A 243,793-nucleotide genomic window follows, 5' to 3' on the forward strand; every position below is an offset into this window, starting at 1 on the left:
CCTGAAATGAAAAGGCTGAACAGCAGGATCCAAAGAAAAGATACGGGTTTTCCTGTTAACTTAGCAGGAGGGCAGTGACTTTCCAGCATAGCCATCTCCCTAACATACCTTGAGCCAAACCGAGCCTCTGAAAAGAACTACCTTGCGGATTATGCTATTAATATATTGCACGAGCATAAGTTTTAAAGTTGTAACCTTAAACACATGAAAAAATACCAACGTTCTCAAAGAACCTTAATCACAAGGCATAGTTTTGTCTTAATTTCTCTGGACACTGAAGTCAACTGCATGACCTCAGAGGACAGGTACTGGCCCATATCTTAACAGTTTGACTAGGAATTCACAAGGCTCTGTAAAATAGGGGAGAGTTACTGTGAGAAACAACTTCTGTACATACCTATTTGAACATTCAACCTGTAGCATTTGTATTATTACCCTCACATCTAAAAATATAAAAAAGATTCCTTTCTGTACTCACAAACACACTGCAACTTTCAAGGTGATTAGTAATGTTCACCTCTGAGTACATGTGCAGAAGTCTTTCTACAGTAAAAGCAGTACTTATCACCCTCCATTCAAAACAGAGCAGCCATTTTGGCTTAACCTTTCCAATAAAAACCTGTTTATCTGTGGTCAGATATTAAACATAGAAAAAAAATCAATTAAGAGGAGAAGGTTGGGCATTTAATGTGAAACTAACTACAGCAGGCACCAGGCTGCCACCCCCAGGAAATGGAGGTGCTCCTGTGAAGCGTGTGTTTTTGAGCAGAGTACCTCACCTTAGACCTTCAAAGAAATTTCCCAATTTTTAATAAAAAATCTAAATATGCAACAGTGTAGCAGGAAATTCCAGCTTGGGGTTTAGGATCCCATCACAGCTACAAACAGCCCCCTCTGCATTTGGCTTTACTGTTTGAGCTTAGTGTGGCCTTCCCTAATTCATAAGCCATAAAAGGTGCCCCCTTCCCTGCCAGGAACAGGGTTTTTTTACACATAATTTGTGATAATCTTCAGAGAGCCCCTGTGACTAGTTTGTGTTGGATTCAGTCACATGCACACAACATTGTGTTGCCTTTGCAAAGGCATTACAGTCCACACTCATTCTGTACCATGCATGTGCTCCCACCCTCAAGGCAAGGAGGCTGCCAGCAGCCTCTGAAAAGCTGTGTCACACCTGTCTGCCCAGACAACGGCCTCACTATTCAAAGGAGACTGGCCTCTTCCTTGTTTTAGTCTCCCACGCTTCATGCTCTAAAAAGCAAAATAGTTTCCCATTGGAAATTAGACCTACACTACAGTTCAGCAAGGTTTACTAACAGAGTTGGACACACGAATTAGTCACAGCAACACAGATCCTGTTTGCAGAGAGAAGCTTTTTATTGTACTTCATTGGGAGCAAATGAAACATGTGAGCTTTACATACTAAGAATGCAGCAGTGCCAGGTTACATTCAGGGACAGGTGAGACAAGATTACAGTGCAAATATCAGTTAACACACAAACCACACACAGAGAAGCCAGCTGAAATCAAGTAGTGTAGATACAGCATTACAGGTAATGAGGCAACTTAACATATAAGAGCATTCTATTTACTTTGCTGGTTGCTTTATAGATGCTGTGGGTAAACATACCCTATTTTAAAATTCAGTCTGCAGTTACTCTGCCCCCAAATTAAAACACCATTTGGAGTATTCACATTACACTTTTTACAATATACACAACTAAGGTTATTGCCAAGTTACTTCCTACTTCCAATTACACTATTTACAATGTAATATTCAGGAAAAGTTTCAACATCAGAGTGTCCTTTACATGAACTAGGAGAAATTGTATATTTTGTAATGCATTCTATAATTAAGCCACAGGGATCTCATGTACTTTATTCAGAAGTTTCTCTCTCAGCAATTTCTTTTAATAGAGCAAGTTACTGGAAAAAATAGATGGATTTGTCCAGTGTGTTACTGAAAGTGTTCATGGATTGAATAGTACAAGTTTAGATCTTTATAATCAATGCTAGATCCAATCTTAGGGTAAAAATAAATGTTCTAGCCTCAGTGCATGAATAAGTGCATCTGTCAGCCAAAGGTCAGATCTCTATGGATGAAAAGGGGAGTTAGAGAATAGATCTTTTGTTTACTATCCTGACCCGCAAAGAAAAACAAAGTCACTGAAGTCTAGAAAGAGAAGTACACAAGTGATTTATAGGATTACATTCTCTATCTCCAGTATGTGTGCATATTGTTTACACAAAGGCTAAAGGAAGAGAACCGGAACCTCCCTATAAACACTGGAGACTAGCTCCTATCTCGAGGCAAAATAATTCTGTACAGACCCCCATTTGCTGGAGACTGCAACAATGGGGTGCGGTCACAGTGGCACCACCTCCAGAGAGCTCTCCCCCACAGAGCACATTTTCATTTAGTTCAGTTCAGTTGTGAACATGGGCATGGCCAGCCTGAGTCAGTGACTTAGGTTTTGTTATTGTGAACTGGCTTCTGTGCCTCTCTAAGCCATGGATTCTCCAGTGCAACTCACTCCTTAGGAGACAGGAGCAGTGAGTTTAGCAAATGAATTTAAATGAAAAAGCAATCAATACAGAGTTGTCAGATTCCTCTGACATGCAGCTCAATCAAAGAGGTTTCCAAACTAAAATGGAGGGAGAGAGAGCGAGAGAGAAAGTGGGGCCTGCCTGAGCATGAAATGCTGGTTTAAAGCTTCCCCTCCATCTTTCTCTTACATCCTGTAAGTAGAGTTATAATACATTTGACTAAAATCACAACTGGGCTTCCAGAATTTTTCTGACTTCCAAATCCTGAATTTGCTCAGTGTAACTCCTCCAGCTGAGTTTCTGCCTCCTAAATCTTCACCAAAGATCCTGCAGCTTGAATTGTAGCTGACAGTTCATGCCATGCTTTGGACAGTGTAGCCAAGATTGCTCACCTTGAGACAGCTTGGAGAGCAGGTCTCAAGTTGGGCACCTGAAACATTGGCCACTTTTGAAAATCGTGGTCTCCTTCTCCCAGAAATGCTCTGCTAAGTTAAAAGGCATGAGAGGGAGCCAAGGTACAAACATTTGTCAGTTACTTGGGTGCTTTTGAAAATCCCACCCACTGCCAGTGTCAGAATTCCTGTTTAGAATGTGAATGTTCCTGGGTATCCCAAAATTCTGGTCTAGGTGGAAATCAGATGACTCTTTAGCAAGAAAAAGAAATAAGGGGCCAGAGTTTGGTCTCTGCTTAGATTAGGTGGAATCCATCATCTTCATGCAATAGGAGAATTTGTTGATCCAAGATATCTTCAGTTTGGTCAAATATTGATTAGGGATAGGATCACAAATCTGACACTGTACTTTCAGAAGCAGAAAACACTGAGGCAGCTTCCCCTTTCCTTTCCAGCAGGGCAATAGTTTAAACTTTAAACTATTTGTCCTTAAGGACTGTCATGTTTTCCACTATTTAGTTTTCTAGCCAGGTGCTTAAGGATCTCTCTGTCCCCAACAGGGCAGATAACTAGACAAAACTTGAGAGTTTTTTTCTGTAGCTGTTCAGAATTGCTTTGGCTCTGAGGGCAGATTTACCACCTTAAACATGCATTGCCCACAGTGTGCTCTGTATGTGCTGTTGCTCCTGCCTTTTACCAATTTAAAATGTTTTTCCCTAGACAATAGATGTCATTAGAAATCTGCACCAGCCTTTATCACGGTGCTCAGATGCACAGAAATAATCACTAGAAAGAGTTGTAACAAACAGTACTCATATTCACTGCTAAATCCCACTTTTTAACAACAGCACAACTCTGAGTACCACCCTGCATTATTTTGCTTTGTGTCACATGCAATAAAGTCTTCCTTCTGGTTGGAAAATAGGAGGCTCTTTGCAAGAAATGTTGAATAAGCAACATACATTGGTTAAATTCTACTTTTTTGAGGTCAGTTTCTAGAATACCCTATCAAGCTGCAAGATTAATGATTGAGAATGCAGGTTTTTCCACATGCAAACAGCATTAGATTAACAGTGCTAGGCTGGCTACCTTTGTCCATTCTGCAGCCCTTCGTGCGGTAATACAGTGTTGCAGGTCTCACCAGCACTCTGAATTGTGCCTATCATCTTAAGATGCAGTTGCTGTCCACTGCAAAGCTGACACTGTGGGGCCCCGAGTAATTCTGTATGGCTTATGCTTACACAAGCTTGTGCTTTTGAGAACATGGCACAGTGTTCATACGAAATTTCCCTGCATAGTTTAACCAACTAATTCATGGCAATTCTGAGGAGCGAAGCTGAAAATCACTTTGTGCTTTACTCCGTTAATTACGGTATTGTTTTATCTCTAACCTCCTTGTTGAGTTAGGAGAGAATTAGACAGGAATATTTTGACATTCCATTCAATACTGATCTGACGAAGCTATTGGGGTTTCTCACTACTAGTTATATTGAAAGAGCGTGCCTCTCACCATGCAACTGCAGTTTGTTACAACAGTAACCCCTCTGCTTTACAGCCAGGTTCTATGGCAAGAGTTCAGAGTCTAAGCACAGAGCCCCACTCTTGAGCACTATCTAGATTAACAGGGTTCTGCTGTTAATTCAAAATTCGTCTTCATGGTAACAGTGCATAGAACGCAGTGGGGAATTTGATCTTCTTATTGGATCTCACGCACTGACTTCTGAAATCTTTCCAGTCTGTCCCTGTGAGTTCAACCGTAAAGCATGCCTCCAGCTCTATAATCTAATCTGCTGCAATGATGTACCCAGAAGTCTTTAGCCTCACTACCCTGGATATTTTAAAGTCTTGAGTTGAGGCACTGACAAATACTGAGGGCTTGTCTACACTACTGCACGGGGTCGATCTAAGTTATGTAACTTCAGCTATGGTAAGTCGACAGCTGACCCCCTCCCATCAACTCGGCTTGTGCTTCTCGTTCTGGTGGAGTACCAGAATCGACAGGAGAGCGCTCAGCAGTTGATTTATCACGTCTATACTAGACACGATAGTATCTGGATCGATAGCTGCCCGCTGATCTGGCAGGTAGTGTAGACGAGCCTTGACACATTATACTGGGTGCAAGGGGAGAGGGAAGAGAAATAGTTCTGGTGACTGATACCAGATTTGCAGCCATAGAGGCTGAATCCCTTTTTTTACATTTATAGCATTGGCAGTGCAGGCCTCCCTCCAACTTCCTGCTAACATGCCTTACCCCTCAAGGGTGGAGAAGGGAGCTTCAGTGTCCATTTCTGCCACCGGGCCTCTTCCTGCCCTCAGTTCATTCTAATGCTGAACAGGGAACCTGGTGCTTTCAGTAAGTGGATGAGCGTGCAGCAAGAAGCTGCGTCCATCAGAAGTGGTAAAAACTCAAAAGCAACAGAATCGTGCTAGAGGGGCAGGGACTAGGGCCCTTTTCTCCCATGTCCACACAGGTTTTTTTTTTTTTTTTAAAAAGGTCTGACTCATTCCAGCCAGTTTGCAGCTGCTTAGTTTCCTTTAGAAGTGGTTGGGTTTGCACCTTCCTGCAGACACATCAGCCCAGCTGTTTTCTCACACACCCACTTCTAGCCCACCAATCATGAAACATCTGAGTGTTCTTAACCATCACCACAACGTACAGGGGACTGTACCTTTAACAGTCAAATTGCCACAGGCATTTAGGTTGGGTAGATAATGGGATATGTGGCTCTGCAGTTATTACATATTTCAGATGCCTTGTTTCTTACAAATCTTGTTGATAATTCAGCCATTAATAATAAGGTGGCTCAGAATTCCATGGCTGAGAAAAGGCCTTCAGACTTTGCCAATTTTTCTGCAGACTCCTTTTAGACTATTCATTTAATTTTTTAAAAAATATACTTAAATAACCATTAAATTACCCTCCCTATGCCTCACAATATATGGTACTAAAATGTAAAGAGCAGGACACCAAATACAATAGGATAAAACAATCCAAAATAGATTTTGGGCGTGGAGATTCCTATTTATTTCGTGTAATCATTCAATTCCCGTTAGACTCCCAAGCTAAAGGTTTTATCTGAATATTTCATGCAGTCACTGAATTTAAACTTCTGCTGAGATGAACTGGGCTCTTCGAGCTGATGCAGCTACATTTTGCAAAACACTGCACAGTGTCACATAGCAATAGACAGCACCAACTCTCTTAGCAAAAAGCCCCAGATCATAGGGATGGACATTCTTGACCTTCACACCTGCTTTTGCTTTCCACTAAGAATCAGTTACAAAGTGAACCACCTACCTGTATGCTGAGGTGCTCCTGTTCCAGTGCTTGGGGGGAAAAAAAGAGGGGTTTCATGGCCATTAATGAAACTGTGCACTGAGCTGAGATATACCAAGGTATGAAGCATTAACAGGTGTGGATAAGTAGCAGAACAATGGCAGAGAACATTCCTGATCAGATTTCTGTCCTATGCCAACACGCAGTGTCAATTAACTTACCAGACTCGATGGTTACCATCCAAAATGTGATCTGTCAAGAAACTAAGGATGAAAACAGATGCTACAATCCTTGGGCGTGGATTTCCGTGTGGCTGACAGCAAGAGTTTCTCCTGAGAATTGCTCTGAAATGGCTATAATAAAATTTCCACTTTATTACAGAGATCAGTTTCACAACAAACTAGATTTGCTAAAAGAGCAGAAAAATGAAATCGCTGGGCAGTTAAGACAAGCCGTCTGCACCCATTAGAGATAGTAAACATGTTTTTTCAAGAGATTTATTCAGTGATGAGATTAAAGAAGGATAGGTGCCCTCTGAATACTGAAACTGCTGCTACTGGATTTTTAAGGCAAAAGGACTGCACATATCAACAGTCTTCATTTGAGTCCGGAAGGTAGGTAGTTTTCAATCTCCTGATGTCAGAGACACAGGTCCTCCCCTGCCTGGAAACACCAACACTTACCTTGTGTTTGCAAATCATCATGTATCCAAGAAAGTCAGTATTTTTTGCTTTTAAGCGACACTGCCCTTGAGCTGTTCAGCTCAGCCACACAGACTGGATTTCTCTGCATGAGCTGCCTCTGAGACCTCATTGGAACCAGTCTGAAATATTAGGGTTTCTTTCCTCAACAGAAGAAGCCTGATTAATCTGAATTTAGTGCAGGCTGCTATCTAGCAGAATTCCAAGCTGCCACAGAAACAATCTCACCCTTCCATTATAGGTACATGGAGGCAAAGGGTAACTATTAAGCCAGTGCCCCAGAGAGGTAAGATCACTTTTGCTAGAGAGTGGTCAACAAGGACTCCAGATACTGCTTGAGGACTAAGTTTGAATCCTGTGACATATCCCCTCAGTGCCTGAAGTTAAAGAGACAAAGTGAGGGAAGTAATATCTTTTATTGGACCAACTTCTGTTGGTGAGAGAGACGAGCTTTCGCGCTTACACATACCTCGTCTTCAGGTCTGGGAAACTAACTGAAAGTGTCACGGCCTGAAGTGAAGTAGCAGACATTCTGGAGAAGTTCCTCCAGACTTGAACACTCCATAAGCAATACAAGTAGGTGGAGCATATGTTCACGCTCCCTCCACATCAGGGGAGTTGTGAATGAGAAGATACAATGACAGCTGCAGAACTTGGTCCCGTATGTTGTCACCTTTGTCCGTAGGAATTGCCAGACTGGATCAGATCAGTACTCCATCTAGTCTCAGGTGTGGCCAGCGCCACATACTTCAGAACAGCCAGCCCATAGGGAAAGGTTTCTTCCTAGCCCATTTGGAAGTCTCTTCGTGCTAGTGCCCTGTTCTTCTGTCCTGCCCAAGAGGGGAATTGTGGTCAATGAATTTTTCACTCAGTGGTTGCTGGGGAAAACCGCAGACTCAGAGTGGTTTTTTGTGTGTTATAGGCCTTTACCTAACTAAGATCCTCCTGTGGTTAGAGAATATAACCTTTTTATGAGTAAGACACTTTACAGATCACCCTTCTGCTAGAAGGCAAGTGCAAGGATGCCTTTTCTCTCCACAGCGTGAAGACAGCTGAGCTGGGTATCTGCGTGCGCTGGGAGCAATAGTCACCACTGCCTGAATGATAAATTAAAATTCTCCATCAAAATTCACCATTTTCTTAAAGCTTTTCAAAAGGTTAATTCAAGGCCATTAGAATGTGATGCCAGAAAGTGCCTACAAACCTCCTGCTGTAAAGATTCCACAGCTTAAAAAACTCCATTCAGTTATTTACCGGGATGTTGAAATAGATTGCTCCTCCCAAGCTCCTTGACAGAGAATCTCATAAAAGCAAAAGGTATTTAACTCCAGTGCAACTCTTGGCAGCAGGACTGACAGAACATTAAATGGGAGCCATCCTGATTGCTGGAATCATGTAATTAACTCCTGCTGGCTGCACGACAGCAAATTAGACAAATTAGGAACCACCTCCACAGGCGCTAAATTGCCTTTTTTTTGTGCAGGCTGGCTCGTGTACTCCGTCCGACAGGAACCACTTGCAGCAAGAAACTGCATGCTACACAGTCGCTGCAGGTACACAGGAGGCACTCGCCATCTGAGCAGCACAATGCCCAGGAATAAGGTTGCCCTGTTGCAAATACTGAATACATGTTAAAGAAGAACACAGGTAGCTAGAACTGGCACAGAGATGATGTAATGGCAGGATGCACATCTCTTCTGTTAGCTAAGAGAATGGCCCTTTACAGCTGTTTATACTGCTGTTGGACACAAGCAGTTTAGCCCAGTGATGGGGTGGGACCTACGCCTCAAAAGGCACAGGCAGCTTTTAAAAAATATATATCCCCAGCACGTACAATAGGGTTAATATAAGATGACTGACAGACAACAGCTGCCCTTCAAACATCCTCTCAGAAAGCGCCTGACTGAACAAATCTCTGGTGGTTGGGGAAGCAAGCCACAGAGTCCTTCAAATATCCTACACCACAGACATGAACCCAAGCACTGCTACTGACCTCACCCACGAGCAGGGAATATGATGAAAAAGGTAGAGACTTTAAGGTATCCAGGATCTAAACCATACAGAGCTTTGTAGATCCAGACTAAATAGACAAATGCTAGGAATTACACCTGGAAATGAAGTGGAAGCCTGTTTGTTCTCTGGAGCATAGGTGTGACATACCGCAAAGCTTCTGTATGGCTTTCAGACACACTTTCAGGTCACCAGCCGACCACCAAGCCAGTACCACGTTCTGTTCTCCCTTTCCTGGGGTTAAATGTCATTTTGGGGACATATGGAGAAGACAGTAAACTGTAGACTGAGTCAGTAGTGTCTTAACTGATCACCATCCTGTATGGAGGTGCAGCAAAAGGCAGGCTAATGCTATTATACCAAAGGAATATCCCAGAGGGAATTATTTCTACCCATATCTTAACCTCTCTCTTTCTGTAGGAGTTGTCACTTATTCTCTAATTCAGTCAAGAATCTACCCAATATCCAAATTGCCCAGTAATCCTGCCAGAGTCAGTGTCAGTCCCACCCATCTCCAATCTAGAGAACAGGCTAATGGGCCAGTCAATTATCTGGGGGATTTGGTATCTTAATCTCTTGGTGCTAGGAGTAATTTCTAAAGCACACATTAGAATCAAATCAACTAGCTCCAGGGGTTAATGAAGGAAGGGAACACACCAAACTGTGTATCTCCTTGTCCGTCACTAATTGAAAGGGACTTCCTCAGAACTCTGAGCCAGAAGTCCAAGCTACAAAATAACAGTGTTTCTCCCTTGTTCTTAAAGATCCAACAGAATACACATAGCAGCTATAAAGTAAAGCTTATGGAGTCAACTTTGCATCTAGGCCTGTTTAAATGCATTCCAAGCTATGAAACTCAGCAACATTAGAATTGCAGGCTGAAGGCAATGAATACCCCTCTCCTCTGCTGACTTACCTGTGATTTAAACACCGTGCAGATATGGCTACAGAAGAGAGCACTTTCTACTTCCCCTTGCAGACTACTGCCTGTCCCAAGTGCACGTCAGGTAGATGCAACCCATGCTAGTGGTCAAGAGTGACCTGACATTCCAACTAGTTTAAGAACTGTGAATGAGAGTCTAAAAGAAAATTTTCAGAAGTGCCTATGTGACTTCGGCTCCTAAGTCCCATTTTCAGAAGTAACGTAGGAGCCTACATCTCAATGAAAATCAGTGGTACTTAGGATCTTTGGTCACTTAGGCACTTTTGAAAGTTTTACTTTAAGTTCCGCTGACTTTCAGTGAGAAGTAGGCTCCTAAGTGGTGAACATTTCAGAAGGGCATCAGTGGAACCGAATAAGGGACCGAAGCAATTAAATGGGGGTAACCATGGACAAATAAGGAAATTCAGGCTTAACTGTTTTGTTGAAGAGCAGTCAATAAATGGAATAAACTGCCAAATAAAGGCCATTTAAAATCAAACTCTCTCAATGAGTGAGAAGCAGCCAGGCATTTTATTAAATCAGTACCTGACCTGGACAGTGCCTATCACCACCTGAGCTATTCAGAGGAAACCTGAAGAGCAGTTAATTATAATATACCTTACCTCTGATGTGAAATGTATAAAACATTCCTCCTCCAAAGCCTAACAGAGCAGCCTGCTATTGCTGCCCATTCTCAATAGAAGACTAAGCAATCCTCTGCTAGTGAAAGATTCAGACCTTGACTTTAAGAGGGTCTCAGGGGAAGGAGTCCCAAATTTGAGCCTAAAGATAACTGTAGATCCAAATCTGCACTATGTAATAACTGTGTGAGCATTTTACAGCATTTCAACAGCTCACTGATTGCACCCACAATGTAGTTAGATGTTCAAGTGCTATAATGTACAACTTGCTTGCAAAATTGAGTCTGAAGTTTTTTCCAGGTGCAAAATTAGATGCCACTTGTCAAACCAGGCTCTCCCATTGACATTGGTTGAGTTTATAGTTAGCAATTTGTCCAGTAACAGACTATTAATTCTATCCAGATCTTTGCTGGACTGAGTTACTAAGGGTAATCTATACCTAAGATTACATTTTCTGAAATTATGATTTTTTCAGTTGATAAATAAATGCATTTAATTTACATAGTGTGGTGACTTACCTGCTTACTACAAAAAATACTGTACTCTGAGCCTGGTTTACCACTACATTATTCAATGTGCTTACCAGTTTTACAGCAGTAGAATAGTGGTAAATCAAGTCTTTTGTACCTTTCACGTCTGTGTATTAAGAGTGACTATGGGGCCAATATTATTCTGCATTTAAAAGCCACATTCTAAGTACCATTTTTATATGAAAAGAGTTCTCAGCAACTTTATATTACAATGACAGTACATTGCTATAATATGCAAGAGTATATAAAACAAATTTTAAAATGACTATTTAAAAAAAATTTATACACATCACATACACTTAGGCCTCAATCCAGAATCATTTTAATCCAAGTAAATTTTTGTAAGGTAAGCTTAAAATACAGAATTACTTATTAATGGTTCTGTCTTAATTCCTAGTTTTACAAAACTATGACCAAGCAATTTATTCATGCTGAGTTAATCACCATCACCCCCCCCCAACCTCCCTTTATGAATTAATTTGGCCTAATGTAATTTGGTCTCCGCACATTCTAACTTCATATTCTAAATATTACCAAAGCTTTTCCTCCTTCCTTTGGAGATTAGCATTAATAGTTTTGGGAAAAGATTACTTTCTTATTAATTAGACAATATCATGTAGTCAACAGTACATTTCTATTCTGTACACCTATAGAAAGCCATGTTATGGCTTTATGTACAAATCATGTTGGTTAGCAGACATTTTGGCTTTGGTACACAGCTAAATTTTTCCACTAGAAAGGAAAGAATGCAGTGCTTGATACTCAAGAGTATCAATATGATTAACTTTTCAGACTACACAAGAAGAGATGTTTGGAGCAGAATGATTTACTGGTAAGACTAATGGATTCCTTTTTTCTTATAAACTAATATCTTTTAACATCAATAGTTTTTTATCTTAAACTAAAAGAATTTCAGTGGCCTTTAAAAAACACAAAAGATTGGAAATAAGACCAGTTGATTTTTTTCCTTAAACAATTAAGATTTTGAAATTAAATAAAGGCATAATAAAAGCTCATGTCATATATATGATTCATCACATGTATACGGGAGTTGAAAAACAGTAATTAACATATTCTTCAAGCTGAGAATAAAAATTCTTACCTTTTATACCATGATCTCTGCTTACAGTCATTACATTTCAGCTTATTTTATACAAGTGCATATGGCTACGAAGGTCCGGAGAGAATGAGAATAAAGTGATATTAACCTGCTGAAAACTGTTTAAAAGTCTTATCCTGCAATATATAGAGGTTCCAACACCATTTAAATAAAAGACTTTCATACAGAGGCATCTGTGACTTCAGTTAATAATCCAGATCATTGATTCAACACCTCAAACATTAACCCAAACAGTTTAACGAAAAACAAACAAAACAAAAAGGTGAACTTAGAACAGCGAATTTTTTCTGAAATTTGCCAGATTCTAGAATGTCAGTTATTTTATAAGGATTTTAGGGAAAAAAATATCCATTTCAGAAGTGAAATGACCTAATCCTTCCACCGTTTCACCATATTATTGTGAGGCATGGTTGAGACACATTAGTTCAGTTATACTTGGGAGAAAAGGTGGAATGTTTGCTGCCATGTAGCAGCTCTGGGTTCAAGAATGGCCACTGTCAGCCGTGGTGGCAGTTTCTAGGTGAACTTTGATACTAAAGAGCTGAGCACAATTGTTCAGTTAAAATTCTGATTTAAGTGGTGAAAGCTAAGGCAGAGTTAACTGATTAAACTGGGAGCCCCACCAATTTTTAATGAAGTCCAAGTTTTATACATTGGTCTCTTCTTTCTGGCATGAAGAAATAACCAAGAGACATGTATGCACATTTATTGCTATGTATCCCAAAGAAGGACTGTGGCTTGCAATAAGTATTGCTTTTATTTAAAAGGATCTGAGTTCAGGGAAAATATCTTTTCAAAAAGGAAAAGCTCAGAGTTCCATATTTGAAGCTGAGACCCCCTCAAAACGAGTCACGTTTGTTCTTGCTTTTAAGACATCTACAATAGCCATTTCGAGCCAGACAACCTGATGGTTCTAGAAGTCAGAGAAGAAATCTTGAGGGCTCAAGTGAACAATAAAAGGTGCGATGCTGAGAGGCTGGCAATAGGGACTGTCAATGAAAAAACCACCTACAGTGGAGAAAAGAGCAGAGAAGCAAAAACTTCATGTTAATTTCAAAGGGATTGGCTGAAGCTAAAGCTCCATTTAAATTTCTCTGCTCCTTCAGCTGTAAGTGGAATTTTCATTGTAAAAGGGACACAAGTGGGCACTTTTAAAACTATCAAAACATCTAAACTTCCAAGGTGATCACTTTTTAAACAAAGAACCGACCGCTCATTCATATTTTCAGTAAAGCAGAGAAATGTAAAATATGCAGCAACGGGGCAAGTTTACAATGTGGTTAGTAACTCCCAACAAATGACAAAAAATGAAAAAATGACTTCATATAAATCATCTGAAATGACGGCCATCATGTTGGAAAAGAGCATAGCTCCCTCTGTTTAATGAGCTGGGGAGGAATAAGTTATTGGGCAAGTAAATTTTCAATAAATAAATATTTTCAGAACAAATTGTAGTTTAAAATTTAAAGTCTCAGAAATTCATGGATTAAAAAAACAAAACAACATAAAACAAAAAAAAAACCTTTATCATTAGCAGTTGCCAATCAAGAACACCCCAAAAAAGACAGGGATCTTTTAATGAATATTGTATTACCCAAAAATGGGCTCTCATCAGCCATGCTTTTTCTGCTCCGTGATGGCTCCCTTTCATCCATAGGCCAGCAAAACAAGTCAATGATTTATCAACACTACTCAATTTGAAGGTACCCCCATCCCTGCCATTTATCTCTCAGTGCTAATTCAAGGGATGCTAATGTCAGACTCACTGCTACTGTCAATAAAGGCTACATACTTTATTAAAGTACCACCACCACCAAATGAAAGCAAGAGCTACAGCAGGAAGAGAAACGTTTATGAAAAGATTTAAGCTCATTCCTAAGCACAAATGCTTGGTTGAAGAACAGCTGCTGTAGTTAATTCCAAGGAAAGCAGCTTGTTATACACTTCACCCCCTTATCATGCTGTTCTATAGTTACTCTCCCTGCTATGAGAAACATACGTTGCGTTAAGCCCCATTCTTACCGCGTCATTTAAAAAAACCCACCCTCCCCCAAGAATAGAGTCTGAAAGAGAGCAGAGTGTATAAAGGCATCTTCAATACAGCACAAAACATAACAAACCTACTGAAAAGGAACTGGTGACCTCTGAATGGGGAAGTGCAACCAACAATGCCGCTTATTTTGTGGGGGTGATACCTTAATAAAAAGCACTTTATTCCTTCGTCTTAGAGTCCAAACCACAACAACTTTATACACAAGCCTGGAAATATCCTGGCGACAGTACGGAGCATGTCCTCTGCTCTATGCTCTCAGAGGGCGCATGCAGTCCTCACATTATAGATGTCGCTTTACTTGGGCACCAACTCGTATCAAAAAATGAATACTGGCCTATGGCTGAAATGTGTCACTTTTCACAGCAGCACTCAACAAGAACTGGGACCATTAAATAGCAAGTTTTCATGGGGACCTTGTTGCTGCTTTAGATTCTTATAATTGTAAGGGGAAAAGGAGAACCCTTTTTTAATTAGAGACTGACCACTGAAATAACTGTAAAAATGCTACATGGAAAATCAAGGGTGGGCAGACAATCTTACAGAGTGAAGAAGGCCACAAGAACAAGTGCAATTTATTCTTTTTGGGGGGATGGGGGGGGGGCACTGTAGAAACATCTTTGGAACACTAAAGAATTTAAGCATAATGTTATGATTGTCCTTTCTCTGGGCAATACAGACTTAACTATGTATTCCTCCAATTACAAAACAAAAGTCTTTGCATGGAAATTTCCCTTGTTTAACACAGGTTTCACAAAATATAACTGAATACAAAGAGACCAACTAGTGTTAATAATTCCCTTTGTTTTCTTTTTCAGCATTTTGCATACAAATGAAGAGGCTTCTTGGAAAACGAAGACAGGGTCTACGTTACTGAGCCTTATGATATGTTAATTTCCTTGGTTTTAAAGATGCTAAGGGAATCCTTTCAAGGTACTGATGCTAAGATATATCAAAAATAATAAGCTAAGACAATACGTAAACCCATATTTTACTAGCTTTATTCACCTTAATATTTTCAAAGTTAAATTTTAATTGAGAAGTTTCTATTGTGTTACTGGTTTGTTTTTTTTAAAATAACTACACTCTGACTTAAGTAGTCCTACAACAAATACAGGCCATTAACTGAGTTTCTGTATGACTGCATTAGGAAACAGGCAGTACTCTGTGTTACGACAAAACAGTTTATTTGTGATCAGTGTTTTATATTCTATACATCCTTCACAAATTTAATTTTACATAATCGGATACTTCATTTAAAACGTAAGGTTTAAGCTTCTAGTTCTTCCCTATAACAGAAGGCTGGTATAAGTTATTTGAAAATGAGGTAACATTTCACAGAACATTTTTTTTTTCAAGTTTTAGAGAACTAAATTTGCATTTTGTTAAAATCAAAAAGTAGGAAAAGATGTTTCTTTACAAATGACTTTGCTCAAGTATGTGTTCAAAGAAAACAGGATAAAAAGGCTTTTTTTCTTCTAACATTCTGTACTGTACTGTGTTGTTCAATCAATAGGAATTAGCTTCTGCCATTTGCTAAAAGAATGAGTAGTGGGGAACAGGATATGTTGGGAATTTCATAACTGGTAACAGAACCATTCTCTTGGGTATACCTACAGAGAGAAGAAACGGAGAGGACTCCAAATAAGTTCAATGATCCAATAAAGTCAAGTAAAAGCTTACAGTAATGTTCTCATTAACCCTTTCCAGATGAGTCAGTCAATGAGTTTTGAGGACATTGAACCCCATAAGCAAAACATTTCAACATTTTGTAATGCTTTAAACAGGAGTTTTAATATAACATTAGATTTTATTATCATTCTGATGTTTATTAATTTAGCATGAGCAATATGTTCCAGAAGTAGTCAGTACTATGTTACACTGAACCAGACTGGATTTGGAAAGTTATTTACATTCTTGTGAAGATAGTGGGGATAATCTATCTTGTTCAGTGTCCTGAAGTAATTCGACAGGCCAGCTACAACTCCAAAGATTTGAGACAGTAAATGCTGCTGTGCATAACCGGACGTTCTTTAAAAAGTGGCACAGCACAGGTTTGACAAACCTCCCTTTATATCTGTCCAACCCAGGCACTGATAACTCAATCAAGTTCTATATCCATTTAGACTTTCTGCATTTATTCATATTGTACTGAAGTGGCAAATCTGGAAAGATTAATATCTGCCTAATCTCAGAATTATTATAGCGTTCTTGTGGCCTCACAAACTTCTGCATACTTAAATACTTTTTTTTAAATGGTTCCTATTTAAATTCTAATATTTAACCTACATATCCATTTAGAAATCACAAAGCAGCAACAGCAGGTATTCCAGAGCACCAGATGATCAGAGTGAAACTTCCCAACATGCAACAGCTTACAAAGGCAAAGAGACATATTTACCTTACAGCCAGAAAAGCATTATTTCAGTACTTTGCATCACAATAAGACATTAAAACAGAAAAACTCTTTATGCGAAAAATGGGGGCAGCAGATTTCACAAGACTTTGAAGTCAGCGATATGCCACACGTAAATATCTAAGCGATTACAATTCAGGCTCCAACACAGATGTCATGAGAAGATGGAGGGGAAGGGAAAAAAAAAAAACCAAGAGAAAAAAGGATTGTAGGTAAAACTCCCAGCCCCGCTGAAGTCAATGAGAGTTTTACCACTTACTTCAGTGGGGCCAGGACTTCACCCCATAATCTTATATATAACCTATCCGCCAATCAGAGATACCGATAGTCAAGTATCAGCCATCTTAGACCATCCCAGGGTCATATTCAATACCCACTTCTTAATGTTTCATACAAAGTTGAAGGGTACAAAAGGGATTGTTAAAAAAAAAGCCACTGATGAAACAGGTCCTAAACTAAATATGTTAATTTCCTGCTGGGTGAGCGGGTAGAGGTTCCCTTTGTTATTAGTAACAGTGCAAGAAAGATAATCAAGAATACAGAATATGCTTCATGGGAAATGCTAGTATCACCTGCTGCAATGTGAAAACAGATGGCCAATTCGTATCTTTCTACGAAGATAAGAAAAGCTGCTTTAAATCAGAGGAAATTCCTTATCTGAGCAAAGGCACTTCACTGGCCAATTCCCTTGCCCTGCTCCACAGAAGGAAGCACAGAATAGTAGCAGCTAGTCCTGCGTGGCAGATACTCCTAGACACCACCAATACTAGAGCCGTAGCATTTTCATCGTCAGAGTACAGCAGAAGAGGCTATAGCTGTATTTATAGCGTGCATCATAGAATGGTAACAGTTCCCTCCCAAGGTGTAGAAATCAAGTGACCCAGTTCCACAATACTTCCCTGGTCAGATAAGGTTTCTACACCTGTCGTGTTATCAGGTGGAGTTACTGTTAGCCACCAATTTCATTCAGATTCGATATGGAAGCAAGCATTAGGAAAATAACGCAGCACAGGAATGGTTGGTTCAGTGAGGATTAGGTTTCCCCTTTGAAAAATAAAAAAAGGCTGCTGGAGCTTACTCAGGTGGTTTTGCCATTTGAGAGCTACAGAATTTTACCCCGTTATAGAAGACGGGTTCTGTACACACAGAAGATCAGAACTGGTTCTGAGAGACAGCGCCTTGCTTTACTCTCGCGTGTCGGAACATATCACTGACTCCAAACTGATTTGCCCCCATTGCCACATAAACCTCATTCAAAGTAACCAAAAGGCCAGTTGGAGATAAACAGGCTTTATTCATCTAGTATTTAAAAAGCTGGGGGGTGGGCAGGAGAAAGTACTCTAGAGCTATGAGAGAGGCCCTACGTTTATTTTAGTCCATATGAAATTTATTGCACTGCCGTCTTAGATTTCACTGGGTTTCTTAGCAGAAAGGGGCAGTGCAAGTTGTGGTGCCTTAGCAGGCTTGAAAAAAGAAAAGGAGGACTTGTGGCATCTTAGAGACTAACCAATTTATTAGAGCATAAGCTTTCGTGAGCTACAGTTCTCTAAGTAACCTACAGAAACTCAGTTGGCTTGACCCAAACAGCAGTATTTAGCCTGCAACTATATAAAATGTGTCTGGACTGGTTATGAGATGTCTGTGGCAGTGGGCATTTCAAACAACTGACTGCAATAAGAGGAAATGCCCACAAGACTATCTTATGGACTATCATTTTACCAGTGTTTAGCCAAGGGGCATTAGAGTAATATTCAAGGATGTTAGATTTGGCCCTTAGGTATTCTTTGAATGGAGCACAAGTTGGCTGTAAAAAGTAGGAGAACTACTTTAAAATATTCAATTTCACTATGAAAGGGAACAGGCAGTTAGAACAAGCAGTCCTTCCACAATCAGGCAAAGCATAGGCAAAAAGCTACTCCAACCAAAACAAGAACCACAAGGTTATGGCATCAATTTAAAATGTCCTCATTGTCATATTTAAAATGAGCTCTGATTTTCTTGGATCACACTTGCAAACTCTAGGGCAATCTCTATTTTTGGACTGCCATGATGGTTTCAATACCGTTTAGAGTGCAGTTAATTAATAGTTCATACATACCATAGGCTGGCGCAGCTGGGCTGTACCCATAAGGTGCCCCATAGCCTACAATACAAACAGAACAAGCATTTGGCTTTATTCCCCCCAGCATATGAAGAATCATCAAAGGTCGCAAACTTAATACACGGGCCATACACAAAACAGAAAATCCATTCCCAGTTACGTTAAAATACTTAAGCTGCATTTGGGTGTAATCGTTCCAGATTCTGGCTGCAAAAAAACAAACAAGCCATCTTCCGCGTTTTTTGGAAGCTTCAGCATAGAAGAGTGAAGCTCCACCTCTCTTTCTATTTTCCTCAATATTTTCTCTTGGTTGAAACTTTCCAGTCAATACTGTCGCACTGCAAGAGTTGGCAAGGCCCAGTTTACAGACTCTCTTAATAAAATACTGATATGACTTAATGCATAAAATAGTCATTGTCCTCAAGCCCCCAGTTAGGAAAAGGGAAACCTGGAGGCCTGTGGTAAAGGTCCAAATCATCAGCAGATATTTTTGGTGATTAAGAACACTGGCATTTGGTTTCCGCAGAGTCCAAACTTATTCCACAGAAGACATCTGAATGGCTGGATAGTAAGTAGGCACTGATGGCAGCTTAAAAAAAATAAACCAAACCATCATGGGGATAGGAGGCATGCAAAGTTAGAGGATACATTCAGTTGCTGAATAAAAAGGAATGGTGACAGCATTGTTCTTGGTTATTACTGCTTGTTATTTCATTAAGACTTAGTACCATTCATGTCTGGTAAAGCTTTTTTTGAGGGAGGTTAGGTTGGGGTGGGGAAGGCTGAAGAGGAAAAAAGGTACGTAGGCCAAGAGAAATAAATGCTTAACAAGTATGATGGCTGGGAAATTAAACCTATTTCTGGAAGAATTCCATGCTGGCAAGGACTGTGCCTCTAGCAGGTTACAATGTCTCAAACGACTCCTCAGGCAGAAAAGCAGTTTCAGAAACAATGTTCAAGGCCATTAAAAATGAATTACTGGTTTTTAATATTTATGATTACATCAATATACAGGAACAATGAAGGCACCACATTGCTGACGGTGCCAGGAGGTAAATATATCCAACTACAGGCTGCACTATCAACGTTTGGGAACTGATGAAGGGTGCGAATTAGAGTCTATACTATATCCTAAAGAACCTTGAGCACTAACGATCAGGGGTTTACTCTTTGGAAGATAAGTGAACGTTGGCCATTGAACTTTGGCGGCAGAGAGACCAAAGAATAAAATAAAATACAGAGAAATGGAGGCGATTCCCTCCCACCCCCAACTCCTGCGCATTATCTTCTACACCAGTGTGGTTCAACCTCTTCAGATTGGCAACCCCTTATTCAAACTCAAATTTTCGTGATTCCACACCATAAAATGAATAGACAATGATAACCCTACGTAATTGGTTTGTGTAGCAGGAGAGGTTCACAGAGAATACCTGACCTTGAAGGGTAACAGCATGCAGGGAATGGGGGAGCAAGATTTTCTTTGTTTTAGATTGTAGTATGATTTTCAATGCCTCACGACCACCTGCTCCCCGGGCGTTGACACCCACCAGGTGAGATACAGTGTTTTAGATGAAGTGAAATACAGAAGAAACCCAGAAGTTGCTATGCACTTCATTGTCTCTGTAGCTACAGTTTTGTTTTTTGTGGCTGCTAACCTGCCAATGGGAATCAACCCTAAAACAGCCTGACCAGCGATGTGAATTCTGCGTGAAGGGGCCCAAGTATAAATGGGAACCAAAAAGCCTTTTAATTTGGACCTGCAGTTTTGCTGCTCAAAGCAACGCAGCCAACATTACACAGCATCATCAGTCAGAATATGAATGTGAATTTCCTTCCTTCATTTCTCCCAACATGACAGCTGTTAATAGACATCTCTGCTCACAGCCCCAGATTGCGCAGGGTGCTCCCGAGAGCACAATGACTTCCAAATCTGCCAGCATAATCCCCACAGTTCACGACTCTGGAACGCATTCCAGCACGGCAGCAAGTTCCATTCCAACAGCCGTTCCCCAAGAGGACTGAAGGGTCTCTCTTACTGTGACTCAGACTGCTCCTAGAGGAGATTCATCAGGCGGCAAAGCACTTCTCATGGGAAGCAACGCGCACAGGACAGTACTTTCATTTTGCATGCACAAACAATACCCCTCTGCTCTTATTAAGGATAATCCTGTAGCATTATCTAGAATGAGAAACTCTTGGTAAAGCCAATCGTAATACTAACAGGCATCTTCCAGGAGACTTCACAACCAGGCACAGAGTTGTGGGAATCATGCCATGGTGAGAGTTATGAGAAAGGCAGATATCAGAATTACAGAGCCCCAGGGAAAGAGCTGGATAGCAATGTGCTCATCTTCCATGCACAATAAACCGCAAGCGAGATACATTTCCAGCTTTACAGACTCTCTGACTTTTCCCTTCATTTAAACCCCCATGCATTTCCCCCTATGGCTCTTCTCAAATGCTACAAAACTAAACAGGTCACCAGCATGGATGAGTCTGACCCATAGAGAGGTGAACATCAGCAGCCATAGTTCATCCACGGACAGCTGGGCTCGACAGACCCTTAGCTGTTAGTGCTATGACGTACCTGGTGTTATGTATCCAGTAGCAGCGGCTGCCCCAACAAATGCCCCTCGTGTTAAAGCACCTCGACCTCTGCCTCGAGCAACCTGGACTGCTGCAGACACAGCTGTATTTAAAACTCCTTTAGTCTGTGCAGAATAATAAAAATGGCATGATTCAGAACATGATACACAAGGCAATCCATGTTAAACCCAGCTAAATGATCTGTATGAATTACCTCTAATGCTATATTCAACCTGCCAGGCTTGTTAAAGGCAATACACACTCACTCAATCCATTCTGAAGCGTAGCTGTGCAGAGTTGGGGACTGTGGAACAGACCTATATGTGAGCTCACTAGTTCTCCATTTACAGAATCCCCTTCCCTGGACAGAATGAACGGAGCATTGGCAGCTGTGCCAACGGCCATCTTTGTTTCATTCCAACACCATAGTAATCAGCTCTCTTACTTAGCCTGAAAGCTCTTTGGGGCAGGGATGGGCTATCTTTTTGTCACATGTGCGACGTGACTCTGATAGGGCACCGATGTGCCACTACACTCTGCTACTGATCTGCACTTCGCTTGCCTGTAGGGAGCTGCAGGGACGTGGGGTCCCTGCTGCAAAGCTGGATTTGTTACATCGTCAAAAATCCTGGACACTTTTTGAGAGAGTGACGTGGCCCAGAGGAGAGGGGGAGGATATTGACCCTATTTCTTCCCACCTCTCCTCTCTGGCTTGCTCTGGCTTGCTCCCCCCATGAAGTGCTGAGCTAAGAGCTGGAGCAGTCAAGTTGGGGCGAGCGGGGAGGGGGGAAAGGCGGGAAGGGAAGCGGGAGGGAGGGAGGAGAGAGGGGAGAGAGAGAGAGAGAGAGAGAGGACAGAAGCATTGGCATTTTTATTGTAATATTTCCCTGTAACATATCAAAGGTGAAATCTCAGCCTTATTAACTTCAAGAGGACCAGGATTCTACCCCAAATGAAGCAAAAAAGCCTGGGTAAGATTTTTCAAAAATACTAACCTATCCTTATGCTCCTAAAGTCACGCTTAGGGCTTCTACTCAACGTTTAGTTCAGGGCAAGCGGGGCTGTAAATCTGCCCTGCACCAGCTTGCCATGCACTAAGTGTCTGTGTGGACCCCCTGCTGATGCACATTAACAGCTAATACATGCTGATCTGGTCCCATTTCAAAAAGGACTAGGCTAACAATGTACTAGAGTTAGTCTGTGGCCAGCTAGTTCAGGTAGATTCACACCTCAGCTTGCCACTAACTGTTTGTGTAGACGAGCCCTTAGGCATCATTAAACTGGGTTGCCAGATTTTCAGAAGTGTTGGCCACGCAGCTCCTGTAGGTTGGGTTGGCAACTGTCAGATGACTGGCACATTTCAAAATTTGGCCACTGATTTTGACTTTTAGGAATCTTGGCTGCTTACAGTTAGACTCATTAGATAGGAATTAAACTTGAAACACAGAGTTACACTTCCTTTGGGCTAGTATGTGCAATATCCATTCAATCTGATAGATCTTTTCCCATGTCCTCAAATGGAGATAGATTTGCATAGAATCATAGGACTGGAAGTGACCTCGAGAGGTCATCTGCTCCAATACCCTGCACTCATCCCGGACAGGTGTTTGTCTAACCTGTTCTTACAAATCTCCAGTGATGAAGATTCCACAATCTCCCTCAACACTGGGATTAATTGCTTTACTACCCTGACAGGAAGTTTTTCCTAATGTCCAACCTAAACCGCCCTTGCTGCAATTGAAGCCCGTTGCTTCTTGTATCCTCACAGGTTAAGGAGAACAATTTTTCTCCACCCATCTTGTAACAACCTTTTATGTACTTGATGTAATGGGCCTATCCGTTTTAAATGCTGAGTGTCTCTAGTGGTAAGAATACATCCTTCCTACTTAATTTTTATTTTCTGGCCCACTGTAAGATCTATTCCCCTCTTACATGTCTGAATAAATCCCTTGCCTTCTCTCTTTTCATTTTGTTATAATTATCTTATTCCTTAATTACCTTCTGGCTCCGGCTGCTTATCCTACTCAGTAAACGCCATTTCTTAATTTTTTCTTCTCGAAGTGCACAATACCTACACTTGTGTAGACAGCTCAGTTGTTCTAACCCTAGACTGCGCTGGCCAAATCTCCTTTAGAAACTCTGATTTTTCCTTCTTTTTAAACAAAGGCAGAGAGTCTGCATGTGTGCATCAAACCACATCGTTCCCCAAGCATAGTCAGCAGCTGCAGGCTAACTGGCAACCTCATGTAGCAGATCAGAGAGCTTTAGAAGAGTAGTATTGACATGGCTTATTGCAAAGAAATAAGAGCAGAATATGACTAAAAATCAGAGTCATATTCTTAACTGCTGTCTTTGTGTGGAATAACGTTCTTCAGGAATTGGATTTTAAAATAATAATGGAAGCTGAAGAACTTCCATGATGCAGGAACTAGAGGTCTCAGTGCGCCCAGGAGAATTCTATAAACATAATCGTTAGGTACAGAACTTAACGAATACACGTGGCTGATAATTTCTCTGAATATATTTTATGCTGCAGCAGGATGGAACAAAATTCATTTTTGCAAACACTGGAAAAGAAATCCTAATTCTAGTTAATCTGCACAATGCAGATCAAAGCTGTAACTGTTAGGACTTTTTCTGTGTGTGGCTCTCTGGAAGAAGTACACTGATAATATAGAATGGACAGATCACTGTGGCTCTCAGTAACCTTTTAAATTATTTGAATTATTAGAATCTAATATAAAAAGAAGATTGAAGTGAAGTTTTTATAAAACAAATCCTCCTCATCCAATGACATGCTGCATTTGAAAAGGGATACCCCTCAAACAGTTTAGGCTCAAAATTCAACTTAGTCTAGAAGCTAGAGGTTGTGTCTATCACCAGGCTATAAACGAGGTATTCTTTAAGTCTGCCTCTGTTACTATCAGAGAGGCAGTGCAGCCTAGGGTATTGCACTGGACTTGAACTCAGGAGACCTGAGTTCTATAACCGACTCCAGCACTGACCGACTGTGTGACCTTGGGCAAAGTCCCTTCCCCTCTCTCTGTCTTCTTTATGTAAGATGGTAAGCACTTTGGGGCATAGACTGTTCTGTGTCTTTGTACAGCCCTAACACACTGAGGCCCTCACATCAGCTCAGGCCTCTCAGTCCAATTAACAAATTACTAACAACAACAGAGTAATAAAACCAAAAGACAATGCTTCCAGTGGACCTGCTGAAAAACAACAGACTGAAGTCATGTGCCCCTCTGCAGCCACCATTATCTAATGCTACCCCAGGGCGGTGCTGACATAGATAATGGTGCTAACTATACAAGGCAACTGGGGATTCTTACCTGAGGGAGAATCTTCTTTTTCTTATTGTTGGCTGCATTAGGCCCAGAAAAGAGCTTCTCAAGTGCTGCTAAAGCAGCGCTCGCTTTTGCCACCTTCTTATTTGGACCTGCGCCTCTGAACTTCTGCCCATCTACTTCTACCTAAAGCCAAGAGGTTAATTTAGAGCCAATACTTTTCCTGGTGGGAACGACAACTCATATTTACAACCAGATCCCAGCTGGAATCACGAGCCATTTATAAAAAAACTTCAACAACAAGTAAGTCCAGTTATGGGTGAAACTAACTTTTATTTCCTCCAGTGAGTTCAAAGCACTCCACAATCAAGAGCTAATTAAACCCAGTAGCTCCATGTGATAGGTAGTAATCACTTGAGCCACTAACCACTTCTGAAATACAGCTGATTAACAGGACAGAAGTTAGGAATCCCATATCAACTTGAAACTGAACGGGGAATTTAAAGAGGTAAAATACATTTACTTGGGATGGAATTTGGCAGGGATTAACTCGCTGGCACGTGGGAAGGTTGCCATGAAGTCTTTGGTGAGCAGGACCTTAGCTTTATATCTCACCCAAAATTATACTTTTAAATGATCCCCAAACCCCACAACATTTTTGGGGCACCTCCGACCCTAATCAATCAGCTTTGCACCTCCATCATCTTCAAGAACCTGCATTATGGCTACCCTTTGGCTAAAGAGAGCTACCTTGTACTCTCTTTAGAGACCATCAATGCTGATTCTAGGTCAGCCCACGAACCTGCTGCTGCAGAGTAAAATGAGCCAGAGACTGAATGGGCTCCCTCTGTTACATCATTCCTAACCCCTGCTAGGCTGGCAACAAGAGGATCAAATCAGGGCACTCATACAGGGCTGCCAGGACCCGTCCATGACACACAGTGGGTAGTGGTTTTCGTTACTCAGCTGCCCTCTCCCCATGGCAGGGCAGGGATGTGATGTGTTTAGGGGCTTTCATAACCAAATCCTCCTTGCTGAATTACCTAGGGCAAGGAGAACATTCCCCTGCCATCTCCACAGTCATCCTGGCATTGGGAGATACAGGAACCTGAAAAGGTTACCATCCCTCTTGTGGAAGAGAATGAACAGTAAGGCTCTGGAATAACATTAAGTGGCAAATGAAAGCTACCAAGAAGACTGAAGCACGGACAGCAAAACCACCTGCAGATTCCTGAGCACTGCTTCACTCACCTCCATTACAAAGCGCTTATCATGGCTCCCACCTGTCTCAGAGATGAGCTCATACTTAAGACCTCTTCTTTTTTCATTTAGCTCCATCACTGGGTTTTTGCCACTTGCTGTGAGGATAGGGCCCTGAGTTCTTACCTACAGAGACAAGATATATTATAACCGTAACAACTCTGAATGGCAGACACACATCTACAGCATGTCTGCCTATAACAGCTGCCCACCTGGACAGTCTGGCTGCCCACCTGGAAAACGCCAGTATTAATCATCTTCCTTTTGTGTTTCTGCAACAGCCAGTTCTTCCTGATACATCCGCCTTAGCAGGCTCTCTAGGGACGGACCGGCAACAGAGACACAGCATTGTCAGAGCTTCAGCACAACCTGCTGCACCAGAACAGCAGATATGAAGCCCCGCCCCCAAGGAAAGCGGAGGGATGAACCATTTAAAAAATAAAATAAAATAAAATACTGCCACCCGCTCATTTCAAGCGCAGCAGGCAGCTAGCCAGGCAGTCGGTGTCTCCATGACCAATCGCGATCACCTTCACATCATAGCATGGAGCATCATGCTGCTGGCTGCCCCGGGAGCCTAGACTCAAAGGGCACCCAGGCTGAAGGACAGACCATCAAGGTGTCAAGTTTCTTGAAAGCAACTCTCTGCTACTAAACAGAAGGGGATTGGCTTTCCCAGCTCCGCACATCTCTACTGCCTCATCTAACCATCCCTTTGGCACTTCCAATCTCTGACTGGGGAAACCACTGAGTGTAGGTCATACATCACAGTAGATATAGCTGGTTTCAGAGTAGCAGCTGTGTTAGTCTGTATTCACAAAAAGAAAAGGAGGACTTGTGGCACCTTAGAGACTAACCGATTTATTTGAGCATAAGTTTCATGAGCTACAGCTCACTTCATCGGATGTAGCTGTAGCTCACGAAAGCTTATGCTCAAATAAATCGGTTAGTCTCTAAGGTGCCACAAGTCCTCCTTTTCTTTTAGTAGATATAGTTGTTATCTTGGATTAGAAATGCAGAGACAAAGAGCCAGTACACCAGTATAGCAGACTGCATTATAGTCTGCTGTGCTGGAAGCACCAAAGCAGATACTGAAAAGTGAGAAGAACATAGAAAATTAGGAGAGCCAGGCCAAGATTTTCAGAAGTGTCAAGTACCCAACTCGAGGCACCTGCCCTCTGAAAATAAGGTCCCTTTAAGGCATCTCAATTTAGGCACCCAAAATCCTGAGTCACTTTTGAAAACCTTAGCCCTTGTAAACATTTCTAACTTTTTACATGAAAAACAGTTACGATTTGCCTTTAGTTAAAAACGATCTAAACGATTCTAGTTCTTTTTAAAACAGGGTTAAAAAGGCTAATATGATTGTGATGCTGTATGGAATATGGGAGACATTTTAATAATATTGTTGATACCAATATTATAAAAGTGCAATGAACCTTACTAGATATACCATGTAAGGTATCATCGGAAAAGTTATAATTCACTAGATACGGTAATCTTGTTTATATGTTTGTATTATCTTTGTGTTGTAAGTTATAGATATTTAGAGTATATCCGTATTTCCGAACTTGTGCTGTGCATCTGGGTGACATCCCCAGACAGATTGGCATCAACACTGCCCAGCCTGCTTGATGGCTCATCAAGGGACATGAACTATACACTGAACTCATTGAAAGGGTCAGGGCTACATCTTATGACTCAGCAAGGCATGCAGGGGCATGCCTATGGACAGAACTCTAAGGCACTCCAGGGGATGTGCTGGGCAGCTTGTGTTTGAAACAAAGGAAAGACAAGCCGCATGGCAAAAGACTATAAAAGGTAGCTGCATCTTCTCCATTTTTTCTTCATTCCTGCTTCTTACTTCTGGAGTAACTTTTCTACAAACTGAAGCTCTGAACAAAGGACTGAATGACCCATCCAAGCTGTGGATGTATTCCAGAGGGACTTTCAAGCCAGCGAACTCACCAACACTGCTAATAACCTGATACAAAGACTTCAGAGTCCATGTATGTATGTAATTGTTTTATCATTTAACAACTCTTCTTATCCTTTTTTCTTCATAGAAAACCTGTAGTTTTAGATGCTAAAGGATTGGCTGGCAGCATGGGATTTTGGGAAAGGTCCAACCTAATACTGACCTGGGAATAAGAAAAGGAGGACTTATAGCACCTTAGAGACTAACAAATTTATTTATATTTAATGCTCAAATAAATTTGTTAGTCTGTAAGGTGCCACAAGTCCTCCTTTTCTTTTTGCGGATACAGACTAACACGGCTGCTACTCTATGACCTGGCAATGTGGCTGGCCCTTTGGGGTCAGAAGAACATTTTGTATAGTGAGCAGAATTTTTAAAATAACTTCTCACCTTACTGCACTTAGGTGCTGATTGGGAGTCTGAAACTGGAATGCAATAAAGGGGCGGTGTGGTTTTTTTTTTTTTCCTCCTTCTTCTTCTTGGTAACCAGGGTGGGGATCAGAAGCAGTTTGTGACTGGTTGGGGAGTATAACTTCAGTGTTACCCACAGTCTTGGGAGTATCTGCTCTCCTTTTTGCAACCTGCCCTGACCTTGGCATTTCCAGTGAGGGCTACGCTAGGCATCCTGGCTCACAATGATTATTAAGGCTATGAGTTGGTCACAGAAGTCCGGGATTTTACATGTCCTCCAAGACTTCATCACCAGGGAGGGGCACCTCGGGCTTTTGCGATTTATTGTTTATTGCCCATGACCTGTCTGTGACTTTCACTAAAAATAACTGACAAAATCTCAGCCTTAGTGATTATACATTGTCTGGATCTAAGTTTGAAGTCACATTATCTAAATTGGTTAAGTTATGAAGAAATCCACATTTCAATGTACTGAAAAGCATCTATAGAGCAGGCAGATTACTTAAATTTATATGTATAGCAAAAAAGCACTTACATTTGAAAGGAGCATTATATCTAAAAATAAGGCAAAATTCTATATCTATTTATCTGCACAACCTCCTGAGTGCATCACGAAGGTATCAGCTACAGCAATGAAAATTCAAATTAAAGCTCTCGCTTCCATGCTTAACACAAACACGCTTCTAGAATTCCTGGGGATGATTATGAAGAATGGTGGTACAAATGGAGATGGGGAGAATAGAGCCTAAGAGTACGTCTACACTGCAATAAAAGGCCCACGGCATGGCTGCGGCTGGCCAGGGACAGTGGACTTAGTTTACGGGGCTATAAAATTGCAGTGTAGACACTTGGGCCCGGGCTCATTGGGTCTCAGAGCGTGGGCTCCAGCCTGAGCCCAAATATCTACACTGCGGCCCAAGCCCCACAAGCCTGAGTCAACTGACCCAAGACTCGACGCCCGCAGGTTTTTAATAGCGGTACAGACACACCCTAAGAGAGAACTCTGAATTGCTTGGTTTGTCGGCTCATGAGAACTATGTAAATATTGGAAATGGTTTAAGAAAATATTTAATTAATAACATACTGCGGACCCCTTCCAACTGGACTCTTGGAAACATTCAGCATAAACTGGTCAAGTTAAGGCATTTGGTCCTTCAGGGAATACTACATTTCCCACAAATTCAGTGGGAAAACAGAAGCACAATTTGCTCTTTAGAGTTCCTTAATTAAGCTACAAATCCCAAAATTAAGCTAGCGTAACTTTAGACTGTAGCATTTTTCTAGTCAATTCATAAGTACACGTTTAAAGACATGATAATGCCTTTCACATTATTTAAATGCATCCCTATTCATTGTGTTACTTTTCTGTACTTCTATCAATCTATAGGTACTTTTAATGTAAAAACAGCTCCAAACAATGAATTATGTTATAAAATAGAAAAACATTACACTTGTTACTTATTTGTCTTACAAGTGTGCCAAGATTGAGGCCTCAGCGTGCTAGGTGCATAGTAAGACTGTCTTACCCTGAAGAGGTCACAGTCTAAATATGACGAGAGAAAGAAAAAGAAAGAAAGAAAGAAAAAAAGAAAGATCCTCACGTTACGGCTCAGGAACAGAGGCACAGAGAGATGGAAGGGATTTGCCCATGGTCTCACTGGCAGTCTGTGGCAGAGATGGGAATTGAAACCTGATCTCTTGATTCCCAATCCAGTGCCTTAACTACACAAGACCATTGTCCTCATGGAAAGCTCTCTGTCACTGCGTTTTCCAGTGAATACCCACCTCTAAGGTAGAGGAGGTGTCAATTGTAGAATTTCCAGTATTATTGCTTGAGTTTGAAGAGACAGTCTCATTTTTGCCTTCGGTATCTGATTTTTCATCAGAGCTCATGCACTCAATATCAGCATCAAAGCCAGTTGGGTAGCCCATTGCTTGTAATACCTATACCAAACGACATTAAACGAGATGTAAAACCAGTTCGGGGTTTGGAAGTGAATGCAAGGCTGATTATACAGCAGTAAAAAGGCCACATACACTTCAGGAGGTAACTCACTTTGAAGTTCATTTTTCACCCAGTTAAAAACAGCAAAAATCAAGTACTAATGGGAAAATGGACCCCAACCTTCCTAAGCTGCAAAATATAATTGAGAGTTTCCAGTGTCAAATGCACCAGCAGTTCATAAATACCATTTTCCAAACGGAGGCTCCCATGTATAATATGGGATTAAAATTCAACCTATAAAATACAGGATCTATATGCAAAGTAGTTAACTATTTACAACTCCGGTTAGACCACATCCACTATGTAATACTACTTGACAGCGTGACCAAGACATTCTGTTTTGCATCTTAAGTTCCTTTGAGCTCAGCATATACAAGTTTGCAGAGCAAGGACAAAGCGTCTCATAGGAACTGAGGCACCAGGCCATCTGCAATATAGGATGCTACACATGTAGCATCAAGCCCAGATGTTAACTGTTTTCAGTTTCCAAGGTGGCAACAAATGCAGGAGTTACCGTATGCCTGGGTTTTCCCAGACAGAACCCTTTTATTTTGAGCTTGCTTTCTTCTCTGTCCAGGTAGGGTTTTCAAACAACAGGCAACGTCCTGGGTTTTTGCAGAGCAGACAAGCTGCAGCTCAGAAAGACTCCCGATGGGACCATTCCCCTGCAAGTCAGAGCTGCCGGATCCTGCTCACCCAGGCCCCAGCTCTCAGCCTTGGGGAAGTGATCCTGCAGGGAGGCGCTGACCGATGACTGTCGCAGCATCCTGGGCTGGTGCCCTGGGCGCTGACTGACGGCTGGGCCCTGCTATTGTGACAGGGAACGACGCTGCCCCCCACCTCCAGTGAGTACCCCCTGCCACAAGTACGCCCTCCAGCATCCCCAACTGTATTTCTCTCCCCCTGCAGTGTTCAGGTTTTTGGGAACCTGAAATATGGTAACCCTAAGCAAATGGTAACATGCAGCCTAAAGATAAAAATCTTGGCTCGAACACAGTACAGCTGGAATCTAGGACTGAAAAGGTTTCCCATCTGCAGCTGGTCCAAGAACATCAGCTGACAAACATAACCAAAGATACACCTCCCTCTCAGTGCTGTAGGGGTGGCCTGATCTGAGGTGTGCCTGGCAGTGAATCAGTAAAGGAGACCCTAATGGAGATGTAAGGGAGTAATTGGCTATTTTATCTGGACAGGAACGTGAAGTACTTCAAACCTCCTGGGCTGTCCCCAGGCTGCTTTCAATCAGCCACTTTGTAGGAGAGAAGCACAGAACCTGATTTTGTCACAGCCAAACACTTTCCCCAAGGGGTCTCCAGAAGAGAGGGGGCACTCTCCCCCATCACGCACAATGATGCGGCAGGTCAGGCAGTTCTGTGACTGACTCCCTGATCTACCTATGCAGATGTGTTCAGTGGGCACAAAAGTGTAGGTGTGAAAGGACTCTGAGGCCAAGCTGAGGCCCCCCCTGAAAGTTTGGTCTCAAAAGCAAAGCTTGCAGACATGCCTACAGATGCCAAACACTGAACATGGAACTGGAAACAGCATAAATAAATATTCCCCTCCAATCAAGGGGCCCAGGGAGCTCCAGCCCTCTTTTCCCTGCCCCAAAGGTTGGTCAGGGGCAAGTACCTCAGTCACAGACAGCTCCATTCCTCCCCGCCCCGTTCGGGGGTGCAACACCATCACCTGCCTGTCAAAGACAGCTGCAGATTTAGAGCTTTAAGTATATAAACAGTGAACCCTAAAAATGGAAACATCCTAATTTAGCCCTACAATCTCTTGGTGTGTGAGCAAGCAGGGCGTGGGCTGCCAGGGAACAGCAATGCTGGGCTCTGCAGGGCCGGCCTGCCAGCTGGTCCTCAGCTTGAAAGAGGGTGGTTCCAAAGCACAGCCCACAGGGTGGGTGGGTAAATTTGGGGAAAATGGGGCTATGGGAGGCTCCAGCCAGGAACCACAGAGGGGCCCTGCGGGAGGAGGGCAGAGATAAGATCCTGATTTTCAAGGCAGAATTCTTAATGGTATTAAGAAAAGAGAATAATTATTGGGGCAAAATGTAGGTGTGAGAACGACGGGATGGGAGGACACATACAAAGCCACATCTCCTGCAGAATGATACATTCTGTCAAATACTTTTGGGCGCTTTGAGCATGAAAGCAAAGGGACAATGGGATTTTCAAACTCCTAAATCAAAGGAAAACTGAAAGTTGCCAGATGAACCTTCTGAAAAGGAAGTTCACTCAAAATACATGAAAGGAAGCACAGATAATGACAGATGGGTTTGTTCTTGTAATTGCAGCTCTGCGCACTCAGATTCTCATTTTGTTTTTGCAGTTTGCAGACAACTTTTCCTCCCTCCTCAGCAATGCACACAGGGAATGTCTGGTACAGCAGACCCTAATCTATCTACGAATTTATATGGGGATGACTATGGTGGCCTTTTTTATTTACTAGACACCAACTCAAGTCTCACTGTTTTACCAACTCCAGCTTTCTCCCACAGAGCCTCTGGAAAGGGGAACAATGGGGTATGGCTCAGGCTGCCTCATACTGATAGACTATTGTGATTCACCATCCTCTATTTACTGTAGCACCCAAGATGTGCTAGGTGATTTCCAAACACTCAAGATGAGATGGTCGCTGCTCCAAGGAGCTCACAACCCAAGGATAGGGACAGGCAGAGGTGAGCGGAATGGGAACAACGGAAGGATGAGCCATCATTCTAGTAACTAGCAAGGGCAACCAAAAAAACCAAAACACAGAACCCACTCATACTCACTCACCGACCTCTGGAGGCTTGGACAGCTCAGTTCACTTTTCCACTCTTACCTGTTCACCATGGGATCTGGACGTGCGAGAGCACTTTGAAAAGGCTCAAGATAGCAGGTTTGATCCACACTGCCTCTCCTTAGAGGGTTTGCCCATTGATAGTTCTGATCATATTCGTTCTGTGTTTTCCAGGATCTGGGGCTGGAATTATCAACTTAATTCATATTCAAGTCTCTGCCTTACCTTCACTGCCACATGGAGCTTAGCTGTTTTCTTAGAAGGTCCTGATGCTTCATAGGTCGTACCATCAACATCTACAGACATTGTGAAGACTGGGGCATGGACTGGACCCGACTGCGACAGAAGCTTGTATTGAAGCCCTGGCCTGATTTGGTTCAGTCTCATCAGAGCGTTCATGAGATCGATTGCTTTACTGTCTAGGACTATTATGGGAGAGGGTGGGAAGGAAAAAAAAGATTAACAAAAGAAATGGAGAAGGGAAACATTTTGCATTTCTAAAGCACCATCCATCTGAGCAATTAAGTGCGCTATATAAACATGAATGAATGAAGCCTCCAGCCATCCACTCCCCCAGTGGATCATGACCATTACTACTCAATCCCTTTAGACCATTCCCCTGCATGTTCTTCCTGGCTGCTACAACTTGATATGGAATTTCATAGGTCATACGGTACTGCGAGTGCTACCTGCAGCCGGATTCCACATGAAACTAGGCACCAGGAGCGATTTGTTCACAATAATCCAGAAAAAACTCCTGGTTTGTATATACAATACAGGTGATCTGTCAATGGAATCAGCACCTATCTCCTGTCCCAAATGTGGGATGTGAACAATCAGTTCTACATATTTGAGGTCTTGGTCTGAGGCTGTTTGAGAGACAACTGCCAGACATTACAAATAAAATACCTGAATTCTTTGGACAACCTAAGTTTTAATATCACCTGCTGGAGTAACCTCATCAGTGACGTGAGTCAGTCAGCCAGGCAAATGTGTGCAAAAAAATTCAAACTCCTCTGCTTAAAGGTGGGTTTCAAGTTCTGAGCACAGTGGGATTGAGAACACACACTTCATTCCAGAAGCTCTTTCACATGCCATTCCACACAAACACCAAGAAGTTTTTGTCTCAGCTCCTACTATAACCAACAATGGCTCCTTGAAGTCAGAACAGATAAAAGCTGCACTTACTTTTCCTCAAGTTGCGCTTCATCTTTTTATTTGGATCTTTATCATCCCCTAATCCATCTTCAAATGGCCTTTTCAGAGCAGAGGAGCCAGCACCTAAAAGACAGTTCTCCTTGTAACATGGATTTAACAGATAGCGGAAAACAAGGCAACAGTCCCATAGCACCTGTCTGATTAGTCCCATTACTTTCTGCTTTGACATTAACCTTATAATAAATACAGAACCTGACAGGTGATTGTTAAAGAATTTATATTTCTACATAGAAGAAAGTGTTAGCTTATAACTGGCAGCAGAAGGTCATGTGGGGAGTCTTTAAGTTTCCACTGTTGCCTGCAGAGGTCCACAGTACTGAACTTGGCAACATTAGCCAATCAAATCACATTCAAACCTCCACTTCCTTACCAGCTCAAATATCAATAGTAAGGCCTATACACAGTGTTATATTTATTGTAATCATCATCGTAAATATCTGGAAATCTCTGCAAGAGATTTCTTAAGTCCAACAGTTAAAGTTTTATTTTAAAAGCCAACATTCTTTAGGGGAGCTGAAGTCAGATCCAGGAAAAGCAAAATCCAACACTGACTTTGTATTTCAGCAAACTTCAAAAGTTTCTGTAATTGGAGGCAGCTTTGGTTCAGTAAATAAATCTTAACACTCAGCGCCAGAGAAATCACTGTCTTAGTATTGTATTTCATTTACATTATTTTATATCTCAAATGTGCCTGCCCACCAGACTGTAGGGCTGCTAACATTTTAGATATCACCAGTAGTGGGACCAAAAAACAAACAAACAAAACAAACCTGTCTTCCTCATTCAATCTCATTGTGTTTTTATTGATAAGCTACCTCCAGCTGAAATACACAACAGATCTATCAGAATACAGTATGTCAATAATTCTCCTGAGCTCAGCATCCATCAGATGGGGAAAAAAAGCATCTCTTGATTCTATTTGCCGTAATAGAAATAAAGTCCCTGTAATAGTGTCACTGGATCAATGTTCTCTCTTTAAAAATAAATGGCTAGGACTGGCCTCACCATTATCAAGTGACACGAAACTATTATTTCTGTGACAGTGCTCCAACTCCAAAGACATGAGCTCTCAATTATAAAATGGCCTGGATTGAGCAAATGGTCTAACAGGATGCATTAATCAGATCCAACTAAAGGAACTATGCTAACATAATCAGTGAAACTGAAATGCCGAAAAGGGGAATAATTTTTAAAAATGCTTTAGAATTAATTTTTCATGTAGACTTTAGCAACTTTATGACAGGGAGCAAGTCCTTTGGCTTGTTCCACTCACCTTGATCCGAACTGCCTGTTCTAAAATCTCTGATATCTAAACCTCTACAGCAGTGTTCTTCAGTTAGCAGCATATTGGCCACATCTGGCCCACAAGTCGTTCTGGTTATCCTGCTCGTTGTCAGCTGTTCCATCCTGCTCCCTGCTAGGGGCTCCACTGTAAGGGCAGTCCCACTACCTGGCTCCTGGGCTCCAGCCCCTGGGCTCCCCTGCCAGGAGATCCCTTTCCCTCTCGGGCTACACAGCATCCTCCACACCAGCAGGTGCCAGCCCAGGGGAGAGGCAGGTCAGCATGGGATCAGGTAGGGAGCACAGGAGCCAGAACAGAGTATCAGGGCCATCGCTGGAGCCAGGTAGTAGGCCATCCCTAAAGCAGGGTCCCCATCTGGAAGCAAGAGGCAGGGATGGGACAGGCTCGGGGGCGGGGTCACTCCTTGCTCCCCAGGTTTCTCCCAGCTCCCCCGCAGCCCCCCCTCCTTTTCCCAGCTCCCTGCACTCAAGCAGTATTAAGGAGGCTCCTGTCTTCAGCAGCTACTCCCTTCTCCCTACCCTTGGGGAAACACTACTCATTCAGAGACTCAGGATTTTTGGTGAGCTGAAATTTGGATGAACAGACTTTACTTGTAAAATGGCATGATTGTAAAGAGAGGGAAAATGAACTGCCCCTAATTGGACTAGCACCCTGTGTGCCATTCAAAAAAATCAGCCAACATGCCATCTTCAGCGCACACGCCACAGGCTGCTAACCTCTTCCAGCCAGGCAAAGAATTGGCATGCTTTCACTAGAGAGCAAACACTGGAAGAGCCCTCCGAGGTTTGAGCAATGCCTGATTCGGCCTCCCAGAAAACCAAATTGAACATCACTGCACCATTTTAATTCTGGTTAGAAAATATCCTTAACATTCATTTCAGGGTCTAAGAGTGGGTGAGAAGATGGAGCTACGAGGATTGCCTGATGTATTGTTTGGATATTTGGACCACCACTGGTTCAGACTATGGAAATCTACTTTTTTTTTTTTTAAATAATATAGTTCAAGATAAAAACTGTAACAATACTATGCTTAGAGAGAGTTTTTTAGGACAATTTTATTTTACTTTACCATTTTCTCTAAGGGATTCTTTGCAGTGAATCTGAGCAAGGACACTGACCTAATATTGCTCATTTTGGCTTGTCTAAAGGTTCTTGCTCCCCTAGCATAAGAGACATGCATTACTTTCACTCCCCAGGCCACAAGGAGGACATACATCAGAAGAAAACAACATGCTACACTGCAGCGGTTATATTTTCCATGTTCTTTTGTAAGTTCTATTATTTAGTGACTAGAGACCGCTGACAGATTTTCCTCTAATATTATAATTTTTTTTTTTTTTTTTTTTTTAAAGAAAAGTTCTTCTGACACACACAGCACATAACCCAGAATTTCACCAAGCTATGTTCCAAAGACTCAGTTTAGCACCCAGGTTACATCTGGTTTGTGTTTTTAACAACATTTCCCCAAGAGACAGTCTGGACTCACCTTCTTTGTCAGTAACTGACCAGGAATATTTCTGAAAGGATTTATTTGATGGGAGAGGGTCCATTTCAAGCACCTTATAGATCTGACCAAAGGCTGATAGCCTGAGCGCGTGCTAGGGAAAAGCAGAAACGAGACATCACTGCAATGCTCTGCCCAGGTGTCTGAACTTCTGATTAAAACTCTAGACACAGGATCAACATCTCTCCTATGAGGAAGGACTCAAATCTCTATGGAAAGGGTTAATTAGAGAGAGATAATAGAAACAGCCACTTCTGGGATACACTGTATGAAATTCACCCCTGTTCAGAGCACCAGCACAGGACCTATGCGCCACAGGTGCTTAAAGCGGGACCTACACGAAGCACAGGCTTTCGGCTGGCCTTCTCAAGGAGAAAATTTCATTCATAATAGAACTCCTATATTCTCAAAACCTTTATTTAATCCCTCCCGTGCAGGGCATGAGAACAGCTGCCATGATTCTACTGCAAGAAAGAAGCCATCCTGAGCAAAGGGGTAAACTGAATGCTGTAAATCAGACCTTCTTCAGAAGAAATGACACTTAGGTTCCTGGAAGCAGAGGTTTTCTACCTGAGCACTGTGTGTAATGGCTTCTTTTTGCTGCACTGTCATATAGGACAAAGCATCTGTTGGCTCCCGCTCACAGGGATCATGCAGGCCAGGGCCACCTGCAAGGGGGAAAACAGACAGTTCAGAACATGTCAGAAACACCAACCAAATGACTGCTGGAGTCAAATGGAAGTCACAAGAGCTAAATTCTACTCTCTGATGAGTGTGCAGAGCCCCCATCTATCTCAATGGGGACTGAAACAGCCTTAGGAACAAGCTAATCCTAAGGTTTTACCCCCTAAATGAGAAGGGCCGTTTAAATTGTTGTTGTCAACACTGCACACACAAGACAGAGGCACCAACGGCTAAGAATTTGGCAGTGGCGTTTTAAAACCTGGGAGAACTACTGATTTCAAAACATTCATATATACTAGCTGAGCGTCTGGCCCATAGTCTTCTCTCTAACTGCCCAATAGTCATTCTAATGTGAACACTCCACCCCCAGCAGGCACTGTAACAACATTAGTACCAGAGCATAGGAACGTCACAACTATTAATAGGGACAATATATTTTTACGTTAATCATGGAGCTTCTCAGTGTCTTGCAAACAATCCACATGCTAAGCCTCCTGCTTGCTGCTCCTGAGAACAGGCATTTTAAAAGATGCAGGAATTGAAAACATGTACATTTCAAAACAGAGGCATGATCCATCTTTGGTGTGTCTGAATTTATTGTGGGCCCTTACCAGGAAGCAGAATTCCAGACGCCAAACACTCCATCACTCGTCTTAAGGCCTCCCCAGCGCCCAAGGGTCTATTACAAGTACCTATAGATTTTTCACATATAAGCTCTAGTGGCTAAAAGACATTAAATTAGAATTAGTACAGGTGCTGGAGCGTGGCGGCAGTTAAACACGAGAAGTCATTTCAAATGGGGATGAGGCGCTGCTCCTAGTGACCCCAGGGCGTTTGTTCACCTGGGGAGTTCTGCAGTGTGCAGCTTTTCCCAGCAGGAGGGTCCCACCAACTCCACTGCGTCAGCTTACACTGAGCTCACATTTCCAAGGTTACACCTGCGCCAGCCATGGCAGCGAGACGCTTTTAAAAGTGTCAGATTTCTATGGCCGGGGTGGATTCCGCAGCACACACGAGGCCCTGCTGACCCCGTCCATCACCATGGTTTCCAGGCACCATACGGAGTTACTGAAATGGACAGAAGCTGCCCCCCTCCCTCCTCAGCTCCACAGGCAATTTTTTTAACCAAAGATTGTTTTAATGGGTGTGATGAGGGAAAGGGAAGCAGGGAGCTGAGTTCCACATGCCCACTCTATAGCCCTCATAAGACACCGCGGCCATTTACTGAAGGTCTGACTTTTCAAACCTAGTTGCTATCTGACTCTTGTTCCACACTTACCCATCCTTTTAGCGGTGCCCACGTGGGGACTCTGTTGCACAAATCACGGAGAATACGTAGAACAATTACACATGATTTTAGTCCATTTGCCCTGGCCTAAAACAAACAAAATGGTTCCAATACACCTGCTGAAATCCAGCCTTCAATTTTGCTTTTTAAAATGTACAGAGTCCTGGCATAGGTTCTTTAACATGATTACTAATTAGCACTTAATCGGTTTCATGCAAAACAAATGAAGTTACATAAAAGCAAAATACTGCATTTTATAGGAAGGCAGGCTTAACAGTAAAAAAGAAGCATAATGTTAAAATTGCTTTTGTAGCCTCATGACAACTCTAGACCAGTTGGCTAGCTACCTAGCGTCGCCGCTTTTACAGAACAGCGCTCAGAATTCTAAATTCTAGAGGGGCTAGACAGAAATTAAAAAAGGCATTAAACTTAGAAGTGTCTCAAATTAACCCTCATAAGGCTACAACAACAACAAGATAAGAACAAATAGCCAACCTGAAACCATTTGGCGTGCCGCAGAGAGGCCAAGGCCTCCAGGCATTTCTGCCTGTCCAATAAGTCCGGAGGATCTTTCATCGCAACATTGTCTACTGGTAAAATGGGATAAAAAGAGACAGATACAATTTGACCAAGGGGTTTCTGTCACAGTACATAACGAGCGGCAGCATCTCAATGAGCTAATAAGACTCCCAGAAAAAAATTAATTTTTTTTAAGTGCACGGTGTTATTTAATTCAAACAAGCCATTAAAAAGGTAGTAACTGTGCACATGTGCAACAGAAGCAAAAGGCATTCACTTCTTATACAAAATCGATGGCCACTCTACAGACAATCTGGGATCTTATTAAAAATGTAGAACACATTTCAGGGCAGAAAATAGCTATGTAGCACTTTTCCTTCTTTCGTTCCTCCCTCCCGTTTGTGGTTTTATTCCAGGTGCATAAAATCAGCACAGAATTACTAACTGACAGCAACCTTCTCAACATGGGGAAGATTTTCTTGAAGGAGAAAGTTTGCCTCAGAGGCAGGAAGCATTAAGGAATGATTTCGAGGTGCCTTTTGAAAATTTGAAGATACTTCTAGTTTATCTTTATCAAAGCCACAGCAATTAACAGTGGAGAAGTGTATTTCTCTTCAATATTAACCCAATATAAATGAATTGGAGAAAAAAAGAACTTGTGTTAATGTGCACTTTACATTTTGATACACAAGTTCTTGCACTCCGACTGTAGTGTTGTGTGTAACCAGGTAACAAATGAAAGCAGCAAAGAAGTTGTAAAACTTCTAGATCCTGTTAACAATTTCAAGATTTTTTCTTTCATAGAAATCTTCTCTTCCCAACAGCAACAGAAGTTGTCTAACTAAACTAGAGTAGGAGTTGACATACAAAAGACTGAAATCTTCTGTTAAGTTTTACACTCCTCCCCCCACCTTTTTAAATCCAACATGCTACCAAGTGCTTCTGGCAATCACATCTAGTTCTATAAGAAATTATTTTTCTCGGTTTTTAAAGAAACAAATTATTAAAACCCTGATTCTGTAAACTCATAAACCCCATGCCTAACTTCATTCATGTGATTATACTACCTCATGAGTAGAATTACACACATCTAAGTATCTCTGCAGGATCAAGGGCTAACTTCCTTAGTCAATAGCATTTAGCTGACATATGAGCACATACTGGGAACTAAACCAACCCATAGTTCAAAATGACCCCTTGAATAAATACACGCTGTTCTTAGGAATCTATTCTATTGCTTCTCTTGAAATTGGCAGTAATGTAGAAAAATACTGTTTTGCATCATTCATAACAGCTAATTCATGTGGATTTGTACAGATAGCCGTTTGGGGCTGACTGAAATACAGAACCCAAACCAGCTTGTAGATGCATGCCAGGTCAGTATCTCGCAAAACATTAAATTTTACTTAGGAGAAGCAGGGGAAAAATTTATACCACTGTATACACTGCATACCCACCCATACCCCTACAGCTAATATCCCAGCTGCCATTTGTTTTTACAGGTTACGCTGCATGGTATTACTATTTTAATATTAAAACGGCCTCATTTCCTCTGCAGTTGGCTAGGGAGACTGCTCTAGCAAAGCTGTAGCCATTACATCATGATGGATAAAAGGTAATGAAAAACAAGAGTGTAAAGCTCAACAGAAACAGAGACATCTTGTCTGATAGCTTGTGGGTTTAGTTTGTATCTGTTGGCTCTGCTCCCAGCGAAGGACTGAAGTGCGATATGCTTATTTTCTGACCCTGATGAACTTCGCAGCAGATATTTGCATTGTTTCTTGTTACCCTCATCAACATAATCGCATTGCTAAGATTCATCTCCACTCCTGTCCTCCCAATCAGAGCTGCAAAGTCTTCTATGGGATTAGCAGGTATTTGTTTACAAGCACAAAAGGTCACTTTGCATCACGACTTTGGAATTTAAGACTTTTACTTTCAAATTTCCTCTGCATCTTCGTTTACAAGAAGAAAATTGTGTTTTATGGTTATGAAAGTGCAACATTTGTTACAAATCTTTAAATGTTTCTGTAACAAAACCCTTTACTGCGGACAATATAAACATCTGCTTAAAGCTTAAAACAGCTACTGTCAATGAGTGATTAGAATCTTCTTTAAAAATTAGAAATGGCAAAGGTTGACTGACTGCAAAATTTGTTCAATTTTAGTAATTAAGGTGAATTTGCAAGTCCATTAAGTCCTATTTCTAACTAAGATTGTACAACATTTTGCTAGAGTATGTTACAACTGTTGATGAAGCACACTAAATTTTACCACTAACTTATAAACCAGAACATGGTGTATTGTCTATTACTGTACAGATGACTAAACAGGCTTCAGTGTAACTCAGCCTACTTTTGCAGTGGCATGCTGACGCTCATTAGAGGTTATTTAAAGAGGCCAGAGTCACGGATGCCTTTGAAAATAGTGCATTCATTACATTAACCCTTGAGTTTCCAGGGCAGCTTTTGCGGAAGTTGCAGGCAGTCAACATTTGGTGCAAGATTCTGTTAAACAGAAAGATGGAGAGAACAGGCAGTGAAGAGGGGTGAGCGACTTGCAGCAGACTCCCTTTTGACATCCTCATTGGAATGGCATGTTTCTTCATGCTCTGCTAGTCAGGAAAGTGAGACCCAATCAAAGTTTTCAACATGTATGAGGAGCTTTCTTCTTTTCCTTTTTTAGTTCTAAAAAATGACACTCAGCACTGAGGAGTTTGTTAAAAAAAACAAACAAAACAGCCATTAATTCAGAGCCTGCAACACGTACATAACGAGTCCTTCGATAATCTCCCCTGCCAACATTGTTAGTTTATAGCTACCACGGCTACTTTCTGGAGAGAAGACAAATCTGTGGCTTGCGCTGCAGGTCCTGCAAGGGCATTTGTGGACTCTCTGCCCACCGAGGTCCTGGGTGTCAGACTGATTATGAAGCAGTTGCTCAGTTACTGAACTCAGTCGTTTTCAGCACCATCTTATTTGGGTGGCTGAAGTTACTTCTTATTTTGAATGTACATGTTCAGTAACTGCAACTATTTGCAGAGTGGCGCTGAGAAAGCCTAATTCACAGAGATCCTGTTCTTTGGTGGACACGAATGATATTAAAAACTTGCCGAGGACATAAATTTCATTCTGACGCAGAATGCACCAGATTCAAACGTTTGACCTCTCCATTAACAAGGAGAAAACAGAGCCTGTACAATGGCTCCAAGGGGATCGCTTGGAAGGAATACTGAAATGCACACACACTGATCTAGTATTTGTTTTTACTACCGAGCAGCAAAAACAAATAGAACAAACACCAGATTTTAAGCATTAACACTTCTCCAAAAAAAGAGGGGGGAGACTAAAGAGAAACCCAGGAATGTTTGTTCTCTGCATTCTGACATCAGGGCATGAAGGTACACACGACATTCCTACAGAACAAATGGAAGCACTGATAAAGAATTCCATTGCACCTAATCTTGCTTATTTGGTTAGAGGATAGATTAGTGACTGTAATCAAACCATACTGCTGGAAATCTTGGTCAGTTTTGCCCAGCCTCTTAGCATACTACTAGTCTGCTGCCAACTAAGGAACAAAGAGAAAAGCAGCAGCCGGAATAGAATGGCTCATCTTACTAGCAAGATGCAAAGCAAATTATGAAGAACTTGAAAAGCTTTTCTATCAGAAAAAAGTAAATAAGAAAAGTGAGGAATAGTTTTTAAAATGGCATATGAAATACACCTGTATTTGGCTGGCTTTGTCCAGGAGCATCAAAAGAAGGGTTGCAATATTTTCCCTTTATATTAAATTTTTTTTCCTGAATAGCTTTTCTAAATATTTCCCCTTGATATTAGATTTGAAACTTTATTACTTAGTAAATCTAAAATGGCTCTAAGTGACTAGAAGTGGTTGTAAATAGCTGAAAAATTTTCACTTTTCCCCCTCTAGCTGGTTACTTAATACAGTAAGAAAAAATGATTAACTTATGAAGGGGAATATTACAAGTTTTCTTTGTTCAGATAAACTAGGGAGTGAACGTCACAGAAACTGAAGCCAACTACAAAAGAATCTGGACTTCAGAACCAGGTGTGTTAACCAGTCTATCATCAGTTTTATGGTAAGGGTGGATCTAACAACAGCTCATATTACCAGCACTATCACAAATTTGTAGAGACTATCTTTATACTTAAAAGTTGAACTGCAAGGTTTTTGAACAAAATTTTGAAAAATATTTTAAGATCCTAAATCAGTAACAAAACGACAAATATAGTAAAACAAGAAAGCATGAAAATTCATGTCCTCATTCATCTTAGCAGACAAGTCCCAAATTAATGAAGTCCAGGTTTCTATTCCAGCAGATGAAGGCACCATCCTTTCCTGTAAGGGATCACACAGGAAGAAACATTTGTGCAAAAGTGCATGCACATAGTGATGTTAAAAATACCTTCCCATAAATTTTTGTGCTCGGTCTCACGAGCGTGTATCTGTTGCAATGGAAACAAACCTCAACTCAGCACTTGCTGGGAAGTTGAAGAAAAAGTGCAGCAGTCTGCAAATATCTGGCTTTTGTTTTAAAGAAAAACAATTGTGTTTCTGCACAAGAGCCCCATTAGTGATTTGGGAATTCTGGGACATTTTTATTAATGAATCTTTGCTATTCATCTCTATTGTAAGATTCTTGCACTTGCAACTGCTGTCTAAGTTCTGTATTTCACTTGAAAATCAATCCTTCCTGCCCTCTCCCCACAAAATGAAGAGAAACTGACCAACATTTCTCAGTGTATTGGTATTTCATGTGGGAAGGGAAATAAGCAAAGGGACTTGTGGCAAGTCTAGAAATGGGAAAAGAGCAACAGGGAGTTCCCTAGCCCACATGGGCCCAGCTGCCTCAGGTGTCATGACAGAGAGTGGCCAGTTGGTCAAAGGTCTGACATCATCCAGTGGAAAGTTTCTAGGCATAGGTTTGGGAAGCGGAAGCAGAAATTATTGACAAGAAGATTACAATAAAATAAAACATGGCTACATTCGCTCTGTGTTACTCTTGGTTTCTTTCCAGTCTCGTAGATGTTAAGAGTCAACGCTTCTTAAGAGTTTCTTGTGGCCAAGTTGCAAGTCCCCAGCAGAGAGGGAAGAATGGATGGGGAGGAATTAGGATGCATAATTTTCCAAATATATTTTTACATTCAGGACAGTAGGTACAACATTAACTTCAGAAGTGAAGTGCAGTATTTTAGCTTTAACTTCAACTGTATCCTAGTTAAGAAGTTCTTACCTTAAAGACAGAAATATACATACACATCAATAATTAGCAAAATCTGTGTGCCAGGAAGAGACACAGCTTTGTAGGAACTGCATTTTAAGAGAGCAGTTTTTATACAATAGGAATAATTTTATGAACCAGTCCAGTTTGACTGATTTAATTTAAAAACAGGACTGTGCAGGCGCTGCTTAATTATTAACTAATAACTAGTTCTGCTTTCTTTCAGATAAGATCTAATTGGTGTCTGAGTCAAAGCTATAATAATGCTGTCTCGGCACAGCAAATGGAATTTTACATACATTTATGTGAAAATTAAATGGTTGCTGACTGTTTAAAGAACAATCATTGTAACCTATCCAGGTGAGCCACGCTAGTGATGACACACAGTATACAATAAAAATGAGACCTCACTCCCTAACGAGCCCTATGCTACACGGTCAGAAAGCATTTAGGAGAAAACTCTGAGGGAAGCAGAAAAACGACTCTCTCTATATACCTCCGTCCTTCTTCTCCGTTTCCTCACGAATGAGAGGGGATGTAAGTATCACCTTCAGTGTTAGGGTGGGCTCCTTTGTGTGACGAATAATAATAGCTGCCTCGTTCACACACTGCTCCACCTGGTACTTCTCTTCTGTAAGTTTCTGAAAGGCATCAAGAAACACTTTCAAAAATCCCCACTCAACCATGGTAAAGGATAACACCTCCTAAAGAAACATTTGCCCCTTGCAAATGACCTCTGAACTTGCAATGCTATAATACACAGGCTCTGCCAGGCACTGCCCCTCCACCCTCAGCTAAGAGTTGATGAAATCGTAAATAATTTTTAAAAACGCAAACAGCTGTTCACCAGAAAAATGCTAAATGGTGGCCGCATAAATGCACTACAGTGTCCCACTCACTGTGCAGACAGTGATCAGTCGTCTTTTGAAGCTGCCAAAGGGTGAATTACTTGCCAGCAATTGTAGCTCTTACAGTATCTAACTCTCGGCAGTGCTGCCTCTAAATGCAAACCCCCTGGCAGTCTACCACCATCCTGACAATTAGCAGCGGATGCAAGCGAATAAATGGCTCCAGTCCTACTAGCCAATCTGCCTGGACAAGACCTCGGCACCTACATGGAGCCGCACTGGCTTCAACTGGACTCTGTAGGAGATGGGGTCCATCCACATGGACCAGTTTAGAGAACTGGAACCACATAGAGCATGTAAGAGTTACCCTTTCTAATCACCATGTCTGTACAAATGGGGAGATAAATCTAGGGCACTTACTTCCTCCAGAAAAAACACTGTTACAGGCAAGCAACATAACCTCTCCACTACCCCACATGTCCCCACCAGGGCCCAGCTCTGGAGATGGCTGTGTCTGCAGAGTAGGACTTTGCCTCCATATAACCTGAACACTTGTGTGCAAACAAATGAACAATGGGAAGTATAGCTCCCAAGAATGGTAGAAACGTGTACGCTGTATGTGGAAATAAACATGAGACAAGAAAGCAAACCAGAAAGGAGGGAGAATGAGTTTCATCACCTAGTTTAGAAAGAGCTACTTGCGAGAGGTATTTGTTGGGGCACAGTCTCTAGGCAATAGTGCCCTGCCATGAGCTTCAGGCTGGACTAATTATTCAGGCCCAGGGATGTGTCAAAAGAAGCTATAACCCTGGGTTCCCTTAAAAAGAGGTGGTACTGGCTGCATCTGTTCACAGGATGCTTTTTTACACACCAAAACAAAAAGGTACAAATTAATACTAACTACATATCAAGGGTTCATCGTGATCTGGGACCACTGACCGCTCAGAATGGCCTCTTGTTAAGGTATGATTTAGGATTCCGTGACTTTACTGGACCTCTGTGACTTCTTCAGTTTCAGCTGTCAGCAGCTGAAGCTGGGGCTAGAGCCAGAGCTGTTCACCCCTTCCCTGCAGCTGGAACTGAAGCCAGGGTTGTGCGCTCCCCACCCCCATGACTGTTGCCGGGACACTGCGTTCCTCCCCCTGCCACCCCTGTAGCTGCAGCTGGAACGGGGGCTGTGCGTCCCCCCCACCCCACAACTGCCTCTGTGGCTGGGGTCAGAGTCAGGACTGTGTGCCTGCCCCCGGTGGTGGTGGGGCTCCAGCTGTCATTCCTTCCCCACCAGCCCCTGCCCCACCCAGTTATTTTTAGACAAGTCACAGACAGATTACAGGCTCCCGTGAATTTCCGTTTATTGCCCGCGACCCGTTGGTGACTTTTACTAAAAATAACCATCACAAACTCTGAACCTTACCTATTGTCACTTAAGAATCACAGGGGAGTTTAGATTGAAACAGAGCTGAGGGACAAAGCTTCTGTAATGGGGAAGTTCAACACACTGGAAACACACAGGGCAGAGTGAGCCAGGTTGACATGCTCAGGAGAAGGGAGATCTAAGATCCCATTTAGTTTCTGTGTTAGGCGTGAGAGCAGGGAAGAGTCCAGAGGGGTGAATTCTCCAATAGGAAGGTTAGCTGGAGGGCGTAGCAGGACTGATGTCAAGAACAAGGACTAGGGAAGAACGCTTTGAGGATAGCCTTTCTACCCATCTGGTTAAGCTACCACAGGCTCTACCCGCTGTCCTAGATTCTAAGTACAGTCTTTGCTCTCTGTGCCTTTACCGCTTGTATTGTTCTTGGTATCAAATTAATTTCAGCTTTTACCCAGTGCAGCTTTTAGCTGAATATGTCTTGCAATACTATCAATCAGACCTGGAGGACTTACCCAAAATTAACTTACCTGAACTTGGATTGGGAGATTGTCTTTGACTGTATATAACAAGGTCTTTGTGGGTTTTTCTTTGCACATGAGAACCAGCTCCAAATCCATGTCATCCTTTATCAGCAAGCCCTTTGCAACCAAACCAATTCTCATCACACCACATAAGGTCCGACCACCTTGATTCCTGGAAATGACATATGTCTGAAAAATTACAGTGATATTTTCACGCCTAACCCACCACCACCCCCTACTGTAGCCAGGGAACAGAGACTGATGGAAACAATTCCAGCATTTCTGCAATGCATCAGTGACAGGATCATGAAAAGCACTGACAGCTTTTTTGCAAGTAGCCAACAGGAAAATGATGGAAACGAATGTGAACATGAATGGAACGCTTCTGTAGTCGCCAAATTGTGAATCAAAGGTTTGGATTAAGTTATGAAGCTCCAAGCAGTTCACTGCCTAACTGCAGGAGAAGGAGAGCGCACATGACCCTGGTGTCAAGTTTTCAGAAGCCTAAGACCCATATTCAAAAGTGGCTCGGACTCTTATGAGCCTAAGCCCCACTGTCTTTCAATGAGACTTATGCTCCTGAGGGCCCCAGCACGCCCGACAGCGGGGGCCTATACCTGCTTTTACGTGTATTTTTTGAAGCTTGTAACTTCAAAATATTGTGCAAACCGTTTTTGTGAATCCTGGCAAACACTACATACTTTAGGAAGGCTCCCCATTTCAAGCAATCTTCCCTGTAGGAGCCCTTCAAAATTTTTACCACTGAAAGCTAGAAGAATCAGAGGCTGGGGAATCAGACTTAAATGTTCTCCTGGTTTTCTCTGGAGACTCAAGAGCCACAGTAAATATCATAGGTTTCAAAGCAAGATAAACGACACTTCAGCTTCGAGTGCTGACAACAGACAAAAACGTAACAAGCAATTGGGCAGCCCAGGAGTGCACAAACCAGCAGGAATCCACGGGAAACAGAAGAGGAGCACTCGCACATCTACTGACATGCACACGCAGGCACTCCTCAGAGATGCCTCTTGGATGCTGCAGCACTAGCTAGTGGCGTATCACTGTGCTGCATACCCCACGGAAAGGGCTGTAAGCGTTGGAGTGGTGAAAACAGCCCCAGCTGCGGAGGCAGCTGTGCAGTTAGTAGCACTTGAACTGACAGGATCTGATCACACATGCTCTGAGATCCACGATCAGATAATGCACCCTGAGCCTCTCTCATATGTTTACCTTCACCTGCATGGGCACAACTGGATATACTTAAAAGGGGTGGACAAAGACTGTCTCCTATTACCTAAACAGAGCAGAGACACACAGAGTGGGAAGGGAGGAGGCTGAGAAGAAAGTGACACTCTCAAGGTCACACCAGATGGTCAGTGGCAGAGCTGGGGACAGAGCTCAGGTCTCCTGACTCCCACTGCAGTGTCCCAGTCATTAGCCCATGCCACCGAGGTTGTAAATCCCTTTCACTTGCTGGTTCTAGAAAATTAGCCAGATGCTGCAACATTCGGCAGCGAATCTGGCAGAGAAGCATACCGTATATACTCGTTCATAAGCTGAATATTTTTGGTAAAAAAGTGACGCATCAAAGAGCGGGGGTCGGCTTATGAATGGGTCTACACCAAAATTTGATGATTTTAAACTCTATGAAATCATTGAATTGAATATCTAATACATTGTTGTTTTGTTTACCTGGAGTGTCTGCAGGCACGGAGCCCCTCAGCCCTCAGTGATCGCGGTTCGCCGTTCCCAGCCAATGGGAGCTGCAGAAAGTGGTGCCACTTCCCGCAGCTTCCATTGGCTGGGAACGGCAAACCGCGGCCAATGGGAGCTGAGGGGCTCCATGCCTGTGAACATTCCAGGTAAACAAAACGTCCCGACCTGCCAGCAGCTTACCCTGATGGGCCGGGAGCCAAAATTTGCAAACCCCTGAAATATAGGATCGGCTTATGAAAGGGTCATACAGTTTTTACTATTTTTATCTATTCATCTAGGGGGATCGGCTTATAAACGAATGACCTAATGAACGAGTATATACGGTAATTCTTTTTAAAATGGTTTGTGAATGGCCAACTTACTATTTTGCAGAGTGTGATGGGGTTAGCTTTAATGGTTTCTTTTATTCTTGTCAACCTGCATGGGAATTTCTAAAATAATCCACCACATACTAAAAAAAAGTATTTCCACTGATGAGTTTCAAAATTCACAGAAACATTTTTATGACTGCTAGACTTTGTTTGTTTTCACAAAGCCTAAGCTGACCGGACAGCATTCGTTTAATACGAGATGACAGGGCAAACACCTGCCTTTCTCTCTGGAGCGGGAGGAACTGTTTGGTAATGTTTTGCACAGCATGCTGAAGATGCAAACTGCACTGTAAATGTTTACAATGAATAATAATCAGGTTGCTTGTTTTCATGTAAACTTTTCCCCGCTGCAATCTGCTAAATTTTGCCAAGAAGTCCCAGAGGCAGCGTTATGTCACAGTTTGTTAAACCCCGACTAAAGGGTGGGTTTCAGAGCTACCCCTGGATTCTTGTGCCCAGACTAGTGGAAGACAGACCTGCTACAGCTGTGATTTCTTTCTGTAAAGGAAAGGCATTCAGGCAAGCCCAATGGTCCTGACATGCCCACATTTCCCCCACACAGTGCTAGTGCTGGCAGCCAGCTAGTCACCATGTCAGTTTCGCTGGGGGCAGGTGGTATGAAGGAGAAATGACACCAGTCATAGCTAGAAGGGGAGATTCACGCAGCTAGCAGCCTGGATTATTCTTTGCCCTAGTTTCCATCACAGTTTTGTCCTGCTTTGCTGCTTGTAAGAATCCTTCCAATCACCACGTTCCCTTCTCTGCAGGAGCAGGGATGGATGTAAATGCTCCATCCCTTTAAGGCCAGCAGGCAACACTCACTGATCTGTCCAAACGGCTGGCTTTGATACAAAATTCTACAGAAAGTGAGCTTGACTTTTTGATTTATAAAAACCAGCTGGAGAGAGGGGGAAGGAAGAGAAATAGCCCAAACCCCTCCATGTCTCTGCTTTGACACTTGACACCTGCTATTCTCCAGCCAGCTGACTTTTTGTCAGAACATCTGTAGACAGGAGATTTATTAGAGAGAGGACCTGGGCACTTACAAAAATGCACTCTAAATTTAGAACTCAGCAAGATCATAAAACATCCTGCACACAAAATCATGAAATTGAAGTCAGGCTGTTTGATTATGCCAACAGCACTTAACACAAGCCAAGACTTTCATCAAAACCATTTAAAAAAAAAAATTCTGCACTTATTTTATCCATGGCAGAAAGAAAAGTAAAATGCTGCCAGTAACACTTGGAAATTACTGACACAATGTGCACTGCATCCCACCTAAAGAGTCAGAGAAGTCAAGAAAGTCCACCGCTCAGCAGAAACCTGACGTTATTTATCTTCCACACAAGATGACACAGCTTAACTGCCCATCTCCAGGGAAGTAGCCTATCAATCTGCTGCTATTATTCCCTGGAGTCCACACAATCCTACGCCCTTAAACCAATTTATCAGTTAATTTATGTAAAAAAAGTCATGAAATTTAAATATTTTGCCATTTCTATTCTCCGCATACATTTTGCACCAAAAAGTGACAAGCACAAGAATGCTGAGAAGATCAGAAATGGATCTGAGAAATATGTATTAGTCAAAAAAGGGGGCTCAGAAAACAGGCAACTAAATTGGAGGCCCACTTGTGGAGAGTTTGCTTTGCCCAGAACATTATGCGCTGACCTGGACACTGGTGAATGCATCTCAGTTAGCTCACTGTAGTCTATTCATATGGTGCCCCTGTTAGCAGGGCTTCTCTCTAAAATTTCACTCTGAGTAAGCAGATTTCTTCCCAGAGACTCCAAGCCCTTTAAATGTGCATAGGACAGAATCAAGCAAATCCAGACAAAGGAGAAACTTTTGACTAGCAATGTTGGTGCAGGAGGGACTTTCTACCATTTCACCATATTTGTTGGGATTTTTAAGCAGATCGTGGGAGCTCTCGCATACAGAGCTTTCTCAACTAATATGGACCATTTCTTGTTTCTAAACTGGAGCATGTCCAGCTAGTAGGGAAAACTGAGCTTTGTTTCCCAGTTCTCTCACTCTTACACTGACACTTAAATTGAGACCTGGAAATAACTAAAGACTATGTTACTGTTACCAGCATGATAGGGAATGGTCAGATTTAGGATTTGCCAATGCACATCAGGGTTCATTATGGCAATTTTTATGACAGATTGATAATCACTGCTTCCTTCACTTTGAACCGGTAAATGAAATCTTCAGCCCAGGTAAACAAATACAGCAGCACTTAAGGATATGGTCTTGCTGACTCAGAGCCAAATGTCTGCCACCTTCACCTCATAGTACCTTACTCCAGAATTAGTCCTCCTCGATTTCAATGAGCATATTGACAGAGTAAAGTGATATTCACCACAAGGGCAGGTAGCAGAATTTGGCCATCAAAATATATTATCTACTGTGGCGTACTAGCACTTGACCCTGTGGGCACTACCCAATATACCTTTCCACACCAATCTTAAAACCAGATCAGAACTCACTGCGCAAAACTCACCCAGTAGCAACCCACATTAATAATCCACCACTTGTAGCAAGGAAAGTTAGAGGCAAAATCCAGGAACTGGCTCTCAGACCACGTTATGTTAATGATCTAATCAGATTTTGTCTCAAGAAGGTCGTTATACTGGAGGAAGTATGGTTTGATGAGAGCACAGGACTGGAAGTCAGGTCCTGTGGGTCCTGCCACTGATTTGCTATCTGGCTTTGGATAAATCAGCCTCTCTGTGCCTCAGTTCCCTCATCTCTAAACTGGCCATAATACATACCTGGCTCAGGGTGTGAAGCTCAGTTATCTGTATGGCTCTAGAGAGCCAAGAATGCCTGAGTTAGAGATCTTTAACCGTAAAAACCTGAAAAGGGGCCAGTTGTTCCAGTTGTTTCCTAAATTGCTGGAGTTAAACTAGAAGAGGAAAATCTGGCACCATGTCAGGGAATAGAGAGAGATGTGCAGTGACAGATGTTTGATGCAGTACAGAATGACACAATGTACAGTAATGGCTCCTTTGGAGCAGTTAGCCTGTTGTGTAAACAATACACATCTATAAATCCATTGTTGCCTGTTAAACTGAAACAGCTCCAATGCCACGTGGTTTTGGATTTAGATTTGTGAGTTATAGGGAGATGCGTTTGTTTCTTAAATTTGTTAACTGCAAGTTTCAAACATTTCGTCTTAAAAGCGAGAACAGACCCTGACCAGGTTCCTATTCATTACTCATTCCCTGCACTCATGCAGCGTGCTCGTATCTCAGAAGGAGTCCAGACACATCTACTTCCTGCTATGAACATTCATAACCAGCAAAGCCAAAGAACACTGTGGCCCTTATTTAGCAGGAGAGAAATCCATTCATAGTAGTACAGAGACTCATTATGAGGCTTAACTAACTCACTTGGCATTACTTTCTGCAGCTTCCTCTTTTGCTTCCCCATCTCCCTCGATTTTCACAGACTTGTTCAATTCATCCATCCAATCGGAGACATGTTTAAGGGCACATTCGACTGTCGATACCATGTTCTGCACAGCTTCAAGTTCCTCTGGAGATGGATAAATGGTTGAATGTTTCACCATAACATGGCGGTCATCATTAGCAAAAGATCGGATAGATCTCTGTTACAGAGGTGGGAAAGAGTAGGGAAAAAAAGAACAGTTACTGGCTTATCAAGAGAAGGGGGTTATTTGAAAGGGAATCCTCCCCAATATAGATGGGGGAGTATTTTAGGATAACAAAGGTCTAGAATCATGGCAGAACATATATCTCTTCTCTGCCTGAAGTAGAGAGACCCAGCCAATTAAATGTGAAGCACTGAAAAAAGCCAAACCGGAATAAACTGGTAGCAAAGTGCAACAGCACATTGTGCCTGTGACTTGGCCATCAGGAATGTAGGTTGTAATGTTCTCTGTACCAGCTCCCAAACTAGGGGCAGAAAAACTCGGGTCCAGGGCTAGAAAAATGCAAGGAGGAGAAATTTCTCGTCTCCTTTACTCTACAACTAGCCTTTTCACTCTCTTCTGCTATTCCCCATATTGTTTATCAGCTTCACCCAATAGCAGCTGTAAGCTCCTAAGGACAGGGACAATGCAGTCTCTTATCTGCATGAGATTTACCCATGCACAGCAATGGCTGGTATGAATACCAGTCAAGCACTGCCCTAGCTAATCCTACCTGCAATGGTTAATAAAGGTATTTTTGGGTGCTTGCCTTGCATAACTTCGCCAAGAAAGTTTCACTTTGGGGAAAAAAGCCATGGTTCTGATAAAGCATAAAGAGCCAGGGAGGTCTAGTGGGCAGGGGGATGAATGAGGCAGCAGGAAACCTGGGTTCTGTTCCTGTCTCTGCCACTGCCTCTGACCTGCTGTGTAACCTTGGGAAAGTCACTTTCCCTCTGCGCCTGGTTCCTCCTCCCTCTTTTTGTCTAAGCTTTTCTAGGCAGGGACTGTGCCCATGTCTATGTCCATGCAGCACCTTGGACAGACAGGCCCTGAGCTTGGTTGGGGTCTCTAGTCCCCACTGAAATACAAACAGTAAATAGTAACTATGAAGGTAAGGGGCTCTTCAATAAATTCACAGTGCATTCTGGAATACTCTGTCCCTTTGTTCAGACCCTCAGCAGCTGAGTGGCTCCAAGGGGTCAGCTGATCTGGTTCCAAAGAGGAAATTCAAGGGCTCCATGCACATCAAGGAAGTCATCTTGTTTTGGGGCAGGTAATCTGGAAAGAGGTGTCCTGGGGAGGAGGCTGAGAGAAGCTGCACTTTATACAGGGCTTTGACAATCTGGGAGAACAACTGCCTGGCAAGACATGCCAAGAGCTGCAGCTTTCCCCTCATGCTCGGCTGGGTGCAGAGGCAGCCCACCAGCCTCTCGCTCTACGCGTTTGGTGCTGCCAAGCTGGAAATATTGCATCTGGGTCTGCAGCAACTACACATCACAAGGAAAATCCTGAGAGACAGGAAGGAATTCGCAAAGAGCATGAAAAATGGCTAGAAAGGAGGCTGGAAGAGAAGGGTTAAGCTTGTGGGGAAAGATTAAAATCATCAAATAGAAAAAACAAGGGGTTAAAGGATCCCAAATAAAGAAGGGCTTGTAAGGAGGGCTCATGGAGTTCCATGATGGGGATAGGTGGCACAGAGACTTGTGACCTGATTGGAGATGTCTGGTTGCCATGCCATCCAGGCAAGACATGTATGATCTGAAAAGTTAGTGAGCCAGCATGGGCAGCCACTCGTCTACCAGATGTTTCCCTTTCAGCCACATGTAACCCTGGTGCTCAAAGGCCAATCTGATGCAGTGTCAGGGAACTCTTTACTCTGTTCCCTACGAACGGGAAAGAATCAAAAATATTCCCAGTACGTGGATCACAGGGTCTTCCCCTGCCGCCCGGCAGACTGGTGCACTCTTGCTAATCATTTACTTCCATAAACTGCATTTATCCTGCAGTGACGGGGAATCTTTCCCCCTCCTTCACAGCTTGTAACCATGCCTGAGCTCAGAGACAGCAGGGCCTGTAATGGATCCAAGCAGTCTCATTGCTGAATCTGCATTTAGTTCTCCTATCCCACAGGCAATGTACATGTTCAGGGAGAAGTGCATTGGTTCACAGGTAAGGAGTGCTCCCCCTACGCCCTGCCCAGTACTCTCACACTAGAATTCCATTCCTGAAGGTCCCTGCTGTCGTTCACCTCAGGTACAAAACACAAAGATACAGGTAAAGGGTGCTGCAGCTCAGCAGTCAATCAGTGAGATGGATTTGTTAATTCACGTCCACCCAAAGAATGTCCCCTTCTCCCCAAATCTCCCTTCTTGTGAACACAGATTACAGAAAATACTCCAGCAGTGGCAAACTGATAAGCCTTTAACTTGTGTATTAGAAACACACGGTTACCTCACTAACGGGCAATGGCAAAATAAGTACTAAGCAAGAGAATCTGGGTCAAGAATTCATTGGACCCAGCAAGCTTTCCATTCAAAGTCCAATCTGTGCCCTGTGTTCCCTGATGTCCCCTTTCCCCCCATAGCATTCTTCTCACCACAGAGGGTGAAATCTTAATTTGTGTTTGGCTGGGTTTTCATTTAATGGATTTCATTAGCAATCGTCTACTCAAATCTGAATACAGTACTTTACTGTAAATATAATGCTGCGCCTAGTCACTCCTCCCTGTCTCGCAGCAACAACATGTAGAGGACTTAAAAAAAAAATCAATAGGCTGAAATTACTCCTAACAGCTGGCTCTCAGGAATTAGTTAATTGGGCGGGTTTTTCCCCCTTCCTTGAATGCATTTTAGAAAAACTAAACCATTCCAAGCCCTTCACATTTGCACAGCTTTGCAAATTCAATGCATCTCTGACTCTTGCGATTTGTAACAGATACAAGCAGGCAGATTGGAAGTGACTCCTCACTTAGTCATCAAATATGCCCGGATGGGTACTGGTTACATATGTATCATATCTATGCTATTAATAGGTGAGCACAGAGCTCTGGCTTTTAATTTTTAACATTAAAATATAGAGAGAGCCAACATCTGATCTTGTGGGGAAGGGGTGGGTGGGGAGTGTCAGTGTTTGTTATGCAATCCACAGTTCAAGGTCACACACACACACTGCAACAGCTTGCTAATGCCAGTTTTATTAGAAAAGGTTATTTATGAGCATCCCCTTCATTTGTGTTTAATAATGCATGTCCTGCAGGCTCACAAGGCTTCATTCTCCGGTTAGAAAAAGCCCCTCAATAAATCAAAGCTCATTTGCTTTGCTTAAACCATGTGGAGACATCTTTAATGCAGTCGAGTCAGAAAATCCTTCCACTCTTGTTTTAACAGATTCCACAACGGGCTAGGGGTGGATAATAATTTTAATGCAGCCATATTAATGAAGACAGTTACCTACCATGGTTTGCTAGAGTCTCAGCTCCGCTCCCCCTCCCCCTTCTCCTTTTCCCTCCTCCTCGGTATCTTTGCTAGGCACTGTTTTTGCCTGACAGAACCTCCTCATAAGCCTCTCAATCCCCTGCCAGCTCAAGAGTTCATACAGGCGAGATGCTCCAGGAGTCGCTTTCTGCAATACAACACCTGCAAAGAGAGAGAGAGAGAGAAACAACTTGAAGACAGAAGAAACCACATGCTAATTCTGATTGCTTTTCAAAGCAGCACATTAAACCAAGCCACTGATTAAAGCAGCAGGCTTCAAAAGAAGGGGGGGAGGAAATCATCAATGCCGAACAAAAAGCAGATGTCTCTATAGAAAGCAATTTTTTTTTTTTAAAACGTGCCCACATACAGGTTACCACTTTCCTGTGCCATCCTCATCCGGGTTCATCAGCCGAGAAGCAACTGGCATTCAAAAGCTCTGATACCCGGGAGTTCAGAATTCCAGGGTATTTAGTACAGTTGATATGAAGCCAGCCACAAAACTGGTGTGCCACTTTTATCCATATATCACAATCTTGGGCACTGAATTACTTTTCATTTATTATTTGTACTTCATTGGTGCCCCAAGACCCCAATCAGGATGATGGCCCCAAGTGTGCCAGGTGCTGTACAAATATAGTAAGAAAGAGTCCCTGCCACAAACAGCTACAGGTTGAGGTTTTCAAAGCAGGGCAGGGGATTTAGTCCAAATCGAATGGAAGGTGAAATTCACAAGAGAATGCATGGCTGAGTCACCTGGCGCCACCCTGAAAACTTCACCCATGACCTCTGAGCCCCCTGCTGACACTGTGCATCTCTGTGCTGCTTTCCACAGCACCAGACAGGCAAGCGAACCCATGGACAGCAAGCCCTGGAAGAACTGGGGAATACCAGGCATTTCTCCTCTGAACCATGTTACAACAGAACATTTATCCCTCTCTGCACCTGAAAAAAGCCTTCGCTCGTGTCTGCTATTTGTAGTGGAATGTGGTATTTCATATCAGGGAAGACCAAAAGCCAGGGAGTTTCTCTCTTTGGCGGGGGTGGGGTTGGGTGGTAGTGTAAATGGAGAAATCAATCTCCAAAAGTGCAGGGTTAGGAGCTGACAGGAAACTGCAGCCGGCTCAGAGAAGGGAAACACACAACAATCCAAGCTGGGCTCTGTTCTAGGCTATTTACATTTCCTGAAAACCCACTATACTACCCCAGCACCTAGTGTACTGGTGTCCCACTCACACACTTGAAGGCTAGGGCCTGTACACCCTCATTTTCTGTTCTGTGCATACTGGCAAAGCTAAAAAGAAAAACATTGAAATAAAAGCACAAAGCTCCTTCCCCTATCCCAGAGCAACAGGCACCATTACTGGGGGGCACCACGATGCAACTGCAAATAGGTGCTTGGCGAGAACACAGTGATGGGGCGAGTACCATGTGACAAAGGAGAGGAAATGAGCTCAGTGCGCACTGAGGAACACCAGTCCTTGCAAAGAACTCCCGTTTCCCTCTCATTCCATATACCACCACGTAAACTTTTCAGACACATTTGCAGTGGGTTGAAAGCCAGTTGGTAAAATCCTGCCGGCTGACATGTGCTCTCTTTTTCTTGTATCTTTCAATCCTGCACATCAAACAATATGTTGGATATTGTCTATCGAACAATCCTGACATTGTTAAAGGTTAAAACCTGCTTTTGCCAACAGCATAGGGACTAGAGAAGTGACTTGAAAGCATACTTTAACTACAGAGGTGTGACAAAATTATTAAAATGTTGCGTCCCGTACAGATTTGCACACATCTAGAAAGGGAGCAATACATTCCACTTCACTGTGCCCCTATTTGAGAAGTGAAGCAGATTTACAGGACTAAATTGCTTTGGGAGCAATTTGTTGTCTATAAAGAGGTCTCTGCGAACTCCAGACTAATGTACTTGGGATACAGTACAGTGTAACAACCAACCAACCAGCCAGTGAAAGGGTCTGATACAGGGGCCCCCCTTATGGTTAAATATGGGGATGGGTTGAAGGAGAATATAAATAATGAAGGGGTCAGATGTGGTTACAGTAAACGCTTTTTGGGGGCGAGAAGGGTTGGACGGGACAAGTTCATAGGGAGAGAGATGGATTGAGATGAGCCTCTGCCAAGAAAGGGCCCTGAAAGCCCAACAGGGACAGAGCTTGGACAATAAACACAGGTATATTTGCCTTTAGAACCAAAGTAGAGTGTCCTAGTTCCATGGCAGGGCCAACAGGGAGCACCGAATAACCAGGCTAAGACTCCCTCTCCCTGCAGCCCCCCCATAGCACACACTCACAACCTGCTCAGCTCTCCAGCCTCAGAAAGTTCCAGTCCTGCCCTCCCACTGCAGGCTGAGATGCCAAAGTTGCCATTAAAGTCCCAACGGGAACTGGGGTCCAAACCCTGGGGAGCTTTTGAAGTCTCAGACTTACTTTGCACAGACCCAATCCTTGCAAATGCTCCCATAGGCAGATAGCTACTCACTTGTTTAGCCCCACTGATGTCATGGTCACCTCACATGAGTAGAGTTATACACATTTAACAGGTTTCAGAGTAACAGCCGTGTTAGTCTGTATTTGCAAAAAGAAAAGGAGTACTTGTGGCACCTTAGAGACTAACCAATTTATTTGAGCATAAGCTTTCGTGAGCTACAGCTCACTTTATTTAAGTGATTGCAGATTGGGACCCAAGGCAGCAAGCTCCCAGGCCTCACGTACGCCCTTGGACTTCCAGGCATTCGTACACCTCCCTCCCTGTGGTGAACAGCTGCTGAGGCCCCAGGACAGTGTCCCAGGTATGGAAACAGAGCCCATTGCAGCCGGGATTCTTGTTACTTTCTGAAAAAGCCAAATTGTCCCTTGGTTAACAGGAAACATGTGGGTGCCACACCCTCCGTCCAACACTTTCAGCTGCACAGGGGTGTCAGTCAGGGCCCAGTCTTTGGTTTTCCGCCACTTCTCAGCATGGCAACAGTGCGTCAAACATTCTTCACCAGAGCAGCCGATGGGCTTAAAAACACAGGAAGGCCTATTTCTGGATTTAGCGAATGTGTCCATCACCAGTCTTTAGACACCAAGCTACGCGCCAGCCTGGACTCCCTTCCAGGACTGCTATAAGCTGCAGGTTATAGGTGACAACACAATGAAAACAGATGGATGGAAATGGCTGACTGAGCAAATTCTGGTGCTTCACTAAATTGCTGGGCAGACAGTACTGTCTAGAGGCCAAGCCTGCAATCCACCTCTTGAGCTCCGAGAACAAATGTACCTCAGGGTGCAATTCCGCATGCACTGAGCTCTTTTCTGTATACTCTGAAAACCTGAAATAGCTTCAAAGCAAATGTTTACAGCGTGACCGGGGCTATTTTGTCTCTGCTGCACAGTGGACATGTTACGCAGCATCAACATCTTTCAATGCTATCCTTGAGAGGGGTAGAACAATGCAGCTTTTCAGAGAGGCTCCTAGTTGCATTAACAAGCAAAACAAGTCGGGCAAGAGTCACCATTAATCCAGTTCTACCTGCCCTTTTCCCCAAAAGTGAGCGATTGAGGTCTGGGGAAATGGCTGCACTGTGCTCCGATTAGGGAGGGAGTTACAGATGACAGCATCTTCATCAATATTATTCAGGAAGAAGAAGAAAAATCACCACATACAATTCTAGCTGGAGTTGTCCTACAGTGTTCTTTCAAATTATTAATTGCCCAACAATACTCCTCAGAAGTGTCCGCACAAAGGAAAACTTGATGCAGTTCAGGCTCCAGGAGAGAATGTTTAATAAAACCACTAAACAGAATGGAGCCCGCTTTCTAAAAATTCAGATGCTACTTTAAGAACAAGGCACAGAGTGGAAAATAAACAGAAGCCAAGATTAGAGCAGCCCCAGCCATCTGGATTGAGCAATGTGCTTGTTACCAGGCCCATCAGAAGGGATAAAAACGGACTGCAATCCTTCTAATCCAGCAGCTTTGTTCTGCCACTAACTCACCACAGAGCATCTATGCTAGGACCAGCCACTACCTGAGACAGCTCCATCCAGACGGTTGGCGTTCCTAAGGGGTGGCCTAGGCCCTAGAGGACATGATGGTAAAAGCTGCTTGTTCCTGGGCTACACCATAGCTAGCGCCCCCGCAGCTTGTAATGAATTTTCCAGGAAAAGCCTCTAGGGTAAACAAAGCCATGAGTGACCTCAGGAAAGTCACTTACCGTCTCTGTGCCTCACTCCCCACCTGTAAAATGGGCATAATACTTCCTCACCTCACCGGGGCCAGGAGAGGAGGATTGATGTGATTTTTTAAATCCTCAGACAGAAGGCACTAGAGCAATGTGAAGTATTATTACCTCGTTTAGTGCTGGTGTGTAACTCACGGTCTCTCTAAACTGTCTCCACAGCAGGTCTGGGAACAACCAGAACACCGATGTTTAAAAACACACAGTTTCTCAACAGAAGTAAAACACAACAGGAAATGGGCTCTTGAGGCTCATCTTAATCCTAACATAACCAATTTAGAAGTGGCTGCAGCATGCCTGGGCCTCCACGCCCAGCAGGATGGCCACAGAGGGCCCAGAAACGTTTCCATTAAACACCCCATCCTTCACAAGGAACTTTTGGCATGGGCATGAGATGAAGAGTTTGATATGTGGCCTTAATAATGGGGTTTATTCCTGCAGCTGTCAATTGTGCTTCCTGGACTTAAAGATGCTCATTTAAATAGTTTTGGACATACCAACATGCAGCCCTTTAGCTGTCTTTAGTTACTTCTGATTGGCAAGGTGGCAGGCAGGAGCAACAGGTCTGTGAACTCCACATGGCCTGAAACTAACAAGGCAGCTGAGACTCCATTTTACCCTTAGAAAAGGGCATCTTGGATACCTGTCACCAACCCAGCAGCCCAAAGCTGCGCTTTGCACAGAGAAATGCTGCTGGAATAAATGGGGAATGGAAACAGGGTCACAGTACATTGAACTCTTTAGTTATCTAAATGCCCACTTCTCTGCTGCTTGGGCATCTGGCCAGGCTGTCGGAAGAGTCCAGGGTCCATGATGACTACTTCAATGCTACAGCAAGACTCAACAAGCCAGCAATGCTCTTCTGGGGCACTAAAGCACCCTCTGCCCTTCTAATCTTTCCTTCACTCCAGCATCAGCAGGTGAGGCACTGTAGCGTAAACAGCAGGTTGAAGGGCAACACAAATAATCCTGAGACTATCTGAGTTGACCTCAACAGCGTTGAGAGATAACTAATGCTGAGGAGAGCAGGAAGGGAGGTTCCCAAAGTAGGTTGGGGTTTGCAGGTAGGATCAGACCCAGCAGCAAAAATGCTGCAGTTTATGCAGCATACAAGGAAAAAAAAAAAGTTACGTTCAGTGAAATTAAGGGGGAGGATTAATATCAAAATAAGAGTCCTGGAGCTTTAATTGTGAGTTAGTTTTAATTTCTGCTCTGCATGCAAAAGGCAGGTAATTTTTCATCACGACACACACAATGCTGCTTGGATAAGGAAAGGAGTATAATTCTGCAGTATAATTTTATTTCTGGCTTTCTGCCAAGTGTCTTTCTGGCAGCATCTACCAGAGTGGGAAACTGTGTATCTGGGTCAGGAAAGACAAGTTGCTTTTCAGAACAGCTCAATACATTTGGCAGAACTGCTGATATTATAATTGAACTCTTTCAGCAACTCTTTTTATGATGCATCAAGACACCAATCAAAACAAGATCCGCAGCACTGATTAGTGTCAAAATAACTGACGGAGAAACAGCAAAATAGTTTCTCCTGGTTTTAAAAGCATCAACATGCTGAGGGGAACAACAACAATTCAGGAGGTTTCACCATGGGAAAATCTTCTAACTCATTCTGACCCTTCTCTTCTGTGGATGTTTAAGATTTTAAGTCCTAATTCCTAAAAGAATGGCACAGAAACTCTGGTTTCTCCCTTCTACAACAGCATGCAAAAGCGGAAATACCTCCTACCCTGGGTATGTCTACACTGCATTAAAACCCTGTGGCTGGCTCATGCCCACTGACTCAGGGTTGTGCTAAAGGGCTGTTTAATTGCAGTGTGGGCACTCAGGCTTGGGCTGGAGTCTGGGCTATAGTACCTTGCAAGGTGGGAGGGTCCCAGATCTGGGAATGGCTGACAACGGATGGATCACTTGATCATTACCTGCTCTGTTCATTCCCTCTGAAGCACCTGGCATTGGCCACTGTCAGAAGACAGGATACTGGGCTAGACGGACTTTTGGACGGACCCAGCCCCTTAGACAGACCCCCATGAGCCTGAGTCGGCTGGCACAGGCCAGCTGTGGGTTTTTAATTACAATGTAGACATGCCCTTGGACACATGAGCATCCTGAAAGGGAATGCAATTGTAGCACTGGGATATACCACTGACTGGTAAAGCTCTTGCTGCTACCAATAATATGCCTGGAGTCAACTAAGTTAGTAAAGTCATGCAAGTTTATTTTCCAGGGATGCAATTTTCTCAGAAAAACCTGTGTTAACCCTGAGAAGCCTGGAATTTTCCATCCAAGTGAACGCGTGCAGAGCAGCGCTAGAGTTACGGCTAGGCAGGTACTTCCATTCCAAGTTCTTAAATTTAATTAAAAAAAACAAAAACTCTTTGAGTCTAACATTTCTCCTGCTTGCCTCCCGCCCAAAGGAGATTTTTTGGGGGAAAGTAGTTAAATTCCATTTCTCTCTCGCCCCCCTAGTCCCCAGCCCCATTTGTGTGAGCAGATTCTGATGAACAAAAAATTGCTTCTTTCTAATCTCCAAATCCCCAGTGCAGAATTGTGTCTTGTATCTGCATGAAGAAAATCTAAAGTTGGAGACTTTTGACGCTTCACAGAACATAACTCGATAAGTTTATGGAGGAGATGGTATGATGGGATAACATGGTTTTGGTAATTAAATATTCATGGTAAATAGGCCCAATGGCCTGTGATGGGTTTTAGATGGGGTAAGATCCAAGTTACCCGGGAAAGAATTTTCTGTAGTATCTGGCTGATGAATCTTGCCCATATGCTCAGGGTTTAGCTGATCGCCATATTTGGGGTCGGGAAGGAATTTTCCTCCAGGGCAGATTGGAAGGCCCTGGAGGTTTTTCGCCTTCCTCTGTAGCATGGGGCACGGGTCACTTGCTGGAGGATTCTCTGCTCCTTGAGGTCTTTAAACTACAATTTGAGGACTTCAATAGCACAGATATAGGTGTGAGGTTTTTTGTAGGAGTGGTGGGTGAAATTCTGTGGCCTGCGTTGTGCAGGAGGTCAGACTAGATGATCATAATGGTCCCTTCTGACCTAAATATCTATGAATCTATGAAACATGCTCAGTACACAAGTTCCAAATAACTTTTTAACATATGAAAGTGCAGGTCATACCCAATACTTGAACGATGCACAGTGAATCAGCTGCATTTACACCAATGGTCATATGTTCAAACACAAAAGCAGTGCATTTAATTGACTCTCTGGATCTCTCCTTTCCCTTCTCATGACGAGGAACACTGCCTCAACGCTCACAAAATTTCATGTATCACTTTTTATTTTAAAACAATTTTACAGTTCAGATTTTAACATAAATGTGAGGAAATTCAAAGTTAAGGTTTGCATCTCAGCCACTGGTTAGCTACTTTGCATCTATAACCCAACTGAGGGATGAGCCAGCCCCAATTTGATAAGACAGGTTCTCTCAATAATCAAGGACACACAGATAAGCCAAATCCACCATACAAACAAGTGTACATTATACCAATGGGAAAAGCATTATAGATTTTAACAGGGCTGAAATAAATAGATTTCTATAGAAATGTAATAGGATTTCTACAGAAATTACTCTAAAGTCCATCAGAATTTAACAAGGGCAATATCCTTCCTGTAGGTTTCTAAGCATCCTAAAGAATTCTATGGAAGAAAGGTGCCTATCAAATCTGTAGGAGACCTTTAAAAACAAATGTATGAGAAAGTAATCTTTCTACAGACCATGTTAGGCACTTACCTGGCCCGTTACCACAGTATCCAACTGCCTCAGTCTAATGTATTTATCCTCAACAATACCCAAGTGAATTAGGGCTGTGCTATTATCCCCACTGTGCTGGTAGTAAACTGAGACAGAGAGACTAAGTGACTTGCCCAAGGTTATACAGCGAGGCTGTGGTAGAGCAGGGAATAGAAAATTGAGTCCCAGGCTAACACCTGAAGCCACTGGATCATCCTTCGCCTATGTGACTTTCCCATAAAAGGAGAAGCAAGAGCTAAATCAGGATTAAGGTACCCAGCCTCCAGGCAAGACCAACAGTTCGCCTGTATACTAGCAAATAACGCTTTTCTCTTCCAAAGTTACAATTAAACAGAGATAAATTTCACAGTGTACACTGCAGTAAATACTCCTCACTGTTATGTAAGGGACCAAAGGCTGACTGTTTCCAAGCCACCTGGGTGTTCCAGCCAGCACGAAAGACTCCTAGAGAAGCAGCGGATGCTGCCAAGGCAATGATTCCATTCTCTCTCTACAGCCCGGACACCGGCATCACTGCCTTTTATTGCCCATTCCTGATGCATAAAGCGGTTGAGGCTCATCACCTTTCCTGCAGGGCAACAAAGCATAACGACGTTCTGATATGGACGGGGCAGGAGAAAGCGAAGATGAAAATGAAGACAATGTGGAAATACAGGAGTTGTCACTGCTGCTCTGTGGCAACAAGCGGAGCAACAATATACATACACACAGAAACATGTTTTCACCTCATACCTCCCCTTCCAACCATGGCAGACTGGCTATTTGCAGGGATAACCTGAATATCTAGAGTTATAACAGTAGATACTAAACCTTTTTTTGGAAGAGAGATAAATCCTCCTCCTTTGGGATTTAACCCGATCTCTATTATGGGTTAGGAGATTTCCCGAATGGTAGACTATGCCCACTAAGGGGTTTCTTGCACTTTCATCTGAAGTATCTAGTCCTCACCACTGTCAGACAGCCTACTGGACTAGATGGACTCTAGGTCTGATCCACTCTGCCCTACGTTCTTACTAAAGCTGGTTGAAAAACTGGAAAATGTTCAGGACAGAGCTTTTAGTTGAAAATCTAATTATTTTTCACAGAAAACTCAAGATTCAGGAGTTTTCAGCCAGCTGTAGCTCCTGTGGATCTCAAAGTACTTTACAAATAACTATTTAGGCTTCCTCAACGCCTCCAGCATTAGGCTCCTTTAAGGAGGTATCTAGACTCACTAATCACTTTTGAAAATCAAAACCATGATTTCTGTGCCTCATTTTGTAAACTGGGATATTTGAGGCACAGAAGTCAGGGTCATGATTTTCAAGAAGTGACTAATGAACCTGGGTACCCCTTTTTGGGCTCCCTCTTGGCTCATCTTTAAGGAGCCTGATTTTCAGTGGTTGGGTATTTAGCACTTTTTGAAAATCAGGGCTCTTTAGGGAGACTCAAGTTGTGCCCTGAAAAACTGGAATACCCAAAAATCACTGAGTGGTTTTGAAAAATCTTTGCCTATCTCAAATCCCCAATGCTGTGATCTGGCCACACAACCATCAACCCTTACAGCCTGAACTTCAACCAGTTGCAATTTGCATCAGCTGAGAGATCAAAGCTCAAGAAACGTAAGTTTATTATAAATACCAGCAGAAATGTAATTACCAGAGCACTATGATACTTGTTATGGAAAACCTTACACCTGCCACAAACACTGCAATTCAAGAGGACTCAGGTTACAATAAATTACTCAGAGTATGTGATTAATTAATTAAATTAACCAGTTTACATTACTAGCTTTATCAAAATCTTAGCTTCCTCCTGCCCCCAAAACCAGAAAGTTTAACAGACTAGTGCCTGTGGTCTTCAGAACAAGAAATGGAACAGTCCCAGCTCAGTTTTAAAGGCATTCCAAATACCAGCATTAGCTAGATTCTTAGACCCATCACCATAGTATCTCAGCACCCGCACTACATGCAACCCAACACATCAGTGACAACTAACACTGAGACTCGCCGTGAAACTGCCATGAAAATCCATTCAGGTCGAAGGGTGAATGCCTGGGCTTGGGACTGAAGACAGACCAAGCAGAGTGAACGAATTCAAAACTGGCTCCTAAGTGACAAGTGGATAAATAAAAGGAGCTCAGTGCGCAATGCAGCCTGCTTCAAGTCTTTACGGGCCCATGAAAGAGAACTCTCTGTAGGGCTCAACACAACAGAAAGCAGAACATGTAAGTGACGTAAAACACTTTTGGGCAGGGGCTTGTCTTATTATGTCTCTAAGGCACACATTAGGCACTACATAAATAATTAAACCATGATTTGAGGACTTCAATAGCTCAGACATAGGTGAGAGGTTTATTGCAGGAGTGGGTGGGTGAGATTCTGTGGCCTGCATTGTGCAGGAGGTCAGACTAGATGATCATAATGGTCCCTTCTGACCTTAATGTCTATGAGCCTATGATATTATTCACTTAAGGTTTAAGCAGAAAACTCATGATCAAACTATGAATATATTCACCAAGAATTTAAAAGCAATTTCTAGCTTCCAACATCCTGAAGTGTGAGTTCCTGCTCTTCTATACAACGTGTACTAAGAAAACCTGGAGTCATTTCAGAACACACATCTGTCTGTGGCCCCAGGAAGTGAAGTATTAATTATGAAACCACTAACATCCAAAATGAACTGTTCTGAGATCCACAGGCTTGTTAGACTGCAGGAGATTGTTCACTGGAAACACTGTATTATACCTAAACGGCTTTGGAAATAGAGCTGTAATAACTGATGGTGCTACAGGAGCTAACCCTGCTTTTATTTATAGTTTTCACACTTCTCATCAACCCATCAGCCAAAATTTTATAAGGCAGCAACATGAAAATACAGCAGAAAGAAGTTGGCAAAAATCCAATTTTTTCAATTTAATTCCAAAACTCTTCTTGGATTACTAGGCATGTGGCTTTTCCAGTCACATGCAAAATTTCAAAGACAATTTTTTCTTTATTATTGTACATTAGGAATATATCTGTATTTGCAATTAAATCGAAAGGTACCAATATGGTCCAAGCTAAATCAGAATATGGGCATCTAGTCCAACTCCCTGCTTGGTCCTGCTTTGAGCAGGGGGTTGGACTAGATGACCTCCTGAGATCCCTTCCAACCCTGATATTCTATGATCTCAGAAAGAATAAAATAAATTATATATAGCTTTTGAGTTTGCTCAACAATCAAAAACTGCTCAATGTCTAATGGGAGAGAGTATGTGTGTGAGAGAGATTAAACCCTTACAAAGGGAGGGCATGCCAGGTGCTTCTAACATCAAACCTATTTTAACACCATCCCCATCACCCTGAATGCCTAAAAAAATTAGCCCACAGACAAAGTGGCTACCAAAATTCAGCTCTTAGATTGCAGGCTCCTCAGATAACAATTAATACGTGGAACTCATTGTCACACGCAATCACTGAGGCCAAGTACTTAGTAGGATTACACTTTTATATGACTATTGAGACCATCCACACTTCTATTAGACAGGATTTATTTGTATAAGGGATACAATTCCTCATGCTTTAGGGGCATAAGCCAACTTGTAACTTTCAGTGGTTGGGGGAAGTTCCCCAATGGTCAGGTTATTTCATCAAGATCCACTGCAGGATTCTCTTGCCCCTTCCTCCAAAGCATCGAGTACTGGCCCTGACAGAGACTAGAAAGACCAGTGGTGTGACCTGAGTACGGCAATTCCGATGTAATAAAAACCCAGCTGATCCAAGTTATTCACAGCTAGTCATATGTTTAGCACAAAATGGAATGCAACTGTCCTTTCATTAACAAGGCTGCAAACCCGCTGAATAGCTTCTGCACCAGCCTCATATCCAGACATAACACAGAAAGGTGGGCTGCACTCACTTGGATGCAGCAGCTCTAAGGATGGGTAGGTGTTAACCAAACTGAGGCCAAATCTCCGAGAAGAGGGGTGGGGAGTGAGCAGGAAGTAGAAGAGAAAACACCAGACAAATCAGAGATGGTTTTCTTTATTTAAGAGACCAGGCCTGCTCCAAATGTGACTGAAGTCAATAGATTCCCACTGATTCCAATGGGCTTGGGATCAGGCCCCCTTTGCTTTGGGCACTCCGCTGAACTTACGTCTATTACGACCCTGAGGCATAATGCAGTTGTGTTTTATTCACCAAATTCCTGAAACTTATTTAGTTAAACATGTCATGCACTCTTCCTATTACATTAATTCCTAAAACACACCAGTCAAGTGGTTCAGCATCAAAATAAAACTGTTTAATTAACTTTACCAGTTGTCCCATCCTCTAGGTCTCACTTTAATCATTTCAACTGATCTACTGCATTTAAAATAAATGTAGATTAAACCTTTCAGTTGTAGAGCAAGACATAAAATTGCCCTAAAAGAAAAAAAAACACCAGTCCTCCAGAGGATGGGAAAGACTGCCCAACTGCACCATAAAAATAAACTGGGTCTGTACACAAAATCCAATAGCTTCAAGTTATGGCCCCCTGAAAAGCAGAGGAAGGGAAGGATATTTAACTGAAGTGCCCACAAGCTGAACTGATTACGACCCGACTCAGCACCGACTGCTCCAGCCAGTAATACTAAGGGCACCAGACGTCAATGAGATGCAGCAGGAAAGCAGCAAACAGCACACACGGGGCATATTGCTGTGCTCTTCATGGCTAGTGCTAGCACGCCCTTTGCTATGAATAATAAAATGTAAAGACTCTGATTAAGCCACAGATTTGGGATCTCAGTTCTTCTGTGCTGCTCCCAAATAAAGAAAAGTTAAACCTTCCTTTCAGTTACCAATGTACATTTGCATATGTGAAAAAGTTTGAATTACAAGACCATGGTTTATTATTTTTTCAAGCCATCACTTCACCTTGGAAACAGAAATCTAAGCAGCTGTTTCCCCTCTAAATTACCTTCCTGCTGGCCCTGCAGACAATATTTGAAGTTGGCATTTTTAATATTGCAAATCCACACTGGTTGCTTTGCACATCTTTGCCTTTCATGTGGTTTAAACTTTAATGAGCCTTCACTTAAATGCATTTTCTGGCATGTCGGTCTCTCTGCCTCAATGGTTTTGTGCATTTTTTAAACAAAGGGATAAGATTAAAAGGGAAGCTAAGAACTCTGTGGCCATTTGTCAAAGAACCTGAAGCAGGCCACTAGATTCTGCAAAAACTGTATAGAGTCCTACTATATTCTTCATTCATAGTTAGTACACATCTGCCACTGGACCCACCTGTGTTCTATTCCACTAGGGCTACTGCATGCAAGTAGAGGCAGCTGCTTCCGTCCTGTTTAATTAGTGATTTTATCAAAGAACATCTTGCTAAGAACACTAGGATATTAAAAGCTTGTTCAAGCCTTGTGCAGCCTTCCGGTTGCGAACATGGAGCACGAACAATCTTGCAGATCCTCTTATTGTAAGCCCTCAGTCCTGTAGGTAGTGTTGGCTCTAAGACTGGCAAAAGTAACATGTGTACCATAAATTCCTCATGTTTTTGGCTTTGGGCAAACAAGGCTTTATGCTTCAGGTTAACAAAGGGGCCTGTTAAAATGGAGGGATGAATCATGCAACTGTTCACATGACTGTCATCTGCGTGGCCATGAAGGAGACCAGGGTTAGACTCTCACATCGTTAACTAAAGCATAGATACTGGATTCAAATGCAACTTACAAAAGGCACAGAAGAGATAAATGCAGACTCTATATACCAGGATAGGAACGTTTTACACACAAACATGTTCCATAATTATTTTCATTGCTCTGGGTGATGTGGAAAAGAGTGTGGGGGATACCAAGCGCATTCACAACATTACTAAGAGAGAGAACAAAAGGAGGGTAGGTTGCTGGTTGTCTGGTTTTCAACCGGGAAGTCTGGTCACAAAGGGGACCTGGCAGTGTCTGGTTACATGTACTGACTGGACACCAAAAGGCCGATTGGGGAGGGGGAGAAAGGATCACCAACCTGTGCCAGCCCCGGCTCAGTCAGGTCCCCCTCCTACCTGCACCTCGTGGGCAGGCAGGCAGCAGGCTCTGCGTTAGGCTGCAGCTCCCGACCTAGCCGCGGGGGTAGGTGGACAGGATCATGCAATGAGGAAAGGGGAGGTGGAAGAGCAGCGAGCGACGGGGCGGGGGGGGGTGGGGAGGGGAAGGAATTTTCAGAAATTAGAAAGTTGCCAACTCCAGAGGAAAGAAAAATACAAAGGGAGTTCAGCGAGGTTAGAAATAAGAAAACATTTGTTCATCACAGGAAAATGCTCTGATACATCTGGGGAAATAATCCGAGACGGTACCTAAATGACGAAGAAACCCAGAAAGCAATAATGCCCAGAAAAGATCTCGGAGAGGACAGTGGACCAACTGGAGATGGCAGCTGCACGTGGCGGTTGTGGCAAAGGCCTGGGACTCAGAAGGACTAGGTTCTATTTCCAGCTGTATGTGTAATCTTGGACAAGTTAATTAATGTCTCCATTTCCCTATTTATAAAATGGCAATAATATTTGCCCACCTGTACATACAAACCTTCAAGATACTCAAATGAAAGTTGCTATGTGAGTGCAAATATTGTGAGTTTGCAGTGAGACATGGTTAAAAAAAAAAAAAAAAAAAAAGCCACTTCCGGTTTTGAGTCTGTGTACAGTCCAAAACATCCCATCCCATCGCAAGGAGAGATTAGTGCCCTCCTAAGCACCATATATGAGCTAGGTATTATTATTATTATAGCAGAATTATATGTCTGTCTGCCTAAATATTAGAAAAAGACCAACAAGCTGAAGGGAGTTCAGTGAAGAAGAGAAACGCAAATTTTCAGATGACCTGGATGGATGCTTTGAGGGAAAATTGTAAAAGCTCAGGGTAAGAGTTTGGCAATAACGGTTAAGCGGATCAAAGGAACAGGAGAACAACAGCCCAGGGACTTGAAGTGAAGATGAAGGAAGGAGAGGAATCGAGGGTGGCCCAAAGAATTAAGGACACAAATACTGTGGCACACCTCAGGGAAGACTTCGGCTGTGGAACAACGTCCCAGAGGCAGAGGCCCCAACGCTTGGGACATTTAAAATGAGACCAGACTCCATATGATAGAATGTACCGTAGGGCATTCTGCTGAACTGGCTCCTGGGGTGGAAAGCGGGGGACCGGGATGGATTAGCTGAATTTGAGGAATAACAGGCATTAGGGATAGAAAATCCAGGATGAGGACCTAGGGGGAAGGGGGATTAAGTGCCCCCCCCCCAGATATATTAATTTATTCTGAAGTTGCTACTGCCTAAAAGCCTCTGAGCACACCTGTAAGCTCCTGTGTGTCTTGCTAGCAAGCTAGGTGGGTAGCATGGTGAACTTCTCTAGTTTAGACAAAGCCTCTATGGCTATTTCCCCATTTGGAAGAAAGAAACCATAATGCTAATGGGGGTCAGCTGAATGTGTGCAAAGTGCGTTTGACAATGTAAAGTGCTGCATGACATGATGTTATTTAGCCTGCTCCAGTTTACAACCAAGCAGTGCTATTAATTCCCTACATATCATTAATTCAGTTAAGTGAGAGAAAAATCTTTTGACTAAAATCTCCTTTACAGCCTTGTCGCAAGGGATTCCCCATGAAACACAGACCGTGTTCTTAGCACAGACTGCGATTGTTAACATAGCTAGAGATAACCTGGGATAGGTGCTTTTTAATATATTTAATTCTGATTTGTATAAATAAGCATGTGTAGCATTGCAGCACGGACGAGAGCAGCAGAAGTGAACTATTACTGCTCTTCGCCCCGAGTCGCACTTCGTAAGGGGAAGAGAGACTGCCATCCACACTCCAGGCAGGCTGGGTCTATGCAGGAACAGGGAGGATTCTGTGAGGGGGTCTTCACCACCCTCAACAGAAGGTGAGCCATTCAATCTGGTGATGGGTTTACGGATCTCCCCAACTCTAATGGCTGCTACTCACTCTGCAGGAGGCTGCCTGCAAGCTCAGGCAGATGGCACAGCATTGGTTAGGCTCACATCACACTTCTGCATACAAGAGGGAGAGAAATGCAGTGTAATGATGAACACTTGGGTGCACATCACCCCATGACTCCAGGAGCTGGGCCCTCAGCAAGGACCTCTGCCTTGATCCACCCCTGCGGCTAGTGCAGTCACCGCGTTCAGCACTGGTCTCTTTGGCCTCTCTGATGAGGCTGCCCCTACCACAGCAAGCTGCTTAAAAATAAAGGACCCACAAGAATAAATCAATGGCATAACCAGCCAGCAGGACTATAAGCAACCTGAGATCCCATGTGTGTGTGGGGCACCACCTCCTCACCCTGTCTGTTGTTGGCTGGGTTACAGCAGAGCCTGGGTAAGCCCTTTGCTTTTTCCACTCTGAAGTATTTCAGGTGCTTTTTAAACACTGAGAAAATTAGTAACTAAGGCTGTGATTTTCAAAGCTACTTAGGGAACCTGGATGCCCAGTTCCCATTCATTTGTGCCCAAATCCCTAAAGCAGTTTGGGAAATCTCAGTCTAAACCCTTTGCAGCCACACTTGCATTAGCTGTGGCAGACAATCCAGGGAGAATGTTTGGTTTTGTGGCTCATTGCACAACCCATCAAGAAGGCAAGGAGTGGATTCTGAGAGCGTGCCATCCAGACTCTGATCCCACAAGGGAGGAATCTTGACAGAGAGATCTGATCAGATGGGCAAACTAGATAAACCACCTGTAATTTTAACCATTAAACACAATTCATTTTTGCTATCCCTAACAGCTTCAATATGTACTTTAACCTTTTCCTGCATTGAAGATTAGTGGCTCTCAACCTTTCCAGACAACTATACCCTTTCAGGTGTTTGATTTGACTTGCGTACCCCAAGTTTCACTTCACTTAAAAATTACTTGCTTACAAAATCAGACATAGAAATGCAAAAGACTCACAGCACACTATTACTGACAAATTGCTGACTTTCTCATTTTACCATATAATTATAAAATAAATTTATTGGAATATAAATATTTTACTTACATTTCAGTGTATGGGATATAGAGCAGTGTAAACAAGTCATTGTCTGTATGAAATTTTAGTTTGTACTGACTTCACTAGTGTTTTTTACGTAGTCTGTTGAAAACTAGGCAAATATCTAGATGAGTTGATGTACTCCCTGGAAAACCTCTGAGTACCCCCAGGGGTACATGTACCCCTGGTTGAGAATCACTATTGAAGAATCTCTCTCGGATACTTGGTCAAGAAATTAAACTTCAGCTCAGTGGAAAATCTGAATCTTTTCATCAGCAGGTCCTGGAATCAGTGCTACAGACGCATGCGTCTCAGTCTCGTATTGGATAGTAAGGCACCATGGAAGAAGTTCTATCTAGTGTGTAACCGTCAGAGGAGAGTGTTGAAATTCCATTTGCTTGGATGAAATATATTCCCAGGCAGCTTGAATGCAAGTTGAAACATGCTGATTATGCACCAGCTTTCAGAATCAGACCCTTATTATTGCTTTTCCCTTCCTTCTGCTGCATTGTTCAAGTTGTCTGGATGCATCTATACAACTCTGTCATTTAGGGAGAGCCTGGAGTAATTTAGTGTCAAAGTCAGTCTCTCTCCACTGCACTGGAGCATAAAGATATTATATTACCCCTCTGCGTGATTACTAAATTATTGCTAAAGACAAATGGCACTGATGGGAATTTGCTTTGTGATCTTCACCTCTTAGCAGTGCCTGACACCAGACTCTGAGGAGCAGATTAACTGAGTCCATGCTATTCCAGAACTAAACAGACCAAGAATTGCTGCAAAAAGGCAGGCAGGATTTTCAGAAGGGCAATTTTGGGTGCCCAAGACCTCAAAGCAGCAATTTTCACACATCCTCAAAGTAAGAATCCCTTTTTAGATGGCAAGTCAGGCATCCAAAATCACGCTCACTTTTGAAAGGCCTGGCCAGCGTTCTTCCAAGAACCCCTATCCCTCCCCCCCCCCCCCCCCCCAAAAAAAAAAAAAAAAAAAAGCTATGAAGCCACACTTTCTGGACCCCTTTTTAACTCATAAAGAGTATTGAGTATTGTTAGTCTCTAAGGTGCCACAAGTACTCCTTTTCTTTTTTTAAAGAGTATTGAGGGACTCTTCCTACAAATACATCTATAGACAAGGACATGTGCCAATCCTGGAAATAGGTATTTGCACAGCCTGAATCTGACAGGCTGCTGTTCGAAATAACATCACTCACATCACTGCAACATTTCCAAAGAGAGCTCTTTATGGCCATCCAGCAGGGATAAGTCTACTTCTAATATGGCTGAGATTGATATTCCACTGCAATTAGAACCGTCCTCTAAAACCTAGGGAGAAAGCCACGCTGGCTAAAGCACCAGTCAATGAAGACATGCTGATACGCGCAGCCCATTTCATTTGTCAAAACACTTACAAGAGGCAGCTGCCCAAGGAAGCAACATGCTAGGATCCTCCCAACTGTAAACTATCCATTAGAAGGGTCAGTCAGCTAAATGAGCGTCAATGCACAAGTAACTGCAACTATGGAAGAGTGGGGCACTGCATTCTCCTCTTTCAAAATGATCTTCCATTCTTCTCCCATGTGTTACTGCATTCTCTAGCCTTTATTTTCCATCTCTTTACATAAACTGTGTTTCCATTCCTTTCCCAAGCCCTCCCAAATCCAATCCTCTTCTTTACTTCATTTCTTGCCACTACCAATCTCCTGCCTTGTCTTATTTTTGAGACTCCTTCCCAGCACATTTAGAGCTCAGCGCCTTGTCAGACAACACTATAGCTGAAGTATCTGAAACGGAACACTACACACTGCTTAAGCTACCATCTCAGGCCTGCGGCAGAAGAGGAAAACCTCCTGTATTTCCACAGTGCTGCAGCTGGTACCTGACCGTCTCACGAGAACAAAGGAGCAGAATGTTGCCTGTTGGCAAATGCATGTTGTTACCCAAGATCATTGCTCAGATATCGACAGTAAACAGCAAGGCTGTCGAACTACCAGCAGCTTTGAGTGGTTCTAACTCCCTACACTGTGGAGCACCTTCCCAACTTGCTGATGGCCCTCAAAAGACACAGCATTAAGTCACGGGGAGAATAAGTTTTCCAGTTAGAAGTACACCTGTAGTGTAATTAACACACCTCTTCTAATAGGCTGACACAAAGTTGGTTCTAATAAACCATTCCAGAAAAAAGAAGGGGGAAAAAAAAAAGTGGGGTGTTAATTAACGTACCAAACTGTTTCTAAAAATATAGCATCTTCCAATACCACAGGGCTCCTCGCCAGTTAGTCTGTGACAATAGCTGGGACATTCAACATTGTATTATAGGAACAGCAGAATTCCGAGGCTAGGCCTGCCCAGTCGTTGATCTAGTCCAGCATACTGTCTCTGCCAAGATGCTTCAGTGGAAGTGGCCCCCCTCCCCGGATTAAGTTCTGTTCTCAGTAGACTATTGTGTTACACACACGTGAGCTAACCCAACAAAAACGTTTTGATTTAATTTACTTGCGTATTTTCATATGAATCATAGAAGATTAGGGTTGGAAGAGACCTCAGGAGGTCATTTAGTCCAACCCCCTGCTCAAAGCAGGACCAACTGTTCCTTGACTTTAGCAAAGCTTTTGACATGGTCTCCCACAGTATTCTTGCCAGCAAGTTAAAGAAGTATGGACTGGATGAATGGATTATAAGGTGGATAGAAAGCTGGCTAGATTGTCAGGCTCAACAGGTAGTGATCAATGGCTCCATGTCTAGTTGGCAGCCAGTATCAAGTGGAGTGCCCCAGGGGTCGGTCCTGGGGCCGGTTTTGTTCAATATCTTCATAAACGATCTGGAGGATGGTGTGGATTGCACCCTCAGCAAGTTTGCAGATGACCCTAAACTGGGAGGAGTGGTAGATACGCTGGAGGGTAGGGATAGGATACAGAGGGACCTAGACAAATTGGAGGATTGGGCCAAAAGAAATCTGATGAGGTTCAACAAGGACAAGTGCAGAGTCCTGCACTTAGGACGGAAGAATCCCATGCACCGCTACAGACTAGGGACTGAATGGCTCGGCAGCAGTTCTGCAGAAAAGGACCTACGGGTTACAGTGGACGAGAAGTTGGATATGAGTCAACAGTGTGCCCTTGTTGCCAAGAAGGCCAATGGCATTTTGGGATGTATAAGTAGGGGCATTGCCAGCAGATCGAGGGACGTGATCGTTCCCCTCTATTCGACATTGATGAGGCCTCGTCTGGAGTACTGTGTCCAGTCTTGGGCCCCACACTACAAGAAGGAGGTGGAAAAATTGGGAAGAGTCCAGCGGAGGGCAACAAAAATGATTAGGGGACTGGAACACATGACTTATGAGGAGAGGCTGAGGGAACTGGGATTGTTTAGTCTACGGAAGAGAAGAATGAGGAGCAGCAACGATGTCCTCTGTGGAAGTGAAAAGCTACAGCGGGCCAGCACCGCAGAACACAGCTGAAGAAAGATCAGTCAAACTACATTAGCCACTAAACATTTGTCAGGGGTGTCTTCAGCACTTGTGATTAAGAAATCACGTTAAAGTGTGGTTATGGTCAGATGTTTACAAACTCCAGTAAAAGAGGGCCTGCCCCTCCCAGTTCTCTGAATGCCCTTGACAATATGTTAAAAACATATTAAATTGACAAAGGAAAACCAACATCTTCTTACCTCAACAGATCTAACCCGGATGTGCTGTCGCACACCTGCAGTGATCAGAACTGAGCCATTACCTCTCTATCCCAGCAGAGCTATGGGAAAAGGAGCCAAACTGTTAACCAAGTTCCTTTTGCAGGATCTATTACTGATGGCGATTCTTGGCTTTTAGACCAGAGGCTGAGGTTGCAAGGCAGAGAGAATGTTATAGTTGGAAATTGAGCCAATTCTATGAGGAACTTCTTGGGAGAAGACAATGAACCCAACAAAGCTATTTTTACAGAGTATGAAAGCAGCTGAGAAAAAAAAAAATCTTGCTATATACTTTTTATTTTTTTCAATTCACAGACCTGTATTACAATTCACAATGGCTTGTATTACCAGTTCATTTTTGCTAATCACGGACTCCATATCTTCTTTGGTAGATCCTTCTATTGTTGAATTGGCCTTGCCCTCAAGAAAAAATATGTGCAATCTAATTATTTTCCTCATGAATTTCTAAATATGGGCTCTTGTTTCTGGACTTTTCACCACTGTCAAACTGCCACTTAGCCTTTGTAACATCTCCAGTTGCTGGCGACAGCTCCTTCTCAGCTTGGGCTCTCTCTAAATTGCACACACTTAATCCCCTCTCACAGGTGAGGCGCTCATCCCTACTTTGTTGCCCTTGCCCATAGATGCAACATAATTTTGCTTTTTTTTCCTGTCTTTTCATTCATACTTTTACGGAGCTTAGCAAGATTATGCCCAAGTCTGGGAACACAGGTGTAGGCTACAAAGCTGTTATACATTTCACCAGATCCGAGGAACAAGTGTTGTTTACACATGCAAAGTGCACTAACAGTATTGTTAAAAAAAATTCTCAGCAACAAATTAAAAGGACACCATCAATTCACAAGGAAAATCTCAATTTTTTTTAACCTACTATTGTTACACATACAATCTGAGATTATTATTCAAGATTGGGTTAAAAAAAACTCTCAAAATCAGTGTACTCTGGACACTTGACAATACTTAGTGTCTAATCGGCTGGACCATTTGCCCTGGTAACACAGGGTTCGCCTACAGCAACACAGGACAGCTAAACTGTTTTTAAAACAAATTGGAAGATGTGATTGTAAAGCCACAAAACAGTAGCAGGATGACTCAGAGGGCAGGTGCAACACCTGAAACCACTAACTTTTCTCTTTTTTAAAAAAATAAAAAGCTATTTTTGTGGTTGATGGCATGCTTGTGTGTTAGGGGTTGGAAACAGGATATGGAACATTTTACCTCTCCATCAGAAACTTCAGTCAACCCCAGTTGGGGACTTAAAGTTGGTGCCATCTGTTCAGCAGCCTGTATGAGCCAATGCCCAGGTCACAAAACCATCCCCACAACTGGCAAGCTAAGTAGAGGGGGCAAAAACTGAAAAGGACATGGACATTGAACAACTCCCCCACCCCTAGAAGTGGTCTACCCAGGGTACACCTACACAGAGGACACACATGCTTTACGGGCTAAGCTGTCCCTCATTGTGTGGTAAGATGTCATTTGCCAATGCTGTCAGTCTAGCCCCTTCCATCAACACTAAAATAAGAACAACAACTAAAATAGAAACTCGTGTGTTAGTGAGCAGCAATGCATCTGCAGAGATTTAGAAAACACGAACACACTCCAGGAACAACATTTGCTATTGTTTCTTGTCTCCCCCTGAGACGGACACTGCAGATTGCCTTGTGCTCTGAAAGGATGCCAGCTTTCACTGTACTCTAGCTTTTCTAGAGACCTTCCTTCTCATCTGTACAGCACTACAGCAAGTCAGGACTGGGCCTTCCCACAGTGGCATCTGTCAAGCCCTGCACTTCAAACTGCATATCTAAAAATAGGCAGCAGGACATTCAATACCCAACTGAACGCTATTTTTCTTTAAAGTTATATCTCTGTAGATTTGCACTGAGAGTATACACTAAAGGAAATGAAAGAGCGATTGTAAACATTTTACAATTTTTAAATTATTTCCTTAAAAACGTAAGTCAATGAACAGTTTTTAGTTTGAAGCTTTCCCCTGCAGCATTTGCAACCCAAACAGGGCAGCACTGGTATTAGTGTATAAAAACCACTGACTAATTTCACTTCACTGAGTGAAATGCAAAAAAAGAAAGGAACACCATGAACAGGTGAGTGGATTTGATTTTTAATATGCTGTTCCATTGATCCATGTAATTAATTTATTTTAACCAAGGTAAAGAATTAGGCTTTTTAAATCTGGCATTGCCCCTTTAAACAGTAAATAAAAATATTTAACAATTATCATCAGAGTATGATCTTGAATATGGGGCATTATTTTCTCTAAAGCAAAAAAAAAAAAAAAAAAAAAAAAATCCATTTGGGATATACTGACCTGGATCCAGACAGAGACGTTCTCAGATAAGTCCCTGAAAGCAGAGGATTTGCAGGACACCAGAAGCTTTCACATTCCAAAACACCCAAGACTACCAGTGAATTCAAAAATAATGCTTTTTACAGGCACTCAGATGTTACTGTTTAGATTTTCTAAAGGCTGCAAATTAGAAGATGCAGGGTTGTGACCCCGCTATACATCTGCTGTAATTCTAGCCATATCATGTCCTTTTAGCCTACCAAATGACTAAGACCATACCATTAACATATGGCTTAAGGCAAATGCAACAATTCCAGGTAACCGTGTGTTGAGAACTAAGTTTAAACACTGGCTGGGTTTCCTCTTCTTGGAACTCTCCACCAGAACATAAGGCAAGTGGGGGAATAGAAATCTGGGGAGCTTTATGGGGAGGGAAAAGGTGCATCCTTCATTGTCTCCACAGAAAGAGCTGCACATCTCTCCTGCCAGCACTCACTGCAGAGCTATATTAATCCACAAAAGCCTGGTTAATTTCTGAGAGTAGTTGTGGGGGAGTTTCTAACTCTAGGGAAGGAGTCGAATGTAAAACCACAAGGACAGGGTCAGAGATTCAAGAAAAACTTGCCTAGCAGAGTAGGCAGGTGACACAAAGAGTCCATCTGTGGAAGGAATTAGCATTCCTCCAGCCTTCCCAGAGCTGCCTCTGTAGCCCAGTCTAGAGTAGAATAATATTTTTAACACCAATGAACAATAAATTGAATGAAACATCCCACAGAACAACGGAGGTTACACACTGATGAGAGCAGCTGGGAAACTACTTCTCCATCTGCTGGTAAGGAGATAGCATTACCCAGTGCTCTATAGCCATACAGCGGGAGAATGTCTTTTCCAGGTTGAATGGTGGAGGAAGGGGCAGGAGGGACCCAACATCCAGCGCCTGTGAAATCACTTATATTTTGAGTGTAACTTGAAGCATTTACTAGCCTTCACTAGAGGGCAAGAAATGTACAGCTCAGCTCTGATATTTTATTCCAAGCACACATGTGGTTGATTGAATGTTGCTTTACATATGTACAGGTTCTGCAGATTCTGCATAGTATCCAAAATAATGCATGCAACCATGGTGTCACACCCCCACAAATACACTCTTTTGTGGAGAAGGCGGTATGTTTTGAAGTAGCACTGCTTCAGAATGAAATCTTTTACTAAGAGGGGAGACAACCCATTTTAGAGAGTCAGGTGACCTGGTAAGTTCCCCTGCCCTGATAATTCCCATCAACATGCATCAGACGATCTCAGAGCACTTTACAAACATTAAGCCTCAGCCCCCTGAGATTAGTCTAATCCCTCCTTTACATACAGGAAAAAACAGAGTTAAGTAACTTGCCCAAGGTTGCACTGAGAGTCAGAGGTAAAACTGGGAACAAAGCCAATTACTCCTTAGTACTAATCCCACACTCTAAACTCTGGAGCATGATCCTGCCCAACTTTTCAGCACATTAACTAGGCTTTTCTAGTTCAGTCTGGAACAGACTCTACTTAAAAAAAAAAAAAAAAAAAAAAAAAGCATATAAAAGACAACTTTTTTTTCCCATTGACTCTCACTCTCGTAAAAGCACTAGCCACAGGGCTGACCCATCACCTCTAACATATAATCAAGACAGCCACACAAACTCTCATAATGAACCAATGCTCAGCGTTAGCTGTAGGCTTATGGGAGTCAAAGTAGCAACCCAAGAACTGGACTCCCTTTAGCTGAATTCTGGTTGTGAATCCTATTTTCAGACCTCAAAGGGAACGGTCATGACAATTTTGAGTATCAGGTACGGGTTGAAACATGGATTCAGGAGCTTTCCGTTAAGGTCCTGCATTTGAAAGCCCTGTCTCAAAACACAACATATTACACACCTCACTGTTAACAGGCTGTACCTTGCTCCAGGTTTGATCTCAGGAAACACAGGACCCAGAACAGCTAGAATGCAGCAGAAAAACAGGAGTAGAGCCTTTGCAAAACCAGGATACAGAAAGAGCAGGATGATGCCATGTGATCTCCACTCTCCCTAGGGCAAAAGACTCATGCACCTGTACTGCGCATCTCAGTCAGGAGTCCAGGGTTTCAGATGCTCTTCCTGTTTTGAGGAAATGCTTTTCAAATAAAACAGTAAAATATCTTTGCGAGTCTAAGTCCATAACAAGCAACGTGGGAAACAATCATCATAAACAAACAGAATTCCTAATGATTTAAGGATCATGTCCTCTTATTCCCAGGATTCAAGTTCAAGATTCTGGGTTTCTCCTAACATAGCTGCTGACTCCTCGAACACCCGATGTAGAGGGAGGCATCCTGCCCCAATTCTGACATTTACAGTTTGTAACCTTTCAGGTTTTTTTTTTTAAACGTGTAATTAAGGCCACACATTTAAAGCCTGACCCAGCAAACCCTTTTATGACAGCTAGGGGATCATTGTCATCAGTGGTAAGCACCACAGCAGTACTTTGTTCACGCAATCAGGTCCTTATGCTGCGAGCAATTTAAGGCTTTGACAGTTTTGTATATTTTAGAAACATTTCAGTTCACTTTTAATACTTTGTCCCTTTGACCACCACCATTCAGAGCCCCTGGACTCCTTTCCCCATGTCGTAGGGGAACAGCTGTTATTGCTTGTACTGTAATTTGCCAGTTTTGTTTTGGCAAAGTGCATACAAAGTCGAGGCGTCGTAAGGAGACTGCTTTTCAACAGATGGAAGCTTTCAGCCATTGCATCTTTTTCCAGAACAGCTCAGCAAAGCAGTACTAGCTTTGTTTCTGAACGACATTCAGACACCTAATCAGACAGGTAAGAGCTTCGTTATTTGAAAAGCTTCTAAATGATATAATGGTTTCAATCCTCATTTTTTTACGTGTAAGACTCATTTATAATACCTTTTCCATAAAGCTATAAAGACTTCCATCTAAAGCAAAGGCCAATACGAGTGTGACACTAATATAGAAGTATAAACCCAAAACTTCTCCTATCTTAAAATTGCTATAGTGAGGGATGGCACCCAGATGATGTCTATTTTGTTTTAAAGACATCATATCACCCTAAATTCATACATTTTTAAGGGCTGAAGGGATGTTATGACCATCAAATCTGACCTCCTGCATAAGACAGGCTATAAAATGTCACACAATAATGCCTGAAGTCCCCTCAGCCACCTCAAAGAAACTAGGAATGACCATCTAAGCAGGATCTACAAAGTTTTATCCTCTGCTATGGCAGACAGTGAATGCTGTTGGGAAGTTCCAAACCACAAGCCAGAAGCATACAATCTGGCAGATAAAACAAAAGCCCTGATTACACAGCCTCTGCATACCCAGGGTTTTCAGAGGCAGCTGACCCCGTCCGGGAAAAGGGAGCACCTTGGGTACCCAACAATCCCTTACAGACAAGTAAGAAGCCATACTGACAGTTTGTAGGGTGTGAGGACGCTGCTGGCAATATAGAAGCCTTGGGAGTTACAGGGTGCGAAGTCACCAATGGCTGGAGAATCCTCAAGACTCAACCAAATGCCAACCGTGGCTGTGCAACCAGATGCAGCAAAGCCAGCAGAATTCCCCTGGTAACCTTCTCTATTTCTAGATGGAGTCAATACAATTCATTAAACCCGCTAGCTTTACAGGATGACAGACTCTGCCAAGGCCACGTGCAAGGACTCCTGGAAAGTTATGACTTCACAGCACTGCAAGGACTATTATGGGTCCTGCATTTCCATGTGCTCTAAGCAGCACAGAGCCAGAGTAGAACCAGCTACAGCAAAAGCGCATTGGAGTTCTACACCATGGGTTTAGAGAGACAGGGCCTACCGCAAAGAATGCAATCAAATGTTTAGTTTAATCTCAGCCCATTAAAATCTGATTTGCAAAGATACATTTTCCAGAATGCAACAGAGCCTCTGCGGTATCTGCCAAACTTCTTAGAGAGGAAAACTGCTAAAAACTGAAAGAGCAATTACATGAGCTGCACTTGTTAAACCGTCTAGGTTTTAACAGGTGTTAAATCTGACCAATAACAAAGGAGAAAAGGAGGCGGCTCGCACTCACACAGGTTTGATCAACGGGAGACCTGACCTTGCTGGTAAAAGCTTAAGTGAGTTAATGCTACTAACAATGGGGACAAAATATCCCTTCACCACATGCTTGCAAGGGAAAAAAGGTTGAGGAGTCAGAAACTGCATTTTCTATTCTATTCCAGCTTGTATTTAATGCCCACTACCATGGTATCCAAACAGCTGCGTCCCTTCCCTTCTGAGCCACAGTTCAAAATTCTGCATATGACAAAAGAGCCATTTGGAAGTCACCCAAAGTAGGGAGGTTCCAGAAAAAAAGGATACTATGGTCATCTAAGAGTCAATTCAAAGTTTAACCAAAATGCTTTAGAGGAAAGATAGATGAAGTATTTCTCAAAGTGAGTTGTATTCAGACATGATACAGGGGGGAGGGATAGCTCCATGGTTTGAGCATTAGCCTTGAGCATTTAGAGATCTGGGGCAAAAAAAAATTGGGGACTGGTCTTGCTTTGAGCAGGGGGTTGGACTAGATGATCTCCTGAGGTCCCTTCCAACCCTGAGATTCTATGATTCTATGATGAGCTGAATTAAAAGACAGCAATGTTCACCCTGAAATAGCACAGAACTAGTTGGATGCATTTAGACTCTTCCCACAGGAGACCCAACTTAGGTGAAATCCCGAGTGAACGAATTTGACTCTCAGGCCAGTCTCTAGTAGACATTTGTTCTTATCACAGAAATCACAGTTTGACAATTATTAATGAACATTTCTAGGGCAGCCTCTGTTCAGAAACGAAATAGCAGGGATATTTGCTGTGGATCATACAGGGAGGCACTCACCATGTACCTTAAAACTATGCTTGGTTCTATCTAATAAGGATTTATCTAATTGGTGGTTATTTTTCTTAGACCGGCTCAACTTAAAGCACTGAAAATTAAGCATGTAAGATACAAACCTAGAAGAGTAACAGTAGTTAGCTGTCTGCCTCTAGAGCAGCAAAGCAATAAGGTCATTTTAAAATATATTTAATTGTTGTTCAAACTCAGAAAACTGCAGTTACAGAGCTACAAAACCACCAACTGTTCAATGGAAAATTGTAGCTGACTGCCAGAAGAAACAACGTTTTTTTTCAACCATACACTGCATACGCCTCAGTGGTGCAGGCAGGGAAACGTATATCCTGGATACCCCCCAGTCAGAAGTGAGAGAGATGCAAGTCTCTACCTAAGCGAGTGATGGCTGAGGAGCAGTAGGAGCCAAAAGCGGGTGCCCTTGAGGGACCATGGAGGACTACAGGTGCAGTTGCTCATAACTGTGACAGGCAGCCCTTTACAGAACAAGCACCATCATTGTGGTTAGGGCTTGGAGCTTGTCATGATAAATGACACAAGAGTCCACAGTCTGATCCGAGAGACAAGACAATATTTACTAATTTATTGTACAAAACAAGATGCCAGAAGTCAGAGCAGACATTATTTTAATCCAACTAGCCTCTCTTTTTGCAATAAAACTGCTTAAAGCCATTTAATATTTAATACCATCAAGCCATTCAAAACCAATTTCCATGTCTTCTGGTCTGATCCTGCAGGAGCACAGGAAGATGTGCAGAAAAGAGCCATTGCTGCGTCCTCTTCAGTAAGTGCAAACAGAGCAGTGCAGCACAGATGCCTGCTAAACCGGCTCGCCAGCTCCAGAACTCCACTCCCACCCCAAGTGTCACAGTCCCCATGATCCTCATTCCCCGCTGAAAGCGTGAAATCACGAGCATTAACTTTATGAGCATCCCTCTGGAGGGTGTGACTTTTTCCTGACAGCTCCCAATGTTCTCAGCAAAATTAGTTCAGCTGCTACCATCACATGTACCTAGCAACACCCAAGAAGCCCAGTGTCAGAACTTATGGAGCTCAAAGACAATTTAATCTCTGACTCCCATGACAAAAGTACAGCCCTAGTCACAGAAGGGTTTGTATTTGCTTACTTCTGTTTCTAATGGGAAAGATGTTTTCCATTCAAACGCAGCCATTACCAAATAGCCACAGCTGTCCCACCACCACATTCCGGGTTCCTTCCATAAGCCTTCGTCACAATGTTCAGAAGGTGACCCCAGACTCAAAGCTTTAGAGTAGCGATCAACGCACTGTAACTGAAGGGAAGTAAAGAGAGAGACAGCAAGGGTTCACATGCTGAGAGAGGCACAGTACACCGCTTCGGGGTTTGGTCCCACCAGTTTCATTTCTGTTTGTTCCTTATTTTAAGAAACCAAAACGAGCACAGGTGCATTCACAACAGTCGACATTATGTGCACAAATAAAGCATTACAGAACGGGACAGCTCACTAGCTCCACCAGTTTATATCAAGGGACTCAAACTAGCGCTAAGGAGTTCTAGCACCCTGGTTCTCTGGCACAACCCAATGCAACCAGACAACCCTGGCAGCATCCCCAGATGGCCAGCAGGCTTGGGTTCCACTGTCCCAGTAAGAGAGAAGCTCATTATTGGGAACCTGTGGCACCTGTCCCAACTGTGACTCTGGGACAGGACAAGGGGAACCTGGATCTCTCTAAGGCAGGGTTTCTCAACCCATGGGTCAGGACCCAAAATTGGGCTGCCAAATTGTCAGAGGGTCGCACATCAGCTCCTGTCCCACAGAGCTGGCTGGGCTCGCCTCCCTGCTCCCACAGGGCTGGGTTCCCAGCAACACTCAGGTTTAGCCCGACCGTCATGACGACAGGAGTCCAGATAGGCCAAATTTTCAGTGAGTGGCACTGTAACCCAAGGAGCCAAGTCACAACTCCACCCACACAAATCTGGTCTTGTCAGGGAGGTGGGGCCAAATCTGGGTGGCACTGAACCCTGGAGTGGAGAGCAAAGCTCAGCCAGCTCCCACAGCACAGGAGGTGCAGAAGCTGCCACCATGGGTTGAATGCCAGGCAGCACCCCGGGCGGGAAGGAGAGGGCAGGATCCAACTGAAACCACCCCAAGGCCTCTACCCCTAAACTATTTACTGCGGCGTGACAGGCCATAAACATTGACAAATGGGTCCTGAGCCCAACAAGGTTGAGAACCACTGCTCTCAAGTACCCAAGACTCGAACTCCACAGGGCTTTAAAGATCAAAGCCAGCATGCTGAACTGCAGCTGCATAGGCACCGGAGGGCTGGGGAGATACGGTCCCTGGAATAAAGCACTGCTACGTAAGCAGACACCCACATTCTGTAATACTTAGTGTTTACATAGCCTCACGTGGCCTGGCTCGCTGGGGATAGGCCATGAATGACAGGGAAGATCATGCTTCTCAATGGAAACGCTCCTGACTACAGCTGGTAGGTGACCATCTAAAGGCAGATGGGGACCCCAATCTGCACCTTTTACTAAGGTGTGGTGAATAGACTATTTGGAAGGCAGCTATAGATTCTACCATCCCTTCCCATTGTCCCACTCCCTCTGCCCCAATTACACCCCCTCTCTCCCCCCAGTTACCAACCAGCTGCTTGCACTACACTGGTTTTGTGGCATTCAGCCCCTATGGTCAATTTAATTCTGAGACTGTCAACATGGGAGCCAGGTAGTGCCAGCGGCAGTGTCCGAAGTGGACACCTGTCTACCCCACACCAGACTGCGACCCAACCACTTCAGACAGGTGGCTGCAAGGCCAACAGATGCCATAAATCCAAGTGTCTTACAGCCTGTCTAGGATGGGCACAGAACTCCAGCTCCTTCGTCAGTCTGGTTCAGAGAAGCCTCTGTGACCAGCTCCTTCATTTCTTTGGTTTTTAAAAGCAAGGAGGGGAAGCGGAGGAAGAGGGAGACACATACACATTCAGGTGGTGAGATAAATTCTTTAAGGAAGGGATTGTCCTTTTGTTCTGTTTTTGTACAGCAGCTAGCGCAATGGGGTTCTGGTCTATGACTGGGGCTTGGAGGCACTACTGCAACACAAATAAGGGAAGAAGATTTAAGGAACATTACACACACACACACAAACTTGTTACATCCCCCTGCTGCACACTGCCTATTTAGGCTATAAACCCTTAGAGGCAGGGATGGCCTTTGTCATCATGCATCTGTGCAATGACCGGCACAATGCAACTTTGTTCTAGTTGAGACCTGCAGGAGCCACTGTAATACAAAGAATGACTAATTTCCTCCTGCCGTCCCAATAAGCCAAATTGCCTAGTTTTTCCAGGCTGCTCCCTATGCACAGAAGGTCCCCGTTACCCCAGCTCACTAAGCCACCATTCTCCCCTCCTATGATGCCCCCAAGAAGAGAAGACAGATAAATACATATTTAACACAATGTTATGCCTTCCACTGGGCTTCCTAGCACATCCCTTCTTCTCCAGGCCTGGCTCTTAGACTATGTGCTCTGGAGGGCAGGAACATCTCATTTTGTCTCTTGTACAGACCAAAGCACACGTACTCAGTGCCCAAAGAGCCGTTAGCACTTTCCACTCCCCCACGGCTACCCCTTTCTCCTTGTGCCTGTGAGCCTAGCTACCCCATCTTTCTGCCTTTGTGCTGGAGCAGGTACTTGCAAGCCGTGCTCCGGTGCTGCCGTGCTCACCCGCTGCAGTGACACACTGACAAGGAAAATCCTTGACAGCTTCATGCTGCTGCAGATGCAAAGCAATGCAGTGCACCCCAGAGAGCCATACCACCAACCCTGCAGGAGTTTTTCCTGCTCTATCTCCCATTCCCCATGCAGCAGTGAGGAAAAGTGGGCTCCTACAATCCCATGGTGAATTTAGAAAGGTCATAATTGTGGGAAAGATACTGAGCAAAGTGACCTTGATTGCTCCTGCTATTCTCTTCTATGTAAACGTTTAAGTGAACTCAGTGTAGGCCTTTTGTACCATAAAAGCCCCCAGATTTCTGATCTGTCTCGAGATTCAAAACTGACAAGGAAACTCATGGTTTTTATTTTTTTGGCATGTTCTCCAATTACTATTCCAATCTCCTAACACAAAGGCTTCACACACACACAAAGGCATCTCGCCTTAATCCAGGAGTTATTCCAAACATTCTTAACACAACAGGAGCAAAATGGAAACAGAAAAGGAAAGAGAGAACACATCAAATCCCAGAGCGCCTATCCACCCAGCCTAAAATTCAATCAGTTATGTATGCTATGCACAATAGTCGCTACTGTACTTCGCAATAGACTGTGTGGAGGGCGGGGGTGAAGATGAAAAACGCTTTGAACTAAAGTGCACCTGCTAAGCTAGCAATCATGCTAACTATTGTATTTGAAATCACTGGTGTTCAATTCAGATACAGAGGAACTCAATCTTCCAGTCTGAGAACCATCCTCTAATGTGGGTGTAATATATTTAGGATCAACCATTATATTTAAAAATAAAAGTAAGGAGCTAGTTGATCTCTACCATCAAATGGACCAATGTTACACAACGGTTAGAGCGACTGTTCTGTGAAAAGGGACCAATAACAGCACCATGGAGTTCCAGGTCCATTTTTTCCTTGGCAAAATACAGCCAGGAGGAGCCAGCCAGAGACCCCAGCTGTCAGGAGCAGCAGACTCAAGACAGGGACCTCTGGACATTCAAAAAACTTTCTACAGTTTTGAGTGAACTCTCTCTGCCCTATGCTGATTGGCTGTTTGCTCAAACTCTCACATCCCTCCTCTCCCTCAGACTCACTCCCCACGTGTCTCTCGTCTCCTACCCTGCCCCATCAGCCCCTTCCCCTTAGCTGATCCCCCTTCCTAACTAGCCCCACGAAAAAATAAAGTCCTGGAACTAACCTGATGTTTGCTTTCATCACACTGTTCACACTACTAGTGTTATCCACCTGCCCCTACCCTGTGTCTGTTTTGTCTATTTAAATTGTAAGCTCTTTGGGGCAGGGCTTATCTGTTAGTCTGTGCAAAGCATCTGCAGTTGTCATATCAAGGCATGTTCGACAAAGCAGCTCTCCACAGAAAAAGCTGTCGTACAACTTGACTGTTCAGCAAGCAACATATTAATGAATAATTGCCAACTCACTGGGAGTTGCCAGCTCTTTTGTGTTGTTGCACGAAGGCCTCACAATCTGCCCAAAGTCAGCCAGGTAGATGTCCTGTTAACTGCATGAGGTCTCATTGCCTGTGCCATGTGTGTTCCTTCCACAGGTACCTTCACCAAACCACTGACTGAAATACATGTCAAAGCCGCTGAAACCACTGAATAGGCAAGCTTGAAGTCTCTAACTTTTATAGCAGAGGATTCAAGACCACCAAGATCTTTATGTTTTGCCTCCAGACTGGTGCAAAAGTTCTATGGATGTTCGCAGAGGATGACAGATCTAACGTACTATTGTGGAGGAAGCAGAATTCTGTTCTGTGCTATCATATGGTCCCCGCTGCAGCCTCTCACTGGAGGTAGAATGCTGTTACAACACTGCAGATGATGCTAGCGTCAGATACCTAAAAAGCTGATTCTCTGAAGCATCTCAACGGGGACCGAGATGCAGGCACATTAGAGCACAACTGCACTGAAACAGGAGATGAATTCATAATGTGGAGCCAGTATAACATTAACACCGATTCCATATTAAGTATTCTAAGTTACTGCACATGTACAATGTTTGAACCAGATAGTTCAAATTGCAACACGGAGCGTTTCCCCTTTTAGGAATCTACTCTAGTAGTGCACAGTAAATAGTTATGGTCCCATTGGTGGTTTGTAATAAGCCCCATTTGTGAGAGGGTTTTGTTACTCTGCTGTCTTCATTTGTTTCATGCTGAAACTTGGCATGAAGTACAGATTCCAGGCCTGCAGTAAAAAGTTAAATAAAATCAGTTTGCTTGTTTTTTGAGACAGGGAAAAAGTGAAGTCCCAGTTTCAAGTTCTTCAATGTTCTTAAAAAGGAAAAAAAAGTGCTAGCAAAATATACCCTCATGGACAGTGACCTTTCGGAAAGTTCTAAATTGCAGAGTAATCCTAGAGTTCCAGTGGCATACTATCAAGCACATATAAACTACAATGTAAATCACAATCTGACAGCAAAGCTATCAGAGACCAAGTGATCAGAGCTGCACTTTGTAAACTGTTTTGTTTAAAACCAGATCTGTATATTGCTTCCTTTTACTTGCTTGGTACTAAAGACCATATCTGTAAAGGCAGAGTTTGGTTAAGACTTCATTTGCTTATGATGCTTATTCCCCACCGCACAGCGTAATCCCCTAAAATGTAGAGATTGGTTAATAGAGGGAAATGACTGAGCTCCCAAAGATGTGAAGGAACAGGCTGCCGGAACCAAACCAACATAAAAAGTGACAATTCTATATCCATGCAAGTATGATTGATAATAAAGAACAAATGGGGAGGAAGGGAAGCCATAAACAGCATATCACTTTATTTTTCCGGCTGTCATCGTCATCATCATCAACTCATGATCTGCCTCAGCTGCCCATCTTAAAACAGGTACAATGATACTTGCTCTTTACAAATTGCTTTGAGATCTACGAATAGAAGTACCAAGTACAATTATTATCAGTAATTTCAGATAAAATGGGTACGTAAGGAAAAAAGTGCTACAGTGAAACAATCACTGCAAGCAAAGTTATTCCTGTGCAGGGAGTTTTTCAAAGTGTTCAAGGAGGTGACAAAAGCTCTAACAGGAATAAAGAGTCTAATGCCACATTCAGATGTTGCAACATATTTTGGCTGCTGCCAATATGGAGTGGTATCAAATGTATTCATAGAGCAACGAAGAGCAGCACCAAGTTTTTCCACAATTCGATTTTATCTAAAAAAAATCAACTCAATTTAAAATATCCCAGCTACAGGAGGATTCTGACTTGCCTTCAGGGTGGGAGTTACGATTCTTTCCTTATGCTGATTTAGGCAACCATGTTTCCTTCTCAGCATCCCACCTATCTGCTGAAGATGAGGTGGTGCATGTAGATGTGGATTCAAAGCAAACCGAGCTACTTTATAAGACCATGTTATTGGCAACAACCAACCTGATCCCGACCCCCAAAAGTAAAGACGCTAGCTGCTTTGCCTTTTTCTTGTATTTAGAGCAGTGGTTCTCAATCTGCAACCCAATCAGCACAGAGCTGTGGCCCACGTGACATCCTCAGGGCCACACAGGTAATATTGGATGCAGCCCACAATGCTAAATAGGTTGAGAACCACTGATTTGGAGTCAGAGTTTGAGGCCAGAAGGGACCACCAGGTCATCCAGTCTGACCTGTATCACCGGCCATTAAACACCACCCAGCACCTGCACACCAAGCCCAACAATCCAAATTAGACCAAGTATTAAAGCCCTCAGGAGTGTAAACCATTGTATTTATTTGGTTTACTGTCTTTTCTAGGGCACTCATCACCTTACTTATCCACACACAATTCTTGCTAATTTTAGCCTAATACCCGTGTGATGTAGGAAAATATTCCATCGCCTTTCATTTTACAGGGCAAAATGAAGCTTGGAGACATTAAGTCATGTAGCAAGTCAGAGGTAGAGATAGAGCCTGGAACCCAGGTCTCCCTATCCCTCGTCCTATAGCTTAACCACAAGAGCATTTCCATAGGAGTAAGACGGTTGTGTAAAAGGCTTCTTTCCTTTTAAACCAGATCAGGGTCTCCCTTGTCACCTTAACTGGGAGATGGGGTCACCTACAGAGTGTTTGTCTTTATTTCTGACTTTAAGATAAATGCCCATGACCTAGCTTGGATGTCACAAAGTACTGCTACCTAGACTAGTAAGTAATGATGACTATCAAGTTGCACCACACCTATACAGAGAGACGCACCTGAGCCACTTTAAAGCCATTAGCTGAACCATTTGCCTAACTCTGAGAAACAAGCTAAGTCACTATCTGATGAGACACCTGGACAGACCAATTGAGAAGCCAAACAACTCCCACCCTATTTGTGAAGTTCAATTTTCCACACTTCCAAACAGGAGATCACATAGGAGCTGCTTATTCAGGTTCTTGTAGCTGCATTAAAAAGTACAAGCCAACTGAAAGATGCATGCTGCTGAAGAAAAGCATCCTGCATCAAAGTTGGATTTGTGTGTGCATATGTGTGTTTTTGTTTTTCATTCTGTTGATTAAGAACCGCTATTAGGGAAAGGAAGAGGAAAGCAGACACAAAACTTAAACTCAGATTCACTAAATCTGTCCCTTCACAAAAATGGCTTCAGCAAAATTTTAAGATTATGATCCCAAAATAGCCAGGGACCTACCTTCCTGTTTGAGATCCACTCTTTTCCTTGTCATCTTGCTGCATCTGCAAACCACAGAGGCATTTGAGCTGTAGCTTCTTCAATTTAAGGAAGAGGAGCTGCTGGCACGACTCACTTTGTGATGGACCTGAACTCTGGCGTTTAAAACGACCCCATGGTCTAATATTGACATTTGGGTCACAGTTACACCCAGTTTCTGGCAAAGTAAGGGTTAACTGACACTAGGATTTATGGCTGTGGTGGTTTTTCTTCCTATACCTCCTAGTTTGGGGGAGGGGCAGCTGCTACATCATTTGCATTCCTATAATTGTATTTCTAATTTACCGTAAAGTCACAAAACCCTGGACCCAAACATTTCTGATGCTTTGATCTAACATCTAAATACATAAAACTCTATAGTTGCCACCTAGGCAACTTCCTACTTTCCGCTCATACAATCCAAAACCCTGGAAATGCACTTATTGATGGTGTTCAAAAGCCAGCATGGCTCCAGGCTGCACAACCACCACAGAATTTGCTACACAATCAGCTATGTTGCACAGCCAAAGGAAAAGCAAGATTCCCAACACAAAGGAAACATCAGTTCAGCAACAGGTGCCGGCATCTGCAACTGGTAACAAGTAATGATATACGTTCCTCTGGACAACTGGCCTTCCCAACCTTCTTTACACTCAGTAAATAAAGTAGGATGGCCATCTCCACACCAGAATTAGCATCTAGTACACAACTATGAGAACATTATGTAGCTTCTTCACGACAGAGCCAAGAAAACTAGCTGTGCAGGATCTCTTTCATACTTCTCCCCACTCCCCTTCACCAGCTTGCTGGAATGAAGTTGGAGAAGCACTACATTCCATTCCCCACCGCTGCCAGTGCCACATTGAGGCCTCAGTAATTAGCTACCTGTTAATCAGTGTTATTTAAATTTGAGTCCAAGGGTCAACTAAATGACAACAGGGACTATTCGGCACTTTGAGATCACCTGATGAAAAGTGCTATACAAGAGCCATGTATTCTTAATAGTTTTTAAGTTGACGCACAAACATCCAAAGCCCAATTCTGCTCTGTGTCTGCATAAGTGAGGGTAACTTGGGTAAGGGTTACAGAGTTGGTTCTATATCCTAGCTTCACATACTACAGTGTAATAAAAAATGAGGTTCACTCCTAATACAGGAAACTGCCAAATAACAGGACTTCAAAGACTTCTACAGTTACATTTTCACATGCTTTATTTTCTTTTTTAATAGAAACAAACATGCCCTTCCCTCTGCCCACTCATTTGTGTTGTCTTGGATACCTTTTTTTCATCCATCCAGACACCACCCGCTTGTCCAAGTGATACCGTTAGTACATCTGGCCACTGTCTTGGTAAATGGGCAAAGAAAAGATCATATGCATCAAGTTTAAATGCTGTTTCCTTTGTGTGCAAAGTCATCCGCAATGTTAGTATATTCACATACTTCAACAATGTGCAGCTGAATGCAACATCTTGGCCCACGCTATCTTACTGGGTTTTGTACTCTTTGTGTCTTTCTACATAAGAAACCATGTAAGATCTTTCGCTTGAATGTCAAGTTTACTGAAAGTGTTAAATGAATTACACAGGCAGCAATGATTTGACTGCTTTAAGATTAAGAAAACCACACCACGCAAGGTCCTGTAGCCAGCAATAAAAATTCCGCAGGTGCAGAACTTCCACACCACCCTGTCGACCTAGAAACACCTAGGGATTTATTACAACCTACTTCAGAATTCTCTCACTTTTCAAGTGGAAATGGCCCATGAGGTGTTACAGAATTCTAGTGGCTCTGATTTTATCATTGGTGTAATCAACTGTACAGCTTGGAAATTAACTACATGAGCAATGCCTCTGCAAGTGATGCTGTATCTATGCCTCAGGTAAGGCTAAAGTTACAGCAAGGCTCAACAGTCAGATCACTGGTGGACACCCAGTTTACCAGATGAAACAAAAAACGGAAATTGTTCCCAGTGAATGTCCTAGCTCCCCCCCCACCCCCCAAATCACAGGAATTAGAGAATTAAAGACCATCTCCAATCAACTTGTTCATCCCTCTTGCCTTTGCATTATGCTGTCAGTTTCTCAGTATATGAGTTCACTTTCTGTTATGTCAAATTAGGTTAAGTTAAAATAATTATTTCATTCCTTTCACTGTTAACCGCTTCAGGAAGTTTAACAATCTAAATGCCAATTATTTTCTAAGATTTTTCAAACCTACTTAATATTTCAGTAAAAACCTATTTAAAATAAATGCAAAACAAAAACTTGCAACCACAATATTAAATTTACAGTAATACCCAGGGATGCCCCAGTTTTGTTTGATTTTTTAAGCATATAATTTAAAGTAGTTTTTTCCCTTATGTAGATGATGCATGAAGGAGAAAGTCACTGTTAGAAAAGCTTAGAACTACTGGCATACAAACCTCAAACCAGACAAATCAGAGTCTAGTAAAACAGCATATAATTTACATTTTGTTATGTCAATCACAAGCAGCATCTTGAGGCTCTTTACGACTAGTACACCAAACCACAACATAAAAAATGTTTTAAATCATCCCCTACAGAAAGAATAGCTAACTGTCAACTAGTCAAGGGATTTCCCTAAAATGAACAAGCAACTAGATTCTTAGAATTAACTCTCTTCAATATCAGTGTTTTGAACACACATTTACTGCCTATTTCCTCAATCAATTACAGAAACTATACCATAAAAACTGACTTTACACAGCTACAGAAAGTCAAACTGGAAGATTAACACACAGATTGTAATAATCCATGATCTTTATTACCTTGAGCAATCAATCAGCAGATGACCAAGTGGCCCAGTAGTCTGGCAGCCCAGCACTGGCATATGGGACAGCTATGGGATCAGTCTCAGAATTCCTTGCTCTCTGGCTAGCAGAGCCAGAGGCTGAGAGAGTCAGAGCGGAAGCTCACAAGGGACAAACAGAATAGCCTGTACCATGTGCGCACACATACACACAACTTTTCCTTAGATCTCTTAACTAAGCACTAAGGCTGGTGGTAGTAGCACTGATGGTCTAGGCAGGGTAAATCAACAGCATCCGACCTACATTTCCATTTCCACTCCCACCACTGATGGGAGATTAAAAGAAAACTCAGCATAGATGCACTACAAAGCAAAAAAGTAAACACAAGGCAGTAGAGTTGGATGGAACAGGGTCTAGCCCCCTTTTGTTCCAGGATGATTGGTAGAGCCCTGAAAACTGCAGATAGCCAAAAATATCTACACCCGCAGTTGCCAATATCCACGGGTCATTTTTGCGGATTGCAGATCGGCTGTAGATACAAATTTTGTATCTGTGCAGGGGTCTAATGATTGGGAGCAGAGGACAAAGAATGCAACATTAAGATAGGTCAGCTACAAAGAAAAGTCAGGAAATGCAAAGGTCAAGGAATATACAGCTATGCTAACTTGACCAGGTTGCACATATGTAATAATTCCTGTGCCAGCTTTTGAGAGTGGTGGTGATGGGAGGAGGGGGGTGTTTGTGGTGGATTTGTATTGTTTTGGTTAAAGGGACATCAATTTGCCAGTTTAAAAAGAAAGTTAAAAGTAGTTTCAGTTACTACACCTGCCCAAGTCCCTCTCCTCCTTCCCCTGACGCCTTTTGTAGGTTTATACCATATTTTCCTACTTTTATCAGTGTTTTTCTGTCCCCAGTGCTCAGTAAGAGACTCAGACAAACAAGAAATTGCCTATACAAAGTGCCATCAAATGCACAGGTCAAACTGAAATAATATTTCTCTCTAGTCTTGCAGTTAATATTAAGTGCTCTTTGTAAGAGAAGTAAAAATTTCAAGACAATGTGATTTAAATTGATGGTGTCCCTCTAAATGTACACAGAATTGTATTTCTATTTATGCTAAATTCATACCATAGAGTACACAGAATGTGCAGAGACTAAGGGCATGGCTACACTAGAGAATTTACAGCGGCTACTCCAGCCCCCACAAGCGGCAGTAGCTATGTCGGCAGGAGTTTTGCCGTTAACACAGCGCTGTTCACACGGGCACTTATGGCAGCGTTACTTATGTTGCTCGTGTGTGTGTGTGTGTGTGTGATTTATTCACACCCTTGAGCAACATAAATTATGCCAACATACACTGTAGTGTAGACATAGCCTAAGTAATGGTTCCTACAACGTTTCTGATATTTGCATTTTTTCCAGGTATTTTAAACTACAACTCTGCAATTTTAATGTTGCATTAAAACTGTATTTTTGCCTCTAACTTCTTTCCTGCTGCATACAAAGCCTAAAATTGGCCTGTTTTGCTAACCTCCCTCAGCTTAAACCATGAGTTTGCAGTATTGTCTTCTCTTACCTCTTGGTCTCCCAGCATTACTGCTTTCCAGGTATGTGCCGCCTCCCACGAATGTGTTTATTTCAGATAATTTTCCCCAAAAGTGTCACTTGCTGCCAGCATGTTTCTAACCTCCCTCAAGTTCCTTTGTATTTATCCTGTTGGTGTTCAACTCCGCCCAGTTCAGTATCACTTGCAAGCTTTATTAGCTGTGTCTACTTGCTCTTCTAGATAAAAAACATACTGAACAAGACCAAGAGATCACTGCAACACACTACTAAACATCTGCGTCCAATCTGATTTTGTACCTTGTGTTTAGGTACATTGGTCACTTTTCAGTACATGAAATGGTGCTTATTCCAAGATGATTTGAACTAATTTACTAATAGTATTGAATACTATTTAATACTAATACTATTGAACGAATAGTGAAACACACTATCAAGGGCTTTCTTATAATCTACGTATTACATCCCCCACTGCATCCACCAAATGCCTACAAATTCTTACTGAAACACCTCCAGTGCAGACAATAGGATTATTCGCATGAAGTTATTATCATGAGCAAGTTTTGCAGGACTGAGTCCTAATTCTGTAATTCTATCCAGACCCAACAAGTTTATCTCTAGACATCTATTTATAAATCTGCTACTTCTAGTTGTTCATTTTCCCCTCAATATTTGCTCTGTTACTTTAAAGGTGGATAGGAGTTAACGTAAAGGGTAGTAACTACCAGGATCTCTCCCTTTCCCTTTTTCAAAGATCAGTACTGCGTTTGCTCCTCTCCAGTCTTTGTACATTTTTAGTAACACATCAGTGGTACAGTAAGTTTGCTAATTTCCTTAGTAAGCTTCCTTATACCTCACCCACAGCTTTTTTCATAAATCCCTCCTCACTGCCTAAGCTTTCCTTAGTTTTCTTGTTGAAGACAGATTTTAAATAGAGTACCATAGCCAGTTTAGAGACATTCATTTAACCCACTTCATTCACGAGTGACCCTACTTTCTCTCATTTTCAGGTTAAGGTACTGGGTGGTTTGTTGATTTGGGGGAGGCGGGTGAGAAAGGGGAGGGAGAGAGAGGATTGTGCTGCATGTACAATCTCCCCTACACAAACTGTCCCAGAAGCAGCATAAAAAACACCACCACCCACCACCACCACCATATTCACCCTGTCTGTTGTGGTCTGACCATGGGCCGAAGCTGGGCCCATGGTCAGACCACAACAGACAGGGAGAATATCCACCACAGTGAAGACATGGCTTTGCTAAACCCTGCTAAACGTCTTAACAGATGTCACTTGTGAGCATGCTCAACAAGGCTTTTCACTTGCTTATAACTTGTTAACCAACCAGAGCATTGCCCCTCCTCCAGTCATGAACGTGCTCTTCAAAGAGCTCTATTTACATGCCAAGTCTCAAAGTTCAGCTGCTACCAAAGCAACATGGAAAAATGTGTGGTTTTATTTTATTATTATTCTGCAGTTAGGTTTTCAGACTTCCACAGCACAACGTGGCTGAACAAGCTTCCTTCAAACTTCCAAAAAGGATTCCCCTTTCAGCCGAGAGCAAGCGCTCAAAATCTCAGTCCTGCAGGACACCTCTGCAGAATTTTAGGAATGAGGGGTTTTGAACCTTAACAGTTTAGCAGCCTTAATTGGCTCAAGGTCTGCTTTGCCTAGAATTTACTTTCAAACCCCTGTGTGTGACCAGGATTCCCTCTTTCAAATGGGTCCTTAAAGCTCAACCTCTTAATTGACGCTCACACCCACCTGAGCCACACCAGTGAAACTGCTGTTCCCTGCCCTTTATTTAAAAACGGCATTCCAAGATTAGAGTTTTCCTTTAGGTCTCCCAGTAATTATGTTCGGGATTTCTATTGTGCATTTAGACAATATGCTCCCTGTGTTTTTCTTGTACAGTGACAATCACATTGCCAGTATTTTAATAATAATAATAATAATTTCAGTACCTCCAAGTAGGTGCATGTACAGTAGTATATACAAAAGCAATTCCTTTTCAAAAAAAAAGGGGGGGGGGGCGGGGATTAGTAATGGAAACAAAAACAATTATACCAAGGATGCTAAGACAGCACCACACACTATACTAAGAGTGGCAAGATTGTTAGGAACGGACAACTGAACACACCAAAATCTTACTAGTGCCAGTCACAAATGGTACGATCTCTCTCCCATGCCCACCACACCAGAATGGAGTAAAAGCAACAGACTGGAAAGTTCCAGACAGAAATAGCGATGACGTTGCCAAGAACTTTCAGAGGTGAGTCCAACTTCCTAAAAACCACCAAGAAGCCAGTGGAAGCTAGAAACGGCCCAGACGGGCTGTCATGTATTTCTTATTTCTCCGTACTGGCAACCAGCCACAAGGTCCCATCGCTTACAGTAAGTCTTTGACTGCACACGCAAGACCTGGAGCCTTTTCAATGCTTGAAAAGGCCCTTTGCTTTTCAGAGATCGGCTTGTAGCATCACCCACACAAGGTGTTATTGTAATGCCCGAAAAAGATCTATGTAGAGACACTAACACTTCCCCCTCCACCCCACAAAAAAGCAATGCCAAGTTTTTAAGGTTCTTCTTCCCAAGACACACAACTAGCCAGCTCTTCACATCCTTCTTCCACTCTCTTCTCAATAGACACTGGGCCTCATGCCTCCACCATCACTTCCTTTGGGTCCCTCTTAAAGTGTCACCACTGTTACCTCAAAAAAATCACTTCACTAACAATCATTTTTTTACCAATGTTACAAGGACCTTACATTATTCAGTACTTTTACAAATGCTACGTGGGTCACTATTTATGTTCTGCTTATTATTTGCATTTCTCTCAGTTTGGACAATGAATTAAAAAAAATCAATTAAATCAGTCTCACTTTCACTCTTTAATTGTGCAAGATTGGGGCTCCAGACAAATATACATTCTGATCAATGCTGGATCATAGCTGTTTTCATTGGAATTATTTTTTAATTGTGCAAACATTTTTATTGGCTTGGGGATTTAAAACAGCTTGTTTTAAAAAAATGTAAATGATGAGTCAAATTTAAGCTAACAGTGTTGCTTCAAATATATACTTCTTCCAAGAGACCAAGAAACCCCGGTCTCTATCCCAGTACTAAATTACAGACAATTTAAATAAATATGGAACTAACCAGACATGTATGAAACTTCATGTAGATTTTTCTTACATTATATCCTGCAGCCTTACATGGTCTATTTAGATTGCAAGCTCTTTGGAGTAACACCGTTTTTTCTTAATGTCCATAGCACACTTTCAGTGCTATGTATATAAATAATCAGATATGCGAGTGGATAACATAATTTCTGTTTTTACTGAAAACTCAAGTTTTGCTCTAGTCAGCATCCCTCCACTGATTCCCCAGCTATCTTTCACTGCGGTTCCCCCATCGCCACCGAAATCAGTGGGTTAATGATTAATACCCAGTACAGACCAAAGCCAGAAAGAAAAAAATAGAAAGAAAGACACAGCTCTCTCAATTAGAAGAGATGCAAAACTGTCACAGGAATCAAAGATACCTAGACACAGCACAGAATGTTCACAAGTCACCGGGAAGCATGACCATTTCATTTTTTAAATGAAGGTAGGCTAGTAGACAATACAATGCACCACACCAACTAAGCAGTAGCAAAGTTCTGATCACAAGCCCTTAATTCTGTCAACCAAGAACATATGTAAGAATATAAGAAAACGGCCATACTGGGTCAAACCAAAGATCCATCTAGCCCAGTTTCCTGTCTTCCGACAATAGCCAATGCCAAATACCCCAGAGGGAATAAACAGAACAAGTAATTTCATGACAATTTCTCCCTGTTTTAAAGAACCACACTTCCACATAAAGGAGTTCCCTCCTCTCTCTGGGCTGAAAGGTCCTTTTATTATTCTCTACAGAGGTAATATTGCAGCTAAACAAATTCACCTCCATGCCCAACAGACCAATCCAAGTGACACTGGGCACAAACTAAGGACAATGCTTTCATAATGGCTGAACCACTAGCTAACATTCCTGCCCAGGCCAGGTGCACACCTGCTCCCAAGTATGCGCCCATCCCATGCACAAAACAGGGCAGGAGGATTTAGCGCAAGGACAGACGCTACCTGCACTAGGACCCCTAAGGGACAGGGTTCTCACAACCAGCCCTGCAAAGTCAGATGCACAATGCCCCCCCCCCCCCATGCTCACTCTCCTCCAAATTCCCAAATGACACCACAAAAAAACTTAAGAAACAGATTAGAAAGAAGAACAGGAGGACTTGTGGCACCTTAGAGACTAATAAATTTATTTGACAGATTAGAAAGAATCACTTTGCCAATCATGAGCAGCGCCAACCCCCCATTCACTGTCTGCATCAGCAGCCTCCCTGGCGCCCCCAGTGGCTGTCCCCACGCAAGAACATCCCCTTGTTCATAGTCCCCAAAAGGACCCGTGTATGCATCCACACTGTGCCCCAAAGAGCAGTCCCCCAACCCGTGCACCGCCCTCGCCCCCGATTCTCACACTCCCAGCTCCCCAACCTCCATCCCCGTCTCCAGCTTCTCCACACCCGCTGCACACAGCATCCAGCAGCCCCCAGGAACCCCACGGCTGTCCAGGCACCCAGCCCGCCTGCAGGCCCCCCAGGAGGCCCCCATGCATCATGCCCCTGTCTTCCCCACCCCCTCCCGCTGAGCCCCATCCCACCTACCGGTGCACCCTGCCTGCAGGCCCCCACGTGCACCCCGCCCCCCACAGCCCCCCACGCGCCTCCCCGTGCACCCCGCCCCCCACTGCCCCACATGCGCCCCCCTGCTCCCCGTGCACCCCGCCCCCCTTTGCCCCCCACGCGCCTCCCCTGCTCCCCGTGCACCCCGCCCCCCCTTTGCCCCCCACGCGCCTCCCCTGCTCCCCGTGCACCCCGCCCCCCATTGCCCCCCACGCGCCTCCCCCTGCTCCCCACTGCCCCACACGCGCCCCCCGTGCACCCCGCCCCCCACGCGCCTCCCCCCGCTGCCCGTGCACCGTCCCATCCCCCATCTGTGCACCTCCCCCCCCGGTGCCGTGTCCTGCCCTTGCCCGCAGCGCCCGGCGCAGTGGGAGGGGCGGCGGCCGGTCCCCGCCCCCCGGGGGTGTCTCCGAGGGAGGCCCCCGGCCCCGACGGCCCCTTACCCCGCTCTCCGCCGCCGCCAGTACAGCCCCGGTCCCCGTCCCGGCTCCGTCCCCTCGCCCAGCGCCTCCGGCTCCGCAGCAGCGAGCGGGGCTCCGGCACGTGACAACGCCCCGCGCCCCCATAGGCTGGAGCTGCCGGGCAACGCGAGCCCGCCCCCTCCCTGCACCTGAGCGAGCGCCTTACGCTAACCACGTAGGGATGCCGGCCCGCACGACGCCAACGGCCGGCTCGCCGGTAGGCGAATGCCCCCCTGCAAAGTTGACGTAAAGTCCTCTCGCTTCGAGAAGCCGGCCCCTTACCTGAGACCATCGCTCCTTGCGTGAGCGGCGTAACCTCGCCGGCCTCCCGTCCCTTCGGGTTTACGGAGATTCCGTAAGTCTGGTGGTTAGGGAAGGCCGAGGCCGCACCTGAGACGGTTCCGTACGTAAATCCCGTAACTCTTCAAAGAGGTCAGTGTCTCTTACGGACTTTCCGTAACGCTCCCGGCACTGGGACTGCACCTGAGGGTGCTTTTCTTAGGCAAGCGCGGTAGCCGCCACTAGCGTAGGTGATGCTGTGATGCTTGCGCAACTTTCGTAGCAGAGCTGGTGGAATCCCCTCCGCCCTTCCCTTGGGCGGGAGTGAGGGGCTGAGGTGAGGGGCAGGTGGGAGCAGGGGTTCTTCATCCCCACCTCGGACCCAGGGAGCTGTTCCCGCTTCCCCCCAGAGCAGGAGGCATCCCCCCGAGGCATTATCCTCACCAAGTGGGCAAAAACCATGAGCCTGGCCTTAAAAATGTACAACATTCAACAAGAACCTCTAGCTGTTGAGTTATTCTCATTTGCTTTGTTTCCTGAGCAGGTAAGGGTCATATTTTCCAGCTTTTCCCCACAAACACAAGGGTTAATGACTTTTTGGCTTCCCTAATTAAAGCTGAGATTCACCCATAATCACTTACTGCTGGAGCTGCAACTTTAAGAAAAAAAAACCCCACATCACTAGATGCCTGGTAAGCACCGGAACCTAACCAATACAAAGTCACACTATTGTGCCCCAGCATGCAGTTGTCTGTGTACAAGCAATATTTTATAGACAGTTAATTTAAACGTAGAGAGGTGAAGGGGCTTGTCCAAAGCCACACAGTGAGTCAGTGACAGAGTGAAGAATAAAACTCCCATCCCCCTGCTCCAAGAAGATGCTGCCTTTCTATGATTTATGCCCAATAGATAAATCAATATCAAGTAAGAAAAGTATGTAAATTCAGGAGAGCGGCAGTACTTCCGGAGAAATCCTTCAGCAATTACTCATACTCAGATTTCCAGATCAGGTCATCTCCAGTCTGTATTTACCCTTGTAGAGCTTTATAAGACTTTAGGATTTATTGTTCTCCAGTTCTTTCATTGGAATTCAAGACAAACCCCAGGATTCTCTTATTCAAGTCAACCTCTAGCTTTCCTGCAATAGTTCTTCCTAACCCAGGTCATCTGTCCATTCTAGAACTTCAGGTACAGAATGAACACTTGAGAGTTTACCATGATCACTTCAGATGTAGAGCATCTCAGTCAAATACACTGATGTGTCCTTAAAGCTCTGCAAAAACTGTGAGTGTGGGTTATTTTGGGTGCCTGTTTGATGGAAACCTTAGGTTTTGCTTCAGTGGAATTACTGCAGGTTTACCCCTAAAACATGAGGCAATCCTAGCCAATATTTTCAAATGAGTGCCTAAAGTTAAGATCATAAAGCCGTAATTAGGTACCTAAGTAAAATTTTTCTGAAGATGTAGGAACATCAATCAGTGGAAATTGACAGCACCAACTTTCAGGTGCTTATGTGTCTACACACCCAATTTTCAAGACGTTAGCCCATGGTAGTAAACTATACAATATCACTTTTTTCCCTGAAGGATCTTAAGTTCCCTTTTAAAAAACAAATTTTATACCTATGGTAAAAATTAAAGGTGTCCACTTCTGGGATGGAAGACATGAATAGCCAATCTGCACAGCATACCGCACCACATGGGCTGAGGAAATATTTGACTGAGAAGGACAATGGGATCACGAGATCTTCAGTGCTCAGGTAGAGCAGTTCTTAATGTCCCAACTTGTAGCAAGTGGCAAGGAACTCAGTTTGTTTCCTTGAAGAATAAATGGCTGAGCTGTAGCTGAGCTTTCTTGGTTTCTAGATATTTTACACTAAGTGCGTGGAGCCCTTGGGCCCTAACCCTGAAAATATTACAGGTGTGCTTAATTTCATGCACTATAAATAGTCCCATTGAGATCAGTGGAAATAGTTACAGTGTGTAAAGTTAACCATGGAGTGGGATCTAAGCCATCACCCGAGCTTTACAGTTATACCTTTATAAGTCACCTCATGTTTCTGCCATGTAAACTGGGGACAACATTAGAATGTTTGTGGCTTAGAAGAAAAGTAATCACAAGAAATCTCTACCATTGCTTTAAAGTCTGGGATGAAGATTTTCAAAGCAATGAAAAATGTGTGGCTAAAACCCCTGTATTGCTTTAAAAAATTCAGCCTCTGCCTTTTCTAATTCTGTTTCGAGAAGGGACAAGAAAGTGGTTGCTAGAAAATCAAGGACTGGTCCAAAGAAGAGTGGACTGGTGTGAAGAGGTGGTAGTTTTATTTGAAATTGATGATTGCAGATGAAGATGCAGCAGAAACTGAGACCAGGGAAAGGATATTGGATGAGATAATGGAATGGAAGGGACAGCAAAAAGAGGGTGGAGTGACTGCACAGAGGAGCAAAACATGTAGCAAAGAAAGAAAAATCTGCAGGAGACAGTCAATGTGTTTTAGAAAGTGGAGCTTTCGCAGAGGTCGGAAAGAGAGATTTTCAGCTAGGGTCTGAATTATATGTTTTATGAAATCTCACATTTTTCTGTTGAGTTGCTCTCCCTTGGGCTAGTGCTTTGCCAAGGGCAAAAGCATTGAGGAGAGGGGATTGATGGATTATTTTAGAATACAGGAGATTGCAAGAGCTTTGGTGCTGCAGTACAAGGTTATAAATTTAACAGGGGAAAGAGCATCTGAGTTTTGAAAGAAGCTATTTAACATCTTTCTTTAGGGATCTGTGGGGGAGAGGAAGAAAGTTGCATTTACAGGTGCAAAGACATTCCAGTGGTGAGGATCTGAGTTACACTACAAGGAGTACTGGCATTAATGAAAGGTTATCATCTTGATAGAGGTTGAAAGGTATAAACTTAACTCTTTTATTGGGGTAGTGTATTGGCATAATAGAGATTTTCTTGTATATGGGTGGCTATAGTGGAAGCCATATGCATGCATCTTCTGGCAGAATTTATCCCAAAAGTATCATATAGGGCCTGAACCTGCATTCCTTGTGCACTCAAAAATCAGGGATTTCAGTGGGAATTTTGGGTGCCCAATAATAATACTTCTATAATGCTTTCCATGTTCAAAGCACTATACAGACAATTAATCCTCCCAACACACTGGTGAGGTAATATTATTATCCCCATTGTACAGATGGTGAAACTGAGACGGAAAGATGAAATGACTTGCCCAAGGCCATACCCAAAATAAGTAGCATAGCTAAGGATAGGCTCTCAACTCTGTGCTCATAACACCAGACCTCACTGTATACAAGGATGGGATATGGGTAATATAGACAGAATAAGAACTGTGATATCCTTGGAGTAACTGAAACTTCACTAAATAAAGATTGAAATGTACCTGTGGCACGAACACAGCCAAATCTGAAGGGTAGGTATTACCTCTGAAGAAATAAGAGTATATGAATTTAGTTTTGAACTTGGATTTGAATTGAAAAGAATAATGGGACTTCCAAAATAGATATGTTTGTGGAAATGTAAACATTCTAACTGAAGGGAGGGGGGGAATCCAATTAACTTTTTCTGAGTATGCTGTTGTGCCTTATGTCTGTTTCTATCTCTTGGATTGTCAGATCCTCAAGGAAGGGACTATCTGTTTTTTAGATTATTACTTAGGTTTTGTACTGCAACAAGTACTTTGGAATCTAACCAATTATAACTAAGAATAACACACAAATCTAAGATGCTAATGCAGGGAGAGAGGATCAAAGAAATAGTCTCAGGAGATTTTGGATGCTTACCACAGATGTATTCTGAACAAGTGTATGTGTCTGTCTGAAGTTACAGCAACACAGATTTCACTACATGGTTTTTAGGAGTAACCAAGCTCAAAGAATATTGTAGAAGGCCTAGGAAGTGAGGCAGGTATCGTAAACAAAAACAACATTAATGAACACATCTAGTGACCATATCCTTGGAACGTGTTTGTTATCCTTGGAACATTTTTAAATGTAGTGTTTAAGAAGTGGTAATTAATAAACACGCACACGCACGTACGTTAACATTAAATGGAAATTTAAATAAGTTGATTGGAACCAACTGCTACCTGGGTGTGTGCAGAGGGGAATAGGAGAGACTTAATACCAAAAAGAAGAGTAAGAGACAGAAGAGTTAAAAGTGTAAATGTGTGAATTTTTTTTAAATGTAAACCTCAGAAATACAGATGGATGATTTTTGTTAGGAATTGATCAAATAATAATAGTTCCAGTATAGTGCTATACAGAATCCAACTGCTGTACAAACATTAACTAATGCTTGTGATACTTCTGTAAGGCAGATAAATATTATCCCCATTTTATAGCTGTAGAAATAGACACAAAGTGGGGTTCCAGAGTGAGTCTTGAGGTTAGAACTCAGGAGTTCCTGGCTCCCAGCTTTGTGCTCAGATAATGCTGCTTCAAATAGAAGAGGACTGATAAAAGTTTAACAAAATGCATATTAGTGCAAAAAACACAAACCCTTAACAATGCAAAAATCTGAATAACTTTGTGTTTCTGTTCTTTATCACTTAAGAAAACCAAGAACTAGACATGAGGTCTAGTAGACATTCTAATTTACTTGGAAGTCTCGAACTTTTATTTCCTAAGCTCACTAGCATAACAAAATGCATCAAACTATGCCCAAATCTTACTCATGTGAGTTGTCCCATTGAAAGCAGTGGACCTGATTTTGAATTTGTTGAATTCAATGGGACTACTTGCATGAGTAAGGAAATCAGCAGAGTTCAGCCTTGTGAGTTGGTTTGATTAGCCTAATGCAGAAGAAATTATTCCATACACTGTATATCTGATGCAGAAATTCAACATCCAATAATAAGTAAAAGATAAAGACAGGGCAGTAGCTGGTGTATATGACCAATTTATGAAACCATTTTCATGAGGACAGGAAATAACGAAAAGGCAGAGGATAGAAAAGGGGCTTTATAGTTGCTCCTTGTCACTGATTTTATGTTTGGAGGCAATGAACCAGACAGTGAAATCTGCAGTGAGGTAGCCCCAAGGGTCAGCATAAAGTGGAAGATATAACAACAGCTACAAATACTGTAGTGAAGACTAAATGGCTATTAGCTATAATAAAGGGGGTGGGGGAAACACTAAGTGAGCAAGTATGATGTGTAATCCATCACATTTTAAGGGCTTGGTGGTGTTTATCTACAATGAGAAGATTCAAACAGAGTTTAGGAGAAGAGCCATTTTTAATATATTCTTCTTTATAAAAAAAGGAAACTCTATTTATGAGACTGATCCGTTGTCCAGTGACCCAGTTCTTTACAGATTCCAAGTTCTGCCTTCAGACTCTTGTACGCAGTTCCCACTAAAACTAATAGGATATGTATTGTATCTGAGGGCAGAGTTTGGTCCACATATAGAGTTAAAATGCTGAAATCGGGCCTTTTCAGGAAGATTATAAAGCCTGTGCCTAACTTTAAGCACGTGAGTAGTCCAGTAGATCTCACAAGGACCAGGAAATAACAGAATAACAGAGGAAGGGAAAAAGGGCTTTGTTACACGCCATCTTGCTAAATTCAGGCCCCCACTTTAGGAAAATACTTAAGCATCTGCCTAACTTTAAGCATATGAATAGTCCCACTGATATTCCATAAATTTAAATGGGACTATTCGTATGCTTAAAGTTAGGCAGATGCTTAATACCTTCCTGAACTGGAACCTGGAATTAGATGGTAAGCCAAGTGCTCATATGCAAATGCAAAGATCTTGGAAGGAAATCTCAGTAAGGCATGACAAATCTACCTGTCTTTAATGACACAATCAACAAAAAGTTGGTTGCAATAACAACATACTAGAAAATGTTTTCTGAGGCAACTTTTCCAACTTCTAACTCTTTTACGTTATAGAAAAGGAGAACAAGATAAGTTTGGAGAAAGAAGTCACTAAGAAACCAAAGGGGGGGAAGAAAGCAAATGTGGACAGAAAAAGAATGTAGGAAGTATGTGAGTCAGATGTCACCTGGCTTTATATAGAAAAGCCCCATAGAGAGCAGAAGGTGAAAAGCCACTAACTACAAGATTCGAAATAAAGGATTATAATATAAGCAGTCACAAAGAGCAGGAGAATAAGTGAAGGGTGGATGAAAGCTGCATTCAGGAACAGAGAATATTAAAAAAAAAAAAAATACAGATGAACGGTCACCCCACAGAGTAGTAGAAACCAAAGGGACTGAAAATACAATTGCAAAACTATACTTAAAAACAAAAAGAAGAAGAAGAAGAAAAGGGGAAAAAAGTAAAAATATAAAGGAAACATTTTATCATTGGGGTGAGTGGGGAAGAGGAAGCAGTGAGGATTTAGCGAATAAAGCTGAATTGAACTTTCTCTTCATATCAGTAGCTCTGTTCTCTCTAGAGGGCATAGAAAGAGGAGTCACAAACCATAGGAAATGCAGAAGAGATGGATGAGTTTAAAATATCCACTACTTATGTTTACAACATTGCCCTACTAGAGCACTGCTTGTGCATCATAGAAGTCACTGTCTATAACTCCTTTTACAGTCATACTGTTTTGTTGGGGCACATTTTCCAGTGGTTGTTCATGAGAAATGAGAGAACCTTTCTATTAACAAATCTCAATTAGTTGACAAACTCACAAGTGCCACTAATCCTGGGGAATCTATTCCCATACACTTATGTTTTCCACAAAGACTGTCATGCTGGATGAAATGTCCTGTGAATGGATGCTTCTCAAAGTCTGAAGTGCACTGCTTTTGACCATTTGGAATATTGCTGTCTTATTATCACTTTTTTAAAGATGGACAAACGAAGGCCTGGTCTACCCCTTAAATTTAGGTGGAGGTAGTAAAAATCCACATTGGGGGTTAGGTTGGCATATCTACATTGCTAAGGGGTATGGATTTTTCACACTCCTGAGAGAGTCAACTCCATCAATCTAAATTTTTTTTCTGGCATGATGTGATCAGCTGAAGTGCTCTTGCACAAGTCCCTAGTTTTGAGTGCTCATGGCAGGATGTTTTCAACACGGAGAAGCTATAAAACTGGAATTCAGTTTCCCAGTTCCTTGACCAGTCTGAACTTCAGGGCTTGGTACTTAAATCCTGAGTGAACCAGTGTGTTTTGCTTGAGTGGGTGATTGGCAGGTTAGTTTGTTTATAGTTTATTATTTATATAACACCTAAAAGTGTACGACCCTGGGTGCTCTAGAGAATAAGTGCAAAGACAACCTGTTGAAGTTATAAGCCCTTCTCCTTTCCATCCCCAAAAAGCAATGTGGATTTAGCATGGAAAGTCTAAGACACCCTAGCTACATCAGTGCTGTCAGGCTTGTCTTTGTTATAACCTAGTTTCATACCACTCTGCCCCCTTTCAAAAATAAATGTGGTGTGCTCAGCAAGTAGGGGAGAAATGTTGTGCTGAATATTTGCTTTATCAGATGCCCGATTTTTTTTCCAGGCCTTTGTATCTTAAGGATTCTTCTTCTCCTCTCCTATTTGTGGAACTAGATTTTTAAAAATAAGGATATCCTATTGTGTGCCATGCTTGTTTATAGAAGGGCAGTGTCATGACTCTGGGGTACATACACTGCTGTAAAAAATAATTGCAGAGGACTCTGTTAATGGAGGTACCGTGTATTATTCACCGTCATTCCCTCAGAGACTGATGATACTGATTCTGGATAGTACTCTTCAGTCTCTCCTAGCCCAAGTAAACAGATACTATTAATGAAAAGCCCAGAGTTCACTCACAAGATAGTAGCAAACATTACCCATGTCCTTTTAGTGGACATGCCAAGCCATCTCTCTGCATACCAGCTTTGTAAGTCCTCATCCACATCTGTCAAGGTGCTCTTACAAATCGGCATAGTAACATGAAACAAGGAAGGGTTTCCACAGCTGAAAGAGCTGAAAACCAAAGACACTGTCAAACTATTAACCTTCAATGATAATCCAGTTGAAATTAATAGTAAGGACAGGGTGCTGATGGACCACCTGGCATCTCCAAATCCTTAACTTCCCTAAGTTTTAATTTGGAAAAACAGGGCCCTGATGTACCAGCAGGCCTTTATTGTTCCTCTCTTCTTGTTGAGGGAAGCTTCTGGAGTTTTCTCTTCACCCATGGCATCCTAGCAGGACTTGGGAAGTTAATGTTGGGAGTTGTAGGGCATCTCTACTACTCAGCCTGTCTGTGCTCCGGAAAGCAATAGCAAGAAGATTTTGCATTGGTGTGTGGATCTGGTGAGCCTGAGGCAGCAGGTTCCTCCACAGTGTTTTGTAGGTACTTGCTTTAGGCAGTCAGGATTCCCATCATTGAGTAATGGTATTAAGCTTCTCATGACTGACCCTTTGTCCACAACTCCCTTTTACCCATTTGAATACTTTTCTAAACAGGGCAGGGAAGAATATGTACTGTATTGCTCTACTGTAAATGTCCAGAAAAGGGCTGGACAGTATGGAGAAGCATTTGGATTGTTTATGAGCAATGTCTTGAGCCTCTGTAAGTGTATTAAATTGTAATGCACAATTTTAAGTAAATGGTTTGATTGTTTTAATCATGGGAACCCTGAATAATTTACATTTGTGGTCAGCAGTCAACCACTTTATCTCGACAGTGGTGTAAATCAACATGGTCAGTGTTTACTGAACTAACAAGAGAAGAGAGATAATGAATTAAACCTGAAACCTGGCCATCCTGTGTATCATGTGGACAGGACACAACGTATGTAAATATGGGGAGGCTTGTGCATATGGCAAGTAGGCAAATACTTTTGGGAATATTTATGTCCTTATTAAAGGACTGATTGTATAGTCAAGGGGTTATTTTTCTGAGGAGGGATGCAAGTAGGGCAGAGAAGGAAAGAGCGGAGGATGGGGGGGGGGGGGTCATCAGGGTCCCACAGTGAAGTGGTCCACTAGCCTTTCTCCTCTGCTCTGAAGTTTAGGGTTGAAACGCTGTCATCATTCCAAAGGGAAAACAACTTGGGTGGTCTCTTTATTGCTAACCTATGGCATAACTTGACAGGTCTGGGCCTCTTTTGAAAAGAGGCCCTGGAATAGAAGGGGTTTTCCAGGTCAAGGCTGAAAGCAAAATATCCCCTATAACATGAGCCTCTGTACTGCACCCATATTTTTCTAAATGATTTGGCTCATCTTTAATGTTTATGCTGCTTTCTAAAATAAACCCAGCTTCCCTCCCTGCGGGTGTTGAATTTAACATCAACAATTAGTGGGCTTTTTAATCTCTAAATGTTAATTTCTCTGTTTTCAATCTGTTTCTGGTATAAAAAGTTTTTATTTTCACTGATTTTTTTTCATTATTTTTTAAGCCTCATGGTCCTTTCCTCCATCCCATGTCCATTTCATTTTGTATAGGTTTGCTCCTTTTTTGATAGAAGCAAGAGGTAAGTGTTAATCAGTGACCCTGAAACCTGTAATCCTAGCTAAGGGTTGAGTGAGGGTAGTTGGCATTATAGTCATTGTAGAGAAGTCCTTTCTCCCAGATCTGTTTTCATCAGTGGAAGTAGAGAGATGTCAGGGGACCCATTTAAAAAAAACCCCATCTTTGAACCTTGCAGGATTGGTCCCTACATTTTTAACTGTTTTTATGGTCTATTCAGATTTTGAAGGCAAACATACATATTAAACCTCAAAGTTCTAAACAGAAATAGAAATTCTCATGCAATTTTGCTATGTATGCATATTTTATGCATATTTTGCCATGTGTATAATATAATGTGTGTGTACGTAGAAATGCCTTGCTCTGATTGCTCTTTCCTACATGCTTTTGAGGCTGCTAGAATCCCCTTTCCTCATTAGTTGTGCAGGAGGTTTTTATTAACCAGTTAAATAATTCCTATTCAACTGCATTGTTATCCTCTCTTGCTTGTATGATTATCATAGCTGCCTCTCAGCAGTTCTGCCTCCTGTGCCCTCTGGTGTCTCTTGATGTGCAGCTTTAACTTAACAAATAAATGTAAAAAGCATATTAAATACGGATGATGAGAGAGGTATGATTTTTTATTTATCCTACTTACTATTTGGTGACCTAAATGTTTTCAGCTCCTCTAATTACTTATTTAAGACCTATTGATTTCTCAGGGTTCTGCTGGGAGGCCTTGTGGAATTCTCTGTCACACAAATAGCATAATAGCTGCCTGCAAATTAAAGTGAGCAGACAGAATGCTGTAGCATTACAATAACCAGGCAGAGGGCTTATTTTAACCCAACTTTCCTGTGAAATATTTATGTACTGATTTAAATACTAAAGAGCTGGTATCCACACAGCAGTGAAAATACAACTATATCTCATCCAGCTGCTGCATCTTAGACCTGCAACTTCCCCAGTTAATTCCCCTGCCCTAAGATGTTCTACAGACATTCATCTTGGTGGCCTAGAGGGTTAGTGTCCTGTACAAAGGACTGAGGTTTGAGTCCTAGTGCTAGTCTCTTGCTCCCCAGATTTGAGTGCTGATTACCTTGAACAAGATGTGGCTAAAGTTAAATATGTTCATAAGTGTTTGTAGAATTTGGGGCTTAAGTAGTGAATGTCTTAGAAGTGGGGCAAAGGTGCTTCCCACTCTTCCGGGATAACTGTACACATTCTGGCTATCAAATTTTGATGTGAAAGTAAAAGTCATAATGTCTGGAGCTGTTTTGCTGACCCTTGAGCTGTATACTGGACAGAGGTGCTAATACAAATATTCTTTATAATTTTTCTAGGGCATCACTCAACATCTATGCATATCACTTCTCTAAGGGCACATCTACACTGCAGCTGATTGTCCATCGGAGCTGAAAATTACACACATGCACACTAGCGTTGATCAAGCTAGTGTGCTAAAAATAGCAGGGTAGCCACGGCAGCAGAGGTGGTGGCATCCCCACACAAGTACTTACCTAGGGTTTCGGACAGGATTGTATGTGGGTGGCTAGCCTGTGCTTCGGCAGCTACGTTGCTATTTTTAGTAAACTAGCTCGATCAAAACTAGTATTTGTACAGCTATTTAAGCTTGAAATTACACCTCCAGCTGCAGTGTAGATGCGTCCCAAGAGAAGACCATTTGAGTTTTGACATGGGGGAATCTATGTAAAGAATTCCTCTGTGGGCCTGGACAAGTGTCAGTGAAATGCTTCTTAGAGCAGCCTTACTCAGGTGGAGTATTAAAGTATTTCCACAGACCTGCAGAGGAGCCAAGGCCTATTATCTAAATCTTTTCTGTGGACAAGAGGTGAGTTGTTGATGGGCCTTTTCCAGAGAACAATGCAAGGGACAAAAGGGTGAGAATATATGAGCCTATATGCTAGCTGAACAACACTTAGTGGAGGCTCCTGGTGCTCTTACTTTGGAGATTTGGAGTGCAGGCCTCAAGTTCTGTTTTGACCAAGCTGAACAGGGAGACAGATGAACTTCAGGCCTCTAATAGGTTCTTTATTATTCCAGCCACCACTTTCAGGTCAAAATAATCCATATCACAGAGTTTATGAGAGAAGCAGTTAGCCCTAATAATTCAATACAATGAGGACTTGTCTCTCCAAAAGCATATATAGAAGAGTGAGTCAGATGTGTCACTAGGCTTCCAGAAAGCTGGGGGGCTGCCTTCCCTCCTCTGCCTGACTGTTTGGAAGTTTTATCCCCCCACCCTTTACTTCTACTATGTAACTCTATTTTTGTGTGTGTGAAAGGTACTAAACAGAGAACTCCAGGTAAAAGTGGGCCCTAATAAGGTCGATAGATGGAGTGCTCTGAATTTTGTTAGTTCTGCTTCCTTAAATGAAGTCTACAGTAGAGTCTAAGTCTTCCACACAGAGGCAAAGATGAAAATGGCTGTGTATGTGAAGGGTCTGTTTTCGATGCATCAGTAGGAGTTATGTGTAATATGGGGAAAAATAGATCACATCTTCTGAGGAAGTTTCAGGGAAGCCACATATTAGTATATGTGGTGATTGGAACAGGCAACTGGATGCCTAGATTACAGGATTCCAGTCTCAACTCTATTTATTTTTGGTGACTGACCTTGGTTAAGTCACCAGACTCTTCTGTTTCTCAGTTCACCCTGCCTATAAACGGGGGATAATACTACCAATCTCACGGAGAGTTTGTGAGGCTTACTTAATTAACGTTAGTAAAATCTCTTTGGCTAATGGCTGCTAAAACAGTCCAAATTATCACTGGGATGGAGCAATAGTCTGTTTCTGTAGCTTCGAGATTTCAGTGCTGTTGGAGCAAACCATATTCCACATCAAACCTGGTTTTGTTTGTTTGTTTGTTTTTGATTTGGTTGGTTTGTTTGTTTAAGATCAGCCTTCCCTTTTAATTCATTTTCCCTTTCAGGCAAGAATGTTTGCTTAGAGTGTGTTGGAAATGCCTGGTGTTTTGATAGCACCCATGTGGGACTGATGAGGTGTTTCATCCTTCTTTTTCTAAGAAAAATCCAGGAAATTTCTTCTAAAATTCCGTAGAAGTTCCTTTTCATCTCTGATCTCACATTTAACCTTAACTTGAATAATTTCCCCCATCAGTATAATAAACAATGAAATGTGATTGGTATAGAGCAAGCAGTATATTCAAAGGATAATTTCCTATTGAGAATTTTTCTTTGTGGGGAAAGCTGATTAGGGGTGTCACAATAGGTATGGCGGGGTGTGTTCATAGCAGGAAATACTCATGTGGAGTTGTGCAAAATTAAACGGTTTGTAAACAACTGTAAAATTTCAGTTGGGGAAGGGGGAAAGCAAAAGATTTTTCTCTTGTTTTATTTCAGCTCTGCTGCATTTCTGCATCTTGCAGTCAGTAGCCAACCTGCAAATCAGCACTCCCACAGGATAACAATCTTCCAGGCTTATGTTGCTTGTATCCTGAAGCACAGCTGCTCTTCCCTTGGGACGCGCAGAATGCAGTCAACACTACTTCTTTATTCTGCAATCACTAATTGATGTGTGGCTTGGTAACTTCCAGCAAGGTCACAGAACTGGCAGCTCCCAAAGCAAAGTGTCCTACTGAAAATTTAAAGGGAAACAGCAGGGTTATTTAAAAATGATGTCATGCTAATTTTCTCCTTTAGGAAAAAAGATCAATCAGTATGTTAACTGTAAGGGCTTACTTTTTACTGATGCAATAATCCAAGATTTGGAAACAGCACTGATGTTAGTGAGAATGCAAAAGCTTGCTCATCTGTCAGTCTTCTCCTCTGGGTTTCTGTGTAATAACCTATTGTAGAGAAATGCTGCATTCTCTCTCCATGTGATGCTGCTTCTCTTGTCTTCCATTCTAACAGGGCCTCAGCACTCTAATTATAGTTCAAATCTTTTAAAGGTGAAAAGATTTTTTTTTAAGCAAGTGTAATTTGACCTTTTCAAGATTTCTTTCTTTACAGATTACTTGTTCCCATGCTGGCACTGAAAGGCACTCATGGCGTGTCTTTGTAAGAGGGCTGCAAAACAGACATTTTGACTTCTGAGAGCTGACATTCTGATTAACCAGGCACTTGATTATCTGAAAGATGATGGAAATTCATAAAAACTAAACTGTCATTTACCAAACGCCACAATCTGTGTTACAAGAAATATTGCAAATATGTCACTTGTTAAACACTACGCAAAAAGTGCTCACTGCCTTTGATAAAATGGCTTCTGTTATAATAATGCTACCTTTTAACACTGAATGCTGGCAGCAGCACCCAGAGGGTATTATTACAATGAGACTGTTCTGTTTTCCAGCTCCAGACCATGTTGTCCCAGTGTCAGAGTTCTGTAGTTGTAGTTTGAGCCATTTTAGGGATATTTACTTTTTAAAGAAAACTGGGTGTAAATTATTTCCAGCCTGGAGGATGAAGGGATGGCTTAGCAGTCCTAACCTCCAGGTTTGAAATATGTTTGTAAGCCTAGGTTCAAATCACCTCATCCCTTCTGAGTTAGACAAGTTAAGTATCATGCCATTTAAGGGGAGATTTTCATAGGCACAAGGGCAGTTAGGTGCCCAACTCCCCTTTGTGCCTTTGAAAACATCCCCTTTAATGTTTGGGGAGTTTTCAGCTGAAACCTTAAAAAAACAAGGTCTTCTCTGTTCTGCTGGGCTTTACAGATTCAAATAGGACTCCCCCCTGCCAGAAACAGAGGATGGAAACCTTCAAGGGATATGAAGAAGGAGGGGCAGCCTACTGCTGTATGGTTGGGAGGCGAAGGAGATCTGATCCTCAGCTGTTTAGTGGAAACTGTTCTTTCTAAGGATTTTCAAGTGTGGAGGGCTGAATGTCTTTCTAAGGGTTGTCTTCAGCATTGTTCTTTCAGGATAAGAGCAATGAGTTGGAGGATGTTGCTGTAGCAGCAAAACTATTCCACTAAATGCAAGAACAACTAAAAGGTGCCTTCCCTCTAAAGTGGAGTGGAGCAGGATGCTGGCTTAAATTTTTTTTTTAAGAAGAAAAAGCTGTACCTTCAGATTTCATATGGGAGCTGCCTCCACTTTTTCCAAGGAGAATGCATTGCATTTAACACTTAGAGCCCTGAGATCTGGTGCATGCCTTCTTGGCACTGAGGCATAGATGAATATATTCACCGTGTAATGCAATCCCACCATAATGCCCAGTTTGACATCCTCTGCCTTTTCCCTCTGTTTAATCCTCCTGATATCCTCTCTGTGTGCCCCCCACGTGCTTACAAATGTTAACTTACTTATGAATACCCCCCAATAAACCGTGACATGTGACCCACCCTGACTTTTGTCACAGATGCTGGCCCTTTATTGCGATGCTGAACCCTTTTGTAGCTCACCAGCCCACCATCCTGATCCCTCTCTGAGCTGCTAAATCTTCACCTCCAAAGCACTGTGTTTTTTCTCCTGTAAGTCCCCACCAGTTAAGAAAGGCAAATCCTGTGGTCCTGTCGCACTTGATCACATGCTGTTGGTGCCTTCTGCTATTCTCTACCTCCTCACAGGTACCCAGTCCTGAGCACACTCATTGTACAATGCATCACTTTCCCCATTGCTCCAATTCCTAATTTTCCTAGCACAGGAATTCCAAGTGTCCTGAAATTAGGTCTCATTTTGAGGGCTAAAGAACTTGAATGCTTTCCAAAGGTCTGGAATTCAAGCCTTTTGCTTTTCAGGGAAGTCTCTTATCCTCAGCTCTTCAAAACACCTACATACTGAGGCACTAACCTAAGCTAGATCTGCATTTTTCTTTGTTGGCAAACTGGCAGACTTGAAATCTCTGGCAGCAGTTGCCTCCGGTGTTATGTACTGAACCAGATTTGGTTAGATGAGTTCTAGGATCCAGGTGGGTATTGCTGACAATAAAATCCAAGCCCCAAACGGAATCTTCTGTAGTGGAGGCTACTAGTTTCCTCTGTGATCCATTGGTAAACGGTACAAACCCAGTATCAGTGGACATGGATTGCTGTGGAGAACTGGACAGTGTTCAAGCAGAAAAAGACCTCTCTCAGGAAGAGACTGAATTTTGGACATCATTTGTACTATGAATGTCATAGCTAAGATTCAATGTGTGGAGTTGGTGACCTCCTTTATTGCTTCCTGTGTGTGCCTGTCATGGTTATGGGGAGTGCTACACTTTTGACCTCTTTTAGTCCCTCTCAAGTATGCCCCTCTGGTGACAGGTTTTGCTATCTTCACCCCTCTCTGGGTTGAACCATATGATCCTAGACACCCTTCATGTTTACCACCCATGAAAAAAATGACAGGCCCAACTGTATTCAGCACCTGCCAGACGTTTCTCTCTGGGATCCTATGACCAACAACTGATTAAATATACTCAAAACACCTTCATCAAAACAAGTATCATTTATTCATCTAAAGGCACATAGCATTCAGAGGAGCAAGTTAAAACAACCAATGCCTTCGTGCCCAGGTCCTACCTGAACATTATCCTTTTCTTTGCAAGTTTTGGTAAATTCCACTCAGCTCAGACACTCTTCCAGAATTCTCTGTCTCTCCTGCAGCATCTCCCCCAAGCAGCTGCTGCCCATTTATCCCTCTGCCCACCTTACTTTCGAGTCTGGGGGTTTTTAAAAGAGGGCCAGGAAAAACTAATGAGATTTTATAGACAAAATGGCAACAGATGCACAGATCATCACAGCACAAAATGACACGAAGACACTGTATAATATCATTATACAGGAAGAAGAACAAACAGAGGGCTGACCAGTCCAAGGTAATGAGGGTAATGTAACAATGAAGTCATCAGAACAATTAAATATATGGAGGGAGTGCTTTAGTCAACTACTGAATGGAAAACCATTGGCCAGACACAGAGGAAGGAGAAGATCTGGACCTCAAACTAAGACCTATCACTAGAGTAGAAGTAGAGAGGCCAGTTAAAAAGTGGAAAGACACCAAGTCCGGACAGCATTCCAATGGATATTCTTAAGGCAGACTTGAACATAAGTAGACATTTTGAAAGGCCTCTCACAAAAGCTGTGGGGGGGGGGAGAGAAAAATACTAAACAAGTGGTCATATATTGTAGCTGTCAAAGATACGAGATCTCAGTCAGTGCAAATAGAGAAGGGGCATTCAATTGCTTTCTATCCCAAATAAAATACTTAGAGTATGATCCTAGACAGACTAAAGAAAGCAGTAGATTCAAGGCTATGGCAAGGACAGCCAGGGTTCAGACAAGAGAAATAATGCACAGATAAAATAGTAACCCTATGGATCATCATAGATTGAATGGCAGTGCCCACTTTACATGAATTTCACAGATTTCCAAAAAGCCTCTGACACAGTGGACAGAACAGTCTTACGGAAGTTGATATGCCACTATGGAATCCCCTAGAAATTTGTGAATATTGTTTAGTGCTTCTCTGGAAATATGACATGCCAAGCAACACATAATGGCAAACCAACTAAGTCATTTGAGGTAACTGCTGGTGTCAGACAAGGATGACTTGTATCACCCATGACCTTCCTACTGATAATGGATTGGATAATGAGAGAGACCAGAGAACAACAAAGGAATATATAATGGACTCTTATGCAGAAGTCGTATGCAGAAGAGGTCAACACTTCACATATCTTAGCAACATCATAAGCCAAACAGGTGAAACAAACAAAGACGTTAAAGCCAGAATAGCAAAAACTAGACATGCCTTTGCAACTCTAAAGCCAGTCTGGAGAAACAGAAGCCTTGCCTTCAGAACTAAAATTTGAATATTTAACACCATTGTAAACACTGTCTTACTACATGGTCCTGAAGCATGGAGACTTGTCCAGATTGTACTATCTGAACTCCAGGTTTTTTATAGTTGCCATAGGCAAATCCTCAATGTCAAATGGCCAGAAAAAATCACAAATGAAGAGCTTTGGAGGAGGCCAAACAGAAACTGGTAGGACAGGAAATTATGAAACAAAAATGGAGATGGCTAGGACACACCTGGAACACAGAACCAAACATCGTAACAAGACAAGCGTTGGACTGGGATCCCCAGGATAAGAGGCAATGGGGTACACCAAGGGTAATTTGGAGACACACAACAGAAACGGAACTGAGAGATTGTAGCTAAGAGACTGCCAAAAATGGAAGGCAGTGGTGAAAGGCCCTGTGTTCTGTATGAAAAAAAGAAGCATAAATACGTAAGTTAGTTCTTTTGAATTTGGGCTGCGGCCTGGAAAAAAGTAAACGTGTTTGTGTGGATGTAGCCAGATAGGTGGGCATCTCCCAAGTAATAGCTCCCCTATTGTTCCCATAAGGCCCCTTGGTACTTTCCATGGAGACATCCTATCTCTGCCAGTGTTTAGTTTCTTGTTAGTTTTTTTTTTCCTAACAGCCTCCTTTGATTTAACTCTGTGTAGTCAGACAGCTATCAGGCAGGTAAATTGAGGTACATGCATGAAAAAAAAAATTAGCTAGAAAGGTTGTGGAATCTCCAACACTGGAGCTTTTTAAGAACAGGTTAGACAAATACCTGTCAGGGAAGGTATAGATAATACTTAATCCTGTCTCAGGGCAGGAGACTGGAGTAGATGGCCTATCAAGGTCTCTTCTAGTACTACATTTCTCTGATAATTCATATGAAATAATACAGATATCTCTCTCATTCTCCACAGTGGTATTTAGTATTAACCAAGAGTGAGATACCACAACAGTCCTCCAGCTCTTGCAATTATTTTAGGCATAAAAAGACTCAACTGCTCAGGATGAGTCTCAGACAGGCAGAGCTATATTCTATACCTTTTGAAAGTAGCTTGAATGCTAGTGGAATTGCAGCACTTTATTGCCTGGAGAAGATCAACTTCTAAACTATTTTATATTTCAGTAGGGGTATGTTTTGGTGATATTTTAGAGAGATTAAATATTTCTGTGTATGTTAATAAACTACATGGTACTGGTAAAATATTTTAATCAAGGAATGGAGAGACAAGATGATAATTCCAAAATGTTATGTTTCATTGTGTTTCATCAAGGTGGGTAAGGTAATATATTTTGTTGGACCAACTTCTGTTGGTGAAAGTAACAAGCTTTCATGGTACTCGTCTTTGGGTCTGTTTTCATTAGTGTAATTTGAAGGTGCCTTCTGACTGACATGCTTTGAGATGGTTTTTGTCCTGTAAAGCTACGTTAATGTATTTATCCTTGTGTTTCTAATCAAATTTTCTTCTGTAATTCTCATCTGGAGAAAAACTATGCCCATCGTTAGCCCTGAAGTGATAACACTTTGAAATATGTAATTGTATAAAGAAAAGGAGTACTTGTGGCACCTTAGAGACTAACCAGTTTATTTGAGCATGAGCTTTCGTGAGCTACAGCTCACTTCATCGGATGCATAGTGATGCATCCGATGAAGTGAGCTGTAGCTCACGAAAGCTCATGCTCAAATAAACTGGTTAGTCTCTAAGGTGCCACAAGTACTCCTTTTCTTTTTACGAATACAGACTAACACGGCTGTTACTCTGAAACATGTAATTGTATGAAAGTCTTGGGTGTATTAGTCAATTACAGAATGGCTGTGAGCCATCAATGTAATGCAGTTGTGAAAATGGCAAATGTGATCTTAGGATGTATCAGGCAGGGTATTTCCGGTATAGATAGGGAAGTATTAATGCCAGTGTAAAAGGCACTGGTAAGACCTCTTCGGGAATACTGTGTTCAGTTCTGATCATGCATGTTCAAGAAAGATGAATAAAAACTGGAACAGGTTCAGAGAAGGGTTATTAGAATAATATGGGAAATGGAGAGCGTGTTGTGCAAGAGGAGACTAAAAGAGCTTGGCTTGTTTAGCTTAGCAAAATGAAGTCTGAAGGGGAATCTTCTCTCTATAAATACCTCGTGGAGGGAGGGTAAACAGGGAGGGAGAAGAGCTATTTAAGCTAAAGGACAGTGTTAGCAGAAGAACAGGTGGGTATAAATTGATCATGAATAAATTTAGGCTGGAAACTAGAAGAAGATTTCTAACCCTCAGAGGAGTGAGGTTCTCAAACAGCCTTTCAATAGGATTAGTAGAGATAAGCAAAGTAACTATTTTCAACATGATTTAAACTGGCAAGCACGAAAACTTGATTTTCACAATAAATTTCAATCTTGTTTTGCATTTGTACTTTTTAGTTATTTTTTTAAAGAAAGGTTGATTCTCATTGGTTGGTAACCACTAAAACAGGATGATTTGTAACTCAATGTAGCCTGTGCATTAAATTTAGTGTTACTTTTTCCTAACCAGGAGCAATACATGTTTATTTAAGCTGTTTATAGCTTCTGCTGCTTCTAGCCTTAGTCCTGTCTGTATGTCTAAGCTAAGGAATTTTAACATACATTACTTTTTTATGTTAGAAAATAGTGAATGACTCATTGCTCATTTATTAAATAATTAACTTCTTATTCATGATTTGTGTCAAACTGCATTTGGTTGGAAATAGGAATTTAAATTAAAAATGCATAAAAACAGCATTTTAAAATTTGTTGTTAGTTAAATATAACTACCTTAAATGTGCTGGACAATAAAGTTTAGCAAAATAGTTTTAAATACAAAAAATAATTTGTCTGTTAAACAAAGGAAGTTTATCTGTACTTTGTGAATTGAACTGATTGTTTCTGGTCACCATGTCCTTCAGATTTTACAACTAGTAGATCTCATCCTCTCACTGTTAATTTTTATTCATTGATTAGAAAAGGAAAACAAGCTTTTCTGTGTTTTAACTCCCAGTTTTTCTCAACTTTGAATGAACTAGTCACTAAACTGAACTAGTCGAATGAACCAGATGAAGAAAATATTCTCTCTGCATCTGCAGAAGAGGCTAATGCTGACAAAAGCTAGTGTATCACTTCAACAAACTCTGTTCTAGGTGCTTAGCCAGTGACTTCCACTAATTCAGTGGTATGACTTTCTTCAAAACTTTAGCACCAAACATATACTGCTTGAGTATTTTTTTAAACATAAGTGATTTTACTAGATTATAGTCAATTTAGGTGGTCTTATAGGTTGTCATAATTTCAGATGTAATTTTAAATACATTTATTTTTGCAAATAAAAATGTATTTAAGTTTAAAAAAATCTTCTGCATTTTAAAGAAAATCATCAACTTTTATCCCCTGACTAGTTTTAAGAAGGAGCTTGATAAATTTACAAATGGGATTAGTTGATAGTTGCCTGCAATAACAGGAGACTGGACTTGATAACCCAGGGATCCTTCCAGTCCTATGTTCCATATTGGAAGCTAACTCCTCTGCTGACCCATCCTGGTCTATTTCTGTGCACCCCCCTCAGATATCAGACCTCTAGCCATTACATGTCTCGGGAGAATTCACATCTCAACCTGTGTTTCAGGCTGTTTGCAGACTCAGGGAGACAACACTGCATCAGTTTACATTCAGGTCACATTTGAAAAATTTATTTTTGAAACCATGAGGGATAGCAAATTTATTTTTAAATGAAAGCTAGATTCTGCAGAATCTGAATACCGCATGGGGACCAAATATATTTAGTGGGCCAAGGATTTGACAACACTTCTCAAAGAGATTTGTATTGATAGAAGTAACTGGAAACTGGGGCCAGGTCTACATTATAAACTCTACATCTGTATAACTACATCGCTCAGGTTTGTGAAAAATCCACACCCCTGAATGATGCAGTTATACTGACCTAACTCCCGGTGTAGTCAGCAATATGTCAACGAAAGGGCTTCTCCTGTTGACATACCTACTGCCTCTTGTGGAGGTGGTTTAACTATGCTAATGGAGGAAGTTCTCCTGTTGGCGTAGTTGCATCTTCACTGAAGCGCTACTGCATTTTAAGTGTAGCTCTGCCCTGAGAAGCCAAAGATTACGATTACACACTCACGTTGGGGTATCAGAAGGCAGGTCTGTTCTGATCACTAATTCCAGGCATGACACAAGGCTCAGCTGAGACTCAGTGCAGCTGATTTCTGATCCAAGGAGGGCTGGAAGAGGAGATTCAATCCATACTTGGACTGCTGTTGGGACTTTTTTGATGATATGCTAATGGTGCCTCAGCTTGTGGGGTGGTTCTGTTGTTAGGAAAAGTTGCTCTTTAAACAAGTGCCTTCTGTGTCTGAAAGGAGGTTTTTACTAGGTAAGTATTGACAGACTTCTTAAGAATAATGTAGACATTCCAATAAACATGAATCTTTCACTAAAGCAATTTATAAAGGTTTACAAGGCTATGGGGAAGCAAAAATGCTCTTGACTATAAATACAAAGGCCCAGGGGATCTCAGGACCGTGTTAATAAAACCCTTGTTATCCCTTTGGCCAGACAAGATGGGGAGGTCTCCTTTGCATCTCCCTTTTTATTGGATAGATTTAAGTCTCAAAGGAAAAATCCAACAGCTCTATTCTCTCACACTTGGTTTTGGTGTGGGTCAGTCCTGACGGGGGGCCTAGTCTGAGGCCAAAGACATTTGCATATGCTGTGTTCTTTTTTGTTTTTGTAAGAGGAAAAGCAGTGGCAAGATTTCCTGTGTTCATTTCTGAGCCAGCTTTCTGTTTCACATGTGTTCCCCTTTGCTGTGGATTTGGTGCAGGAACACACTGGAATTAGAAATTTTAAGTGTAAACTACAAGTAAGTAACTCATGCATTTCAATTTATCAGACAAATTTTGCTTCGTCATTGACAAGTGGTCTGGGTGCAGACCAGAGTGTATTTGTTTTTGGATTTATTTATTTTTTTAATTTTTCTGTTTTTGAAATTACTCACTCTGTAATTTCTGTAAATAATTCTTGGCCTTTAACTTCTTTGAGAGCAGTTCATTGTGAAATTTCAGTATTCAAGATTTGAGCTGTTTTGAATTGACATACAAGTCACCTGGTATGTTTTTATTCCCTGGGTGTGTGAGCATAACTTTCAGAATCAAATTTCTGTTACAACGGTTTGTGAATGTGAAATTTGCTTCATGTAAATATTTGTTTAAAATATACTGCTTCTGTGAACACACCTACCAGGAAACTTGATTATTAGAATATTTATGGAATATTACTACAGAGAGGGCATGAACACCGAGCAAATTTGTTTAAGAATTAGGTTGAATATTTGTGGGAACCTTTTTGCTATATTTGTCCAGCTCTACAAAGGAAGGAAGGTGTTCATATTAATTCTTCTAATTGCCTTTCAGACAAGGAACTAACAGTACTTAATGTCAATTACTTTAATCTTACCAAGTCCACTGTGAGATAGTTACCCATTTATAAAGTGTAAAAGTAAGCTGTGACCCAAACTGGCACAGTGGCACAGCTGGGAATGAATTCCAGTTGCCCTGACTTCCAGTGGTCTGTACTTGTCGTTTGATTCAGTGCCTCATCAATGCAGAGGGAGCCACTTTTAGACCAAGGCCCCTGAGGTTCTGTTAAAGTCAAATGTACCCCTTATTATCTCTTGTCACCTGAAACATCAGTATACAGTTATAATTTTAGAAATAAGATGCAAATATACTCACTGTTTGAATCTGTGGGCTAAATTTTGATTTAAGTTGCACTGTTGCCCTGCTCCTCTGAGGTCAATGGAGTGGCCTTAGAGTTGTAGCTGGGAGCAACATTTGGACCTCTATGTTTAAATTACATCTGAAAACACAACTGCTGAAGCATTTTCCTGGCAGCAACACAATCCCAAGCCCTTTGTGACTTTACAAAAAGATTTTTGGAAGGAGTCAGACAAGTATTTGGAGGGAACCAAAAGTTTAATATGCGGGGGGCTGGGCCAATCTGGGTCTCATGTTCCTCTTCAGATGTTCTTAGGCTTCTGCCAGCATCTAACACTGGAACCATCACATATCCACTTGGTTGTTTAGCTGCTTGTTCTGACAATTTGGGAGGAAGAAAATTCTTGGAGAAGTAATACCATAAGAGGATTTGTACTGTTAAGTAGTTGGGGGCAGCGGGGAGAGAAGAGGAAGGAGGGAACGGCAGAGTTCCATGATGAAAAGTAATCTGTTCATTTCTCTCACATCAGCGCCTCTGCAGAGTGCTGAAACCAGTTTAATGCAATGTATATTAGACTGTAATTTAATCTCCATATAGACTAGTAGAATAGCCAAATGAAATCAAGTGGTCATTTGGACCTAAGAGCTCATGGGCATAAAGCTATAAAGCAGAAAGGATATCTGTGAGTGAGATATGTGGGATCCTATATTGAATATGTTTCTGTGTATCTTTATACTTACAGAATACCCATGAGGATCTTAACTAAATTCACAAATATTAATTAATCCTGACAATACCTCTGTGAGGGAGGTCCTGTCCCTATTTTACAGCTGAGTAAACTGAGGTATAGGGAGGCTTATTGATTTAGGTAGGGCGGCTCAATGGGAGTTTGGCAGAGCTAGGAACAGAACCCAGTAGTCCTGATTCTAATCAATTGGACTAGCCCATAGATAACACTTGCTCAAAACATTTAGAAGCCTCATAGTCCATTGAAGTCCATGAAAATTCAGTACATGGAAGGGCTTATCAAATGATGTGCTGAATACTGAAGAATAAAATAATTAACTAAAACATATCATAAAATGTAAATTGCGCCATAACATTTATCATTCTTCAGAATGATAAAAAGTAATCTATTTAACATCACTTGTGTGAGTGTTTCATTGAGTGCCTTCTCTTCATGCACTTCTCCAGGAGTTTAGCTTGGGTACAGAAAGCAGGGCATGGCCTGATGTTAATAATTTAACTGTGCGGAAGTTTTTTTTGCATATGATATGTGATAATAGATGTCTGGTTTCAATCCGCTTACTGTCCATTAGACTGGTGAAACCTCCCTCCACTCACTTGTGCTCAGGTGCTTCCGACTTGCATCATTACCTGATGGTGCTGTCATGCTAAGTCTGCTCTTGCCCTTCTGTTTTGTTCCTGGTTATGTTTATAGAAAGCGTTTGCACTGTTTCAATCACTTATGCCTGAATGTTGTTTCCATTTTTTTCCTCACTTGTGCTGTAGCTTGTACAACTTCTGAACAAAGTGGAGCTGCTCTTCTTGCTGTTCTTACTGAAAATTGGTGGGATGAACCCTTTATGTTCACAAAAAGAAAAGGAGTACTTGTGGCACCTTAGAGACTAACCAATTTATTTGAGCATAAGCTTTCGTGAGCCACAGCTCACTTCATCGGATGCATTCCGATGAAGTGAGCTGTAGCTCACGAAAGCTTATGCTCAAATAAATTGGTTAGTCTCTAAGGTGCCACAAGTACTCCTTTTCTTTTTGCGAATACAGACTAACATGGCTGCTACTCTGAAACCTTTATGTTCAATATGCCTAAAAATGAGTTCACCAAGGAAAGAGATGCAGTGCTTTGTTCTCAGGGCCCAGGACTCCGTTTGCGTACATAGAGCTTGTTAAGGTTAGACATCTGAGCCTGCAGAGAACCTGAAGAAGTGGAAACTTTCAGCTCACAACCATTTATTTATAGCTGTATTTTCTCACACGATTACTGTTTTGTATAAATGTACACAGTACCCTGAGGGTTTCAGAAGTGACAGAACAGGAAGTCGCCAAGATCAGGGGTTGCAAGTCAGTGAAGAACAAAGCCACAGTAACCTATAGTAAATAAATAAAGTACAAAACTGGTAAAAGTCTGGTCCCCACAGCTAGGTAGAGTTTGCAGTGTGTTCCAGACTCTACAGTTTTCTTCACTGATGCAGATTTACCCAGCAACTAAGCATGAGCTGGGTTCTGACGGCTCCTTGGGACTGCTTTGCAAGTCATTACACACATTCTTTAGGTGTGACTTACAGCACATTGGGCTATTTTGGTAAAATCTTTCCTCCTACAAATTCTAGAACATATTAAATTCCTGTGATGATGCTGATGTTTGGGTACAAAAAAATGTTGCCTGCAGTCACATGCTCACCTGTAGTACATACATACAGCCCCCAGGTGATTTTTCCCCCCTTCTTCTCCAAGTTCCCATGTCATGCATTCTGTGCTTTACTAGAGAGGAGAGATTAAAATGATGGATAAACATCACAGCATGGGAATTCACTATGTTTGGCCAGTAATTAGCTCCTGGGAAATGAGTTACAGCTACTAATCACCACTTTTATTTCTTGGCATTACAGCCTTGAAGCCTTAAACGAGATTTAATAAATGAAGTTAAACCACTAAAGCAACATACCCCAATAAATGCTCAATCTGCAATTAAACCTCTAGGCAGCAAATTTGCTGGACTGTCTCCCAGCATCATTACCCTGGAGATTCACATGAATTCATCCTGTCAGGCTCAGCAGAGGTACCAAGAGGGGAAAGATTTCAGAGTAGCAGCCGCGTTAGTCTGTATCCGCAAAAAGAAAAGGAGTACTTGTGGCACCTTAGAGACTAACCAATTTATTTGAGCATAAGCTTTCGTGAGCTACAGCTCACTTCATTGGATGCATTCCGATGCCACAAGTACTCCTTTTCTTCAAGAGGGGGAAGTTAACTCACATTGCTGTGCTTCAGTTTCCCCGATCAGAGATGTGAGTGCTTGCTCCTTTACACCTGAGATAGTGGAAGTTCAGTTGCACAATCACAAATTGCATTGTCTGGGTTTCCCACCATGGCCATCAGGGAGAGGATTTTAGTTCATTCCTTGAGTTCTTGATTCCACAGACCCTTCAGATAGACACTCCAGAGGACTTTATATAGAGAGAGCCTATGGGCTTCTAGGAAAGGCAACGTTAATGAAGAAAGGGCCAAAGAAGCTAAATTGTTGGGGTTTTTTTAAGTGTCTTTTTTCCCATGTGTACAGCTGAGGATTCTAGGAGCAGCAAAATGTCACCAGCAATGGCTGATTCCTCCTCCATGAACTTCAGACACCACTTACCCTTTAGTGACACCATCTTCATGTTTGAGACTGAAGGTGATTGTGCCTTTGCTGGCACAATGGGCCCTATAGCAGTGGTTCTCCACCTTTCCAGACTACTATACCCCTTTTAGGAGTCTGATTTGTCTTGCATATCCTAAGTTTCACCTCACTGAAAAACTACTTGCTTATAAAATCAGACATGCAAAATTGCCACCTTTAAATCTGTTACTGAGTTATTTGTAACAGAAAAGCTTCAAAAACAGACTCCAACGAGAAACTGCTGAGCTTGAATTAATCTGCAAACTAGATACCATTAACTTGGGTTTGAATAGAGACTGGGAGTGGCTGGGTCATTACACATGTTGAATCTGTTTCCCCATGTTAAGTATCCTTACTCCTTCTTGTCAGCTGTCTAAAAGGGCCATCTTGATTATCACTACAAAAGCTTTTTCTCCTGCTGATAATAGCTCATCTTAATTACTTAGCCTCTTACTCCACCTTTTCATGTTCTCTGTATGTATATATATCTTCTTACTATATGTTCCATTCTATGCATCCGATGAAGTGGGCTGTAGCCCACGAAAGCTTATGCTCAAATAAATTTGTTAGTTTCTAAGGTGCCACAAGTCCTCCTGTTCTTTTTGTGGATACAGACTAACACAGCTGCTACTCTGAAACAAATACAGAAGTGTCACAGCACACTGTTAAAGACAAATTGTTTACTTTCTGATTTTTGCCATATAATTATAAAATGAATCATTGTACTTACATTTCAATATATAGTATATAGAGCAGTATAAACAAGTCATTGTGTGAAATTTTAGTTTGTACTGACTTCACTAATGCTTTCTATGTAGCCTGTTGTAAAACCGGGTAAATATCTAGATGAGTTGATGTAACCCCGGAAGATATCTGAGTACACCCGGTGTACACGTACCCCTGGTTGAGAACCATTGCCTAGAGTATGGATACCTGTCTTTCTCCGTACCTAAAAACTACTCCCCCTGAAAATTTTGTTGGGGGATAAGTATTTAGAACGGCCATTCTTGTCCCCATGTATCAAAGGTGCTTAAACACCACAGTGATAGGAGCCTTTGAAATATGTAATAGATAATTTCTTTCCTGCCAAATTCCCTCCTTGAATTCATTCTTCTCACCTAATATTGCTTCAAGGCAGGGATTTTAGATTGCATTTCAGAATGGTTTTACTGTCATCCTACATGTATTTGCAGGAGCCTCTGTAAATATAAAGATTATAAATTAAAGATGTAGGATTTTTAAGAGTGAAATCACTTATTGACCAGACCTTAGGCCCACTAGCCAAGCAAAAGAGAGGGCTGCAGTTTCCTCCAAGCTGACAAGGCATTTCAGAACCAACATTCATAGGATGCAATTCTAGACCCATTAAGGTTTCAGTAAAATACAGGAGCAAAAGGGCTCTCTTGCAATGTGGAAGGGGCTGGGCAAAGTGCAGGCAAACTTGCCATGGAATCTACGTGCCTAGGTCATTTGCAGAAGTGAATGGAGATTTCATCAAAGGCTATAAATACTCTTGCTTCATGGCAACTTTGCTTCTCCACTCTAACAGCTGTGACTTGAGCTTGAAAAATATTAACATGATGGCAGAAAAAGCAATGTTCAAGTGTCAGAGTTGTAAATTAATGGAATTTTGGTAGGTGGTAATTTCAGTCTCTGGAATAATTACTATTGAGGATTTGTAAAATTCCATAAAGTGTTCCGGAATTAGTGGAAGTCTCAAGCACACACGTGTCTACACATTTATACATGTATATCCGGGGGGTGTGTGGGGAGGGATGTGTGTGTAACTTCCACTAGTTCCAATTAATTTTATACCACTTTAGGGAACTTTACAAATCCTCACTAGGAATAATACTTATTCCATATATATACTCTCTTTCTCTCAATTCCTGGTTAACGGACTATGTCAGGAAGAGGCCCAAAATATTTGGATAAATGGACTTCTGTAAAGAGAGCACTGTTGTGTGATGAAACAAAACGGGCATGTAGTGAGCCAACATGGGTAACCTGGAGGATTGGAAAGATGAAGTTCAGTTAATTGAAGTTTATGGGAAGGTCTGTGCTAAGATCTTTCCCTATGTTGGTTTTACTAGATTAAGATTTTTCCTGACTCAATAAAATACTAACTGTAATTGTTGGAAATTTTCATTATTCAGATGGTTAAAATGCTTGATTCTGAAGTTAGATACCTATTGTTTATGTACTCTGCCCTGAATTTCAGCTTATGCAGCATGGCCAAAATTTCTTGTCTGAAGCTTCAACTGAAGAAAGATGTCTGCACTATAAATAGCCTTTCTCCAAATACTACTTCATTAATTTCTGACTAATTTGAAGCATTCTCTCCATCTATAAGCAATGCAGCAGCGCTCTTCCCCAAGTTCTTCATGCAATTTGCTCAGGTTGGCCTCATGGATTCAAAGAGCTTAATGGAGTGTACAGAAAGCTGCTATATCAACTCCTCAAGGGAACAGGAAAGGGATCCCGGTGCCCAGGATTTTGCATAATCTGAGTTCATTAAATTTAACCAGATCAGTTGGTAGAAATCCTGAAGATATGGAAATTTTTTCAGTTCCTGTACATTTATTTAAAGCTAAATTTTCTCTCAAGCAATTGCCTCTTTAGATTCTTTACATCTCCTTTAAAGGTTTTGAAAAAGGATTGAAACAAGAAAAGGTGCTAAACTCACAGGAGACAGAGACAGAAGGGGACAAATTTTATCCTTGGGTATGTGCGAGTGGCTACCATTGAATTAAATAAGAAATCCTTGTTTGTATCCTGGGGAATGATTTCGTAATTAGGGAGGTTTTACCCTTGGCCAGACCCTGCAGTCTTTGTTCACTCCTTTCTTGGGCAAAGGTGTTTGAAGTTAGTGAGGATTCTGTCTGCAACAAGACAGCAGGATTAGACTATAGGAGTAGAGCTATTGCAGTACCTCTAAGGAATGCAGTCTGATGCTTCTCAGGGAAGATTGGGTTGATCCGAAATGCATTAGACCTTGGTGAAATAGACATGCCAGAGCTTCAGTGAGTAGAACATTGTTTATTTACATTCAGTGGGCCAAATCCTATTATCCTTATTCTGTTTATACTTGCATACATTGAAGTGGATGGTACTTTGACTGACCCTGTAGAGATCTCATGATTTGGCCCGCTGTCTATAGACTGGGGTCCTAAAAATAATATGTAATCTGTGATTGCAGTCAGACTATTCCTTGTGGACTGTGAGCTGAAGCAATTTGTTTTTAGTAGTTCAAAGGTTCTTACTGTGCTGTTACCATTGAAAAGACACCCAGGGGTGATTGATGATTTAACCCCTGTATGAGACAGCTTATTCCAGAGAAAAACCGAATGTGTTAAATTGTCATGAACCTCAGAGAAATGAATTGATTTCATACTGTTTATTTCGCTAGATGTGGAAGTGAGTAATTGAATAAATGTTTAAGTTTGAATCTTTAATTTGACTATAAATATGTATAGTAATTAACAAGGAGGAAGGAGATGTTCTTGAGAGTCACCTTGAGAAGAGAAGAACCATGACATGTAATTACGATATCTAACCTCTGCCACCAAGTGGCAGTTTGATATCATTGCCTATCAGCATGGTCACAGCCTGAGGAAGTCTGGCAGCCGAGACTCAGCATTAACCAGGAGACACACTGCCATGGTTCAGGGAAATAAGATTGCTTCTCCCAGGCAGGGACAAATGCAGTAGAATGCTCTTTGGGAAGTGGGTTTTCAAAAGTTTCTTTAGCACAAAACAATTTAGCCAAAGCACATACACAGTTTCAGGAGAAAATTTTCTGCTTCTAGCTTTGTTTTTAAAATCATTCTCCTAAAACTCTGTCTGATGAGTGGACCTGGCAGTGTCCACCAGTGGGGGTGGGGGCAAAGGGGTCCTGATAACGTTTGAGTGCTCAGACACATGCAGGATTGGCCAAAGCAAAAGATCTATTCTAGGAAAATTAACCTCCCCTCTTCTGCCCAAAACTCTTGGGTAAACAAGCATAAGAAACTAGGGAGAGGAAGGGGTGAGGGAGGAAGATGGGCTAAGGTGAAGGAGTTGGGAGAAAGGGAAAACCCCAAGAGCCTCTTTTACACTGCCCTTGCCTATGGCTCTGCTATTGATAGGAAGGGTGGAAGCTGGTAAGTAGACCACTTGCAGGTATTTTTACCAACATGTCTGTAATAAGGGTGTGATGCACAGGAATGCTGGTATTTATTTCCTTGTGGCAGACAGTCAGAGCAAGATGAGGTGACATGGTGGTTTAAAAAAACCCCAAAAACGTATGCCTCCTCTACATTTGCACTCCCACCATTGGGGTAGAGAAATGTGAGAGGGAGGGTTCTTTTTGATAAATAAGGATTATTTATTTCCGTCTTTCACAAAAGTGGTGGGGGTGTAAGTATTGAATTATAATTGCAAAAGTAATAAAAGTCCTATTTAGATTTAATGTAACTGAGCCAGTCCCTGGAGCTTGCCATACAATGACATATACTCATTGATGTAAAAGGGTATGACCTGCATCCTGTATTTAAGTGCCCAATACTATGAGTTGCGAGGCAGGCTGGTCCAGTGATTAGATCCCTAGTTGGGGAGATACGGATTCAATTCCCAGCTTTGTGGCCTGGGACTCAGCCAACTCCACAGGGCTGTTGGAATAAGTATGTGAAAATGATGAGAACAAGAACCTATGCTCTGTCTGGGATTTTGGGAGGCAATGGCTCTTCTGCTGAACTGGAGTGAACTTGTTGTAGGAGCATGTCCATATCTTACACTGAGTCAAGAAACATTAGTGCATAGTGCTCTTCCCTCCCTCCCGAGTTCCCATACACCCTGCGTCCCATGTATAATGCAGCAGCAAAACATAATTAAAGGACTATAAAGCCACACTTACTTTCATATATTTAAATCATTTGGCAGACAGGAGGAGAGCATTCCTCCTGGTCTAGGCCTTTGCATTTCCTACCATGTGTTAAAGAGGTGGAAACACTAGGTTTGATCTCTCACGAGGCAGCTGGGAACCAGAACTGAAATCTAGGTGGTTCATAATCAATAATCACGATCGATTTTTACTAGAACAACATTTCTAGTTTTACACACACACACACAATTGTATTGGCTAGAGTGTGTCATGGACTGGGGTGTGGGTGGTCATGCCTTCTGGTCAGAGCTAGGGGTCAGGAACCAGGAGTAAGAGCCATGATCAGGAACCAAGTAGGGTTGGAGCAGGGCAGGAACAGGTTTAGGAACAAGGCAGGGACAGAAGTGATCACAGCTGCAGGCATAAGCATTGAGCACCTAGTGACCTGCTGCTGGGCTTAAGGGCACACCTGCTGGTTCCCCTCAGCCAGTTAAGTAGGCTGGTCAATCAGGCAGTTCTGCTGTAACTTACCTGTGTTCATTAGTTTTGTCCCTGACACCATGATATTCTCATGATTTATGCAGCTTTTCATAATTCTTTTTGAATTTTGTTGTTAAATGGTTCATGGTCTACAGGTCATTCATGCAGGCAGTTTTTAAAAGGGGGTAGACTGGTTACATACATGTGGTTATTGTTTTTGTTTTCTGATTGATTGCTGAACAAGCATCATTCAACAGCCTTGTGATTGTGATTTTTACAGTCAAATGTACACCTCGAAATCCACCTATCCAAGCATAAGACTGACTTTTTATGAGTTTTTATGAAGACAAAAAGGTGAATATGGTTAAGCTGAAATTGGCTTTTTATTCAGATAATCTTGGATCTTCTCCACTATTCACTCAGTTCTAATGCAGCATATTTAACACTTAAGTGGTAGTGGGAGATTAATTATCTAATTTAAGATGCCATTACTCGGTATTGATCCAGTAAACACCAGTTATTACTGAGTAAATAAATAATCCTAGCTCTTTCACTGACTCCTTCTGTGGCCTTTGGCAAGACCCATGACCTTTGCTTCATTTCCCCCACCTGTGAAATAGGCATAACACTGACTTTGCTCCCTCCCATATTTTGATTAATGGACTTGATCCTTGATCCTGAGAAGTATTGGGGGCCTGCATGTCCCACTGCACTGAATGGCAGATGTAAGTATTCAGCGCCTCACGCGTTCAGAGATATTGTTATTCAGGTTGCTTTTCAGTAGCTTGTTATTTGGCAACAATTTTTACAAGCTCTGTTTAAAACAAAAAGCCAAGCCAGTCCAGCTTCTGTGTGATGCGTGCCCACAGTGCTGGGCCGCAGTGCCTGACTGTCTATTAGTCTTGCTGTGTGATGCTGCGGAAACTGCACAGAGACATACGTTTTTAAATTTTTCATTAGCCTTCCTCCTCACATCAGAGACTCGCTATGACCCACTCAGCTCCAAAACAGAAACAGAGCTGTAATGTTCCTCTTTGTTGTGGAAGTTCTACCAAATACGTTACTGTTCTTTTTGGGTCTGGACTTCAATTATATTGGGATTTGTAGACTAGGGAGGATATTGGATGGGGTATCTTCTAGAAGGGTTTCACCATCCAGCTTTGTTTTTGTTGTACTGTAATATGTCTGTAATATATTCTCTCTCTCTCTCTCTCTCTCTCTCTCAGACACACACACACACACAAAATATGTGTGTATATTAAATCAGTGCCTGTGGGGGTCCCGAATGAGGGCAGGGCTCTGTTGCATTAGTGCTTTAACAAACCAAGAATAAGGGATGGACCCTGCCCCAAAAAGCTTACAATCTAAATAGACCAGATAGACTAAGAGGTGGGGGGAAAGGATAGAACTAAAGCAGTGAACAATACGAACGTTGGCAAATGTTGTGTTAGTGCCATGGTTGTGGGGGGTTTTTCTGGGGAAGGAGAAGCGGGTTGTTGCAAGGGATTAGTAAAACAGAAAGAGAGAGGGGGACACTGAAGTAAAGAGGCAAAGGGATAGAGGAGACAGGAGAAGAGGAAGGGAAAGGAAAGGGAGCAGGGAGGGCAGATGGAGTGAGGCTGAGGTGAAGTGACTATGAAGTTGGAGCAGGAGGAGGCTGGAGCAAATAGCCAGTCAACAGAGGGGAGAGACTATTGTGACACACTGTATCTCAAAACATTTATAATCACTTACAATCTATCTTTCTGTAGTGAATAAGTTTATGTTAATGTTTTGTCTTTATCAGTGAGTTTGCCTAAAGTGCTTGGGGAATCTGTTCAGATTACAAAGGCTGGGACATGTCTACTACCCTTTGAAGGAGTGGCGAACTAACTAATGAGCTTACACTGCTCAAGACTGTCTTGATCAGTGTAAGACGGTACATTTCTGAGGTGCAAGGCTTGGGGGATTTGCTGGTGTCTCCCTGTGTATAGTTCATGAGTAGCTGTGAGAGCCTGCATTTAACTTTGGGTGTGCCTTCACATGCTAACGGCTGTGTGAGAACCATCCAATGAAAAACTGAGAAATAAAATCTGTGAATGTTGTCATGAGTGTACAAAGATTCCTGCTGCAGCTTCTGCTGTGTCTGCTCCTGTTGACTGAGTGCCTGGCTCCTCCCTGGAGTTGTTCTTCCCCAAATCCAGATGGTTGAAGGGAAAACGAGGGGCTACGTCTAGGAGCCCTGCCACTGCATGATGGGGAGCACTGAGCATGATGCTGTGAATTTGGTTCACTGGGCACAGAATCTTCCATCTCTGATGCCTGGATAAGTGTGTGGGGAGACTAAGGCCACATCTACACTAAAAAGTTAGGTCGACCCAGCTACGTGACAGGGATGTGAAAAATCCACACACTTGAGAGATGTAGTTAGGTCAACCTAACCCCTGGTGTAGGGCCAGCTAGACTGAAGAATTCTTCCATCAGCCTAGCTAATGGCTCTCAGAGATTTGGATTAACTTCAGCAATGAGAGAACCTCTCCCATCACTGCAGTGACTGTCTACTCTGAACCTACTTTACGAAAGAAGAATTAAGGAGATTGGCTTGTTTAGCCTAACAAATGAAGACTGGGTGGCGGGGGAGAGGATATGATTGCTCTCTCTAACTACATCATGGGAATAAATACCAAGGAGGGAATGGGGTTATTTAAGTTAAGGGCCAAGATTGGCACAAGAACAAATACACATAAACAGGCCATCAATAAGTTTAGGCTTGAAATTAAAATCAAAGGAGTGAAGTTCTGGAACAGCCTTCCAAGGGGAGTAGTGGAGGCAAAAAACTAACTTGTTATAAGACTGAGCTTGATACGTTTATGGAGGATGTGGTCTGATGAGATTGTACACAGTGGCATATAGTCCATCCACACCTGGCTATTAGCAAATATCTCTAACAGCTAGTGATGGGATACTACATGGGAAGAGCTCTGAGTTACTACAGAGAACTGGGTTCTGGGTCATTTGTGTTTTCTTTGTTCCTGTTGATTTTCCATCTGTGGGAATGTCCTTGAATCTTGTCCTTGTGTGTGGGAGGGCCAGAGCTTGCTCTCTTCAGTGGGGTTTGTTAAGGTTGTGGTCAGAGCCATTTTGAATTTCCTTTTTCCTCCAGGCTTGGGAGTTTCCATGGGATTTTGTGTTCACACTACCTACCCCTCCTTTTTGCAAGGCAGCTGCCATGATGATTAAGGCTGCGAGTCTGTCACAGAGGTCACGGAAGTCATGGATTCCATGACCTCCGTTTCTTTTGCAGCAGCCGGTGCTGGCTTAGGGGCTGCCCGAGTCTGGCAGCCCCTAGGCCAGCAGCAGCAGTTTGTGTGTGTGGGAGGGGGTTCAGGGCTGGGGCAGGGGGTTGGAGGGTTCAGAGGGGCACTTACCTCAGGGAAGGGGGGCTCACCGGCTCCCACTGGCATGGCCTTGCAGCTCCTCCTAGGTGGAGGGGCCAGGAGGTTCTGCATGCTGCCCGCACCCGCAGGCCCCATCCCTACAGCTCTCATTGCCTGCGGTTCCTGGACAATGGGAGCTGCACAGTTGGTGCTTGTGGCAGGAGCTGCGTGTATAGCCCCCTGGCCCCTCCGCCGCCTGGGAGCTGCAGGGACACGTGGAGCCATGTAGGGAGCCCCAGCCAACCCTTCCCCCCAGCACCAGCGGGGGTCCTGGGCTGTGTGCTGTGGCGCATCCCACCCCCCCCACCCCCCCCCAGCACCAACCAGGTCCTGGGAGGTGGGTGCCCCTGGCCCGCCCCTGCCCAGAGCACCCACAGCCCCCCTGCCCAAGTTTTAGTTAAGGGTATATAGTAAAAGTCATGGACAGGTCACGGGCCATGAATTTTTGTTTACTGCCCGTGACCGGTCCATGACTTTTACTAAAAATACTGGTGACTAAAACATAGCCTTAATGCTGATCATTCATTATTCTGTTGGATCTGTGCCGTCTTTGACCAGTTTCCTCAATATGAGTGGCCTGTTGTCTCCACCCTCCTGGGGCATAGAGCAGTTAGAACTGTCTGTATATTGTGGGGGGATATAGCTTTGCCCAGAAGGACATGCAAATTCTGTCCTGTGTTGCAGAAGTTTGAATTCCAAGTTCTTCTGGTTTCCTTTGGCCGGTTTTGCTTCTGCCTGGTATATATGAAATGTGCTTCTATTTATCCTAAATGGAAGGTAAATGCATGCACTGGACTCAGAAATATATTTATTCCATGTCCTTTTTTTTTTTTTTTTTTTTTTGGTATAAACAGACTTTCTCCTTGTGTAGAATCTGTACTCTGTCTGTTCCCAGCAAGCTTCCTGCTTCATTTCAGCAGCTACCCAGATAACTCAGATTCTTGCATTCTGGCCGGTTACCTTTCAAGCATAAAGCAACGCTAAGTCAAAGGATATTGTCAAAGCAATCTGCACTTTTCATTGTGAAATGTCAAAGCACTCTACCCAATTTCCCCTTTTATCTGTTTGCAATGTCCACAATATTTTAAATGTGGCTGTTTTAATGAAGAAAAAGCCTTAGGCATGTTTTAAGAAAAATGCATTATGTCCCAAAAATCACAAGCAATTGTACAGTAGCAAAGCATCCAGCTTATCTCACTTCTCATGAACAACCCTTCAGTAACAAATGAGTGTGCATAACACCAGCGTTCTGTACAACTCTGGAAAACAAATTAGCTTACACATAAGATAAAAGTGGAAAATCTGGTAAGGAGACATCTCAGAGTCCAGCCTCTTGGCCTCCATTATTCATCTGCTCTGCTCTGGATTTATTAACAATGGGGCAGCTAATAGCAATATTTGACTACTTAACCTTATATCCGCTGCTTGAAGTGATCGCAGTCAGAAGCACTTCTTTCAGAGAAGGCATCTCTCAAGTGTCCTAGGACTTCATGTTGTGAGGACCAGAAGCCTTAAGTTTTGCGTCTTAAATTAGATCCAGGGTAAAACTCCAGGAAAGACACTTTTAAAAACTGAGAAGTATTTAATCTTGAACTGTTTGTGGATACAGAAGGGTTAGGAAGGATTTGCTGTAGAATTAATGAACAAAGATGAACAAGGAGGGAGAAATGGGAACCCGTCTCTTCATTAAGAAGACTGTTAAAGTGTCTCCTGCACTGTACAAATATCCCCTTCATGAGGAAGAATTGTAAAACAGCTTAATTAATCAGTTACAGTGCCAGGAGATAGAGTAACAGACATTCTCCTTCTGTGGCTTTGGTTAGACACTTTGGAGTTTGTTTTCTAAAAGTCCGCTTCTCCAGTTAGGGTATTTATCTAAAACTAAAATGAGCAGGTTCCTTTCTCACTCTTGTCAATTTTTCTTCTGCATCTAAAACAATTAATATAGGTGAGCTAATGGGAGAAAAGAGTGCCCCATTACAATGTGTTTTCTATATGAATATTCCCAGGTATTGCTGTATAAGCTCCATTGGAGTGAAATCAGGATTTCAATCATCATACATTAATTTTGATAATGGATTTAGGTAATGATTCTAGCCAGTATTTCCAAAGTGCCACACTGGGAACTGCTGGGGAGCAGAGTTGAAATGGAGGACAGATTAAGAGGAAAATAAGTTGTTTGATTTGGGGAGATACTGTTAAGAACATCAAAAAGCCCAGGTGATATTCTCTAGGGAAGCCATCTGAGTGCTTTAGAATGTCTCTCTGTGCTTAAATTTGAAATTGCTTCATGCATTTTTCTGTCTCTAACCCTTGCTATCTCTTCCTTGGTAAAGTGTTTAATAGAATTAGGACAAGACCAGAATAGAAATTGCTATCTGGACATGCTGACTGTGATCAATGGGTTATAAAATGTAGTGGAAGTTTATTAACCTTTTAAGGGTGAGATGAGATTCACTTCACAGAAGCGACGACAGTTTCCAACAGACGTGCCATCCCTCCTTTTTTCCTTTCAGAAGCCCTTTGCAGTTCTCCAGTTTCTTACCATGTTTATTAGGCTTCACTTTCTTCCTGAGTACAGAATTTGTTTTCCAAACAGATCCTATGAATGAGGCAAGATTGCAAAGTTAGCAGGAGAAGTGCTGAATATCCAAGGAAGAAAAGAGCCCCGTTATTGCCTAATCAGGCAGTGGCTTTTGTGTCTTATCTTCCAGGATTCCCAAATTGTGGTATGTGAGCTTGATGTTGCATCCATTCACTTCAGAACAAATTTTTAATAAAGTGGCATTTGAACCAGTAAAGTCTGGGAACTGTTGGATGGATCCCCTTCCTGACTCCCTTGAAACAGTGAGCAGCCAGCATATTGTGCAGGTGATTTGGTAGTGGCATGTACATACAGAGAAAGCTGATGCATCAATGCACACAGGAAACCTGACTCTGATTTTTGTAGCCATGGGACATTTTGGCATAATAGCTGAGATAAGAGTCTTTAGGAGGGATTTGTATGGGAAGAGATTAGTGCACTGATGAAGCAGGAAGGGTAGGGCCTTTCATGCATAGAGGACAGATTGGGGGGAAAAAAGGCATATGGATGGGAGTGGAAGAGACAGTAAATGGGCCATCAAGGAGAGCATCCCTCTTGGAGCAGAGGGGATGCATGATAAATGTGAGATCAGAGATATAGACAGGAATGAAATTAGGTAGGGTCTTAAAGGTGAGGGCAAAAACTCGTCATATTGTTCAGAGATCATCTCTGGGACCCAGTCCTTTTATTTCTGTGGTGCAGGGTGATTGGATACAGATAAAGTGAATGGAGAGGCTAAGGCTAGTGCTGGTGGAATGGTGGGGATCAGAAACTCTCCCAAATCAGGTGCTGGGTGAAGAGACATGATCAAAAGCCCAAAGGAGCCTGGGATTTCACAGATAATCTACCAGTAGTTTGGGATTCCCAAGTCTTTTACTTTTTTTGACTGGTGGACTAAGGGAGTATAGGGTGTTGGGGAGGCCTGTCTCCGGAGAATTTGAAAAAGGGAGGGAAGTGCTAAAAGAAATCTGTCCATCAAAACTTTAGGAAACAGTTAAACGCAGTGCTGGATGGTATGGAAAATGCTGATCTTCTCAGCTCTGAGTGTCTGGTGTTTAGTAACTGTGGAAAAAATGCAAATGATGGTGATAATGGAATAAAACCAATACCTGAAATGCACATTAAACATGGAATTGAAGATTTAGTAACACAACTAAACAACAATTTAGTAACACAACAGCTGGTTCAGATTGGCTGAGCTGCTGTGTACAGTATATCTAGCAAAGGACACCCTGGCACCAGGACTGGAATGCAGAGTACAGAGACACCCTTTTATATATAAATAAGGTTGTCTGTGTAAAACTGGTACAGCTGGAAGCGCTCTCATTCCCTCATCCAGCAACTCTTTTTTCTCAAAATCCACCTTCCCTAACATCCTGTCACAGCATTTCTGGCACTTTCAAGGCTGGGTTGCTCTGCTGAACACTGCAAAAGAATTTTGTGATGGGAGTAAGTTTGCACTCTCTCTCTTATTGTACAGATGGTGATTACTAAGCTTCAGAAGCCTCCTATCTGGTGTGACAGTACTTAATGCCTTCCATTTATGGGATACCTTCTGTTTAAACCTCCTAGCTTGGGAGGTAGGGGGAAAGGGAGTTTTTGTGTGTGTGTGTGCGTGTGTGTTTTTTTAAGCTTCTTTTAATGTGATTTTTAGCAGCTGGAAACAAGGAGAAGACCCAGCATCATGTGACCAGTTAGCTCTCAAGTGCTCCGCTAACCACAGTTTGGAAACCACTTATCAGTAAAACGCCATGCATAACTGTCTAAGTTATGCCATGCCTGAGTAGGACACTGGGTCATTTGGTCCAATATCCAGCCTCCTGCTGCACAGGATTAGATCAATGGCCCATCTAATTCAGTATCCTGCCTTGTTGTGGATCATTTGTCCATCCAATGTGGGACCCTATACCTCACGACGCCAAGCAATCTACCTGTTCAGTGTCCCTCTCCTTCTAGTGGCCAGCACTAGCTGAAATCATTCTTCTCCTGACAGATCATTACAGTGAACAATTTCACTGCATGAAGTTTACCAGCAGTGGGACTGTCACTTTATTTTTTCTCCTTCACACTTTGCTTCTCACATCTCAGGCTCCTCACTGTACTGTGCTCTTGTTGTTGCTGCAAGAAAAGAAGATGAAACTGCATCTTTCCATCTACTGGTCAAAGAATTGGTAAAAACAAAAAAAGTGCATCATCCATTGTTGTTTAATTGACTGAAAATGGCTTATTAATAACCCCATACCCTTGGCTTATAGCATGAATCCCCTCACTATGGCATGTGCCTCTCCATTTGCTGGAATGTGAAGGGATCAAACTCCTGAGTATTTGTTTACTTTCTCTATGGTCCAAAGCCCCTGGTAGCCAATTTGGGAGTCTTTCCATTGACTTCAGTGGGCTTTAGATGATGCCCTTAATGTTCTCCTGACTGCGGCGTACTCTTACAAATTAGTGATCTTTGTTGCTTGCACAGTTGGTTGCTTCACAGATGTGTAACAGTTTTGGCTTCCATCGGTATCCAGGGAGATTACCTCTTATTATTTTCTCTCACTTTGATTCATCCTGCCCCCCAGACCAGTATATCTCCACCTAGCCAAGCTGCAGAATGCCCTCATGGATAGTTTTCCACATACTCCAACCACTCTTGTTAACTAGGATATGCAGCGACTCACTGCCCCACGCACAAACTTTCTTGCTGCTGAGGGCTTTGGTCCCAATTTGGATGTGAGCACCTGTGCAGATCCCAGGAACCTCTGACTGTACATGGGATGTAGCTGACCTTTATGTGTAGAGCATACTAGTTATGTGAGCTGATGCCCTGGCCTGGCCTCCTGGTGTGTGTATATAACTATATTCTGCGCTTCTTTGTTTAACTAGAAGGAGAAAATGCCATTTGTCACCGTTCTTTGCGTGCAGCATTTTTCCACCATCTGCTTATTGCAAAGTAACCATTTATAATTTTCTGCCAAATCTTACATGTTCCAGCTGTGGCTCTATTTCTCCTCACACTCTGTGGGCTTAGCACCTGAGTTGGCCCTGCATTTGTTTTGCCATTTAAAATTTTTGAAATAATGGTTTTGATTTGAAATTTTTCATTTATTCTCAGCTTTCAAAATAAATGTTCACAAATTAATTGTTTTGGTCACCTTTAATGAGTTCAGCTTTATGGAAATGGTGCTCATACTGTGTTCTATCCCAAAATACTGATAGTTGTTGGTGCTTGACCAACCAATGTTGTATTAAGTCACAAACCTACTTTTGCCTGGTTAGCGCCTCCTCCATCTCCAACCCTATATATTCTTTGTTCACTTGTACCTGTTTAGTGCTGGAGACCAAAAGGTGCTTCACCACTAAGACATAATCAAGCTCCGAGACCACCTAGGAATGCTACATACACTCCCTATGTGCGGGACCCTGCAGGGACCTGCCCAGTCCATAGTGGAAATTAGAGAGGCCTCTTGACTGCTCTGACTCATGCTCTGCTTCTCATGGTCCCCTATGAGCCCTGGGAAGAACAGCTATAATGCAGTGTATTCTAGCCACGCGACTTGTATTGGGGGCTGGCAGCAGGGCTGGTGCAGGTGGGGGATGGAGGAGGAGTCAGGGCCCTGCATACAGGGCCAGCTCTACAGTTTTTGTTGCCCCAAGCAGTAAAAAAAACTGCCGCCGCAGCTGGCAAAGGGGAGAAGCTGCTGTGGGCGGAACAGAGAAGCTGCTGCCGAATTGCTGCCATGGTCGGAGGAACTGCCGTCCCTTTCTAACTGCCACCCCAAGCACCTGCTTGGAACGCTAGTGCCTGGAGCCGGCCCTGCCTGCATAGAAGGGATTTTCAGAGAGCTATTTCTGCCTACTTTAAAGCTTCTTTATGCTGCCAAAGTGGCAGAGAGGAGCCTGGCCATAACCGACTATGGGGGCCTTAGTGTTCCGCAGACCACAGTTTGAGAGCGACTTGGGTAATCATTAGGAATTGAATAATAAATACAAAGCACAGTGACTAATTTTTCCTATTCTTTGAAGGTACAGAACATGCTTGAATGTAGAATGGTATTTTGGATTTTATTACCCTTTTTTAAAAAAAAGGAAAAACACCCATCCTAAAACCACAAAATACATCTGCATGTGGTCCCTGCTGAAAGTGCAGCTGCATTATCTATCATAATGCTTCTGATGACTGAGAGCTGCCAATACAGAGCCAGCTGACTGAGACAAAAGTCACAGAGAATTTCTGCTCCTCCCCTTCCTCCACAAGCAGCAATTAGTGGAGTGGTGCTATTCAGGCACCAATGGAACCACTGCCTAATTCTCAGGTACCAGGATGAATTCATTGACAGCTCTGGTTTGAATGAGTAAATGGATTTCTTCTCCGATATGCTGTGCAGTCACATTTCTTCATGAATTGCTGCTTGTGTTTATGGCATGACAAGATATTGGATAACCCAATAAAAGCCAGGAAGGAGGAAAACTTCCCATTATTCTGTCTGGGAAACCAATGATAAAGATCTCTGTGAGCTGGCAAGAAATGTCCAACCACCAAATGCTTCCCCAGGCTTCAGGCCCCAGCACAATTAGGGAACAGCTGGGCTGTAAAAGCCTGCTGGGTAGTCTCATGCAAATATGCAGATTAAGAATCTTTCCCCTCTCCTCGCTCTTAAATGTTTATTTTTACTTGTTTTGTGCAAATTCCTTGTGTGTGAAAAGTGCCAGATGCTGGAGATGGTGAGACTAAAGAGTCTGGAGGCAAAGTCCTCTTCTTATCCACAGATCTATGCTAACCTGCCCCTGGTCTCAACTTGAGAGGGACAGATCTGAGGGGTGCAACACTGATGGTGAATTTTGCCTGTGTATTAGCAGTGAAACGGTTAAGTGGGCCTAATGTTCTGTCTGTTGCAAGAGTGCCAGGTATTTTTAACACCATGAGCTGGGTTGTGGAACCTTTAGTCACCCTGGTGTGCGCTTGCTCTCATTTGACGCCAGTGAGGCTGCCCACACAAATGCTTACCAAGGTGGGCAAGTTTTCCATCACGGGACTACTGTAAGTTCTCTCCAGTGTAAATAAAGATTTTATAATGTGGTCCCATTTCTGTCGCCATCTATAGAGTGTGGCCTGAATCCCTACCATCTCCTTCCTTTTCTGCACAGATGCCAGCAAAGGATCTGTGAGAATGCTCTGCTATGGTGTTCTTGATCCCCTAACGCTCCTCCTCCTTTCTCCTTGTTCTTCTCTGAACAAATTCAAAACCTTTAAATTTAATGCTGCTGCCTGTGGAGCTCCCAGTCCTGCTTTTTACCTGTTTGTTTATATTTTTAATCCCTTTGCTCTAGGAATGATGTGTCTCTGTATTTCCACTGCAGCATGCCTCCCTGTTCTTAATTGACCTTTAGCAGGATGTACGTTAAATGGAATCTTTGCAGCTTTTTCGGAAGATGTTTCTGCAGCCCGTTTCCTCATCATGAATGGCTCCCAATTTCCTTCAGGTGCCCTACTGTCTCCAATAGTCTTTCACAGAACCGATAGTCAGACATGTTGCTGTTTCTTCCTCTAATACAGCATTCCATTCTGTTCCCACCACTTTGACTGAAGTATCCTGCTCATGGAATGACTCTGTGACTACCGCTTTCCTTCTATGGCGTCATTTGAATGCAACTAGAGCTGACCGTGCAAAATGTCAGTAAATGAAGCAAAATATTTCTGGTTTTCATTATGAGCCCCAAACCAGTTCCAGCTTTGCAAGCCTGACAACAGGCTATGGATGAATTTGGGGCTGATTCATAGCATTAGGTGAAAACCTTGAGAAACTTGGTGCTATTGTTTGAGTTTTATTTTGAATTTTTTGACTTGTTTGAACTGGAAACTCAAAGGGCATGAAAGATTCTGACTTGAGATGCTGCTTCCAAAATTACCACAGCTGCCATTTTCTTTCCCTACAAGACGTCTTAGGGCCAGATCCTCAGTGGGTGTAAAGAAACATAGCTCTATTGACTTCAGTGGAGATGTGCTGATTTATACCAGGTGAGGATCTGTCTCTTCACTTTTAAAATGCTGCTTGCCCATTTTGATGTATATTGATTTGTTTACATGGACAAAAGGGTCACTGTAACTTGCTTGAAGAATTTCTGTTAACCTCAGTGCAGAGAGCTCCATCCCAGATTCCTGCAAACAGATACGTATGCTCTTGTAAGCCTCAAATAACGATGCTATTGTTAGGAGGTTGCAATTTGGGGAAATAGCAAGGCCGCCAGGATAGCCAGACCCTGAGTGTGGTTCTACTGTAGGCATGTTATCTGGAGAGCTGTCACGTCAGCGGCTTCTTGTGTCTGACTCAAAGCAGATGCTAAGCATTTATTTCTGTAGAAAGCTACAGGTGAAGACAGGCTATTTACAAGAGACGCTAGCATATCTCGGGCATGGCAACAAGTTGTGAAAGGAAAACAATTTAATATTTTCCACTGGTTTTATTTTTCTTCAGGTGGAGTGATATTTCTTGTTGATATCCTGAATATTTGTGAAAGTGACAGAAAACTGAACTGGGCTGGGGAATTCATTACAATAATGCTGTACAGCTATATCTCCTGAATCTCTTGATCACAGCTCTTTTTGGAGTGGCCATCAGAAGTGCACTTGGGGGAGTGTAAAGAGGAAACATTTAAGGGAGGAAGTGCAGACAGATATTTAGGGGTCTGGTCTTATGAGGTGCTGAACAACTTTCACTGAGTTCAGTGAGCGATGAGGCTGCTGCGTGCTCAAAGTTTCCTCATTGACTTCAGAAGGAGCAGAATGAGTCCCTGTGTGAGGGATTTGCAAAAGAGCAAATCTTGTGGATGTTAAATCCAGGGAATGTTTACTGAAGGTGCATTACTGCAAGGTCTGTTCCACCCTTCATCCATGTGCAGAAGCAGAGAACAGACCCCCAAATGTCTTGGCTTGCAGGGAGTGGGAGCTTCTCTTGTTTTCATAGCTCTCATTTCTTATTCTTTGTGGGTTTCTATTTCAGCTTGTACAATGTCTTGCCTAGGATGCATTCAGCATTATTTTCTGGACATCAGCATTATTCACTGAGGGTTCTATACCCTGTGTTAGTGCTGTAGTGGCTTGCAGGATGGGGGCATTTGGGACAGATTCAAGATTTCTTTTTATTTTTTGATGCAAGATATTGTAGCTATGACCCTGCTGCCTATGGCACAGCTTCCAATCCCACAGGTTAGCCACGACACGTGCAGCAGGTGTGCCCAGAGAGACTCCTGATCCATGACAAGATGTGACAACTCTTCTATCTGTGTGACCCTCTAAAGTAGCATAATTAGGAGAGTGATATGGAAACTGTAAAGTCCAGAGCTGGCTCAATAATACCAGTAACAACAATGGTAATAAATACTGATAAAGTGGGAATGTTGGTTGGAGCAGGGGAATAAAAACACCCTGAGTTTCATTCACAGCTTGTTGCAGGAGTGTGGTCTTGTGATTAGACTTGGGGCTTAGGACACCTGGGTTTTCTTCTCAGCTCTGCCACTGATTTGCTTGAAATCCTACTGAATCAGTCAAGGACAAAATATGAAATTTACCAGACTTCTCAGGATTCTGAAATCCTCTTGATCTTTGCATCCATGAGAATGAACTTTAGAGAGATCTTTCTGCTAGTCTTTTAGGAAAGCCTGGAGGAGCTAAGTTATAGCTTGTAAAGAAGTAATAACACCCCTGAGCAACCTGGTAACTTGGAGCCTTGTTTTCCTTGAGTCTGATCCTGCAAGGTGCTAAGCCTCTCCTGTGAGGTGCTGAATGCCCTCCATGTCTGTTGAAAACAATTGAGCAGTGGGTGTTTAGCATTGCATGTTTTGGCCCCCTCGTACAGAGTGGTGGTTAGCATTTTACCTTTAACATAGTGTATAGTTCTGAGCAAACCAGATACCAAAGCAAAGGAAACAAATGTGTTTCCCAGCTGCATGGGGTTTGCAGCCCTTGTTCAACAGAAACCTTCAAATGTCTCATGCTTTAAAGGGAAACTGTAGGTTAGCAATGAGTTTTCTTTTTTCTTTTCTTTAAAAGCCCTGACCTGCATTATTAATATCAGCTGAGGGGATTAAAGTAGAAAGATTCCCCATTTGAATTTAGTTTGAAAAGAGTTTGCAGTCCCTTTGCACCGTTGGTGCTAACTCTATACTCTTTGCGTTTCACTCCGCTAGGATAGTGAACACATATAAGTCAATTTTCCTGTTTTGGTCCACAGTAGAACCTCAGAGTTATGAATTGACCAGTCAACCACACACCTCATTTGGAACCGAAAGTATGCAATCAGGCAGCAGGAGAGACACAAAAAAACCAAACCAAACCAAAAAAGCAAATGCAGTACAGTACTGCGTTAAAGGTGAATGACTAAAAAAATAAAGGGAAAGTTTCAATAAAGATGAGACAAGGTAAGGAAACTATTTCTGTGCTTGTTTCATTTAAATTAAGATAGTTAAAAAGCAAAATTTTTCTTCTGCATGGTAAAGTTTCAAAGCTGTATTCAGTCAATGTTCAGTTGTAAACGTTTGAAAGAACAACCATAACATTTTATTCAGAGTTATGAACATTGCAGGGTTATGAACAACCTTCATTCCCCAGGAGTTCATAACTCTGGGGTTCTACTGCAGTATGACTCCTTAGGTTTCTTGCAATGACCAGGCACAAACACCCCAAGGGAATGTTTTAAATCCAGACAAACTCTCTCTTAATGAGTTTTGTAAAACCATTCTCTCCACTGCCGAAGACTTCAAGTTCAGGTATTGTACCTGAGAATGTCCCTTTAAAATAAAGGTGCATTTATCTTTCCCGTGTTTCCTTTATTTTCTGGACTCCTGTTTCAATGGTTTACAGCATTTTAGACATATATGAATCCCAGCAACTAGATATACTCTCGGTCAAATAGATTTTCTCTTTTCCGAGAAGGTTTCCCTGGTCTCTAGAGTGATCAGTTGTTCTCACTGTGCACTTCTTGGGGATCGATATGACTTTGATACTTGGAAGCATTAGCGTTCTGTGGCTGTGCAAGTGGTATGAGATCAGCCTATTAACATCTGTTCAAAATTCCCAACATCCCGCCGCTATTAATACATAACTATTTTGTCCTTGCTGGGTTCTGTGGATCTGGCACCTGACACCTGGCTGACACTATGGATTCCACATCTCTCTCGTTCGTTTGTACAATAACTTCTCTCCTTGAGCTGACAGTGTAATCACTGCATAGGACTAATGGCTCCACGGAAACAACTCCTCCATGGTGTGCTACCTCCAGCTTTCTTTCTCTGTGTGTCTGAGAGGGAGAGAGGTACAGGAGCTTTTTTTCAGCCCATGAAGCTGCGTTTTGGCTAAGCAGGGATGAATGAATTGGACCTGGCAGCATTGGGTTTTGCTGCAGTGGCAGCTGTCTGACGTGCATTCTTGTCCAAATATCAGTGTGCCCCAAAGAAAATTTTGTTCTGGACCCTGAATAGTAGGAACCCTGTTCTGGCCTGACACTGGGACTCCACAAGGGTGTGCTAATGACTGATGCATTCTTTGTATTTCAGAGTAACAGCCGTGTTAGTCTGTATTCGCAAAAAGAAAAGGATACTTGTGGCACCTTAGAGACTAACCAATTTATTTGAGCATAAGCTTTCGTGAGCTACAGCTCACTTCATCGGATGCATCTGATGAAGTGAGCTGTAGCTCACGAAAGCTTATGCTCAAATAAATTGGTTAGTCTCTGAACTTCCATTCTTTGTATTGTAATGCTTTAGAGAGAGATCACTGCTCTGTTCTCTGCTAAATGGAATATCCGATGTTTGTGTCAGTGATTAATTGTCTCACACTGTTAGCTAGTTACATAGGGGACAATTGGCTTTAATACTCCTTGCAGAGGATAGAACATCCTGGGGTTTCTATGCTTGGTGAGTTGCATTTTGGGAACTAGCCTGCCTCTGCTAGTGGGAAGGAGAGAGTTGTCTGTGGATTCCTCATGTAGGAAAGCGATACATTTTTTATTCCTCAGCCTTCCTTAGAGGCTCCATTAGTTCTACGGGATTTAGACAGGTTCCCATTAATCCCTTGTGAGCAATTTACTCTACTAGGCCTGAGTGGAAAGGATGGTGAGAAAATTGTTCCATTCTGGCACAGGCCATAATAATAGGCATACAGGGGGAAAATATACATATGATTCATTATGAGATGTATGCAGAGCTAGTGTATTTGGCATTAAAGTTAATTGTTTTCTTCAAATGAAGTTTACTCCTGAGTAAACAAATCAATATCCATCAGTAACTTTTAACTCCAGTGCCCGATGAATACCCACCTTCTCATGCTGCCATATATATACCCATTTAACATTCAGACCACGTTAATCCCCCTATCTTTTAAATTTAGGTTTGCAATTATTTTTACTAATTGATTTTAATTCCTTCTCTTCCTACTTGAACCCTGGAAGGAGATGAGCCTCTGAGATCTAGAATTTTTCTTTTGGACAGTTCTCTCGCCCCTCATCTTTGTAATGTTCTGTGGCTGCATGCACCTGTGAATGTGCATTGGGAATAGAATTTACAGCAGTTAGCAGTTCAGGAGGAAGCTTATGTTTTTTAATCCAGACTGCTAAATTAACCCTTAAACACTTGAAACAAATCTGATCTACGTTCCCATTAGCAGTGCACAGATGTATGTGCACATACCCTTTCTGCATACCTCTGTCTCCTATGAAAAGCGCCCTTCACAGTGTATTCTGCATGTGACCATTTCTTATTGTCTTGCTAGAGCAGGGATTGGGACTGTGACACTGTTTAAATGAGAATTATGGTAGATCTTGTGTTCCCATGTGTTTCTAGTACTGATTCCTCCATAACTAGGGACAATGCACTTTATAACACATCCATCTAATAAGAGTCATTCTCTGTTAAAGTAAGAGAAAGAAGGGTTTGCAAGTGGCTATAGTTACAGTGATTAAGCATTGTGTTGCCTGAACTCCTTATTTTGCATGACAGATTGAAACAGACTGTGCTAAAATGAGAACAGTTAGGCTGGAGGGAGGTTACTAGCAGAGTTCCTCAAGGATCATTTTTGGGACCAATCTTATTTAATTTTATTAATGACCTTGGCACAAAAAATAGGGGTCTGCTAATGAAATTTGCTGATGACACAAAGTTAGAGGCATTGTTAATACAGAGGGGATCGGAATATTATACAGGAATAATTGGATGACCTTGAGCACTGGAGTAGTAGAAATTGGATGAAATTTAGGGACTGATAAAAATTTCTGCTACAATCTGGGGCTCATCATTTGGAAATGATAGAGGAGAAATACCTGGGTGTGTTAGTCAATTGCAGGATGACTATGTGCCATCAATGGTATACAGTTCTGAAAAAGGCAAATGCAATCCTAGGATGTGTCGGGCATGATGTTCCCAGTAAGGATAGGGAAGTATTAATGCCACTGTACAAGACACTGGTAAGATCTTATCTGGAATACTGTGTACAATTCTGGTCACCTATGTTCAAGAAAGATCAATTCAAATTGGAAAGGTGCAAAGAAGGGCTGCTAGAATGATCAAGGGAATGGAGAGCCTATTTTACCAGGGGAGACTTGTTTAGCCTAGCAAAATAGAGGTTGAGAGGAGATGTGATTGCTCTCTATAAATACAGGGGGGTGAGGGGTAAACACAAGGGAGGGAGAAGAGCTGTTGAAGCTAAAGGACAATATTGGCAAATGGGTACCCTGAATAAATTTAGGTTGGAAATGAGAAGGTTTCTAACCATCAGAGAAGTGAGGTTCTGGAACAGCTTCCCATTGGGAGTTGTGGGGGCAAGCAAGCTAATGAGTTTTAAAATGGAGCTTGGTAAATTTATGAATGGGATTATATGACGGGGTTGCCCATGATAACAGGAGATAAGACCTAATGAGCTAGGAGATCCCTTCTAGTCCTATGTCCCTATGAAACAAGACATTGACCTAGCAGCAATGCAGATGTAATAGTTGCATAGGGCGGAAGACTTGCTGGGGTCTGTAACGCAGTCAGTTGCAGATAAATTGGGAGACAGCAGAGATGGGTACTTCCCTGCTCTGCCACTGACTTGCTGTGCAACCTTGAGCAAGTCACATCATCTCCCTGTGCCTCAGTTTCTCCATCTGCCAAATGGGGATAATGATACTTTCTCACTTTTACAAAGTTCTTGGAGAGCTACAGACTGTGCAATGGAAACGCAGAATGTCGTGATTGCCTGACCCATTGCCGGTTACCAAAGTTTACAAATTAGTGAACAAGAAAACAAATATAATTTTAAAAAATTACCATACTACTTCACAAAATGCATTTTGTTAACTTATTCTGATAAAATGTAGTTTCAATGTTAACTATGATTATGCAGCACAATGTCCTGGTTAAAGTGTTGGTACAAGTAACTAAGTCTTAGTGATATTAGACTTTCCTATGTGGCTCTATTCAATTATTTATGCTTATTAATTATCTGGCACTAACAAGGCTAGGCTTTTTCCAAATGGGAAAGAAGAAACAGCCCCTGCCCCTACAGTGCTTACAATCTAATGCTCCAATCTGCAGCTGGAATCCAGCAGACAGATCCTTGGGCCTGCACAAAGGTCAGCATGGAGGAATGGAAATCTTTGCAAGATTGAAGCCTAAAAAACATACAAGGGGTACAGCACAAGGTGGTAATTAGCCATGTTTAGTGTAATGCTCAGGTAACTAATGTATGGCACTGTTTTTTTGAGAGCATTATTAGGTTTGTGTATTGTCAAAGGTTCTCCTATATTTGGATTTTTGTACTATGCAAATATGTAGGAGTACAGCAGGACTGTTTGTGTGTGTGTACATCTTTAAGAAGCTGGCTCTTGTCTAAATGCTTAAGCGAGATCCAGTTGGAGGTAGAGAGAGCCAGCAGGTGGAAGCAGGAGTGTGAGAAAGTTTGTCAAGAGATAAACTACAGCTGCATGTGTACTGTAAGCAGAGAGTCTGTAATGCTCACCACAAGGATCTAACTGGTGATATGCAAGCAACAAGACTGCGTATGGGAGGGGTCATAAAAGACGCCATGCTAAAACAGAATCAATTCCTAATGCTTGCAGGTCAGTGCTGGGTCTTGCAAAAGTTGTATTAATTTCTTTCTCTTGAATTGCCTTACTATTGTGATGACTCAGAGAGGCTCTATCCAAACATCACTTCAGTACACAGCATCTGTGTTAGAAACACACCTTCTAATCCTTAAGATATGTTTTGTTTGTGTTTTTCTCTTTGGTGGCAGGATGCAAGGTACCCACTTGATAGATTTTTATCAAAATTAGGCAGAAGGGAAGTGGCTGGTGGGCCTAGAGAAGGAGATGTGAAGTGTGAAGACAGCCATATAGAACTGCTAAACCTGCTTAAAATGGGGAGTCACCACCCAGCTATGTCTTGTGGAACGAACCTGTTACCCAGAGAGAGAGAGAGAGTTGTTACAGGCTATGAAGAGTGACATTTTTCTTTTTCCTTGCTTTCTCCAAATATTTGGGTTTATTTGTTTTCTTCCACTTCTCACTCAAATACTCGCCTGCTCTCCAGAAAGCCTCTGCCCAATGGGCGGTGTAGGGTCAATCATTCAGAGGCATGTTTCCTGGTAGGCTGCATAGTGTTAACTGCAGACACACGAAGAAGTATCTAAAGTCATATGCACCTTACATATGTAATCAATTTAAGGAGTCAAAAATTCAAGGAGGTTTCTGCTTAATTCCCAGGCCCAGGAAGAGAAGATGCTGGGAATATCCTTGTTGAGTCTGCACTGATAGATGTAGACAGACCCATTTCCCCAACTCACCCCGCAATTAGCCTGATTTAAAGTATTTTGAGTGGAGCCAGCTGCTCTTTCTGATGTTCAGTAGGACTTTGCTTTGAGTAAAGGCATGAGAACAGCTGTTTTGTTAGGAATCTATCCATTTGGTGCAGGGCTCAACTTGTCATTGGTTTTTTGAACTAGTTGCCTTCTGTCCAGATAATAACTGATGTTTGGGAAGATAAACTATGCTAATATCTTGTTGGCATTTTACTCCCCCATCCTATTCATGTCTCAAGAGGGAGCCACAAAGGCAACTCTGCCTTCATATTGAATTCAGTTGACCATCAGCATTGGGAATCACTCCAGGTCTCAGAGTAGCAGCTGTGTTAGTCTGTATCCGCAAAAAGAAAAGGAGGACTTGTGGCACCTTAGAGACTAATCAATTTATTTGAGCATAAGCTTTCGTGAGCTACAGCTCACTTCATCGGATGCATTCAGTGGAAAATACAGTGGGGAGATTTATATACACAGAGAACATGAAACAATGATCAAGGGAATGGAGTGAAACCATACACGCTGTAACAAGAGTGATAAGGTAAGGTGAGCTATTACCAGCAGGAGAGCGAGGGGGGAAAAAATCTTTTGTAGCGATAATCAAGGTGGACCATTTCCAGCAGTTGACAAGAACGTCTGAGGAACAGCAGGGAGAATAAACATGGGGAAATAGTTTTACTTTGTGTAATGACCCATCCACTCCCAGTCTTTATTCAAGCCTAAGTTAATTGTATCCAGTCTGCAAATTAATTTCAATTCATCAGTCTCTCGTTGGAGTCTGTTTTTGAAGTTTTTTTTGTTGAAGAATTGCCACTTTTAGGTCTGTAATCGAGTGACCAAAGAGATGGAAGTGTTCTCCGACTGGTTTTTGAATGTTATAATTCTTGATGTCTGATTTGTGTCCATTTATTCTTTTACATAGAGACTGTCCAGTTTGGCCAATGTACATGGCAGGGGGCATTGCTGGCACATGATGGCATATATCACATTGGTAGATGTGCAGGTGAACGAGCCTCTGATAGTGTGGCTGATGTGATTAGGCCCTATGATGGTGTCCCCTGAATAGATATGTGGACACAGTTGGCAATGGGCTTTGTTGCAAGGATAGGTTCCTGGTTAGTGGTTCTTTTGTGTGGTTGCTGGTGAGTATTTGCTTCAGGTTGCGGGGCTGTCTGTAAGCAAGGACTGGCCTGTCTCCCAAGATCTGTGAGAGTGATGGGTCGTCCTTCAGGATAGAGGTTGTAGATCCTTGATGATGCGTTGGAGAGGTTTTAGTTGGGGGCTGAAGGTGATGGCTAGTGGTGTTCTGTTATTTTCTTTGTTGGGCCTGACCTGTAGTAGGTAACTTCTGGGTACTCTTCTGGCTCTGTCAATCCGTTTCTTCACTTCAGTAGGTGGGTATTGTAGTTGTAAGAATGCTTGATAGAGATCTTGTAGGTGTTTGTCTCTGTCTGAGGGGTTGGAGCAAATGCGGTTGTATCGTAGAGCTTGGCTGTAGACAATGGATCGTGTGGTGTGGTCTGGATGAAAGCTGGTCTGTGATTTGCAGTGCTCATTGACAGAGCTACTGTACAATGAAAACTCTATCCCAGGAGCATAAATGGGCTGGATTTGACATAGTTACTTTAGATGCTTCACTTTTATTGGATTATTGTTTACATTGTCCCAAATTGTATAAAGTTTGCAAAATCCTACAGGGCTATTTTGGCCTGATTTGGCAGAGTTCCTAAAAGTGCATAGATTTGGGTAAAGTCATATGAAGGTACCAAGGCCGTAAGGTTCGGAGTACTATAGACTTTTATCAGACACCTGGGAAAATGGTGCTGTGGAAAGACCCTGAGACCCATGTGGCTGTGTCCTCACTAGGGGAATGAAGTTTATTTTTAACTTCTGTTGAGTGAACCCACATTAGGATCCTAGTGAAGAAAAGACAGTTGTAGATTTAACCCAGGTTGGCTGGTTGAAATAAAACCTGGAGGGGTTAAAAATTCACTTTTGTCCTCTTGGAGACAAGGCCTATGTAGTTGTTAATAAGTAGCGCTCTGCAGCTTCCAGGTGCTGCACTGACACTTGGGAATTAACCCTGTGAGGTGGGTCTAGGCTAAATCAGAACAGCACAATATGGATCCAATTTTAAACGTCTTAGCTCTTTATTTGAGATCTTCAGCCCTTAGAGAGAGGAAGTCCAAAGCTAGCTCCAACCCTCTCAAATGGGTTTGGGGACCCTTCCAAGTTTATCTTTACTTTGCAGATTGGGATGTCAACACAGAGAGAGTCTGACTGGGAAAGGCAACAAGGTGAGCTGTTTGCAGCAGCTGGATTACAAATCTGCAGTTCCTGGCACCCGGGCCCATGCACAGCCTCCAATACTTCTCCGTCAGGGTGGGCAGCATGCAGATTTGCTTAGTGTTCATTTCCTTTTCCAAACTTCCTCAAGGAGCTGGTGTTCCTTATTTCAGTGGGGCTCATTTTCATGAATTTAAACATTACTGAATGCCTCTGAAAGCCATAAAAAAGCAGGATTGGATTGGATTCCAGCTAGGGCATGAGCAACTGAGGACCTGTTTAAAAAGAGCAATTGTGCTGTTAAGCCCTTAGCATTGCATTCAGCCGTCTGATGCAGATGTATAGCAGTGAATGGGATCTGTAGCAGGCTTTAACTGTGCACTTCTGTCTCTTTGCCTGGCACAGGTTAACCTCTCGTGAAGAGAACCTTGCTGAACTCATGCAGTGGGATGAGCTGTGGGTAAAATATCATAGCAGGGCCTGTTGGTTCTAAGTCAGGCATAAAATGGGGCTTCATTCAGCCTGATGCAGCAGCTTGATATTCCAGAGCCATCAAGTTGACTTTGGTTCAGATGCATTGATGAACTCCCACCAGTTAACTGTGCATCATTGAGCAGGCCAGTTACCAGAGCTTATGGTTCACAGGGGCTTGTATTGTGGCTCAATACCAGCTCCCAACAGCTGGACTACTGGGAAGAGCAGCTCAACAGCAGCTTTATTTTTGCCTTCAGAACATTTACTGTAAGAGAAGAAGGGCCTAGAGCTGCCTTTTGGGCAGAGATCGACACTGCAGCCCCAAGGGGGTCTCAGTCTCCCCCTTCCCTGCCCCAGTCACCATGATCCAGCTGATCAGCTAGCATTGGGGGAGCCAAAAACAGAATAAAGTGGGCAAAAACTCTGACTGTTCATTTCATAGAGGTCCCCGCAGTGGCCATTCCTGGTTCTTTTCAGTGTGTAGTCACATGCCCTGGGATTCAGGGGATGATGCATTGGATAAGATTCTTGACAAACCTGCAGAATGAAGTCCAAGCTAACTGGTAATACTGTCATGGAGGTTTTTGAGGTCTCAAGACCAGCAGCTAATCTCTGATCCATCTTCAGCTAGCATGGAGTTGGGAAATGCTCCCAAACATGGACTCCTGAATTGGGTGCCTTGCTGTCACCACACAGTTTATTATTGCAAGGCAGTAGGTGAACTGAGACCTCTGCTTAATATTCAATAATGTTATCACTTTCCTGCCACTACCTCCTGCTCCTGTCTCCCCGGACCTCTGTTTGTTCCTACCATTGTCATAACCTAGACTGAGAGCTGTTTGGAGCAGGGACTGTATAGCTATATACTGCCTGATGCAGCAGGGCCCGTTCCTTGATAAGAGCCTTGAGAGACCATTGCAATACAAATAATGAACTGAAAACAGAGAGCTGGCAAATGAAATTGAGTTGGTGCAGTGCCTATGAACCTTGAAATAATACTTGAACTTTCAGTTGATGCAAAAACTTTTGATTTTTTTTTTTAAACCGGTTTAACTTGTCTCTTTAGGGGTGATTTTTTTTCCAACAGGCTTGTTTTGATCAGCTAATGCTTAACACTTTCATAATGCTCTTTATTCAAAGATGTCCAAGCACTAGGCAGCTCCATGCTGAAAAGCCAGGGTATTACTACATCCAGTATTATATACTCAGTGAGTGTAATTCGTCCCATTTGTTGGCTTCAGTGACAAAAATATGTTCTTTCTAATTACTCCAATGAGCCCTGCAGTGCCAGCAAAGCTCTAGAAGAGGGAACTGGATTCCATTATGGTGCCTGGATCACTAATGGATTTGTTAACTAGGTTCTAATTGAAGGTAAATTCTGTTGCATTTACACTTATATGAAACCCTGTGTGAAGACCTCGGCAGCAAGCTTGAAATCTCTTGTGTCTAAGCAGTGCTGACGTTTGGATATTTGCCTCCTATTAGGTGTCCTATGTGGTATGACAAATGGACGGTATTTGGATGGGTTTCAGAGTAACAGCCATGTTAGTCTGTATTCGCAAAAAGAATGATAATCAAGGTGGGCCATTTCCTGCAGGAATCCAGGTTCTCTCACCCCCTCACCCCCCTCCAAAAACTTTGGATAGGCTATTACCAGCAGGAGAGTGAGTTTGTGTGTGTGGTTTTTGGAGGGGGGTGAGGGGGTGAGAGAACCTGGATTCCTGCAGGAAATGGCCCACCTTGATTATCATACACATTGTGAAGAGAGTGGTCACTTTGGATGGGCTATTACCAGCAAGAGAGTGAGTTTGTCTGTGGGGGGGCGGAGGGTGAGAAAACCTGGATTTGTGCTGGAAATGGCCCTTCTTGATGATCACTTTAGATAAGCTATTACCAGCAGGAGAGTGGGGTGGGAGGAGGTATTGTTTCATGGTGTCTGTGTATATAATAATGTCTTCTGCAATTTCCACAGTATGCATCCGATGAAGTGAGCTGTAGCTCACGAAAGCTCATGCTCAAATAAATTGGTTAGTCTCTAAGGTGCCACAAGTACTCCTTTTCTTTTTGGTATTTGGATGGAGTCCCCAGCGATAAACGTCACGATGACATTAAATGCTTCTGCCCATCTGGCAGTCTTTGCCACAGTGACCCCCCGGGCCCACCAAGCTCCCAGCTTCTGTCTCCCAAGTGAGGCTGGAGATAGCAACTCCTGCACATGTAAGCAAGGCAAGATCAGTACCATATGGCATCTGGAGGAGAGGTAGAAGTTGAATTGGAGATGAGAGTTGGAGCTCTGCGGAGCACAGTTACATCTAACACTATAGTCCCTGCTCCAAAGTAGCCTTATTAGGAAATGTTTGCTTGCCTTTCCCACTTTGACTCCATCAACGGGATTGCTAGCCTGGACATTTAGATGTAGATCTGAAATCCATGACCCATTTTGATGGTCCATGTTACAAGAGATACATGGGCAGCTTCTCCAGCTGGTGAATAGGTCTCAGCACTGGAAGAAATTAGCTGGCAAGCCTCTGAAAATGAAACCTCAAGATGCATTTGTGTGTGGAGCCATTCCTGTGCCATTGTCCCTTCTTTGCATCATGATGGATAAACGCGTTTATGGAAATAGCTGGATGTCATTAGGCTTTGAGCCAGCAGCGTTTGATTCTGGAATGATGCATTCAGTAATGTTTAAATTCATGAAAATGAGCCCTACTAAAATAGGGGAATATCTGTCATCTTGGGTAAAATCTCTCATTCCCCAGCCCTTGGCATTTCCATGGCCTTTATTCATGTTGCCCACAGACATACAGTGCATCATCTTGCAGGGTCATGCTGCCTGCAGACACATGTCCCCTGCCCTGGCTTTCAGGCTGTGTTCATCCTTCCTACTACCTGTCCGTGAATCTTTGTGCAGAGCTAGGGGGAATCAGGCTAAGTGTGGGGTCTGCAGTGAGAGGCAAGCCTGGAGAGTCATCTAAGCAAGCCCAAGTCAGTTTTGTGTTACCCATTGCACTCCATAAAGATGGAATGCATGTGACACTGCAACACCTTCTTTCTTTGTGCAGTTCCTTCCCTCCCCCTGATCAGAACAAGCAGCTCCCACTGGGCCAGGAGAAAGACCTCAAGGGCAAGAAAAACTTACTCTGGAGGACCTAGTTGATGATGGCTCTCCACGTGAGTTGCAGCTGTTAAAAATTGGTGAGTGGCTGTAGTAAGAGAGAGGCATTCACTTGCATTGGAGCAGCAGCACCACCTTCCCCCTCATCACAGATATCCTCGGGAGGTTTTGGGATGAGTCCAGATGAGTATCTGATTTAAAATGGCTCCAGTAACCTCTGGGCCAAGAGAGATGAAGGGTAATGCCTTAAACTATATCGGGGGTGGAACTGGCGATCTGCAAAAAATTAGGAAAAAGAATGGAAGGGGTTGTTGAAGGGCTTGAACTTGAATGCAGGCTCCTGGTGCAATGAGAGAGATCATGGCTGAACAGGCCAAGCTGAAATGGGGAAACAAATAAGCAAGGGAAGCAGCAAACGTTGCAATACAACACTGGCGCTAGGGCTGAGTCCCAGTGCAGCATGAGATGCTATTTCATCAATAAGCAGAAAAGATGCTGAATTATCACATTGCTTCCAGAGCAACTTGGAATCATCCTAGTTGGAGGAGTAAAGTTAGCTAATCAGAGGGGAGCTGTACTACCCTTCTCCCAGGAGTGGGGAATCTAGGATATGAAATAAAAAGGCCAAACCCAAGTACAGAGTGTGATGGAATTGGGAGGGTATGAGGCTACAAACCCTAAACTTTCAGCATTGGGTATGGTATAGTTAGGGATAATCTCCCTGTGGAAAAATGTTATGCAAATATCCCACAGTCTTTGTCATATAACCTTTGCCTCCCCTGATTCCATTCCTAACAGTTCTTGGGCACATCATTCCTAGACTGCAAGGACTTGTATTAGTCCAGTCCTGGAGACAAGCTGTATGGTGCCCAGCAGCCTCTGAAAAGTCCTGATGGCCCTAGGTGTCTGATTTTTGAGGGGGCATCCAGGATTTAGTTACATGTATTAAAATAGTGTCCAAAATTATAGACCCAAATCTCTGAGACTTTCTGATAAGAAATTAACTACCTTAGAGCACCTACCAGTTCACTGCATATAGGGGCCATCAAATAGCCATCACGTTATTAACTTCTGGCCACTACCAGCCTGGGCTGGATTCTCCTGTGGGAGCTGGAGACAAAAAGGTCCCTTTCACAGCACTGAGCTCTCCGTCCTACCTCCTCTTGTAATGGAGCAGCATGTTTCAGCAGAGAAAGGTGAGTACAGAACTTCTCTACATTGGTTGCACCAGTGCAACTCTGAACTGCTGAGGACAGTGCGGTAACTGATGTTGGGGTTAGTGGATTCTGAAATTAGAAGCACTGTCATAGCATTTGAGTGTGGTTTGCTTGCCTTGCTTCTAGTGCTTTACTTGAGAGGAAGAGATCAGAGGAAGAATAAGTAAAGACATGTGCAGATACAAAATTTGTATCTACATCCAATCCACGATTGGCAAAAATGGCTCGTGGATATCTGCATCTGTAGCCACAGATTTGCAGGGCTCTAGGAATAAGCAGATGAAGAGTATTGCCATTGAAGTGTTTTAAATTAAGAAGCATTGCAAGAGCTCTGGTCTTATCCTTTTCCATCCGTTAGGCAGTGGGCTCTGTGCTCCTGGTCACTTCCCAGAGTTAAACTACTGTTCAAGGTGTCATCTGGGCCCAACGCTCCAGTTTTCAAGAACACAGGTGCTGGTGGTTTTTGTTGCAAGCCCTTTGGAAATTTAACCAGTTAGTGAGTTAGCTATGAGGGCTTAGGAGCTGCTCTCCATCTCAGCATTTGTGATCATTCTTTGGTAGGAGGAGAAAAAAAGAGAAGCCGCAGCCATCTGGATGTTGCTTGTGTTGGGCAGGTAGGGAAATGGGGAGATCTGGAACTGGCTTTTCCAGACATGGCCTTGAAGGGTCCTTAAGATTGTCATTTACCCAAAGCAGTGGGGATGTGAAAAGTTCAGCTTGGAAAATGAGTTACCTCAAGTAACAATCTCCATCCGATGTGCAGCTTAATGGCCTGCCTCGCCATGGAGAAGGAGTGTTCTGTGTGTACCTTGTTCTCAAACCATTGACTGCATCAGTGCATTTCTAACAGCCTGGTTCCAATGCACCGCTTTCTATGCTGTGTCTGCATGTGGTCACTAGTGCATTGCATGCTTTCCTCTCTTTCTAGAAGTGGGTGAGGGCTTGCTTATATTGACAGGTCCTGCTGTCCTGGGAGACTCTCTGATTCACGTGAGCCAGCTGCATGAGCAACAGCTGACGGTGTCCTTGTGCACAGGAGGGATGGAACCCAGCTGGGTGAAGTGACCCTCTGGAACCAGAGTACTGGAAATGTGTCCTGGAGCATTTAGAAAATAAGAGAGACTCCAGAAACAGGAAAAGACCCCGGTCCCTATGTGCCCCTACCATGACCCATCTTGCTGAACTTGCTGGGGGAATATGCCCAAATTTGCTTAATGTCATCAATATGCCATGAGCCACAGGCCCCACTTACTGCAGACAGCAGCCCTTCCCCTCACTTTTAGTACAAGAGACGCCTGTGGAGACTGCAGAAGAAAATGGAGCAATATATGCTGGGACATGTAGACCCCATAAGCCTCATCTCTTCGGCAAAGATGCAGACAGCCACGGGCCACATGTGGTAGAACTTTGAGGGCTGTATGTTGTCTGCAGGATACACTTTGACAGCTCTTGCTCACGGGCCCCAGTTCAATGCATTTGTTCTTCAGTTCTGGCTGGGGTAGAACCCCCAGTTGCCCCCTGAGGGTTGAGCATATGCAGAGCATTACATTTGCAGGGCATTTGCCAGCCACGCTTCAGAGTACAGCACCTGTAATTCAGCTCTAACTGCAGGGCTCCTATCGGTCGTGGCTTAGTGTTTCCTCCATGCTGATTGTTTAGCTTCTCCCGTGAAGCCTGCTGTGTGCACCAGGCACCTATGTGATTCATGCCAGTTTGAAGGGCCACACTTCTTGGCTGGTGGATCAGAAAATTACCCAGCAGTGCCCTCTAGTGGCTCTGAGTGGCATCTTTTCAGTGATGGTAGTCCCGTGGAAAAAGAAGGAAAATTTTATGAGCATTTCAGAGCAATCTTGCCAAATAAACAGTCACTCACATTCCCATAATAAACCCAACTCCAAGATACCCTCTTAGACCAAGGCAACATGACAGATGTCTCTTGCTTCCTGTTAACTCTTTATTGAGGAGATTCTTCTTCTCCCCACCCCTTTCTAGCTGCTCCCCATTAGCCAATCAACGTTCACACTATCCTGTCTCCCCAGAGGGGCCTCTTAGAAGGATTTGTCTCTGGTGCAGTGGCTGTATGCAGTGGAAGAGGATCAGAGGGGTTTAGAAACAGCCTGGAGTACTTCAGTGGGGTTGCGTATAGGCCAAGAGGCACCTGTGTAGTTAGGGGCTGGTTTCTGTAACTCCCCTTAGGGATAACTCAGCAGCATCCAATGAAGTGAGCTGTAGCTCACGAAAGCTTATGCTCAAATAAATTGGTTAGTCTGTAAGGTGCCACAAGTCCTCCTTTTCTTTTTGCGAATACAGACTAACACGGCTGCTACTCTGAAACCTGTCAGCAGGAGAGTGGCTCCGTCTCCTCTGTGCTGTGCAGAGGTTGCAAGCTGCCCCACAGGATTGCAGCAGCATGTGCTCAACTAGGGCAGGTGCTGTACATTCCTGAGAGCTAAAAATAGATGGATCCCTTGTTAAAGGTCATATACTCTCTGTTCTGGTGAATGAAGTATTTTATTGGATTCTGCACATTGTACACATAGTTGGTGGGGATCACTGGTGCCAAGAAGGCCAGGTTATCTCTAACTAGTGGGTAATTGTCTCTGGTTCATTTGTGTTCTCTCTAGTCCATCCCCCACTACTCCCTGACCCCCATGGGCCAGTTTGGGATTGTTCCCTGATTTTTCTGGTGCTGTTTGATCAGAGGAAGCCCTCTGGGTTTGTTGCATTTACATCATGAGGATGAAGTGAAACCCTGGTGCTGAGGAAGAACATGTGGCTCCAAAAACTTATGCAACATGATTGCCGCTGATGGATATATACTGAATATACCACCAGACCACCTTAAGGATCTACCCAGAGATCGATCTGGGTCATGCTCGACCTTCACGGAGGCCATGTCTCTTTTTGGGATTTGCCATGAGAAAGAGGATTTGATCAGGGGAAGTTTTGCTTTGAGGTCTGATTTCTTGGTGCTTGTGGTCTTACTGTCACAGCATCAGCAGTGTCCCCAGCATCTCCGTTAATGCAGACTTTCACAGAAGCAGCCTATTGTATTAACCAATTGACAAGAATGAACCTTCCCTTGTGGTTATGCTCTCTTGAGTCCTGTAGCTGCTGCAATCCAAGACAACTATAGTCTCTCACCACAAGATGGCACTTGATAGCTGTCCTTTTCCAGGCATTGGTGCAACTCTGGGGAGAGGTAGACTGCAAACCCACTGGCTATGTGAGACCATGTACACTGCATCAAGCTTTGACCGTCAGCCACAGATGTATTCCAGGCAACTCTTACTCCTCAGGCTAATGCTAAAAAAAGCACAATGTGGAACTGTCTTGCCCTGATTATCCCTAAACGCTAGAGTCCTGTATGAAATCGAGCACCTTTTGTGCTCTGGGAAAGTTGGATCTGAGCTCTACCTTTCCAGCCCATCTCTCCATCGGCTTGCTAAGTTATGAGACTCCAATCTGCCAGCTCCCTCTGACCCATTGATTCAGACCTCTGTGTCACCATGTGGGAGTGACTGGTGTCACGTACCAGGTATTCTGCAGTCACAGGATGTGTCAGGTCCAGGGAGGAGACTGGATGGGTTTACACTAATAGTGCTAATCAGCAGTGATGGGAAATTAGAATGCCGAATATACCTGGAGAGTGCACTGAGGCTTGGTCAGAGTGTCCAAAATCAGAGCTTGGTATGGTTTGCCAGGTTTTAGCAGTTGCTCTGAACCTTCAGTCCTCAAACAGGCAAAATTGTTGCTTGGCTTATGGAGAGTGAGGATTGCAGGAAGGGGACCTTAGATAGTGCCTGGTGCTGGCTGGTTGCAATGGACTGAGTCTGTTAAATTAAATCAGGGGGTGTTGCAAAAGCCTGACTTTCTTTGCAACTCTCTGTCAGAACTATGTCTGGTTGGTTGGATTTGGGTAGTGTAAAGGGGACATCTGGTGGCCAGTTAGAAAAATGATGGTTCTGCATTCTTCAGGGATGTCCTGGGGATATAATACTTGTCCACTGTTCACTCATCCTGTGCAACTCTCCTAAGATATGATCCTGGAAAGCCCCAAACTTTCCACATATTAAACCTTATTTGAGCATCTTCAGTTTGCAAAACTGAGCTGGAGCTCTCTCCAGAAGGGACTTTCCGGTGAGATTTCTGACGCTGCTGCTACAGGTCAGGCTGGAAATTCTAAAACTCCAGCTGCCTTTGTAGCTGGCATTTCCCTGCTGTGGTTGGAAGCAGAAGGGCTTAGGGAGTTAAATTCCTCATGCTGGCTTTGAGTGGAAGCTCAAGGTGGTTCATTCTTTGTCAGAACTGGCTCATCTGCCCTAGTTCCAAGTCCTTTTGCAACTGAGGGGATGTGCTGAATGTCCCTTGCTGGTGCCTGACAAATCCAGAGGGGGAAGGATCTGGGTGCTAGGTGAACTTGGGGTCAAAGGGGTTTGAGATTCTCAGGGGGCAAAAATCAGAAACAAATCAAAGTTGTCTCCAAGGTGACTGCTCTCTTGTGGCCGTATTGTTTATTTGCGGTGAATAGAATTTATATTCAATCATCAGTCCTCTCTCAGGAGAGTGAGGCTCTCTCCTTTAATGCAGGTGTGGCTAGGAACTCCCAAATTCTAATCACAGCTCTGAGACCATATCCTTCTGTGACATTAGGAGGGTTACATCATCACTGTGTGCCTCAGTTTACTCATCTGTAATACGGTAATGCTGCACTACCTGTCAGGAGGTAATGGGGTTTGGTGTAGACATGTACTGCTCTTTGAATGGCAAGTGCTGAGTATTACAATAGTCTGGGGTTGGGAAGGTTTGGGTATTTGTTTGCTTGGTGAAAGTCTGTGAGTGCAGCTCTTTGAGTTCTTTGGGGGAATGTGCTACGTGGAGAATGAAAACACAGAGAGGATACTTAGTACCACCCTCACCCCTCCATTTAATCCTAACTGCCCATTTTCCTGGCCCGCATCTCTGGCTCTGGGAGTTTCCTGCCTGCTGGGAATAGAGGCTTTGCTGTTATACTGGATTTAAGTCTTCCGTAATTAGTGTTACACAGAGGAAAGCAGCTGTGTCCTTGGCTCTAATTTTAATACTATGGTAAAGAGCAGATTATGCTGGAGCTGGGCTGCAGCAGCAATGTGGAGGTGGCACAAACCATGACCAGTTCAGGGAGGATTTTAGCAAGGATGACTAAGGACTTGGAGCTTATGCTTTAGATAACAGATCCTCCCAGTTGTTTTCCTCCTATGGAAATGTAGCCAAGCCTAACAAATCAGTGCCTTAACTGACTTATATTAAAGTCCTTTAATTGGACTAAGCTGTTTAATTCCCCATCTGGGGTTTGTGTACCCTGGGGACCCAGACAGAGATGGGCTGCTGTTTGTGCTGGCAAAGCCCAGTACCATTTCTATCCAGAATGCTGAAAAATTAACTTCAGATATCCTCCAAGGCAGGTGCTGGATTAAGGCTTCTTGATTATTATAATGAAGGAAGCAGATGGCCTGACCTGTGCAAGCTTCATTAGCTTAGGCCCAATGTGACCCTAAACAAGCCCTCAGTCCCAGCAGGCCTATTGGATGCGCTGTCATCCTTTTCCCCAGTGGCCACTGATAGCAGGTTCACCTTTTGCAAGGCGTGCCAGTCCCCCCCTCCATTGCTCTGTGTCTCAGAAGAACAGTGCTGGCGGTGTGAAAGCAGAACAGGCGCATGTGGCTTGGCTCTATTTGCAGATGCTTTTGACTGTGGACTATGTACCTACTTCTCTTTCCCCGGCAGTGCATTTACTGGTAGCTCATGGTTGGTGTCAGTCTGCACAAGGGCTATGCCCAATTTTCATAAAACGGAGTGCATTGCAGCAGCCCTTGTGCTTATTTAAGGGGGAAGGTGCCCTGGGACTTGGGTCATACTCTGCTCGCACTGAGATAGTATACCGTACCCGGGGTCTTTGTGGACTGCACTTGCATGTAAAAGATGAATTCACCTTGTAGAACTCTGAAGCTGCATATTAGCCCGTCTTGTGTATTAACTGATACAGTGTTAAACACTCCATGTAGATCAGGACTGTTATGTTTTAAAACCAGTGCCCACTGGTCATGGTTTACTCCTGGGTTAAAGCTGACCTGATGGCACTTTTTCAAACATGACAGTCCTTGACTACCATGAGAGCTGAGTCACATCTACCATCATGGTAGTTAACCCATGCTGTAGCATGATATAAGTACCCAGTGTAGACCAAGCCCCGATTCTATTCAGTGTGTCCAGAAATGGGTGCTCCTCTTTCAGTCCAACAGAAGAACTTTGTAGAGAGAGCTGAGCAGAGAATTCCTCTCCATAATGAACAGAAGTGAGCCCTTTCCCATTAACTCAACCTGGCCAGGGGATGGGGTGAGCACTAGAGGGAGCCTAAGGAATAAGGAAGTCACTCAGCAGCTGGCTATTGTTCGGGGTGGGCAAACTGCAGGCCAGATCCGGCCCATGAGCCGTTTTAAGCCACCCTGCAAGTTCCCGCTGGGGAGCGGGGTTAGGGGCCGCACCATGTGACTCGGCCCCGCTCTGGCCAGGGTGCAGGGTCAGGTCCACGCCACGTGGCTCCCGGAAGCTGCGGCATGACCCTGCTCTGGCTCCTACGTGCTCCATTGGCTGCCTCCGGTGCTCCAGTGGGAGCTGCAGGGTGGTGTCTGTGGATGGGGCAGTGTGCAGAGCCGCCTCCATGTAGGAGCCGGAAAGGGATATGCCACTGCTTCTGAGAGCCACTTGAGGTAAGCGCCGCTCGGAGCCTGCACCCCTGAGCCTCTCCCCATGCCCCGACCCCCTGCCCCAGCCCTGATCCTGCTCTCCAAACCCTTTGATCTCAGCCTGGAGCATCCTCCTGCACCCCAAACCTCTTATCCCCAGCCCCACCCCAGAGCCCGCACCCCCAGCCAGAACCTGCACCTATTCCCCAGCCCTGATCCCCCTCCTGCCCTCTGAACCCCTCGGTCTCAGTCCAGAGCACCCTGCTATACCCCAAACTCCTCATCCCCAGCCCCACCCCAGAGCCTGCACCCCCAACCAGAGCCCGCACCCCCTCCCATACCTCAATCCCAATTTTGTGCACATTCATGGCCCACCAGACAATTTCAATTCCCTGATGTGGCCCTCGGGCCAAAAAGTTTGCCTACCCCTGCTATAGCTGAATGTTGAGTATCTATTAGAATAAAGCCCTCCCCTTTTGGCATAAGTTCTAGTCCTGCGATTTGAATGAATAGTACAGAAAATTTAAGGGGTCACTCATCATCCTGCTTCATATCTTGCACCATAAAAAGCCCTCTGCATAAAGGTCCCTGTTATTTCCCTACATGCTGATTTGGGCAGTGCTGAGCTCAGACGTGGAACGGGCATGTCGGACTCAAATTACCTAGTTGCTGCCTGGAAATTGTCATTTTAATGTTGGAGAGTTGTTCTCTTGCTTATCTTGCAGGTGATGAGCAGACTGTAATGAGAAGCAGCATGGTGTAGTGGTCTGTGGACAGGACTGGATTCTAGGAATGCCATAGTTCTAGGCTGGGCTCTGCCACTGGCTTATGTGGCCTTTCGCAAGACAGGGTCCTTTTCTATAGCCATGCCTCCACACTGCCACAGGAGCTAGCCAGCGGGAATCTCACTCGTGCTCTGGCCAGACCCCAGAAGGAGGATCTAAACAGTTCAGTGATACTGGAAGTCAGAATAAGCCCAAAGACTTCTGCTATCTTGGTGACCTGAGCACCCAAGGGCAGGGCAAAGTGGAGTATGTCTCTCTTGAGGTTTCTTGAGAACTTAGTGACCCTAATTTCAAGAGGTCTGAGCAGTAATAGCTCCTGCCAATGAATGATTCTTCCTTTCCAGGCTTTCATGTCCTGCTGTCAGTTTAACATGGACGATTGCCAGCCAGACCCCTGCCACAATGGCCAGTGTGTGGATGGAATTAATGGGGATGTGTGTAGCTGCTGAGCAGGTAAGAGCCAGTCTCCATGCAGTGCATGTCCCATAATCTGACCTTTCTTATATTGCAACCCCAGGTGCAGAGAGAGCTTTGCTAGGTGGGTGGGCACAGCTAGTTCCTAGCCCCTTTATACTATTGTCTTGTCCTGCACAGTACCGACAGGTAGCTTGTTCGCCCCAATTTAGGGCAGATATGGTCGACTGGTCTAGGAGTTAGGAGACCTTTCTTTTAGTCTCAGCTTTGCTGCTGGTTTCTTGGACAAATCCTTGCCTCTCTTTGTGCCTCAGTTTCCCTATCTGTAAATGTGGGATAATGATACTGTCCACTAGGCATAAAACATGCAGCATGAGAGCTTAGCAGCAGGAGCCATTCTCCATGTTTGCCAGGGGGGTTTTGGGTCTCGGGATGGGAGGAACAACCAACCCTCTGGCAGCAGCTGCTAGGAAACATTATTGCCCTGCTTGATGGAGCCTTCTACAAGAAGGCTTCTGTTCTATTCCCTTCCTGGAATTATCAAACAGCCCAGAGGGCTGTGACTGATTATTTTCCTAAGCTCAAAGGGGATGTGGAGCAGCACTTTGCACCATGGGCTCTTACAGTTAATGATAAGAATGGCTGCTCTAAACCTGGCCAATCTGCAACTCCCCCAGTGCCTGTCCTCAGATCTCTACCCAGTGCAGCTTGTGGTGCAGTTCCATGTGTAGTGGTCTGGCTGGCAAATGCTCCCAGCTTTCCCATTGCAATAAGACGCTGTGTGTCACAGCAGGGTCTGTCAGCTCCCCGCAGGTGGAACTCTACATGCCTCATGCACGTTGTGTTAGTGAGACAGGCTGCATTCCGCCTGCTCCCTAATAGAGCTCTCTCGCGCTCTGTTTGCAGGCTTTGGAGGGCGACACCATGAACTGGACATTGATGAGTGTTTGCTCAGCCCCTGTGGAAATGGTGCCAGCTGCAATGCATTTGGGGGCTTTGTGTCTGTGCCCCTTTTGGCTGGGAAAGCTGGTTGAGTGATGTCTTCAAGAGCACCTGCCTATCTGAGCCTTGCAGGAATGGAGGCACCTCCTCATTCAGGTGCAGTCACCACCAAGGATTCACAGGCACTGGCTGTGAGCAGCAGGTCAATGACAGTACCAGTGTCCCCAGCCACCCAGCTCAAGAAGTATGTGAGATGGCGCTGAAGGTGTCATGGGTGAATCCCTCTGTTGGTGTGTCTGGAAGATTTTTCTGTCACTTTCTGGGGCATTTAAATACTAGACTAGAAGAACAGACTGCAGTGATGCATGTACATGTGTTGTGAGCATGTCGGTGTTTGAATGCACACAGATCTTGGACCCACTGCCCCAATTTGTGTGCATGAGGAGGTAGACTGGTGCCCCACACTCATCCAAGCTCTTTGATGCATGTGAGCAAAGTTATTCCTCTGTGTCGAGAGTGTCATTCCCACAGGCTGCACCTGACTGGCTGCTTCGTGTAGCATAAAGCCTGGCTGAGTGGGAAGTGGGAAAGCTGTGACCCACTCGCATAAATCCTAGGGGGCAGGCACTGTATGGAGGAGTGGTGGTGGTGGTGATTATACATTTTCCCTGGAGTTTTAGACAGTGATATTTTTGGGTTTCTTTCCTAAGATGTTGTGCAGTATTGCTGTGCAGTTAAAAGCAGTCCCTTTCTATCCCAGAGGTGGCTGCATTTCTGTGATAAGTGGAAGTGATGGCTCCTTGCTGTATAAATGTAAAATGATCACATGTTAATTGTTTGCCTAGATTTTGGAAGGATAATTTATTATTGAAGAATAATCTACACAGACTATGTTAAAAGCCCCTGAGCAAGGAGATTCTGTGATGCAGCACTTGGTGAAGTAACCTGACAGTGAAACAAGAGTCCAAAGGGAGTGAAATGAATTCCAGATGGTTATGGTAACTGGGAAGAAACTAATACTGAGGTCAAGCTTGAACAAACAGAGCCAGGACGCTAGAGATGGAGCTGGGGGCAGGGTGGTCCAGATAAGGATGAAAACACGATACATCATTCTTGGAGCACCCCAGGCCCAGGCAGTGAGATGAACCATGTGTTCCTTGGGTATTATGGTGGCTAACGCATATCTCACTGTGACTGTGTTCTTCTTTCTGATTTGCACTTGAGCTGTACACAGTGTAGTAATACCCCTTGTCTTACATGTGATCCCCTACCTCTCCCGAAGGATGAAGACTCAGCATCGCATTCATTGCAGGGTTGCTATTCCCTTGATCAAATCCTCCTTTACTGTCCTGACCTTTGTTCTCCTGCCTTTAAAGATTTCAGAATTGGAACACAGCAGTAGTGAAAAAGGCAATTCACAGGGCTGCTTGACATTCCTCCCAGTCTCATCTGACTCCTGCTCCACTCTTCACCTGCCTCATTGTGTGCAGAACATTCTGTGTGGATCATAACATGCCTGCGTTGGCCTGACATACTAGAGCTCCATGGAGTCCAGAGCCTTGGTTTTAGTGGTGAAGTCTTGACATTCTCTTCTAGCTCTAGTGTTACTGATATAGGCTGGTTTGATTTGGTTGTGTGTGTACAGTATGTTAGTATCCAAAGGCTGAAAGAAGACACTAGTACATTCCTGTCACATCGGAAATGGTCCCTTTTGCATGAGCCTTTGGGGTTCTTGGAGCAGGGAGTATCTGCCAGCCAGAGCAACTGCTGCTTGGGGCATAAGAGCCTCCAACGTGTGTTGGTTTGGTCTTCTCAGGGTCTCTGTAGTATGTGTCCCTTGCAGGCTGCCAAGTGCAGAATTGGGGTAGCGGTCTCAATTACCTGCTCTGCCCTAGACTCCCTGTGTGACTGTGGGCAAGTCACTCAGTCTCTCTATGCCTCAGTTCCTGATCTGTAAAAGGTGTGTGTCGGGGGTGGGGGGATTGTGAGGATAAATTCGCTACACGATTGCAAGGTGCTCAGATACTATGGTAGTGGGGGCCATATAAGTGCTTTACCTAGACAGCATGGAATCTTCCAGCATCCCCTCTTTGATACTGGGACAAACTCTTGGCTGCACCATGTTTTTGGGAGACCCCAGAGGTTTTACAGCCCCACAACTGGCAGTCCCCTCAAACCTAGGCTCATCTTTTGAGTGAGACCTGACCAAGTTCCTGACTCCTTGAAATGCTCCTCATTAAGAGCACGGTTATTGGGTGGGTTTTTTTAACTAGCTTCCCTGATTCTAGTGACATCTTTCAGGACACACAGTATTAGTTTAATAGCTGGTGTGTCTTCTATCTGGGATGAGGGGTTGTATCTTCTGCACTTGGAGAGAGATGGACTCTAGAATCTCTTCTGTCTGTGACTTTTATGGTCCAGGAGATCTTCCAGCTACCTCCACGTTGGCCACTGGGATGTCCCCTGGAGATCATGGTAATCACTCTTTCTAAATGCTGCCTTGGGATCCCATGTGCAATTGTAACTCCGACAGACCCTGGTCGTCAGCAGACGGGATCGAACCTGGGATTTCTGGAGCTAAATGCATGAGCCTCTACTGCATGAGCTAAAAGTCACATGGCCTTTAGTAGATTCATTAATCTCTAAATGGTCTCAGTGCCACTAGAGGGGACAGAACACCACACCCAGGAGGTGTGTGGGTTACATACTTCCCCTAGCTGAGGAAGCGCATCCTGCGCTTCAGAGACTTCGCAGTTGACATCCTGGATGAGCCCCAACTTGTAACACCAACAGACCCCGGTCGTCGAACCTGGGAACTCTGGAGCTACATGCTTGAGCCTCTACTACATGAGCTAAAAGTCACATGGCCTTTAGCTAATGCTGTAGCAGGCTCATTAATCTCCAAGCGGCTTTTTCTTCTCTCAATTCCGTTTTGGTGTCTCATAGAGCCCTTTCCCACTCTAACAGCCTGCCTCCTTTCCATTCAGCACCTAAGGTGTTGTGTGGGAAGAGAGGGTGATGCAGCAGGGAACTGCTGTAATGGTACATTGATTAGATAAGACAGGAGAGGCTTGTAGAGAGAGCATATGAATGGCTTCTTAGATAAACATCAGGTTTTTTGAATGTACTGAAATTTTAAACCCCATATTGGGAGCCAGAGGCTTCCCCAATTTGTTTTGGGAAAACTCAGAGCATGGTCCATCCATCTAAATAGGAAGCTTCTACATACAGGTTTCCACAGGTTTCGAGAAAAGAAAAGGAGTACTTGTGGCACCTTAGAGACTAACAAATTTATTTGAGCATAAGCTTTCGTGAGCTACAGCTCACTGCTCATGAAAGCTTATGCTCAAATAAATTTGTTAGTCTCTAAGTTGCCACAAGTACTCCTTTTCTTTTTGCAGATACAGAGTAACACGGCTGCTACTCTGAAACCTATCAGGTTTCGAGCTGGCCTGAGGTCTCCAGGTTCTCATGTGGATTTGGATGAGGTTCTGTATGAAGGCTTGAGGTCAGACTTGGGTTGAGGTTTTTTAAACTCAATGGTGCATGAATCTCATGAGCAGTTCTTGTGAGATTTCGGACCAAAATGGAGAAATTTCTGTTGCCCTGGTCAGTATGAAATCTCTCCTGCCATTTGTCCTCTTATGGTCAGCTTTATATTAAGGCTCTATTTATAAAGGTTCATAAATGATTAATAGATGTTATAAGTATGTTGGAGATTGGAGTAATGTCTTACAGATGGGTATAAGGGATCCATTAGCTTGTTGGACTGTAACAATCTGTATACATTGATTAGCCATTTAGTAACTCTTGATAAATGGAACCTCAATACAACAATCTGTTGTACTGTTTTCTGTGTTTCCCTTCCTGTTCTCTTGATCCTTCCTGGATCTCTCTTAGCATCTCTGCATTATCACAAAATGTTTCTTTTCTCTTGTTATCTTCCCCTTCTGGGTTAGTGGTGAATTCCCCAGCCTCCCTCTCAGTCTCCTTTCTGAGGCTTCTGGATCCAATCTGCCAGAGTGCCACTGAACACAGATAATGACTCTCCCTGGGATGGGAGATCTCTGTGCAGGCCCCAGAGTCCATGACCAGCTGGGGAGAGGCCATCACATGTTTTCCAGAGTGAGGATTGTTCTGTTAGCAACTTTTGTGGCTGTTCTGTCTGAATTGCATTTTTATCTACATTAATTTCTGATTGTGGTTTAGGATTTGATTTGAGAGAGAAGCACTGGGCAGCTGCAGGTTACTAGGCCTGGGATAGGGAATTCCTCAGTGATATGTAGGAAGTTCAAATCCAACCCAGGTCAGGAGTGAATGAAAACTGTCCCTAACTAATGGATATATCTTCTGCATGGTGACCATGTAAGTGATTGAGCAGACTTTCCATGAGCATGGAGAGGTTGTGCAGGATTGCGGTGGTGACATGTTCTGTTATGGTTAGGCCAAGCCATGTACCTGCCCAGCATCCTGAGAGGCAAATACAGATGATTTTTGTAGTATCTCTTTCTATATTGCAAGAGGATTCTGTCTGTCTCCTCTGTTCCTTCATACAACCTCCCTTCTGTTATGCCAGTCTTCTCTGTATCTTTCCCTCTGCTGTTTGGCTCTTACCTTTGTGAAGTGTTATGCCAGTCTGTATGAAAGACATTATATAAAATACTTCTAATCAGATGCTGATCTGAGCCCTCCTCCACCTCTTAGCCGACTACAGCATTCCCCGAAAGGAATTTCTCGTTGGTCTGCCAGTGGTGGATTTCCATTCAGAAGAGGATTGTGTTGGGAGCACAATATTACTGCCATGCTGGGCTTCTCCTGGAAGAATCTCTCTCTGCTCTGCTCTCCCCTCTGGACTCAGCTGCTCATAGACTTTGAGGCCAGAAGGGATCATCTAGGGACCATTGGGATCATCTAGTCTGACCTCCTGCACATTGCAAGCCAAAGAACCTCACCCGTCCACTCCTGTAATAGACCCATAACCTCTGTCTGAGTTACTGAAGTCCTCAAATCATAATTTAAAGACTTAAAGTTACAGAGAATCTGCCATTTACTCTAGTGTAAACCAGCAAGTGACCCATACCCCATGATGCAGAGAAGGCGAAAAAACGCCAGGGTTTCTACCAATCTGACCTGAGAGAAAATTCCTTCCTGACCCCAAATATAGTGATCAATTGGACCCTGAGAGTGTTAGTGAGACCCACCAGCCAGACGCATGGGAAAGAATTCTTTGTAGTAACTGAGAGCCTTCCCCATGTAGTGTTCCATCTCTGGCCGTTGCAGATATTTGCTACTAGCAGTTGCAGATGGGACACATGCCATTGTAGGCAGTCCCATCATACCATCCCCTCCATAAATTATCTTGAATCCCGTTAGGTTTTTTGACCCCACTGCTCCCCTTGGGAGGCTGTTCCAGAACTTCACTCCTCTGATGGTTAAAACCCTTTATCTAATTTCAAGCCTTAACTTGTTGATGGTCAGTTTATGTCCATTTCTTCTTGTGTCCACATTGGTGCTTAACTTAAATAACTCTTCTCCCTCCCTGGTATTATCTGTCTGACGTATTTATATAGAGCAATCGTATCTCCCCTCAGCCTTCATTTGGTTAGGCTAAACAAGCCAAGTTGAGTCTCCTCTCGTAAGGTAGGTTTTTTCATTCCTTGGATCATCCACTGAGCCCTTCTCTGCATGTGTTCCAGTTTGAATTCATCTTTCATAAACAGGGGAGACCAGAATTGCACACAGCATTCCAGATGAGGTCTCACCAGTGCCTTGTATAATGGGAATAACACTTCCCTATCACTACTGGAAATACCTCACCTGATGCATCCTAGGATTTCATTAGCCTTTGGCAGCTCGTACTCCTCCTGTGATCAGCTGATATATCCAGGTCTTTCTCCTCTTTTGTTGCTTCCAACTGATACATGCCAAACTTATAGCAAAAATTCTTGTTTAGTCCCTAAGTACATGACCTTGCAATTTGCACTATTAAATTTCATCCCATTTTTTACTACTCCAGTTTTTAAGATCTTCTTGTGTGATATTCTGGTCCACCTCCATTTTAGTAATATCTCCCAACTTTGTGTCATCCTCAAATTCTATTAGCACACTCCCTTTTTGTGTGTGCCAAGGTCATGAATGAAAATGTTAAATAAGATCAGTCCCAAGACCGATCCCTGAGGAAGTCCACTCGTAACTTGCCTCCAGCCTGACAGTTCACTTTCTGTATGATCCATTGTAGTCTCCCTTTTAACCAGTTCCTTATCCACCTCTCAATTCTCAAAATTAATCCCCATATTCTCTGGTTTAACTAATAGTTTCCCATGCAGAACTCTGTCAAATGCCTTACTGAAATCCATAAAGCTGTTTGCATTTGACTGTCCTGAGCTGGCTTTGTAGGACTGCTTTGACGTCCCTTAGCCTGGACAGAGGAAGCCATGGTGCACATCCTTAGCTGACAGCTCCTGGGGTTAAAACTTGAGACTGGTGGCAGATCCTTAGCTAGGATAAATTGACACCGTCCCATTGTCTTCAGTGGAGCGACACAGATTGACACCAGCTGAAGATCTGGGGCTGGCTATCTCAAAGCCTGGGCTCTGTTCCTGTCTTTGCCAGTTACTCGCTATTCAGCCTTGGGCAGGTCACTAAATCTCTCTGTGCCTCAACTTCATCTATAAAATGGGGATAATGTAGTCGCCTGCCTCCCACCGACTTTGAGGAAACTACAATGCATTGGTCATCTTCCTGAAAACACCATCCTGGCCACCATGGATGTAGAAGTTCTTTATACCAATATTCCACATGAGGATGTACTACAAGCTGTCAAGAACAGTATCCCTGATGAGGCCATGGCACACCTGGTGGCTGAGCTTTGTGACTTTGTCCTCACCCACAACCATTTCAGATTTGGGGACAACTTAAACCTTCAAGTCAGTGGCACCACTATGGGTACCCGCATGGCCCCACAGTATGCCAACATTTTTATGGCTGACTTAGAACAACGCTTCCTCCGCTCTCGTCCCCCAGCACCCCTCCTCTACTTGCGCTACATTGATGACATCTTCATCATATGGACCCACAGGAAGGAGATCCCTGGAAGAATTCCACCTGAATTTGAACAATTTCCACCCCACCCTCAACCTCCGCCTGGACCAGTCCACACAAGAGATCCACTTCGTGGACACTACAGTGTAAATAAGTGATGGTCACATAAACACCACCCTGTACTGGAAACCTACTGACCGCTATACTTACCTACATGCCTTCAGCTTCCATCCAGGACACATCACACAATCCACTGTCTACAGCCAAGCCCTAAGATACAACCAAATTTGCTCCAATCCCTCAGACAGAGACAAACACCTACAAGATCTCTATCAAGCGTTCTTAAAACTACAATACCCACCTGGGGAAATGAGGAAACAGATTGACAGAGTGAGACGGGTATCCAGAAATCACCTACTACAGGACAGGCCCCACAAGGAAAATAACAGAACACCACTGGCGATCACGTACAGCCCCAAGCTAAAACCTCTCCAGCACATTATCAACGATCTACAACCTATCCTGGAAAACAATCCCTCACTCTCCCAGACCTTGGGAGACAGGCCAGTCCTCGCTTACAGACAGCCCCACAACCTGAAGCAAATACTCACTAGCAACTATACACCACACCACAGAAACACTAACCCAGGAACCAATCCCTGTAGCAAACCTCGTTGCCTACTCTCTCCCCATATGTACTCTAGCGACACCATCGGAGGACCCAACCACATCAGCCGCACCATCAGAGGCTCATTCACCTGCACGTCTACTAATGTGATATATGCCATCATGTGCCAGCAATGCCCCTCTGCCATGTACATTGGCCAAACTGGACAGTCCCTACGTAAAAGAATAAATGGACACAAATCAGAAATCAGGAACGGCAACATACAAAAGCCAGTGGGAGAACACTTCAATCTTCCTGGACATTCTATAACAGATTTGAAAGTAGCTATACTTGAACAAAAAAACTTCAGAAACAGACTTCAAAGAGAAACAGCAGAACTAAAATTCATTTGCAAATTTAACACCATTAATTTGGGCTTAAATAGGGACTGGGAGTGGCTGGCTTATTATAGAAGCAGCTTTGCCTCTCCTGGAATTGACACCTCCTCATCTATTGTTGGGAGTGGACTACATCCACCCTGATTGAATTGGCCCTGTCAACACTGGTTCTCTACTTGTGAGGTAACTCCCTTCTCCTCAGATGTCAGTATATTTATGTCTGCATCTGTAATTTTCACTCCATGCATCTGAAGAAGTGCGGGTTTTTACCCACAAAAGCTTACACTCAAATAAATCTGTTGGTCTTTAAGGTGCCACCGGACTCCTTGTTGTTTTTGTGGATACAGACTAACACGGCTACCCCCTGATACTTGCCTCCCAGAGAGTTGAGGCTAAACTTTTTGGGTAGGAAATGCTAGAGAAGGACAAAGCATTTATTTTTACCTGATAATGCGATACCTATGGGTGTGTGTCTGCTCAGACAGATCCCCAAGTGAGCGGCACAATGTTTGAGGGCCTTGGGGAGTTGCCAGTCAGGGAAACTTGGTCCCGAGGCTAATTATGGAGGACAATAATTTCTTGTCCAACAAGTGTGTGAGACCTGGGAGAATGAGCCCCTAAGGATTTTGGGAACTTGTTTATTGTTGGCCCACCTAAATCCAAGGACAATCTAATTGCTTAGACTGGGTGGGACTCTTGGTTCTTGTCCAGTTCCATTATGTTTCTTTGATAAGGTTTTCTCTCCCCCCCCCCACTTCCATCATCCTTTCCACTCAGTCCCCTCCCCGTGTACACATTTCTTAGTCTGCATCAGCCAGGCCCCAGGCATCTGAAAATCTGAACTGGATTTCATTGCGTTATGGCTTCTGGAATGACCTCTGTGGATACTCTCCCTCTGACACCGCATTTATCGTATTCAGCCAATTAAGCCATGCTGCTGCATTCCTGCAGAGGGAGAATTCCTCTGCTTACTGTGTAAGCATGTCCTATTCCCTCGTTCCTGGGTGATTCACATATCTCTGTGGTTTAACTTTACCACGGAGGACCTTGGAATATGGAGCATGTGTATTTGTGCTCATGCAGGATTTTACATTTCTTTTCTTAAAAATGGCTAACATGTGAATAGTCCTCTGCAGGAGGATGTCAGTGAGCAGTGAATATAGGGGCAAAAGCCCTCAGTGTACAGTCATGATTTTGCACCTGATATCATGTGCGATAGGTGGATAAATTCTGCTGTTTACACCAATGTACTTAGTTGAAGAGAGGACCTGGCCCAGGGTGCGTTAAAACAGGCCAGGGAAAGGAAAGGACTAAAGAGAAGGATTCTGCCTTGGAATGCCCTGTCTGAAGAAAGCACAGAGGAGAAGTTGCAAAAGGTTTATGGCCTCATTTCTCAGAAGTTCCGAGCAGCCCCAGCACTGATGGAGATGCAGGTGATCAGGGCTGTTGAAAATCAGGCCAGCTGTTTTGGTTTGAAGAAAAGGAAGTCAGTGCAGCCTTTAGAGCTGACACCTGAGCATACCTGCGCTTGCCCCCTGCTTCCTGGTCTGGGGCTAAGACACCAGTGCTTCTTATTTAAAGCAGACAGTTCTATGAAATCTCATATGTCCTGTCTATTCAGTTCTTTGGTGGGCAGGCGTTATCTACGTAACTCCCATTAGCCTTAATTAAATCCAATTATGGTTTGGATTTGAAGATACTAAATGGTCACAGGTAAGCACGATCTTTCTGACGGCTCCTAATCTCTGTGATGAAGCATAGAACACAAGCAGATTTTCCCACCTCTGAAACACTGATGAACCTATAGCAGAAGCTATTGGAGTTGATTCTGTTCTTGGATTACATAGGTGCAACTCTCATTGACTTCAGTAAAAGTTGCCTGAGTGGCACTGAGAAAACAATTCAGTCTCTTGTAGATTTTCTTTAGGCAATTGGTTATTCTCTATATCTGACCAACTGCTAGAGAGAAATGTCATTAACCTTCAACCAATGGATTGGTTTTTAACACGCTCTGCAATATCTCCCACTTACTAAAGCTCATCAAATGGCATTTTTAAAGTTTTGCTGTTTTACACGGAGGGTGCACAGCTGGGGCCAAGTGAAACTAATGGGATAGGTACTCCCTAAAGATCAGAAGGGATACCTGCTCCAGCATGGGGATCAGCTGCTGGAAAGGGACAGAAATATTATCTTATTGAATGGTCTTAAAACCCAAGTACTCCATACCCCAGGTTCACTTCATCCACCACTGGAATGTGGCCACTTTGTGTTGTCTTACTATAGCATCTTTCATCCAGGGATCTCAGGTCACTTTATAGACATGCATCGATTAAATCTCCCAGCATCCCTATGCTAAGGAAGGTATCTGGGTACTCCTGTGAAATTGCTCTAATTCCAACACCCACTTAATGGATAAGGGTTTTACAACCAGAGGTTTCAGGACTTTTTCTACACGAGGACCCTGGCTAGGAATTTGGGATGCCACTGAAAACCAGAATGAGCCTAAATATTTGTACTGTCGGAGCAACAGGATTGGTGGGGTTGTACAAACCCAAACCACTTCCTTTATTTACATGCTCAAATGGTGTAATTAAAGGGAGAGGCAGAGAATGCTGCTTCTGACTGGATTTTGCTGCACAGTTATTCTGCTAGTGCCCAGATACCATGGTTAGTGGCTTTTTCCCTTCTTCCCCCAACTCCCACTGACTTTACTGGGACCAGAATATCATCTCAGCAGGGTGTATTATGCTGGGTCAGCTGGAGCATTGCTTTGATGCAGCAATTCTGATGGGGACAGACTGCAGCTCCTTCCTTGCTTCACTCTGTTTATTTTGCATCACAGTTTATGGTGTTGCTGATTGTTGGGTTAGCAACTCACAGGCCCCATACAGGCAGCTGCCTTTCCATTCACTGGGGAGATTGAATACAAACACCATCATTGTGGAACTGAAATGCTTCGTTAGTTTCTGTGTTGTCCTGGGAAAGCATTGAATAGGGTTTGGATTTTGCATCCCTAAACCTCTTTGGGTATGATATGACTGTCTTTGGCCTGATTATTAATACATTCTTGCAATGCCCATCTAGGGTAGGTAGGATAATAATTGGTCTTACTTTGCAGATGAGAAAACTAAGGTTCAGAGGTTAAGTGACTTGCCCAAGACCCCAGGAGAAGTTGGTATTAAAGTTGGGAGGAGAGTTTGGGAGTGCCTGGCCTCCAGTCCCATTCTCACACCACTACACCCACTGTGTGCCCCCTGTTTTCATTGAACCTTGCAAAGAAGACATAGCATCTGAGCAGCAGCAAATATTGGAATAGAATTCTGCCTTCTGGATTTAGTGTTAGATCCTTGTGCTAATCAAACTGTCCCACTGAACAAAGCAGCCTCTATGGGAAAAGTGTGATTCATTTACATCTGGGTTTTGTTCATAGACCATAATTGATCAAGAAACTGATTTCCTATATTTGATTCCCAGCTCTGCTCCCCAGGCCAGTGAGTCTGCGAGTGCCCTTCACTGCTACGCGGGCGACCTGGGGCTGACTTGCTTCCCAGGCAGACAGAAAACAGACAAGACCTATGTTCTTATGTTCTCTCTTGTTTGGAGCAGGGGAGGGATGGGGAGAAAGCTAATAAAATACCAGCCCCCACTCCCTTCTTCATCCTGTGCTTCTCCTCTTTTAACATTCAGCTATTACTTGCCCACCCTCCTGCTCTGGGCTTTTCCAGGTAATGCTGGCAACTATAGTCTTTAGTTGTCCAGTCCGGTCCATGTGATCCAGGCAGTGTTTTCCATTCACTCCAACAGCATGAGTAAAGCGTTTCAAAGTGGACAGCGACTCTGTCCACTGTGTTAGTGCTAGTCCCAAAATCGACAAAGCATGGAGTGAGTGCCACTAAACATTTCTGAAGTCTGGGATGTTGGGAGAACCTGCATTTACCAACTCCCAGCCTCTGTTTCTCTCTTGAGGCTTTTAGGACCGCCACTCTTATGCTTGCCATGGAATTACAGAGAATTCTATCCAGTGCATACCATGCCGCTCTCCTGCTGCCACTCTCCCTTTTGCTTTGGGGTAAGTTTTCATTTTCTGTGTCTGGCTCTTAACCAGTTAATATGCACTGACTTTGGCTAACAGTCAGAAATTACTTGGCCTTGTGTTAATTGATATGACAGAATTGTTGCTTCCACATTCAGTAGCTGTGGAGCTTGGAAACTTCTCATCTTGGAGATACAAAGGCGTTTCACAGCTTAGGGGTGTGTGTTTGTAAACAAGAACGAGACTTTCTATGTGTGTAATGTGTAATTAAGTAGTCAGCTATTGCAGTAATTGTTCTCCCTATGAGACAGTGAGCTGAAAACTTGAGTAGTAAAGTTCTCCTGAACTTCATGTTTATGCTCATGCAGAACAAATGCACAGGAATAGCTTATACTTTCAATTTTAAGTCCATTTGGTGGTGGTGGTGGTGGTGCATCCCGGAAGATGAGTAATGGGTTTTTTGTTGGCAGGTAGTTCTGGTACAAAATGTAGGAGGAGAAGGGAAGGAGGCAAAAGGTTCTATTTTAGAAAACTTTAATAAATTTGATCTATTCTGTAAGATGCAGAGAGTGATGAGATGCCCAAAGATTGTATCATATTGGTGGGGCTTTTTGGACTTTCTCTCAGAGCTGGGGAATATACTTTTAGAGCTGGGGTGAGCCTCTAGAGGTGCATAAGCAGCTCTGCACCTGGGCTTAAAATACACTCACTCCTGGGTCTAATTTCTTGCATGCTCTGGAAAATAGGCTTCCCTGTGTTTCTTCTGAAATGGGTGTCTGGGGATCTGCTGGGCCTAGACATCTGGTTTAGTCATCTAGGGATTATAAGGTCATGTCAGGAACATGCCAAGCCTTTTACTGGGAAGGAAGATGGGGATTGAACTGACCTCCCTAGTCCTCCCCAATACTGCCAGGCCAATGCGTGGATAAGGTCCTCTCTCCGTTAGGGCAGCAGCAGTCAGTGACAAGGATGCATAGAAGTGAGGGTAAAACATAGGGAACTAGGAAACACAAAGTTATTGATTCAGAGTGCCCTTTTCCTGCCATATTCTATCTAATTGAGCCTTCTAGTTTTATCCACAGCACTAGGACCTATTTCAAGTTGTTGAAACCTCAGTACTTCTTTCCATGCCCCTAAAAGTTCTACCCCAGTGGCCTTCCTGCATCTGCCTTGTTCTGATACTGTTAGACACCTTAACGCTTGAGTTGAACTGTTTTGTTTAGTTTTTCCCCTGAATTTTCTCTCTTCCATACTAACTTCTTTGTACTAACTTCTTTGTCTGATGCGTTGGCTCCAAGTGCCTGGAATTCCTCTGGCCACAGGGAAGCAGTGGGGCTGTCTTTTGTGTCCAGTAACCATAGCTACTAGTTTAAAGTGTGAAGCAATTACGATGGCTTTGTGTTGTGCAGAAGGAAGGCCCATTGCATGTACAGAATTGCTAGTACGTGGCTGTGTCAGGGATGGAATGCTCCTTGGGGATATATGCTGTTTTGTCTTTGCATTGACATCCTCCCTCTCTTTGGAGCAACAACCTACAGAAGATATCACTCTCTCTTTTGTTAGAGTTGGAGTGAGTGCCCTATTTAGAAATCCACTTGTAAAGCATAGCACAAGCCAGAGTTTCCACAGACACCCAAACTGTTCCCATTTACAGAGGGAAATCTGCCAGAAGATTTAATAGTAAATGGTTTGCATTTCTGTAATACCTTTCACCTCAGGATTTCCAAGCACTTTATTAAAAAGTCCCTCCTTGCCCTTGTGAGGCAGGTAATTATAATTATCCCCATTTTACAGATATGGGAAACTGAGGCACAGAGCGACTGGGTGACTTGCTCAAAGTCACAGAGTAAGAGTGGTTGAGAATAGTCCTGGGGTCCAGACTTCCAGTTCCTAGTTGTAACCACTAGACCATGCTGTGAAGCAATCAGACCCGCATTAGCTCCAAGTTCTCATGTCTGGAATAAACTCTGAGGGTAATGATGCTGGCTGTCTACATGAGCGCAGTTCTGCTGCTTCCTGGAGTATGGGCAGAGACAGAGTAGTTCTCAGCTAATATTGGTCTAGTTCATTTGATGTCTTGAAGAGTACATGCCGGAAAGTGGATTTAAAACCCAACTTCCATGTCTTGCTGCCCCACTCAATTAAACAGGCACCTTACTTCACATACCTTTTGGTCTGGCAAATGCTTTGGACACCTATTGTGGAAGGACATTTGCAGGCAAATGTCTCTTCTCTGGGTTTGTTATCTGCTCTAGGGTAGGCTCTTGAGATTAGCTCTGACATACACACAATTTACATCTTAAACACTGTTCAAAGCAGTGCTCCCTTTTTAACAGTCTCACTGTTGTCTGTGTTGACTGCCAATGTATTTAGATTGGAATTAGAAATTAAATCTTGTGAGCCACTTTGGTTAACTGAGTACACAGGAAAACCCCTATTTCAGCGTTTGATCTGTGGAAATGGCTGAGAGATCAGAGAATGTGTAAACCAGGAAGGTCAGCCCAGAGGTGTGTTTATTAAGGGGAAATACTGGGGTGCAATTGGAACTGAAAGATCAAAGAATTACTGGGGCAGTATATTCAAAACTACCATAAAACATGGATTTATAGCTCTTGCACCCTCCCACAAATCCTGGAAACTTAATAATAGAAATAGTTACATCTTCAGATGCACATTAAACAATAGACAGATGACAGAGACCTGGCTGGCTATCTGTTTCTGTGTTTACAATGGGTTTAACTCCCTGTGGTGCAGTAGCTCTGATTAACGCTATTAATATTTTAAGCCATAATTTTGGCACTGGTCTGTCCTGTGGATTCTTACCCAGTGCTTGGCATTGCTGTCCAGTGATTTGCTACAAGTCGGAAGGCAGAGAGCCAGGAACTATCACTCTTCTCCTTTGAAGTAGGTAAATATTATTTCCACTTTACAAGAGGAAACTGAGGTACAGACATTAAGTGACTTTGTGGCTGAGCTGGGAATTCAGCCCAGGCTTCCCAGTGAAAAGTCCTGTGCTTTGGCCCTAAAGTAGCACTCTACAAATATAATAAACTGATATATTGGCTACCCTCCCCCGCCCCCCCAGCCATTAAAATGCAGCCACCTCTGGAACCTGGCAGCTGTTTAACAGGGCACAGCAACAGTGCACTACAGTTGAAGTCAGGGAGTGAAGACGCTACTATATCCAGCTGTAGCAAATGAGAATTTAGTCAAGCAGGACTCCGTTCTGATCTCATTTGCAGAGGTTTAGCTCTGTTGACTTCAGTGGAGTTAATCTTGATGTACAGGGGTACTGAAGAGCAGAATCATGCCCACAGTATTTTAATTAGTACTCAAACTGGAATTTGGCTAATGCACTGGGATTGCACCCCTGCTCTGCCAAAAAGCCACTGAATCTTTTAAGACCACACGTAGTCAGGCCCTCTGTTTAATGTCTCCTTTGAAAGATGCCTGTAGCAGTACAGGGCTCTCTAGCACTCTGCTGGGCCATTTATTCAGTACTGTCTTCGAGAAATTGCCTGCTGAATTGCAAGCACTGCTTTTGAATCACACTGGGCTTCCTGTAGAGGTCTCTTGTCCTAGTACCATACCCAGCTTAGCAGAGCTTGTGAGATATGACAAGACCCTAAGCTGAGGTGGTATGACTGACACTCAGATTCAGCCAGTGGATGGTATTTCAACCTGCACGTTCCCTCCATTTCACTGCAGATTCTCTCCTTTATGTTCTATTGGAACAACAGTACAAAAGCCTGAATAGTTGCTATGGGGAAAATGGGGAGGAAGAATTTTAACCAATCATCATAACCTTTCCAGATTCCCTTCAAATCTCTGTCCTGTGATCTGTCATGTGTAGCAAGTGCCCAGTAAGTCTCAGCTAAACAGGCTGTCCAGCTCCTGGGACACAGAGTGGGCAGTGATGCCATGAAAGCAGATGAATTCCCCAGTTTCTGGCAGTGAGATGACATATGAATGAGACCAGCAAGGTCAAGCAAAAAGTTTATTTGTGGAAGGAGACACTAGTTCAGCAGCACCTCTCCTGATCACAGGGGGAACCAACAAAAGAACTGATCACTCTGTTCTGTTCAGCTGGCATGATCAAGCCCGCCTTCTCCTTGTAGAAGGCAGGCCACCGCTCCCCCTTCAGCTCATATGTTGGTTGGTGGTTTTTAATCAAAGTACAGGTTTTTTGGAAAGACTCTGTGCCTGCATCCAGTGTGCACAAATTGAATGGAAGTTACCTATTGAAGTCCATGTGATGGGCTACCATAAGAAGAACACTGGATATGGAATTGTTAAGGCCAAATCAGCAACAGTGCAGACTACCCAACATGTCAGCACTCAGAAAGAATTGCAAGGCTATGGTCTTTGGTGCTTAACTGATTAATGGCAGGAGTTTTGCTCGATTTTTGTAAAGCCCACAGAATGTATAATACAAATTAGAGATGGCATAGGTTTGTTGTCACCTCCTCTGTGTCAAGAGTGCCAAGGAGCTTTGGAAGAGTCCAGAATGCACCTTGAAGGTACTCCCAAGGAGTTCTCATAACAGCCTAGAGTAGCTGCTGCAAGAGTCCCACATGGTTCCTGAAGGAAGAACCTGATTTTGTTATGCCCATTGCTGACTTGGGAGGTTGAAAGGAGATCTTCCATGTTAAAACTCCTTGCAGGGCTGCCCTGCTTCCTTCCTAGTGAGTGGATCCTGGGAACAGGCCAGGGAGTGTGCCCTTCTGCTAATCCCTTGCACTGACCAGGATAGGGAAAGATCAGTGGAGGTCAGCAGGGATTTACTAATATAAGCACATGCCTTTCTGTTGTTATGGAAACATAACTCTTTTCATTCCTTTATTCACGGGTTCTGTTGCTGTTGTTTTTGCTCTAAGTGTGGCTCTGGTACTTGGGGAGTTTCCTCTTTTACCTTCGGCCTGGGCTTCTTACTATAGCAGAAAAAGTGTTGGGTTGATTAGTAGGTACCTATCGTAACTGGTAGAAGTTGCACTGAGTTAGGATTTTCATCATTCCTGTCAGTTACTTCCAGGTTTCATCTAGTTCATTTCCTGTTGCTTTGCCACTGGGAGGCCTGTTACTCTCAGCTCCTGGTTGTATTAGGATTTTTTGTCCAGTTTCTGAAATGAACAGGGCAGGTGAAATATAACTGAGGGAATATAAAACTTTTGGGTCTGTAACTTTTGTCCTGAAAGATGGTGATGGTGGAAAGCAAAACTGAAACAATATGAAAGCCAGGGAAATCCACAGATATGGTGGCCATTCCATGCCCATAAGGTATTTATTCCATGATGCACCAGTGTCCTACATCTTAAATAGTTTTTGTAACAAAGAATAGACATTTTTAAGCATCTAGTAATCTCTTCCAAAAAGATCATATTAAAAAAATTGAGTGGAACATGGCTAAATCCCTCTTAGAGCTGTGCACTTAATGTAACAAAGGTGTTGAAGCTGGGAGCTACAGCATATAAACTCCCTGTCCCCCTCCCTCCAGGAAACCTTTGCAATGGGAGGGAGAGCATACATTCCATTACTCAGCTCTCTTCAGTCTCATGTCACATGGAGATGCTATCTATCTTGTGTGCAGCCCTTGCCAGCAGTTAAAAGCCACATTACAGCCTAAGAGTCTCTGAGCCTGGTGCATTATGTCTCTTCGTCCTTCTGGCAGTCTTCTCTCCTCTCTTCCACCCCCCACCCCAATGGTGGGCATTGTGCTTTCTCGATCCAGTGACTTTCTGGGAGGGAAAAGCAGAACAGAGGAAAAACAGACCAGTGCTGCTTAGACTCTGAATGTTGCCATCCTTTGTGGTCCTTGTATCTCAGGAAGAGTTTGAGGTGACACTTCTGATGCCTGGGGGTAAGGAGGGAACCCCATTCCCATTGTCCGTACTAGTTCTTCACAGTCACACCAGGCATAGTGCCTAGCCCTATGTACTACAGGGGCTCCTATTCCGTCCTGTTATGTTTTCTCCTGCTCCCTGAGGCTCTTTGATGCCACAGATGCCACAACTGGAATGTGTTGAAATGGTAAGTTTCTTGAGCCTGGAGCTGCATGAAAGATTGTGCACTAATGCACTTGGCAGTTTGTCCTGGGGCATCACATTGTAAAGTCTATAAATTCAAATCAGATATAAGCAGGGGAATGAAAGTTTGGATGCTTGAGAGAACTGAGTTTTGCTAGATAGTTGTAACACTTCTAGCACGTGAGCGAGATTCTGCATCGTGTATGTGTATAAAATATCAGGCTCTCTACTTCTATAATACCTTTAATCTAAAGTATTCCCTACTTCTTTACGCAGGTTAATTAAACCTCCTGACACCCTTGTGAAGTGCATAGTTGTTTTTTCTATTTTGTAAATGGGTAAACTGATGCACAAAGGGAAACTGATTTGCCCAAGCTCACACAGTTATCGACAGTCCTGAGAATAGTCCCCAGGCATTCTGACTACCGGTCCCTTTCCTTATATATTTGTGGTAATTTGTGTCTATTTGCTGGGAGATTCCAGCCAACAAAGCAGCAGAATAAAAATGATCCCCAATTACAGGGCACATGCACAAGCAAATGTTCAGAGATTGATAACTAGCTTAAAGCCCCACTCCATAAGTAGTGGGACTCTGCTGTCACTTCCTGCTGTTTGTGGAGACTATTTTGCTCAATTTTAATGGAACATTAAACTCTCTAAAAAGGCTCCCCTTTATCCTGTGTTGAAGGTGGCCTCCAAAATGAAGGAAACAAGGTGATGTCTGGGCTGATAACCCCAGTGTCTGCTGATCCCCTGTTGGAATGTTAAATGAGTGTTTAAAACCAGGTTGGATGGTACTTATCAGTGGAGCTGTCTGGAGGAGTTTGAAGCTGCAGGTACCTTGTGCATGGTTAATGTTAGGATGACATTTAAGGAGCCAAAGGCAGCAACAGTCTCAAATGCTAAAATTGGGAGGTGCCAAAGAAAGAGAGAGCTCTCCTGCATGTGGGTGTGGTACTGAGCACCTCCGGTGCATCGTGACGCCTACCTGGGGACATCCAACACTTTCCAGAGGTGCTTCGTACTTTGCAGGGTCAAACCCCATTATTGTAAAAAGCTGAAGGGCATTTAAAATACTGGGCGACTTAGAATCAGCACTTAATGGGCACAACAGATTCCAGGCTGCATCTTGAGAAATGCTGCACTAAAGCCCTGGTCAGAGCCATGCTTTCCCAGGGTGTGAGCTCTTTCGGAGGAGTCCAGAAGAGGGGGATACTTTAATTTAGCATCACCTCCCAATTCCTAAAAGGAGACAGATGTTGCCCTTGCATCCCTGTGTATGACAAGAGCTGTGTGCAGTATGGCTGAAGGCAGAACTTGGGGCCAAGTTGGTAACTTTATTTTAATAGCCTTGTTTGTTTTTTCCCCACTGTAGAGGGGCGCAGGGGGCTTTGTTCATTTCTTTATGGATTTGTTGCATGGCACATGCCATTGTGAAGGTGTGAAAATGGTACCTTCACAGACCTTTGGAGTTGGGTTAAGATTTTGCCTTGGCTTTTGGGCAAGCCCCATGTGACCGACCATAGGAAGGTCAATCACTTTGGCACTCTCTGCTTTGGTTTCCCTATTTGTAAGATGGGGAGAATACCCATGTCACAGAGGGTTATTAATGGGTGTCTAAAAAGTGCTTGGCATTCCTTGAATGGAAGCAGGACTGTGTTTGGCTTGCAAAGAAAACTTAAATCCACATGCAAAGTACCCATGGGTACAATCCCAGGTCTTAATTTCCTCTGTCCCCTGCGAGCTGATCACTGGGTTGGTTGTTGTAGCTGGAGCCAGTGGATACTAACCTGGCCATGTGATGGAGGTCTGACTTTTTTGTAACCCTGTCCCATATTGGTGATGGGACCAAGTTTCTTCCCAGCACCTCCCGTGAGTTACCCTCTTGCTTGTTACAATTGCGTGATGCAGGCAAGCTAAAGTGATTTGCTCCTCTCAGTACATCATTAAGAGGATAATTCTCTTATTCCATGTTGTAAATAAAATAAATTCTGGTGTCCTATGATGTTCACTGGCCCCACCCCACTGACTGGAGGACACATTAGGGTTGGTGGGGTCAGCCTTCGCTGTTCATCAGTTTGGTGACTTAGCAGCAAAGCATCAGTAGGAAACCCCCGCCCCCCATTTCTGTTTGATGTTCTTTGTTCCTGGAAATACATTTTTGAAGAGCAATCTCTCCCCACGAGTCTGAGCTTCCCAGTGCTGGAATGGGCTGCCTTTGTTTCGACATAATGAGCGGAGGGTTACGGGCTTGAAAATTAAGAGCTCCATTATTTGTGAGAAGAGGGTCTTTTGACTCAAACTTGAGAAAGGAGCCTCCAGCCCTACCCCCAGCATGTCACCTGCTTCCTCTCCTACACCACCACCTACACAAGGGGCCAGATCAGCAAAGCTTTTGCCTACACAAGCATGATGCTCCCTATTCAGGAGTTCTGTTCCCAGGGAGACAAACTTGCCGTGGACAGTGATTCATCCCTTCCATTTAGAACTTTGTAGGACTAGAAAATCTTCTTGTAATACTAAAGGGTACATATATGGCTCCATCACCATGGTATCAAAGTGTCTCATAATCTTTACTGTATTTATCCTGGCAGCACCTCTCTCAGGCCTAGTAGGGATGTTATTTCATTGTACAGATAAACTGTAGAGGCATGGAGAGGCTAAGTAACTTGCCCAAGGTCACAGAGGGAATCTGTGGCATGGCAGAAAGTTGAACCCAGGTCTCCAAAGCCCTAGGTTATTGCCCTAAGCACTGGACTGTCCTTCATCTCTAACAGGAGAGAAAGTTAGTTCAGTGATTAGAGTAGGAGATGGGGGATCAGAACTTCTTGTTCTTTTCCTGGCTGTGCTGTGAGTTGCTCATGTGACCTTGGACAAGTCACTTAAGCTCTGTGTGCCCCACTGTACAGTAAGGATAATGCTTGCCTCACAGGGGAGTTGTGAAGCTAGTTAATGTTTTAAAAGGGCATAGCATGGAAGGTATTAAGTGTGTAATAACTATGATAAGAAAGGTGTTGGTAAACTCCTGTGGTGAGCTCTTTAGAAATGCCTGTATATACAGTTCCAGCTAGAAGCTGGTATGGTTCTAGGTCTAGGGCATCTCCAGGATTACCTGGGAATGGAGGCTGCTTTTAAGCAATGCATATCACGGCCTCTGAAGCATGATTTATGAGCCCTGTAGCTAAGTCAAAGAGGGACACTTCAGAGCCAGGACGGTGCTCTCGGGGGAGGAGCTGTAACAAGTGGGGACTCTTTCTATTGGATAACGAAAGTCTTATATTTGTGTGCTTTAAATTGCTGTCCTTCTTGACCATGGGCCCTTTTTGAATAAAGAATCTATTCTAAAACAATAAATGTCCATTTGCTGGCATCTGGGTAACTGGCTGGGAACCTGAACATTTCATCAGGCTCCTTAGTCCTTACTGTGAATTGGAGCTGCTGGAAACTAAGCCTGAGTGGGTGATTCTGTCTGAGAAACTTCAGATTTTTTGTAACTTATTTTAATGCAAAGTGAAGGAGGTGTCCTCCTGAGCCTGGAGAGGGAGCAGGGCTGTTTGATGCTAGAATGCTTCTTGAATGAATGCTGTGGAAAGAGACCTCTCTGGGACAGAGAGTGAGGCTCTGTGAAGTGACCCCTGGCCTTCCCGTATGCGTAAGTATTTGCTGGTGGCAGTCTCTAATAGAACACACTTCTCCAGGCTGTGCTAACAGGATATCAGAGCAGAGAGAGATCTTGGCACCTAAAGTTAAATTGTATTTATTTCAGCTCTGCTCAAAATGGGCTGGTTGTGGGGAATGTTTGTTGAATAGAGAGAAACTTGCAAGGGACCAAGTTATTTTCAAACTGCTAATAGGGTTTTGCAAACAATGGGACAGACAATAACATTTAAATGCTATTTTAAAAAAGAGAGGTTTCAGAGTAGCAGCCGTGTTAGTCTGTATCCGCAAAAAGAAAAGGAGGACTTGTGGCACCTTAGAGACTAACAAATTTATTTGAGCATAAGCTTTCGTGAGCTACAGCTCACTTCACTGAATGCATCCGATGAAGTGAGCTGTAGCTCACGAAAGCTTATGCTCAAATAAATTTGTTAGTCTCTAAGGTGCCACAAGTACTCCTTTTCTTTTTAAAAAAGAGAGACTTCGCTGCATTCTTTTCTATCACTGCTTTCCCAGCCTTTCTCCAATTTCCTCAGATCCCCCTCATCTTGCTTTATCTGAACTACAGGTCCCATAGCCCCTTCCTTCTGTAGAAAGAGAGTAAATGTGCAAGCTTCTGTCAAGAACAAACGGGTAACTTGGCATGTTCTCTGCTCCGAATAGTGACTTGCATAACTGTGTGTGTGAGAATACTGGTGTCTTCCCTTTTTTTCTTCTTTTATGGTGGGTAATGGAGGCCAGAAATGTCTCTTCTTTTCTGGGTTTTGTTTTTACATGGGAAATTCAGGTCCTGTCTAGCTTGGAAGACAATCCATAGGAATTGCTGAACTAGTGTAAGCATGGCAACCCAAGAGACCAGGGACTGATACCTGAGAAATTGAGAGGGTAAGAGACTTTTAGTCGGATTTTAAAATCTGTGTTTTATGGGGCGTGGGGGAATTGTTTTTTGTTTGGTGGGGAGAGGTTTAATACTTATTTAATTCCAATGACAAAAAACATTTTGGAGGAAGAAAAACATTTGTTAAATATTCCCCCATCCCCACAATCCAGGTATGAGAGCTCACATCATACATCTCTAAGACCCCCAGGTAGTTGTCCAGCAAACTCAGACTAGATATTCCTAATATTTCTCAAGTGAAAAAACAAGTAGAATAGAAGAACGATACCAAAATGCCCTAGCAGGAGTCTTTTTGTCCCAAAGAAATATAAAAGGTCGCAAACGCCATCTTTAAAAAAATTCCTTTGAAAGCTATACTTAAATGCAAAACCAGATCTATTATATTTGGACCCAGTAGAGAAGGAGGTAGACACACAGGCAGCTGGCAGAAATATGGCTGGCTGCTGGAGACTTTATTATTCTGGTCACAAAACTGAAAGCAAGATGAAGTGAGGCTTTGCACTGAGGAGGAAGGGGGGTGTGTTCAAACATTTAAAGGGACAGAACATCACAAGATCTGCACTGAAGGAGTTCAACAAATGCTTTATATCTGATTCCTACTCTGTTTTAGCCTTTGACGTTCGTCATAATCCACTCCTTTATGAATGGAACCTATTTCTAAAGGGAAATGTAGCCCCATCCAGTTTCACTTCAGAGTAGGGTGGGTGGGTGGTGGTGCCCTAGCAGGTTTTTTACAGCAGGTTTCACTTTCTGATTATCAGGGAGAGTGTTCTTCCTGTGACACATTAAAGGAAAGTCCAAAATGTCATTTTTAATCTAGCAACAGTGTCTTTCATAGAAAGTCATAAAACGTCTGTGGCTTGGTGGCTTCTGTCTCTAGATCTTCCCAGTCTATGACTCTGGGGAGCAGTTTGGTTTTGAGCATGTTTCAGTGATTGTTGTATTATGCAACCGTGAAGGCTAATTTATTCACTATGGTAATGAACACCTCATGCATATTCATAATTGTTCATTAACAAAATAGAGAAGAAATAACATGTGTGTCCCTGGCACTGATCAATGAAAAGACCAAAACCAGAGTTAAAAAGGAGCACATTCTTGAAGCTCACACGTGTGAGGAGTCCCTGACTGACTGAGAAATGACCTTTCTCCAGGAAGCTAACTAGTATTCTGATTACTTGATTACCAGCTTAGAGTATGGAAAATGCTGCAGGTCATCTATGCAATTGTCAGGTGATCTCACTTGAGTTAATAAACCTGCTGTGTTCAGTTGGTCACATGTTGCTGAAATTCTATCTTCTGAGCTGGCTTCTTTAATAATAATAATAATTAATAATTAATATCTATATTGTGTCATCCTCTCTTTTCTAGTGAAGTTTGTAGTCGAAAAGCCAGTATTGTCCTTGATCAGGTTGAAAGGGACAGCAGTGTTAGCATAAGAGGAAAATGTAGTGTTCATAGGAAATGTTAAATTAGAGCTGTGGGCACTGCACTTCCAAGTCACTTAATCTCCAAATTAGTGTGATTTTATGTGTGTTTAACTTCAATACATAAGACAAACACACTAATAAAATTCTCATCAAGCAGTGGTCTATAGAGTCCCATAGAGGACTGAGCTACTTCTGGGGCTCGAGTGGTTTGAGAGAGATGGAACAGAAAATCCATTTCTCCTTGTTCTTGAGAATTCTTGCTCTGTTAATTTTCTGTATTTACCAGCTAATTAGTTGTCTCCTTGACCAGCATCCTCGTGCTGAAGAGAAAGATTATAGAGACAACCAACCCAGGTTTGTCTTTGATGTGGGAAATTACTGTTCCACACTCCCTAAATCCATTACTTCCATATCATTCAGGGCAGCTGGTGGTTAATTATATTTACTTATTTGAGGTGTTGTAGCACCTGGGGTCCAACTGTGGCTCAGGGTCCCATAGTGCTAGCCATTGTACAAACCCATAGCAAAAAGACCCTCTTCCAAAGTGCATCCAATCTACGGATGAAATCCTGGCCTCATTAAAGTCAATGATATACTCCCGATGATTTCACCTCCTGTATCTATTGAGCCAAATTCTGCTCTTACACTGGTGCACATCTGGAGTAACAGTTAAAATCACTGGAGTTATTTCAGACTTGCAGCAGTGTAACCAAGAGCAGATTGTGGCTCGTTGTATCTGTAAGATAAATCTTGAATGAATGAATTAGGAGCTTTTTGTGTGTGTCTTGACACGTTGTTTAAGCTTGAGCCTTGAATTATTCTTCACAGTTGGTTAGGACTCTTGCATATTTATTAATGTTGTTGTAAGTTGTGAAAATCCCATGCTTTAGCGATTAGCCTCCTGAATTTATTTTTTCACCTTTCACTTATAATCTCCCGTGGGTGGAAATAATGGCTGTTTCAGCAAGAAGAACTGAATCTGCAGGTGTACTGGAATCCAAAGGCTGCCCTTTACAGGAGCAGGACTGTACTGTGATGTTTTCAGGATTCATTTGTTAGAAGAAGAAGCGGGTACCAGTGTTGTACTTGAACACTTTCTACTGGGAGAGCTCTGGCAGGGGCTCGATATGGTAGTTCTGTGCTGCCCAAACACAAATGTTGTGGTGCCACTGAACTGCCCATGTCATTGTGAGCTCTGCCAAAGGAGTGGAAGTTCTTCCATACATTTATCTTCTCAATTGTAGATTTCATTGTGTACCAGGGATCCTGTAGTGATCTCTGCAGCATTTGACCTAGCTGACACCAGTATCGGCTTTCGAGGTGGCCAGTTTTATCTGCTGTCTGGAACCACGAGTACTTTTACCGGCTCTGTTAGGAGATGAGGTCTATAAAGCAGGAACGGAGAATTGCTGTTAGTGGTATAGGGCCTATGACACAAACGTGATTAGTTCTGATTCATCTGGCAGAGGTGACAAAATAAACAATTTATTTCTACATTAAATCTAAGGAATTGGAACAATCTGCTCCTAAACTGACCTGCTCTCATCAAGGCAGTCTTCCGCAAACTCTTAGGCTAGGAGGGGGTTGTCACTTGTAAGCATAGTTAAACTAGCAATGGGCCATGTAGTAGTTAGTGCTAGTACAGGAACAACACTGGCTATCCACCCTACATTACATAACTGGTTAAACAACTCATCACAACAACTGGTGGTGAGGGCCATCCATACAAGCTGGGTCCTAGGCCATGACACTAACCAGCATGAGCTAGGAAGAGAATGGAACATGTTACGGCCGCTTAGAACCTTCCTGTCTTTCTGTGATGGGTCAGGAAGGCCTTTCAGCTCCATACTGTGTCTGTTTCCTTAGCTGTCTGCAGGTGGGTTCTGCTCCACGCTCACAGCTCTTGTGTGTAGCGATGGGACCCTGTACTTGTCATTGAATCTTTTCTCTATGATCAAGTGAGTCTTCATGAGCCACACACATTCATGAGCAGCATAGTCACATGGTGAACCAAAGCAGAGCGGCGGGGAAGGCTCTAGGATTGAGGACAGCCTTTTGTCTGTTGTGAAAAGGTTTGGAAAAAAGAGGGCACGTTACCCTTAACTCGGGCTCTACTGTGGGTAGTACTTGATCTGTCTATGTTCATGCAGGCAGACAAGCAGCCCCCACCCCTCACCGTGGTTGGAGCTCGCAGAGACACTTTTCTGCTGCCAGTCCTTGCGGGCTGAGTTGGAATGTGGCCCGTCCCACGCGGCCCTGTGTGTGCGTCAATGCAGTCAGAGAGAGACCAATGGCGCTCTGCTGGTACTGGCTCTTGCACTGTTAGGTTCCATCCATCCTGACACCCGGCAGGAACAGCTCTGCCCTTGAACATTCACTGTTGGAAGCAGCTTTTTCTGCATGCAGATGAGACTCTTGCCTGGGCCAGCATCAGGGTCTGCAGCCAGAGCTGCTAGTTTAACATGCAGTGGGCCTAATCCCTTCTCTGGCAGGGACTGTGCTCCCAGCCACTGGAAGGTACGGGTTGAGACTGGATGCTCATTAGATACACAAAGGCTCATGTCTACCACCAAATGAATCCTTGCTGCAGAACAGCTTCCCCAGCTCCCTACTCTAATTGCTATAGCAGATTCCAGGCAGATTTCGTCATCTCTGTTTTCTGCCTGACTGGGAATCTGTAAATAAAAAGGCTGATGGCAGAATAATGGGAGTGCTGGACAGTGCAATGCACAGCAGCATTCTCCAACATCACGAGAGAGGCAGAAGGGGGCAGGGGGTAGATGTTGCTGGAATGAGAAGGAACCTTGTAAATTCCTGAGTACCCCCTGACACACACAGATCCTAAAGGGAGACTTGGGACCAAGGCAGTCTTTGGGAGGGAGGAATTACAAGGAGGTCAGGGCTGAAGCAGGCTTTTATAAACTGAAGTCTGTGATAAATCACTTTGGGGCACCTCTGCGTACAAAGGGAGTGACGAACTGATGGGGGTGGTGAGTTGATAGAAAGCCACTGACACAAATAACTAGCGGGCATGTATAAAATGCATTGGAGCAAGGCAAACGTGACCAAAAATGCCCTAAGTTAATGAAGGCATGAATGGGAGAATGTGTAAGGTCAGCAGGGAAGTGACACCATGGTGTTTGCGCCTGACAGATTTTTAGCAAGGAGCATGACGTGTTAAAATGGGTCTTCTTGGGCTAGTGGTAGTGTGGCTGAAGGACTGAGGATAACGAGCTGATCATTATATCTGGTCTGTACAAATCTGCTGGTCATCTGAGTTCTGGCTCCTCTCCAGCTGCAGTTGCTGGAATTTCTTGGAGGTCTGTTCCTTTCAGTAGGTAGCCCAGGATAATGTATAGTAAGAGAGTTGACTGGACAAAGGACCAGACACACACTGGCTTCTGAAAACAAGGCTCGCTCCGAATGCTAGTGATCCCAGGACCTATAATGCTAGATGAAGTTGGAATTGTCTCAACAGGAATGGTAGTTATTTCTCAGATTTGGTTTACTGTTGCATGAGTTTTGATTCTGCCTCTGTGGCCACTTTTCACACAGAAGGTCATTTCCAACATATCCACTTTTCTGTTGCAAAATAATCTGCAAATGCCACATAATGATCCCACATGTGTGAAACCAGCCTGCAGTGTCCTGGCTTTTCCAACCTCTCTGTTGTGGAATCTTCTGCAAGCTGGGATCTGGAGCTGAATGAAGATATGTTCTTCAAAAAGCAGCACCAAGTGTGTGTGCATGCTGTCTTGTCCTTTTATTTTACATTGTGGATGGGGCTGCTTTTGTCAATGAATCCAGTACATCCCTCCCAGCTTAATATGTTTGCTAAACTTCTGCAAGTAAATCCCAGTCTGAAGTTCACTGAACGGAAGCCACTATTTTCTCTAAATAGAGTAGACTGGTTTATCGTACAGACAACTGCAAAATATCTGTAACTGGTCACGAAGCCCATTTGAATTGTATGGGACAGAGTATGCTGCTTCTGCAAGGACACTGGGCCTATCTCCCCAGATGAAAGTAACCCCCAAGCGCTGATATCACATCAGAATTGGCTGGTCCAAGATAATTTCCCTGCCAGTTCACCTGCCGCACCGTTTATAACAGTTCTGATTGATTTGACCTGACATTTAAGACTCTTAGGCTTTACCCCTGCATGTAATTAAAGCAAGAAGACAGTGACCGACTGTCTGAGCTTTGGCTGGCAGGAAGGAGTATTGGGATTTCTTGGGAGTGAAATACTGTTGTATGTTTTTAAGCTGCTCTGTCTTATCAGAGCACATCAGGGATAGATCATTCCAGTCTGATAAAAAGGGGCTCTTATGGAAAATTCAGCTTAGGGAGTGACTGTCTCCTTTTCTCATAAAGGACTTCAATGGAAACAGTAATAAAATGCGGGGTACGTCTAATCCCAGGGGTGCTGACACCATCAGTTATCCGTAAGCCTACACAAGCATGTTAGACGCTTTCAGTAAAGGTCTGTCCTGCATTTCATTGCTCTGCCTATATGGGAAAATGCAGGAAGGAGAGGGCTGAGGGAGTATTAACAGCATTGCAAGCCTCTCTCATTACTAATACTCTGCATTTACATAGCACTTTACAAGCATTAGCATCCCACCCCAGGAGGTGCATAAGTAACTAGAGTCTTCCCAATGACAGTGGGGTCGTGGAATCTGAGGCAGAGAGGTGGTGACATGGCCAGGAGCAGCCACATTGAATCTCTGTCAGAGATTACATTACCATTACATTACCATTTGAGAATTCCAGGCTGCCAGGCCTCTGCTCTGACCACTAGCTCTTGCTTTCAAATGATAATGCATCTGTCTGACGTCTAGCTAGAGTGGCACTGCCCTGTTACGTCTCACCTGAGCCCTTGCTAATATGCTAATGTGCTTACTTTAAATGCAGAGAAACTTCCCACATCAGTGGCCTATTTTCTCGTCCTCCTTTCTGTATTTTTGTATTGTCACTTGCCTGAATATGATATGTAGGCTTTCAGCTTTGAGGCCTATGTATGCCGTGTGTGTGTGTGTGTGTGTGTGTGACCCATAAATACAGCGATTCATCTGGGAAATTACTGTACATTCCCAGCCTTAAAGGGGCTCTGACTGCACCCAATACACTTCCCTTGACTTGACAGCTATGGGCTTTGTGTGCAGTTCGCAGGGTGAAAAGTGAGTTGCAAAAAGCTCTTGGAGTCCCCTTCCTACCCTCATCATCAAACTGCCTACCCCTCATATCAGGGAGGAGAGATGGTTAGACAGACAGATACCTGGCATCCCTTTCTTCCCATCTTCTGGCAACCTCCTGTACAGCTACTCAGGCAGGACAACCCTAGCTCCCATAGGTCATCTCCACCCTCAATCTGCAGTTTGATTGCTCAATGGAAAAATGGCCTGGAAAGGGAGCGCTGAAGGAAGACAAATGGGGACTCCCCTGCGTTTTCACTCACCAATGACAAGTATCCCCACTGTTTGGCTTGGCAAATGTACAGCATTTTGCATGGAGGGAAACAACAAAGACAAGTCTGGTTTTTCATTAGTGAAGACATCAAACATTCTTTCTGTTCCCCTTAGCCCCACTCCTTTGCCCAGTGCCCTGTGTAATCTCACCAGGATCACCTAGATTTGCAGCTCTGTGGGCATATCTCATCACATTTCTTGGGGATAATATTGTTTTAGTCTGGAAAGGGCCTCTTTCTCTTAGCCACAACAGCCTGCTGCTAATGGGATAACAAGGTCTTAGGAATGGGAATGAACACAACCCTCCCCCAGATCCAAACCTCCCAAATTTGGGAGAATCTGGTTTGAATGTTGGGAGCTGAACCCAAGATTTAATTCTGAGCATGCCCACTTATCACTGGCTTCACTGCAGTGCGAAATCACTCCTTTCCCTTTGAGGCATACTGTGTTTGGCCAGTGATTATTGGGTTGCTCTTCTTGTGGTCAAAGACTGTGTGTGAAATAGGCTAGTTTGGAACAGGCTCGCTGGGGTTCTAGCTAAGAAAAATACATTCCTTGGGAGTGTGGGATGGCTGGAATTAGGAGCAATGCTAGCTCCTTGGCACTGAGCTGTAAATCAGTGCAGGCTTGATAAAGTCAGCTGGCCTGTGGTTAGTTAACTTGGTATGTAGCTCACCTCTACCACTTATTTTGGGTTGTAGATTCCCTTCATATTAAGGGAAATTGCACCAAGTTTATCTATGGAAAGGGTAGAGAAAACATATGTAAAGGATGTAAACAAATGTGAGAAGAGATCCATCAGGTTGATTTAAGAGTGCGCACGTTAAATGGATGATTTAGCCAAATAACTAGAGGCAGAGGTGTAGGAGGCATGGGGAATGCAAGAAGAGGAAAGATTGGCAAGAGGAGGGAGAGAGAGAGAGTACCCAGGGAGAGAGGCATCTTTCAGGAACGAAGGTCTCAGGCCCTTTTTGGGCTTTAAAGGTCAAAACTAGCCCCCAAAACCACTCAGCAGAGAGTGCAGATTTTAGAGCACCGTTATCATGTGCTGCCAGTAAGATACTAACTAAGTGGCCGCTGCATCTGCACCAGCTTCATCCTGGGAATGGATTTAAATTGATCTTATTGCAATAGTCTCCAATCTGGAGGTGACGCAGGCATGGATAGCAGGAGCAAGGTCTGTGGCTGAGCGGAAAGGTTACAGCCTCCTGGCCAGGCACAGATGAGAGAAAAGCCAATTTGTTTGCTGATGTAATGTGATTGCCCAAAAACAACTGGAGATGTAACTGCACCTCTCAGCTGTGAATGCAGAATACCTGCTCCCTTTTGGAATGCATTTATATCTCCCCAACTATAAATAATTAATCCAGTGCCCATGGGAGGAGGCTGGATATTTGTGAGCAATGGCCAGTGCAGCCCTATTAATACTGAGATATCTACTATGTACAGTAATTAAGGGAGGACCCCACTGGGTTCCTCTGTGCTGCTAGCCCAGACTAACAGGAAGTCTCCTTTCTCAACAGGAACATCAGGCTCTGAAACTGCCAGCAGCTGTTCATCATTCCCTTGTGAGAACGGGGGAAGCTGTGAGGATTTGGAGGGGGGCTACAAGTGCCTCTGCCCCCAGCAACCAGTGGCATACATGGGCACAAACTGTGAATTCCTCTACTCTGTGTGTGCTGTGCACAAATGTCCCCCGAACTGGATATGCAGTGAAACTGCGGGACTCCTGGATTATGAATGCATCTGTAGGCCTGGCTTCACAGGTACTGAGTGTAGTGTTAACATTAATGAGTGTGAGAGCAATCCTTGTAAAGGGCCTCATTTTGAATGTGTAGATAGTGCAAATGGATACATCTGCCAATGCCAAATGGGACCAAATGGAGAAGGCTGCCACACTGAAATATCTGTGTGCTCTAGCCACCCCTGCCAAAATAATGGGACCTGCATCGAGGGTGCCGAGATATATACCTGCAGCTGCCAACCTGGTCACACCGGGGCCCACTGTGAAGATAACATTGATGAGTGCGCCTCCAGTCCATGTCAGAATGGAGCCATCTGCCTAGACAGGGTGAATGAGTATAACTGTTTCTGTGTGCCTGGGTTCCAAGGATACCGCTGTGAAATAGACATCAACGAGTGTGCATCCCGGCCCTGTAAAAACAATGGCACCTGCCTGAATGAGATGGATCACTATTTGTGCAAGTGTGTCCCCGGCTATACAGGTACCTTTCATGCTCACATATTAGTCTTTCAGTTGGGTTATTTGTTGCTGTTCATGAAGCTCCATCAATGCACCCTGCTTGTGGCAAAACCAGCAAAAGACACAGTCCCTGCCCCAAAACGCTTCTCATCTCTGCCTCTTTGTTACAGCTGTGAGGCCGAGCCTCTATCTGATGGCCTGAGCTTCTGGTGTGCTGGGGAGCATGTGTGTACTAGCTTAGGCCTGGGTGTCCTGAAAGAGAGGGCTTGGGTTCCTGGGGGGATGGTTGAGGCTTGGATTCACAGGGATGATGTGGATGTTGAATGGTTTGGATTCCTGGGGTTATAAGATGGGGAGGGGGTTGAGACTTGGATTCCCAGCGGTGATGTTGATGTGATTGGCTTTGGTGAAGGCATGGTTAAGCGGAAGCACAGAGAGAGACATATTTGTCTTCAGGAAGAATAAGCTTATTGGAGTTCAGGGGTGTAACTAGTCTCTATCAGGCTGGCCCAGGGCATTTTGTCCTGTCTTTCAGGCATTTTCCAGGGCAGGAGGCTCTGTTGTGGGTTTGTTTTTCCAGCTCTGTTAAACCCTGAGAGTATTTTGCATGTGACTCTACTGAGTATTTCTTCTTGGTTCAACTGTGCTGGTGATGACTCACTGTGTAATCTGCACCTGTGAGTTATCTGCCGAGGCAGTGGCGCAAGGGTCTCCTCTCCCCCAGCCCAGCTATCAGAATGGAATGCAGTCCAGGCTGCAGCCACCTCCCCCTGGTACCAGCCGGCACATGGCCTTTCCCAGCCTTACCCATTGTCACAGGCTACAGGCATTTCAGGAGTTACGTGGCTGTAAAGGAATGTGGGGTCACTGGGCCACAGATTACAAATGGAGTGGGGAGTTGTTGCCTGTCAGGCATCCAGTCACCGACTGAGTCACACTCTGGTGAAATGCAGAGCTGGGGGAAAATACCCACTCAGGAACAGGCTGTGTTTAGGCCTTAAAATGACCCTTAGATTTAGAGTGTAAAACACAACTCCGTGTTTGCCCATCAGTTTCCCTTTCACTTCCCTGCATCACAGCCTATTGGCCCTGGTCTTGCAGCCTCCTAGAGCCACTGGTCCTCACAGGCTGAGCATTTCCTGGCACTTGCAGCTGGAATTCGGGTGAAGGAAGTTTTGACCTGAGGATTGACAGGTTGTGATCTGGCAGATTATGGGGCCCACATTCCTTTAGGATTAGGGTGGCCACGTCTGCTGCATAGTGAGCCTCTGTCAGAAAGGAGGATTAGATGGATTGGCAGGTGCCATTTTTAGGGTCTTACTCTGAGGGGTGATGTCAGGCCATGGGCAGTTCATTGAGGTGGGAAAGTGGCAGGATGGTTGCTATGGGATCTCTCACAGATTTCCTTTGACGAAATGACATTAGACAAAGATAATAGATATGTTTCTACTGTGATTAGTGCTATTAATACTTAATGAATAATACAATTATTATTGCTAGTACCACTATAACTAATACTTTGTACTTCTCCAGCACCTCCCTTCTGAGGACCTCAAAGCAAGTTACAAACCTCATAATACTTTTGGGAGGAGGGTAAAGGATATACAGTGATCACTTCACCAACCACTGAAATGCAACCGCCTCTCTGGTGGAACACAGCAGCTACACTGGAGTGAAGAATATCATATATAATCCAAACTGTAAGGGGAACACTGTGTCACAGAATGTAAATATCCACGGTTGAACTTGGCCGCAACACTGCAATTCACATCCTGCCACTTCCCCCTTCCCACAAAATAAAGCATTATGGGATTTTTGTAACGAATGTAAGTGAGCAGGACCTTGGTTTTATGTCTCATCCGGGAAGTGTATTTCATTTGCTAAATGCTGGTGGAATTGACAAATTCAGTGAAATCAAATATAAGTTTATGCTAGAGATTCACAACTGTTGCAAACTATTCTCAGTTTTGTTGATTTAAAAGCAAAATCCATAAGTCTTCCCAAGATAGACTTGGCTGCAAATACTAATAAACTAATCATTTCTTAGTATTTGCATGCTTGTCTGCTGTCCAGGAACTTATGAATTGTCATGTCTGTATTCTAGCAGAGTGGGTTTGATATCATTACTTTTGTGATCCCAGCTCAGAACTCCAGCCAAGTCCATAACATGGATGTTTCTCTCTTTTGTAACAAAGGTGTAAACTGTGATGCTGAAATAGATGAATGTGACTCAGACCCTTGCCAGAACGGGGGCACGTGCACTGACCATATTGGGTTCTTCACCTGCACTTGTGCACCAGGTTATGAGGGAATCCAGTGTGAGGTGGACATCAATGAATGTGCAAGCCAGCCATGTATCAACAGAGGGATATGTCATGACCTTGTTGACAGGTGAGGGATGCAAGCTGTTGTGGCCATTTGCATTTCAGTGATTAGCTATCTGACATGAGCCAATGAGACACCTGCCTGGTGTAAGTCCATTGACTTCAGAGCAGTCACCTCTAGGATGAATTGGGCTTAGTGCTCTTTAAGTGTTTCCTCCTCCCTCCCCCGCTCTGCTTGCTATTATTTTTTCGTTAAACTGAAGTTATTTGAAGAGCCGTTCAGTGGGGGTGTTAATGCCAAAGGACCCCTTCCACTAGCAGAGTTCCCAGAGATGTTTGAAAGAATTCCCGTTACTGTCTCTTATTGCTCCGTGATGTCCCAATGAGAATTATTTGCAGCTTAAATGAATGACCACAAGCAGCAGAAGCAGCCACCCTCCTTGACTGAGAGCATCCCCGTCTGTCTGATCCTTGCCTTTCATGTGCAGTATGTAGGCTCAGCAGCTGACTTGAGGCTGACCTGCCTTGCCACTGATTTCCTGAAAGGATGCTCTGTTTATGGAGATGGGACTGTCTCTTCTGTCAGCCCATGGGTGAGGAATTCTGCAAGGTGGACATGAGGGCTAGCAAGTTGGCCCCATATGCTTGATTGCTCTTACCTTGGAGGGGACTGGGTATTGGAATGAAGAGCTCTTGTGGTGTTCTGTTTTGTGTCCCCCTAGCTACCAGTGTGATTGCAGTGACACAGGCTTTGAAGGGGAGCACTGCGAGCTGGATATCCTGGAGTGCGCCTCCCAGCCCTGTTTGAACAGTGCTACCTGTCTGGAGGGTGTCAAGAATTACAGCTGTGCCTGCTGGCCTGGTGAGTAGGGGAAACTGCTTCGTTCTCCTGCAGTCTGAGTATTCAGTGGTGGAGAGGACCTGCTAGGTTGCCCTGAGCAAAACTGGCTCTACTCTGTATGGTACAGTCTAGTTTTCAGTACACCAAGTGATGGGGGCTCCCGCTGCTTCTCTCAGGAGAGTCTTCCACTGGTATGAAGGTCTCACAGCAGGGAAACGTGTCCTGCTGCATCGCCTGAAATGTCCCTTTTCCTAAGACCAGGCCTTTTCTACCCTGTGCTTTCCTGGGCGAGATCAGTTGACTGGCTCTCGCCTCTAACATGAGTGCTGTATGCCAGGCCCTGCTGCTTTGTGCTAGATGAGTGGCAGTGTCTCAGGCTTACATAATCTTGCTCCCTTATTGGCAGCTGTGGTATCTTGGTGGCTAGTTTTCTGTCTCCCTTCCAAGGATGTGCTGTGTTGTTCTAACTCTGGTGTTTGCCTGGCAGGTTACACAGGGCAGCGCTGTGAGGAGGATGTGGATGAGTGCGCTACAGACCCTTGTCACAATGGAGGCGTGTGCTTCGAGCGATCCAACCAAACCTACTATGGGACACGATACGACTTCCCCAGCGAGTTCAGCTATAGTCAAGCTGCTGGTTTCCTCTGCTGGTGCCAGCCAGGTTTTTCAGGTGAGCTACCCACTGGGCTGTGTCCTGCACCCCCTGGTAGGAGCTGTACAGCTTGGGTCACAGGGAATGGAGAGGAGCCATCTGTGCAGCAAGAGCCACCCACCTGGTGCAGAGCAAGATGATTCTGGCTGCGCAGCTGCCTCGTGATGAGGAGTGTGTGGCTCTCCTTTGCTGTATGTGCATATTGCAGATGGCAGTAGGAGTGTAACCAATATCACTCTCTCTACCTGGAAGGCCATATCCCTCAAGGCCCTGATTTCCTCGTTGGTGCAATAGCCCACCCCGTTCCCTAATGTTCTGTTCAGTACCCTGCAGCTGGGCAGACGGCAAAATAGCCCTGGTGGCCCCTCCCATGGGCATAAAGTAAAAATTGTCCTTGCAATGTATTAGTGGGGCATTTCCCCTCTGGAGGAAGCTATTAGTCCCCTGGAGTCCCAGGTAATGTCTTAAGCCTCCCCTTATAGTGACTGCTCTTGTAGCAACCTTTCATGTAGTTGGGATGGACAAGCAATTCTCCCTGCATGTGAAGGGGTCTAGGGATGCTCAACAGAGACTGCCCTCTCTGTGTTTTTTAAAGAGCTTATAGGAGTGTGGGGTTGGGGTGTGTGGGTGGATTCAGGGGGGAAAGGGGAAGTGCCCTTTTGGGGGAAAATTGGAAATATAGGAGGGAGTTTTCTCTAGTTATTAGAACAGGGGTCTCAGAGTCAGGATTCCTGGCTTCTGATCTCACGTCTGCCACTGACTCGTGTTGTGGCCTGGGGTAAATCGATTATCCTTTCGGTGCCTTAGTCTTCTACATTTTATAAATGGGGATTAACGATACCTGCCTGCCAGGTGGGTACTGAGGGACAAGTAACACTTGTAATGGGCACTTTGCATCTTTGGATGAAAGCTGCTGAAGAAGAGCAAAGAATTGTGAAAGAAGGTGTTAAGATTCCCCCTACAGGGGATGCACACACATCCACTGCCTGGGCTTACTGAAATGATCATAACGGGATTGTGTTTTCACTTTCAAAGGGGAGAACTGCTCTGTTAACATTGATGAATGTGAGTCTCAGCCATGTCAGAACGGAGGGTGCTGCACCGATCTCGTTAACGGCTTCCTTTGCCATTGTCTACCAGGATACTCAGGTAATGTTGGTGATGGAGTGTGTGGAATCAGATTAGACTGGTTAGTTGATGCTTGCTGAGTCACTGATTTGCCATATGGTTGCATAATTGGATCCTAGGACTGACTAGAGAAGGCTGCTGAGTGAGACTGAGATGAATTGGACAGAGAGCTGTGGAGGGCCAAGACTGGTGTAGCTGTGGTTGTCTCCAGATCAGGACTGAAGTGCACTGGCAGACCTGTGTGAATGTACTGTACTTCTAGGACTGGGGTACATTGGCAGTGCTGTGAATTGAGGATGTGAGCAGATCAATGGAACTGTGTGAGGGAGTCCGGCACCAGAATCTTAGGATCCTTAGGTGTTGGCAGAGGGATATTGCACATTGCCATTGGCACCCTCTTGACAGGTATGGGGGTATGTGCTCTGTACAGAAAGAGAAATAGTCTTTGGGATGAAGATGTATGAAGCAAGAGGGAAGAGGCATTTTGGGTGCTGTGGCCGGAGTTCCAGTGCAGCAATTTGTCTCTCAGGGAGGCTGTAATTGGAACGGTCGACATTTCCTAAGGGCTGTAGCAGTTTGGGGCGGGGAATGAGGAGCCTGTCACCAGCACATAAAACGATGATATTTCTTCTTCTCCCCTCTGGATGATGAGCCAGGGATTTGGGGTTGGAGGCTACACTCTGTTATTTAGGGAGGTCAAAAGATTTTGGTGTCATGAGCAAATGCAGCGCAGCCCTTTCTGTTTGCTCGGGTGTACGGATGTGCTTGGGAGTGGCGGACCTGGGTTCTGCTGGAGATGCCCTGTGTGTCCCTTGGTAGGTCACTCTAACCCATTCTGTGCCTCAGTTTCCCCACCTCTGAAATAGTGAGACTGGCTTGCCAGGGCATTGTAAGGCTAAGCACGTTGCTGTTTGTACCCTTTGGCTGGAGGGATGAACAGTGGGGGTGGTGCCGCTAAAACAGTGTGCAGTGCAAATGTAGTAGCATCTTTGAACATGTGAAAATTAAACACCAAGCTATGTGCCGCATATCCCAGACACCACAGAAATGAGAGGAGCAGAAAGGCTTGCTAGGCCCACATAGTCTGCCCCCAGCTGACAACGTGAGCTGGTACCACTTTGGCCTTGTCTTCACTAGGAAAAAAGATGCATTTTTACCACATGCTTGCTAACACATAGTAAAATCCTTGTGTGGATGGGCCCTTTATTTTGACACAAACAGGATAGGGGCAAAGGCGGGTGAGAGCAGTACTCCCTGAGCAATCAGTTTTGTGTGTCTCTTCTCATCCAGCGTGGAGTTTGTCTCCGTCCCCACCACACAATCATTCTGCTATGATTGTGACAACCTTCTTTGCAGCCACAGCTGTTGGGGTGGGATCCCTCTCTCTCTGTACCTTGTTGCCAATCCATCTCATCTCAAACCTCAGAGGAAAACCTCTTGTCTCCTTTCCCTATTTTTTTAATCTCTCTCTGCTAACTAACAACCTGATACTGATAAGGGATATGGTTTATATGAAAGACATTCTCTAACTGGCTTGCATTCTTCCAGCCCTCCAAGAGTAAAATGTATCCTGCCTGAAATGCTGAAAGGCTGCCATCTTGTGGGAGAAAGGAAAAACTTGAAGCTACAAGAGAGTTTTTAGAGTAACAGCCGTGTTAGTCTGTATTCGTAAAAAGAAAAGGAGTACTTGTGGCACCTTAGAGACTAACCAGTTTATTTGAGCATGAGCTTTCGTGAGCTACAGCTCACTTCATCGGATGCATAGCCAGCTATGCATCCGATGAAGTGAGCTGTAGCTCACGAAAGCTCATGCTCAAATAAACTGGTTAGTCTCTAAGGTGCCACAAGTACTCCTTTTCTTTTTAAGAGAGTTTTTAACTCTTCTCAGCAGGTGGTAGGTAGCAGTATTCCTGAGTCCGTACTGGGCCTTTTCTAGTACCAGTATAGTTATACTAGTTTAGTTATATCAGTATAACCCCTGTGTGGACAATCTTATTCCAACACTTGTGTCTTCAGTTTAGCTTAAGCCCCTCTGAAGTGACATATGCTCCTCTATCAGACTAAGTGTGTCCACATGGGCTACACCAGTATAACTAGAGCAGTTTAAACTCACACTTTAGGTTGTTCTGAAAGAAAAGTCCATGTACACAAGGCTGTAGAAATAGGCTTTATTCCAGTCTCTCAACTGCTGTGCAGGGCCAGTTCCTACAGTGCTGCACCTTCAGATGCAGATCTCTTCCCAATGGAATGTTGTATAGTTCATTAAATGTCTCTCCACTGTAAGTCATAATGCCTGTCTGTTTGTGCCTCCAGGGCCGTTTCCTTCCCTCAATGCCCTGGCACCACCCTTAGGAGTCCAGGGAGCTCAGCATTTCATTTCGCTTCCCCAAACTGTAGGTTTACCTAATCCTTCCGAGCCCCTGGGCCTGCTCCTGGGCAGAAAAGCTGACACAGGCACAGGATGGGGAGAGACAGTGCTAGAGAGTTCATTCTATTGCATCTGTTTGGGGTTCATTAGTACTCGAAGGAGATTAGAGGCAGGTTGCTGTGTTGTTAAATTACGATGTCTCCTTTGGGGTAAGTTCCAAGACATAACAGTGAAAGGCTGGGAGCAGCAGGTGGGGAAGTCACATTTTGCCTCTCTCTGAGCTCAGTGAGCTGAGTGAGTACATGTGGAGGAGTGAAGCTGACAGGGAAATAATAGCAATTAATCTTCCCTGCTTTGTCAATTAATCCCAGTATAGTCATGCTGGGTAAACAGCTTATTACTTCATATTAGGATCACAGAGTAACTTCATGAAGTTTCCAGTAATGTTTCTGTTCAAAACACATTTCTATGGCAGCTTAGATCTGCCATGAGCTTGGGTTTAAGCTGCCTTCCATGATTAAAGTGAACTTGCTACTCTGATGTAGGCTGCTTTTTTCATTTTCTCTCCTGGAGCCCTTTCTTCAGTCTCAGGAATGTGGGGAGTGTTGTGGGATAACTGTGAGAATCAGCAGAAATCACCTTCCTACATGTGTTAACTGCCTAAGTGCCGTCTCAGGCTGGAGCACAGCACAGAGCTGGGATGGCTCTTGCCTAAAATGTAATTATTGTCACAATAACAGACAGTAAATGGAAGCCCAGTGACCCAGTCCTGTCAGAACCACATGTCAAGATAGGACACTGAGATTCAAAGGTCTGGGAAACGGTCTGGGAGAGAGACTGTCTGCTATATGGGCCATGTGACCTCTTGTATGCCCTCCTTTCCCTTCCCACAGTGCTCAGAATTCCCTGCATGGGCTGAGTCAGAGGGATGTGCAGGAACAAAATTAAACAAAGAAGGGGGTGGAGGAGTCTTTGTTGGTCCCAGAAAAGATGGCAACTGTGATAAAACTAAAGTCATGTTCCCACCGGAGGGACAGCCAGGCTCGAAGAGATGGCTGAACTGAAGGAGCTGGATTCAGATGATTACATGATGAGAACAAACTGAATTATCTATTGATCTGAATTGTCTTTTGGGTGAAATGTGGCGTGTGTTTAACTGGTCAACCATTTAGGGCAGGAAGTGAGGAAGAATAGTGTATTAAGTTGAAATGGGAACTGGCATTTAGGTTGGCAGAATGTAACTGCTGAATTAGAATTTGGCCAGTTAACCTTTGAAAAAAATTGTAGGAGCTGTTTTAATGACTATGAATGGCCTAACGCACAGTTTCCATCTCCTCCTGAGAATGCTATCCAGCAGCCGATTGCTCCCTAGCATCATGCTCTGGCATTAAGTCAGCCTGAGTGAGAGGTCAGCTTACTCTGTTCAGCCTTAGGGTATGTCTGTGCTGCAGTTAGACACCCACTGGGCTCACAGGGCTCAGGCTAAAGGACTGTTTAATTGTGGTGTAGATGTTCGGGCTTGGGCTGGAGCCCAGGCTCTAGGACCCTGTGAGGTGGGAGGGTCCAAGAGCCTCGGCTTCAGCCTTGAGCCCCAACCTCTACACCCCAATTAAACATTAAACAGCACCTTAGCCCAAGGTCTGCGAGCTTGAGGTCAGCTGGCATGGGCCAGCTGCAAGTTTTTAATTGCAATGTAGTCATTACTTTCAGTGTCCTCTTCAGCCCTTTTGGAGGAAGCAGAAAACCTTTTTCTGTTGTATTAACAACCTTTGCTTCTCCCAACAGCTCTTCGTGCAAGAGTGCAGCCCAAGCCCAGACACACTTGAGGTTTTGTGTTACTTGGTACACACACCACCCAGTGCAGTGAATTGAAGAAACAGGATTGGTGTTTTTTCCTGACTGAACAGATTGTTTAATTTGTTTGTACAGACATTTTCCAGGTGTCTGTTCTGTTCAAGAAATGTGACCTCTACTGTAGTCAGGGAAGGCAGCTAAAAGGTTAAGAAACTATAGAAAGCCTTTAGCCCTTGGAAAGAAGAAGCCCTTTCAGCAAATACAGCAGACTGGAGCTAGCAGATACTTCCTGGGGCTCCCTTCATTTTACCTGGAAGGTATATTACTTCTATGCACACACCATGGCAGCAGCAAAGAGGCTGGCTGTAAAATGTTCAAACAGATGCTTAAACCGTTTTTCAGATTCATGCAGAGGGAGTATTAGTTGGTCCTGGATAAGGCTAGAGTGAGCTTTGTACTGTTCACTTCACTCTGAGTCTCCCTATTGCATTATGGCTCCATTGTTAGACAGACCTTCTAAACATGCTGTCAGCTGACCAGGCACTGTAGGAATTTACACCCCACACTAGTGCCTGTGTGAGTCCTGGTGTCAGATGTGATTTAACTGCATACAGTGCCTGTGATCAGAAGCATCCACTGAGATTCTGGTGCTGCACTAGGTCTATTTGGACGTGCCTGTTATAGCAGATTGTCTGACCAGAGGGCAGCATGAGATATGCCCGTTACTTCCAGCTAACCCTGGTTAAAGGGTTTAGAGGATTAGTAAAGGTGGAGCAACTGTGATGAATTAAATTAGGCTTCCCTGTTAATGAAAATGGATGAAGCCTGGCTTAATGTCGCATCCAGAATAAGGCCAGGCAAAGATGTAAGGAGAACAACAACTCAAAGGGACAGAAGAAGTCTGTGCACAGAAACTGTTGCAGAGAGCTGTTGGGCCAGCTGTTGTTAGCCTCCAACAATGTCTTCTGAGGATAGGCGGCTGTCAGAGAATAGACTTCAGACTAGATCGTTGTGGCAATTCCTATGCAAAATGCATGTTCTGTAACATTCATCATCTTCATATGTAATCACAGCTTTGCTTGCCAGTTAACAGTGTAAGCTGCCTGCACACTGCAAACGCAACAGAGCTCCTTCCTTCCCAGTGAGGAGTCTCTCATAACAAGATTTATTCCGGAGACAAAGGTAGTGGGATTGCAGTCTGAGAGGTTTCTTCCCATTGCCAGTGCTCTCAGGAAATGTCTCACTCATCCAGAGCCTTGATGGTAATTTCTAAATTTCTGGGATTAATTCACAAACATGTCAAGGAAGTCACTAACCTCCATCCAAGAAGCAACATGTGGAATTTGGGCTGGTCCTCTTCCCAAAGTAAATACAAGTCGGTAGCACTAATCTGTAGCATGCTATTACATTAATCCTAGGAAGTGAAGCTATTACTCTTACTACTTAACAATATTCCATGTAATGCATTTGGAGCGATGCGATGATAAATAGTGAATTAAAAGCTGAGCTGACTTAACTGTTGCAGAGTCCCCCGAGGTCAAGATTTTGGTCCAGAACCTTTATAGGCCCCTGATCCTGCAGTTCACTGGAGCAAGACAGACCCCTATGCTCATGTAAGAGTCTAACTGAAAGTTTCAAAGAAACTCCAGTTTTCACAGATATCCCCCATTTAGTTGTATTGCAGAGGGGCATGGATCAGCGTTCACATTGCACTCCCCGTCAGTACCCATCCCAAGCTGGGGACTCTAATGATTCAACCAGTGGACAAAATTCGGTGATGAATCCTAATCAGGTGCCACTGGAGGCATGTTGCACATGTGCTAAGAAGAAGAGAGAGTGGAATGTTGCTTGCAGCCATTGCAAAAGTGACTCTGACTCTTGTCAGCCACAACACAGAATTAAAGAAGTAAAATCTCTTATTTCTGACATCATGTGAAAAGTTGATGTAAAGAGCTGTTCAATGCCATTTGCAGTGCACAACAACAAACTTCATTGGTCCTGCAAAACCCGCAAACAATGCTACATATTCTTGTGTGCCATCCACTTGCATCTTTTCACGTAACAATTTGCATATATACAGATATAGCACCCTCTGGTAACAACTGCAGGATCAGGGCTTAATCTTGCTAGTTAACCATTCAAAATCTGTGCTTTTTAAGGGGGCTTGACATGCAAGCAATCCAGATACCTCTAAGAAGTTAAATTCATGCACGTATCTAATCCAAATGACTACTTCTCACATGTCTCCCACATCAGATCAATGTGAAACTGACTAGTCTGTTTGGATTGATGAGGCTGGGTGAAGTGCAGAAAGTAAGCCCCAGCAGCATGCATGACTTGTTGGAATTCTGTTCGAATCTCCGAAGGTGGCATTGGTAATAGCAGGACATGGGATGTAGGCATTGTCTTTTTTAGGATTTTTAACCTGACAGTGCTGCTTACACATAGGGGGAAGATTCAGATACTTTGGGAAAAGCTCCCAGTTCTAAATAATCTTTCTCCACAGAAATAAGAACTCTCCCTGTTGCAAGGCAGGAAGAAACCACCGCCATGATCTGCCCAAACTTTTGGACCCTGCCAGATCCTGATATAACGAGGAGATTCTGGCAGCTCAGTCTCTGCAGCTGTTTATGGGGAAAGATGGATCTTTGGCCCCCTGAGCCCAATGCCTAAAGTCAGTACGGACATCAGACTGCAGGACATGGCCTCCTCTGTGTCACTGATGATCAGGAACATTTGTTGAGCGGGTGACTGGCAAAAGCTGTTTGTTGGCTGGTAAGGGGGTATTGGCGCAGAGGCATTGGTTGGGATGAAGACACTTGAAGTAAGTTGAGTGGTCAGGGAGAGGTTGTGAGAGGCTGCTCATTGGCATTCAGAAAGGTCAACATCTTCCTTCACTTTTATCCACTTAATCAGTTTTCTTCTATTGCTCTTACTTGTCATTCTTTTCCCTTTCTCCCTTGTTGGCTTCAATGAAATCACTCATGAGGGCAAGGGCTGCAGCAGCCTTTGTTTGCAAATATTGCAGAATGAACACACGCAATGAAATAACCGGGCAAGTGGAGGAATGAAACTTTCTGGATGAAATCGTGGGCCCAGTGAAGTCAATGGGAGTTTTGCAAAACTACCATTGATTTCAGTGGGGCCAGGATTTCACCCTCTGTGTCTGGGAAGCTTTCCATTTGTTGTTACCTGCGGTGGCTTAGTCAGTGGTAGATACACAGCTTTTCTTCATAATCCAGAAATGGAAAAATTCTCATTTGGGCCCTAATTGTGCCATCCCTGTGCAGGGAAATCTGTGGGATAGCACGGGGTGTGAGCGACGGCAGGGGCTTGTCCCAGTCCTCCCATTGTCAGAGGTAATGCTGTGGATCCTGCAGGGCATTACTGTAACACACTGAGTGAGAATACACTGTAGACGCATTCTTCTTGTCAGCACTGACAGAAGCCAGCTGGGGAGGTTTAGAGCAGGGCTGGATTAGATCTCACCACAGCGCAGGTCTTTTTATATTAGCTGGTTTCATTTCCAATCCCCTTTTGCCTGACCTGCACTGGGAGAGAGCTCACATATACTGTGTCCTTCCAGTCCAGACTTTCATTCTCCCCTCCCTATCCCACCCCCACCTTTCTTCCGTCACCGTCACAAATGTCTGCAAGGAATCTGCCATGAAACCGGTGCTGGTTGGTGTGATCGTGGGTGGAATTTATCTCCTAGCAGGTAATGACAGATACTACAGTCAGTGCAACTTGGGGTGGGTGGGTGGTTACAGCTCAGGTTGTGTCGTTAGTGATAGCTGGAGACTTGGGGGGGAGAAGGGCAAGAATTAACCAAAGAGGGAAAATTCTGTGTAAACAGGCACCTGGTTTTATTTTGTAAGGACCCAACATTTTGTTTAGGAAGCTTTATGGCCCAAGAGTTGTCGTGATGCTGGCAGCGATTGTGCTGAGCAATATGCTGGGAGCCGCACGCGTGACTTTGCTGTAACCCTGATTCCTCCTCTTTGCTGGGAGTGACTGAAGTTGGGATGTTGTAGAGCGCACTTCACGCTCAGGTGCACTTTAGAATCACATGACGTCTTTCACACTTACTCTGTGAAACCTCTGCCTCTCTCGCTCTTCAACTGAATTTTTTTAAGGTATTAAAATTTCCTTTACTGAAAACAGTGGGACGTTTTTGGTTCAAAATAAAAACGCTGAGCTCTTCATTGCCCCCTGCACTACTGCCCACACCCAGTCTCCCTGGCTGGAAGTGCCGGGTGGGAGAGAGGTCCAAACAGAGTGTTGCTATGGAAATGGCGGTAATGATGCAAACATAATTGTCATTGCAGGGCCCGGTTGTTGCAGCAAGTCTCTGTTTTATGTTGTATTGGAATAACAGGAGCTCTAATTAGGATGCACTGGGGAACGGCTGCTAGGAATGCAGCTGCCTGCTCGGGAGAGGGCAAGGCAGCGCCGGCTAGTAAATATCACTGCACTGGTACATGGTGCTTCCAGAATGGCTGGCAATACTCATACCCTTCATTAAGAGAAAGGGCCAGTTAATAGACCTCAGACTTTGGATATCTAGACATGTGATTTGCTAAATTTGAATCTCTCTTACTGTGTGTGTGTCCATCTGTCTTGCATACATATGTATGACAGGTATGATATATGCAGTTTAGTCCCAGGATATTAGAGAAACAAGGTGGGTGAGGTAGTATCTTTTATTGGACTGATTTCTGTTGTGAGAGGGAGAAGATATTATTTCACCCACCTTGTCTTTCTAGGTATGATATAACATTTAGCATGTATAACAAATTTTCAAAGCCACATTTAGAATTAGCTCTCACTGAGTCAGTAGCTCTGTTCAGCTCTCCTGGTGGGCTCTGCCGATTTAGTAACCCTGGCACCTGTCAGATAAAACCACTGATCAGATACCATGACAATAGTGCTTTAGAAATACCGAAGTGGCTCATGCATGGTAGGGCTAGAAAGACTCAGCTTTGCCATTTGAAAGCACTGGAAATTGGAGACTTTCAAAGCTGTAATAAGAGTGTGCGTGTGTGTTTTGTTTTGTGTCTCTGGTTTATGTAGTCATTACCTTGAACACTCTTGAATTAACCAAAATATTTTAAAGTAGTGGTAATTGTCCTGACAACTTTGAAAGTCTCTGATTTCTAAATGGCTGCTTCCTCTTATATTTGTTAGTTGGTCCTTTTATTTATATTAAGACACTTAATGATTTTCTTATCTAATTAAAGAGAGCTACAAGATCAGAGTATATTTTATAATATGCCATCTTTTCCTTTATTATTTATGGATATTTCTCTGGGCTGTAGCATCAGGTGCTCAGAGGGAACACAGCAAAATCTGCAGGTGTAAAAAGTACCTCTTTTTGCAACATGGAATTAAGTTCTGTTCTCTTAACACCTGAAATAGAACATTTGTGCTCACAGGTTACCCTGTGCTCCTCCTTTAAGAATACAACTGAAAGTTTAAAACAGAATTTTAAAAAAAGTCCCTTCCAGTATGATTACAAAGACACACAACCATCCCGTCTGGAGAAATCTGGGATACCAGGTATAGTCCAGGAAATGGTCTGCATCTTTCTCTCTGCTGTAATGGCCCAAAGCAAAAGTCTTGTTATTTCCGGAGTGGGGTGATTTCCTTCTCTTTGCTATTTGCGTTCCTGGCTGCATTAACACTGAATCATTCACAGCCAAAACACAAAACTTAAACCCCTCTGGTGAGCTGCAGTTAGCATCTAGGAAGAAGACAGCAAGGGAATTCTTTCCCCTGCAGCTGACTATGGTTTTTTAAATCTAGCATCACCAGAGTCTGATAATCTGGAGGATGTTCAGGAAAGATGACAAATTTATCAGCAGACTAGAGGGGATGACATAGCCAGACCCTCCTAAGTGACAGTAGATGGGGAGAGGGCAGAGTAGCTATCAGTCTCAGGGGTAAACGCCAAGGAGGGAGAGGCGTTACTTAGAGTGTATGCGGAGGTACAGTAAGCGCAGGGTACATTGGTTTCCATGAAATATTTGTTCCATTGAGATGGAAGCTCTGGAACAGTCTCCCCTATCATGGGATGTTTTAAAACTAGACTGGCCAAAGCAGTAGCCATATGCTCCATTGGCCCCTAAAGGAGGGGGATGAATTAAACATTGTTTCATAGGCCTTGCCTCTCTCCTGCCTGTGGCTGTTTGCAAGCAGGGGTGATGACAATGATGGTGATCTGTTTTTTGTTCCTCTACTAAGAGCTGCCCTATGACTCCACAGCCAGCACATCTTTCTCTCTCTGCACATGTGCTGCTAGGTCTGCCAGGCACCAGCCACAGCCAGCCAAGATGTATCAAAATCTGAAGTGGCAACTACTTCTCCTTCACCCACTCCAAACAAAACAGACCAGGAATCAAAACATGTGTCCCGGGGGAGCGCTCAGCATTTAATTAGCCACAAACTTGGGGCTGCGCACTCACTGCGGGGATTAATTTGCCACCTGGTGTGGAGAGCTCACACCACAGGTGTCATCTGGGAGTCTAGCAAATAGGACAAACAGGCTTTCCTGCTGCTGTCTTAATGTGGAGGTTCCCAACGCTGAGAAGAGAGAGCCAACTGGGGGTGAGTTCTGCATGGGGAAATGGAGCTGTCTCCCACTCAGAGAGAATAGCCAGCCAGCTTCTCCACTCTCTGCTTCTCAGAGACCAGACCCCACTGCATCTTTGTCTGCTACCTACAATGCTGGTCTCTGCTGACCACAGCCCTGGTAGTCCCCATGCAGCCTTCTGCAAGCAGGCCTTGACTGGCTTGAGCACCTCTTGCAACCTGATATCCAGTGCTGGTGGGCAGCAGCCTGAACCCCATGCTGGGACTAATAATCATTTCTCAGTTTGTTCAACAGCCAGGCCTCTGGCCTTAATTGTGCCTCTGCTAATTAATGTGCCTCTGCCACTTCACCATAATCCTGACCAAAGACTCCCCATCTTTTCCTGTCCTGAGCTTCTTCAAGGCAGGCGCTGTCCATCACACCCTGCTTTGTGCTGGCTCGTTCCACTTAGTTCCTGCTGCAACTCCTCTGTTAAAATCCCCACAGATGGATATTGATTTTCCACCCGCCACACACACTCTCCCTCTTCCTCCTCAGCGGAAGTACCTGGACCCTGCATGGCATGGCCGTCGCTACGTGCCTAGATCAACACCCTCCCCCAAAGTCAAGTGGAGGAAGAGTGCTGACCTGTTTGTGTAGAAATGCTTCTGACACCAGTGGCCATCTCAGAAGCAGTTCTGAATCTTCCCACCAAGTTTGCTGCAGAGCAGTGGTCCTTGTTAAAATGCAGCACTTGGCCACAGTTACAATGCAGAGCAGTCCCCCTATGAATTATCTCAGAGACCACTAGCTGGTAATGGTGGATCAGTGCTGGCTTGATGTTGCCCACAGAACCAGTTTAGCTGAACTTACCCGAGCCTCCAATCCCTGCCATCCTACTTCCCAGATCTGTAAGGTTTACACCCTTGGATCCGCATTGACGTACAGTTTGGAAAGACACGGGTGATGTTAAATCTGAAGTATGACTGATGGATTGGCATCTCTTCGGCAACAGATGAATGCTTGGTCTGAAGGGCCATAGGAGACATATCCCGGGAGGACCTGAAGGGAGTAAACTAACTCAGCTAGTTTGGGGGACACTAAATGTTTTGAGGTTTACTGCAAGACACTGCTGGGGACTATGTCACTGAACTGGCACAGGGATTCAAGAAACCCCATTTCTTTGCTGAGATCTATATTACTGGTCCAGTTCTTCTGCTCCTAATGCAGCACCTCCATCTCCCCTCAGCTCTCACCCTCAGGCTACTATTTAATCTCTTCATCATGTGCTTTAATGGCTTTTCTTTTTAAATGTCATTTGTTTTCATTCACTTCCTTTGTGCTTGGATTCCTTCTTTTCCTTGTTGCCATCCTTGCTAGCTGGACTCTGTGTAATGCATTTAGATCTGGATAATCCATACTTGGCTTATCCGTGTGGCTGTCTCTGAAGATTAGCAGAAACCAATGTTATGGGCTTGATGAACAGTGGACAGGCATCTAATCAAAGAATGTTTTTTCTTCATCAGTCTGAAGACACTATGATGGCAGATCTGGTTGTAATCTCTGCTAACCTCTCCATGTTCTACTGGGATGTGGTTAGTATCTGTAGGATAAAGTGCAATGGCTTTTTACCCTACTGACTTCAGTGAGACTGTACAGTGTTGAATTTGGCCCAACACATGCCTTTGGGGCATATATTTATTTCTTCTTTGGTGGTGAATTGAACTTCATGAGTGTTTATGACCAGGGTTGTTTTAGGAATTATTGGATTAACTCTTCCATTTTGTTTCCATTTACTTGCCTGCATAGTTTTGTATTGTGGTGCTTTGTGCACTAAGTGTCTGGTTTAAATGCACTGAATTCTTGTTGTGATTAGTTTCAGAGTAGCAGCCGTGTTAGTTTGTATTCGCAAAAAGAAAAGGAGGACTTGTGGCACTTCATCGGATGAAGTGAGCTGTAGCTCACGAAAGCTCATGCTCAAATAAATTGGTTAGTCTCTAAGGTGCCACAAGTACTCCTTTTCTTTTTACTGTGATTAATCTTTTTATTCATTTTCATAGAGACAATGAAAAGTACAAAAAGGTAAATGATTTACAGCTTGTGTATGTGCCAAATACAGCATGTTTCATGGGGTGTCCAATAGAAAATTGCAGTTGTGCAATTTTACAACCCATCAACGCTGCAAAACCAGACAGTACTACATAGATATCACATAGAGTGAGGGTTACAGTAATAAAATAGCAAACGTACATGAAGAGGGAGGGGTGGGAGGAGGGTAGAGGAGGAGGGATTAAGTGGAATAGAGATCTGGCATTCTCTGAGCAGTCTCTGTGGTTTTTATTCAAAATTTATTTAGAAATGGGATCCAAATACTTTGATTTCATTAACTGATCTCTACGGCAATAGGCTTGTCTTTCTTTGGTTGCTAATTCAGACGGGTCCATATATCACTGTTCTATTCTGTGCATAAACCTACTCTTCCATTTGTGTAAAATCACATACTTGGTGATCACTGTATCCCCAAAATCCAGCTGCTCCTTGGTGGCCTGAGAGTGGTTTCACTGTATGGCAATGACCCAAGGTGCTGACTTCAGTGGGGGCTGATGCTGTGACCAATTTGCTGCTTTGGGAGAGCAAACCCTAATCACATAAGAATGGTCATACTGGGTCAGACCAAAGGTCCATCTGTCTTCCGACAGTGGCCAATGCCAGGTGCTTCATGGGGAATGACCAGAACAGGTAACTGTCAAGTGATCCATCCCCTGTCACCCATTCCCAGCTTCTGGCAAACAGAGGTTAGGGTTACCATCCCTGCCCATCCTGGCTAATAGCCATTGATAGACCTATCCTCCATGAACTTCTCTAGTTCTTTTTTGAACCCCATTATAGTCTTGGCCTTCACAACATCCTCTGGCAAATAGTTCCACAGATTGATTTTGCACTGTATGAAGAAATACTTCCTTTTGTTTGTTTTAAACCTGGTGCCTATTAATTTCATTTGGTGACCCCTAGTTCCTGTGTTATGAGGACTAAACACTTCCTTATTTATTGTCTCCACACCAATCATGATGTTACAGACCTCTATCATGTCCCGTCCCCCCACTTAGTCATCTCTTTTCCAAGCTGAAAAGTCCCAGTCTTATTAATCTTATTAATCACCTACAATAAGATCCTGTTTCTTACTCTGTTTCTCAGGTGTGGAATGTACTGTCAATATCGATGAGTGCAAGGATGGCCCATGCGAGAATGGAGCTACCTGTAAGGATGCCATTGCTGACTTCTTCTGCTACTGTGCCCCTAGTCAGGATGGCATCATATGGGGAGGGAAGAACTGCTCTGTTGAGCTTACTGGGTGCCAGACGCATGCTTGCCAAAACGAGGCCTTGTGCATCCCAACATACCAAGCTGAGACCCATGGACACCTTTGCCAGTGCCAGCCTGGTTTCTACGATGCCAAATGCTCAACGCCAACCACATTTTCCTTCAGTTCCCGAGGGTATATCTTCATTGATATGCCCATGAATAATAATCGGAGCAGGACAGATGTGGCAGGGGACTACCTGGCCACGGTGTCTCTCCGGTTCCGAACCACCTTGCCTGATGCCATCCTCTTCTACCGAGGCAATGAAGCAGAGTATCTGTTCCTGGAGCTCTCTGATGGCATGCTGCATGTGGGGCTGAGGAGAGACGATACTGAATCCTCTTTGCCCTTGAAGGGGCTGAGGGTTGATGACGGCCAGTGGCACAAAGCTGAGGTTCTTCTGCAGGACTCTCTACAGTTAAAGCTCTGGCATAAAGCTTGCGACACAGGAGTCTGCCTGCAGGACTTTCCTACTACAGATGGTACCGCTTCTCTCTCACCTGCCTTCCTAAAAACTTACATCGGGGGAGTTGATGGAGACTCGACAGCTAACAATACGCGGAGCCGGGAGAGTTTCATCGGCTGCCTGGAGGACCTGCAGATTGATTATCAGGCTATTCTTCCCTGGGATATCCCCCACCATGAATCCTCCTCATTGGAGCTGGGCTGCAACAGGACAGAATGGTGCCACTCCCAGCCCTGTTCTCAGAGAGGCCTGTGTGTAGACCTCTGGGCAACGTTTAGGTGTGACTGCTCTAGGCCTTATGAAGGCCAGACTTGTTCACATGGTAAGTGTCAAATGATGGCAGCTGCCAACTCCTCTGGTGATGAGCGATCTAGAGACCTCAAGTGACACTGGCCTTGGAAGCAACAGCAATTTCTGCTCGACCAGGGTCAGAACTGAAATTGAACCCTCTGTAAATAGACTTTCTATCAAATCCTCTTTATGTTGTGACTAAACAGAGCCGGCCCCTGCTAGAATGATTGTCAGTTACATGGTATAAATATCATTGCAGCCAGAGCCAGATGCCCTGACCACCTCTTTGCACCAGATCACAGCACATTGCAGAAGGGCAGTGAAGCCTTTTCACTAGGAAAAACTGTTACTTGCCCATCTCAAGTTCAGGGTGAAAAGGAACATGTATTTGTAGATAAAATGCTCAGTGCTAAAGGTAACTGTTTTGTTGGAAATCTGAGCTGAGATTATTCCTGATGCATTTTCACAGTTTTGCAGGGCATGGATTAATACTGTTGTCAGTTTCTGGTTTCACTCCCATTCTCTAAATGTAGCAAGTACAAAAATTCCTGTAAAGCTGTGGGGGCTGGGAATTTTAAAAGCAGCTTTGTAGATTAAAATTTCCCAAATTAATGTGCTATGTGTCAGGGGCCATGATACATACTCTCTTCCTTGGTGTGCCATGTATGTATGAGTTACTGTCCCGAGGCAGGAGAGACACTCACCTGCTTTCTGTGAATATTTCATACCATAAGCTTTTGGCACTTGCCTTTCCCAGAGTCTCTAGGAACGGGGTCCAGTCCTGTGATACACAGTGGAAAGCAAGTTTGAAAGAGAAGTCATGCAAGGGTAGGAGCTCAAAACATCCCCAAGCAACCTGCATTGCCCTGCCTTACAGAACTGATGTGTCTTTCCTTTCCCTTCCAGAGTACCCAGCAGGAACGTTTGGCTTGGAGAATTCCTCCAGCTTTGCTTCCTTCACAATTGCTGATAATCTTGGTGCAAACTTCAATGTTTCCTTTTTTATCCGTACTCTGAAGCCAAGTGGCCTAGTGCTGCAAATCAGCAATGGGACTGACCCCTGCCTCACTGTGTACCTGAAGAGTGGCCAGCTCCAGATAGCAACACCATATGCAAATGCTGTGACTTTCTCAAAAAACCTGGCTGATGGGAGGAGATATATGGTAACTCTCACCTTCCAAGGAGGAAGAGTTCAAGTTAGCCATTCAGACAGAGATGTGGAGCTAGGGCAGCTGGCAGTGATGCCTCTTGTAGCTGGTTTTGAGATGTCTGTCGGTGGACTTCCTCACCAAGACCATGTGAGCACATGGGGAGGATATTTTAAAGGGTGTCTTCAAGATGTCCAGCTCAACAACCACCGAATGGAGTTCTTTCCCGCTCAGGCTGAGAACTACAGTCTGCCACAAAAGGTGTACGTGGGACAAACCACTAACCTCGCACTGGGCTGCATCTCTGATGACACCTGCAAGGTAGGGACTCTCACTGCTTTCTGCATATGTGCATGGTTGTTTATTACAAGCAAGCCTCTGTGGCTGTATAGCAGTTTGGCTGTTTCACTGGTGTGATTTCAGGAAAAACGCGAGTGTTTAACTGTTAAAGGAGAAAGCGCAAAGCCCGCAAACATTCCACATCCAATCCATCTCCTTCACATACTTCTACCCACCACTCCCTCCAGAGCTGACATCCACACCCAATGCATACAACAGTCCAAAACCACCTCCATCCTGCAAACACACTGAGCAGTCCACCTCTTCTTTATCCCCATGCCTGATCTATGCACCCCAAACAACACAACTCTACCAACATACAACCTATCCTTTAACCTTCTCAACCCTCCACCCTCCAAATACGCTCTCACCTCCGGCCCACAGTGCTCCATCTCTTTAACAATAATTGAGTCTCTCAGTACCATCGGGGGGTCAGGATGTGTCTGATGGGGGACTCTCTCTCCTTCCTGCTGTATGTGAAGGGTGCTAGGCTGTGCTCCTGCTGCTGCCTCTCCCAACTCTGCCTGCATTCACTGCACCTGTTGCAGGAAGCTATTGCCACCTCTCGCTGCTCTGCTTCTGCTGGTGGGAGTGTCACCCTGGAAACAGCTGCTTGTGTTGTTTTCAGGGACTTTTGCAACTTGCCTCCTATGTTTCTCACACTTCCTTCTGCGCCTCACAGTTTTGTTTTCACCTGCACCTGTGAACTCCAGCGAAGTGATTTTAGTTGGTTATAATTAGCCACTCTTCACACAGCACTTTGGAAAGGGAATGCGCTATATAGGTGCTAAGGGTTATTATTATGATGTGCTGTGTTCAGATGCCAGTGAACATCAATGCTTCAATTAAAGGAGTTTTAATGGAACCTGCAGGGATTGGCACCTTCTCTATTTGTTTTAAATGACTTAGAATTGGCCTTTAGCTCATGATGACTATTCTCAACTGCATGTAATTAATCAGCAATTACCTAGCACCATGAGGTTTCCTGATCCACCAATAGCCAGTGTTTCTTTGCAATCTTCATGCTATCAAAGGACTGGGCAGCAAAGGAGAGGCTGTGTCAGAAGAGAAGGCCCTAATTTCCTATGAGAGGTGTAGTATGGAACATGTCTTGCCTCTGTTTGTTTGTGATCTGTAACCATGAGTTCATCCAGGTCCTACTCCATGACGCTTTTCTCATCTCTGCGCCTTAGTGCATTTATTTCACAGGGTGACTTATTAAAACCAAGAACTGTGAGTTTTTGTAGGAGTTAGGCTATAGAGAGCTACACAGCTGTTTGCTTTGATTTGAACACACAAAGACCAAATTAAAAAAAGATGTTAATTCAAAGGTGGTAGGCTCTGGTAGGTAATCAACAGCGTAGCCCATAACAAAACAAGAACAGTAGATTAGAGCTGATTCTCCCCTGCCCACCAATAACTAAACATAATCTCCTTGTATCAGATCCCACAGAGACCCAATGTCCCCCCAAAGCACAACATACTCCAAACACCTGCTCAAGTAGATGAGATTTGCAGCATCACCTGAAGGTCAGCAAATACAGACTGTTTTGCATCAAGGGAAGGAGTGAATTCTAAAGTTAGGAGGTCCCCACAGGGGCCAGCAGCTCTCTTATAAACTGAGGAAACTCATTTTTGAGTTATCACAGCTGCAGCAGGGCCTGGGGGGAGAGGAAAGATCCCAGCTAGGTGTTGGTTTCAGAGGATATTTCTGTTGTCTCCAGCTCATTGTTCTTATCAGCATTACTGCAATATCTCCCCTCCCCAATTCAAACACCATTAATGCAAGTCTTGAATGTCACATTTCCCTCCACCAAACTCCATTTCTTTTATCCAAAGATGAACCATCCTCCTCCTAAATATACGCTCTCCTGTTTTTCAGTCTGGACCATGTCACAATGGTGGCACATGCACTATCACCTGGAATGACTTCAGTTGCAGTTGTCCAGCAAATTTCACTGGGAAAACCTGTGAGGAGAGAGTCTGGTGTGCAAGTGACCCCTGTCCCACAGCCACTTCCTGCGTGGATGTTCCAGCAGGATACGTATGTAAGTGCTGCCCTCCTGATTATGTGCAGGAAAAGGCTTTATAGCTGGCTGTCTTCAATTAGTCAGTATTTCCAGTTATCACAGTTGCCATAACTGCCATAAGCACTTGGAAAACTAAAGGAATGCAGAGAGAGGAGCTCAGCTCAGCAAACTAAGAATGCAGCATGCTGTGTGCTGTCTCAGGTCTGTGCTCCAGACGGATTTGTCACCTAGAATGTAATAGTGAAGAAAGAGTGCTTAAGCATTTTCTTTTTGCTACTTTAACTTTCACCCTCTTAGGGAAGAGAGACAATTGTCCATTTCTGGCACTGATTACAACGATGCTAAGGTGCAATCAGTGTAAGGATCAGCCCTTTTCACTTAATGTTCTGCCAATTCCAGAACCTCAGGTTATTTCGCAGAGCAGGACTCTTACCCTTGTGTATGACAGCAGCTTCTGAGTCAGCTAGGAGATAACCACAGCAGCAAGATGGAGAAGGCCAGTTAGATCATCTTGGCCTCATGAGAGATTTCCTAGACAGGAAGCCAATCATAGCTAAGAGCTTTAATGTCACCAGCTGCTAAGGCTTTAAAATATAGGATGAGATGCAAATCCCACCTCTTCACACAGCATACCAGGATACTAATGGAACAGAGTCTTCCAGGAGTTTGCCACGTGGCTCTTATCAAATGTGACACTTAATGTCCCTCAAATCCCTATGGCTGTCTATCTTCTAATTTCAGGTCTGGCTAATGCAACATTTCATGGCAATGCTGCCATTGAATTCACCACCAATGCTTCAGTCACCAGAGCTCTCAACAGCCTCCACCTAGACTTCAAAACCAGGGACGAAGATGCCATTTTGCTTTGGGCTACGGAAGAGGTGGACTCCCTGCAAATTGCCATTCAGAATTCCACTCTGCTTGTGGATATTAGAAGTGGGAACAGCATTGAGGGGGTCAGTTTCCTGAGTCAGACACCCGTTGCGGATGGCTTCTGGCACAGGGTTACTCTGTCTATGGAAGAGCCGTCTGCGCTGTCTTCACGGTGGCTAGTTCATTTGGATGCTTCTGTGAACATGACTCTCCAGGGGAATGCTGGGAACCTGGACTTCTTAAAGAACAATGTGCTGATTGTACTAGCTGAGAACTTCACAGGCTGCCTTGGCCACGTGAACATAGGGGGAGTATATCTGCCATTCACTGGCGCGCTCTCCTACCCTCAGACAGAGCAGTTTCTGCAATCTAGCAGGGGGCACGTCCAGCTGGGCTGCATTGGGGCTGATGTGTGTGCTTCAAGCCCTTGCCTCAATGCGGGCACTTGTGAGGATTTGTTTAACTCCTTCCGGTGTGCCTGCATTGCCGGATGGGAGGGGCCTCTGTGCGAGTCTAACATAGATGACTGCAAGTCCAGCCCGTGCATCCATGGGGACTGCGTGGACTCAGTGGCAGATTTCCAGTGTGACTGTTTCCGGGGATACATTGGGAAGAAGTGTAACATCAATGTGGACGATTGCATACGACACCAGTGCTTAAATGGAGGGACCTGTGTCGATGGGGTTTACAGCTACTCCTGCGAGTGCCCAGCTCAGTACTCAGGACCTCGCTGCGAGTAGGTACCCTTCTTGGTTTACTGGGGATAAAGTAGCATCCAGGTGTCTTGGATTTTACCTTATCAAGATGTTGAAAAAATATTCTGGTGCTGAAAGGTCAATGATGAGTGAGACGTACTGTCAGTCTGTGACCGGCAGGTGTCTAGAAGGCTTGGCATGTTTTGCGTACTGTGGCCCTGATCCCGTAAGGTGCTTATTGCCATTTGGAAGGTGCTGGGTAACCTCCAATTCTGTTGAAGGCTGCTCAGCACCTTGGAACAAGAAGGGCCATTCTTCAATAGTGACATCTACACGATAAATTGCAGAACCATGTTGTAAAGTGCATTTATCGTGCGTGTCTTGCCACCTCACCTACATTCTATCCACAAATCCATCTCCTGCAGGACTTATTCTAACATTCCAAACCTCTGAGCAGATTCAGACAGTTGCCTTTAAAGTAAACAAACAAGAACAGCCTGCTAGAGGGAGGTTTCCTTCCTTCCTCAAAAAATAACTCACCTTCTCAGCCCTCCAGTTCCACAATTCTGAGGCTCAGGACAGGAAGTATTCAATGATGCACCATAGACAGGTTCTAGAATCATAGAAATGTAGGAGTGGAATGGACCTTGAGAGGTCACCAAGTCCAGCCACCTGTGCGAGGCAGGACCAAGTAAATCTCGATGATCCCTGCTGGGTATTTGTTCAACCTGTTCTTAACAATCTCCAATGAAGGGAATTCCACAACCTCTCTTAGAGGCCTATACGAGAGCTTAACTACCCTTATAGATAGAAAGTTTTCCCTCATATCTAACCTAAATCTCCTTTGCTGCAGATTAAGCCCATCACCACTTGTCCTGCTTTCAGTGGTCATGGACAACAGTTGGTCACTGTCCTGGTTATAACAGCTCTTAACACATTTGATGACTGTTATTGGGTCCACCCTCGGTATTCTTTTCTCAAGACTAAATGTGTCCAGTTTTTTTTAACCTTTCCTCTGGACTCTTCAATGTGTCTGCATCTTTTCTAAAGTGTGATGCTCAGAACTGGATGCAGTACTCCAGATCTCACCATAGCCGAATAGAGCTGGACAATTGTCTCCTCTTACAACACTCCTGTTAATACAGCCCAAACGATGTTAGCCTTTTTTGCAAGCTCCTCAAATTGCTGACTCATATTCAATTTGTGACTCAATATAGCACCCAGTAGATAGGGTGTGTGTGTGTGTGTGTGTGTGTTTATCCCCCTGTATTGAACAGGATCCCATTCCTTGAAACACATAAGCATCTCCAGTAATGACAATGAACTTCAGATCAATCCATTAGAAAGAACATGGGACTTACTTATGCATGGCTCTTGGTGACTGTAATGGAATTGTCCCTGAGGAGAGTGTGGTGGAGCATTGTTTTTCTGTATTTTGCTTTTTAATTGATGACTCAAGCATCTCAGGCATTTGAGGAACTCCCAGGGCCTTTGATTCATAAAGTGAGCCTGCCATCTGAGCCTGTAGCATGAGTGGCAGCAGGGTTGAGAGCTGTACTTTTGGAGCAGATAGCAAATTTTGTTGTTAGTTTAGATAGACTCCAGCATTTTTTAGAAGTGAAAGAATGTTTCTAATGAACAAAAGAACTAGGAAACAATGTGTTATGTAGACAGGATACTAGAGCACTGAGACTTGATAAACAAATACACAATTGAACTTTATCGATCACACCTACACTAGGATTCCTAAAAATGTCACTCCATTACTATTGCAGCACCACCGGGAGTAGTACAGTGGGCATGCAAGTGAAGACAGTTTGCCAGCATTTTAACCACTCTGTCTTCTAGTCCTTCTGTGAAGGGGAGGGATTGGTCAATGTGGTAGTGGTGCCCTGTATCCACCTGCGCTCCCAACATTGCCATGACGAGTAGAGCTGCATCAGCGTTAGCAAGATTGGGAAGTTTTAGGGGGAAAATCCTAATGCTGACGTAGCCTAGGAGAATTTGCATAGCACTGCAAAATCCTATCCCAGCATTCTCTGGGCTGAGTGTAAAATCATGGATGGGCTCTCAGAGGCTTGTCTTATCAGTGGTTGTTCCAAACTGCTGGTCAGGAATATCTCTTGCCCACTACTCCAGTGTGCTATTCCTCCTTTCCCTCAGTAATAGCTGACATTCCTGCTCCTTTTGAATAGGACAGTTTTAATGTGTGTGGTTGTGGTTTTGCCAGATGGCCGTTCCCACCTCAACAGTGCGGCAAAAACTTCACCTGTCTGAATGGAGGCAAATGTACCAGTGGGACATGGGGAGCCAACTGCACCTGCAAGCCGGGCTTCACCGGAAGGAAGTAAGAAGTGCCGTTCCCTGATGCTGCCTGCAATTGCAGAAGATACTAGTGCCAAAGTATCACATTTCCCACAGTGGAGACTGTTGGAGCAGGCTGGCAAATACTTTTCATCACAGTTATTTGTCCCCCCACACTATTGAAATGATTACTCCTAAATTTTCACCCAGCCATGCTGTGGAAGAGGCAGTCCTGAGGCATGGCAATGGTATTGAGCATCCTCCCAGAATGTGTGCTCTTCCTTCATTTTTGAAATGTCTGTGTTTTGCATGCCATAGTTAGAGCCAGCACGTGTAGTGATAACAATGGTGATGTAAATTCAGGTGAATAGTGATACTGACTGCTGTGTTAGAGGGGGAAACCCAGCATGGGCCACCCAACTACAGGGAATTGCCTCAAACCCAAAGATCACCATTTTGCAACAGAAACTGCAAACATTTGTTTACATTTGTCCATCCTCTGCTCTTTCAAATGCTGACCTCGATGGCCACTCGCCTCCCTGGAGTTCAGTGCCTAACCCAAAGAGCTCCGCTGGCTTTTTCTCAGCCGGAGATAGTGGAAGGAAATGAGTGTGAATGGGTGAATTTTTCAAACTGTTGTGCCTTTTGGAAGTAATTACCACAAGGTCCTATAGGCCAGTGGTTCTCAGCCAGGGGTACGTATACCCCAGGGGGTAGGCAGAGCTCTTCCACGGGGTACATCAACTCATCTAGATATTTGCCTAGTTTTACAACAGGCTACATGAAAGGCACTAGTGAAGTCAGTACAAACTAAAATTTCATGCAGACAATGACTTGTTTATACTGCTCTATGTACTATATCAGTGTTTCTCAACCAGGGGAACGTGATTTATTTTTATAATTATAAGGTAAAAATGAGAAAATAAGCCATTTGTCAGTAACAGTGTGGCTGTGACACTTCTGTATTTTTATTTCTGAGTTTGAGCTAGTAGTTTTTAAGTGAGGTGAAACTTGGGGTATACAAGACGAATCAGACTCCTGAAAGGGGTACCAGTAGTCTGGAAAGATTGAGAACCACTGCAATAGAGGCTTTGACACCAAAGGACAATTCTGTAGGATCAAAGTGTGTCCTGGAGCACATTATTTTAGTTAATTCTAATACCTTTCCCCCTCCAGATGTCAAATTAACATCAATGAGTGTGATCCAAACCCGTGCCAGAATGGAGGGACATGCCAGGACTCTGTGAACAAGTACGAGTGTGTGTGCAGCGCCAGCTACACCGGAGAGCGCTGTGATGTTGATGTAAGCAGGTCCTTTCCCCCTCTTGTTAGCGTCAGGTCTGCTCTCTCCTTCTATGCTAGCTGCTTAGGTTGTGAGGAGTGAGCAGGAGAGGCAGTTTGGCCAATATGAGGCAGGCTGAGCCCACTGATTTTGGAATATCAGTGGAATATCCTTCATTCCTTGACACATTTCATATTCCTACATGAATCTGGCTAAGGGAATTTCAACCAACACACAGAGAGCAGGCTGGAGAGTAAAGTGCACTGTTTGGCAACACTGTAGCATGAATATTACACTTGGGGGGGAGGAGGGTTCTAGATTTCCAGCATTTTAAATAAATGTAGCAGATACTTTTCTGAGTGTGTACTGGCTTATCTGCCTACACTGTGGCTGTTGTCTGTTAGCTTCTCCTCAGGTTGCACCAATCTCTGGGCGACAACCAGAAACACTGCCATTGGGCCCAATGTGGGGAGGGAACAAGGAAACCAAATTACATCTAAAGTAAAATGGAGTTAGACAGTAGCCAAGCTGATTTGTGTAAATCCTCAAGTCTGTTGCCACTTTAACATATTGGATTCTTTGTCCTATTCCAAAATCCAATTCAGCGTACTCCAGAGTAGGTGATAAGTAGGAAAAGACTGGAAATGGAAAATTACTACCATCTCCATTGAAACCAACTAAATTCCAGGAAAGCCAAACATGTTGGATTCAAAGGAAAAACAAACTCCATTCTTTGATCTGGTATATTCTAGCAGGACCCTAGCGATTGAAAAGGGATTTTAGCAAAGCCATTCAGTAGTAGCTGGCTGCTTATTCAAAAGTTATCCCCATGCCCCATGGAAAAAGCATCTTAACCAGTGGGATTATAGGGTGTGACAGGTGCATCCAGTCCACAGGACAAGGCATCGTTATCAGCTGAATGTCTCTGGCACGATTATCAGTGGTGCAATGATTGACAATAATGAAATGTTATCCATTTCAGTAGTAAGTGTACTTAAGTTGCCACGCTCTTGGAAAATTCTGTGATAAAATAGAATACAGGGCAACTTCCTACATGGTATTCCTACCACCATCTCGTGCTCCCTCGCACTAAACTGTTTTCTGGAGACTGGAATTTCAGTCGGCATTTTAACATATGTGAATGGGATAAAAAGCAGCCACTTCCCCTCCTAAGCTCATTTGCTAGGTTGAGCTGTATGTGCCTGGAGTCTGGAAGAAGGAATTAGATAAAATCAAAGGTAAATGTGATTAAAAAAAATACCATGCTACCTACTGGAGCCAATCCTCTTCCTAAACCCTTAGAGATTGTCCATCACACTATCCTCATTAAGCCTTGTGGTTTCTACCTAAGCAAGCAAAGGATGGGAGAGCAGGGCTAGAATCTTGCTTTAACAAGTTGCTAGGAAGGCAGACTCATGCTTTTTTGTGGTTCTGAAGCCATTTGCATGGGTAGGTAGTTTGTCCGGTAACTTGGGAATGTACTAACCCACAATGCATGGAAAGCTGTCTAGTGAACACTGCATGTGCGCCAGGGCAGAGTTCACTGCTGTTGCTGTTTGTTATTTAGGGAAAATATAATGCCATGATGAAGCCACTTTTACCTTTCCAGTTTGCATGCATAAACCCGCAGCAGATACCCCAAGACCTCCACTTCTGTCACAGGACACTTCTTGTGGATTTCCTGTATTACTTTTTGCTATCATTTCCCTGTAATGATTTTCCTCTTCTACCCTGTGTTCAGTGTCTATGAACTCCTAGTATTTTTTTGGGGGTGGTAGTGGTGGGGTCTGGATAAGGGGAAGGAAGTATGCTGTGCATTTCCTCCAAATGGTAAGAGGTCTGTTCTCAAGCTAAAGCGCACACAACAGAAACCATCAGTAACATTACTACAGACTGGCGAGGAGACCTTTAAATGAGTAGGCTCCAGCACCAGGTCTGCATTCTTCAGCTGGAGGCGCATGTATGCAGGGCCAATGTGTGACTAATCCGCATGCTGTACTAGTTATGCCTAACTTCAAATTACATAGGAGAATGCTGTAGGAAGTTGTTTATTTAAAGGGAAAACATCAACTAGAAATTTAGTCAATTAAAAACAGATTCAAAAGTACATCCAGGTCCCATACGTGCCCCCAAACCCTCCTGCCGCATATTGTGGTTTTACAAATGTTTTATTGTCCCATGTTGCTGTGTGACAGAGCCACACAAAATACAGACACAGACTGTATCCAAGTACTGCCACTGCATTATGGAATTACAGATGCTACTTGTAACAATTTCTGGGTAACATTTTTAGGCTAATTCTCCCTTTAAATACAAACTTTCTTTAATGAGGCAACTTTCAAGATCCTACAATGTGTTTGCACATTAGTCTCTCTCAGGGTACCTCTAATCCTAAAGGAGCCAAAGGAATGAACATATTAATGCATTAACTTCTTCCAGGAACCTCATCTTGCCTTTTAAATCTTTCATCCACTTACTGACCTAGCCCAACCCTGCTTAGCTTGTGAAAGCTGATGAGATCAGAGCATGAAGTGGGTGCCGCTGAATTCATACCTTTTGCTAGTCCCCCCCAGGGTTAAAACATGAATCCAGCTGCCCCTCTTTTAGTGCCTGACTAGGTTTGTTCTGAGCTGGTATTTCTTAAAGCTGGAGCCTGTACTGTTTTTAATAAATAAAATTCCTATGTAATTGGCTGGACAATTGCACGTTAGTAACACACAAGTTTCAAGGTATCCAGTTGTAGGGATTTAGAGCCCAGAACTCACTACTGAAATATTTTAAAATGTCTTGTTCCTTATAAGCCTCCTCAGGTCCTCTAGTTAGTCAGATAGCTATCCTCGTTCTGTGCTGCTTTGGTACCATACAGCCTTTCCTCTGGCTGTCAGATGTATTAACTGCTGAGCCTGCAAACATCTGTTTTTAGTAAAGTTTATGTTAATCTAATGTCCCAAACACAGTTCTGAAAGTATGCTCTGAAACAAGGGCCTGTGCATTTAATCTTGCTGCAGATGAAAGTTTGATAGCCAAATAATTTCTTCAACCCCTTAGCAGAGATGACATTAAACAAACCATCCCTCGCTATGGTAGGGAGAGTTCTAGATTTACTGGGGGATTGCATTACCCTAGATTTTCTTGTCAGTTTTTGAAAACTTTTTCCAATTTTTGATACCTTGCTAGTAACGCCCACCAACTTGTTATATTTTAGTCTGACAAGTATGTTAATGAGTTTTCTTACAGTACAAGATTCCTAGCGCAGGCACTGATTGCATAGGCCTCTGCATCTCAGTGGATGGGCCCTGCTGTGAAAATCCACAAATAAGATAAAAGCCCATGTTAGTGAAGAATACAGAGCATGTGCCCTTATTTGGACCATTCCACCCTTCCTAACACTGACTTCTGAAGGGCTGAGCAGACTGCACCTGCTGGGTTATTTATTTTTTTTTTAACAGTTTTGTTGCTGGGGTACAATGCAGTTAGCGTCCCAGCATTAATGAGTTCCTGCTTTTCGCTTCCTGGGGATAATTCTGTCCTTGTGACCCTGCCTGAATTATCATAATGCTGTTAACTATCCCATTGGTGACGCATGCTTGATAACATTCTCTGTATTACATAGATTAAGTGTCACCCTTCCTGAAGACTGGAAATGCAGGACCAAAGTTCTTTAATGCACACAGGCTTTAGGGTTGGCCCTAATGTGAGTGGTTAAGGTAAAAAATACAGAGGTCAATGCTGGCTGTTTTTTGTTTAGACAAACATTAAGCTATGTGAATTTTTATTTCAATTTAAATCTGGCTTGATGGAGAGATTTAAGCTTGAAGCTAGCCCAGACTTTTCTCTCCACAGCGGCCCCCACAAGCTCTGTGCTTCTTACTTTCATTTGGATTGCAGTTTTCGTCCTTTGGTTTTTTTGTTGGCTAGTCTCAGTTTATGCTTTAGCCCAGTCTGGGCTCCTTGATACCTCCCTTGACTCCTGGAGCACAAGTAAGCTACATGTGAGTCCTTGTAACTGCTGGGGTCTCATTGTTTCTCCATTAATTTCTTTTGCAGAAAGGGACTCCAGGTGCTTTCTTCCCATTCCCATTAATTGAAGTAGCTGCCCCTGTAGCCTGTGGCTGTTTGCTGCTACTTATTATTGGTCTCATATTCATGATTCTCACTGCACGGAAGAGGCGCCAATCGGAGGGAACCTACAGCCCAAGCCAGCAAGAGGTGGCAGGAGCTCGCTTGGAGATGGACAGTGTCCTAAAGGTGCCACCGGAAGAGCGTTTAATATAGGCACCACCTTGGCAAGGAGATGCACCTGCAAGGTCTGCTTTGACCTTGAGATTTTTCCAGCACTTGTGGCAACAGACCCTCCTCTAGCCCAGTTCCTTCAAGGCATTGGTGGTGACCTGGACTTACACAGACACAGCAGATTGTTTAAACAGTGGCAGTTCCAGCACAGTACATGTTAATCAAGTCAACTACACACTGCTGGGCTCTGGCTCAAAATAAAACCCTTGACCTGCTTCCTTTCATGCCTCCACTAGACTCCTATCGAGACAGGAGCTCTCTGAGATGATGTAGGTGTTTGCACCTGCTAAGAGATGTCCTCTGCCCCATTCCACCTCTTCTACAGCAGTCACATTTTTAAAGACTGCTGCAAAAGGAAAAATTAATTAGACACGAAAACTGCTGCAGGTGGGGAAGCTTTTCCTTGAGTTGCAAAGCAAACTATCTACTTTAATGTTAAATACTGAGTCGAAATGTATAGAGGATATGATCATTTTGTGTGTTAGTTTAACTCTCCAAAAATTCAAACTGACTTGCAGCCCTATTGGGCTGAGGGGTACGAGTGTTTCCAAAACTGTTTTCACAATGTAGTCTTTAACAGCAACAGCAGCTGTGAACTCTTGCCTCCTGATAGACACAACATTTGAAGGAACTGTCAGGAACTACTGAAGTCATTGTACAATCAACACATTTTATAAAGTAACCTCTGTTTGGGATAGAACGTTAGACATTCCCATGGGTACCGCACAGGAAGTGTGTAATAATAACCTTGTTTCGGAGGGGGTGGACTGAGATACCTACAATGCTTGTGCTAGTTCAGTGCCTATTGCCAAATGTTTGTTCTTTGTTCTCTGAGACCGAGGGATGGGGACAGTATCACCCAACAGACAAATAGGCAAATACCAACTGCATTGCTTCCCCCTAAGTACATGGTTTTCATCTCTATGAACTAGAGGCTTTGAGCCAAAACCACTGCACCAAACAGTTTTCATCTCCACTGAGAATTGATAAAATGGCCTGGAAATTCTCACGCTAAAACGCAGTAAAAATTAGTAAAACTGCAATAAAAGAAAGTGGTGGTGGAGGGAGGGGCTAGACTGGGCTGGTGGTGGCTTTGATTGTTCATGAAATATACAACTTTTTCTACCAAAGCACACTGTGAGTAAAGTCAGTAACGCCGTGTTCCACCACAGCAGCCAGCATGGGCGCATCTTAGCAACTCCTCGTTTGTGGGAGCAGTCGGGGCTGCAGGGGCTATCCTGCTCCTTGCACTTGTTGCAGCCTCTGCGATTGCCATGAAGAAAAGGAGAGCGACGCAGGGAACATACAGTCCCAGCCGCCAGGAGAAAGACGGGGCACGAGTCGAGCTGTGGAACGTGATCAAGCTGCCGCCAACAGAGAGGCTGATATGAGCACTAGGTATGATCAGGGGCTGCAGTTTTCAGCCATTACAGTTGCTAGAATGCCACCGTTCTGTCTGTCTGTGTTAAAGTCAGAGATGCTCTTTGTGGGGCAATGCCATTCACCATTTGGTTTCTCTACAGGATGGGGGCAGCTGCCCATTCACTGTTGACTGGCACTAATGAACCTTGTTTTGGGCTTTGTTATTGCAGCATAACCCTGGTGAAAACAGCTCAGCCAGAAAGGGTGGGGGAACAAAGGAAAGCTTTTGAGGGCAGTTACTGCTTGAGCTGTTTGTATACAAAAACGTTACACAGCCTACGCTGATTAGGAAAAGAGAGGGGGCAGAGCCCACCTGTACAATATCCCTCATCCTTCCTCTCCCTTTGGTTCAAGTCAGCAGTACTTCTCACTGCCATGTAATCAGCACAAACATTATGTTGCCCATTAGTAGTTGGCAAACAGCAGAAAGAAGACAGTTCAGGGAGGCCTAGTTAACAGAGTAAGCATTTAATTTCTTCACTTAATGCAGAGTGCAACTCCAAGAAATCCACCAGTTCAGGGGGAAGGAATCCCCTCTCCCTACCCTGCAAGGACAGGGCGATTGACCACTTGTGGAAGACACTTTCCATAGCTCCATCCTTCCAGGGACTAGATTAGAATCACCACTCACATTGAAGGAAAATTAAAATGTGTGTGTTTGTTAGACACCTGATTGTTTTACGACTAAACTGCTGGAATATTTTAAGTGCCTTGTTGAGAATGAATCACCAGTTACAGTATTAACTTTTTCAAACAGAATGTTTAGTTAGAGAAAAACTGATCACTTATTTGATCAGAATTTACAATGAGGAGGGTCTTAGTGGCCTGGATACTGGGTTTTTAAAATTGTTTCATAGCTGTAGCATCTGCCACCTACACACAATCAGCTGGAGTAAAACTCCTGAAGTCCTGAGTAAGAAATATGGATTGGATTTAGTTTGTAGAAGTGCAGAGAGCAGCCCCACTAAGATTTCAGGGAGTTGTGTACTCGGGTGAAATTCACTGGTGTGCAGAGGGCCAGCACTTAACATAGCACAATGGGGTTTGGGGCTGGCCCTTTACACAGGGGTGAATTTCACCCCTTGTAAGAAATGTGTTGAACTATGCATTAAATATATAATTAAGTGTTCTACTGTTTTGTAAAATATTACACTGATTTTTCTCATCCTAATTTCCCTGAGAAGGACATACTATTTCCTGCGTGTCTCCATTCCACCTTTTTATAGCTGCCGCATGCAGTATTCCCTGACCACCACAGTGTGTCAGACACTATGCAAACACCTGCTACAGCACATGCCAACTGAGGTCTAAAATCATTAGCTTATCATCATAATTATTACAAAGACCAGTGAGAAATATTTTACAAAACAGTGTCTGCTCGTATCTACAGAGTACTCCTTAATAAGCAGAGGTGTGAATCCACACACACACACACACCACAGCAGACTGCCTTTGGAAGGAAATCCTCTATACCATTCTGGTATTTGAAAGTATTATTCTATTTACAGTTGCTGTAAATAGTTCTGAAATTCTAATAAAGGGAACAGGTCTAAAACTAGAGATTCAGCCAGTCCTCTTCAGGGCAAGTCCCCTTTGCGCAAATAAATGTTTGAATGAAGACCATTTATTTTGAAAACAACTTTCACTTGTAATGTGACATTTATCTGAATTTTTGCACATAGGATTATGATACAAAGTTGCCATTCCTCTAATATTGACAGAGGAGAAGCAAGGGGTGACCATTCAACGGTAGGGAGTTGTTAATATCTTTGCGGAAGAGATGATCTAAATCAGGGGTTCTCAAACTGGGAGTTGGGACCCCTAAGGGGGTCGTGAGCTGTCAGCCTCCACCCCAAACCACGCTTTGCACATCCAGCATTTATAATAGTGTTAAATATATAAAAAGTGTTTTTAATTTATAAGGGGGGGGATTGCACTCAGAGGCTTGCTATTTGAAAGGGGTCACCAGTACAAAAGTTTGAGAACCACTGATCTACATTTCAGTACATGTAGACTGCCACAGATTTATTATTTAGTATTAATGCTGATGTAATTTACCTTTAAACCCAGTGATCTGCTCTACCTGTTAGTTCTCCAATTGTTTTCTACTGAGGTTTAACTCAACACTGCTGCTTCCAGATCCTCTAGCAATAGGACACTGTCTGTGCTATCCACCCAGCTGCTGCAGGGAGACTGGATGAACTGCAGATTCTGAAACTGTGTTTGTGGCCAGCAGCATTTGAGCAATTGTGGGGGAAACAGGTCCTACAAGACAGGCACTACACAGCTGAGCTGGTTGCTGGGACTCTTTGGGAAAGGGGATGAATCCATCTCCCACTGTTCCTGCCTCAAGGCTGGATTAGCTTGCCATGTCCAGGAGACCCTTCTCACCAGAAGACAATGATAGTGGGCCTCTCTCCCTGGAAGTATAACCTTGAAGAACTATGGCCGAAGCATTCCAGGGAGTGAGGTGGGATTGTGCCCTAGCCTTACCTCAGGAGACTTTGGATAAAACCTTCATTTAGGTCCCAGGTGAAATGAGTTTGAGTTCATCCCATGAAGGCACATCATAAATCCACAGCAGGCGTATTTACGATTACTGAATCCCCAGAAACCCAGACTAGAATAGGAAGAGGTTGCTGCACATCTGCACTCAGGTGCAGTTGGAAACTTGTACCTTTCTTCTTCAGTTGCACTTTGTAGTTTAAAAACATACGTTGTATAAATTCAAAAAACAAATGCAGCAACAAGCCCTAAAACCACTGCTATTCTGAGATAAGAAATGGATTTGTGTTACACAAAATGACTATTACAAAGCTACTGAACTATCCCTAAAGGTGATAAGAATCTATGAAACAAACAGTAGGGTAAGCCAGGAGACCTAAAAACCAGCCTGAAGGTAAACTGAAAGCAAGAGGTGCATCTACATCCCTCTTCTCTTCTTAGGTAATCCCAATTTCTTTACAAGGTTATCAAAGCAGGTGTACTAGCCTGACTTCAAGTATTCCAAAACCACAACTAGTGAAAGGATACAGGACCATGACAAAGTATTTTTAACATTTCTGCTATTTAATTTATGGAGCATTTTTTCCACTGTGAATTTAATTTTCTTTTGATATTTAATTTTTGAATATATTTTTTCACAAACCAATTTGCTACAGATGATGTTCCTCAAAGACAGTTGATTTTTTTTGTAAATGTAAATTGCATAGATGTGTAAAGATTAGACTGTCTCTCAGATAAATTTATTTACAATAAAAGCTGGTTAAAAAATGCATCTGAGCCTTGTCTCTGATAGTATCTTTAGCTGATAATGAACACAACTGGGGCTTGTAGGCATTACAATCATGCAAATAATAGAACATCAGCACAGACTTGGCTCATAGACTATATGGTAACTTACTTACAAGCTTAGATGTACTGTAATACAAGCTTTCAGTGGGTGAAATGAGGGCAAACCGCATCACTGCTGGCTGAGGGACTTGCTCACCATTAATTTATTTTAATCTCTCTAGAAGAGGGAGCGGAGAGGACAGAGCCAGCCATGAAATCAGGAGAAAAGGTGAAATCTTCTACCAGCCTTTGAGGTCTTAATCAGGACAGATTTTAGTGACAGCTTCTCATGGAGTAGAAATGAGGGACACTATGTGGCAGAGGTGGGTGGCTTTGGGGGCGGAGTACAGAGGATGGCAGCTATAGGGGAGTATGCATGAAAGGATGGTTCTGCCCTGCCACCACTAGAATGTGTGGTTTTAGGGAGGCTGAGTGGTTAGACCCAGGAGCCTTCACTTCAAAGACCAATGGCCTGATTTTCAGAGAGAGCTGTTCTCCACCTTTACTGTGCCTCTGTGAAATCTATATTAAAACATTATAAATACTTTCTGGCACACAGTTAACTCAACACAGTGGCTGTATCCCCTTGTACTGCTATCCCTTTCTCTGAGGGAGGTTAGTCTCCATGGAAGGTTGCCTTCTAACAGCTGGACTCATGTTGTCTGGGGACATCAATTAAACTAGAGACCAGGCTTGTGACTGGGAGTGACACTGTCAATTGTGCCACCTAAGCAGAAGCTCATGTTTCCACCTATATGGCTGTCAGCAGTGCCACCTGAGCAGAAGTTTAGCTGTGCCCCAGCCAGCAAAATCCCATCCAAGCTTGTGATCTCCACTGGCCACTGTGAGTGTGGGGTGATACTCCTGCCATAGGTGCAGGATGAGCTGTGAAGCTTTTCCCCAGATGAGAATATTGAACTTGCAGTACAGAAGGAGCTCAGCTCCAACCCTGCTAAACCTCACTTTCCTGGGAGAATGTAAAGCCGCAGAGTACAGAAGCAGCAGTAGCAGAGATTAGAATTCATAAGTACAATAGTTGGATGTGGATTTAGGAATGACTCTGCTTAGTACAGGGAGTGCTAAACAATGTAAATACATAACAAAAGAAAAACTGCTAACCTATAGAGCAGTGCCAGCACATATGAACCTGAGATCTTCCACCAAATAAATAAGGAAAACACATCAGTTAGTAGTGGAGGGGTTTGGGCCGATCAGGCCACAGTGACATGCTTGGTGGATATGCCCAATAGGCTGGAGTGAAGGAACACAGTCACCTAGATACCAAAGTATTTGGTGCATTAAAATTAAGAATTTCATGGAACACAGTCTTCTAGTCAGAGTGCCTTATATCTTTCTAAAACAGAAGTGAGACAAGGCCGGGTATGGATTTGACTTTCAGAAGATTGGAAAGATCTAACTTCTATGATCCAAAGAAATCACACTTGGGAAATGCACTTATTTAGCTGCCAATCATATAGGTGCAAAATGCTGGAAAACTTCTTTAAATTATTGGAGTAAATTCACATGCCACACTCAATGGAACAGATGGCATATTCCAAGAGACCTAGGCCTATTCTTTAATTCTGTGCTGCCAGTATGGAATAGAAGATACTCTAAGGTGGATAAGAAAACTTACACGGTAAGAGAAAAATCTCCAAAGCTGGTTTACAAGGGCTGAACTCAATGTAATCAATTAATTGTTCAAACATGCAAACTGACTGGAGCTTTTTTATAACATTACATCCATCATACCAAAATACAGAAACAACATTCACTTGACCTCTGCTTAGTGGCAGTAAAACATCCACATCCCTAGTACTCCTGTGCCCTGTAAGATACTAGCTACATCAAAGCACATCATACACCCAAGAGAGTCGAGCTTTGGCAGGACGGCTGTGTATACTGAGCATATTTTCATATCTAGCTATTTACACAGGGATTTGCAAGCCACTAACGTTCTCTTGAAAAATATCCAAATATGTTCACTGTCCAACAGACACACAGATTCATACAACGGTTTCCACATCCAGAGATGGTGTTACTGCTTCTACCCCAGTGAGAGACTGTGTGGCCACATTTTCTATTCCAGACTGAACAGACTCTTATACCTACATTCATAGCTCATAAAGCTTTTGTCTTATTGCAGAATGATGTGAGTGGAGAGGCATTAACAACATGATTGTTTTCCCCATTGTCTTAAAATCACAACTATGATAGAAGTGTCATCCTACTACTTAACCCCTCACATGCCACAACATCTACTGGGGATTAACTCCACCCTTCTCCCCAGTAGCAACCACACTGACAGCCCACGCTGAGACATGGCCTATATCGCACATCCTGCTCTTATTCTCAGAACGAAATAATACTTAGTTCTTATATCGTGGTTTTCATCAACAGATCTCAACGCGCTTCACAATCTTTTAATGTAGTAAAGCCTGATATGAAGGAATAAACAGCTCATTAGTCAACCGTTGAATGAGGGCCCAATCTGCTAAGGGCTGAACATCCTCAACTTTAAAGGACTTCCACTAGAGTTGAAGGTATTCACCACAGAACAGGATCAGGTTGCCATGCCTCATTGATTCAAAATGCCTTTGGACAAAGTGCCTGAGAATTAAAGTTTGATCAGTGGTCTACAAAATAGCTAGCTATTCCATTCATTTTGCTTTTCTTCTATTTCAGGAGTTATGCTAATGATTAACAAGTAAAAATCACACCCTCTGATCACTGCACTTAAATATTTCCTCTATTAGTTGGAATTAATAACTGTATACGGCTCAGTAAACAAACTTTACCTGTTCTTCAAAAGGTGAACACTTTCTGATCACACCTACTGTAACAGATTCAGTCCTAGTTGATGGCAGTACCCTTACCCACAGATTGAACTGCATCTCTGCTTTCATGGCGTATAGTGACTTCTAGGATGAAGGGAAAACACATTGGGCATAACCTGAAAAGGTACGGTTGTAAAATAAATTGTTCATTGCACAGGAAGAACAGGCACGAAGGACACGGATCACACGCGAAACTTGCCCTGGATAATATAGTGTAAGCAATGTAAGAAGCTTCAGCTGACAAAGTGGGGGTGATAGTAATCAAAGCTTATGGTGTAGAAGTCATAGGGACCCCAGAACAGACTGTGGAGACTATAAATGACTCCAAGTAGATTTATTTTTATTCTCCACTCTAGTCAATCTATTCCCCTGGCACAGGAGGAACCACTTTGGTTATAGGTGCTGATGTGAGGAGTCTACAGGGCGTCAGAACTTTAGTCTGTTTAAAATTTTTATTCAGAGCTGTCATAGCCATGTTGGTCCCAGCATATGAGCGAGACAAGGTGGGAGGGGTAATACCTTCTGTTGGACCATCTTTTGTTGGTGAGAGAAACTGAAGATAAGACCCGAAGATCTCTGTGGAGCTTGAAAGCTGCTCTCACTGACAGAAGCTGGTGCAGTAAAAGATATTACCTCACCTACTTTGTCTCTCAGCTTTTTTATGGAGTTGAATGTGCCTAGGCCCCAATTCAGGAATGCATTTAGGCACCACGTGCTTGAGTGCTTTCATGAAGAGTGATGTTTTCCTGAAGTGGGACTACACTGCATATATCCCAATAGCACTTGCTTAGCTGAAGAAACAACAGTACTGCATACACTCCACTTCAGTCAAGCTGTCACCAGACCTGACTGATAGTTTCATCTGTTTAAAGGGGTGTGCATTTCCCTTGAAAGAAAAGCTGCACTCACTTGTGCTAATGGATTTTTACCCCCTTCTATTTGGAAAACAAATTGGGCAGATTCTTCTTCTCTGGTTTGAATTTTTACCCTTAAATTCTAGACCAAGCTTGGAAATCCCATTTCATGCCAGGAAAATGCTGGGTGTGTGCAGGGCAACTACAGTTCTGGGAGGTAATTAACATCGGTAACATCTGTATAACATTAGCACAAGGAGGCCAAAATTCTCATCTGCCTACTACTACAAGTTCTGATATTATTTTTCAGTGTAACAGATTTATTTGGGCCTAAGCTTTCCTGGGTAAAAAAAACCCACTTCTTCAGATGCATGGAGTGAAAATTCTGTAATTTTCACTCCATGCATAAGAAGAAGTGGGTTTTTTACCCAGGAAAGCTTAGGCCCAAATAAATCTGTTAGTCTTTAAGGTGCCACCGAGCTCCTCATTGTTTTTGTGGATACAGACTAACATGGCTACCTCCCTGATGCTGAAAAGTAATAAGAGGTCATGTGACCCAAAAGGGGCAGCTGCTAAGGATAACTGAACAGCTGAGCTTTCAAAAGGGCATGGGTGGGTGGAAATACATTTAAAACAATATATACAAGACAGCAGAAGAGCTGGTGCATGCTGAATACAATAGTTTGCAGAGTGTAAAGGGCAATTCCCGCCATCTAGAAAACAAGAATTCTGTTTTGCAAAACTGTTCAACGTTTCAACATTTGTTTCCATTCTGATATGGAATGAGAACTTCTAC

General features: G+C 43.5%; 2 protein-coding genes across 24 annotated transcripts; one reads left to right on the forward strand and one right to left on the reverse strand.

Moving 5' to 3' along the window:
- Positions 1–15,360: 15,360 nt before the first annotated feature.
- On the reverse strand, positions 15,361–103,075 carry LOC102943777 (spermatid perinuclear RNA binding protein). 5 transcript variants are annotated; one of them, XM_043530786.1, is made up of 18 exons: positions 102,629–103,075; positions 56,506–56,687; positions 53,012–53,229; positions 47,530–47,695; positions 45,279–45,423; positions 39,514–39,608; positions 39,010–39,105; positions 38,342–38,453; positions 37,617–37,714; positions 37,029–37,140; positions 34,210–34,302; positions 33,247–33,446; positions 30,018–30,176; positions 25,835–25,969; positions 24,629–24,769; positions 21,295–21,418; positions 18,705–18,749; positions 15,361–15,803 (listed from the first exon to the last, which is right to left on the reverse strand). In XM_043530786.1, the coding sequence occupies exons 2-18, from the start codon at positions 56,506–56,508 to the stop codon at positions 15,727–15,729; spliced, it is 2,019 nt and encodes a 672-aa protein (XP_043386721.1). In that variant the 5' UTR covers positions 56,509–56,687; positions 102,629–103,075; the 3' UTR covers positions 15,361–15,726. The 5 variants fall into 5 exon arrangements, with proteins under 5 accessions (XP_043386721.1, XP_043386722.1, XP_043386720.1 ...); XM_043530787.1 differs by having other exon boundaries at positions 102,496–102,630; XM_043530785.1 differs by lacking the exon at positions 102,629–103,075 and adding an exon at positions 102,519–102,589.
- On the forward strand, positions 102,416–241,054 carry CRB2 (crumbs cell polarity complex component 2). 19 transcript variants are annotated; one of them, XM_043530766.1, is made up of 16 exons: positions 102,416–102,778; positions 159,898–160,030; positions 169,022–169,130; positions 169,998–170,189; positions 201,112–201,813; positions 203,987–204,182; positions 204,838–204,977; positions 205,444–205,626; positions 206,644–206,757; positions 220,665–221,618; positions 222,494–223,056; positions 224,957–225,122; positions 225,846–226,713; positions 228,903–229,019; positions 230,153–230,279; positions 234,306–234,666. In XM_043530766.1, exons 4-16 carry the CDS (start codon positions 170,129–170,131, stop codon positions 234,531–234,533), a joined length of 4,419 nt encoding a protein of 1,472 aa, XP_043386701.1. In that variant the 5' UTR covers positions 102,416–102,778; positions 159,898–160,030; positions 169,022–169,130; positions 169,998–170,128; the 3' UTR covers positions 234,534–234,666. The 19 variants fall into 19 exon arrangements, with proteins under 19 accessions (XP_043386701.1, XP_043386703.1, XP_043386711.1 ...); XM_043530765.1 differs by lacking the exon at positions 102,416–102,778 and adding an exon at positions 153,190–153,335; XM_043530768.1 differs by lacking the exon at positions 159,898–160,030.
- Positions 241,055–243,793: the final 2,739 nt, after the last annotated feature.

This window comes from Chelonia mydas, chromosome 16 (genome assembly GCF_015237465.2).
Source record: "Chelonia mydas isolate rCheMyd1 chromosome 16, rCheMyd1.pri.v2, whole genome shotgun sequence".
Classification (NCBI taxonomy): domain Eukaryota; kingdom Metazoa; phylum Chordata; order Testudines; family Cheloniidae; genus Chelonia; species Chelonia mydas.

What these genes read in the sequence shown, in the direction of transcription:
- CRB2 (XM_043530764.1), top strand. Translation starts at nt 182,067, where the DNA reads ATGCTTGCCATGGAATTACAGAGAATTCTATCCAGTGCATACCATGCC. An exon ending in TGTCATGACCTTGTTGACAG is followed by an intron (nt 204,183 to 204,837) that starts GTGAGGGATGCA and finishes GTGTCCCCCTAG; the next exon opens with CTACCAGTGTGATTGCAGTG. An exon ending in TACTCAGGACCTCGCTGCGA is followed by an intron (nt 226,714 to 228,902) that starts GTAGGTACCCTT and finishes TGGTTTTGCCAG; the next exon opens with ATGGCCGTTCCCACCTCAAC.
- LOC102943777 (XM_043530786.1), bottom strand. An exon ending in ACACCTCCTCTACCTTAGAG is followed by an intron (nt 25,970 to 30,017) that starts GTGGGTATTCAC and finishes TTGTCTCTGTAG; the next exon opens with GTAAGAACTCAGGGCCCTAT. An exon ending in AAAAGAAGATTCTCCCTCAG is followed by an intron (nt 21,419 to 24,628) that starts GTAAGAATCCCC and finishes TATTCTGCACAG; the next exon opens with ACTAAAGGAGTTTTAAATAC.